The sequence below is a fragment of the Plecotus auritus genome (assembly GCF_963455305.1).
Source record: "Plecotus auritus genome assembly, chromosome: 1".
NCBI lineage: Eukaryota > Metazoa > Chordata > Mammalia > Chiroptera > Vespertilionidae > Plecotus > Plecotus auritus.
The window spans coordinates 75073786-75362143 of record NC_137770.1 but is presented as its reverse complement, the minus strand read 5'-3'; the positions used below and the strand labels follow the sequence as shown (position 1 = coordinate 75362143).

Sequence of the window (288358 nt, the reverse complement as noted above, 5' to 3'; positions counted from 1 at the left end):
TAAGGATGTCCCACTGTTGTCAGTCAAACATCCTCCGAGGGCTCCTGAACTGCAAAAGGGCACAGGCCGGGCTGAGGGACACCAACCCCCCCCCCCATAGTGCACAAATGTTGTGCACTGGGCCTCTAGTTCTGTACATAAAGGAATAAGATTGGAAGCTTATTGAAGACATGAGCAATAGTCATTTTAGCTGACCATTGGTTGGGGACCCATTATGTGCCAAACACATAATCCTGGTCCAGATTTTAGGAACATATAGATTAATAGAGTATGAATATATTGTAATTTTCAGGTGGACTGACCAACGAAAGGAAATGATCAGAAGCAAAAGTTGGGTCAGTCAAGAATCAGAATACAGGAACTGATTGATGTCATACCACAAAATGTGCTGTTTTGACATGGTCTGGAGTCAGTTCCTCTGGTTGGAGCCTTCCTTGACCACAAGTAATTAGTCATTACTTCCTCCGTTTCCACAGTTCTCTGTTCTTACCTCGAATGTAGAATGTATCCTGTTCTACCTCTTTGTGTCTGGTTTTCCCTGCATTGTATCCCCACCTTCTAGCACAAAGTTGGGCACATAGCAGGCATCAAGTACATGTGTATTAATTATATGCTTTATTAAATGAATAAAAGAGTGAAGAAACCTGCCTTATTTGGAGCCTTCCTTTAAGGCCATAGGCCTTGCCCTGCTGGGTTAGAAAAAGCTGTGGTCAGAAACAGGTTTTGAGTTAAAAAATGAAACATACCATTCACTCACCCCACAACATTCTTTTTTCATCTCTTCAATATATAACTTGATGTAATGCTACACAACATCATAACTAAATTGATGACTATTCAAATTTAAAGGTTATAATTTTCAAGAAAACTATGGAATATAAATATTTTTATTATAGTAATTGTTTACCATATGCTTCTTAAAGGTAAAAGTAAAAACAAAAATATATTTAAGGCAAAATAAAAGATAACATGCTAGGAAAGTTGAAGCACAGTAAGTCTCATATTTCAGTACAATGTTTTTCACATACACTACAAAGATGATATTTTTCACCTGGCCAGTGTGGCTCGGTGGTTGAGCACCAACCTATGAACCAGGAGGTCATGGTTCAATTCCCAGTCAGGGCATATGCCCAGGTTTCGGGCTGATCAATGTTTCTCTCTCATCATTGATGTTTCTATCTCTCTCTCTCTCTCTCCCTCTCCCTTCCTCTCTGAAATCAATACAAATATATTTTTTTAAATATGGGATTTTTCTCTCATACATACACAAATGCTGTGTTACTTTAGTCTCATTAGCAGGTGCCTTTCAGCTACTTCCTTTATCTAAAACAAGAAGTATTGAGTCAGCGATTTGGCCAGAGGAAAAGAACTTTAAGCAATGACTATTAATACTGAAGACTTCCTAATGTTGGCAAAATCTGTTTCCCCTTTAGAAGACAGAGAGCAAGCTACTAAAAGTCAGTATCACTCATAGAGTCAGAGATTTAGGAAAAACTGCTGCAAGTCTTGGTTTAGTGAAAATTTAGACCATGTATTTTTGGGCACGTCTTTATGTTGGCTATTAACAGAGGCACTTACATTTCAGGGTAAAAGCTAACAAAAAATTAAAATGAATTCATGTATTGTGATAAGTTCTTGTATAAAGTTATTATTCGACCCCAACAACCCTGAGAGTGAAGCTGGGAGTAGAGATCTAGTCTTTCTGACTTAAAGGACATGTTTTTTACTGTTACTTTATACTGTATCCAGCTGACATCCCTAATTCAGGATACACACACTTGAAACATAAATGAAATCTTCTGAGAGAAGCAGAGAAAGAATGTCAGTTTCACCAGACATCCCGGCCATAAAATCCAGTGACTGAGACTGAACATCAGACAACCTATTACAGACTTCCTCATTCTGCTTACATTATAAGGTGTTGGCTCATCTTTGAAAGACAAAGGCATTTAAACTATCTCGCTGACAACCCATTCTGGCCCAAACCACCACATTCACTTGAAACAAGAAGTGTGTGCAGTGAGTGGCTCAGTGACCCAGTTAAGAGCAGTCCCATTTAAAGCTATTAAGTGTGGTTTCTTTTTCAGTGAGGTCATCCTGTTTAATCCCTCTGGACCGAAACAGCCTGTAAAGTACTCTCTCTAACAGTTTATCTCAGTCCATTTCTTGGTGGACTAAAGGGCTCAACTAATCAAGTAAGAAAAAGGAAGAGGTTGGTAGTGAGGGGGAGGATAGGTAAAAGAATGCGAGCAGTAAAATACTGGGACGTGGAGAAACTACGCAAGGGATTGCAAAAGGACACAGAACGTGGTTGGGAGTGCATACAAGCAGGAAGTGTGAAGACTCCTCATCCACTTCCTCACCATTTAGTAAATTTGCCCTTGCTTAGTCCAACTCTAAAAAAAAAAAAAAGAAAAAAAAAGAAAAGGAAAGAAAGAAAGAGAGAAAGAAAGAAAGAAAAAAAGGAAAAAAAGGAAGATACAAGAAGGATCACATTCAGAGCATTTGTTCTTTCTTAAAAAATATATATTTTATTGATTTTTTACAGAGAGGAAGGGAGTGGGATAGAGAGCTAGAAACATCGATGAGAGAGAAACATCAATCAGCTGCCTCCTGCACACCCCCTGCTGGGGATGTGCCCGCAACCAAGGTACATGTCCTTGACTGGAATCGAACCTGGGACCCTTCAGTCCGCAGGCTGACACTCTATCCACTGAGCCAAACTGGTTAGGGCAGAACATTTGTTCTTATGTTCCATCAGGGGAAAATGGATGACTGTAATTGTCCTGAGCAGTTTCATCTTGTTTATAAAGCATCATAGTGATGTTGTTGCCAGTGGAAATAGGGTTCTTCCACAGGGTCATGAGAAAAGCATTTGGGGGAACCCATGCATAAGAGGATGAGGTGTCGTGTTATTGTCAGAGCAATAACAAACTGTCCCCAGGTGCCTGGTGTCTCATCCACAACCAGATGGCTCAGCTCCATCCCGCTGTGGGAATAAGTCCAGTCTCTGGGGCTGCAAGCCTGCACTTGTCTTCACCAAGCCCAGAAGGACTAGGACCCGGAGCTGCAGAACTTCTCTGTATCTCATTTCCCCATCTGCATGCCTCCACCAAGACCGCACCTGGGCCCTACCTGCCAGGCTACAAGGCCACTGTGGAGAGAGAATGTGGGTGAACACGAAACAGGCCTTTGTTCAGCTTTGATTATATTACCTTGAGCTTGGGAGAGAGCAGGCCTTCTTTCAAACTAACCAATCTCTTTCCTAATCTTTTGTGGGCTTGTGCTAGGTCCTCCTCCTATCCAATGTGGTCTTTTCCCCAGATTTTCCAGGCTAGACTCTACCCTTTATGTCACCATTTTGGCTCCTACTGTGCATACTGCATCATATGGTTTCTACTGTACATGTACTTACCTCCCCCTGTGCCATCTTGGCTTCTACTGCCCATGAGCCCAGCAGAGGAATGTCTCCTTTACTGGTGTTTTCTCCTACTAGTAATCTGTGGGAATGGACTGGCTGTTCCCTGGGGAGATTCTTCCTGCCCACTGGGGTATTAAGACTCTTTGGTGGAGGATGCAATAGTTACCTGGGGAGCCTGTGAATGCTACAGCTTCCTAGTAAATCAGGCTTAATATCTGCCTCAGCTTCTAGCTTATTAGGCTTAATGTCTGACTTCATGTGCTCCCTTCCTTAACTAACTAGCTACCTATGCTAACAATGCCTTCTTGGAAACCTGTATGAAAGAAAAAGGTATATTCTTTATCAAAAATTTCTCCATTGAGAAATTTCTGAATCAGAAACTTTGAGTGGAGTGAAGATGACACCAGCAATCTTTTTTTAACAAGCTCTTCAGATAAAGTTAGAGAACCAATGACTTATAAGCCTTTATCTCTCCCATACATCCCCAGCTTAAAAAGATAAAGCCATATGAGTTTTCTTCAATTTAGACAATGAGATATTAAAAGGATAAAATAGGTCTGTATTTACTTATTACTACAGTGAAACATAAAATGAAGAATATTTTGAAAGAGATATTATCACTTATGTAGCAAAAGTATCATCTATCTGCTCTGTTTGTAAACAGAAAATTTCTGGAAGAACTGTAAACAATATTTACATCCAGGGATTAAGATATTTAAGGCTGGAAGAGATGAGGGAGACATTTTCTTGTTACATTTATCATCTTTTATACTTTTGTTTATCATAAGAATTCCTTCTTTTTATACTTCTGATTTTTGGTTTCACAGTTGATTCTGATGATCAGTTGGAATTAGGAACCACTACAGAGAACTGGTTGTTAGTTACCAGTAGTTTAGTAGCCATGAAGTGACTGTTTAAACATTTGTTCATTGACCCTGTGAATTCTCTCAAGTTCACAGTTTTCTAAAGCTTCTTTGAAGTCCCACTCCAGAAAATATGTGCATTCAAGGGACTATATCAGAGTTCTTATTTTTTTAAATATATTTTTATTTATTTCAGAGAGGAAGGAAGAGGGAGAGAGAGATAGAAACATCAATGATGAGAGAGAATCATTGGTTGGCTGCCTCCTGCATATACCCCCACTAGGGATAGAGCCCACAACCCGTCTGGGCATGTGCCCTGACCAGGAATCAAACGACCTCCTGGTTCATAGATCGACACTCAACCACTGAACCACACTGGCCGGGCTATTCAGAATTTTAAGGAGGATGAAGCATGTGGTTTGAAAGAGCCCCCAATTCCAATTCATAGTCCACGAATGACTTCTTTTCAGAGTCACTAATTTTATAGTTAACTTCCCAGGTCTATTTATTTATATGTTAATGGGTCAATTTTTTTTGTTGTTGTTATTAATGGGGCAATTCTTTAAGCCAAATTTCAGTTTCTAATTGTGGAACTAAGATATGGTGGAAAAGATATTTTGGGATAAGGAAGCCTTCCTGGATTTTCCCCAAATATGTCACACTCATGAGTGCATATCTCACCAAAACACTGGGCGTTCTCCCCTGCTCAAAACTTTGCTAAAGATTTGCTAAATACAATGAAGGAGAAAAGGGGGACATATGTAATACATTCACAAAGAACTATAAAAAATAAAGATTTGCTAAATATCTTTCAGAACCTTCCCAGAAGGTCACTTGAAATTCCACTTATATGGCCAGCCCTGCCTCATAAGGCAAGAGAAGGAAACTATGCCTTCTATCACCTCTTCATTTTTAATGGTATTGACTCTTAAAACCCAGAAGAATGCTAGCTTCCATACGCTTCTCTCCACAGAGTGATATTTTAAGTCTGGAATGCTAAGAACCAACAACCTTCATTTTGCCCCTGCGGACAGGACATTGTTTACCTGACCTAGAATAGGCAGCTGTTTTTCTGATGGAAATCTTGGAAACCAGCATGGAAAATATAATGATGGTAGCCTCACAAAACAAGGAAATATTCACCCACAAATATTTCCTTAGAGCCCACACTATCACAAATGCTTTGCTTCCATTTTGAATGGTCACTTTCCTTTCCCTATGACACGTCAAAAATACCAATTTCTGAAACCCCTCTAACTCTACTATCAATACTAAGCTCCACTCTCAATATTGGTCTACCCACCATCACCTACACCAATCTCCAAACATCTTTGCTATCACAAAAACTAGAAATGACATCATTATTACAAACATAAACACTATTCCTATAAGTGAACTACAAAGACACTGCTAAACAAATATTTTGGTTTAGCACAATTTGACTGGGATCATGTAGACTCAGACTAAATAATCTTCCTTAGGGTGAAAAGATAACAGTCTAAAAGTCCAATCACATTTTTCACAAGACTCACCATAGAGCAGCTGAATGTTAATGATTCCAGCCATTAAAATTCCAGCCTGAGATCTAGAGGATGGATCTGTTGCCATTTCACCAAGAAAAGCTGCAGTCATTTATTAGAAGCCTAAATGTTGACCACAGCCTCAGAGTAGAATTCAATTAAAATTCTGGCACTCAAAAACTGTAACCTTGAGCTGTCTAATAGGAATTTAACAAATATTTTAAAGCAGTTTTTACTTTACACAAGTCTCATAGGTTGCAAATAACAGAAGTCCATTTGAACCACCTTAATTAAAAGAGGAGTTGTTATAAGGTTATCTCATGGATCCCAAGGGTGGGGAGAAAAAGACTTATAAGGACTAGAATCAGACACCAGAAAATTCTAAAAAGCTAAGGCAGTGCTATTCTCTCTCTCTCTCTCTCTCTCTCTCTCTCTCTCTCTCTCTCTCTCTCTCTCTCTCTCTCTCTCTCCCCTCCTTCCTCCATCCACTTATCTTTCCTCTTTTTCCCTCTCCCTCCCTCCCCTTGGTTTCTTATCTCTGCCTTTCTCTGAGGCTTCTCCCCCATCTTATCTCTCAGCTGAAGCACTTTCTTTGCTTCTCAATACATGAATTACAAAAGACCACCTCTCAGTCAGCACAGACCAAAAGCTCCCTTGCAAACTCCCAGGGAACAATCAGATTGGCCCAACATAGGTGAACTCTCTCTTTCTGATTCAGTCAATGGAGCTATATAGGGGCAGGGTCCTATAATAGGAACATGGCTTCTGGGGCTCCACTCCCTGAGGGGGCCGGGAAGATATTAGTTATCCCTCTCACTGAAAAATATTTTTAAATCTAAAGGTCAACAAATTAACAAATGGAAAAACCATCAGGCAAACCGTTGGGAATTCTTTCTCTCCCTGGTTTGTTTTCACTACTATGAGAACTTATAAAATATCCTTTAGTGTTCTTTCTCAAGGGGAAAATACATATATACTAACAAAATAAAATTTTACAGTCAAACCGTCAGTAAACTGGGAGGGTTCAGGGGATTCAGGCTCCACCACTGACCAGCAATGTGTACCCTTGCATGGTTCACTGCTGTTCCCTGGGTCTCCTCCTCCAAGCCAATCTCTTAAGGCCCCTTCTGGCTCTAACATTCTAACGCTTCTGAGATGTTTACGTCTACCCTTATAATAACTACTTGCAGACAAGGGCTATCTGGTCTGTGGGATGCCTTTTTTTTTTTTTTTTTTTTTTTGGTTGTTGTTGTTTAATCCTCACCCGAGGATATTTCTTTCATTGATTTTTTTAGAGAGAGTGGAAGGGAGGGGGAGAGACAGAGAAAGAGAAACATTGATGTGAGAGAGATGCATCAATTGGCTACCTCCCGCATGTACCCTGAATAAGGCCTGGGATCAAGCCTGTAACTAAAGTACACACCCTTGACTGGAATTGAACCCGAGATCCTTCACTTCTTGGGCAGACGCTCTAACCACTGAGCAACGGACTAAGGCTGTGGAGTGCCTTTTGAAGAATTATTCATTCAGGCCAGAGATCCAGCAAGTCTGCATCTCATTAGATTTTGTCATTGGTGTTTTGGAACTCTAGAAATTAGGATTCCTGGGGTAAATTGCTTGGATATTGGTAGCTTCATTCAGTCTTAGTACCAATTATGGGAGTTTCTAAAAGAAATGGAATATCAAAGTGAGTTAATTTATCTTGTGTTCACCAACAAAATTAGTCTCCAAGGCATTCAAACTCATTCCTGCTAAACTGGACAGTTTTAGTGTCACTTAAATTTAAGTGTACATTCAAAATAACCTCAATAACAATGCACATGGCCTTATTAAGCTCTGCTCTGGGAATCCAGGCAGGAGTGATAGTATAAGAGCTTTAAACACAGAAAGAGAGCATCTTGAAGCCTGCTAACTCATTTCCTGTGTTGGAAATCAATAAGCTTGTGACCACCACCAACACTATCAAAAAGCAGATGCTCAGCAGACCAGCCGCACCTTAGATTTCACATCCTTTCCCATTAGAACTGCTGACTGTGGCTTTTGAACCAGGCCGGATCAATCAGATACACCAGAAGATAATTCTTGTCTTCTTAAGCACAAATTTCCGCTCTAAAAGAAAATGGGTTCCTATTTTTAAAGTGTAATACTAAATCAGGAAGTGTTATATCCATCGTGCCCACCATACTTTTTTTCCTTGCAATTAATTCTACTTTGCAATTAAAGATATTTAGAATAGTCAATTAGGGATTTTATTACTGGAATCTTTTCCCAAGTTTAATCAAATGTGCAAGGAAAAAAGAAGCTGGAAATTTTCAGGAATTTGTACATGGGCTATAAAATTTCATTCAATTAACTTGTAATTTCCCCCCATTATCTCAAAGTATTTTCACATTTATCATTGATCTTTTACAATCAGCATGTGATATAAACAGGGTTCATTATCAACTTAATCCTTAATAAAAAATTTTAAGCATAGAAGGGACAAGAGACTTCTCCAAATTTTTAACAATTTAATAATAGGGTAGAACTCAGGGTTTCTGAACCTGGATTATTACCCAACTTATAATGCCTAATTAAGAATCCTATACCAACATGATCTATATAACTGGCTGTAGATGTTTTCCTTAAACAACTAGTTTATATTCTTTAGAAGGCAAGTTACCAATATCATACAGATAAAATAATAGCCAATTTGACTCTGTTTCACTGTCTCTGTGTGTATATATATTTACATATACGTATACACTAACTGACCATATCCCCGAACTGCAGTTCTAAAAAGTGTGAGATCAGAAGTTTAAATATGAAAAGGGAACAAGATTTACCACAGCAGATGTGCCATGCATATTGCAATCCCATCTCAGGACTGAAACCCTCATGAGACACCCTGGTGAAGTTTTTCGGCTTGAGCAAAAGCAATACAGAATTTTAATAGTGTGAAAGGCAGTAAAACAATATTCCTAAGGTGAAAAACTGTCCTAGCTTCTAATTGTATTCAGGGGTTCTTTATGAAAATTTAGAAAGTCTCAAATAATGAGCAAGAGGCTGACTTTTACTCTGTGGTTTATAAGTTAGATTATTATCATCATTATCATATATATTTTTGCCAAACACCCATCACATGAAATCTGATTCATAGCAGCATTTGACACTGTTATCACATTCCCGGAGATGCCATTTACCCAATACCCTACCTATTGCCAAAGCCTGAGTATGAAAATTAATAGGCCTTTCAGTAAGAACCTCCCCCTTCCATTCAGACTTTCCTATTCTCCCCTTCCCTATGAGGCAATCTGTACCAGAGACTGACCCAGATAAACTGGCATATACCTATGAACTTAAATTTGTCAAAACACACTTCGGGGAGAGGAAATTCATCCTTTGTCTCAGCCATCTGCCAGAACAGCCCTCTGGACTCTTTCCCACTCCATTAAACACCTCTACATGAATATATGCTCTGTACTGCCATTCTTCTTGATTTTCTTCTTAAACTTTTTATTAAAAATTAATATTTTATTGTATCAAAAATAAATGTATGTGTATCAGATCAGATATAAAAGGTCAAATAGTACCCAAAGTCTTATAATTAAAAATATTGGTAGTCATCTGCCTCACCTCTGCCCAGAGGCAACCACTTTCCAGTCTTTCAATTATTTCTTCCGCTTCTTACTTCATATTTCTGCATAATTCTCTTATACTGTTATTTCTTAGTTTTTTTTATTCCTTTACATATGATCTATTGGCTTCCTCAGAAGATAGAATCTCTCTTTTACAAACCCATTACCAAGAGTATGCAGACACACATACACACACACACACATACACGTATTTCCCATACTCTCAATATTGAGTTTTTTATTAAATTAATATTTAATGTTTATATTATTATAATTGTACAAATTTCATTCACACATAAGACATGTAATGTACTTTGATCACATTTTCTTCTTTGTAAAACTTTTGTTTTTCTTAGGGTGAATAATTGTCACTATTTTGGTTCTCTATGTACCTATCACTAAGCAATGCCCACCTCTCTGACAATTATAAAACTCCTCTCAACTTATAAGCAAACACATAAGATAATTCATAATATTTTTTTTCTCCTCTTCCCCAAGGATCCACCCTTTTCTGACGCCCTCTCCTCCCTTGCTCCAGTCTGGGCCATCTGCACTCTAGGCCTACTGTACACTTATCATCCTGGACTTTCCATCACCATCATTCTGGAAATTTCCTTTATTTTTCTTCCGTGTTGAGTTCCATTCTACTGAATCCTATGTCTTTCTCTTCTTGGTTTTATTCCCTCTTTTTGATGGAACACATCTTTTAGTAAGTTGACCAGAAGGGTTACATGACAAGTAAATGACAAATGCATGTCTAAAATGTCTTTATTCTACCTACACATTTGGTTGGTAGTTTGGATAAAGAAATCTAGTCTGGAAATAATTTTTATGCAGAAATTTAAAAGATTGTGCCATTGCTTTCTAACTTTCAGTGCTGTTGTTGAGAAGGTTGATGTTATTCTAATTTCCAATCATTCTAATTTCCAACAAAATTGTTTTGTTTTGTTTTGTCGATTTTTTTTTCTGTTTCCTTCATTGAAAAGTCTAGATTTTTTTTTCTTTAACTTTGAAGTCCAGAAATGGCACAATGATATGGCTTAGAATGGGGTTTTTTACTAGTACTTTCACTGTTCTAGGCATCTGGTAGACCCTTTCAACCTTCAGTTCTGGAAAGCTCTTTTGTATTATTTAATTGATAATTCTTTCCTATTCATTTTCTCCATTCTCTTTGTAAAATTTATTTTGGTTGAGGTGGATGTCCTGGACAGAACCTCTAATCGTTTTATCTTTTCTCTCTCATGTTTTTCACTTCTTTCTCTGAGCGATTTCTTCATCTTTACCCCCTAATCCTTATTTTGAATGTTTTTAGTTCTGATCTTTTATCTTTAATTTACAAACAACTTTCCTTGTCCTTTGCATATTTCACAGTACAATTTTTCTATCTTTCTGAGAATTTTTTTCAGAAATTTCTGAAGCTAATGCTTCTTTTATAGACCCCAATTTTTAGCTCTACCCACACTCACTTCCAGTGTAGCTTGCCTGCAATGACTGAGTTTTTCTTAAATTTGTCAGCAGAATTCCACTTGTTTTATTTTAACCCTACTTCCTACAGGCACTTACTTTTTGCCCCCACCCCTTCCTACGTCATAATGTCTTCTAAACCTTGATGACATCTTTTTTGTACTTCACATCTCTTTTACCTTTGTCATTTCTTTAGTGCCATGTTAGTGGAAATTACTCATGTGTTCCATCTGCCATGTTGACTACATGTCCCTCACTTCTCTTTCCACTATACTTTATTATTTGTCCAATATTCTTACAGTAGAAGTATATACTTGTAGATAGCAAGAAAACAAGGAAGTATAACATATATTCTTAGTTTGAAGGGAGCTTATACATAAGTTGATAGACAAAATACACAAACATTAACAAATTCTAAAACAATTTAATACAAACTTTAAAAAATGTGATAAAGGCCTAATTTAGTGCTATATCTGAGTAAGTGAAAGAGAGTGATATAGCTAACTAATGCAGGCATTCAGAATTAAGAACAATCTCCTTGGTCTAGAATGTGAGAGTAGGCCTCGTTAAGAAAGTAGTACTTAAATTTTATAGAATTTGATAAGCCATTGAGAATGAGGGAATTCCAAGTGAGATCAACAGGAACACAAAGAAAGCATGGGGACTGGGGGATGAAATTGGCAAAAGCAAACAGTTCATACAAGAACTATAACTAGGTTGAATACTTGGCTAAAGGTTAAAAAAAATAAAGAAGTGGGTGGATGGATTTATAGCTCTACAGGAAGTGGTAGTGAACTTTTAGAAAGAGAAAAGGTAAGTGTGGAATAAAAGATTCTCTGGGACAGCAAATATGCTAAAGTTTGTAACTGCATACGATTCCAGAGTGCTACCAAGCAAAGGGGCAATGCATATTATTCAAAAAAGGAGAGGAATACAAGAGGAAATAATCCAAGTTGGAACATCACACATTTGTAAAGAATGTAATCAATTTATGTTTGCAGAAATGTTTTTGGCTATTTTATGACAGAAAAAAATGTATTATACGAATATTGTAAATAGATGGCATGCCAATATCTCCTACAATGAACTAAAATCTGGAGAGATTATCAAGCTGAATGCTAACAAGTTTTGTTTCTTTTATTTTTTCCTTGTTCTCCCAGACAACACTGGTATGCTCCTTCTTCCCACCCGGGACCTTTCCAGAACCCTTCAATGTTCATAGCTTAATATTCATTCTTCCATTTTCTTCTTTTAGTTTTCTTATTTGTTTTGTTTTGAAAGTTACTAAGAAATCCTTTATGTCAAACTGTCTTAGCAACTGTCTAAAGGTATGGAAACCTATCTTTTCTCTGCACATGTTGAGAGTAACCAGGTATGTTCCTAGTGAACTTATAAGAAAGTTGCATTTTTCAAAGGCTTGTAGGAAGGAATCCTAATTCTGGGAAGTGACCAAGTTCTATGACCCTTGTCAGAGACATGCTCTCTAGGAGCACAGCTCTTTAATTGGCAGTAACAGATTCAGTTGCCCAAAATCAGGCTCAACACCATAGTCAGAGATGGTCCCAGAAAGTCAAATGGACTGACACTTTCTTCACATACCAATAAAAAACTGTGTACTAAGTTATACCTTTATTCACAGAAAAAGCCAACTGCCTATAATTAATGTCAGTGCATTTTCATATGTGTCATACTGGATACCTTTTATTTGTCCCTCCAGATCTTCTCTCCATTCTTCTCCACTCCGCTCTCTGCCTTGCTAGGCTGATCTAGGAGGACCACATCAATAAGACTTCTGGGCACTCTAGCTTCCCATTGGGTTCAGCCAATGAGAGCCTTGGCAGAAGATCTGAGGTGGGAGGAGAGTGAGATCAAGGTGGGTATCCCCCTGGATCCCTTTCTGTGAGGTGGTCTTGGGTTGGATATCTCCCTCAATCCAGGATCAAAGTTACTGATCTAGGGAACCACAGTTACCTCCCCTCATCCTTTCAGATCTAGGTATAGTAACACTTCATCCGCTGCTACTAGCCTCAGATTGCTGCACTTAGTCTTGTGGCTCCCATATACTCTACCTCCCAACTCATGGTGTTATAAACAGTCTCTTTGTAAATAAACTCTCCTGGAATCATCCTAATTTGGGTATGCCATCTGTTTCTTGCTAAGAACTGACAGAGGTAATCATTCAAGAAATAAGTCATGTTTAATAAAAGATTTTATCTAAAAGGTCTATAGTTGAAAAGAGGTGAAGCTAATACGGCAGGTGAAAATAATTCAGTCTTGAAGTCAAATAAAGGTTGATTCAAATCCTAGACCAGTGGTCGGCAAACTCATTAGTCAACAGAGCCAAATATCAACAGTACAATGATTGAAATTTTTTTAGAGAGCCAAATTTTTTAAACTTAAACTTCTTCTAATGCCACTTCTTCAAAATAGACTCGCCCAGGCCGTGGTATTTTGTGGAAGAGCCACACTCAAGGGGGCAAAGAGCTGCATGTGGCTCGCGAGCCGCAGTTTGCCGACCACAGTCCTAGACCATCCTTCTATAAACTGTTTATCCTTGGACAAGATACTCAAACTTTCAGAGCCTTAATTGTTTAATCTTTAAAATAATATAATATGGTACCTACATCATAGAACTGGTATGAAGATTAAATGAGATTATTTTATTTTTTGAGATAATTTTAAATAAGTCCAAATAAGGCAAGTTCTCATTTTTAAGAAGAGCAATCATAATAAAACCATAAATATTCATTAGTTAATAACTAATTCGTCTTCTGCAAGAGGCTTAATCCAGAGGATGGATTTGAATTATATTTTAAAAAATAGGTACCTGAACATTATGTTGGTAAGATTAGATAGGATTTATCCAAGATGATTTTCCTCACACAGGATATAAGATTTGTTACTTTATATTTTCTTTTGTTGTTGTTGTTGGTTTGTTTGTTTTTTGTTTTTGTTTTTAATTTAAATAAATCTTTATTGTTCAGATTATAATAGATGTTCCTCTTTTTTTCCCCCATAGCTCCCCTCCACCTGATCCCGCCCCCCCCCCCCCATGCCCTTACCCTCCACCAGTGTCCTCATCCATAGGTGTAAGATTTTTATCTAATCTCTTCCGGCACCCCTCACATCCTCTTCCCCCCAAGAATTGTCAGTCCACTCCCTTTTTATGCCCCTGATTCTATTCTATTCACCAGTTTATTCTGTTCATCAAATTTTTTATTCAGTTGATTTTTAGATTCACTTGTTGATAGATATGTATTTGTTGTCACTTTGTTGTTCATAATTTTTATCTTTACCTTTTTCTTCTTCTTCCTCTTCTTCTTAAAGAACACCCTTCAGCATTTCATATAATCCTGGTTTGGTGGTGATGAACTCCTTTAGCTTTTTCTTGTCTGTGAAGCTCTTTATCTGCCCTTCAATTCTGAATGATAGCTTTGCTGGGTAGAGTAATCTTGGTTGTAGGTTCTTGCTGTTCATCACTTTGAATATTTCTTGCCACTCCCATCTGGCCTGCATAGTTTCTGTTGAGAAATCAGCTGACAGTCATATGGGTGCTTCCTTGTAGGTAACTAACTGTTTTTCTCTTGCTGCTTTCAAGATTCTCTCTTTGTCTTTTGCCCTTGGCATTTTAATTATGATGTGTCTTGGTGTGGTCCTCTTTGGATTCCTCTTGTTTGGAGTTCTTTGCACTTCCTGGACTTGTAAGTCTATTTCTTTCACCAGGTAGGGGAAGTTTTCTGTCATTATTTCTTCAAATAGGTTTTCAATATCTTGCTCTCTCTCTTCTTCTGGCACCCCCATAATTTGGATGTTGGTACACTTGAAGTTGTCCCAGAGGCTCCTTACACTATCTTCATATTTTTGGATTCTTTTTTCTTTTTGTTTTTCTGGTTGGGTGTTTTTTGCTTCCTCGTATTTCAAATCTTTGGTTTGATTCTTGGGATCCTCTAGTCAACTGTTGAATTTCTGTATATTATTCTTTATTTCAGACAGTGTATGCTTAATTTCTGACTGGTCCTTTCCATTTTTTATTTTTTTATTTTTTGGCATTCTCATTAAGATCCTTGAAGGTCTCACTAAGTTCCTTGGAGATCTCACTAAGTTTCTTGGAGGTTTCCAGAAGATTTTTGAGTAACTTTATAACTGTGGTTTTGAACTCTATATCCAGTAGTTTGCTTTCCTACATTTCATTCATTTGTGACATGTTTCTTTGTCTCCGCATTTTGGCTGCTTCCCTGTGTTAATGGAGTGGCTTTGTGTGGTAGGTGTCCTGTAGGGCCCAGTGGCTCAGCCTCCCCAATCACATGAGGTGGACACTCTTGGTGCACCCCTTTATGGGCTGGGTACACAGTCTTGTTGTAGTTAAACCTTGATTGCTGTTGGTATCACTGGGAGGAACTGACCTCCAGATCAGTTGGCTGTGAGGACCTGCTGTGTCTATAATGGAAGAACTGCTGTGCTGGAGACAACCTTATGGGGCAGGACTTGCTTCAGTGGGGCTTTGGTGCTCACTGAGCCTGCCTCTTGAGTGTGTCTCTTATGGATGTGAGGAGTTGAAATCTGGTATTGTCTCAGATTGACCACTAGGTACACTGGCTCCTAGATCTCCAAGGAGGTGCAAAGTCAGCTACTGTCTGAGGCCACCCAGCAGGAGCTACAGTGAGATATGAATATTTCTCCTCTTTGGAGTTTGGAAGTTTTGGAGCTCTCTGACCCAGCTACAGTTTGTTAGCTTAGGGCTGTGAAAGAACAGGCCATTCATATGCAAAAGCTGCTGCTCACAGCTTGGGTGGGGTTGAAAAATTGGGTGGGGTGGGGTCTCAGGGAATCACCAGGACGTAGCAAACAGCAATGGCTGCCAGTCAGCCATCTCCGTGTCTCCGAGTCCCCGTGTCCTGCGCCCCCACTTAGTAACAATGATCCCTGCGAGCACCTCTGCGAGAAAGGCACCCTCGCTTTCCAACCCAATGCCAGATAGTCCAGTTTCTCCCCATAGGAGTCTGGGTCCCCAGGGTCTCACTGGAAAGTGGAGTTCAGAGCAGTTGGGAGCTTGCATCTCCCTTCCGATTGAAAAAAACAGCGCACCCAGTTGCCAGCCTAATTTGTGCCTCCGTACCTCTGCTTTTCCACACCTCTGCACATCCTACCCAGTCTCAATGCGCTTTTTTCTTTCCTTCTAGTTGTAGAACTTCTACTCAGTCAGCTTTCCCGTGGTTCTGGGTGATAGTTGTTTTGTCTTTTAGTTGTAGTTTTGGTGTGTTTGTGAGAGGCAGCACGTACAGGTATATACCTTATGCTGCCATCTTGGTTTCCTGTTACTTTATATTTTCCATCAGTGTTCTAGTTGCAGACTTCTAAAAAGAAAGTTACCTTGAGATTTTGGCAGAGAATCAAGATCAGAAGCCACTTTATTTGTTGTCAAATACAGTGACCACTTTGTCCAGAAATCTTCCTCAGGATGGCCATACACAAGTTCCACTGCACGTATCTGTAGCTTCATTCAAAAGCAAAACAAGAGCCACCATGCTCCTATCAGTGCCATGAATTAATCACTAGCTTTAATTACACATTACAGAGGCCTCTATAATTGGAGAGTTAATTTAATGAACTTTTCCAAGTTAAAGTAATTTCCACTTCCTTGAACTTAATTGTGGTGAATGGAGTTTTTTCAGGAAAACGTCATTACCTGTTTGATTATTCTAAACCTTCCAGACCAACTACTTTTGATCATGCTTGTCTCCCATCCAGGAAGCAAAATCCTGCATGGATTTGAAATCGGAAAGATGCTGACAGTACATCCATGAAGCAGATGTACTTTTGTTTTACAAAGTTTACATATGTTAATAGATTTAAATTGGTCTATGAACAAAGTCAATTGCCATTTCTTGATTATTTATCTAAATTAAAGGATGGCTTAACTTAATTCCTACCATGTGTGCCCTCTGGCAATAAAAGTTGCTGAAGATTTCAGTCCTTTTCTTTTTAAGGGGTTGAGGAAGAATGACTACCGACTATCTGCCAATATTTAGCTGTACTTCCTAAGGGGCAGTTTATTTTGGAGCCTATAATGATCTAATTAAGAAAACCATGGATCTGATGTAACTTCCCCTAGTCAGCTCCAGCACCTCTCCTAGAAAGACCACAAACAAACTGCAAACAAAAGAAACAAAACTGTGTAGGATTTCACCACTAGGCACAGTCCCAAACCAAGACATTCAATTTTAAGGATCTTGACATCATGGCCAAAATAGACAAAGTAAATGTGGTTAGCTTGGCTGGGCATGAATTATGGGGATAAAATGGCAGCAGAATACACTATCCCCTGCCCCCAGAATCAAGGAATTGGGGTGCTTGGGAATTGAACCATGACCTCCTGATTCATATGTCAACACTCAACAACTAAGCCATGCTGGTGGGGCTTGAGGTGCTTTTAAAGACAAGAAAAAGAGGTTTGTGAACTTTACCAGTATTGACATATACATATTTGAAAATAAACATTCGATGGACATTACAAGTAGCTCTCTTTTAGCACCCTTTTGATAGGAGATTTTCAATATGACAAAATACAAGAGCAAGGGCCTAGCCGGTTTGGCTCAGTGGATAGAACATTGTCCTGTGAACTGAAGCATCTTGGGTTTGATTCCAGTCGAGGGCACATACCCAGGTTGAGGGCTTGATCCCCAGTAAGGGGCATGCAGGAGGCAGCTGATCAATGATTCTCTCTCATAACTGATGCTTCTCTCTCTCTCTCCCTCTCCCTTCCTCTCTGAAATCAATAAAAATATATTTTAAAAAAATACGAGAGCAAGGAAATTTTCTCACTTATTTCAAATACAGCCCCAAGGCTGGGTTAGCACAATAGGAGGGTGTAGGCTCTAAAGTAGTTGGCCTGGATTTCTTAACTCAAGATAGACATGTGCTAGCTCTACTTACTCTTGTCCTCTGTCCTAATAGGTAAAGAGGGAAGAGCATGTCACAACACCAGAATAATTCTACCCCATTTCTGCCTCTAACTCCCTTTGTAGTTTGGGGCAGGTAACATCATTACTGAGTCTCAAAGGTAAAGCGAGGTTGTTCAGTGCAGTGAGATAGTATATTACATGCATTTTAGAAATTCTAAAGTGCTTCACAAATGATAGTGGAATAATGAAAGACTTCACTCTGTTTTCATTTCTCGAAAGTGTCCAATTATTAACAGTTCAATAGAGAACAGGAGTGCAAATTTTCTCACTGACATTCTTATATTTAATAATATTGGTAATGATAGGTATAAGTCAATGTAAGTATCCATTTTACAGAATAAAAATATTTTATGTTAACATTTTAAAATTCAGTTTATAAACTTTTTTTATGAATTGCCTTCATGGAAAAAAGGACCTTACCAGTGACTTAGATAAAATCAAGAGTGACAAATACATAAGGAATAACTATGAAAAACTGTGATATAACAGTACATACTTTAAAGAATAATTTTGTATCTGATTGCTAGAATAGTGCATGCTCATTGGAGGGCATTTGAAAATTATTTTTAAAATTAACATTTTTAGTATTATGGTCCCTTTTATCCCCTAGTCAAATGTACATATGTACTACTCCTTACACAATTTTCTCACCTTCACCAAAGGTGAAAACAGATGGATAATCAACCTCTCCCAATAGTTTAAGCGAAGGTACTGGATTCAGTGGACCAGATCTATTCCGTTATAGCAGTTTTCTTCATATGCTCTACGTTTGGACAGAGCAAACAAAAGGTGAAGGTAAGAGTTGTGTGAGCAGAATTCAAGCTGTCCCTCAAGATTCTCAGGCCCTGGTGTGCACACGTGTTCTCCCAGGTAGCTAATCAAACACTGGCCCAGGTGTTGCTGTGAAAAAATTTGCAGATGTAATTAAAGTCATAAATCAGTTGATCTTTATTTAGGGAGATTATCCTTAGTAGGCCTGCACTAATCAGGTGAACCCATTAACGGGATGCAATTCTTCCGGCAGAAAGAGATTTGAAGCGTGAGAGAGAAGCCTCTAAACTGAGAACAGCCCCCAGAGCACAGCTGGCAAGTAAATAGAAATTTCAGCCCTACAACTGCAAGGTGCAGGATTCAGCCGACAACCTGAATGAGCTGAGAAGCAAATTCTTCTCCAGGGCCCCCAGAAAAGAACACAGCCTGGCCAGCACCTTGATTTCGGCCTTCTACGAACCTGAGCAGAGAAGCTAGTCATGGCTGAGCTTGGACTTCCCACATACAGAACCATAAGTTAATAAGTGCTATGTTTGCAGTAATTTGTTGTGCAACAATAGAAAACTAATGTAAAAGTTCTATTCGTAAAGGTCTCCAATTTCCTTTATTAAGGAAAGCAGTTCATTCTTTTCTATTGCTGCTATAGTATTCTTTGGTGTGGATGTACCACCATTTGTTTCTTTATCCAGCTGTTAAGGAACATCTGAGCTGTTTCCAGTCGGGGGCTATTCTGAGTAAAGTTGCTATGAACAATTGTGTATAGGTCTGCTTGGGGAAGTAAACATCTGGTGCTACTTTTAAGCTCAGCACAAGAAACATGTAAGGAACCATTAACTCAGGGATGCTTCAGTTCTACATTTCTGACCTATTATTCAGTCACCCTACATTTGAGTTCTGATCCTTGAGAATCAAGGGCCCTGGGTGTCAGGAGCAGTCACCAAGTGCCCTGGCTGAGTTCCTCAGCCTACTTCTCCACCAAATTCCAGGCTGTGCTCCATGGCGCCTGCTTTGAACTTTTTTGGCAATCCTATAGGTATAAAAGGGCTAAAGATATATATCCAGGGACCACAGCAGTTACATTTAAACTAGCTAGCAGATGAAAAGGCAGCAAATAAACAGAACAGAAACCATGTGATCTCCACACCATGATGTTCACTGTGGATGCTAATTTCAGGACACATACAAATCCAATGCTCTTAGCAATGTTATTGAGATTTCCAACAAGTTTTCATTGTATGTGTCCACCCCCAAAGAACCATTAGAAAAGTATTTTACAGTCACCAGCACCTTATTTCGCACTCAGGGATAGAAGAGCATAACAACTTCACAGCCTTTTAAAAATATAAACAGTAGAGGAGAATAAGTTGGTCAAGTTACCTCAAAATTCAGTGAGTCAAAGATAGAGTGCACTTCATATCAGCAGCTAGTTCTTCTCACTTGAAATATATGTAGAAACAGAGACACTAGAAATACATTCCACCACAATGAATACTTACATAGTTTTTGCTTAAGCTTAACTTTTCATGTTTTTAGGGGAAGAGGAATATTTTAAATATTGTTTAATCTAGTTGCGTGTTTGATTGAATGTGATTTGTTTGTGGATTTTGTTTTCCCAATGTCAAGAGCGACAATAAGGAGACAAAACAGAAAAGGGGAGGAAGAGATATTGACTTGGGTGACTGTACCGAGATGACTCATTCCAAATTTATAATGCCTCAAAACTCCTCTCTTTGTTGATAAGATTATCAAATTTCAAATGTCTACATGTTTTAGAAATGATAAGTTCAAGAATATTGCTGGTCATAGAAGCTAGGGCTTTGAAGTAACCAGAATTGAGGAAAGAGAAGTTGTTTTATAGAAACTGGCACTATAAGATGTATCATTTGAGAATAGGCAGATATATGTACAAATAGATAAAAGTGGCCTATGTAAGGCTAACATATTAAAAGAAGTACTGGAGAAGATAAAATTGTGGGTTTTTTTAAGTCCAGTTAATTGTACTAAGAGCACTTTTGATTGAAAACAATGTCCATTTGACCACTTCCCTGATTGTTGAAACCCTGCCTGCCTATAAAGTGCATTCTTCTATCTCAACTCAACAGTAATGGTCACTACCTCTCAAAACTCCAACCTCATTCCAGCATTGACTCTCCCTCAGTGACTCAGCTCATGCCTATCCACCCTCAGGTGTATGTGTTCTCATACTACCAGGCTACAAAGCTTGTTCCCATTCATCCAGTACTGAATCCCTGAACCACTTCCCACTCTCAACCCCTTGAGTGATGGCAACAGATTGATATTGGCAGGAGAAAACTTACAATGAGGAGTCCTTTGACCTCTTTAGTCACTCTGAAAAATCTGGAGCACTCAGAGTGAGTGGAACTCTGGAACTTCCATATCGATGGTTAATCAGAATCCAACCACACCCAAGGCCCCAGGGAATGACTGTTTCCTTTTGGAATGATTTTTTCTCATATTCCTTTGAGCTCACCCACCCCAGGTAGCTTATAATGGATTTAGCACCTGCTGTGAGTGACAGGTTATAGAGACTTTATAACCCAAGGGGCCAGTGCTGTGGTTTTGAGATTGTCCTTTATTCGTTGTAGAATTCCGCAAGTGACTTTAGAAAATAGTACTCTTTGGCCTGCAGAGTGGGGGAAGGGCGATGCATTTAATAATAATAATAATAACAACAATAATGATGATGATGATGATGATGATGATGATGATGATGATGATGCCTGGGATTCCCCAAGGAGTAATCCTTATACTCCACTGAAGCAGGCAGCTTTTATAAATTTCCCACCAAGAGCCAATTCTAGTCGCTGAGACTGGGTCTCACAAAGGGAGATCAGTAATTGGTAGAACCTGGCTGGGATGAAGGGCTTCCAGTGTGTGTGTGTGAGTGTGTGTGTTTGTGTGTGTGTGTGTGTGTGTGTCTAGGGCAGTGGTCGGCAAACTCATTAGTCAACAGAGCGGCAAACCACAGCTCTCTGTTGACTAATGACTAATGACTCTCAATTCCAATAATTACAGGCTGTTGTTGTTCCTTGTGATTAAGCCCCTATCCCAGTGGTCGGCAAACTCATTAGTCAACAAAGCGGCAAACCGTAGCTCGCGAGCCGCAGTTTGCCGACCACTGGTCTAGGGCCGTGGTCGGCAAACTGTAGCTCACGAGCCACATGCAGCTCTTTGGCCCCTTGAGTGTGGCTCTTCCACAAAATACCATGGCCTGGGAGAGTCTATTTTGAAGAAGTGGCGTTAGAAGAAGTTTAAGTTTAAAAAATTTGGCTCTCAAAAGAAATTTCAGTCGTTGTACTGTTGATATTTGGCTCTGTTGACTAATGAGTTTGCCAACCACTGGTCTAGGGGAAATGCAGCAGTTTCTCAGAGGTAAAAGTTTTTCCATCATAGTGACTTTGTAACCATTTTTTCTTTCTTTTTTTAAAATCTTTATTATTGAAAGTATTACAGATGTCCCCCTTTTTCCCCCCCAGTGATCCCTTCTACCCCACCCTCACTGTCCCCCATCCCCTTCCCCAGGCCTTCCTCACACTATTGCCTGTGTCCACGGGTTATGCTTATATCCATACAAGTTCTTTGGTTGACCTCTTCTCACCCACCCCCACCTTCCCTCTGGGATTCGACAGTCTATTCCATGTTTCTATGTCTCTGTGGAACCATTTTTCTTAATTTTTCTTCTCTGTTTGCCAGAGTTTGGTAGTTTTCTGTAGAAAAGACTCCCATCAAGTGATCCTATCTAATAAAATAGTAATATGCAAATTGACCGTACCTCCACTGCACCCACAAGCCACGCCCACCAACCAATCAGGGGCAAGTATGGAAATTAACCCAACCAAGATGGCTTCAGCCACAGAGCAAGCAGGAGGCTTGGATTTCCCCAGTGATGGAGGAAGCCAAGCTTCCCTTCACACCCTGGCCGGCCCAGGCCTCTGCTGAAGGCTACAAAGTTTCAATTATAGAAAATAAATAATCGCCGAAACCGGTTTGGCTCAGTGGATAGAGCATCGGCCTGCGGACTGAAAGGTCCCAGGTTCGATTCCGGTCAAGGGCATGTACCTTGGTTGCGGGCACATCCTCAGTGGGAGGTGTGCAGGAGGCAGCTGATCGATGTTTCTCTCTCATCGATGTTTCTAGCTCTCTATCCCTCTCCCTTCCTCTCTGTGAAATATCAATAAAATATATTTAAAAAAAATAAATAAATAAAAATAAATAAATAAATCCCAGATACCAGGGCCTCCACTTGGGTCGATGGGGGCGTGGCCAGCCTGCAAACCACCACAGGCCCCTTGCCCAGGCCACCCCACGCCCCAAGGGAACCCCCACCCTGATCCAGGACACCCTTCAGGGCAAACCAGCTGGCCCCCACCTGTGCACCAGGCCTCTATCCTATCTAATAAAAGAGTGATATGCAAATTGACCGTTAATCCAACACACAAGATGGCTGCCCCCATGTGGACACAAGATGGCCGCCACAAGATGGCCAGCAGGGGAGGGGAGTTGGGAGGGATCAGGCCTGCAAGGGAGGGCAGTTAGGGGTGACCAGGCTGGCAGAGGAGGGAAGTTGGGGGTGACTGGGCCTGCAGGGAAGGGCAGTTGGGGGGGACCCAGGTTTGCAGGGGAGAGCAGTTGGGGGGACCAGGCCTGCAGGGGAGAGCAGTTATGGGTGACCAGGCCTGCAGGGGAGGGCAGTTAGGGGTGACCAGGCCTACAGGGGAGGGCAGTTAGGCATCCATCAGGCTGGCAGGGGAGTGGTTAGGGGGTGATCAGGCTGCGGTTAGGGGCAATCAGGAAGGCAGGCAGGCAAGCATTTGGGAGCCAGCAGTCCTGGATTGTGAGAGGGTGCAGGGGTCCCAGATTGGAGAGGGTGCAGGCTGGGCTGAGGGACACACCCCCCGTGCACAAATTTCATGCTCTAGGCCTCTAGTATATTATAATGGAAAGAGTAAGTCTCATTTCTGATCTCTCTTTGTCACTAAATAACTGTGTGACCTAGAGCTAATAACTTAATTTAATTACTTTATCTGTAAAATGGGAAGTCCTCCCTAGGCCACATGATCTCCTAAGGATTTATAGCTCTACTAGAGGCCCGGCGCATGAAATTCATGTGTGGGTATGGTCCCTAGGCCTGGCCTGCAATCAGGGCCATCTTCCCCTGCTGCCCGAGGCCAGCCCCAACCACCACTACCACCCACCCCCAGTTCCCCATTCGCCAGCAGGTGATCAGTGCCTGACGGCTGGGGGAAAGGACTGAGAGGTGGGCTGTTCCCGCCTGCTTGCTGGCCCTGCCCCTGCTGTGGGTGGCCATCAGGCGATCAGAGCCTGCCGGCGGGGAAAGGGACCAAGAGGTGGTCAGTGCACCTCATAGTGACTGGTCCAGCGGCAGTTCTGGTCATTCTGCCATTAGGGTCAATTTGCATATTACCCTTTTATTATATAGAATAAGGCCTGGTGCATGGGTGGGGGCCAGCTGGCCTGCCCTGAAGGGGGCCCTGGATTGGGGTAGGGAGTCCCCGCTCGGGGACAGGGCCAACTTGGGTGAGGGGCTGCCAGGGGTTTGCAGGCCGGCCACGCCCCCAGCTTTGTCAGGAAGGATGTCCAGAAGACTCTGGTCTATCCAGTCTAATTATCATATTACCCTTTTATTAGTATAGAGGAGCTACTTATCTGCCATATTGCCTAAATATATGACAATCCTAAGAAATCTCTTTTGGCTTTGAAAATACACACTTTGGGGATGTGGACAAATTAGTCAAATATTTATTGAAAATGTTTAGTTTACTATTTAGTTATACATTATTATTGAAAATCATGTGTAAAATAATATATTAATTTTTAAATGCTATATTTGTCCACTATCACTTCATAAAACAATGTTATTCCTCACCAGTGTCATTTTGTGACTAACCCAACACTTCTTCAGACACTTCATTGTCAATTCCTTCTAAGTTGTTTGAGAGCTAAAACTTTTTTTTTAATACACAATTTACTAGGGATTCCAAAATGAATACCATAAACTATATTTTTAATATCTTTTTATTTTTAATTACAGTTGACATACAATACTATATTAGTTTCAGGTGTACAACATGGTGATTGGACATTTATATACCTTAGGAAATGATCAGCTGGATAAGTCTATTACCTATCTGGTACTATTCATACTGAAGCCCTTTAAAAAGTAACCACCCCACTGGTTTTTCACAGACAAGGAAGGTAGAAAAAGAAAAGTTCATCCTCAGTGTTTCATACTCTTTCAGTTTTTCCTCTGAAGTCAGTTTTCCAACAACAATCTAGGCCTTGTCTTTTTCTTCTGATTTTTGTCCTTTACATGGAATGGGGGAAATGCTGGTGCCTATAATAGTGCCTGGTAGCTGCGGCCTTTAATTTGCTCTCCTGGTCACTGGAGAAAATGTTGCCAGTTCAGAGGGGCCCTTCCCAAGATACCTACTAGGAGTTGACTATGGAAACCTTTTCTAATCAGGCAGGAAATGAGAAGAAACTTGTCTTTATTGGGCTCAAAATAAGAATGAGTGTATATAGAAGAGTCCCAGAAAAAAAAAGCAAGAAAAATAAACTCAACTTTCCACCACCAACACCTTTTTGTGTCCCCAAAAGAAACCTACAGGCAAGCTGTTCGTAGTGGATGTTAACTATTCAAAATTCCAGGAGAGAAGTGTAATGAACGATTACAACAAAAAAGTAGGAGCAGAGCTGTTGTGTTTTCTCTTCACTCTGCAACACACAAAAGTTATGTGACCAATTGTTCAAATGTCTCCTTCACCTATCTCAGCTGGGGGGATGGGAACAAACAGGCTTTAGCTCCAAAGATAAAATAAGTCAGTTCTAAGAGAATGAGTCACCTTAGTAGATGTCAACTCTTATTTCCATCAGAATGGAAAGCTCAGTATGAAGTGAGGGCATCCTCAGCAGACAATCCTTGGGATTCATTGTTCCTAAGCCTTAGGAGTCACAGGGGAAATCCCACTGATAAATGCCTGCTCCTACCCTAGACACTGGCTACAGAATTTCATCAGACCTCTGTTCCCTCTTTCAGAAAAAAAAAAAAAGTTTCCCAGTATCCTTATTAGGAGAATTCTGAATAGAATTGTTTAAGGAGAATGTTCATATTGACATGGTGTTCAAGATGGCCAACTCCTTCCCCATATGAAAATCTGAAAAGAATTCTGATAAAAAGAGCATCTCCGCCTGTGAGCAAACCAGATGGCTGCACACCCCTTCATCGAGTCTGTTAGTTTTCACATCGCCGCCTTGAGAGTTTCTCCCTAGGAAAACACGTTAGCCATGACACTTTTTGACTGAGTTAGGAATCTGTTTCAAAACAAGGCCCATCCACACTAACTCCTGGGTCTGCCCAACATAATTGCGTGCTTCATTTTCTTCAGGATATTTTCCCTGGCAGATTGACTACCCTTCTGGATAACTAAATATATCACTTATGGTCAACAAAGTGAAAACATTGAGGCCTTTTTGTGGAGAATTCAGACCAAAGCTCGGTGCTTGCCTGAATTCTCTGGATCTATGCAAAATGTTGGGGCTGGGTGAACTCTAGAGGGTTGGAACACTCATATTTGAAAAACATCTCACATTTTACTTGAAGGTTTATTTGTAGAGCTCCTCGTTAAAGCATAAGTACAAAGAACATCGAAGGGAAGCTTCCTGTTTCACTGGGAAGTGGGGATTGGATAATTTATAATCTCACAAAATCCTACTTCCTCTAAGTAACTGTCATATATATCCCAAAGATACATGATAATTAAGTCCAATCTTGAAACTGACAGAGTTGGTGCTAGGGTAGGTGTCCATTGTCCAATATACTGTGTGAATGCATTAAAAAAACATTTAGCATCTCTGCAAATATAGAATGACTAACAATAGCTTGAATTGATCAAAATAAGCATTAGGGTGGACTAAACTATTCTTTATATAGGCATAGAGTTCTCAGCATGGGGTAAAGAGTGGCCTTCCTAAAAATTCTATGGAAAAATGTTGTCATCTGCATATGTGCCTTTTAAGGGAGGGCCCATATCTACTCTCATATTCTCAAAAGGACACCTGACAAAAACTGTTAAGAACCAGAAATATTAATCTGGATTATAAACCCTGTACAAAAGTAACATACCTTATCCTCATGACTTGGTTTTATCAATTCAGTCTTTGAAATGATTCATTATCCTCTCCCCAAATCCTAACTCTGCCATAGGCCTAACAACGATCTGCTACATAAGTTCGAGTAAATTAGTTTAAACCATAACTGTGTATAAAATATTGGTAAACTGATTTTCTTCTCCTGGTTACTCTTTCTTTAAAAAAAATATCTTTAATAATATGATTAAATTAATCATTAATGAGAACAAGATACATCTTGTTAAACAACTTCAAAATAAAATGAATATTAATGATATAGTTTGATACCCTTCTCACTAGTTCTAATTTAACCTTAATCATCACTATGAATTATAATCTGTCTCATAAAAGGCCTAATCTTATTTAGTATCAAAGCACAAATTTTGTATAATTTGTGAAAACTAATTCTAAAAGTAAGTGTTGCCCTTGCCAGTTTGACCCTGTGGACCGAAGAGTTCCGGGTTTGATTCCAGTCTAGGGCACATGCCCGGGTTGTGGGCTCAATCCCCAGTATGGGGCATGCAGAAGGCAGCTCATCAATGATTTTCTCTCATCATTGATGTTTCAATCTCTCCCTCTCCCTTCCTCTCTGAAATCAATAAAAATATATATTTTTAAAAAAGTGTTACATACCCATTGTATCTACTAGATATAATCCAAGAGATCCAGTATATGGTAAAACTTAAAGAAAACTATAAATTTAAATAAAATTTCAGCACTTTATCAACTTGATCATTGCTTAATTCAATTTTAATTTCTCTATCTCAGTATATTGCTATACCAAAAGTTTCATAGGAGCCTTTCAAATTTTTTAAAATTATTTTTCAAGACCAATTTTACTGAGATATAATTCACATATCACTTTAAAGTGTACAGTTCAGTGTGGGGTTTCTTTGTATGTTCACGAGGTTATACAACCATCACAGCTATCTAATTTCAGAAAAATTTTTGTCACCCCAAAAAGAAACAATACATTCATTAGCAGTTGCTCCCCATTTCCCCCTCCTCTAGCCTCTGGCAACCACTAATCTATTCTCTGTTTCTATTGATTTGCCTACTCTGAACATTTCATATAAGTGGAACCATATGATATGCAGTCTTTCATGTTTGGCTTCTTTTAGCATAATGTTTTCAAGGTTCGTCCAATGTAGTAGCATCTATGAGCACTTCATTCTTAGAGGCTGGAATTTTCCATTTTTAAAGAAGTTTTTGTTTTAGCTATTACTAAGTATACATAGTATTATAGTGATGTCTGTCAGGTATTGTTTTGTTGAACAGGTCTTATGACACAGTGAATAGCAAGATGTAGTGGTAAGAGGCATGACATGGTGCCAAGCTGACTCTAACAGGAGCTCAGAAAGGGCACTGAGCCATGAGTCTCCTCACAGAGTGCTGATGTCAGGAAGGTGAGAAGAGAGTAGTAGTAACTGTCACTGTAGGGCATGGAGACATGACTGTTCATCCTTCCAAGTGTTTTCATGCCTTTAAGTGGGCTGCCAAAAATTCTAGTGTTGTGCAGAGAACACAAGAAAGTTGAGAACCACTATTTTGTTTACCCTGGTTTTCTCTGTTTGACTAAATGGTAATTGCCATAAACATAAAATGAATCCTTTTTTGGGTAAAAGCAAAATGCTCTAGATTTGGCTTGATAAGAGGTTTACTTATATTTTAGCAGAAGGTCAGCTTTGCTAGGTCATGACCCCACGTGTTCTACTTATCATGACTTTTACTTTCTTTCTCCCTATATCTCCAAGATATAGGCTTAGGAAGGACAATATATACAGTGCTAGGATGCCACTGAAATGGTAAAAGGGCTACCCTCCCTTCTCCATATCACAGAGAGCCCTTCCACTTAATTTTTTAAGCACCTTTACTACCTCTTCTCTTCCTTAAAGTGCATCTACTGGTCATGATTTACTTGGAGCCAGTTGTGATTTTATTTGGCTACAATTGCAGGATTCTTGACTGTATTAAGCACAATCCTAGAGTAATGGTTTCCATATAAACCATATGATTACATAGAAAGCTTATTAAAATGCAAATTTCCTTGGTTTGATTTTGATTTGATAAATCAGAGGTGAAGCCAGAAATTTTCATTTTAAGTCAGCACAATTGTCCTATGCTAATGCAGAAGATCCATGAAAAGAATCTGAGAAATACTGCCCTACTGGCTTCAGTTTATACACTACCTAAGACACTATTTCAAAAATGTCCCTCTCAAATATTAGTGTATTCCATAAAACAATGAAGTTGCAGAAGAGAACATTTTATTTGTTTGTTTGATTTTGGTTCTCACTTAGTATGCCCTTCTGATGCCAATTTTTATCCATGTCTTTCTCCATACACAATGTGAAATCATGATTATGTTGTTGCTGTTTGAGGGAAGATGGTGACTATGGAGAAGACTCTACATAAAGCTACTCAAGAGCAGGAAAAGAAGAAAAGGCAATTTAGCATACTTGTACTTTGAGAAAATTGATGCACTGAGGAAGTGCTCTCTGGTATTTCTATTTTGAGGAAATAAATGTTATTTGCAGCAGGAACATGCTTTTCAAGTGGGGACTATTTGTGCAACAATGTCTATGTCCTTTAAAACTTTTGCAGAAAGCATTTTTAGAATACACAGAGTATGAAATGTGTGTGTCTGGAGATATATCTTCCTCAAAGTTTCCTAACTTTGCCATCCCTTGATCTTTGGCCCTGGGGTCCTTCTTCAAGTCTCTAAATCAAATCTTTTAGGTAGCACAGTGAGGAATTTTTAACAACATACCCACAATGGAACTCACAGCAGGTTTTTGCAATGGGTTGAGGGCATCTGGTGATAGCAACCTGACATCATCTTTCATATTCACATGTCATTGATTTTGTTGAAAATTGAAAGAATACATATAACTGTCAACTAAAATAGCCTACCTGAGTCTAAAGCATTCCTTTTTCATCAAAAAGTTATGAGTTCATTTGTTGCACCATTAATGCTCAAAGACTTTTGACAGTGCTTCTCTTCCAGAAATGTTCTCTAGTTAAGGGAGAGCACTTATCTTATTTCTGTATCTTACTTTGGTCTCTATTCTTGATATCTAGCACTAAGCTTTATCTTATTCCTGATTGAAATAGTGGTATATATGAGTACACAAAGCAAGAAGCATTGAGACAGTGTGTGAACCAACAAGCAGAAGTATATCTAAGGTTAGAGACTTGATTAAATATGCTTCAGTAAGCCCCAAAAACACACAAATCAAAGTTCAGAGTTAGCAGAGAGACGGGAACTAAGCAAAGAAGCAGAAATCAGATCATGTAAATATAAGGGAAAACAAGCAGCTAACAAAGGCAAAAATAGAGGGAAGCTCAACACCAGGGGACAGCTCACGTAAGTAAAGTAACCAGGAAACCTACCTGCACAGAAGGCGAAGGCACCTAGTCTCAAAAGAGATGGAGAGCATTAGATGAAAAAAAAAAAAAAAAAGAATTCTGGAAAATCGACTGTTCAGGTCCAAGGCTTCTTAGCCATTTTCTACTGAGATTGATTCCAGAATTTACCTGTTAAATTGATGGAAAGAAAGACATAATTGGGAAGTAAGATATACCATATCTTTAAAGCTAGTACTTATAAATTCAGATGTGCATGAGAGGGTGAGAAGTGAGGTGGAAATGGAAAACAAAAGTTATAAAAGGTTTAAGTCGGGTATCATATCCTTGGAGAAGCCATCCTGGGATTCCCTGCCTGGGTTGGGAGCCCCTGCTGCTCTCACAGCATTCTTTTCTTTCATTTACTATGGCTTCTACCCTAGAGGGATTGTCCATCTCCCCATCCAGGCTGCAACCACCTTGAAGTAAATATATATGGCATATTTATCTTTATATACCCTGTGGAGGGTGATTTTACAATAAAGGTTTATCAAATGTCAATAATGAACCTTTGTCTTATCAAACCACAAGTTCCTTATAGAGAGGAAATACACTTTTATGATGCTTCTAAGGCATAATACTTCAGTGGCTAGAGATGAACATTTCATCTAATGGCCTTTTTTCTCTCACAACTCACTCAAATAGTATTTCATAGATGGGTACTCTACAGTCCCACCAAAATCTCCTCACACTGACACAAGTAGCATATTCCTCATACTATTTTGTAAAAAGGACTTGACTGACTTAGTGGCTAAGTTTCAAGTGTTCAAGTCTTTTGAAAACATTCCATTCAACTTTGTTTTCTACAAGGGCCCTTGGTCATTTTTCAAAGAGGCAATATTGCATAGCAATTAAGAACATAGACTCAAGAGACAGACTGCTGGAGTTGTACTCCAGCTCTTCCACTCACTATCTGGTGACCTAGGGCAAGTTATGTAACCTCTCCTTGTCTCATTTTTTGCCATCTGTAAAATCAGGATAAAAATTGTTGTGAGAATTAACTACATTATAAGTAATTTTTTAAGTACTTAGAACAGTGCCAGGCACATAGTAAGCTGTATATGTTATATAAGAATTAGCTACCATTATATTTTACTTTGCCAGATACCAATGATTACTTTGATTAATAATTATAATATCTACAATATATTTGGGTTTTCCTCAAACTATTACTGCTCTGTATTTCATATTTTGCCCCAGTTTTTGGTAAACTATATTTTATTATAAAAATAAGCAAATATGCTAAAAATGAAGAAGAAAAGTATATGTTAATATTATTTAATTTATCATTAAATATGCTATAATAACTTTCTGAATTTATCTCATAAAACTCCAAAAATTTACCTAAAGAAATTAAGATGGGATATTAAGGAATGTGCATATCTTTTGTCTTAATCATTTCCTTAGAAGTTACCAAACCTGAGGTCATTATTATTTAAATAGAATCTCTTATACTTCTGGAAAATTTCAAAATACTACCAATATGTATTCTGGTCATCCCCACTTCCTGTGGCGGGGTTGGAAAACCATGCCAACTTTCATAGCTGCTGAGATTTACAGAGTGAATCCTCATTTGATAATCTTGCAAAAATGGATAGGCAGCACTCTCCTCCTTTTTCTAAATTCCACATATGCCAGCTTTTACAGAAAGTTAAAGAAAAAGAAGATTCCAACCAGTCCCAAGCTGGCTCTAAGCAGGTGCACACACTTCCTCAGCTCCATCTCCAGGATAGTCTGAAAACTTCCTCTCCCCTCATGATGTCCCCTAGATCTAGTTAATTTCCAGCCTGGAATCTGATCTGTTTTACTAGAGGAAGAAAGAGTTTGTCTTCAGTGTCCCAGGATCTGGCTAGTGTCTTTGGAAACTAATGAAAAGTGGAAAAGAATGGATCAGTAATAAAATTTTCATTTACCTAAAATGATCAAGAGCTGGGATGTAATTAAAAGTTATCATTGATAAGTTCTCCAGAATTAGCAATTTTCAAAGATTGTTTTAATAAAGGAAAACAACATACTGAAATAACACACTTGAGCATAACTTGATTTTTCAAAGACACAGGCTGTGCTTTATGATGGCTCCCAGGAAGAGCAGTCATTGTTTAACAGGATCTGAAAGACAATGGAACTAAAAATAAGTCACTGTAGCATCCTTTCAAATGCTTTTAAAATCCTCTTTTTTAATTTTTTTTTTTTAGTTTGGCATTTGTCACAAGTTGAAGGGAGAAACAAATTCCATTTATTTGAGGTATATATTTTTCTTACTTTTTAAACTGTTGCTTATCTTGGCTTTTTTTATGTAGTATGATGTACTTAACTCGTTTACAGATGGGTTCAAAGGCATAGGCAAGCCAAAGATATCTCCTTTGTGAAAAGCAAAAAGAACTGTTTTTTGTAAGTCCAACCAGTGCTCACTATTAGAAGTATAGAGCACATCTGAGTCAAAGTCCTCTTCCTCAGAAACCCTGTTGTTACCATGGGAAAACTGCGAAAATGCTCAAATGTGGGCATGTTATAATTAGAACCAAACGTGGGCTTTCTGGGACCTGTCATGATGTTTCTAGGAAGCTAGTTCTGCGTTGGCTTCATAAGACATCCTTTTCCTACAATCATGACTCATTTGTGACTTCCAAGCCTCACTCCTCCTCCTCCTAACTCACCCCCCACTTGTTCTGGGGTGGAAGAATGCCCAAACCCTCCAGAGACAGTGAGTAGGCGGGTGTCCAGTCCACTAACGAGAACACACTTCTAGGCATTGTGGAAGTGGGACAAAGGATGCAGCTGGGCATAGTCAGAGCTAACAATGTGATGGGTGTATGTTAATCATACATGAGGAGACTCATTTCTTTGGCAACCCCAGCCCACTCACTAATCCATCCAAGCCCTCCCGGTCCTCCCTCCTTTCTTCCTTTCAGGAAAGCATGTGCAAGTTCTCCGCAGAACGATGAGTCTGCTCCTCAGGGGAATGCGCGAGTCAGAAATGCTTTTAAAAAGGAGAGAGGAGCCAAAGACTTTGCATAAGTAGGCCAGCTGCAGAGCCTCAAGGGGGAGAGTAGGGGGAGAATCCTCCTTGTGGCTGTGGCCCCAAACCTCCTGCTGCCACTGGTTTCCATTGTCTGGCCACAACCCCAAACAAGCCAGCCCACACCTCTGGGACTGCACCCACTGTCGTTCTCAGGAAAAGAGGTTTCCTGAGTCCTCCTTGGCATTTCTGTGAAGTCAAAGAAATAATTCATTGAATCACAGAACTGAAAGAGATGATCTAATCACTTCAATTTTTTTTTAATCATGAAAATGTGATCAGTGGAGATGATCTGACCTGCCCAAGCTCACACAACTATTGATACAAAGAGCCAGAACTAGAATCTATGAATCTTTTTATTCCTCATCCTTGACCTTATTCACACAAGCTTGTAAAAGAAAACCTTACCGTGGATATGCTCTTTTTCCCTCGGTTCTCTTCCTATGGTTTTCTCTAAGGCTCTCCTGTCGTTTGTGTAATGTGTAACCAGCATACAGTGAGCTGAGTCTGATGATGGAGACCTATTAGTAGGACTTATTAAAAATAGATTCCTAAAACTTTACTTTGGAGATTCTCAAATAGGTCCCAGGAATGATTTAACAAGTTTCCCAACCTAGTCTTGTGATCCAGTCAGTTCAGGGAAAACATTGTTCAGCAAAAGTAAAAAATAAATAAAATAAAACATAAATGTATGTTTGAAGGGCAGGGCATCCCAACAAGAATAGAACAGGGAGGATAGATAGGACCAGGAATGTTGCCTCCAAGCTGCTTTTTTAGTGGGTTAACCGCTAGACCACACTTCCTCTCTAGGAGAGGCAAGGAATTAAAATCAAAGGTTTACCACTGATTCATGCTGCCTGCTAATGCTGCTTATTGCACTATGCTGTGACCCTGCGTTCTAGGGCTTGGAAACAGATGTGGGGAGTGAACAGCCTGAGGTACTGAGGGTTGGGGGAGGTGGGGTGAAGGCAGATAGCCAATAAAGAACTTCCTCTGCTGCTAAATTTCAGGCAGGAGTGGAAGTCAGTCTAAATTGTTACCATGCAGATCTGGAATCATTTTTGCAATTGCCTGGCTCCAATTCCAGGTTTGTTCATTCTGCAACAAGAACTGAAAACTTGATCATGATCCTGACCTGACTTTTGCCTCTGCCCTCATCTGAATGCATGTTATGAAGTTACACGTTTAGCCTGACAGTCATTTCATTAGTCAAGAGAGCTTGGTTACCCTCCTTGTCCCGCACCCTCCCTCCCCATGCACATTTTTTAAAAGGAAGTACAGAAGAGTTAAGCAATTTGACCAAGGTTACACTATTCTCAATATTGTGGTTGTTTGATTAAAAACGCAACTAAGCCATTTCAACTAAGCTTTCCAGATTCCCTCAGTATATTCTCATCATCAGGCAAACACTGGATTTCATTTCTCCTGTAAGATGAGTACTTAAGTGTGCCCTTAGACATGTAGTTAACCATGTGATGTTTATAAAAAAAAAATGCATGGTTTTGAGTACTAGCTGTTGATTCCAGAAATAGTTTTTGTGACTTCTTTACTAAACCGGAAGCTCCAGGAGGGTGGAGCAGAAAGTTCAGCTTTGGTTTTCACTAGACATTGCAAGTGTGGCAGTACTTCACTACTAGGAGGTACAGCAGCTAGAAGTTGGTCCACAGGGGTTTAAGATTCCCAGAAAAATATAGGCTCGCCAGTTACACTTGAATCTCAGATTTTTAAAAGGTTAGTATAAACATGTTTCCTGCAATATGTGGGACATACTTATACTTTAAAAAAAATCATTCATTATTTTTCTGAAATTCAAGTTTAACTGGGCATTCTGTTGACCAATCTTGCCACCCTAGCAAGGGTCCTCCCCATTAGCACTAGAGTCTCCAGGATTCTCTCAAAGATGATTGAAATGCAAACCCTTCCCTCCACAGGCTGGGGAGAATGCAGTCTGTCCACACAACTGTCATACGACATTGTGATAAATTGTATAATAGAAATGCAAAGAGGTCCGGAATCATGAGGCAAGGGGCAACTAAGCTAACAACCATGGCCGTGAAGGTTTCTTGGTATTGGTAACATTGAGTTTGGTCTTAAAGGATAAGCAGTTCATCAGACAGAGATATGAAGACTTGAAAGAGTATGAACATTTCAGCATGACCGAAGCATCAGCTTTGTGTGGCTAGGACCCAAGGGTCAGAGTGGATGAGCATCAAGAGGTGAGGTTAGAAAGGTTGACTGGGGGAGCCATGTAAAGTGCCTCTATGTCAAGCTGAAGAATTTGAAACTTCTTGATGGATAGATAGGAAAGCCAGAAAGGGGTGTGTGTGTGTGTGTGTGTGTGTGTGTGTGTGTGTGTGTGTGTGTGTAGCTGAGTGGCATAATCATTTCTGTTTTTGAAAGATCATTTTGGTGGCAGATTGGAGTGGGTGGAACTTGTAGGCAGAGAGACTAATTAGGAGGTTATTGAAATAGCCCAGGCAAAAATGAGCTTATTTCAACCAAGGCAATGATGGGGAAAGTAGTGAGGGGAGCCAAAATTACAGTGACATTTAGGTGATAGAATCAATACAATTTGGTGATTAATTATATAAGGACAGTAAGATAGAGAATAGAGTTAATGTAGTGTAAGTCTCCAGACAAGTAATGGGCATTACTTTTACTCTAATTGTCTATCTAAAGACTGGATCAGTAATACCTACTCTATTTATTTCATAAGGCTACTATGAAGACCAATTAGGATAATGTGAAAGCAATTTGTCAAGTATAAAAAGCTATAAAAATGTACCACTGTTAAATGAATATATATTTCAGTTGATACTGAACTCTTTCAGGGCAGAAGTTACATTTTATCCATCTTTGGTACCCCCTAGCATACTGCCTTGAATGTATAGATAACCGGTACATGTTTGAAGCATTGAATCAACTTTGAAATTCAACCATGCCAAACCAAAATAATAAACATCATTTTTTACATGTTGTTGGTATATGCCTGGGAGTATATAATGGATCTAGTTGGTAAAAATGCAAATATTCCAGGAGAAATACCCACTTGAGTAATGCCGATGCTGAAGGAAATCTCTTTCTCTTTGTCTACCAAACACAGGACCATCTTAGATGCCCAGACAGGTTTTCTTCTTTATATTTCTCCTGTTAGAAAGTATTAAAATCCTTAAAAAAATTATCTGCTAAAAGAAGATGATAATTTTTAAATCGAGTACCACTCAGACTTTGAATATGACTGAATCTCTATTCTGAATCAAACAAAAAATCCATCATTTAGATTTTTATTATTGCAAAGTATGGGTACCACGTTTTCAAGTAAGTCCATCAGATATTTCTCTTCCTAAAATAAACCATCTCCCTCACTCTTTTTCCTTCTTCTATTTTTCCTCATTAATTCTGTTTTTTTATAAGCTGCTTTAATTCCAAGGATGATCTTTTCTATTTCCCTGTAACTGTTTTTCTCTCCAGGTAGAGTAAAAGTAATATCCAGAGAGACTACCATAAGCAGAAGTCTCCTGTTAGAAATTACTATATTATTAGTTTCATTATTATTGTTATTAACTATTGTTCATGGTTATTATTTATTGAGCACATATCATGGGTCATTTATTACACTAAAAGCTTTACCTAAATTATCTTATTTAAATATTAAGTAGTCCTGTAAAATAGTTCCTACTGTTTCCCTTTTATTTGTGGGACCTGAGGCTTTAAGAATAAGTCATTCTAGGTCAGTGATCGGCAAACGGCAGCTCGCGAGCCACATGCGACTCGCGAGCCGCGGTTTGCTGCTCTGTTGACTAATGAGTTTGCCGACCACTGTCATATACTACCCTTTACCTCTTTGCACACAATATGCCACAATTGCCTAATCCTCACAGCTTCCAACTACACGGTAACATTTAGTCTAGTGAGGTCAAAGAATTGGACAGAGGCAGGATTTAAACTGGGTCTTGCTGACTCCCCAGTCATTTCTTAGCTACTGAAACAATGATTCTCAAACTCTAGCAGGCAAGAGAACCACCTGGAGCACTTGTTAGCCACAAACTCCATAGCAATTCAGAGTGATTCAGTAAAGATGGATGGGACATAGAGTTTATAGCTCTAATAAGTTCCCAGGTGGTACTGATGTTGCTGATCCAAAGACCACACTTTGAAAACAATTGGACTAAACAACACTGCCTGATATTGGCTCATTATTGTGCTCCAGCTCTGTGACATCATTGACATGAGTAATGAGGAATCAAACATGAAAGAGGCACTTTTTGAACTTAGGAGTTTACAGTCTAGTTGAAGAGAGAGATAAGACAACAGAATATCTAATACAAATATAATACATTCTATAACATTACATGCACATACCTGATAAAACATTCAGAAATCTAAAAATAGAGGAAAACTTTCAACCTGAAATAGCAGCTATGAAAAATATACAGCCATAACTTCGTACGTAATGGTAGAAAGCTGAATGCTTTCCCCCCTACGAGGAAGAACAAGGCAAGGATGTACAGTTTCATGACTGCTATTCACTATTGTACTAAAGTTTCTAGTCAGTACAATAGGAAAGGAAAAGAAAAAGTATCCAGATTGAAAAGAAATAAATGAAACTATATTTATTAACAGGCAATATGATTGTCTATTAATAAAATCCTACAAAACTTACAAAAACGCTACTAAACCTAAGTTGCAGCATACAAAAATCAATCTGTAGACATCTATATTTCTATATAATAGCAACAAAAACTTAAAAATTGACATTTAAAAAATACAATTTACAATAGCATAAAAACAGTTAAGGATAGATCTGACCAAACATGTGTATGACCTGTACACTAAAAATTACAAAATATTGCTGAAGGAAATTATAGAAGATATAAATAAATGGAGAAAAATAACATGTTCATGTATCAAAAGATTCACTTTTGTTCATGTAAACTCTCCCCAAACTGATCTATAATTTCAATGCAGTCTCAATCAAAATCCCAGCAGGCATTTTTGTTATCAAATGGTCTAGAATTCATATGGAAATGTAATAAATCTAAAATTTCCAAAAATCTTTTGAAAGAAGAACAAATTTCAAGGACTTACATTATCTTTTGAGACATCCTAAATTGACAATAATCGAGATTGTGTGATAGTAACATAGAAATAAACAAGTATATCAATGAAACAGAATAGAAAACACAGAAATAGATCCATACATGTATGGACAACTGATTTTGGACAAAGGTATAACGATAGTCAGAAGAGAGGACAAAGTGTTGACAAATTGTACTTGAACAATTGGTTAGCCATATAGAAGAAAATAAATAACTTCAGTCTACACTTCTCACTATATACAAAAATTAAGTAAAAATGGATCAGAGGCCAAAATATAAAACCTAAAACTCCTAAAAGAAAATATAGAAACAAATCTTTATGACATTGGATTAGGTAAAGATTTTAGGTACAACAACAGAAGTACAATCCATAAAAGAAAAAAATGAGAAATTTGACGTTATCACAATTAAGAACTTTTGTTCTTTGAAGGACACTGGTAAGTGGATGGAAACCTAAATCACATATCTGATAAAGGCCTTGTATACCTGAATATATAAAAAACCCTCAAAACTCAATAATAGTAAAACAAGCAACCCAATTTTAAAAATGGGTAAAAGATTTGAACAGTCACATTACCCAAAAAAATATATAGGTAGCAAATAAGCACATAAAAAGGTCATTACTCAACATCATAAGCCATTGGAAAATTAAAATAAAATAAAATAACAAAATTACAATGGTATATCTCTTCATGCCTATTAGAATAACTAAAATTTTAAAAAACTGACCACACCAAGTATATGGAGCAACTGTAACTCTCCTGCCTTACAGGTGGGAATGTAAATTAGGACTATCACTTTGACAAGTAGTTTGGCAGTTTCTTAAAAAGTCGGTCAAACATTTACTACATGCCAAACCATTCTACATCTAGGTATATATATAACCAAGAGAAATGCCCGTACAGAGACTTGTACAAACACAAATGTTCAAAACAGCTTTATTTGTAATAGTCAAAAACCCAAAATACACTGGAACTCAAATGTCCACCAAGAGATGAATGGATAATCAAAGTGTGGTACAGCCAAGTAATGAAATAGTTCTCAGCAGTACAACTTAATAACCCATTCATACATGCTACGACAGTGATGAACCTTAAAACTACTATGCAAAGAAAAAGCATCTAGAGGAGCAAAAGAGTGTATACTCTATGATTCCATTTATATCTATCTATATATATATATATATATATATTGTAAACTAAAATAGTGACAGAAATTAGAACAGTTGTTGCCTTGGATTGGGGAAGGTTGAGAAGGAATTATAAAAGGCACAAGAAAACTTTTGGGCGTAAAAAAATATGTTGCCTATCTTAATGTCATTATGGTTTCACAATATGTACTTATTTCAAAACTTATCAAATGTAAATTTTAATGTTTATTTCACATCAGTTTATTTGATGCCAGTTTATTTTATGTCAATTATACCTCAAATAGGTCCTTTAAAAAAAGAACTTATCTGTGTTGTGTGCTTTCAGTGTCTAGGATCAAAGAGAATATAACTCTATTTTATAATCTATTTCAGGTAGTACACAATTTCTAGGTATTATTTATAAAGAAGAATTTTTTGACGTTGTAGACAAGTCCATAAGTCACAGTATCATGGTCCCTGACTATATATAATGTCACAGAAATTCCCAAAACAATTCAAAAGGCTGTGATTCTGCCTGGCCATTGTGGTTTAGTGGTTGAGTACCAACGCATGAACCAGGAGGTCACAGTTTGATTCCTGGTCAGGGCACATGCCCAGGTTGCAGCTTGATCCTCAGTAGGGGGCATGCAGGAGGGAGCCGATCAATGATTCTTTTTTATCATTTATGTTTCTATCTCTCCCTCTCCTCTCTCTCTAAAATCAATATATCCTATTAAAAGCCTAATATGCTAAGTGTCTGGTCGTCCATTCAACCAATCAAAGTGTAATATGCTAATGATATGCTAAGGCCGCTCAACCACTTGCTATGATGTGCACTGACCACCAGGGGGCAGACGCTCTGACCACTAGATTAGCTTGCTGCTGGGGTCCGGCCGATCGGGACTGAGTGAGACAGGCTGGGCACACCCTGGAACCCTCCCATGGTCTCTCCCAGCTGGCCAACCTCCCATGTCCTTCCCTGGCCCGATAGTGCACCAGTGGTGTCCCTCGGCCTGGCCTGCACCCTCTCACAATCCAGGACCCCCCGAGGGATTCGGAAATCTTGGCCAGCCCAATCCCACAGGCCAGGCCAAGGGACCCCACTGGTGCACGAATTGGTGCACTGGGCCTATACAGTGAGTGGCCAGATTATTATGCATTCAGAGATCATAATCATCTGGCCACTCAGTGTGTGTGTGTGTGTGTGTGTGTGTGTGTGTGTGTGTGTGTGTAAATTCTATCTAATAAAAGAGTAATATGCAAATTGACCATACCTCCGCTACACCCACAAGCCACGCCCACCAGCCAATCAGGAGCAACTATGCAAATTAACCCAACCAAGATGGCTGTGGCCACAGAGCGAGCAGGAGGCTTGGGTTGCCCCCGGCAATGGAGGAAACCAAGCTTTCCGCTTGCCCTGGTGGGCCCAGGCCTCCGCTCAAGGCTACCAAGTTTCAATTATAGAAGATAAATAAATCCCAACAAAAATGGCGGCAGCCACAGAGCTGGAGAGAGCAGGAGGCTTGAGTTGCCCCTGGAAATGGAGGAAGTCAAGCTTTCCTCCTGCCCTGGTGGGCCCAGGCCTCCGCACAAGGCTACAAAGTTTCAATTATAGAAGATAAATAAATCCCAGATACCAGGGCCTCTGCTTGGGTCGCTGGGGGGCGTGGCTGGCCTGCAACCACCACAGGCCCCTCGCCCATGCCACCCCACACCCCAAGGGAACCCCCACCCTGATCTGGGACACCCTTCAGGGCAAACCAGCCGGCCCCCACCCATGCACCAGGCCTCTATCCTTTCTAATCCTATCTAATAAAAGGATGATATGCAAACTGACCATCACTCCAACACAAGATGGCTGCCCCCATGTGGTCAAAGATGACTGCCCCCATGTGGACACAAGATGGCCGCCACAAGATGGCCAGCAGGGGAGGGCAGTTGGGAGGGATCAGGCCCGCAAAGGAGGGCAGTTGGGGGTGATCAAGCCTGCAGGGGAGGGCAGTTAGGGGTGACCAGGCTGGCAGAGGAGTGAGGTTGGGGGCAACCAGGCCTGCAGGAAAGGGAAGTTGAGGGGGACCCAGGCCTGCAGGGGAGAGCATTTGGGGTGGGGGGGACTAGGCCTGCAGGGGAGGGCAGTTAGGCATCAATCAGGCTGGCAGGGGAGTGGTTAGGGGTGATCAGGCTGGCAAGCAGAAGCAGTTAGGGGCAATTAGGAAGGCAGGCAGGTGAGCAGTTGGGAGCCAGCAGTCCTGGATTGTGAGAGGGATGTCTGACTGCCTGTTTAGGCCCGATCAGGCATTTGTTCTCAAAGTTGCTTTATAAAATATTAAGAAACTCCCAGGGATCCTCCAGAAGTTTTACACCAAACCCTTTTTGGTATTTTATTTTGATCCAAATGGAAGTGATTCTCCTCCCTGTGTTTATAGGCAGTGTGCTCCCGGGGGTTTGTGGCCACACACAGAGGGCAGGGAGCTCTAGACAGATACTTCCTGTGCCTCCACGTGCAGAGCCCAGCTGTTGGCCTGGTGGCTCCTGCAGTCACATGTGTTCCTCTCTAGTGGTGATTCTCAAGGCCTCTAGAGTTTTTCATCAGTGAGTCTAAGTAATTCAGAAAATCAGTCTCTCAGAAGGCTTTAGACAGCCATGCACTCAAATCTGCTGATTTGTGTGGGAGTCATGTTTTCTAAGAGACCCCATCTGCCTTGCAGCTCACAACTTGTCCTGCTGGTTTCTTTTTCATCTTAAGATATTTGTACATTGTGCATGTCTTCTTTTCTCATTCCCCTAATTGCAGTGACTCAGTGTGTTTGCCCAGTGCCCACATCCTTTCCTCACAAACTTAGAGGATCGAAAGCATGGTATAGTGGAAAAGAAACCAAGACTCTACATCTGGCTTTACCATTCAACTTTTCATGTGATTTGGGAGAATATAGATCATACCTCTGACCCTCAGTTTTCTCATCATAAAATGGGAAGATTAGCTTAGTTTTTTCTAAAGTTTTTGATCTATAATCACTGACATGGAACATGAGTTTAGATTGTCCATAACATACACCTAATAAGTATGTATTTATTTTAATGTACAGTAGAAAAATAAATGATTGTTACATAAACCAGCTTAAATTAAATTTTAATCTAATTAGTGGCTTATATAATGGTAACAATTTTTTAAGTGAATTGATTTAAAGTAGAATATTAGGCAGATTTGAGGGGTAAGTATTACAGAAAAAATTGAGAAAGTGGTCCATACAGTGGCCGGAAGCAGTATTAAGTTCTGCCTCAATGTTTCATGGGAAAACTACATTTCCAAGCTTCCTTAATATCGGGTTAGAATCAGGGCCTGCGTTCTGGCCAATGAAATGTGAACACAAGTTATGTGTCACTTCAGGAAGCCATGGCATTATCAGGGTACAGAATGAGGTTAGTACCCTGAATAATCAGATGGATGAAAGTGTCTGTGTACTTGAATAAGAGAGTTAAGCCACAGAGATTTCTGGGTTTATTATCTGAGTATAGATCACTGTATCCTGACTAACACAAAGCATCATAAGATCATCACGTTCCATCTAACTCTAAAATTCTACATTCTCTTCTTCAGTTTTAACCTATCCTTTTTTCCCTGGCCCTCTAACTTCAAAGAAGCTTCTAAACTAATTTGCCTATGTTTTGCCCCTCCAACTATCTCTGCTTTTAGAAGTGGCATTTATATTTAGTGATGGCTGTCGGTCTGGATAACTACATAGGACCTTCCTCACATCCAAAAAGGACATGACAATTAGTGTCATTGGCTGTTTGTGGTGCCTTTCTGAGTAACCTTTGGTGACCATCTGATCTTTCAGACTACTCATACATAAATATGACGCTTTCTGCAAATCCTTGTTCACTATTGACATCACCATTTCCAATGGTTATAAGCCTGTGTCCTTGGTTTGTTAAAGCCACTTCTCTTACTGTTTTGGGTCACACTAGCTAGCTTCAAGCTATTGCTTCCCAAAGTCCACCAGCAAGATATATTGTTAGAAGTTGTGCTATAGAAAGCTCATCTATGAACCCTCTTCTTAGTATGAGCCTTTATCAAGCCCCAAACAGCTGGAGGAGCCGACTTACTTTAACCTTCATTATATGCCAGAACAGCCAAGCTACATGATGAAAATCATCATTTTAATCCTTGGAAACTGATTACATTTTAGGACTTCATGTTGGTTTGCATTGTCTGGTTTTGTCATTTAATAGTCATAAATATTTGTTTTAGGAAAATGTATTTTTCAAGAAGCTTGATTTAATGTCTGGGTCAAATTACAGCATCTTAGTTCTAATCACTGCTCTATATATCTTCAATTTATGGCCTGCCAAGTTTTTGTCTGCCTTTTCTCCTAAGGACATTAAATTTTGATTCAATTTGCTTCTCTGTTGCTTGATCAATTAGTATATCAAATGTGCTGCTCAGACAGTGAAACTAAGAGGCAGTTTTTAACTGTGTAAGTTGATGTAAATTTTTTATTATGTATAATGTTTTCCTTACTCAAGATAATATAGAAACCTAGTTCTCCTGAGATTCATATATCACTGGTGACCCTTCAAATGGTCCAGGAAAGCTGTGGCTTTTCTTCTGTGAGTTTATAAATGGAATGATCATTGGTTTGTTATTTATACCCTAGAAACTTCCAAAAATAATTTTAAGATTATCTTAGAATTATTAAAAGTCATTAGCCATTAAAAACACAGTATGTGTAACAATACTGATGTCTGTTGCTAATCATAAAACCATGGAATTACAGAATAGTGGAAATGGAAAACCAACCATATGACTCATCTCCTATTTAACAGAGATGAGAAAACCTGGACACAAAGGGTGACATGTTGTTATTTTATTTTTATAACAATGTTATTGAAATGTAATGCACACTATCAAATTCACCAATTTTAAGTGTATAATTCAATAGTTTTTAGAAAGTTATACAATCAATTTTCAAACATTTTCATCACCCGAAAAGAAACAATGTACCCATTAGCAGTCACTACCCTAAATCCCCCTCACCCTAAGCAAACACTCATCTACTTGCTACTTCCAATGATTTGCCTATTTTGGATACTATACTTAAGTGGAATCATGCAATATATGGTCTTTTGTGATTGCTTCTTTCACTTAACAAATATTTTTGAGCTTCATTTCTTTCTAATTGCTGAATAATATTCTATTATACTAGAGGCCTGGTGCACGAAATTCGTGCATGGGGGGTGTGTGTCCCTCAGCCCAGCCTGTACCCTCTCCAATCCAGGACTGCTGGCTCCCAACTGCTCGCCTGCCTGTCTTCCTAATTGCCCCGAACCACTTCTGCCTGCCAGCCTGATCACCCCCTAACCACTCCCCTGCTAGCCTGAGTGACGCCTAACTGTTCCCCTGCCAGCCTGTTTGCCCCTAACTGCCCTCCCCTGCAGGCCTGGTCACCCCTAACTGCCCTCCCCTGCAGGCCTGGTCCCCCCAACTGCCCTCCCCTGCAGGCCTGGGTCTCTCCCAACTGCCCTTCCCTGCAGGCCTGATCACCCCTAACTGCCCTCCCCTGCAGGCTTGATCGCTCTCAACTGCCCTCCCTTGCAGGCCTGGTCCCTCCCAACTGTCCTCCCCTGCTGGCCATCTTGTGGCAGCCATCTTGTGTCCACATGGGGGCAGCCATCTTGTGTGTTGGAGTGATGGTCAATTTGCATATTATTATTTCATTAGATAGGATTACTGTATATATTTTGTTTACCTATTCATTCTTTGATGGACATTTGGGTTGTTTCCAAATTTTCAGGATCAGAAAAATTTTTTCCTAAATTGAATATATCTTGCTAAATCTCAGTCTTCCCCATTTCAAATTTTAAAAACTAGAACTTTAGATTTAAAAATTCTTTTAACTATTAACCAGTGTCACTCCAATAAATTTAATTTAAAATTTCTTTTAAATTCTTTTAGACATCTTTTACTAATATAACAACTTGTTTTTTTTAAAAAAATACATTTTTTATTGATTTCAGAGAGAAAGGGAGAGGGAGAGAGAGAAACATCAATGATGAGAGAGACTCTTGGATTGGCTGCCTCCTGCATGCACCCTACTGGAGATCAAGCCCACAACTCAGCATGTGCCCTTAGCCGGAATCAAACCCGGGACCCTTCAGTCCACAGGCCAACACTCTATCCACTGAGCCAAACTTGCTAAGGCACAACTTATTTTTATACTACATTTTAATTGTTCACCATATATGTTGGCAAAGATTATGCATATATATACCTATTTCTAATGCATGTTTCTCTACATTTGTCTGACCTAACTAGACTCTGAATTCCATGAGGGAAGAAAGGAACATGTCTGAACCTCATATCCCTGCCTCTTACTATGACATCTAGAACATCATACTCATTTATTGGGAAAAATTTTATTAGGAAGTTATTATGTAAAGGTTAATGTGCTAAGCATTGGAGTACAAAAGAAGGCAATGGAAGATATTTCCCTGTCCTCACAAAGGTGAAATAGAGATCCTGACGTTTCCCTCCTACATAACATCTTAGAGCACCTCACAAAATATTTAAAACACTATTGTAGTGGCTTTGTAATATGTCAATTTGGCTAAGCTGACCTATATTTCCAAGAATTCCCTTTCCTGTATGATTCCAATTAAGAGTGGGTCATGCGAGATATTTGGAGAGGGGAAATGAGGCAGTAAGCATTTTATAGCTCATACAGGTTGCTATCTGCTGCCTTATTCTAGGCCTGAGGAAACAAGTACACCAAAAGCTCCACCTTGGCTCTTCCTAAATCTCCCTTCACCTTCTCTGACTCCTGGGCCACATGTGTGTGTTTAGTTCTGTGACAAAGGACTCTGGCACCTGCGGAACACCCATACCACCATCAAAAACTAAAAAAAAAAAAAACACAAAAAAAACCTAATAGGGTCTTTATTCATCCTCATGGGCTCTCACTTGTGAGTTCCAAATTGTTCTTGCTTTCTACCCCTTTACCTCCATCTTCCCTTGCCTGCCCTATGCACTGTAAGCCCCAGCAAAGACAAGAGCTAAGCTTCAGAGACTTCTTAACCATCTTCTATAATTGCTTAAGGCAGGGGTGGGCAAACTTTTTGACTCGAGGGCCACAATGGGTTCTTAAACTGGACCAGAGGGCCGGAACAAAAGCATGGATGGAGTGTTTGTGTGAACTAATATAAATTCAAAGTAAAGGAGCAGTGGGGAGAGCAAGAGAACCGGATAGAACAGCCGGATCCAGCCCGCGGGCCGTAGTTTGCCCAAGGCTGGCTTAAGGTCAAGACCCTGTAAAATAACAACAACAATCACATGTGATCTCCCTCTCTACTTACCTATATGTTGCTTCTTGAATGAACCCTAAACTCTGACTGTTACAACAATTTCAAATGAATAGATAAGTCTGCAACAAAGTAAGAACTTTGCTAAAGCCACAAATAAAATACAAGTCCAGGAAGCTAAGCAAGAACAGTTTTCCACCTACCCTAACATCAGACGTGGATACCAACAAAATGGGCTTGCTATGTGCCAGGCATTGTTCTAAGTACTCTATATATGTTAACTCATCTAATATCTTATTAACCCAGTGAGGTAGGTTATAATTATCCCTGTTCTGTGGACGAGGAAATTAAAATTCAAGGTGGTGAAGGTCACAAAGCTAGCAAACAGCAAAGCCAGAACTGAAATCCAGGTAGTCTGGCTACAAGGCCTTCAGAAGGTAGTAGGACTAGGAACACTCTTCAATGAGATGAGAGCAGAATTATGGACTGAAGAAGCCTCAGTATAAAACCTAAACCCAGAAACCATGGATTTAGATGGAAATTCTGAAAAAAAGATGTCTGGAGCAGTGGTCGGCAAACTGCGGCTCATGAGCCACATGCGGCTCGTGAGCCGTGGTTTGCCACTCTGTTGACTAATGAGCTTGCCAACCACTGACCTAGACGCTCGATTCCAATAATTACAGGCTGTTGTTGTTCCTTTTGATTAAGCCCCTATCCCAGTGGTTGGCAAACTCAGTCAACAGAGCGGCAAACCGGGCTTGCCGCAGTTTGCTGACCACTGCTCTGGAGAATGCATAACTTGGAGAAATCAAGGTTTCACTTGATAATGAAACCTAAAATCTAAAAGCTTAGCACTGTAATTTAAAGTGCTGTAAGGTCCATAGGGCTCTCAGGAATCTATTTGGCAGAAGCAATTAATCGTCCTCTTAGGGAGAATACACCCCCAACCTCAAGCCTCAGAGAATTTCTATACATAAGAGAAATAACAGTTAATAATTCATATTTTTTAAATGCACTATACTGACAAGGAAGCAAGTCACCAAGAGCAAAATTCACAGAAACAAACACACACAAAAACAGACCTGGAACAATTTCAGGCATTGGAATTATCAGATATGGACCATAAAAATATATATATTTAATATTTCAAAAAAATAAAGGAATGAGAATATAAAAAAGAACAAAAGGCTATTTAAAAAAAAGTAAAAGTCATAACTTGGCACCAGCCTATAACTAAGCAGCCAGGAAAAATGGTGGTGATGGTGCAACTCTCCCGGCCAGAGTGGCAGCTGAATGATGCCCGCAGCGTCCTGAAGAAGGCCACCAAGGTGAGCTCATTGTGGAAGAAGGGAACCTCCCCTATGAGGAGGAAATCGTGCAGAACCAGTTCTCTGTCAAATGCTGGCTCCGACACATAGATTCAAACAAGGAGTTCGAAGTCCAGGCTGAATCAGCTGTGTGAGCAGGCACTGGAGCTGCTGTCCTGTAGCTACAAACTCTGGTACCATTCCCTGACTGCGAAGATGTCAATTCCTGCCGCGAGAGGGCCTTTGTGTTCATGCACAAGATGCCGCATCTGTGGCTAGAATATCGCCAATTCCCCATGTACCAGACCGCGTCACACACACACACCTGCCGCACTTTCAGCTGTGCCCCCCAGGCATTGCCCATCACACAACACTCTCCTATTTGGCCCTTGTACCTGCGCTTCCTGGGCTCGCACCTGAGCCATGCGGGGCCATGGCGCTTCGTTAAGCTGAGCCCTGAGAGCGAGAGGAGCGCACGGAGTAGCTGAAATCGAGCAATCGGCTGGACGAGGCCACACAGTGCCTGGCCGCTGTGGCAGAGGACGAGCGCTTAGTGTCCAAGGCCCACAAGTCCAATTACCAGCTGTGGCACGAGCTCTGCGACCTCATCTCCCATAACCCGGATAAAGCACAGCCGCTCAACAGGGAGAGGTGAGGGGGGCGTGGAAAACCTCACCCGACCAGCAGGGTAAGCTTTGGTGCTTGCTGACCAACTAGTCCATCTTCAGTGGCCACTGTGAGAAGACTTGGCAGGGGTATGAGGTGTCCATCCGCTCTGGCCATGGTCACCGCACAGGACTTCATCCAGGTGTTGGACAGCTCCGCCCAGTTCGAGGAGTGCGGGATCACAGCTCAGATGGAAACCACATCAGAGCTGGGGCTGGAGAAGGAGGACGACGTGGCCTGGAAACTGTGCCTGGCCGCTTCGAGCAGCTCGTCAGCCAGCAGCCCCTGCTCCTCTACCGCGTCTTGCTGTGCCAAAACCGCACCACTTGCTGAGTGGCACAAGCTCTTGGCTCTGCACCAGGGCTGCCCGCTCCTTGAGATCATCAAACACATACACGGGATCTATGCAGACGCAGGACCCCCTCAAGGCTACAGGCAAACTCCACCCTCATGGGTCAGGTTTGCCAAGGGTTATGAGGACGACAGCCTGCATCGTCCTGAAGGAGGCCACCAAGGTGAGCTTCAAAAAGTTGGATGACCTGGCAAGCGTGTGGTGCGAGCGTGACGAGCTGGAGCTCTGACATGAGACTTAAGACCAGGCCCTGACGCTCCTGCGGAAGGCGCCAGCCAGGCCAAGAACTTTAACAACTCGGAGCCCGGGCAAAACCAGTGTACAAGTCACTGGCGGTGTGGTCCCTGCTCGCCGACCTGGAGGAGAGCTTTGGCACCTTTTAGTCCACCACGGTTGTGAATGACAGCTTCTTAGACCTGAGGATCGCCTTCCCCCTACTGTCATCAACTCCACCATGTTCCTGGAGGAGCACACGTGCTTCGAGGAGTGTTTCGAGGCATATGAGTGGGGACATCTCGTTGTTCAAGTGGCTCAATACATCTGACATCTGCCCACCAACCTGACCAAATTCATCGCCCACTAGGGGGAGGCCGAAAGCTGGAGCAGGCACAGGGACCCCCTTGAGCAGGCGTTGATGGCAAATTCGCAAACACCCTGTACCTGCTGTACTCACAGCTGCAGGAGGAGTGGGGTGTGACCCGGCAGACTCTCAGTGGCCGTGTACCAGTGCACCACCCAGGCGGTGGCATCCACCCAACAGTACAACATGAGCAATAATTATATCAAAAGGGTAGTGGATATCTATGGAGTCTCCCACTGGCACAGCATCTACCAGAATGCCCGGGAGATGTGCCTGTGGTTTGTGGATAGGGAGTGAAAACTGGGGGAGATTGACCACGCCCAAGCCATCTACAGCTTCTCCCAAATCTGCAACCCTGGATGACTGGGGCCTCCTAGCAAACGTGGAAAGACTTCAAGGACCCGCAAGGTAACAAGGACACCAGGAGATGTTGCAGATCTGCCAAAGCATGCAGGCCACGTACACCGTGCGTGGTCAACTCCATGGCCTTGCACATGCTCAAGGTGTCGGGTAGCTCCACAAACACCGTAATTGACCTCGCCCAGGAGCAGAGTGGCATGGATGATATGAAGCCACTGGAGTAACGAGCTAAGCAGCCCCCATGGGCCCAGAGGAAGATCCTGTTGGTGTGGAGCGATGCTTCCTGGGAGGAGCTGACCAAGCCGCCAACAGCAGGACAACCCAAAGGAGATGGAGGTGGGCAAGCCTGAGGATGAGGATGAGATGAATCTACAGCCCAATGAGGAGTGGCTGGAGCAGCAGAGCCTTCTGGCCAACCTGTTCCAAAGGAAGACTGACACCTACCTCACCCTGCCTCCCTTGCAATGAAGCCTGTTTCTATGACAAAAGAGAGAGAGAGAGAGAGAGAGAGAGAAAGAGAGAGTGAGAGAGAAAGAGAGAGAGAGAGTTTTAAAAAGCACAAATATTTCTAAGGTATAGAAAATGTCATTCAAACTCAATGATCACCTATGTCTTGGTTTCCAATACCAATCTCCAATAAAAGAAACCAGGGGTCCTCCCTGGAGAAAATGGTTGATTCCAGGACTTGAGAACAAAATACACAAAATGAGCTTGGAGAATCTTTCAGTGCCAGAAAGTAAAAAGGTGCAAAATGTAAAATCACAATGACACAGGAGCCAACTAAAAAAGCTCCCAATGGCCAAAGTTGAAACAACTTGAGGAACAAAATAAAGTAATATTGGACTGTAACACAAAGTATAGAATAAATATCCACTAGTCTATAATGACATAAATAAATAATTGAATAAGTAAATGGGGGAGAAGAAACAAATCTTCCATAAAGAAGAATTCCAGATAATTTATTACATATTCCATCATTAAGGAGGTAGAGCATAACTTCTTAGCTGTGGGCTGCACATAGTGACTTTATTCAAAAAAAAGGACAGTATAGGAAGGGATTGGGGGAGGGGAAGTAACTTTACAGTGGAGAAATCTGACAAAAATTACCTCAGCCAGGTGATCAAAGTCAACATCAACAATGATGAGTCATGTTGACAGTATGTACCCTTGATATGATATGATAAGAAATGGTGCTTTACAATTTGCAATAGCTAAGATTTGGAAACAGCCTAGGTGCCCGTCAGCAGATGACTGGATCAGAAAACTATGGTACATCTACACAATGGAATACTATGCTGCCATAAAAAATAAGGAATTATTACCATTTGTAGGCACCTGGATGGAATTAGAGAACATTATGCTGAGTGAAATAAGCTAGTCAATGAAAGAAAAATACCACATGATCTCACTCATTTGGGGATAATGAAAAACAGTATAAACTGATGAACAAAAAGATAGATGCAAAGGCAGTAAAGCATCAAACAGACTGTCAAATTACAGCGGGAAGGTTAGGGAGAGTTGGGGGAAATAAAAGATCAACTGAAGGACTTGTATGCATGCATATAAGAGTAACCATCGGATGCAAAACATTGGGGGGTGAGGGCATGTATGGGAGTGGGGAGGGCAATGGTAAGATATGTACACATATAATACCTTAATAAAAAAATAAAAAAAAGAAATGGTGCTTTATCTCTGTGGTCTTCCTCCCAAAAACCCATAACTCCAGTCTAATCGGGAGAAAAACATCAGAAAAATTTTAATAGCAGGACATTTTACAAAATGAATGACCAGTACTCCTCAAAACTGTCATGGTCATCACCAAACAAGGAAAGTCTAAGAAGTTGTCATAGTTAAGAGAAGTTGTCAAGAAGGAGACATGACAACTAAATGTACTATGGTATCCTGGATGAGATCCTAAAATAGAAAGAGGGCATTAGATAAAAACTAAGGAAATATTTTTAAAAATATGAACTTTAATTGATAATAGTATATCAATATCAGTTTATTAATTGCAATAAATATACTATACTAATTTAAGATATTAATAGAAGAAACTGCATTCAGAGTGAATGAAAATTCTCTGTAGTATCTTTTTCATTTTTCTGTAAATCTAAGAAAATAAAATTAGGATGGGGGTTTGTTTGTTTTTAAAAGTCTCACTAGATAAATTAAACAGTGGTTTGGACATATCTGAAGAGAGATTTATTTCTGGAAAATATATCCAAAGACACTACTCAGAATTCAGCTCAGCAATATCAAGAAAGATTAGAGACTCAGAAAATATAGCAAGAAGCTCTAACTAATATGTCTAATTGAAGTTCAAAAAGGAGAATAACGAGGGAATGGATGAGTGATAAAAGTGAAAGACAGGAAGTCCAAGTAATTTCTAGAATTAATTAAAGATATAATTTCTTAGAGTCCAATAAATATAAAATAGAAAAAATCCATACAAAGAGAAAATCTTAAAAGCAGTCAGAGGGGAGAAAAAGACTAATTACCTATAAAGTAACATGAATTAGACTAAAAACTAACTTTTTCAGTCAGAAGATAGTGTAATAATATCTTCAAAATTGAGAGGAAATAATTTCAAACTTAGAATTTTATAAGTGGAAAAACTATTCTTGAGAATAAAAGTGAAGCAAAGATATTTGGATAAACAAAAACTAAAGAAGTTTACCATTCAAAGATCCTACTAAATGAACATCTAAAGGATATACTTTAATAGGAAATAAATGATCCAAAAGATCTCAGATCCAAGAAAGAATTGTAACTAAATAAATGAATAAGCTTATGGTAAATTTAAACTAGTATTCAAAGCATAAAAATATCTATTTCATTAAGTGTAAAAAATAGAGAGATAAGGCACTAGACCCAGTTACAGGTAAGATGAGAGAAGGGTAATTTGAGTTCACATATACCAAGATCCTCATATTGTTTGGGAATTGGGTGAAAATATTCACTAACCTTAGACTTAAATGTACATTGTTAAATTCCAAGAGTAATGACTAAAATAATAGCTAATAAAGTATATATATTCCAAACAAATAAAGGAGAAAAACATAGAAGTAAAAACAAGTAAACAAACAGAAGAAAAATCTCAAACAATTTTAACAAGTCAAGAAAAAAAATATAAACTGTATATGCAGGACAAATAGAAAACACAAACTAAAATGGCACCAATAAACTTTTTTACATCAATAATTATGTAAATATTTGATAAGTAGGAATCTTAACTTCCTCCACTAAATGGTCCTGCCATCATGTTCATCTTCTTCTTCAGTGTTAGATAATCAATTGTCTCTGATAAAATTTGATACTTGGGCCTGCACAACCATCTTACTATAAAATATATTGTGTGATAGAGGTGGTGTTAAACCCACTGTCTCTTGTTGGCTATTTAAACTCTCATTAATCAGTGCTACTAGAGAAGAAAGTCCTGATATGAACAGTAAAAATAAAACATATCAAACTTAAATATGACATCTGTATTTTAGCATTTTCACCAGTCTATGACTACAAAATAAAGATACAATGTTCATATGCAAACTATAATTATACAAATCCCACTGGCCTATTTTAGGAAAAGAGATTCCTTAGAGCATCCTCCAGTTATTTCTAAGAGTTCTCAAAGTACTGCCTCACATATATTCTGAAGAAAGAGTCCTGATTTCCTTCCACTCCAGCCTTCTTAACATTGCACCTTTTTTCCGCTGTGGATGACCTTATGCACACACCACTTCACTGAACACTGCCTCTGCTGCAGGTGAACTACTAATGATCCCCATCCCCTACAATCTCACCTTAGGAAGTAGACATTCCTCTCCCTAATTCCCCACATTCACACCTGAAACCATTTTGTGACTTTCAACAATATTTCACTGAAGGCATAAAGAATGATGTAACTATAACACAATGTGGCTATTTAAATATCTAGTCATACGCAAAGAACAAATACCAACAAGTATATAAAAAATGTTCAACGTCATTAATCACTAGGGAAATGCAAATCAAAACCACAATGAGTTACTACCTCATACCTGTTAGGTTGAGCATTATCAGAAAACAAAAGAGAGTAAGTGTTGGCAAGGAAGTGAAGATAGTACAACCCTTGTACACTATTGGTGAGAATCTAAAATGGTGTCACCTACTATTAAAAACAGTATGGATTTTTCTAAAAAAATAATTATAATAATAAAAATAGAACTGCCATATGATCCAGCAATCCCACTTCTGGGTATTAATCCAGAAGAATTGAAATCAAGACCTCAAAACGATATTAGCACTCTCATGGTCATTGTGGCACTATTCAGTAGTCAAAATGTGGAAGCAACCTAAATGTCCATTAATAGATGAATGAATAAAAAATGTGGTATAGACACAATGGGATGTTATTCAACCTTAAAAAAAAAGAAGGAAATTCTGCAATATGTGACAACATGGATGAAACTTGAGGACATTATGCTAGATAAAATAAGCCAATTACAGAAGAATATATTCTGAATAAGTCCATCTGTATAAGGAATCTAAATAGTAAAAGAATAAATTGGTGGTTGCTAGGGGCTTGGAAGAGGGGAAAAGGAAGAATTGATAATCAATGGGTATAAAATTTCAGGTATGCAAGAAGAATAGGTTCCAGAGATCTGCTGTACATTGTACCTATAGGTAGCAATACTATATTGTATGCTTAAATGTCCATTTAGAGAGTAGATCTCATGTTACATGTTCTTACCAGCTACACTAATAAAAGAGAAAGATGCAAATTGACCGTACCTTCACAATGCCCACCAGCCAATCAGGAGTGAGTATGCAAATTAACCCAACAAAGATGGCGCTGAGCGGCCAGGGGTGGGATGCCTGCCATGGCAATGACACAGGTGTTCTGTACCTCCCCAGCCGCTCTGGGCCTCTGGGTAGCATGGGAAGGCAGAAAGGTGGCTCTGGCCCGAGAGAAGCCAGTGCCAGCAGCCAAGGGAAGGAAGGCCCATTCTTGCACCAATCTTCATGCATTGGGCCTTTAGTAATAAAATAAAAGTTTAAAAAATAACCCTGTAATGGAACCCAAAAAGCTAATCTCAATCTAAAACCTCAGAGCTTCATGTGGTTGGGTCAAGATCAACAGTCCCCAACAAAAATCTTTAGGCCTTTCTACCCTACAAACCCAGGTCTAACTAAATCCCAACTCTCCTAATCTATGATTCACTTTCTCATCTCTGAATGATTGGTAGTAGAGTAATGGATTCCCTTGAGAAAGATCCTACTCCATACCTACTACGTGTGTCTCAACCTCAGAGACCAGAGAAATTAATCATTGATAATATTGTGAAATCTTCTTTCCTAATGTCTGAATTATTTTGTCTAAAAAAAAAAAAAAAAAAAATTCCATGGGTGAGATATCAATGATTCAACCCAAGTGTTGCAGTGCCAAATCAACTTCAGATCCTTTTCACATATCTCCTCGCATTTTAAGTGGAGAGAGGAGCCCATATGTTTATGTGCTAGAAGTCCAGTTCCCCAGTTTGCTATGAAGCAGTGCTTAGACAAGAACACTGCTTTAGTTAGGGTAACGTGACCTGTATAGCAAGTAAGATTAAAAAAAATTTCAACAAAATAGTTTATTTTCCTTTCATTTAAGGTTTCAAGATAGTGTTCCATGTCTGCAAGTAGTGTTCCATTTGGAGGCAATTGAGGGACCCAGGCTTCTTTTGTCTTGGGGCCTTGTCATCCTTTAGATCAGTGGTTCTCAACCTTTCTAATTCCGAGACCCTTTAATTCAGTTCCTCATGTTGTGGTGACCCCCAACCATAAAATTATTTTCGGTGCTACTTCATAACTGTAATTTTGCTACTGATGGTCTTAGGCTACCCTGCTAGCGGTTCTCAACCTGTGGGTCATGACAGGTTGAAAACCACTGCTGTAGAGCCTAAGACCATCAGAAAACACAGATATTTACATGACAATTCATTAACAGTAGCAAAATTATAGTTATAAAGTAGCAACGAAAATAATTTTATGGTTGGGGGTCACCACAACATGAGGAACTGAATTAAAGGGTCGCGGAATTAGAAAGGTTGAGAACCACTGCTTTAGACTCTGTCAACTGCATTCATTAAGGAAAAGAAGAGAGCATGGAGGCCTATATAATTCTTAACAGTCTTGCCCTGGAAGTGCCACACATCACTTCCACTTACATATTTTTAACAAGAACCAATCACATCATCACAACTAATTGTAAGGAAGATTAGGAAATACAGTCTAGCTCTGTGTTCAGAAGTTTTTTGCAAATGCACTCACAAATACTCAAAGAATAATCAATTTATTTCAAGGGGAAATTTTTTTAATTCTGCTGGTATACAATAGTGCTATTACACTGAATTTACTTAAATAATTATTTTACAACTCAGTCTAACACAAGTACATCTACATTAATTCATTGCTTTCAGAGCTCCCCTGAGTAGGTAGGGAGGCCCATGATTTAAATCTACATGACTAAAGCAAAATAATCCCTCCCAAGACAAAGAAAAAGGTTCCCCTAAAGCAGCCGTGGGCAAACTACGGCCCGCGGGCCAGATCCGGCCGTTCGGCTGTTCTATCCGGCCTGCGGAGCCAAAAGAGCAGAGGGTTCTCTTGCTCTCCCCTCTGCTCCTTTACTTTGAATTTATATTAGTTCACACAAACACTCCATCCATGCTTTTGTTCCGGCCCTCCGGTCCAGTTTAAGAACCCATTGTGGCCCTCGAGTCAAAAAGTTTGCCCACCCCTGCAAGGCTAATTCCTGCCTCTTGCTTTATTTCAACTTCAAAATAGCTGTATTCTACCCTCAAAAATTTCAATTTTAGTCTCCAATGGCTCCCTGTTACAATTAAATTGTAAAAGTCTTTTGGAATTACCATCTTTATATTTCACATGATGAGTTACACAATACATTTGACAAGCCAGGCTGTCAATAATATTGTGGAATTGAACCGATTTTATGTCAAGGACCTTCTTGGAAGGTATTTTTGAGGTGGGGATCAAACCTGGAACAGTGACTTGGAAAGACCCTTTGGTGCTTGTTTCCACCACATAATGAAGGAAAACAGCTGTGGGAAAGACTGATGGTTTTTCCTCGCAGGCTGAGCACGACACACGTGCACACAGAGAAGGGGACCTAACTCACTGTAGCCTCGCCTCTAGTTAAAGGTAATAATGGCTGTACAGTTTGGGATTCAAACAAGCTAGTTAACCCAAGCTATTTGTATAAGAACTTCGAAGACTTTTGTAATCCTGGTGTGTTAAGTAGGTGTGTCTTCCCACACATGATTCGTAAATAGAATCATTTTTCATCAGCCCACAGCCTATATGATCCACCAGGCTTTTTGACTTCACTAGACAAATGTACCCATTTCTTCAAAACTACTGTGTCCAAGGCCTGCATGCTCTGACCCAACATAGTTTCAGCATTCATTAAGTAGAATCTTTTGGGCAATTAGGTTTTTGCATAACTCACGCCTCCTTTTCTTCCTGATTCTAAAGTCTAAGTCAGCAGTTATCACGTTTTCAGCCCACAACATAATCTCTACATACCACTAGTTTGTGGTGTTTTTTTAAGTAAATTTAAACCTATAACTGGAACAATTTATGAGGCCTCCAATAAGTCCACTGCATGCAAAATTATAACAAACTAGAAATAAGAGGGAATTCCCTTAAACTAATAAAGAACATCTACTAAAAAGACATCAAACAATACTTAATGGCAAAACAATAGTATTCCTAGTCTAGTCAGAAATTAATTTAATTAACCAATGTGACCTCAATAAATTCAATTTAAAAATTCAAGAAACAAACAGAAAAGAAATATGATATGATATTCCTGGCTTTTTTTCAGCATTTTACTGCCTCAAACTTTTTAAACAGGGGGCCAGTTCACTGTCCCTCAGACCATTGGAGGGCCGGACTATAGTTTAAAAAAAAACTATGAACAAATTCCTATGCACACTGTGGGCCCGGGACGAGTCGGCTGCTAAGCAGGACAGGCAGCGGCACCTGGCGGGCCAGATAAATGTCCTCGGCGGGCCGCATGTGGCCCGCGGGCCGTAGTTTGAGGACCCTGATAGTCCAACAAAATAAGAAAATAAAGTAGAAATAGTAGTAGAAAAAAATAGAAAAGAAAGAAACAAAATCTTTAAAATTAATAAATTTAGGTCTCTAGATAAACAATACACTATACAAAAAATTAGCAACATTCCATGTGCTAGCAATAATCAATTTGAAAATATAAGACCATTTTTTCTAAAAAAATTATTCACTGCAGGAACAAAAAATTCTAAGTGTACATCTAAACCAAATATGTTCAAGATAATTATGTGGAATACTTTAATATCTCAATGGCATAAGAAAAGGTCCAAATAAGTGAAAAAATATATTATTTTGTGGTAAACATTTTAAAGTTTGGTAATTCCGAAGATATATAAGGATGGTAGAAGCAGGAGTTCTTATTTGTGCTGGTGGGAAGGAAACTTGATTCAATTGAGCAATATTGAGAAAACATTTAAGCCAGCTTGTCCACTTCTAGTTATATATATGAGGAAATTCCCCTATGTATACTAAGAAGGCTGTATAAGGATGTTAACTACTTCTGAAAGCAAAAATAACTTGGGAAAAAACTACATATTATCTTTGGGGGATAGAAAAATGAATGATACAATTGAATACTACACTGTGATTATTTTACATCATAATTTACATGGATATTAACATGATATTAACATAGATAAAAATAAAAGCCATACTTTTGAATTAAACATTTATTAAATCTATTGGTAGAAATATGAATATCTATTAGATTTTTATCTAACCCCTGTGTATTCATGAAATATTCTATAATTTTAAAATAATAATAAATTACTATTTTATACACTATTAATTAGGATTGGTTGAATCCAGGAATTTTCTAAATGATTTTTCCTCTTATGAATCAGCCAGTGTTGACAGCAGCATCAACATTTCACAAAACTGATCAATAACCTGTTTTACTGAATTTCTACTGATACTTTTTTTGTTTGACATTAGGATGTGTCACTGATTAAAATAGGGTTTATTAAATATTAAAATAATAAAACAACTATTTTGCCTAAATGGTGAAATGGTCACCCTCCTTTGGACATGTTATGAAGAGACAACCCACACATTATTTAAGGTTTCAGGCCAAAACTTTGTCACTAACAAGTCCTGAGGATTTGGGAAAGTTACAGTTCCTCTTTGACCCTCAGTTTCATCTTCTATGTAATGAAAGTTTGGACTAGGGGATTCCTGAGAGTACTGATACTCATAACTCAGTGACCTACAGTTTAACTTGAGAACAAAAAAGTAATCTTAAGCTCAAGCATCCAAACCTTAAGAAAAAAAAAAAAAAAAAAGCCCTGGCCAGGTAGCTCAATTGGTTAAAGCACTGTACCAATACACCAAGGTTGTGGATTCTATCCCCAGTCAGGCCACATACAAGTCTCACTCTCTCTCCTATCCCTTTCTAAATAAATAAATAAATAAATAAATAAATAAATAAATAAATAAATAAATAAGTTTTAATATATATATATATAAAAGCCTAAGTGACCATTTATGACCAAATGACTGGAATGACCAGTCGCTATGATGCACACTGACCACCAGGGGGCAGACGCTCAACGCAAGAGCTTCCCCCTGGTGGTCAGTGTGCTCCCACAGCCAACATCCCTAGGCCCCTCCCCCAGCAGGTCAACTTCCCATGGTCCCTCCCCCCTGCCAGCTGGCCCTCCTGATAGGCCTCAATCACCAACCAGGCCAAGAGACCCCACCCATGCATCAATTCATGCACCAAGCCTCTAGTATACCAATAATTCCTGAAGAAGAAAACAGTCACTAATGAAATGAGCAATTTAGGTTATTAAAACTGAGAATACTAGTATAAGCCTCATCATAAATATAAAGCATAATCTATTGATTTCCTGGTTTCTAAAGGTCAGTGGCTGGTTAAAAAACTTAAGCCAATGAATTTAGAATATTTGCAAATATCCAACATTCAAAAACCCTGGCTCTTTTTGAAATCGGACTTTGCTACAGGCAAACTAAAACACAGTTTCAATTTAACTTCAAGATGTATCCATAACAACTGATTACCCCAAATCCTTCTATTTTTCTTCTCCCAGTGGCAAAATGCAAAAGTTTTAAATGTCTCTATAATTATAGTAAACATAGACAGCAATCTCTGAAATTGCAGCATACTATTTGGTGTTCCTAACCTATGGGCAGTCTTTAAAGAGCTAGATTAAAAGACACCATCTGGGAAGTGGAATCAAACACTAGATTCCAGGTGTTTGAGAGGCAATGCAGAGGTATTTTTTTCTTCTTTTCAGAGTTAAACGAAAATGGTTTTTATGTAGGCTATTTTCTAGTTGGTATACAGAAAACCTGGAAATCTGTCTGAGGTTAAATTGTAAATAATATTAAAGGAAGAAAGTTTTCAACTTTGAACTGACAATTGGGTATGAGAGTAAATCAGCTTTGATAATCCTGGTGTTTTAGATTGTTTCCTTGCCCCCAAACCCCCAGGAAATCCAGAGTAATCTGAAACTCCATATGACCCATGATTACAATTTAATATGTGTTCAGCAATCATTATTCTTTATACATTTATACTTATTTTATCCACCTTTTTGTTTCTTGTTTCTAATGGTCTTCTTTTCCCCCTCCTTTTCTATCTTCAGTTAAAATATAAGGTTTTTCTATGTTGGTGTAGAAATTATTTCTATTCTTCTAGTGGTTTTCCTAGATATATGTACTATGCTATATGTTTTTCTAACAAAGTCTAAATTTTTAATGTCTCTCTCCTCCAAACAAGCAAGACAATCCCCCTAGAGCATGTGAACATTTCCCACTCCCATAAAGTTATCTAGCTTTAGCTTCTTATTTTTTAACATAAGATGATATTATTCTTTTTAATCGTCTATTGTTCTTTTTAAATTTACCAACATCATTTAACTTCTGTGCTCAATGTTGTTCTTAGATTTCTCCTGTCCTCGATGAGTATTCTTGCCTAATGGTATAGTGCTCTTTAAAAGGATATGTGGGTGGAATGTGTGTCTGAAAATGTCTTTAGCCTACCCTTACCCTTGAATAACCATTTATGGGAATAGGATTGTAGGTTGTCAGTTATTTTCCCTCAGGACTTTGAAGATGTTTACTTCATTGTCCTCTGAAGTCTATGGTGACATATGAGAAGTCCACTGGCAATCTAATCCTCTTGGTAATCTTTTGTTGGGATTAGGTAGTCTTTGAGATTTTCTCTCTATCCTTGATATTCTGCAGTTTCACTCTGAGGTAGATTTATTTAAGTTACTTGAAACCTGAAATGCACTTTCCATCTAAGGATTCACATCTCTTCAATTCAGGAAAGTTCTCAGCCCGTTTTCTTTCAGATATTGCCTCTCCAAAACTGCCTTTAATCTTATCTTCTATACTAACAAGATTCCCTAAATCTAATCTCCATAAACTTTCAAGGTATAATACTTTGGGTAAGCACCTTATTTAAAAAATTCATTTTAAGTATTTTATTGTATACTAGTGGCCCAGTGCATGAAATTCATGCACAGAAGGGGCAATTCCCTCAGCCTAGCCTGCACCCTCTCCAATCGGGGACCCCTTGGGGGATGTCCGACTGCCGGTTTAGGCCCAACCAGGCCTAAACTGGCAGTCGGACATCCCTCTTGCAATCTGGGACCACTGGCTCCTAACCACTCACCTGCCTGCCTGCCTGATCGCCTCTAACTGCCTCTGCCTGCCTGATCACCCCTAACTGCCCTCCCTTGCCAGCCTGATCTCACCCCCAACTGCCCTCCCCTGCCAGCCTGGTTGCCCCCAACTGCCCTCCCCTGCCGGCCTGATCTTGCCCCCAAAGGCCTTCCCCTGCCATCCTGATCTTGCCCCTAATGGCCCTTGCCTGCTGGTCTGATCTCACCCCCAACTGCTCCCCCCTTGCCAGCCTGGTTGCCCCCAACTTCCCTCCCCTGCCAGCCTGATCTCGCCCCCAACTGCCCTCCTCTGCTGGCCAATTTGGTTCTAATTGATCAGTTTCTATGCCAGTCAGCGTCAAAAGTTCCACCTCCTAGGAGCCATTGGCTCCTCACAGTTGACCCAGATTTGGTTCTGATTGGCTGGTTTCTATGCCAGTCAGCATCTCTGGGCCTATCAACGGGGCCTAATCAGAAAGGTGGGGCTAATCAACAGCCCCAGTGGAGGCCTGTAGAGACATGGATGCAAGGCTGCTGGCCAGGCTCTGAGGGAAAGAGAGAGACAAGTGCTGGTCAAAAGCTGCCTCAGACACTACAGATCAGCCCCTGCTACTCTCTTCAGGTCTCTTTCTGGGCCTGATTCAAAGACTCCTCAGCAGTCACTGCTGGGTCACCGGGCCTGCAGCCGCAGTAGTCAGCTCTGGGTCACCATGGCAACCCAGCGCTGACTTCCAGATGGTCAACCTTTGGTCATGATCGGTCGTTACACCCTGGCTTTTTATTATAGAGATACTAGAGGCCCAGTGCACGACATTCATGCACTGAAGGGGTGGGGGGGTTCCTCAACCTGGCCTGCACACTCTCACAGTCCGGAACCTCTTGGGGGATGTCTGCCGAGGGGTCCTTAGGGCTGCAGCAGAGGTAAGAGAGGCTCCCACCACCACCGCTGCGTTCACCAGCCGCAAGCCCTACTTCTGGCTGAGCGGCGCTCCCTCTGTGGGAGCACACTGACCACCAGGGGTCAGCTCCTGCATTGAGCATCTCCCCCTCTGGTGGTCAGTGTGTGTCATAGCGACAGGTATTTCCGCTATTCGGTCGATTTGCATATTAGGTTTTTATTTTATAGGATCAGGGTGACACTTCTTAACAAAATTATACAGGTTTCAGGTGCACAATTCCACAACATGTCATCTATACACTGTATTGTGTGTTCACCACCCCAAGTCAACTCTCTTTCCATCACCATCTATCCCCCCTATACCTTCTTCCACCTCTTCCCACACCTCTTCCCCCAGCAATCACCACACTGTTGTCGGTGTCCATGAGTTTTTTGCTCAATCCTTCCACACCCCCAAGCCTCCTCCCCTGCCCACCAAAAGCTGTCAGCTTGCTCTCTATCTATGAGTTTGTCACTATTTTACTTGTTACTTCATTTTGTTCATTAGACTCCACATATGAGTGAAATTATATGATACATGTCTTTCTCTGACTGGCTTATTTTGCTTAGCATAATAATCTCCAGGTCCATCCATGCTGTTGCAAAGGGTAAGATTTCTGATGCCAACTGGTGCAGTCACTGTGGAAAACATTATGGAGTTATCTCAAAAAAATTAAAAAATTGAACTGCATTATGACCCAGCAATTCCACTTCTGTGAAAGAAACCCAAAACATTAATTTAAAAGACTATTAACACCTCTATGTTCATTGAAGCATTATTTACAACAGCTAAAGCATTATTTACAACAGCTAAGATTTGGAAGCAGCCCAAGTGGCCATCAGTACATGAGTAGATAAAAAAATTGTGGTACATTTACACAATGGAATGCTACTTGGCTGTTAAAAAAAAAAAAAGACTTTGGGTAAGCACCTTTAAAATTCTGAGGCTTGGAAAATATGAAAAAAATTCTAAGACATGTGTCTCTAAATCAATAGGGCCTATAGATTGCCCAAGAAATGACTTTACAAAGATCTATAGCAAGGGCCATAATAGTGAAATTATGAAGCAATGAGAATTTTAAAAAGTTTACAAAATATTCCTTTCACAACAGTGCTGGAAACATAAGAACCACAAAATGTTTATTCTAAAGGAAACTTCATTTTTCAGAAGATAAACTTGAGACACAGAGAGATAAAGGATGATTTCATTTCAAGCTATTGTCAGATTCAGGACTAAACACAAAATTTCATGAATTTCAATAGAGTATGCTTAATGCTATTCCACATTACCTTCCTAAAACACTAAAAATATCTTAGCTATCACGTCAAAATCCAGGCTCGGCTCATTTTCCAATCCAACCCTGGCAGGGTCCCGAATACCGGGGGGCAGTAAGGATCTATGGAACACCATTGGAATAATGAGGGATTCATTGGCTCACCCAGAAACATGTATAAATTGGCCTTCCAACATTGAGTCCTGCCCAAGCAGCCAACAAGAGTGATTCACTCAAAGAAAAATTACTGGAAATATTGTGAATTAAAAGGCCTGTTCAGTTGAGGAGCTGAATATTTGCTCACTGTATAAGCAAACCCACACTGATGTTCTGTGGGTGGCTGCAAAAATAAAATTTCTACCAATTTCTAAGGAACTGTATTATAAGGGCTAATTGGGGAAAACTGATTTAACAAGAAGAGCCCTTTCATAGGCTAAACAGCTTCTAATCATAAGTACCAGAGAAAATTGATGACTGATTAAAGAAAAAAAAGTTTTAAGGCAAATTAGGCATAGAGATACTTAGCCAGACAAATGAACTATGCCAGGAATATGGTGGTTTTTTGAAAAGTAGAGATAAGTAGAGCTGAACAAGAGCCATGCATACTTTCAATCTACCAATTAAGGAATAATTTTCATATTTAAATTTGTGCTATATGCCCAGGGTATCATGGAAAAAGGCCAAAATATTATTGGCAGCTGAGTTTAAAAATACAATATATTGTGTTTTCTTTCCTCCTTCACAGCAAATCGAAAAGGAGAGCTTGTAAAAGGGAAAGAGATACCATTTTGTCAACTCTGAGTGAAGCAAAGCAGGATGTGATTGGACTTTGCCCACAAGTCCAATAAAGAATTCTAAGTCAAATACAGATCCTCAACCTGGTTAAGAAGCCCAGAAAGAGCAATTTATAAGGAAGAAAAGAGAAAGGGTATTTCTTAGCTGAGCCTAGAAGGGAGAATCATGGATATGTTAAGGTGCAGATAAATAATAGACTTAATCTTGCTGAAGAAAGGCAAGATTGTTAGTATTTCTGCAGTGGTAAAGAACAAGAGCTTGGGGATTTATAGAGAAAGAAATGCATTTGAAACAATCATTAGGGATGGAGTTAGGCAGGTAATAGAGGAAGAACAAGCAATGGGGTTGATGTACAATGATCAAGGAGGAAATAGAAGTATTTTTGTGGGTCATTTCGGTTTAATTATGAGTCTTTCTTTAGCAGCTTTCTTGTGGTTGGGAGCAGTAGACAAAAGAAGTGCCAGTGAGGGTGGGATAATGTGATTAACAGAACCAGAAAAGTCAAGCAGGCTGGAAACTCACCCTGAAGTTGTTGAACACTTGGTCCATGATGAGGAGAGGAGCACATTAGACTGACAATTAGAATTTTCAGTGAATAAGCAAAGAAAGGTTAAGAGTCCGGGACTCATGGTCCTGGGGCAAGAAAAACTAAGCAAAAAGTAAGGCTAGCTCCAAAGAAGGTGGCCAGTGGTGCCAACTACCTTATTCCAAGCGATCTAGAAAGCTCAAGTCAGATCCAAGGTAGTGCCAATATCCATGGGCCTGTTTGAGGCCAGGGAACCCCAACAGAGTTCATTAGACAGCAGTAACACACAGTCAAAGCAGTTGCACAGTTAGAGCCCCAAGATGGTGAGAACATCTGGATTTAAATAGCAACTCAGGCAACAATGACGTGCAGTGAGCAAGATCCAATCCATAGGGGAAGAAGCTGACAAGGAATTAGCTGCTCAATCAAGAAATCAGGGATTAGGACTGTGCTCGAATCCCAGCATAGACTAGAGTACAGACCAGAAACTAAGGCAGAAGCCAGCCATGAAGACTGAGTGCACACAATGGGGCCTGGGAGAAAATACTGAGCTAGGAAGGGCACTCAGGGTTCATCCAAGACATTTTAAGCATAAAGGCCACAGATTATTTCTCAATTCTTACATGAATCCTAGGGAATAAAAACATTTTTCTGATTCAATATATATTCAGGCTTGGTTATTCTCAGCCCAGAGGTTGAGCAGAGGTAGCCTCAAGTTGTGAGGTTTCAATTTCTATAACTCAGCAGTTCTCAAACACAGGCAATTTTGACCCCAAATGACATTTGACAATGCCTGCAGACATTTTTGATTGTCATGACTGGAACGATTGCTACTGGCATCTAGTTAATAGAGGCCTGGGATGCTTTGAAACATCCTACAATACACAGGACAGCTTTCCACAACCAAGAAGGTCTGGCCCAAGATATCAATAGTATGGAGGGGGAGAAACCCTGCTCTAGATAGGGATGGGTCTGGCAAGGACTGACACTAACAATTAAAGATTAAGTATGAAAATTGCTATTATATTTGAATATTCACTCATTTATTCACTCACCCTTTCAGCAAACACAGCACTTATTATGTCGTAGAGACTGTATTGGGCACTAGGAATACAATGATGATTAAGAAATGGTTCCTGCCCTAGCCAGTTTGGCTCAGTGGATAGAGTATCAGCCTGCAAACTGAAGAGTCCCAGGTTCAATTCTTGTCAAGGGCATATGCCTGGGTTGTGGGCTCAGTCCCCAGTAGGGGGCATGCAGGAGGCAGCCGATCAATGATTCTCTCTTATCATTGATGTTTCTGTCTTCCTCTCCCTTCCTCTCTGAAATCAATAAAAATATATATTTTTAAAAAAAGAAAGAAAGAAATGGTTCCGGCCCTCAAGAAATTGTTAGTCTTAAAGGAAAACCTCAAACTTCACAGCCTTTGTTCAGTTTTATCAAAAATGCCAGGAGCCAAAAATAAATTATTTCCTTGTATTCTTTGCAGAATAATTTAAATTATCCCCATAGGCAAACTTGGCTTGGGCTTAAAATCATAATGCGATGCCTTCAAAAGACCTGGAATGTGTCTAACATTTCCAAGATCACTTACTTCAGTGTCCTCTGGCAGGAAGAGGCCAGGAGCAACAATGTGGGTCGGCGTAGGCAGGGGCATGGATCCATGGAACAGACAGACAGTTCTCAGAGAGGTGGGGGGAGACTGGAAGAGATTAGCCCAAGGACATATGTGCATGTATGCATAGCCCATAGACACAGACAACAATGTGGTAAAGGCCAGGATTGGGGAGGGGAAGGCAATAAAAGGGGGCAGGCAATTGGGGACATCTGTAATAATATCAACAAAAATATACTGGTTTAAAAAAAATAAAAAGAATGTGGGTAGGAAAAGTGACAGATGGGGCCAGCTGAAAAGGCTTCCTGAATAACCTTCACAGTTTGGTCACCAACCAGGAAGAGAGTCACATTTTTAAATGCAGCTTAAAAGTATTTTGGAAGAAATGCACTGCTGTGTGCAGCTCACTTTGAAATGTATCAAAGCCAATGTAGACTGAGGTTGGCTAGAAAGATGATAATTGGACCAACCTGTGAAAAGCAAGAATAGTACAATGTTAATGGTACTACAATGTCTAGGTGGTGGGTTCACTGTAAAAAATCTTTCAACTTTTCTTTGATTGCAAATTTTTATAATAAAATCTTAACAAAATGCAGTTTAACTCCCTACTCCTTGTTTAGAGAAAAATTTAAGACTAAACCATATGTACTGAAGTAGACTATAAAATATTTCTGGCAATGGTTTTGCTTCAGGAACACAGCTGCAGCCCAGTACTTGGAATGTGGTCCATGGACCTCAATCATTGGCATCGAAATGCAGAATCTCAGAATTCAAGACATTCTCTATCAAATTTGCATTTTAACAAGATCTCCAGGTGATTCGTATGCATATTAAAATTTGAGAAGCACCAGAGTAAAAGAAAGGTCAATGACCTAGCAGACCCAAGTCCTACTTTTCATTCATTCATAAATTTTAAACAGCTTATATGTATGGAGTCCCATTATGTTCCTGGCACTGTTCTATTTTTTTATTAATTTCTTTATTGATTAAGGTATCACATATTTGTCCTCATCCCCCATTCCCATCCCAAACCCCTCCCCACACATGCTCCCACCCTGCTGTTGTCTGTGACCACTGGTTAGGCTTATATACATGCATACAAGTCCTTTGGTTGATCTCTCCCCCTTACCCCCGCCCTCCCCTACCTTCCCTCTGAGGTTTGACAGTCTCATCGATGCTTCCCTGTCTCCGGGTCTGTTTTTGTTCATCAGTTTATGTTGTTCATTATTTCCCCTAGATGAGTGAGATCATGTGATACTAGAAATACACTTATAAGAACCGAAAATGAGACAAGCAATAATGGTTATGCTGGGAGGCAAATGAATCAGTCTGTAGTGAGTTTCTTTCTGGGCCAACAGTTCTTTTGAGTCCCAATTTCAATGTCAAACAGTTCCTTATGTGTACATGTCAGTGATGATATTTCAGTTCTGGATGGTGGACAAATGGTGGTAATGCAGGTCCGGCCCTCTCTGGTTTGGTCCTGGGCAACCTGCCACAACGCACAGCTGCTGACTGCTAGTATGGCGAGGCTTTGTCAGCGTCTTCCATCTCTGGACTGTTTCTCTTCTGTCTTCATGGCTGGAGCAGTCCTGTCAATTCCTCTCTGTTGCAGGAATCCACGTGGTCTTGGAGGTGTTTTCTGAAAATATACAAACATATTCTCGACCAAAAGTTAATAAAGGAATCTTTTCTATAAATTTGACTTGGGATCCTTTTTCATTTTTTGCCCAAACAATTTTCCTTTGGCTTGTTTTGACACCATGTGTGTTTTTCATGGGTGTCTTGCTGTTAGCATTACATGGGTGTCTTGCTGTTATCATTTCTAAAGTAAAAATTTTCTAGATGTAATTTACTTACAGGATATTTTTCCTTATATGATATTCTTCTACTATCCCCCCTTTTTTGATTTAAATATTAGGAGGCTTTTGGAAATTTTATAATGTAGTCTTGATAGCTTTTAAATTTTAATTTTTTGCACTAAAATACGACTGCTTTAGGTTCATTACATGTTACGCAATTTTACCATGAGATGAACTACCAATAAAAATTTTAGTTAACACTTTAGGAACACCTTTTTGTCCAGTACCATTAATTTTTCTAGAATATTCACTTATTTCACTTAGCCAATTTAAATTAGTCTGAGAACTTGACTACTATTTTACTGTCAAATTTAATACTCTAACAACGATCTTATTTTACCCTGTAAATATTAGTGGAAAAGATTATTTTCCTTCTTTAGTAGGCTCTGAGCATTCCTGGTGCTAGGTTGGATTTAGATATCAAAAACCCACTTCCCCATACCATGGGTACCAGACAACTCAAACAAGTCTTATTGCAGTGAGAGGGCAGCTGCTATCGGCCGTCTCTGTCTGTTACCTGAGTCCCGATTTGTGCTGGGCATGGGAAGCGAAGCAGCCATGGGGGCAGGAGACCTCCCTCAGAAGAGGTGAGGGTTCAGACCGCTGCAAAGTTGAGGGGGTAAGGGTCTGTGCCCCACCTCTGTTGACCCCCAAGTTCTCTCCTGATGGCCCCTCTGCGACTGTACCTGTCTTAGGTTGTTCCTTTCCTGAGGAATCTTACCCGTCTCTGGCTAACCAGCCATCCTCCAGGGCCAAGCAGGGTGATGTGATGTTCAGTTCTGTCTCCTTGGTAGACTATGCCCCTGTGGCCTCTACGCCCAGCACCTGCCTTGGGATCCCCTCACCTGCTGGCAGGGCCCCGGCACTAGTCACATATCTTGAGGAACCCAGGTTTCTTCTCCAGGAAGGGCCCAGCTCACCCCACTGGGCGAGAGACAGATCCATGGTACCACCTGGCACTGTTCTAAATGCTGAGAACACAGCAATGATTAAGACAAATATTTACTTAAATTATAGGGAAAGAGACAGTCGACAAATAAGAAAATAAAATATTTCAGAATATGTATATGAAATAAAACAAGTAAGGATATTAAGAAAAATTGGTCAGAAGCTATTTTAATTAGGGACTTCAGTAAATATTAAGTAGAGTCCTGAATAACAAGAAGCCCCAGGGAACAGCGAGCGTAAAAGCCCTGAGGCAGAGCCAGACTGGACGCCCCACTTTGGATGTCTGGAACAGAGATTCTTCATACCCAAAATGAAAGCATTGAACCAAATTATCTCTGAAGTTTTTTTTAATTCTCTGATTTCATGATGATCTTTAAGATGACTATTTATGAGTGTTCTAAGAAGAATACAGAACTGTGTTCTTGGCTATGTTTTTAAGGAGCAAGTATTAACATGGCCAGTGGTTCCAATCAGCATTTGAGTTAAGTCATCATTCAGATCTATTCTTCCAGTATGTTCTTGCCTCCTCGTATCTTGATTCATACAGACAAGCAGAGATAATTGATTGTTATCTCTCACCAACCCTTGTATCTAGGGCCCATTCCCATCACAGTCCCCTCATCTTCTATTTATTAGTTGATACATTAAACAGTGGGTTCCATCGGCCAAGGATGCCAACATCCCAGCAGTTGAGACTGGAGATGATGTCCTGATATGCAGCAAACAAGCCGAGGAATACCTAACTAGCTCCATCAAGCATCCCCTGAGTTTCCTGTGGAAACTATTCACACATGAAACATTAGCAAACTCGGGGGAAAAGAAAGCATGTTACACATCTCTCTTGGCAAGATTCAGTTGGAGCACATGGCTTGGGCCCAACATTTCCAGGGAGTTTTACCTTCCTCTCAATCCTAAAACCAGCTGCTGAAAGGAAGAGAATGGGTATCCTGCCAACTTCATCTCCAGCTATTCCTCCTGCTACATTTGTGATCCAGATATACTGAAATGAGTTTCATTCCTCACACCCACTCCACTCTTTCTTATTTCTAAGCCTTAAGATATGTTGGTCCCTCTGCCTAGAACACTCTACATCCTCAGCTCTCTTCATCTGGCTAAATTCTGCTCATGCTTTGGGTCTCGGAGTCCTCTCCCATACCACCTGGTTCTTCCACTGTCCAGGCCTTTATCACACTGTATCGTAACGATGTGTTTACTTATCTGCAGCCCCTTAGGTTAAGAAACATGAGGAGTCCGGAACATCTTGTTTAGCTTTTTTTTTAACCCAGAATCACATCCACAGTCTGTGTGGTACACAATAGGTGCTTAGTGATTATTTGTTGTTTGAAAGAATGTAATTTGATTTTGTCCCTAGCTCAACCATCTGTGTAGATCTATGCTCTTCTCAATAAACTTTTCTAATCTTATTGAACAAAGAAAGTTTTCAGAATTGAGAGCTTCTCCCCTGATAGCTTAATGTCCAAAAGAGAATTTTTTTTTTCAAGAATTCCTAGGAAAGAATTCACCGTATTTTCAAAAATACAGGAGACCATTTTTTCAAATCTAGGAATCCATGCCTCCTGTGACAGCTAAAATTAATATACTGCCTTAGTCATCACTATTCTCTTAAACCAGTTTGAGGAAACATGTTTTGCTTTTTGTTTTAAACAGGAACAGATTGCTCAGGGTATGGGGGAGCCAGACACGAATCAGAAAGCCCTTCCTCTTTCATTTTACAAGTCTTTAAACTCTGCCCAGCTCTGAAATATTTACTGAGCTGCCCATGGAACAACTTTCTTTCTTTTCTCCAGGCGGTCTTGTGTGGTGTTGAGAGGGAGAGAAATCGTGAGCACTCCTCCAGCACCAGCCTCGGCAGGTTAGCACAGGGGAAGAGGACCATGAGTTCTGCTCACCCTGGACTTAGAAAACTCTGACAAGTGGCCTGAGTCTAAACTAGGAGACATAACTGGAGTTGAAAATTAACTCTTCAGCTGCTGGACAAGCCCAGCAAGCGTTGGAATGATACCACTCACCAGATCAAAAGGAGAGCACGCAGCTGATATCTGCTCCAAAAGTCTTCTGGCATTTTCCCTCTGGCTCTGGACCAACCTGTTCTTTTTTTAATTTTTGAAAGTGGATACAGGGAAATCAACATTTACTGAATTCTCTTTATGTGCCCCAAGCTGGGCTAAGTGCTTTACATGCATTATCTTATCTAATCATCCACACAATCTTGTGAGGTGTTTATTTTTAATCCTCATTTTACAAAAGAAATTGATACTCAGAGAAAGCAAGTAACTTAGCCACTTAAATAATAAACCCACATATAATGAAATCAAATTCCAGTATTTTTTTCCTGCTACACCTGGGAATTTTAAACTGGAAGTCATAGGAATGCACCCAAAGTTTTAGAGGCAGCACAAAATAGAAAGTTCTACACAGCTCACTACATCATTAACAATACCCATTCTGTAGGTGACCAATAGTTGATCTTAGCCAGAATATTGTCTTCAAATATATTGGTACTAAGACTTTTCTGAAAGAGCATTTTGACAAAGGTTAGCTGTTTACCGAAATAATCCAGCTTCCCTGAACAATTCAGGATAAATTCAACATCCAGAAATTAAGTATTCTTTTTTTAAACAATAGCCCTAAGCAAATTTTCCTTAGCATTGTATATCTATGTAGCATCTATCCAGGGATATTGTAATGTTCTGTGTATCCTGCCCGCTATGGTAGGAGCTCCTAAAGGACAGAAAGACAAAGAGAATGCAATTCATTTTTGTGTTGCTTAACCCAAGGCCTGGCACACATGGTTACTTATTATATGTTTATTGGATTAATCTAGCCGAAACCACAGTTATAAAAACAACTAGCTGTAATGCGATTTGATAAGAGTTGACATTAAAATAGGTTCAAGATGCCCTGGCCAGTGTGGCTCAGTTGGTTGGGGTGTCATCCCATACACTAAAAGCTCCCAGAGACATACCCCAGGTGCCGTTCAGTCCAGGTTGGGGCCCATACGAGAGAGGCAACCAATTGAAATTTCTCACATCGATGTTTCTCTCTCTCTCTCTCCCTCTCTTTAAAATCAATAAACATGTCCTTAGGTGAGGATTTTTAAAAATAGGTTCAAGATGAGGTATAAAGATGTAAAAACAATCAATTCTGTTTAGAGGAAGGGCTGTTTGGGAAACTCACACAATGAAATGAGTTCACCAGGTGGAGAAGGAATAAGAAGAAAGGCATTTCAAAGATAGAGAAGCTTAAACAAAGGCAAGAAGACAGGAAAGTATGGCAAGAAGCTGAAAGAGGGGGCCATGGATTTGTCTTCTTGGAGGGAAGCAAAGGAAAAGGAGCAAGAGTCAAAAGAGTTGAGAATTTTTGTCAACAATATCAAACTCTTTTTATTACTTGACATTTTGTGCTTAATACATTATTTAAGGTATGATGTAGTCTAAAGGCTATAAAGTCTGGAGCCTGCTTGTGAATGGGCCACACCCTGAGACTGCTTACTCCTAAGATTCCTTGTAGGACTTCAGGGGGAAGTGAGGTAGAGCAACCCATAAGGCTAAGGATCATCAATACTGAGGAAACCTTTTTGGAAGGTAGAGACAACCTCCTCCTACTAAGAGTTAGAAATTAAATGCTTCTCATAGTATTTACACATCAATATGTCCCTGAAAGGATCTTTCAGGGAGCCCCATCGTCTCTCCCCAGTGCATTTTCTTCTGTATCTTAGTCAAGCCTTTCTTCTTTTATTTTCTCTTCTTTTCAGTTCCAAGGACACTTGATAAATAGAATGAAGGTTTCATTGGAAGGATCTAGGATAGTGTAATCCAGTGTTTCACTGGGGATGGGGATGAAGGACTATGAAATGCCAAGAAGGGAAAATCTTTTCCCCCTGGAGCTGTTTAATACTGCCTTACCTCCTCTTTGCTTCCTTCTGCTTCTTCCTTGTTTCCCTGCAAATGACAAAGACAGCCACACCACAGCTCCCAAGTATATATCAACTCAGTTCAAATCTCACGGACCTACTAGTAAGAACCCAAATATGAAACAACCAAACTTCTGTGAGCTCTTCACTCTTGGTTCAATAAGCTATGGCCTGAATGGGTGGGAAATCATGGTTTTACGGGCAATTCGTGGGTGAAAGAGGATCCATTTTCAAAGGCTATGCATTCTATTATAAAAGCCACTTACCTTTCTCTATAATTACCTTGGCCCTGCCAGAATTTAGATTTTTTAAGCCAGACCTTTTAATGGCTGTATCTTGTCCTTAGATGATGTTTTCCAACCATTTTAAAAGCATAGAAACTTGTTTTCTCCAGCAAAATAGTTCACTGTAACCCAAAATATAAAACAGATAGAAAGGAGAGTTGTTCCCATTGATCTGGGCAGGGGGTGGAGGGGTGATGGTGGGGGGTTGGCAGAGCATATCCCTCTGTACATTTTGCTCCCAGGTGCCCCCAAGCCCTATAAAAAATATGTTACACTTCTCTTTCTTGACTTGTCAATGTTAGTATCTTTTGACTGCCTGCCATAAAAGATAAAACACTTTAACTCAATTCTACTTTCTCCCCCTCTTTTCCTAGTTTGAAGACAATTTATTTTTAGTCCTTTTCTTCATTATTGTTAGATACTGTTTAAATATTGTGATTAAAGAGTATTTTTCTCTTTTGACTGTAAGTAACATCTCATCTGTCCAACAACTAAAATAGCTCCCTTATACTGCCCTCCAACCCTCCCCCACTTTTAACATCTGAATACATGATAATTAATAGGCTTTCTATGCGTCATTTCCACTCCTTGATCCACTCTGATACACACAGTATTTATTCTCTTAGTTGTCTATGAATGCTAAGTTTATTTTAGAGCATAAGCTCTGAAGAAGCAATGGGAGGTGGTCTATATTCTTAAATGGCACCACTCACAGGAGAAGAAGCACACAGGTGGCCTGAATAGGTGGGAAATCATGGTTTCTTGGGCAACTCGTGGGTGGAAGGTGTGGAAACCATCGACTCTAATTTCAAGAAACTGAAGACTGAATTTGAAACAGTCTGGGGAGAGGGAGAAAAGCAATGGATTCCTGCAGAAACTCAAACATCCCTTAGATTTCATAGTCCATTTTCCTTCACTAATGCCACTAGTTTTGTTATTCTGTACAGCACAATAGAACATGGCCACATTCATGCACGGGTAGCACCATTTTCAATTAGCAGCAGCCAGTTTCCTAGTGGCTTTGTCAAGAAGACCCCGTGCCACAGCCACAGACAACTGTTATATGTTCTGTGAAATGCTCATGCTCTTTTCCTTGTTGCTGACAAGTAAAGTCGTCCTTCAGCCTCTTCCCCGTGCTCTCTTTTACCCTCCCAGCCCTTCTATGAAACGAATCAGGGCACTTTTTCAATCAACCTTCTGCATCAACGTAGCCTCCCTCTGTAAATGATTTTCTTTGTAATTCGCTGACTCCCCTGGGTTCACTTTAGTTTCTAGGTAATTGGCCAGTAGTTCAACTCTCCTGCTAGAGAAAGTGCTGAAAACTGATGAAGGAAGAAAACTTTCATTAGAGATACGTTGTCAATGGCTTTTATAAGTGGTGATAAAACACCAAGAATCCCCAGGCACAACAGATGATTCTGGTAGTGTCAGGGACAGGAATGGGCCCCTAAGGCTTCTGGGGACTAGCCTTCTCTGGAGTTCTCTCTTTCTTCTTGAGTCGTTCTTATTTGGCTATGGGTTTAGGATGTTTCAGTTCATGGGCCAAAGGGGACCATCTAGTCAAGGTACATTAATCATCAAGACTTCAGTTGATTTTGAGTACCTATTAGAATTTAAAACATTCTCAAGTGTGTGGTCTTATTTGATCTTCCCAACAATACTGTGAAGTAAAAAAGACAGCTATTATGTATTCACCTTATTTTGCAGATTAGAAAAACACCATTTGTAGAAATTAGATGTGTTTCACAAGGTCACATAGCAGCAAGATGTGGCAGAAGCCTCTTGTACCACACTATGTTGCCTTTTTCTACTTAGTACTCAGATTGCACCAGAAGGTTTTCTGAGAATAACAAAGTTTAACTAGTAGTTTACCAGACAGGATTCGTGGGGTATAATCACCCACTAACTTTATATTGTCTCACAGTCTCCCTTTAAAGGTTAATTGATAGAGAACATTCTTCCTCTGAATTGGATAAAAACTCAAAAATCCCATGATTCTTCTGATTACCCAGGTAATTAAAAAAACACACAACTAACTGTTCTTTCACGTTGCAAACATGATCTCCAGTTCATAATTAAGATTATCCAATTACATACAAAAGTAAAAACTTCAAATCAGATTTGGAATTCAAAATCTTCCCTCCCTCCCCTCCTCCTGTAAAATTTTTGCTGTGTGGGAAGTCAGGAAAATGGTTGGATAGGAGAAGGGGAATCTCTTCCTTGTACCTTCCTTTTGCTATTTTGCAAATCTGGTTGTGATCCATTCTTCCAAGGCCAAAGAGTATTGGGAGAAGACAGGAGAGATTTGGGGTAGATAGGAAAACTCTCACCTAATTTACTACATTTGTAAAATGCTCCTGCACTCTCTAGCAACTAACACTGATTCTTATGAGCTGTTTTGTGGATTCTTAGAAAGAGCCCCATTACTGAGGACTTCTCATCTGAGATTCCCTTGATATGACTCATGCATACTCCTCCACTTCATCTAAAGCAAACCAGCCTGCCTGATGCCTTTTGGGTTTCTCAGACAGGAGGACAACGCTGGTCTTCATATCTTAATTTCATATTAAGTTCGGTGAGTGCTCCTAAGTCCCTTGCAGCGGGCTTTAAAAAATGTGTAGGTAGCTTAATCTGCCCCCAAGGGGAGAGTTAGAATCCCAGCCCAACTCTCTCCAAAAAAATATTCTTTAAAATCCTTCCTCAATCCTATTCAGTTAGACACTTGTAGCAAGAGGTTTTAGTCACGAAATTGGTTCTGAGAATGAAACTTTCCATTTTTATCTGGAATCTCTTCAGGAAATGTTTCTATTGACTCTAGGTGCCTTAGTAAAAAATTTCCAACATTATATCTTATTACATCAAGTAGGTATAAAACATGACCTCCGCTCTTTAAAAGCTTCCTTTCTAACTGGGAAGGCAACCGACATATGAAACTAGAGGAGGATAGAAACAGCATTAACCACAGTGCTACAGATGCTCAGTAAATGGAGAATCCCCAGGGGCTAAAATAATACATTCTATAAGCTTTGTATTAAAACAAGCAAAAAAATACTAGAACAAAGCAGCATTCCAGGGAGAGAAAAATATCACCATTCAGAAAGAAAAGTATGTGATAAATATGATCATGATATTTTAACTAGCTTCCAAAATTGTCTCTTCCCTCCATTTCTCTCATTGTAGCCTTAATTCATTCAGGCCACCATTGTCATTCACTTTGAGTAATGTCATAACTTCTTTGTTAGTCTGCTTAAGTTTAATATCCCTCCCTTCTGCCACTTTCTCTCAGTTTATTCTTATCATTTGGGTGATAATCCCCTCCAGGTTAATCATTTCAGGTTAGTTGTTTCTCCTATCCAGTCTTCCCAGAAATTCCCCGACATCTCTATTATTTTGCCTCCTTTTCATTCACGGTCCCCATCTGATTCTCTTACTCCTACCTCATCTTCACCTGGTATGTTTGATGATTGAGTTGTACTCTGTATCCATTCTCATCCCTGCTAGTATACCTTCCTTTGTCTAGCAAAACCTACAAAGCTAAAAATTACATTTCTCAGATTCTGGCTGTGAAAGAGGCTTCATCAAACAGATGAAATCACTCAAAGATCAGAAGGTGAAAGTGAAGGAGAAGCCAATTCCATTGGGGTTGTTTTCCATGGGCAAGGAAAGCTGTGCAGATATAGACATTTCTGCATTCCAGGACACAGTGTCCAGCTTCCTGGGAGGTGATGGCAGCAATAGCTTCCTGATTTGTTTCCTGACTTCTGGGTTTCAATCACAGATGTTTTTTAAATCAATTGGTCCATTGGATCTTTCAATTACCACCTCCTAAATGTGACAAAAGAGTCGCTCTCATAATGATCTTGTGAATCATTACTGGAGACTCAGGTCAATGGGGGAAAAGGAGACATATGTAATACTTTAAACAATAAAGAATTTTTATAAATGTGCTGACAGATCACTTCTCTTTGTTCAGGCTCTAAGTAAATGTGTGCAGGCTTTGCTCACTGCCTTTGGAAACCTTGAACAAGTAGAAATAATTGAGGGCTTCTTATACATATCAGAGAGAGATATTTCATAGCAATAATAACTGTGATGGTTCTTAACTCTTTATTTGTTTTTATTATTTATGTTTATAAGTGAGAACTATTCAATTTGGAAATACAGTGGGGGGTTTTTGACAAGAAAAATAATAGAAAGCCTAAATATCTGTATTTAAAAAGATAGGTTGTGTATCTATTAAATAGAATAGTTACTAGTAATAGTAACTATTTTAGTATATATATATTTTTCATTTTATAGGCAGAAAATTGAGCTTTAGCTAATAAGGGGCAGAAAAACTGGGATTCAAACCTGACTCTATCAAAAGACATACTTTAAATATAAAGACACAGAAAAGTTAAAAGTAAAAAGATTGAAAAGATATATCATGCCAGCTTACCCAAAAGAAAATTGGCATTGTATAATAATATCAGATTAAGAAGACTCTAAGGCAAGAAGTATGACTAGAAATAAGGAGGAATATTTTATATCCACAGAAGTGTCAATTCAACAGAAATAAAAAATTTCTATGCACTTAATAACAGCTCAAATGTATAAAGCAAATAGTCAAATTCACAATAACAACTAACAATTTCAACATTTTTCTTTCAGTAACTGATAGACTGGGTAGGTAAGAAAATAAGTAAGGATATATAAGATTTTAACAAAAATGATTAGAGACTTGATATATATAATACTAAATATGTAAAACCAATGATTTTGTAATACACATTCTTTATATTTGCACATAAAATATTAACTAAAATAGAGTTTATACTGAACCATAAAGAAAGTCTCAACAAATTTCAGAGGATACAATCACACAGAGTAAATTCTTGGACCACAGTGAAATTAACCTAGAAATCAATAACAGAAAAGTAATCAAAATATCCCAGAAATCACAATGGAAACTAAGTGAAAATGAAGACTTCACATGTCAATACTTGTGGTATGCAGCTAAAGCAGTGCTGAAAAGAAAACATATAACTTTCAATGCATATATTAGAAAGAAAGGCTAAATATCAAGGATACAAGCTTCCATCTCAAGAAACTAGGCTGAAAAAAACCCTAGCATATTAAACTCAAAGGAAATAAGAGCAGAAATCAATAAAATAGAAAGCAAACATACACTAGAGAAAATTAACAAAAGTAAAAGATGGCTCTTTGAAAACAAATTTAAAAATTGATAAACCCCAAGAAAGATTAATCAAGAAAAAAAATCGAGAAAATACAAGTTGCTAATACCATATAAAAAAGATAATAAATGAATTAGAATGAAATGGACAAATTTCTTGAAAAACACAATTTACCAAAAATGACTAAAAAATAAACAGGAACTCTTAATAGTTCTTTGGGTTTCAAAAAAAATGAATCCATACTTAAAACTCCAAGTCCAGATGCTTCACCAGTAAATTCTTCCAAATGTTGAAAGAAGTAAGAACAACCTCATGCACACTCTTTCTGATAATAAAAAAAAAGGACTACTTCCCAACTCATTTTATAAGGCCAGCATAAGCTTGGTACCAAATTTGATACTAACATTACAAGGGAAAAAAAACTACAGGCCAATATCTCTCAGACAGAATGCAAAAATCCCAAACAAAATCAGCAAATTGAATCTATGGGTATATAATAAGGATAATTACATCTCAGTCAAGGAGGAATTATAACAGGAATGTAAAGTTGGTAAATATTTCAAAATGAATAATAATTAATAGAATAACGGAGAAAATTCATGTGGTTATTTCAATAGAAAAATAAGAAGTCACTTTCACTTAAAAGTCTAGGCTTTAAAAAAGTAAACAGCACCATATGAATAAGAAATGCATTTAGCTAAAAATAACAAAAAATAATAAAACTGAGGAAAAGCAGCTTAAAACTAAAAGGATTCATGAAGTGTAGAGGCAGGCATTTAAAGTTGTTTCAATGTTTAATGATGCCATCTGGGCTCCAGACTCTTTCTATCCTTCTCTGCCACTTTTTGGAGCATGTATAATAGTGCCTGGTACCATAGTAGGTGTTCAGTAAATACCTGTTGAACGTTTTAAACTTCACCCTGAAAATGTTTACATGATGACCATAAGACTAGCCTAATGGCCTTCAGGTTCATGTGCAGGCATGAAGAACAAAGCAGAAAGGAGTGTGGTGCGGATATGCAGAAAACCAGAAACGCTCGGCTTTCATTTCCTTGTATAGAACTGACTCATTTAGCCACCTGACTGCAAGAGAATTTGGAGAGTAAGTATTTTTAGCTGGGCACATTATCACCCTGAAAAAAAACAGAAGTTCTGTTACTCAGGATGAAGAAAGAATAGATACTGGGACTCTTTACACAGAAGACGCAATGATAAGCACTGTTCAATCTGAAATATTGGTAAGAAAAGGCACCATCTCTGAGGAGATTAAAGTTTAACAAGGAGGTAAGAGAATTAAAAAACAGACACAATACAGGGAAGAGTAAGATAACAAACATGCAAAAGTTTCAAACAAAGTGCTCTGGGAAATCAAAGGCAGAAAAGACAACATCTATTAGGGAGGATGAATAACTTCATAGACTAAAACTTTTTAAAATAATTTCTTTTTAAAGTTTTAGTCTATGAAGTTAAAGACTGTCAAACTACAGCGGGAAGGCAGGGAAGGTTGGGGGGGTGCTGTAAGAGATCAACCGAAGGACTTGTACATATGCATATAAGCATAACCAATGGATACAAGACACTGGGTGGGGGGGGTAGGTAAAGGCATGTACTGGGGGGTAGGGGAGGCCGGGGGGAGGTCAATGGGGAAAAAAAGGGAAGGAGACATATGTACTACTATTTGTAATACTTCAAACAATAAGAAAATAAATAAATAAACAAAACAAAAACAAAAACTTTTAATGGCTAAGGTTGTCACAAGTAGGAATAGGCAGTAGCATATTCTAGCAATAAAAGTACCAACAAAGTCATTTTGACAATATATCTGGTATCTGAGGAACAATAAATGTATGCTGCATATATCAGATATTCATAAGGATCTATTTGGAGATAAAACTAGAAACATGAATTTGGACTATATCATAGGGGCATTGAATGCTGGGTAAAAAAATTTAACTTCAATTGACAATGAAGAATTTGGGATAAGGAAATTATAAGATAGATGTGCTATTTTTCCCACCTTACCCCCATTTTATTGAGATATAATTGTGTGATATTGTGGTTTATAATAAGATATTTATATTTGGTCTTCATTTCTGTTTCTGGCATAGAGTTCCTAAAATCATTGTGATTAACTGAAACTGACAAAGGTGTCTTTTGTTATGTTAATGAGGTGACTTTTGGATTACATCTAAGGATGGAGGTTGGTTGCCAGGGTAACCAACCATGTGATTGGAAAATTGGAACTTCAGTCCCACATCTCCCATCCCCCCAACCCCAACATCCAGGGAGGAGAGAAGGGCTGGAGATTGAGTTCAATCACCAATGGCTAATGGTTTAATCAACCATGCCTATGTAATGAAGCCTTCAAAAAAACTCAAAAGGATGGGGTTTGGAGAGCATCAGGGTTAGTGAACAGGTGTAGATTCAGGGACAGTGGCCTACCCAGAGAAGGCAAGGAAGCTTTATGCCTTGAAAGCACCATGTCCTTTCTCCACACATTGCCCTAAGTTATATCCTTTTTTATCAAATGGCTGTTCCTGAGTTATATCCTCTTATAAGAAACTAGTAATCTAATAAATAAAATATTTTCAGTTCTGTGAGTGCCTACAGCAAATTAATCAAACCTAAAGGAGGGAGTTATTGGAACCTCCAATAAATAGCCAGTCAGTCAGAAGCCCAGATGACAACCTGACTTGCAGTAACATCTGAAGTGATGTGGGGGACAGTCTTATAAGACTGAGCGCTTACTGTGGGATCTGCTGTCTCCAGGTAGATAGGGTTAGAATTGAGCTGGTGTTGGAGAATGACTTGATGGTGTGGTGAACCACTGACACCCCCCTCCACACACACACACACATACACACACACACACACACACACACACACACACACACACACACACGTTGGAATTGGTCGTAAAAGCCTTAAATTTTCAGGTAACATTGTATTACTTTAAGGTGTACAACATAATGATTTGATATAGGTATATAATGAGAAATGATTATAGATGTGGTACTTTTGAAAGTTTATTCTGATACCTAAAAAGTTTGGAACCAGGAAACAAGTTTCCAGGATATTGTAGTTGCTTAGGGGAGAGATCTATGTTCCAGGCCTGATGAAGAACAAAGCAGAAAGTTCTTAGTGCTATAATGGTTTCAGTTAAATGCTAGGGTGAGCAAGGAAAAGAAAAGCTGAATGAGAGAGAACCTGGAGAGGAAGAACCATTTTGATTGGCAATTGGTTGGATGCTAAGATTAGAGAAAAGGTGGTAACTGTCTTAAACTTTACTGAAAAAGAGTGGTGATGTCATTAACAGAAGAGGAGAGGTGTTAAGAGGATATCTAAGTGAATTTGTTCAGCCAACCCAAAGATGCCGCTTTAGGATTAATCCACATGAACACAAAGAACTTCTCTGATGAAGCAAGCCTAGGGAGAAGAAACCCAGGGCAAACTCTTGGAAGGAGTTTAGTGAGTGGAAAATTTAAAAGGAGCCAGTGGAAAAAAGAGAGGACATTTAAGGAGGAGGAGTTAGAAATGTAAACATCATCAGGAAAAGGCCAGGGCCTTTCTGGCATCAAAAACAGAAGAAACAGATTTTTTGTGTGCAGTACTCACTTATTACCTGTATTCCTCACCTGATCCTAAATTCCTAAAAAAACAAGATGAGCCAAAACCGGTTTGGCTCAGTGGATAGAGCGTCGGCCTGTGGACTCAAGGGTCCCGGGTTCGATTCCGGTCAAGGGCATGTACCTTGGTTGCGGGCACATCCCCAGTGGGAGGTGTGCAGGAGGCAGCTGATCGATGTTTCTCTCTCATCGATGTTTCTGGCTCTCTATCCCTCTCCCTTCCTCTCTGTAAAGTATCAATAAAATATATTTAAAAAAAAAAAAACAAGATGAGTGTGTTGGGTGGGGGTGGGAGTAGGGTGGAAGGGGTCAATGGGGGGAAAGGAATATATCTGTAAAATTTTCAACAATAAAGATAGATTTAGAAAAGCAAAACAAGTACCTAATTCATTCTTGTGTCTCTAATGCATAGCCTGCCACTGAACAGTAGTGCCCCATTATCCACAGTTTTTCTTTTCAAGGTTTCTATTGCCCACAGTCTGAAAATATTAAATGGAACCTTCCAGAAATAAACAACTCATAAGTTTTAAATTTCATGCCATTCTAAGTAGCTTGATGGAATCGTGTGCCATCCCTCTCCATTCTGTCTGGGGCGTGAAGCATACCTTTGTCCAGCTTATCCATGCTCCCATTAGTCACTTAGTATTTGTCTTGGTTTTCTTAGACTGTCACCGTATCACAGTGCTTGCACTCAAGTAACCCTATTTTACTTAATAATGTCACATTCACACAACTTTTATTACAATATGTTGTTATAATTGCTCTATTTTATTATTACTTATTGTTTTCAATCTTCTACTGTGCCTAATTGATATTAAACTTTATCATAAATATGTATGAATAAGAAAAATACATGGTATATATAAAAATACACAATACTAGTTGTGGTTTCAGATATCATTGGGGTTTTGGAATGTGTACTCTGGTGATGAGGAGAGTCTACTTAATACAGGCAGAGGCGGGGTTGGAAGGGAGAAAAGGGAGTTAGGAAGGAAGGAGGAAGAAATGAAGAACAGTTGGGTTGGTGATCAGGAGAGTGTTTTCAATGGGATGGTAAAAGTGAAAGACATTGCAAGTGGTTGCAGGTGTGACTCAGGCAGAGCGAGGACAATGGCTACAGAGACTGCTTTTCCAGATAGGTTGACAGTGAAGAGAATGGGGGTGAGTGGAGAACAATCTGGTATTTGTTTACTTGCTTGCTTCCATTTTGTTTACTGTATTGGGAATACCATTTAAGATGTTATTTTGCGTTTTCCCTTCTTATATTTAAAGCATTCAGTCAGCTCTATCCTTACTCAAAAGTCTTCTCAGCTTCTTTTGTTGTTGTTCTCCCAAACTCTTAAGCCCTTAGGAGAAATTAGGACATGTGTTGTTAAAGTTTCTTGAAGGAAAGTGAAGGGAAACATATTTCCCACAGCTACAACAGGAGGAGAAAATAGAGAGAAAGCTGTCTGTGGATTCCCAGAGCAGAGATGGGGACCCTGCTTCCCAGGAGCCCCACAGAAAAAGATAAGATCTGAGAGACAAAGGCTATGTGATCTGACCAGGGACACAGGACCCCAGGGAAAGTTCAGCAAAGATGCCCACATGCCAAGGAGCATGGAAACAGACTCCTCAATGGTGGCCCAGCAGACCAATGGCCAAGAGAACAATTGTTGCCATCATCATTCTTCCCCCATTCTCAAGTCTCTGCACTGAACAAGTTCCACAAGGGGAAAGAACACACCCTAAAAAAGAAAGAAGTTGATTGCAAAATATATAAATAGCTTTGAATAAATTAAAAAATAAATTAAAAAGTTAATATTTTTGACCACATCCATAGAATGGGGCTTCAAGTCAGAAATTAAGTTACATCATAGAAAGATCAGAGAGGTAGATTATCAGCTGAGTTTGTGGGCCTAGCTCCACTGGAGTTGGTTTGTAGGCAGAGGAGCAGGGGCCTTGAGGACAGCAAATCCATAGCTAGAAGCACCACGCACACACATCATGACATGGGCAGAACCGCCCTGAAAGAGACGCCAAGGTGGGGAGACAGAGTTAAGGAAAAGCTCCTCAGCTGGCTTCTGTATTGTGAGTAAACTGTAGGGCTAAGTCACTGAAGAGAGAGAACAGAAAATGTTCGGAACCTTTCTGAAGAGTTGTGTGAAAAGACGAAGCCATTTGTACATAGGTGAGCAACAAGGAGCACCCAGTGGCCTTTTGAGAACATGAAGTCTGAAATAATGGGAATACGCATGTGTTGATGCATTTTTGCATTGATTTATGTGTGTATTTATATTCTGCCTATGTAACAAAGGACACAGGCAAGCAAATAATTGCTAGGCAAAGTGATTAGCGCTGTAGTGGGGACATGGGCACAGTGCTGTGGGCCTGCAGCTCAGTGACATGCACAGCTACCTCACCCTGGGAGGTCAGGGAAGCATGGCCAACAGGGACCTTTGCCTGGTGTCTTGAAAGATGAATTAGAGTTTCAGGGAAGACATGTGACAGAGTGATAATGTCTAAAGGCTTGGAGGCATGAATGAGCATTGTATGTTTTGTAAATTAAAAGACATTCTATATGGAGTCATCAAAGCACTTAGAAGTGAGTGGTCAATGAGGCTGAAAAGGGAGGGACCTTGTGTGTTACCATGTAACCTACTGGGACTGAGGAGGGCCCGAGGTTTTTATCAGAGAAGCGACAAGATCAGTGATGTGGAAAGACACCTCTGACAGCAGCATGGAGAAGATGTTGGTGGTGGGAATGAATAGCTCAGCTGAGAACTAAACTGCAGTGACGTAATCACAGGTAAGGTGTACAAATAGGTACTATAAGGACTGGTGGAATTCTCAAGGGTACAGAGAAATGGGCCACCTTGTTCACTTCCAGGGAGACTGCAAAAAGCATGCATGATCTTTTAGGAGGCTGCTGCAATATCTGCATGTAACTTTTAAAATGTTTGCACCCTTTGACCTTATAATTCCATGTTTAGGATTCTGCCTTAAGAAAATAAACAGATTTATACTCAAGGATGTTTACCTGGTGTTATCTAAAATTTAAAAACATCCTAAAAAATAAATAAAAAATAAAGACATCCTAAAGTACCAAACAGCCATTAAATAAATTATAGGCCATTCATACAATAGATGACTATGTAGTCATTAAAATTTGTAATTTTAAAGACAATGCAATGGCATAGGAGAAGCTGAAAATAAAATATTACCTAAAAAAGGATACAAAGTGATAGTTATATTTTATAAAGAATCATGTATGAATTAAAAGATTAGATTAAAATTTGCCAGTATGTTGTGTTCATCTCTAAGTGGTGAGATAATAATTTTTATTTTATTTCCATGTTTTCAAATTATATTCAGTGAATATGTATTGATTATGTAATCAGACAGTTTTTAAAATAAGTGAATAAAATGAAGCCGATTCACAAATATAAAAGGAATTTGAGCTACTAGAAAACACAAGTACCTGAGAGAAGTAAGTCTGTTTTGCAGCAAAGATGAAGTAAGCCTAGGTAATCACACCCTCACTGACACTGGGTTCGCCATTGCCAAAGATTTGGAATCTAATTACAGTATCTTGTCACTTCACTACCCAAGATCAAGACAATGGAGAGGAAGAAAAAAAATGTTACTCCAATGCTATTATATGTATGACCAAGACACAATCGGTGTATTTCTATGAAGATATTCTTATTACATTTAGTGACATAACTTTTCATTTTTACAATTTTCAATTGTCAATATTATGTATCCAGATCCCAAATTGCCAGAAAACTCAGATAACCAGATTTTTCCCTGGGATATACAGTGATTGTTACTTTTTATAATAATGACACCGAAGTGCTGTTAGATATTTGGACACTTATTACTATCCCAAAATGTGTATGTGATGGTCAGAGTAGGGCGTTTTTCATCTTCTAGTTCTATAAAAATTTGTTCATGTATGACATAATGAACTTAATTATCTAAAATATTCAATTAACCAGAGACCACCCCCATTCTTTAAGAGTGCTAAATGAAGTATAATTTACACAAATTCATCATTTCTTATTTATTTTAGTAGCTGGTTGTTAGATGTGAACAAATAATGTGATCCTCCTTTGCAAAAATGTTACTCTCAAACAGAACCCATGCCACTGAATGGAGCTAGAAGAAAACAATCATCCACACTGGCCAATATCTCTTTAAATTCATCACATTCACAACTATTAATTTCAAGTGTGTCCTTCGTTCTGCTCAGCAATCATGGAGCATTTCTCTAGTTCATTTAAAATCCTAGGACTACGATTTCATATTGTAGGGAGCAGTTATAGGGTTAAGCCTCGGACTGACCTGCTGGCAAAGCTGCAAACAAGTCCCAGCTTAGAGGGCACAGCCCTCTTAGCATAATTAAGCTTGATTTTGTGACTGTTCCCTAGATCTTTCCTGGGTAGCTAATGGGCTGTGGGAGGTGCAGCAAGTGCTGCCAAAACAAGTGAAACTTACAAGAACATTGTAAATCACCTTGTTTACCTCTGACTATAAAATAAAGCATCAGCTTACAGTGTGGATCTGTTCTGTGGTCTCAGTCAGGCACAGGAAGATCCACCTAGTCCCAGCTTATTCTCTTTGTCTGTCTTTTCTTCATCCTTCGCCTGCCCTCCCTCAGGCTCGCCGAACCCTTGGCTGTGCTGGCACGGCACACCATATTTTCTCCAGTCTCCTCAAACTTCCAACACCTCCTCCCCCATCTTCTCTCTCAGCTCTTGACCTTGATTTCTATTTAACTGAGAAAATAGAAACAACCATAAGAGAACTTCCACAAGTTCCCACCAACACCTCCACCCACTCACCAACGTCTGGGCCCTTTATGCTGCCTTTCTCCTGTTACCAGGGATGAATTCTCCATCTTCCTATCCAAGGCTAACCTCTCCACTTGTTCACTAGATCCCCAATCTTTTTAAATATTCAAGAGCATCCTTTTAGATATTCATCCCTTTTCTTTCTCCTACATCATTTTTCCTCTTAACTGGATCATTCAATCAGCATATAAACATGATATTATTTCTCTCATCTAGTTTCCCCTCCAGCTACAAGTGCATATTTCCATTCTTCTTTACAACAATTCATCTAAAGAGTTATCTATATTCATATCTCTAAACCCAATTCCACCATTCTCTCTAAACCCTCCTTTAATCAAGATTTTGCCCCTTCCAAGCACCAAAACTGCTCTTGACCTATATTGTCCACATTGCTAATCCAATAGTCAATTCCTTTATTTGACTTCTCAGTAATATTTAACACCATTGTTCACTCTCTCCTTCTGGACATATTTTATTGACTTGTCTTCTAGGACATCCTTCTCTCTTGGTTTTCTTCCTACTTTCCAGTTTTCTTTGCTCATTTCATCAACCTCTTAACATTGAGTATCCCAGGACTCAGTCCTTGTCCATCTTTTTTATATATGTTCATTCCTTTAGTGATTGCAGTTGTTCTCATGGCTTAAAATTCTATCTATATACCAACTGCTCCTAAATTTATATCTCCAGCCCAGACCTCTCCCCCACCACCAGAAGTGGATGTCAATTGCCTACTCAACATCTCCACTTGGATGTCTAATGGGTACTTCTAACTTGACGTTCCATCTCCCTCATAAAAAAGACTTGCTCCTCATTCAATCTTTCGCTTTTTGCTTAGACCAAGGAGTCAATCTTGATTCCTCCTTTTGTTTTACATGTTGGCCTATCAGCAGCATCTATCAGCTCTACCTTCAAAATGTATCCAGAATCTGATGATTCACCTTTTCTACTGCTTCCTCCCTTACCAAAGTCATTATTAGCTCTCTCCTGAATTATTTCCAAAACCTCCTGACTGGGCTCCCTTGCTCTCTCTCCTGTGGTCTATTCTCATAGTAGCCAGAGAGACCCAAGTCTTTACAATGCCCTACAAGATCATGCCTAATCTCTCCCCTGACCTCACTCACTTTGCTCCAGTCACACTGGTTTTTCTGCTGTTTATCCAACACACCAAGCATACTCCCTCCTAAAGACCTTTCACTTGCTGTTCACTCCCTATGTTCTTCCCCAGCTATCTCCATGACTCACTGCCTTGCCTCCTTCATATCTTTGCACAGATGTCACCTGTTCAGTGAGGCATTTCCGGACCATCCTATTTAAAACTCCAACCCACTCTCTCCACCAACACACTCTATCCCTTTTACCTGCTTTATTTTTCTTCTCAGCACTTACCAATTGTCAATTATATATTTTGTTTACCTGGCTAGGGGTTAGGCTTCCTCTGGTGTCTTTTTTTTTTTTTTTTTTTTTTTTTTTTTTTGCCCCTGTCATTTTCTATAGATTTTCCTAAAGAGTCCTTAATTATCGTCTGAGACGCACCATTCTTTCAGCTGTTATTATAAAGAAATCCTATTGATGTGATGGTGAGTGTGGGAGGAGAAATATCCTATAGCTCCTGTGATTAGGTCTCAGTTTTTTATTGCACCTGTGTCCCTGGGCTGTGACCTTCACAAGTGCTTCTCAGTTTTGTCTTGTTTCCCCCCCCCCGCCCCCACCACCACCCCTACCCCCCACCCTTAGGACAGACAGGAAGACTAAAGGGTGCCTGAGTAGGGTATTTCACTTCCCCTAGGTTAGATAGTAAAACCCCAGTAGGCTGGGCTCTGGTAAAATAGTTTCTCCTGAGGGCAGGTCTTGTTAAACAGAACAGAATGCCCTGGGAATATTTCAAAATAGCTCTTTCCCCATCCCCTACCAGAAACACAAGGGGATTTTCCTCTGATCTTGGCTGTGAGAAGCTGATAGGGCTCCCGGAAGTAAAATATGCAGAAGTGTGGAGGCCTCCCATGAGGCTGAGCCCCTCAGGAGTTTTTATCTCTGACTTGTCCACACTGAACCTCTAGCAATTCGTCTACTCATTGGTTTTCCTACCCTGGTGCTGGTCCCTGCTCCTGGGCTTCTAAGTCTCCATATCTGCCTGTTTGTGTCTCCAATTTTGTGAGCAACAGTTTTCCCTATGACCTCAATCCTCTGATGGATCTAAGAAGCATTGTTGATGTTCAGTTTGTTCAGTTTTTCTTCTTGTGTGGAGGATACAACTTCCAAGCTAGACCAGAAACTAGAAGCCCCTGCTCCATAATTTTATCATTTATTTTTCTTTATTATCCTTTTACCCTCTGGAATGTAAGTTCTACAAAGGCAGGGATTTCTGTCTGATTTGTTCACTACAATATCACCAGTGCTTAGAACAGTATCTGACACACAGTAGGCACTCAGATAATATTTCTTTGAAGAAACTGAATAAATGAAACAAACGTTTCCCAGTAGCTTCTAGCACAGAAACTTCTTAGTTGGGACCACTGGACAGGGCCTTCACCTATATTGTCCCTCCACTTGAAAAGCTCTTTCTCAGTCTCTGTTCCTCTTTACCTGGTTAACTCCTCTTGTGTCAGCTGCAATGTCAGTTCCTCAAGGAAACCTTTCCTGACCTTCAGGTTACGGACCATAAGCATTGATAACCCTGCTAGTCCATCTCATACTTATTGGAATTAAATAATTATATAATTACTTATTTAATATTTTTAAGCATCACGTGATTATAAGTTCTTTAAAGGAGGGAACTATGTCTCTCCTATTCACTTCAGTGTACCTGGCACCTAACAGACTGCTTGACATGCATGAGATGCTCAGTAACTATTTGCTACATAAACTAAGGCAGGTTAAATTAACCCCTAAACTTAGTGCTTTGAAAACAACAGTAATCATATATTACCTATCAGAGTTTCTATGAGTCAGGAATTTGGTTGTGGCTTAGGGGAGTGGATTGGGGGTGGGGAGTGGGGGACGGGGAGTCTCTCATTAGGTCCCGGTCATGACATCAGCCAGGCTACAGCTATCTGAAGGCTTGGCTGAGGCTAGAGGACGCACATCCACAGTGGACCTTTCACGTGGCTGGCAAGTTTGTGCTGGCTGTGGGCAGGTAGTCTCAGTTCCCCCCTGTAGGAGCATCCTTAAAGGCTATTTGGATATCCTCACAACATGACAGCTAGCCTCCCCAGAATGGGCAGTCCCAGAGGGATCAAGAGGGAATGGTGGAGGAGAAACCAAGATGGCGGCATAGGCAAGCACCTAAACTGCTGCCTCGCACAACAATTTCAAAACTACAACTAAAAGACAGAACGGACACCATCCAGAACCACAGGAAAGCTGGCTGAGTGAAAATTCTACAACTAGAAGGAAAGAGAAAAGCTCACAGAGAACTGGAGGTACGGCAAAGGGTCTTTGTGCGCGCAGAGAGGAAGGGCGGCTGAGAGCCTGGCTGACTTTCTCTGGCGGAAGGGGGAAGGCAGCTCCCTATCGCACTGAACCCCAGTTCTGACTGCACTGAACCCCAGTTCCAGGCGAGCCCCTGGGGACCCACGCTCTTGTGGGGGGAATCTGGACTCTTGGGCGGAGACTCGGGAGCCAGGGAAGGCAGAGGTCTGAAGGCGCGCGCGTGCTAGTGCGCACAAAGGCTGCGGAGGTTGCCACAGGCTTTCCCTAGTGGAAGGGAGTCAGAAGCTCCTGACTGCACTGAGCCCCAGTTCTGACTGCACTGAACCCCAGTTCCAGGCGAGCCCCTGGGGACCCACGCTCTTGTGGGGGGAATCTGGACTCTCGGGTGGAGACTCAGGAGCCGGGGAAGGCAGAGGTCTGAAGGCGCATGCGTGCGCGCAAGGGCAAGGCTGACAGGAAGCCAAGACTGTCTGCGCCGCCCTGAGACTCCACCCCATCCAAGCTGAGCACAGAGGCTATTGCAATTTGGCAAGTCTAATCCTATAAGGCTGTCTCCAGCACCAAACTTCTCCCAGCATAGACACAGCTGATCCTTACAGCCAACTGGCCTGGAGGTCAATTCCTCCCAGTGATACCCACAACAATCAAGACTTAATTACAACAAGGCTGTACACACAGTCCACAAAGGGGTGCACCAAGAGTGTCCACCTCAGGTTAACTGGGGAGGCCAACCCACTGGGCCATATAGGAAACCTAGCACAAAAATCTACCCTACCAACTCAGGGAAGCAGTGAAAATGTGGCATCAAAGAAACAGATCACAAATGAAAGAAATAGAGGAAAACAAACGACTGGATATAGAATTCAAAACCACGGTTATAAGGCTTTTCAAGAATATCCTAGAAAAGGCCAATAAATATAACGAGACCCTCGAAGATATGAAAAAGGACCAACTAGAAATTAAACATACACTGACTGAAATAAAAAATATTATACAGAGACCCAAAAACAGACTAGAGGAACACAAGAATCAAGTCAAAGAATTGAAATACAAAGAAGCAAAAAACACTCAACCGAAAAAGCAAAAAAAAAAAAAAATCCAAAAAGTTGAAGATAGTGTAAGAAGACTCTGGGACAACTTCAAGCATACCAACATCAGAATTATGAGGGTGCCAGAAGAAGAGAGAGAGCAAGATACTGAAAACCTATTGGAAGAAATAATGACTGAAAACTTCCCCAACCTGGTGAAAGAAATAGACTTACAAGTCCAGGAAGTGCACAGAACCCCAAACAAAAGGAACCCAAAGAGGATCACACCAAGACACATCATAATTAAAATGCCAAGAGCAAAAGACAAAGAGAGAATGTTAAAAGCAGCAAGAGAAAAACAGTTAATTACCTCTAAGGGAGCACCCATACAACTGTCAGCTGATTTCTCAACAGAAACTATGCAGGCCAGATGGGAGTGGCAAGAAATTTTCAATGTGATGAATAGCAAGAACCTACAACCAAGATTACTCTACCCAGCAAAGCTATCATTCAGAATTGGAGGGCAGATAAAGAGCTTCACAGATAAGAAAAAGCTAAAGGAGTTCATCACCACCAAACCAGTATTATATGAAATGCTGAAAGGTATTCTTAAAGAAGAGGAAGAAGAAAAAAGTAAAGATAAAAATTATGAACAACAAATACATATCTATCAACAAGTGAACCTAAAAATCAAGTGAATTAAAAGCCTGAGGAACAGAATAATCTGGTGAATATAATAGAATCAGGGGCATAGAAAGGGAGTGGACTGATAATTCTCAGGGGGAAAGGGGTATGGGGGGTTCAGGAAGAGACTGGACAAAAATCATACACCTATGGATGAGGACAGTGCGGGGGAGGTAAGGGCAGAAGGTGGGGTGGGAACCGGGTGGAGGGGAGCTATGGGGGGAAAAAGGAGAAACAATTGTAATAATCTGAATAAAGATTTATTAAAAAAAAAGAGGGAATGGTGATGCTTTTCTTATAATTTAGCCTCAGAAGGTACGTGTTATGACTTCTGCTACATTCTGTTTATTAAAAGAAAATACCTACATCTGATCTACATTTAGGTGGCAGAGAATTAGACTCTCCACCTTTGCAAGGAATTGTATCCAAAAAATTGTGAACATCTTTTTAAACCAGCACATAACCATGTAACAAATTAATGTATAAGGGAATGAGGAAGAATTTGATGTAGTGTCTCAAAATCAATTTTCCTAGTTTTAGAATAGAGAAGGAAAAATAACTCTATAAAAGTTTAAGAGCAATATCATAAAGAATTAAACAGTAGGTTAATATCTGGAGAGATTGCTTCTTTATATTAATATCAACATAGATGCAGAGGTGTAATGTTCATAAATGCTTCTCTACTTTAGAATATCCTGGGGAAAATAATAATACCACATCCTTAGAAGGTCAAGGTCAACAGCCAGCACAGCTCTGCAAATAAAGATGGATGGATGGATGGATGCATGGGTGAATAGATAGATAGATTTTAGATAGATTATTGATTAGATCTATCATAAGATAAGGTAATGAATGAAATAGTTGCAAAATAACAGCACTTTGCATCTTTCTTGCAAGGGTTATAATACCCCTGTAAATATCTGAAAAACAAAATCTTCTTCAGTCTATGCACACATTGTTGGGTTGCTGGAGGAAGGCAGGGGGTGCATAGAATTACTTTCTCTGCCTATTCATGTCAGCCAATATCTGATCCTAAGATTGGATAAAGTACACGGTTAGAATTTGAAAAGGCATAAATTATATAATCTATTATAATAGTCCCACCAGATATATTGCCAAGCAGAACTTTAACACAAACCAATGTCCCTAACCCACTTTTTTTGTGGAGAAGTTAGTCTCTGTGTCTTGGCTCTCTTCCAGTTTGGGTACACGCTGTCTGTCCGTTAAAAATCTCTCTGTACTTTTAATGGACTGCTGCTGTCTTCTTCCCTTCCTTTCCTGGGCCATTTTGAGCACGGTAGGATGGTTTGTAGATCAACTAAATAATAAATAGCCCACACCACATAAAAAATACGTGCTCATAGAAATGATAGTGATTCATAGTAGATGAAAGGTTCAGTTTACAATATATGTGTGTATGCATGTGTCTGAATGTATTCCTTTCTCATTTGAATTCCTACTAAATGAACATTTCACTTAAGTGACATTTTCATGTAACAAAAACTTATTCCTTTAGGTCCTCAAACATTGTTACTTTAATTTAATTGCTGTTAATTGAAAATTTCTAAACTATTGTTGACTGTTCTACATTTTTAAACTAAGCATGCTAAATTTCAAACTTTGCTTGATGATTCCAGATGATCTTTATGATTATTAATGATTTATCTACACTTTGCAAGGCAACCCAGCACAACAGGAAGATTATTAGATTAGGAATTACAATGATGTTATCAAGTTCTTCAACCTCCCTGACACACAGTTGCCTTCTTTGTAAGGGAATATTATCTTTCCTGCATTTCTCAGTGATTATGGTAACTATTAAATTATATAACATGTGTAAATGTTACCAATAAACTATTGACTATAAAAAGATAGATACTAAAATAAAGGACCATTTTAGCCCAAGAAGTGCTATGTAGCTATGATTTTTGATGTTTGTGTATTTATTGTATTTAATCATGATTTCCCAAGGCAGTTAAATTATGTTTAAAATTACAGTAAATAGATTCTAAGTAAATGGGTTCTCCTATAGAAAAAAATTTACTTTTAATTATATGGTTTCTATAGTATCCATTTTTTGGGTATGTGGATTCTCTTTTTGCTTATTATATCCTTCTTTGCTCTATCTGGCTAGGGGTATTTGCTAGTTGAATGACCTCTGAATAGCTGAAGTGGTATAATCTGTGTATCTTTTTCTAGCATAAATGCAAATGCCATGAATTATACTTGGTATAATATTTTCCATGTTGGCCTGTCTCTGAAAATAGACATAGGCATATAAAAATATGCCCAACACTGGCCATGGCCAACATGATTAAGTTTCCGAAGCATTTGGGGAAAAAGTGCTACCTTGCCAAATCATCAGATTTTACTGCATTGATTTCTAAAAAACCTTAGGTTTGGCCAGCCACATTACTAAACAGAGTGGATGGTATTTAGGGCATTATCTCTCCAGAGCAGGTGTATAAAGCTATGTGTTTCTTCTCCAGAGAAAACCTTCAACCTCACCTTCACAATTGCATCACGGAGCAAAAAGGACAAGTGAGCCACAGAGGCTACAGGCTCCAAATTGGACAGTGATTCTGACAGTCATTTCAGGGCAATGCCTAAGACAGTAGTTTCTAAACACTGGACTTTGGCCCAGAGTGCCAGAATCAGCTGGCAAACTTATTGCTTGTTCTGACCTTACAATATTGAAGTCAAATCTCTTGAAAATGAACCCTAGGTACTTGTATTTTCAATAAGGCATCCAAGTCATATTTGTGAATCACTGGTCAAAACTGGGTGAGTGAAGGTGCTCACCACTCTGCATTATCTCACTGATGGTAGAATGTTCCAGAGAGAGAGGCACAGAATTCTGCCATTCTCCCACCACGGTAGTACTCTGATTGTCATTCCTTCAGCAGGTATTTACTGATGGGTGTCGGCTTTATAGCAATGAATCAAGCAGATATGGTCTCTTTTATCACAAAACTTAAAATTCTGTGGAAGAAGGTGGTATATTAAGCAAATGACCACTCAAATTTCTGTATGTATCATGGGTGTTATAAAGGAAAATAGTGTGTTTGAGAACATATAATTAGTGCTTCAAATACTGATGGAGTATGGAAGTGGTGAGAAAAGTCTTCTGCCAAGAAGTAGCATTCAGTTTGAGATTTGGATAATGGGTACTAATTTGCAGGATGGGCAATCCAAGAGCTATTAACAGTGGGTGTAAGATCCTGTGGTAGCTCATCCTCAAACTGTAGCTTCAGGTCCATTGAGCAGTGTGCCTCAGAGCAGGTTAGGAAAAGAGTAGTCGGATTCAGAAGGGAGTCCACAGGACTGGTGGGGTAAATTAAAAATCCTATTCCTGGATGTTTATTTTTTATTTGTTATCTGTTTCCTATCTGGGGTTCTAGTAATCATATTTGACATAGTTGGATCTACAACAGTGGTTCTCAGTTTTGGCTGTACATTGGAATCTGCTGAGGAGGTATTTTTGTTGTTGTTGTTGTTGTTTTATTTTGTTTTCTTTTCTTTTTAAATACTTATGGCTTGGCATTACTCCTAGAAATTCTAATGTAATTGTTCTGGAGTGTAGTCTGGACATGAAGATTTTCTAAAGTTCCCCCAGATGATTCTACCATGTAAACAATTTTGAGAATCGCTATTTAAAGGAGAAAAGAACATTAACTCTAAATTGATCAATGAGTAAAGTCAATGAACAGTTAAAATAATCTGGTTTGCATCTCTTTTTTTTAATTTTTAGAGAGAGGAAAGGAGAGAGAGAGAGAGAGAGAGAGAGAGAGAGAGAGAGAGAGAGAAAGTGCCACTTATTGCTGTTCCACTTATTTATGCGGTCATTGGTTGATTCTCATATGCATCCTGCCTGCATTCAAACCCTCAACCTTGAGGTATCGGGATGATGCTCTAACCACCTGAGCTTCCTGGCCATGGCTGCATCTCTTCCTTGGAAAGCAAAGAATAGCTGGTAAAATTGAACCTTAAGTTGCTAGCACACCGGGAAAGATGGCCACACTGGCTGTCTGTTTCACAGAGACATGACCCTCAGTGGCACTCGATCCATTTTTTTGAGGCAGTTCTTTATTCCTAAGGTTTTGTATGCTGGGCCAAGGAAAAAGATCAAAATGCAGGTTAAGAATATCTTTTCCCTCAGGAAATTTGAAGTTCACTTAAAAAGACAGAACTAACATCTACAAAATAATAAAATAAATACAGTTTAAGGTGTTGACTAAGACAACAGAAGTTTAAGAGGTGGGGAAAAGCTTCACTGAAGGCTGGGCAGATGGAAAGAGACAAGAGGACATGGGACTCAAGTGACTGATCTTGGAAGAGGGAAAAGAGTAAGCCCAGGCAATGAAGTGGGAGTAACCATGGTAGAAACAGGAGATTAGGGAAGAGACCTACCTTTTTGCCCCCCAGGGTGGGAGCTGGGAGTAGGAAGATATTAGCTCTTTTCTCCAGTTGAAGTTGGCCAAAAACCAACAGCCATTATTACATCTTATTTTTCAGAGAATCATTTTTTTATTTTTTATTGTTTTTTTTATTGTTTGAAGTATTACAAATAGTAGTACATATGTCTCCTTTTTTTTTCCCCATTGACCTCCCCACCAGCCTCCATCTCCCCTCATAATGAAAAAGACTGATTCTATTTTTCCAATTTTCTCCATCAGAAAAGTGACTAACCTTCCATTTTCAAATGCTTTGATGTCAACTGCCAGGTTTTACATTTTTTAGTCCCTCCAGTCCTCCTTTCACAGGTAGATAAAATATCCTTTCATATATTAATGGTATATTTTGGTTGCTCGGATACAAGTTCCTTTAGATTAACAACCTAAAGAAAAATCAAATACTGATAAGCTATATTACATATTTACTAAATGCCAGGCAATGCACATATAATATCTCATTTAATATTTACAACATGTTACTAGGAAACTGTTATCCCCATTTTTTCAGATGAAAACCATGAAGTTCAGAAAAGGTGAGTGATTTGTCCAAGTTCACACAGTAAGTGGTAGAGCCCAGTCTGTGGCCCAAGTCTACCTATTTCAAACTTTAACTTGTAGGTATTGCCTTTTACAAGGTAGACAAGAAATTAAGATTCTTGATATTACTTTACTATACCTAAGACCTCATGATCACTGTGCAGGAGAACCACCTGTGGCACTTTTTTTGACTATATAAGCTTTGATCCCACTTTGGAACTACTAAATGCATATGTCCAGGACAAAGCCTGGAAATCTATAATATTTTCTAAGTTCCCTGGGTGATTATGATATGGATCCTGAATAGAGAACCATGGTCCTCTTAGTGTCAAGGGTTGGGAAACATTTGTGTGACCTAATGCTACTTCCTAAGCTTGTACACAGGTCTGTATAAGGCTTCTCACCTAGATGTATAGCATCTTTCTATTTAATATGCTGGAAACAACCATAATAAGGAAAACAGTGATGATGCTAATTAAAAGAAGCAAGTTTGAGAGGACACTCTGACCAGGAGGAACTCCACCAATCCCAAATGTGGGGAACTTAGGAAATGTCACCATTTCTAGTCAGCAATGGCCTATGGAATTATTGCATTCTCCAAAAAGTGTGAAAACATATTACACAAGCCCTGCTGTTTGTGGTTTGCATATGCTTCCAGAGCTGAACTAAATTGCCAGCTGCATTTTAGCATATATTTTTTGCATCCTTAAAAATTATTTAAGTAAATGCTTACAGACATCAGATGCTCAACACCACCACAGAAAATGTGTTTTGGAATAGGTTTGGGCAGCATTAAAGAATGACAATTGTGTTAATTATAATCTCAACCAGCATGTGGTTACTGCAGGCAAAAGGTTTGGGAAAAAAGCATAGTGGATGGGAGAACCAGAAGTTGACCTTTAGCATATTTGGAAATAAAGTGGGATAGGTAGGTTCGGGTCAATTCTTTATCCTTTTTGGAGCAACAGTTAATATTTATGTTATTCAGAGACTCATTCTAAAATGATTATACTTAAAACAAAATTTTCTTTCATTTGGGGCAAAAGATTATCATTCAAGGGCTATCAATGTGAAATGAGCCATAAAGGAAATTCAGCATTTTTTCATCTTCTTTAAGGACTAAGCAACTAAGAAGTAGAAGACAAAAATGAAAGTAAGCTTAATAAGCTTTATGAAGCATCTAAAAATCATTTGCTTGATTGTGGCCTATTTAAAGCTCTGTGCTAATTTTTTGTTTTATAAGCAATTGAAAATTATCAAGAAATAAATTGATGTTGAGTTGTTTGACATTTCCTAGATATAAATGCAAAAGAATATAAATAAATCATCTTTTGGAGATAGGAGGTATACCTATCATTAGATCTTATGTAACAACTTATAAAAGCCCAGGCTTTCAAAAATAGACAAGGACATAACAATTAAAGAGCAGTTTTGGAACACATAAACTCAATCCAAGCAATAAAATTAAGGCCATCATTTTTTTTTTTACCTACCACATCCTACATATTCATTTGTTGTTACAAATGGTTTAATATAGACAAGGAGGGCAACCTACCTAACATCTCTGCATTCTATGATTCCCTGGGAAGTGGCAATTATCAGTGGCAATTAAGACACAGCGAAAGTGGAAGAACGCAATTAACATCATAATTTCTGTTGCTTTATCAAGTCCAAATTACAACAGACGTTTTTAGTGGTTAGTTTTATGCAATTAGAACCCTCTGATATTTGATGAGAACAAATTGTTGGGACTTATTCTTAGAGTAATCTCATCAGGTAGAAACTTCTCAAAAGCATCAACTGAAAAATGGGCATGTGCTTGCCAGAGGAAAACCTAGGCTAGAATGACATGGGAAATCACCTCTGTACATAAAGCAGTTTTACATAGATACCTTTGAAATCGTAGGCTTACAGTGATCTGCCCATTATTGGTGGTAATTCTGAAAGCACTAAGCTACATAGAGGATCCAATACATACTGGTGCTTCACAATGTCACTCCTCTCAGTAATTAGTTTTCACTCTCAGTGAGCAAAATATACTTTCCAAAGGTGAAGAAAGGCAAAAGGCTGAATTACATAACAAGTTTTTAAAAGTATGTTCCCCATTTTACCTCTCAGTTCTGTATCTATAGAATCATAAAACATTCCATCTGGAAAAGACCTTGAAGATCATGCAACAACTCTTATTTACAGGTGAGGAAACTCAGACCCAGAAGACTAAGTAGCTAGTTCAAGGTCATATCCCTATTTCATTGCTGACCTACTAAGTATATCATTAGTGCTCCAGTTTATTAGAGAGAGACAGATTTCCCTTTCACATTCTATCAACTGGAAATTCTTTGAGGTTAACAACTAGCTCTTTTGAGGGGGGAAAGGTGCTAAACCCATTGGTCATTCCCATATTAATGCCTTGAGTGCTTCAGACAGGCAACGTCTAGATGAAGTTTATGTGAAAGTGTGAAAGGGAGATTTGTTTGAGACTATGGAGAGGGGTGCAGAGAGACTATCCCACAGGAACGTAGGAGTCTTGTTGAACTTGCCGTCACATTTGAAAAAGTCTATCCCTCTCAGGGGTGGGCAAACTTTTTGACTCGAGGGCCACAATGGGTTCTTAAACTGCACCGGAGGGCCAGAACAAAAGCATGGGTGGAGGGTTTGTGTGAACTAATATAAATTCAAAGTAAAGGAGCGGAGGGGATAGCAAGAGAACCCTCCGCTCTTTCGGCTCCGCGGGCCGGATAGAACAGCCAAACGGGCCAGATCCAGCCCACGGGCCGTAGTTTGCCCACGGCTGCCCTAGGTTCTAACTTACTACTTGTGTGACCTTAAGAAAGTTATTTGATGTCTTTGAGCCTCAGTTTCCTCATCTGTATAACCAGGATAATAACAATTACTTCCAAGGTTGGTATAAGATTAGATTTCAGGTTTCTACATAAGTTATTAAAATAACCAAGCAAAATGGCTGGTGTTTGGTGGGTGCTCATTAAATGTTAGTTCTCTTTATTTTCCTTTTCAGTTACCACTATCCCTACCAGAAAGTTCTAATAAAATCAAAGTGGTTTTTAGACCACTGGGCCTAAATTTTCTTGTCCATAAAATAAAGATTAGATATCCTACTTCACAGGGTCATTGTAAAGATTAAATGTGATAATGTTTGTGAAAGTGCCTTATAAAGTATATACTGTTATATACTAGTACATAAGGGTCTAATACTGTTATTGTTATTATCTACACCCCAATACTCCAGACTCAATACTTTCTTTTCCAATCCGCTTAAAACACCTTTATCTTTCCTCTCCAAGTACCTGACACTCTTCCATAAATCCCTAACTTGGTCAAATGAACAACCCCTTAGAATTTGCTGTGTGCTGGGGGACTGTGGTGCTACGTAATAAAGCCCAGTCTCTCTGCTCTACCTACTGTGGTCTGTCCCTGCATCCACTCCTGCACAAAACATGTTTAATTACCTCATTTGGCACTTACCACATATTATTAGGATGTTTTTGCACTTAATATTTGGATTCTTCTACTAGATTACTGGACTCTTCAAGGATAAAGAATATGGTTTTTGGTTTTGGTTGTGTGTTTTTTATAAATTCCACAAGTCTAACAGAGTACTTGGATCAGAGCAGGCTCACAATACCTGTCTGTTGAGTGATCGACCAATTACAGTATTGAGTTTGGCCAATGGCTTTGTTTTAGTTATTCTGCTTACATGAAAAATGTTCAGAAAACTTAGTGGAGTAAAACAACCATTTATTATGTTCATGGATTCTATATATTGGGAATTTGGACAGGGCACAATGGGAATGGTTTGTATATGCTCCTAGGTGTCTGATACTGAAAGGCTTGAAGGCTGGAGGCTAAAATCCTCTGAAGGCTCATTTGTTCACGTTTAATGCTAGCTGTCAGATGGGAACTTCATAGGAGCTGTTGACTGGAACATACATACATGGCATAGCCTGTTCATGTCGACCTAGGCTTCTTCCACCATGTTGTGGCTGCCAAAACAATAGCCAGGCAGAAGCTGTGTACTAATACGACCTAGCCTCAGAAGTCACACAACATCACTTCTGTCATATTCTACTGGTCGGAGAAAGAGGTCATGAGTCTGCCCAGGTGTCAGGGAGGGGAAATAAACTCCATCTCTTGATGGCAAAGTAGCCTGGTTCTGAAGGAGCCTGCCACAATGGAAATGCTGCTGTGGTCATTTTTGGAAAATATAATCTGACACAAGCTTTTGTTGTTCTGATGAAATAATGCCATGTTTTTCTGTGTTTTAAATTTAAGGAGATGTCTAACTCTTAAGTATAAATAGACGACGTGAAATCTAGAGGTCATTTGTTTTACAAATTGTGAGAGAGGCTTGGAAAAGGCATAGGCTTAGTGAGCATGGATCCAAGCTCCCCTCTCCTGTGAATGGTCAACTAGATATTCAAAGCAACAGAAGCATTGGTTACTATTAGTGAATAAGTGAGCAGTCCCATAAATGGCATTTGGTTGGAGCTTTTTTTCCTCCACTAAAGGTGCCTTATCCTTGATATCACTACGTTGGCCCTTGGTTGAGTTCCCTGACTGAAAGCTGACTCTTTCCATAGCTCAAATAACCATCTGTCCAGGATGCTAACATGCTCAGTAGCTCACTGATGATTGAATGGCCAAGGGAGAGCACAAGACAGTTTTTCAAGTTTATATGTTTTTTTCTTCTCTGTGAAAGGTTCAGAACTCCCTCTCATCCATACTTCCCCACACCTAACCATCAGAAAACAAATAACAGTGGATAAGGTGGCAATAAAGGTATTACAGATCCAAATATGAAAAAAAATAATCTGCAGACATGTATTATTCTAACAGTGAAGCAGGTTTCTCCAAGAAAGGTGCACAGTAGTTCTACATGGTCAGTTTAATACAGAATACTTGTTACCTTCCAAGACATACAGCAGGCCAAACTGAGATAGTGAAGTCTGCATTCCCACTTTTCCTCCCCACAAATTTACACACACATACACTACTCCTTTTAGTGCTCTTTCCTGCTCTGTCCACACTTAACAATACCAGCTACCATGAAAACTAATCACACAGGCCTTAAGGCCTGCTAAGAAAATTTATTTAATCCTCTTTATATATTTTTTTAATGTGATTTTTCTAGGCCGCTCACCCAGCTTCTTTGAGTCCTAAAGCAAATCTGGTCCACTGGTCCTGGTTAATAGAATAATTAATTACTTCTTCCAGGTAAACTGTTATTAGAATCTTCTAGGGAACTGGATCTTCTGACTTTAAAAAGCCAGTAGCAAGAATCAGAAAGACTCAGCAAAAGCCTTAAAAAGGGAAAATCTTTTGACCCACCAATTAGACTTTTGATAATATATACCAGGTAAATAATTGAACCCAAAGATGTGTGTAATGTAGATGTTTACCACCATGTTATTTATCATAATGGATAGATACATAGAAAATTTGGAAATATCCAGAATATCCAAAAAATAGGGGAATAGTTAAATACAGTAGAGGATATCAAAGTATTTAAATAATGACTAGGAATCTACATAATGAGATATGCAAACATTTAAAATAATAAATTATATATATTTATTGGTGTGCAAATTCTTTGATAATGCATTAGAAATATAAAAAGTAGGTTACATAGCACAATATGTAGAACCATCTGGTCTTTGTAAATATATATTTTATATGTACATATATTTTTGTGTGCACATCCTTCCAGGAAAATCCCTGAAGAAAATATACAAAATGTGTTTTGTAAAACCTTTGGCAGGTGTTTTGGAATTATTTTCATTTTTATTACTTTTGCTTATTTAAATTTTCTATTTTTACCTAGTGATGAGTATTACTTATATGCCTTTTTCAGTTAAGTCAGTTAAAAATTAGTTGTAAGTCAGTAGGAAATATATTTTAACCAGATAGAGTTTTCAATTTCCCCTCAAATTTTATCCCATTAGCAGCCATCCATTTGCCCATGGATGGTCTAAGTTTTAAGAAACAGTAGGTAATTATATTACTGAAATATTATAAGTGCACAAACCTTACAGGTCAATATGTGCATTGCATTAGGTAATTATCTTAAAATGAAAATGGAGGTCATTATCTGTACCTGAAACAAAAGATCAATAAGGAGTAGAAATTTTGGTTCCAAGATAATGTCTCTTCATTCCCCAAATTCAATCAGAGCTATATTAAGAGACTGCTAGCCAGGCTATTTTATGGGGAGTTAACATACTAGGGAACAATCCACCTTTGCTGATAATGTAGAACATTGTATTTACCAAAAATTCTCTTAGGAAGAATAAAATATGTGGCATAAAGAAATACTTGGAAAAGGCAAATATTGGGTGGGATGGGATGGGATGGGATGGGATGGAATGGGAGACCTCCCAAGGGACACACTTAGAGCCCCACTTTCTAAAGCAGTGGGTTAACGTCAGTGTTCCTGATTTGCTAAGTGGTGTACATGAAGTTGAGGACAGCACTAAGGGGCTTGGACCTACAAAGAACAGGCAGGGCTCTGCTTTCTGTGGTCTTTCTTCTACGCTGTCCCCCTGCAGTGCTCAGCCTCTCCTCTGCCTGATTATTTAAAGTAAGCTGATTTATAGGGGTGCCAAGTTTTTGGCCTGCCCAGGAACTCATGCACTTTATTCCAACTCTGAATCCAACTCATAAACTCTCAGGGCTCAAAGTCTTATCAATAACACCAATACTGGAGCTTCTGCCTCCAGATGGCACCCTCATGGGAATATATTTATAACTATTAAGTAACCTACTTAAGGATAAAAACTTTTTAAGAATTCCCATTAATAAGATTTTGTTACCAGAGTGTAGAGGATATGCTATATTCTCCCTTCTTGTTTCTTGTGAATTGTCTAAATTATTTGCCCTTAGTATTTTGATTCTCTGTAAATAAAATTTAGGTAACATTATTAGGACTCCTAGAAATGTTGCCCTTTGGAAATAGTGCAGTACTCCATACAATCATTTATTGAACATCTTCTACAGGAGCTAGACAAGTCAATAGATGACAGCCTGTCTAACAGGTTTGATGGGAAAGAGATGTACAGCATATCATGGGAAGAGATTATGACCACCTAAAACATTAGAGAATGTGAATTTTGAAGGAAGAGTAATATTAGTAGACAAAAGAGGGAGAAAGATCACTTCCTACAGCAACATCAACATGTGTAGTTTCCCAAAGTTTGTTCTCTAGAGCAGTGGTCGGCAAACTGCGGCTCGCGAGCCGCGGTTTGCCGCTCTGTTGACTAATGAGTTTGCTGACCACTGCTCTAGAGTATCAGTCCAAAGGGATGTCAATAGGTGTTATCAGTAAAAGGGCCTATGAAAAAAAGTTCAAAAAACAATGGGTTAAACATCAAAAAATTCCAAAATTAATGATGTTCTATTAAAAACAAAAGAGCCCTAGCCTTTTTGGCTCAGTGGATAAAGCATAGGCCTGCAGACTGAAGGGTCCCAGGTTCATTTCCGGTCAAGGACACAGGCCTGTGTTGCGGGTTCGATCCCCAGTAGGGGGCATGCAGGAGGCAGCCAATCAATGATTCTCTCTCATCATTGATGTTTCTATCTCTATCTCCCTCTCCCTTCCTATCTGAAATTAATAAAAATATATTTTTTAAAAATGTCAATGCCATAAAAGACAAAGAAAGGCAGTCCTGGCAGTCAAAGCACTGTGTGTGTCAGATCTCCTGTCAAGAAATAACCTGCTGCAAGGAATGTAGTTTGCCTATAGTCAGCTGCCACATCTTCTAATCTACTGCAGTGTCTATACTCCCCACAGGCTGCTCCCAACCAGTGAATGAGCATGGAAGGACAACTACTGCTGGCCCGTTCCTGCCCAGTGTAGGCCCTCTCTAATGGGAAAGTTTTGCTCTGGGGGTCCCAATGGATCTTGTGACAGAACTTGTATTTTTTTGCATCTTGACTATGGTGGTGGCTACAATAATCTATACATGTCATAACATTGCCCAGAACTAAACACACATACACAAGTAAGTATATGTGAAACTGGAAAATTCTGAATCAGGTCTGCAGATCCTATTCATGTCAATTTCCTGGTTTTGCTACTACATTATAGTTATGCAAAGTGGGGAAACTGGGTGAAGGGTATACGGGATCTCTCCGTAATATTTCTTCCAAATGCATGTGAATCTACAATTTTCTTAAAATAAAAAATTCTCTCTCTCTCTCTCTCTCTCTCTCACACACACACACACTTTAATTTTTCCTAGTCTGTTAACGTTTACTTTTCCCAAGAAATAGGTGTGCATTTTAATGCACCTAAAGGAGACAATGTCTTTATCTAGAAGAGAAGTTCCAATAGCTGGCTGCCTTTCTATCTAGGATAGACCCAGGGGAAAGATATTTTTGTGCAGGCAATTCTTTTGGTAATGTTCACATCTCACGACATCAGCAGCTGCCTACTCCACCTACTCCATCTCCCTTCAGTGGATTGAAACTAAAAGTTCCTTCTTATTCATGAGGATCTGTGCTTAGCCTTGTCCAACTTGGTAACTATTTGTACATTTCCCTGTGTTATAAAGAAAAACTTAAGAAAACTCTTTTATTCTCATTTTTCTTCCTTGAAGGTGAAAGAAAAGGTCTATTCTTTTTTTTTTTAAATATATTTTATTGATTTTTTACAGAGAGGAAGGATGAAGGATAGATAGTCAGAAACATCGATGAGAGAGAAACATCGATCAGCTGCCTCTTGCACACCTCCCACTGGGGATGTGCCCGCAACCAAGTTACATGCCCTTGACCGGAATCGAACCCGGGACCCTTCAGTCCACAGGCCGACGCTCTATCCACTGAGCCAAACCAGTTTTGGCAGAAAAGGTCTATTCTTGACATGTATGGCTAGGACCTCAAAGCATAAGAAATAAAAACGCTGAATTCAAATGGGTGTGTAAAAGCTTCCTCACTTTCCTCTAGGCCAGTGGTCGGCAAACTCATTAGTCAACAGAGCCAAATATCAACAGTACAACGACTAAAATTTCTTTTGAGAGCCACATTTTTTAAACTTCTTCTAACGCCACTTCTTCAAAATAGACTCGCTCAGGCCATGGTATTTTGTGGAAGAGCCACATTCAAGGGGCCAAAGAGCCGCATGTGGCTTGCGAGCCGCAGTTTGCCGACCACTGCTCTAGACTACTATGGAGGAGTAAAAGGCTTTTTCTCTGTTGACAATCAACAAATATTTACAACCTTTTCAACAAGCTTTTTCAACCATTACTATATCACTAGAAAAGACTTCATTCAAACTCCCTGGCCCTTTAAAGGTTTTAGGGACTGAGCTGCAGAAAAATGAAACCACAGAGTTAGTGGAGCTCCCACTCTGCTCCCATACTTCAACGGCAGGTAGCTTTTAAGAGTCAATCTGTAGTTCTGGACAAATGGGCGAGGCTAGAATGGGAACCCAGAACAGAAGTGACTGCAAAGGAGATAAGCAATTAGAAAATCCTAGTTATTGTTAGAACACTACTTGATTATATTAGACCTCTTTTAACCAAAAAAAAGTAGGTTAAACGATAAAATAAACATTTTTCACTATTTGTTCTTTTTATCTGAATAATTGAAAAATGTTCTGAAATTAGTACATTTAGTAATTTGCCTTTATAAATCACCTGTGAGCCAAAATAATAAGTGATCTATTTAGAATGCTAATTTTATTCATTTCCCTGGAAATCACTTAGTGGTTTGGCAGGTTAGAAATACTGTATTTCCTTGCAAGATTGCATTTATTCTTCAGTATTTCATGAGTGGGGAGAGGTATATGGGAACTCTCTGTACTAGCTGCTCAGTTTTCTGTAAACTTAAGACTTTTCTAAAAAAAATAAAGTCTATTAAAGACAAGACAAAAACTTCATAGGAACCCAGAGTTAAGTTGACAAATATATCTGAACTAGAGGCCCGGTGCATGAAATTCATGCACAGGGAGGGGGCCCATCAGCCCGGCCTCACCCTCTCACAATCCCGGACCCCTCAGGGGATGTCCAACTGCCAGGTTAGGCCCAATCTTGCAGGCCTAAACTCGCAATCTGGGACTGCTGGCTCCTAACCACTCGCCTGCCTGCCTGATTGCCTCTAACAACTCTACCTCCCTGATTGCCCCTAACCCCTCTGCCTGACTGCCTGATCACTCCTAACCACTCATCTGCCTGCCTGATCGCCCCTATCCACTTGCCTGACTGCCCCTATCCACTTGCCTGACTGCCTGATCACTCCTAACCACCTCTGCCTTGGCCCCCACCACCAGGGCTTCGTCTGGAAGGACATCTGGAATTATGTCAGAAGGTCGTTCGGCTGTCCAGTCTAATTAGCATATTATGCTTTTATTATTATAAATAATTTCCTTATTTTATATTCTGATATCCTGGATTCCTTCCCTTTTAAGCAGCTATAACAAAAGCCACCTGCCCCCATCCCGACACCCCAGCCCCCACAAAAAAAATCTGCTGGTTCTATTTAGAAAGGAATCTATTCAAGAGACTGTCTTGACTCAGTCTCTTCAATAAATGGTATTGAAAAAATTGGATAGGTACATGCAAAGAAAATGAAACTAGACCACCAACTTACACCATACACAAAAATAAACTCAAAATGGATAAAGGACTTAAATGTAAGACAGGAACCCATAAAAATCTTAGAAGAATCCATAGGCAGCAAAATATCAGACATATATTGTAGCAATATATTTACCGATGCAGCTCCTAGGACAATGGAAACTAAGGAGAAAATAAACAAATGGGACTATATCAAAATAAAAAGCTTCTGCATAGTAAAAGAAACCATCAACAAAACAACAAGAAATACCACTGCATGGGAGAACATATTTGCCAATGTTATATCTGATAAAGGCTTAATCTCCAAAATTTATAGGGAACTCATACATCTTAACAAAAAGAAGATAAATAATCCAATCAAAAAATGGGCAAAGGACTTAAATAGACACTTTTCGAAAGTGGACATACGGAAGGCCAAGAGACATATGAAAACATGCTCAAAATCACTAATCATCCAATAGATGAAAATCAAAATGACAATGAGATCTCACACCTGTCAGAATGGCTATCATCAACAAATCAACAAATGACAAGTGCGGATGAGGATGTGGAGAAAAAGGAACCTTTGTGCACTACTGATGGGAATTTTTCCCACTGTGGAGAACAGTATGGAGTTTCCTCAAAAAATTAAAAATGGAACTCCCATTTGACCCAGTGATCCCACTTCTAAGAATATATCCCAATAAATCAGAAACACCAATCAGAAAGGATATATGCACCCCTATGTTCATAGCACAATTCACCATAGCTAAGATTTGGAAACAGCCTAAGTGCTCATCAGCAGATGAGTGGATTAAAAAACAGTGGTACATCTACACAATAGAATACTATGCTGCTATAAAAAAGAAAGAACTTTTACCATTCACAACAGCATGGATGGACATGGAGAGCATTGTGCTAAGCAAAATAAGCCAGTCAGAGAAAGATAAATATCACATGATCTCACTCATTTGTGGAATATAATGAACAACATAAACTGATGAACAAAAATAGATAGAGACAGAGAAGCATCGAACAGACCGTCAAACTTCAGAGGAAAGGCAGGGGAGGAGGGGGTAAGAGATGAACCAAAGGATTTGTAGGCATGCATTTAAGCATAACCAATGGACACAGACAGTAGGGTGGTGAGGGAATGTGCTGGGGGGTAGGGATGGCCAGGGAGAGGTGAATAGGGGGAAAAGGAGATTGCATAATACTATATGTAATACTTTAAACAATAAAGAATTTTTTTAAAAAAAGAAAGAAATCAGAAATAATATTTTTAAAAAAAAAGAGAGAGAGAGGAATCTATTAAAGGAAGTGGGAAGAAATAGCTGGAGGAAGAGACCCTGACACTGTCCTGAAGGGAGAAAGGGGGGCAGACCAACATGGTTCTTACGAACCTCACTCTTCAAGAGTGGAGATAGCTGGGACTGACTGATACAAGAGGTAACAGGAGAGGAATCCGTAAAAAAGAGCCTTGCACATTGAGCACAACCTCCTGCTTTCCTTTGGTAGGACAGAAAATGACCACACCCACTAGAAATAAAAGAAAGGCATTCTGTATTGCATGTGGGAAGTGCAGGCATCTGAACCAGAGCAGACAAGGTTGACACATGGCTCTGTGGCCCATGGCTGGTCAGGAAACACTGTCATTGCCAGACACAGGGGTGAAGTGTGTAGAAAAGACTGTTGTTCCTAAGGATTCCCCTCCCCTGTCTGAGCGGAGGGTAGGGTGGATTGAGTTGGAAGTTCCCACAGGGCCGGGACAAGGGGAGCAGAAACATCAATTTGCTACAGTAGGACATCCCAGCTCTACCCCATGACTGGTATGGCCTGAGGGAAATCCCTGTTATGTAAGGGATTCTGAAATGATTCACCGAATCATGCAGTGTTGTTAAAATGCTGCCTCCTTTGTAATAAAAATCCCCATTAATTTTTTTTAAGTCAACTTACTTTCAGAGAGTCAGATGATGCGACCCATTTCAGAAAGAGTAAGAAATGAAAGCCTCTGCCATGTTGCAGCTTCCCCAATTTCCAATCCCGAAAAGACTCTCAGGGACATCAAACCAACTGGACCTAAAATCCTGAGACTTCTGCCTCCACTACATACCCACTACACAACCCTGGGCTCGAAGCCTCACTCCGAGGTCTCCTTTTCAACTGTCTATAAAATAAGGATAAGATCTTTCAGGAACAGTCACCACATCTGTGTGCTATTGGTGACACTTTATCGTCTATGTAAATATACACAGAAAGAGCTTAGGATGTGAGATGCCAAAATTTAAACTAAAACCTCACATTTAAAAAAATTATTTATTAAATTGATTGGTGGGACATTGGTCAACATGAGCATATAGGTTTCAGGTGTGGGTTTCTATGTTACAAGATTTGTATATTACACCATGTGCCTACCACCCAAAGTCAAATCTTCTCCTGTCACCTTATCTTAGGACCCCCATCTCCTCCCATGCCCTTCCCTCTGGCAACCACCACACTGCTTGAAACCTCACGTTTCAAGTGATTCTCATGGACTTCTCAAAAATGTCAGTTAATTCCATTTCCCCAATCCTAAAAAGCCTAAAAGGGTATGTAGCATGGTAATTTCCTATCGTGGGTCAACAAGGGGGAAGAAACATCTGGGGGTTTCCACAGTTCTTTCACAGGTCAAGAGCGTGGAGATAACACTGGGATTCCCAGCAGCAACCTCGGCAGTGGGACTTGAGGATGATATTTGGTACATGTGCAGGATGACCATAAACCTTCAAGGTTGCAAGAAGCGATTCCCAGATCCAGACATGGTAGGTGATTGCTAGTCTCTATGGTAGGTGATTGCTACTTCCTCAGATGAAATCAGGATGATTTTATGGTAATGCCAAAGTTGTAAACCAAACCCCAACTCCTACCCTTCTCGAAAGTCCCTACTGTGTCCAGACTCCCAATGGGTCCTGTCCTGATGCCATTATGAGTACCTAGCTCATCCACACAACCACACCTGAGACACCCGCCAACCATAGGCACTCACCTCTGGAATTTGTCTAGACCATTTCCCTTAAAGAGATGAAGAAATTTGCCCAAGGTCACACAGCCAGGAATTGGCAACCGAAGGATGCAAATCTAAGTTTCCCGAAACGGAGAGCCTGTGTGATGATGATCGCACTCTTAACTGCAGCTCTAAGTGCTCATTTAAAGGAAAGCAATGCTGCCAATTTGCTTTGACAGGTGGCCTGGTCCAGGCTAAGAGCGTTGGTGTTTAAGAGGCTCAAGATAAAACCCACAAAGACTCTCAGGTCCAGTGGCTGTATAAATTTCAAGAGTTATCATCATTTTATCTGCCAGAATATATCTCCCCTGCCCGTATCTCATACTGTACAGGCTGCCAGTTACTAAATAGTGCTGAAGTCAGTTAATGTGTGTTTTGTACTTGCTATGTTCACTACAGTTAACTGAGTGCTGTCTGAGACTTAATAAAACATATTTCTTGTCCTCCCATAATTCAACTCTAAGGGGCTAGAGGTAGGAGTGAAGATATAAAAAGTAAAGCAAAAACGCAAATGCCTGTTATCCAGGCCAGGGTAAGATAAATACCACGAGAGAAAAACCAAGTCCTGTGGAAGCATAGGCATAACCAAAATGATTTCTCCTAAAGTAATTAAAGTTCTTTGTCATCAAGTTAACCCTAAAATCACCTAAATCTAACTTTATCAGTTTACTTCACTTCCGTAGAAGTTGCCTGAAAAAGTCTTAACTTGCTGTTGCCGTAAGCCCCTTGTCTATTTTTATAACAGAGAAGCAAAATTCTCTCCACCGTTGTTGTTTTTCACCCTGAGCATTCTTAACATGTTAGAACTCAGTTCAGATCTTTTTGAGAACAGCATAATTGGGAGGAATGTGATCAAGGGCCCTATTCAGTAGGAATGTACACACAATTTACGTGGCCAAGTTATGTTGGTTTCGATGGCATAATCTCAAGTCACGTAGAAGCAGCTTGAAGATTAATGCAGACAAAAAAATTTATTCTTTTTTTTTCCCCCCTCAGATTGTTACTGCAATATAGTGAGGCCATTCTCTCTGCTGTGTTTGTGTCAGCACTTCCCATCTAACCCTGTTTTTTCAAGCCTTTCAGACTTGGCTGTGAAACTGCCCTGTGGGTCTGTAATTCAGGAGATAGCTTTGTAAGGCCGTTTTGATTAGATTTTTGCAAGTTTCCCTGTCTGAGCTGTCTCCTCATTACATGATAGGCAAGGAAGGTTGCACAATTCTTAAGCTGTTGTGTTCCTAAAGAGAAATGAAATTATCTACCTCACAACCAGGACAGGAATCAATTGTTTTGATCCTTTAGAATCGTATCAAAAACACCTTTGAGTTGTACAAAAATTTTAGATGTGAGATTTTAACCTCCCTTTTTATGAAATGTGATGGTGTTACACATTTTGCTTCATTCTCTCTTTCATGCTTCTTCACATGCTTATTCTCACCTTCAAGTGATATGTTTCACTCTGATGCTTGATTATACGGAGGCAATTGCTACCACTAAGTTTGGTTCCAGTGTGAAACACACAGAGAAATTTCTCATTTCTATTGTTAGTATCAAGAATTGGGGTGTGTTTTCAGAGATAAAGCAATCAGGGAAATCCACAGATTAGAGTGTTTGTTGTTTTTTTTCAATCATCTTGCCTATGGTTTCTGCAGGCTACAGAGAAAGGCAGTTTGGTAGAGTGCAAAGTGCATGAGCTCTGAATCAACAGACCTAGCATTGAATATCAGTTTTACCACTGTGTGACCAAGGCCATGTTGTATGAACCCTGGTCTCCTCAATTACTAACCAAAGAAAATGACATTTCCTTTTAAGGGATTCAAGTGGTTAGGATTCCCTAATTTATTTCTTTAATAAATATTTGGGGGACATTTACTATGTGCCAATCACATAAGCAATGGAACCACAGTTACAATACCTTCCTGGGAGGTAAACTTGAATCCAATAATGACCCAACTAGAAGTAAAAAGTTAGAGTTATGAAATCATAAGTGCCACAAAGGAAAGCACATGCTGCTTTGAGGGCATATCAACCTCATCCAGGGAACCAAGTGAGTGATGTCTGAGCCAAATCTAAAGGATGAGGAAGCATTAGCTAGGCAGAGTTGGGGTACTTGGGAAAGGGGTATTCCAGGCAGAGAGATCAGCATGGAGGCCCTGCAGCAGGAAGAAGCATGGATCCAGTCAGCTGAGTGGAGGGGAACGTGGAGCTAATGGAGATGAGGGAGGGTTCAGAACAAGATATTACAGATCCAATGATCCTGTTTATAGCACTTACTTTAACTCTCAAAACTATCCCCATTTGGATAATTATATGACCACACTACTCAGAGGCCACGTTAATCATTTTGACCTTTTTCTTGAAAGCAGTAAATACGTTTAAGCATAGGAATAACAAAATGGTTTTAGAAACTAAAGTGTAGAGAATACATCCCTGAGTCTCTCCCCATGACTACATATTTCATTAGCCTCATATGAAACCCCAGCCTGAAAAAAAGGCAGTATTGCTCATTTATCAAGGTATAAATCAAGTGACTATCTTCACAAATAGACTTCTTCTAATCAAGTTTTAATAGCCAACTTTAAGGTATGTTCAGTGTCATAATCAGGATTCTCCAGAAGTGTGTGTGTGTGTGTGTGTGTGTGTGTGTGTGTGTGTGTAGATCCAGGGAAGAGATACCAGTCCAGTCCAAAGGTAATCTGCTGGCAGGATTTCCTCTTCTTTGGGAGAGGTCAGTGTTTTTTTTCTTTTAAGGACTTCAACTGATTGAATGTGGCCCACCAACATCTTAGGGGGTAATCTGCTTACTCAACATCTACAGACTTAAATGTTGATCTCATCTAAAAAAAACACTGATTCAATTCCCAGTTAGGGCACATGCCTGGGTTGTGGGCTCTATCCCTAGTAGAGAGCATGCAGGAGGCAGCCGATCGATGTTTCTCTCTCTCTCTCTCTCTCTCTCTCTCCTCATTCCTTTTTCTCAAAAATCAATTTAAATAAATTAAAATAAAAAACATACTTTCACAGAGACATCTAGAATAATGTTTAAGCAAATATCTGGGTACCATGGCCTAGCTCAGTGGTTGGCAAACCATGGCTCTCGAGCCATATGCGGCTCGTGAGCCGCGGTTTGCCGCTCTGTTGACTAATGAGTTTGCTGACCACTGGACTAGACTAAATGTTACCGTGTAGTTGGAAGCTGTGAGGATTAGGCAATTGTGGCATATTGTGTGCAAAGAGGTAAAGGGTAGTATATGACAGTGATCAGCAAACTCATTAGTCAACAGAGTGGCAAACCGCGGCTCACGAGCTGTGGTTTGCCGACCACTGGCCTAGCTAATCTGACACATAAAATTAACCATCACAAGCACCTATTGGTACAGGTGAATGAATGAGTGAATGAATGAATGGTTTGTGGAGAGCATATTGACTAATCCCAATATCCTTGGGGTCTACTCCCAATTGAATTAACTCCCAAAGATTCTCGTGGCATCTCCATTGCCAGGACAGCAGCTCAATCAAGACAAGTTTCTGAACAGACAAAGCAAAGTTTTAGAAGCAACACAACCAGGCTTTGTGTTTGCAGGCTTCCCACCTGCCACAGGCCCCATAGGTCCCACATTCCAGGGTGGAGTGGTGAGATGTTCCAGGAAGAGGTGTGGCTGAGAGACCTCCCCTTTGAGAGTTTCCCACTTTGGAAGAATAAGGAAAGAACTGTTTGGCTTGTCAAGGAAATTCCCTGAGGGAGACATTAACTTTCAAACTTCCCAATTTCAATAAGGAAGTTATAAAGGCCAGACATCTAAGAGCTGAAACTCTTCCCCCACATTCTCATTTAAAAAGAAAAGGGGAGAAAAGACTTCTCACAAAAGTAGCATCCCTGGGATACTTTTGTGCTTGTGTGAGGAAATAGGAGCTATGTATTATAGTTGAACCAATCCAACTGTATTTGGGATATCAAGTCATAATTTCTCATGGCATTAAATCTAACATTTTAATTCACAAACTCCTCCCTTATGCTCATGAAGAAAAAAAAAATGGTTGTCTGTCCCCATACACAAGAGGATAAGCAAGAGGAAGACTTCGGAATTCAGAGGGTCTAAGGAACTTTCTAAAGACATTCAAGCTAATACCACACCCATTTTTGTTTTCTTTCTTTTTTTTATAACCCAAAGAGGGGCAGCATATTTAATAAGGGGAAGAGAACGTTTTTAATGACAAGAACCATTATGCAGACTAGTTGATTTTTAGCTTCAGTACCAGAGGTCCTCAAACTTTTTAAACAGGGGGCCAGTTCACTGTCCCTCAGACGGTTGGAGGGCCAGACTATAGTTTAAAAAAAAAACTATGAACAAATTCCTATGCGCACTGCGGGCCCGGGATGAGTCGGCTGCTAAGCAGGACAGGCAGCGGCACCCGGCGGGCCGGATAAATGTCCTCAGCGGGCCACATGTGGCCTGTGGGCCGTAGTTTGAGGACCCCTGGCAGAGCAAGAAACAATGAGCTTGAACTTAGCATAAGTGATTGGAGTTATACAGATCTATGTGATACTGAGTGAACTACCAGCTAAAAGGGGTAGAGCCTGTGAACTCTGCTTCCTGAAAAGATTATTCATAACAGACCAGGATTTTCCACACCAGTAATATTAGGACACTGGTGTATGAAACATCAGTGTGTCTCAGCAATGATTTTTGCCTCATATATCGCAGAAACCACTTGCCCCAGGCCTGTAACTGTCCAGAGGCCCCAAACTTTTTCCTTCTTTCTATTACTCCCTCAGTTCAAAACATACTCAGGAGGAGTTTGGGGAAACATAAATGGTTTGGACTGCCTGCTCTGAGGTGTGTCCCTGCCCCAATAGCCAGCATCACTAGTGTTAATTAAATTTCCTCTCTAAAGTATACACAATACACAAAGTATAAACAAACCAAAGACACATCTGTGTTGACACAAACCGTACACCTACACATACCAACTGAAAAATATATAGAAATGGCAAAATCGTTCGAAATAATGTTCTATAACTTTTTCTCTACGTGTGAAAACATACATTTTCTTTTTCCAAACAAAGGAATAAATTGCTCTTGTGGAGAGCTATGATATTTCTACCAAGCTAGCCAGGTATTTAAAAGTTGAGACAATCTGAAATGTAAAGATTCTTCATTTAAAAAAAAAAAAAAGCCAACTTTAATTCAGGAACTAGCTAACTCCAACTTGGCCCACTGGAGACAGCAAATCTATCTTTGTCTGAAGAGATAGAATTGAGCAGAAACAAACAAACAAAAAACTACTAATTAGATTTAAGGGAATGGAAAAGTAGGAGATATAGGAAAGGGAGGTAAACTGTTTTATGTGACCACTTTTTTTCATCTTATGATTTATCACAAAAAAAAAAGGGGGGGTCAAAGAACAAAATGTTTCACCCTAGCCGGTTTGGCTCAGTGGATAGAGCGCCGGCCTACAGACTCAAGGGTCCTAGGTTCGATTCCGGTCAAGGGAACATGCCCAGGTTGTGGGCTCAATCCCCAGTAGTGGGTGTGCAGGAGGTAACTGATTCTCTCTCATCATTGATGTTTCTATCTCTCTCTCCCTCTCCCTTCCTCTCTGAAATCAATAAAATATCTTTTTTTAAAAACTCCTTAAAAAAAAAAAGGACAAAATGTTTCACCCACCCCTTCACTCTACCATTGTGGCTTTTCTTTCTTTCCTTTCCTTAATTAAGCACCTCCAGTCCATTTTTATCCATGACTAGTAGCTCTCATCCTCACACCCCTTGCACATTGTAGAAGCAAACCTGGCCACTTTAGAAGTGTATATAGTCAACATAGAATGGTCAAGTGTGACATGGACCACATCCTCATAGGACGATGTAACGTTGCTCTGCCTGAAGTTGGGATAACATGCTCTAACTATGAATATTCTGTCAAGATCCTCACCTGTGTACAGTTTAAAATGAGTTTGGCTAAGTGGTATTTCCAAATCCTGGCATATTTTAAAAAAACTTTATACTCATATGTAAGAATTTAGAAAGATTAATTACCTTTTAGATATGAAGGAAAGGACATTTCCCCACTGCCACTGATGGTCTGACTTCCGTTTTTGACATGATGGGTAAGGTTTATAGGGAGAGAGACTGTTATCTGAATTGTGTCCCTTCCAAAATTTGTACGTTGAAGCCCAACCCTGAAAGCGACTGTATTATTAGACATGGACTTAAGGGAAGTAATAAAGGTTAACTGAGGTCACAGGGTGAGGCCCTAGTTCTATAGAATTGGTGTCCTCATAAGAAGAAGAATACAACAGAAGAAAAACAGAAATCTCGCTCTTTCCTTGTGCATATAAAGCAGAGGTCATATGAATACATGCAAATGGCAGCCACCTACAAGCTAGAGAAGAGGTCTCAGAATGAAATCTATTAGGCCAGCACCTGGATGTTGGAATTCCCAGCCTCCAGAACTGTGAGAAATAATTGCTATTGTTTAAGCCTCCCAGCCTGTTAAATTTTGTTATGGCAGTCCCAGCAGGCTGAGATCGAGATCAAGTTCCAGACTGGGAGGAGCAGGAGTTGGGCCAAGCCTAGAAGCCCAGGAAGCAGTTGAACAGCTAGAATATCCCATGATTGAGGAAACACAAGAGAGGCACCAGCGTGTACAGAAACGTGGCATGCAATTACAGTGAGCTCCAAGAATCAAGCCAGAGAATCAGCTGGTGCACCGCTCAGTGGTTTAGAGCAGAACAGGATTTGAGTCTCTGCTCTTCCCAGCTATGTGGCCTTCAGTAACTTTTTCTGAGTTTCTGTTTTCTCATCTGTGCAATGAGGATAAAGGCAATAACTACTTATTGTGAAGAATCAATAAAATATATGGGTAAAGAGCTCAGCACAATCTCCTAAGAAGCATGTACTTAAATTACCCAAAGCAAGAAAGAGATCTGAGAGGCTGAGGTTGTCACTTAATAGCTAACATGGCCAGAGGACAGAGGCAGAGCACAGCACAAAGTGACGATTCAAAATGGAGACCTAGGAACAACATCACCAAGGACAGAACAACTACCAGGAACCACAATGCTAGAAAGTAAGACTGTTGGACCCAGGTCAGGGGCTGTCTGCTTGTTATCTGTCCCAAGCTGTGCTGGTGGGGAAAGATGCACATGTTATTGCTCTAGCAGAAAACAGATGGCCCCACTCAAAAAGTGTGGAAGCCAGAGTCATTATGGTTAAGGAATGTCGACAAAGGATGGTTAATCACCCCTGGACCAGCAAGAGAGGGACAGCATCCGAAGTCCTAGGCCTGGATGCCAGGGGAGAGGGTTGCTGGAGCCCAGGGAGACCTGCTCTGCATGAAAGAGGCCCAACAGGAGCTTTGGTCTTTTCTAGAAGAGCACAACCCTACGAAGCTGAGGCCTGGCAGGAAGGACTATGGGGAACAAGGAGGTTCATTTTGCTTTCCTGCTGCCTTCCGACTTCTTGCCAGCCCCTCCCATCAGTCAAACCCAAACAGAAGCCAGAGGCAAGAGAACCCAGTGGATTCAGTCCATATTACATCAGCCTCATACGGCTCAGAGTGGAGAAGAGTTGAGTGTCAATCTTTGGAGGCTCATAGAATATGCAGTGCAATGAAAAAAGGATCATAGGAGTATACTGTCCCTCAGAATCAGATGGGGTCTGAGAGCATTGTTCTTAGAGTTGAGATTAGGTGTCTTTGCAGCCCTCCTCAATCTAACTACAGACTCATCAGGGAGAAAGGAGCTAAGAAATCCTTGTCTCCTCGGGGGCACAAACGCTCATCCCCAGCTCCTGCATTCAGCACACATCTCCTCTGATTACACTTTCTCTTGCCTTACAGGATCTTTAGCACCTGGTTTCTGCCTTGGTGTGGGAGGGCTGCTCTTTTCTGCTTCAGCTTTCTGAAAACTTCGATTACTTTCTAGAAATTTTATGTCCAGGTGAGCTGCAATAACACTATCCTGCTATACCTAGGAACAAGTTTGGTTTGAAATGTTTTACAGTCCAGTGTATACATGAGCAAGATTCAGGGGGGAAAAATTAAAATATTCTGCTTCATCTCTAACCTGTATCCTAAATGCTCGATATTTTTTTTTTCTGTTAGTCACTTACGAGTAATGGGACTTTGATCATTTTCATCTTGGAATCTATTGCAAAGATGTTGACTTTGGGATCTAGTCTCCTTGACTCCACCCCACCGGATATGCACTCATTGGTCTTGTTGACATTAATGAATAGTTGTGTGTGCACAGTGCGAGGATAAGAGACACAACTGAGAGGTCAGAGTGGCAATTTCTGTGCTGGAAGCAAGAGCTATAAACTGTCCAACAAAGGAACCAGTGGAGTAGCAATGTGCGCTATTATTTTTCTTTATTCTATAGGGAGACATTGTAAGTTTTCCTAATTAATAGAATCTTTTGTGCATCACAACCAGAAGAGCTTTTCCCTTTCAAAAAGAAATCTAACAGCACGGCAAACATATGCATTTTTGGCTGCTTTTCAAGCCATATTTATTAACTAAGTGCTAGGGTGGAGGTTGGTTTTCTTGCCAACAGGATTCATAGGACACAGCGCTTGAAAGCACATCAAGGAATGAACCATTTCTCTGACGAGCACAATCACTGCCTGTAACTCCAACTTAGCTGGTGCTGTCAGCACTGACCGCACAAACCACAGACTAACTGAAGGACCTTAGGCACCTAGGATTAAACACAGCCTCCCAGTATTATGAGGTGCTGGGGCCAATCCCCAGAGCCACTTGAGTTTAGAGAAAATAGCAGCTGGTCAGACAGAGACCATTTCCGACTTCTCCCCACCATTTTGGGCACAGGGATCTTCCTGGTGCTGAACTCTCCCATATCCTGCTGTTAGGAAGGAGTATCCTATTCGCCAGAGGGCCTACACTCTTCCTACACCCTTTGCAAAACAACGGTTCTGGAAGAAATCCAATGACCTATGAAACTAAAGCAGGGAATCTGCCAGGTAATTAAGACACAGGCAGGTTTTCTTCAGTGCCTCCCCTTCCCGGGCTCACCCTCCCTTCAATCTCTCCCAACTTCCAGCGTTAGAAATTCTCCTTCCTTCGGAGGCAGCCTGTGAAGATGAGGTTGGAATAAAAGGTAGTTCCAGGGTTCATGTAAGGTGACAAAGCTGGCACACGCTAAACACTTAGCATTATACAGCCACCCCTTAAGAGTGCTCCAAATCCATCAGTCATCATGGAAAAATTAGAAGCTTTACTGGATTCCTGCCTCTCCAAACAGATCTTTTGAACTTCTTAATGGACTCCATAATTCAGCATTTGAGAATAGAGCTTCAGACCAGCAAGACTGTCTCTATAACACACTGTCAAGCAACTTGGAACAGGCAGAGAGGAACAAGTCAAAACAATCAGCTATTTCATTAAGGGGATAAGATTAATCTTGAATGATGCCCAAGTCTGACTCACATTGTCAAATATTATATATGATCTCTATGAGCAGGACATTTTCCCAATTCACTGAAACATCTGTGCATTTCAGTGGGCTAAGCTCTGCCCTGTCCACTGCCCTCTAGCTGTTTTTGTTGTGGATTATGCAATTGAGTGAGTGATGCAATCAGAAGAAGAATGCTTTCTACCTGTGCTTTGTACATGATGTCTGACGATTACTGCAACGGGCTAGATGGCACAGAACCTTGGCTTTCAACACCTTAAATTGCTTTGTGACCTTGGGTCTATTACTTCCCCTCTCCTGGCACCTGCTGTAAAAATGGGGAGGAGCAAATATTGCCTCTTTCACCACTGGATTGGAAAGTGCTTTGTTAACTGCCATGAAAATAAGCATCAGTCCAAGAGACCAATGCCCACGAAAGTCAAGCTAAGAATCCCGGAAAATGGGCAGTGGGCATGACTTAAAACAAAAAATGTTTTGCCTTTTTTTTTTTTAAATTTGCCTTTGTATTTAACTCTGTGAGAAGCTATGTGTTTAAAGAGGAAATCTGAGTTTAACTTAGATTTTCATTCAGTGATGTAGAGAAAGAGAAGCTAGGGAAGTCTGAGAAGTAAAAAGTTTATATTTAATATTAGATGCAGAAAGGCTCCCACTTTACCCCAAAATATATTCCACAAGGATCAATCATTTAAATGTACCAAAAAAAATGACCTAAAAACACTACAATAATATGGGTGAATATTTTTAGAACCTTGGAAGCTTTCTAAGGATGTCATATAATCTGGATGCCACAAAGAGAAAACTGATAGATTTATTGCATTATAAAAATTTTTACAGGAAAAAATAGAAGATATACATAAAGTCAATGTATTATAGAAGAACTGGAGACTATCAGAAAAAGAAAAATGCCCCTAACATATGATGTGCTCTTTAAAAATCAATATGAAAATCATGAACACAAAAATGAGCAAAGAAAATGAATAGGCAATTCAGAAAAAAAGATTCAGAAGGCTCCCAAAAATGTCTGGAAGATGCCCTAACCAGTTTGCTCAGTGGATAGAGCATCAGCCTGCAGACTGAAGGGTCCCAGGTTCGATTCTGGTTAAGGGCATGTACCTTGGTTGTGGGCACATCCCCAGTAGGGGGTGTGCAAGAGGCAGCTGATCAATGTTTCTCTCTCATTGATGTTTCTAACTCTCTATCCCTCTCTCTTCCCCTCTGTAAAAAATCAATAAAAAAATAAAAATAAAAATAAAAATGTCTGGAAGATGTTCCTCTGTGCTCATAATTAAAAATATATAAACTGTAATAATGTAGATACACCAATTTTTTACCTATCAGATTGACAAATATTTAAGTGCTTCTTAAATCTCCTAATTAGCAGATGTGTAAAGAAATGGGTATTCTACATTCTAATGGTTAGAGTGAAAATTGATTAAAAATTGGCAAGTTGGCAATATATATTAAAATTTTACTTGTGAATTGGAAGTGGTTCTTCTTCTAGGAATTTGTTCTGAAAATATTCTCCCCAAAGTGTACAAAGGCTCTTTAATTTAGCATTATTTGTCATAACAGAAATCTGAAAACAACCATCTATATACATATAAAAGTGACCGTTGCAACTGAAACAACCAAACGGACGACTGAACAGGCTGCATGGGGAGGCCAGGCTGGCAGGGGGGTTAGTGAGATACGATCAAACAACTGATCAGGGGCTGCGTGGGGCGACCAGTCCTGCGGGGGGGGGGGGGGGGGGGCGGTTGGGGGAGACCAGGCCAGCAGGGGGTGGTAGTTAGAGGCAATCAGGCAGGCAGGCAGGTGCGCAGTTAGGAGCCAGTGGTCCTGGATTGTGAGAGGGATGTCTGACTGCTGGCAGTCGGACATCCCTCAAAGGGTCCTGGATTGCAGAGGGTGCAGGCTGGGCTGAGGGGATTCCCCCCCCCCCAATGAATGAATTTTGTGCACCAGGCCTCTAGTCCTATATAATAAAAGCCTAATATGCTAAGTGTCCAGTTGTCCGGTTGGCCGTTCAACCAATCAAAGTGTAATATGCTAATGATATGCTAAAGCCATTCAACTGCTCACTATGATGTGCACTGACCACCAGGGGGCAGATGCTCCCACTGGTAGGTTAGCTTGCTGCTGGGGTCCCACGGTTCAGGGACTGCGCGAGACAGGCTGGACATACCCTGGAGCCCTCCTGCGGCCCCTCTCCAGCTGGCCAACCTCCCATGTCCCTCCCTGGCCCTTATCGTGCACCGGTGGGTCCCTCGGCCTGGCCTGCACCCTCTCACAATCCAGGACCCCTCAGGGGATGTCGGAGAGTTGATTTCTCAGATCAGGCAGAGGGACCCCACTGGTGCCTCTAGTATAGCATAATACTCCACTAAGCCATATGGACTGACAGTACAAGTTATCTTAGACATGTTCCTAAGAAAACGAGTCTTAGAACAGTAAACAAAGTATATTCCCATTTGAGGTTAAGAAAGGATCTATAATATTTAGACATGTGTATTGTGTATGTGTGTACATGTGTGTGCTTTGCTTAAATAGACTTTCTAATTTATCAGAATCTTGGTGGAGGTTTCAATATTAATAATAGTAAGTGATATGTTCTCCCGTATTCTAAATAGAGATACTATATTATCCAGTCAGGGCTTAGTAAAAGGTAAACAACACCCTAAATTGTGATCCTTAGCTCATCACCCATCTTCATTCTCTATCAAAGAGTGAGGAAGAAAAGGAGAGCTTGGACAATTGTTGCTGGTCTAAAAGCATTAGAGTTCCATGGATTCCCTTACTCATGAGGAGGCTGAATGGCATGCCAAGAGACAAGAAAAGAAAGGATGGCAGGGCCGGCCAGAGGATGAAAAAGCATCTCACCCCTACTGATTAATTGCCAATCTGCCAAAATTCAGAAGGCTCCCTCCATGCTGCTTTTACAACAGTAAGCTCTTAGGTGAACTTAATCTGTGTTCCCTAGAATTTGGGGGCACAGAATGAGATGCCTTCCTCTTGCCTAGAAAAGGCTAAAGGCCAAAGGTTGCCAAGTTTTCCCATGAGCTAAGCGATCACCCTGGAAGGTAGCCAGGCCAGTGTCATTTTGAAAAGATTTTACCCCAGAGTCCTGCCCGCTGGGTCAAGGTAACCCCAGCAGAAATATTCTGAGAAGAAGAGAGGAATCATAGAACTGCACTGAGGGAGAGTCATGAGAGGCTGGGCTGAGAGAGCATCCCTCACTAGAGAGAACAATTCAGAGACCAGAGCACGAGTTCTTTAGTGGCAGAAGGAGTCTCTGAAAAACCCACAGAACCATCCCATGTAAGACAAAGCCAGCATTAGGTATCCACAACCTGGAGGGCATAGATATTGGATAACATAACACCCATTGAGCAAGGCTGGTCCTTTGAAACGTCCATTTTCTACACAGCCCAATCCTGGAGGCGCCCGGGGCAGCAAGGGTCAGTGTGGGACTCAGAGGAGTAGAAAAGCAAGGAGGAGGAGAGCGAAAAGCCACATCCCACACTTCTCTTTCTCCTTGCAGGTTTCTGAACCAGGATCAGGCCTAAGCTTGGGGGGAAGGGAGACATTTTTAAGTAGCTGTAAGAAAAAAAAATTTTTTTAATATATTTTACTGATTTTTTACAGAGAGGAAGGGAGAGGGAGAGAGAGTTAGAGACATCAATGAGAGAGAAACATCGATCAGCTGCCTCCTATACAGCCCCTACTGGGGATGTGCCCGCAACCAAGGTACATGTCCTTGACCAGAATCGAACCTGGGACCCTTGAGTCCACAGGCTGACGCTCTATACACTGAGCCAAACCGGTTAGGGCAAGAAAGAAATTTTTATTTTGATCAGATTGCCCTTTTAAATACATTTGAAAATAAAAGACTATTTTAACATCTAGATGTGTTTGGAAAAGTTGCAGGATCTGCAGGGAGACCTGTAGAGTGAGTTTGAAGGGCTTGTGTTACAGAAAGAATAAAGCTACTTATGATTTCACCCCCATTTAGTAGCCTGTTAGGTATAGCAGTGCTACATGCATTACACATTCCTGAAAAGATGAACAAGAAGCTCTTAGTTGTGCATACTCAAGGTGAGGGCATAGGGTGTCACACAGATGGGGGACTCTATTTTCATTCATCCATACTTTTTGCATCTCTTACAATAAACATAAATCACTCTTAAAATTTAATGTGTTTTAAATATGGAGCTGATACAGACTTTGCAGCAGAGGAATTTATGAAAACTCTTTGGCCAGAGCATTTAGAGTATCTTTCTCAGAATCCTCTCCTTCACCTTTCACACAGTTAACTACTGCCTACTTGGCCAATTCAGCTAGGATTGGGTGGAGTTCCCTGGCCACCTAGTTGGCCCCATAGTGCACCAGAACCTCCTGGCATCTATCCATTGAAGTGTGCTAGAGAACAAATAGCCCTGAGAGGGAGGCTCCCGACAGCTGGTGCTGTGGCCCGTCAGTCTCATGGAACTAGGTACATCCCCAGGTGGGTTCCGTAAGCCTTCCATGCTGTCAGCATCAGCCCTGCCAGAGGCCTCTTTACATACCAGCACCACTCTGGGGTACCTGCTGTGTTGGCTCTTCTCAGCAACTGTCATTCAGTTCTGTGGGTTCCAGGGCAGGAACCTCAGGAATCCAAGGCAAGGTGAGAACCAAAGACCAGGAGGATTAGACCTGGGGAACTCGGGAGACTGGATTTCTGGCAGTAGAATCCAGACCCATGGCCATGAGCCAGGATGACATCAGTACCTGAAGTCCATGCAAGGCAGCAGAAGGGAGGAAGGGATGAGGGAGGGGGTAGAGGAAAGACTATGTCAAGAACTGGATTGTTTTTAAAAAGTAGAGGCAAAGAAGAAACTTGAAGCGGAGGCAACTTCTGTTTAGAATTGGAGGCCTGCTTCCTCTTTCAGTGTGGTCTTCCTCTTCCTCAGGAATGTGATCTCCTGGTCATGCCACTAAGCCCACATAGGTAGCTGTGCTAGGGAAATGGCTACTGGGATAATTAACCTGGATTTTGGAATCTGTGCATGAGGATAAAGGTAGATCCTGACATAGCTCTCTCTGGCTAGTTAAGTACCACCACAAGACTGCTGGGAAAGGAAATTGCACAGGGCTGAAATATAACAACTAATAAACAATGCAAAAGAACATGCCCTGAAAGGTAAGGACAGGAAGCACTCCATAATCCTATAAATTATTCCTGTTTATTGAGTGCTAAAAGCACAAGTTCCAGACATATATAAATAATACATTTGTATAAATAATTGAAAACACAAGGAAAATTACATAAGCAGGAACCAAATCTAAATTTAGCAAGGCCTCTGGCTTTATGAACCCCTATAAACTATGCTTCTCAATAAGCCCCATCACCTCATCCAGAAGAAAATCAAGATGAGAAACATTTTACTATATCATATGGACTGGCCACAGCATTTCCTTTGGTTTTCAGTTTCCCCATCTAAAAAAAAAAAAAAAGTGTGACTAAATAAGCTCTTAAATAAGCTCTAAATTCTACTCAAGCTCTGATAGCATATCATCTCCTTAAAAATTAGTGGAATACTCATTAATTAGGATCCTGTTTACACCTCTAGTGTTCAGGATAACTTGTCTTAGGCTTGATTTTCTACCTTTGTTGCAAAATCCCCTATGTAAATTCTTATATCGCTGAGCATCCCAAACATCTCTGAATTTCAGTTTTATAATGTACTAGAGGACCGGTGCACAAAATTCGTGCACTGGGGGGGGTGGTTGTCCCTCAGCCCAACCTGCACGCTCTCCAATCTGGGACCCCTCGGGGGATGTCCGACTGCCTGTTTAAACAGGCAGTCGGACATCCCTTTCACAATCCAGGACTGCTGGCTCCCAACTGCTCTCCTGCCTGCCTGATTGCCCCTAACCGCTTCTGCCTGCCAGCCTCATCACCCCCTAACCACTCCCCTGCCAGCCTGATTGATGCCTAACTGCTCCCCTGCCAGCCCAATCATCCCCAACTGCCCTCCCCTGACAACCTGGTCACCCCCAAATGCCCTCCCCTGCATATTCCCTCTTTATTAGATAGGCTTTTTTCTTTAACATATTGGACAGCCCTAACTGGTTTGGCTCAGTGGATGGAGCATCGGCCTGCAGACTCAAGGGTCCCAGGTTTGATTCTGGTCAAGGGCATGTACCTTGGTTGGGGGCACATACCTAGTGGGGAGTGTGCAGGAGGCAGCTGATCGGTGTTTCTGTCTCATAGATGTTTCTAGCTCTCTATCCCCTTCCCTTCCTCTCTGTAAAAAATCAATAAAATATTTTTTTAAAAAGAAATATTTAAGATTCCTCCATATCTGCCTGGCTGGTATGACTCAGTGGTTGAGACCCCAGGCTGCCATCGCTGGCAGGGGATCGTGCCATGGGGGTGCGCACCCCTGCCAGGCTGAGACCCCAGCCCAGGCTGCTGCCGCTGGGAGGGGATCTGGCCATGGGAAGTGAATTTGTTTTTGTTTTTTATAAAAGGTCAGGAGGGCCTCTGGGCAGCATTCCGCCAGGCCACTTATTCTGCAGGCTCTCAGTGGCAGCCCTCCCTGAGACTGGGGGACTCCGGAAGGGCTAAGAGGACTGGGCGCCGCCATCTTGTGGCTATGGGCGCTGCCATTTTGTCATGGAGTGATGGTTAATTTGCATATTACTCTTTTATTAGGTAGGATGGCTTGACCTGTCCTTGAGCAGCACTTTCTCTAGTAACATTGGTGATCCTGGTTTGGTGTTAAGCTAGCAAGTTACTATCATTGGCCAAAAGAGCACACTGTGACTACAACCTTTATTCATGAATTAGCTCATTGTTTCTCCCTCCTTGGGACATTAGCTTGTTGTCTGTTTCTTCCAGAGGAAGACTTTACAGATGCCAAAAGCTCTGGTGTAATTAAATAAATGGACTTAATTTTCTAAGTTATGTAAAAGGCAGAAGGAGCATGCACTTCCTGGTCTTCTTTCCTCTCACAATGGTCACACTGGATTCTAGGGACGAGCTATCAAATAGCCATCCGTAGCCCTGGTTAATGAGAAAAGGGAAAGTTTAGGTGCAATCTGAGTTTGGCAGAGCTATTTTCCTCTATGACTCTGTTTAAACTCAGATATAGCAGTGAAATCACAAACATCATCACTTATTGAATAGCAACCATGAGGCAGGCACATACACTATCTCTAATCTTATGACAATTTGGCAAAGTACATGTTATTATCTGGACCAAGAATTTCAACCGGTGTGCTACAGTGTGCCACATGAATTATGAAACATGCAATACCTGACTATTTAGTCAAGGGCACTGACCTCTTTTCCCTTAATTGTCAAATAAAAAAATGACAACAGTCAACATGACAATAGCCATCGGTGTGAATGAGTGGAAATTTATTTATTTTTTTTGTCAGATTGGCAAAACATATAACATTTTTTGATATGCTTCAGAATTTTAGTGATTAATTTATGTGTGTCATGAGATGAGAAAGGTTGAAAATTGCTGATCTATACTATTAGATACTAGTACTATAGGTATTAGTATCCACGGGTATTTATAGATACTATAGTATCATAGGTACTATACATTAGATATTAGTAGCTATACTATTAACCTTTGAGTCTCAAAGGTTAAGTAACTTGTCTATCTCATTTGACTCCAGTATTCTCACACAACTTCTGAGATCCTTTTCTGCAGTGGTTAAGCCTAAGGACCCTAGAGACAATATCTGGGTTCCAACCCTTGATCCAGAATGTACCAGCTCTAAGGTTTTACACAAGTTTTTCAGCTCCTTAAAACATTTGTTTTCTCTCTGTCCGTGGTAATAGTACTTACTGCATAGGGTTAAATTATGCAGTGTTGCAATAATACCATAATGCAAGTACATGCACTTAGCACATTCCTTGGCAAGTAATAAGCACTCAGTGCATGGTGGTAGTTATGGTTTTTATTGTTACCTATATATTGTGCTCCCTGTAGAAGCACACTTAATTTAAGTTCTACAGTGGAACAGGAGCTCTTGCCACAGTAGCCACCAACATTAAGTGCCCAAAAAATTTTTGTTAATGATTTCTATGGTTTGCCTAATAAGGTATGCTCTGTCTGGACAAGGCATATGTGTGCTTATATTTTTATTTACATTCCCTAGAGTCTCTTCTTTCCCCCTTATATATGTGCACACGCATGCACCCATATGTGCGTATATTCAATAGCATATATACAGGGTAACAATTTATCACTACTCATTTATACTAAGGATGCCACAATGCCACAAAAATGTTATATTTCAGAGTTTATCATATGGTTTAAGATAATACTTCTGCAACTGAAATTAATATTAAATACTTACCAATATAACACATGTACTTTGAAGATTACTAAAGAATAAATTTTGGAGAAATACCACATAGAAAAGAAATGTGTGTATATGTGCCCCATATCATTCATTTACTATCTTGTTAAGATGCTGCCAAGTTCATCAATTATATTTTGGGGAGACAACAATTATTCTTACAGTATATTTATCTTATGTTGGTAAATATAGATGGTAAGCAACAGTTGTTCCTTCTCAAACTGTTCAAACAAAAAAAAAATTAATACCACATAGTCAAATTGGTTTCCTACTGTATGCATGTTCAAGGGGGCAGGCAAGACCATAAAATATGGCCAAGACTGGCCACAATCACTCTATGAGCCCAAAATCACAGATGTTTGAGGCATTAGCGGTTAGAAACCCTGGATAGAAAGTTGGGAAATGGTGTATCTCTCTCCCAATCCCATAAAGTGTAACACTATCTCCTCCCTAAGAGTAGCATGCCATACCTTGAATAAAGAAGACAGCAAGCCATATGAAAACAATGACCTTTAGAACCTTTGCACTGACTATTCCCTCTTTCCTAGAAATGCTTTACTGCCCTAGCCAGTTTGGGTCAGTGGGTAGAGCATCGGCCTGCAAACTGAAGGGTCCTGGATTCAATTCTGGTCAAGCATACATGCCCCGGTTGTTGGCTCAATTGCTAGTTAGGGGCATGTAGAAGGCAGCCGATCAATGATTCTCTCTCATCATTGATGTTTCTATCTCTCTCCCTCTCCCTTCCTCTCTGAAATCAATAAAAAAAGTTATTAAAAAAGAAAAATAAATGCTCTACCAATAGATAACCATGTGACCAACTCTCACTTCCTTTATGTTACCTTCTCAATGAGGCCTATCTCAATCACTCTGTTTAAAATGGTAACACTCTCACCTCAACACTCCTGATTCCTTTTACCCTGCTATACTGTTTTATTTTTCCACTAGTGGCCCAGTGCATGAAATTCATGAACATAAAAAGGGAATTAATTAGAGGAATATTTTAATATTGCTATTTGCCCTTTCTCTATAATAGAAGTGTCAGAGATGAAAGAAAACTAGTAAAATGTATATGAAAATCTTCCTCCTGTGAGAGTCTGGGGCACGCCATGGGACCCAGAGTCAAGTCCCCGCCCACCCGTGCATGCCTCGAAGTCGCGTGAGACTCAGACCCGGCTGGCCCCACCCCCGTCAAGCCCTGCTGCGTGGGGGGTGCAGCCTCAGGTCCCCTGGCTTGGCACTGGGCCGGGGGGTGCAGCCTCAGGTCCCCTGTCAAGCCCCGCAGGGCAGGGGGCGCAGCCTGAGGTCTCCTGGACCAATACTGGGGCAGGAGGCACGACCTGAGGTCCCCTGGCCCAGGGCGAAGGGTGCGGCCTGAGGTCCCCTGGCCTGGCGCTGGGGCTGGGGGCGCAGCCTCAGGTTTCCCACCCCAGCCTGGTGCCACGCAGCCTCAGGTCCCTGCTGATCGCTCATTACGGGAACCCTGCCTCTGCTGTGGGCACAGCCATCTTGTGTTATGGGAACCCCGCCTCCACTGTGGGCGCAGCCATCTTGTGTTACGGAAACCCCACCTCTGCTGTGGGTACAGCCATCCTGAGATGGCATGAGGGTTAATTTGCATATTACCTCTTTATTATATAGGATACTATTTAATTTACTTATTTATTAGATTTAGCATTTATTGTCAATCACCCCACTCTAGAATGTAAATTCAGTGAGGGCAGGCATTGTTGTCCATTTTGTTCATCATTGTATTCCAAGACCCCAGAGAAGTATTCCAAGACCCTAGAACATAATAGATGCTCAATAAATATTTGTTGAATGATGCTTCTGTAGATGATGTTGATAATAATTACAAAGAAGAGATATTGTTCAATGCAAACAGGTATGTTCCTAGTAAAATATAAAATTTTCATCTTCAAATAATGGACAATTACAAAAACAAAATTTTTTTGGGAAGAAAGAAGAATGAAAAAAATAAATTAATTATCTGTCTCAAATTGCATCACAATTCTCCAGACCTTTTTTAATGGCTTTTTAAAAAATCTGCCTCTCTGCCCTAGCTGGTTTGGCTCAGTGGATAGAGGTCAGCCTGCGGACTGAAGGGTCCCAGGTTCAATTCTGGTCAAGGGCACATGCTTGGGTTGCAGGCTCGATCCCCCGTAGGGGCATGCAGGAGGCAGTCAATCAATGATTCCTTCTCATCATTGATGTTTTTATCTCTCCCTTCCTATCTAAAATCAATAAAAATATATTTTTAAAAAATCTGCCTCAGTGGTCTCTAACTGTGTTAAGGTGCTATAAGAGCATTTCACACCAAATACACACCAAGTACAGTGTAAAATAGTTGTTCCCTTATCCCCAATATTTTAAGTTTATTCAGGATATTATTTCAGAATGTAGTGCCTGTTCCCATTTATAAGCATCTTTACCCGTAGTATAGTGGTTCTACCTAACCACAATTAAGGATGGTGCCTCTGGTATTATCAGAGTATTTCTACCTTGTTTGACCATGTAACTGACATTGTAAAAATAGAAAAAAATTAATTGTATTATAGCCACCACAACTTGACACCCTTATTCACCCTTCCCTAATTTTTTATAGACTCCTTCACCTTACAATTGACCAATAGTTACAAATCTATATCTTTATCATCATTTGCCATGTACATTTATAACTTAATAACTAGATTGATAATCATGAAAGTTAAGTGCTTGATCATTTTTAACAAAATATACATGTTGTGAACTTCAAGACATTTCAAGACTTCTGATTTAAGATTTCTCTTGGAAAGTAATTATATTATCTTTACTGGAATGAATTGAATCTAACTTGGGGTTGATGATAAAATCAAAGTGACTTTGAAAAGTAAATAATCTAATTCAAGTGAGAAGAGGCACATAGGCCCTTACCAAACATGGATCTAAAATCACTTGGATGTGATGAATGGTTGTTACAACATTTGGAGCTCTCCCTTAGTATAGAATCCTTTGTAGTTTTGAACAGAGTGTTACTAGGACAAAAGTTTAAATCTCATGCAAAAGTAACAGAATTAAATGTGTCCTCAATGAATGGCATTTTTAAAAGTTTTCTTTAAAAAACACCCCACTCACATAAAACCATCCAATCCCAATTGACCATCGTCACTGTGATTTCTTGATCTATGACTTCTTTGTCTCCAGCTCCATGCTCTGATCGCAACTGTCACTGAGTCACACAGCCTGCTCTAGGCGTAGAGCCAATTTGATTACAACAACTGCTTGTGTGACAGAGAAAGGTGGTTTTCAGAGCCCTAGCAAATGGCTCACCCAAGCTTCTGACTCTGGGGCATAAATTTTGACTGTCATTCACAAGATGAAAAATAAACATCTGCCTAACCTAGTAAACCAACAACCTGGAAAATACTTAGGAACACAGAGTTCTATCACCAGGACACAGTAGGAATGATCACATGGATCACACTCTAGCCTTGTAATAAGTAGACATGAGCACAGCCACATTCCTCAAAAGCACAATTTCCATGCACTCAATACATTTGCAATCTTATTTTTATTTTCCAGGCATACAATTGTGGCTGGCTTGTTTTGAATCCCAGGTGCCTAGTACATGGAATATGCATATAAAATATTTATTTAACTGAAGTGGAATGAAAATAACAGGTCACTTAGAGACAGAAAGGTACCTGCTTGTTAGCCTCATCCACCCTAAAAGCTGCTAATTAAGGGGTAGGTGATAGGAATCTAAGGACTCTTTCAATTTTTAAAACTGAACTGAGTTGTTCAGTTTTAAATTAGTTATATTAGTTTGATGGAAACCAAGTCCTGTTTTTTAACTTATCAAATAATATGGTATTCTACTAATGTAGTTAAGACAATAAAAAATTATATATGTAAATAAGATATCCTAACCACTATGACGCCTGGGCAGGATATCACCCTGTATTTATTTTCAGGTTTCTGTGTTTCCCTTTCTGGTTACCATCGAAAACATAACCTACACTTCTTCAAACTCCTGGAAAGGAATAAGCCTTTTACTATAATACTGGAGGCCTGGTGCATGGATTCGTGCACATTGAAAAGAAATTAATTAGAAGAAATATTTTAATATCGCTATTCACCCTTTCTCTATAATAGAAGTGTCAACCAAATTCACAATCAACAATGACAGATCGAAACACATGCATGTGATTGGTGCCAGTGAGAGCTTTATATGTATCACGCATGCGCGAGTCAACTTAGCCTTTTATAGATATAGAATAAACTTGCTTAATTAGACCTGCTTTCTGATATAACTAAACTTTTTCCAGCCCAGTGAAGCACCCCAACTTCTCTTTCAGGTAATTGTCAGCAACACAGCAGTAAATATCAACATACAGCAGATTATTATTGTAGATCACACGGGGGAACAAAGGGTAAAATATTTAAATGCAGCAGTGAGAAGATATTTATATTCTGCACAGTGAGAAAACCTGAAGTCATTTTCAAGTTCCACCATTTCTTACTTTTTTTCAGTGGGGTCAAGTTTCTAAACTTTCTAAATCTCCATTTTTTGACTAATGAAAAGAAAATAGGATTCCTCTGAATCTCCTATCTACCTACTCCAGGACTTCTGTGAGGATCAAATGAGATGAGGTACAGGAAAACGCTTCACAGACATTTGGTTAAAATGTGAAATGTTTGCACCTGGCTATAAAGCAAGTCATGTTCCTGGGCTGAAGAAACTTCAAGGAGGCTAGTTGTTGCTAGGGAGAGGAAGCTGGGCTTTGCTAAGTGATATCATTACCCGGCGCCCACAGCCACTGTTTCTGGGCTGGGCTGGGCTGTGGGCTGCATTTTGCACCATGGGGTCTCGGCAGCGTCGGCTACAATTTGGTGGGGTGTCACTCCGGGGTGGTGGTGGGGCCTGTGTCCCACTTGGAGGAAGCCGAGTGTTGCTTTGTGGGCACCAGGTCCACGGTGCCATTTCTCTGTGCGCGTCATGGCAGCTCCTGCATTGAGCATCTGCCCCCGGTGGTCAGTGCATGTCATAGTGACCGGTCAGACGGTCGGACACTTAGCATATTATATATATAGACTAGAGGTCCGGTGCACGAAGTTCGTGCATGGATAGGGTCCCTAGGCCTGGCCAATGATCAGAGCCGATCTGTGGGGCGACTAGTGGGGCGATCGGGGAGGGGAGGCTCCGCTGGCACCTGCCTTGGCTGGCCTGGGGTCTGCAGGCTGGGGACAGCTCCTGCGTTTAGCATCTGCCCCCTGGTGGTCAGTGCGCATCATAGTGACCAATCATTCCACCGTTTGGTCTATTTGCATATTAGGCTTTTATTATATAGGATAGTGGTCGGCAAACTCATTAGTCAACAGAGCCAAATATCAACAGTACAACAGTTGAAATTTCTTTTGAGAGCCAAATTTTTTAAACTTAAACTTCTTCTAATGCCACTTCTTCAAAACAGACTAGCCCAGGCCGTGGTATTTTGTGGAAGAGCCACACTCAAGGGGCCAAAGAGCCACATGTGGCTCGAGAGCCACAGTTTGCCGACCATGGATATAGGATATCTTTTGTTCTTGACTGATTAGTATACCTTAATTTCATTTATATAGTTCATCTGACAAACCCTTATTAAACTGAGTGCATAGTTAGGCAACTGTGGGAGAGAAAAATAGACTAAAATATAATCATTGTAGTTACCATATAATTAATTCTTAGACCCCACTCCCAAGCTAGTGCTTGTCACATATTATCTCAATCAAAGAAACTTACGTGGCTGTTAACTGTTTTTATGCCCACTATACAAAGGAAGAACGTTAGAGTGGTTAAATAATGTACTCAAGGTCACCTGTCTAATAAGTAGTGAGCTGAAGTTCAACCCATGGCTCTTTGACCCCAAAGCCCTGTACTTTACTATTCACACACAGAGGTAGAACCAAAAGAAGATGCATTTTCTTATTCCAACCAGCAATATGGATGGCAAATGAGACATGTGTGCCTGAAACAACTTAAATGATTCTAAGGGAACAGAAAAGGAAACATAAGATGGACTTAGGAAAGTCAGTCCCAGGCCAGAAAGAATCTGCAATTTTTAGTCATCCCCACACTTCCTTCCTCTTTCTAGTTAGTATATTCATCTCCCAGCTCAGCCAGCTTTTTTATGTTTTTGTTTTGCAGCTGGGGGTCCCCCAGGGCAGTCTGCTTTCCATAGATTTCTGGCCTCAGTAGAAATGTACCCTCCTTCCCTCTTAGTGAAGTCAAAGCTGGAGGTTTTCAAAAAGGATTCTATTAAGAAATGAAGGGGAAATGAACATGGTGGAAGAAGAAGAATGAGAGGGAAAGGCAAAAAAAAAATACTTGAAGAAAGCATTAAAAGAACATTTGAAATTACGAAAATTAATCTTTACAAATGCCTGCCTTTTTGTTTGTTTGTTTTTGCACTGTTGCTTTGTTTTGCGGTCCTTAGCAAAGTTTACTCAGAAATCCGTCTTTTCAATTTAGTAAATTCAAAGATCTCAAGTTTCTTTCTTTGCCTTTGATTGGTGGTGGGGGCAGGGTGACAGCCAAGGTTTCTCTGTGCCTACTGGGCATATATCATCTTATTTCACTATGAGGACATGATGAAAGGGCTATTATTATCAGCTTTTACAAAATAGGAAACTGGGGTTCAGTCAGAGGCAAAGAACAGCAGGATTTCTGACCAGGTTCCTGGGTTGACAGTGCTCTCTGCAACCTTCAGCACTCTCTGCTTCTTTGTCCTAAGGTGCTTCCTTCTACCACTCACTCATTTGCATTCCCTCCTCTAATAGCTTCTTCAGTAGTGGAAGCAAAAGTCAGACTTAGAATAGTGTGCCTAAGACTGGGGTTTGGAGGTTTACATGCAAAGACTCTCAGAATACTTGGGTTCAAATCCTTACGGATCATCTGTGTGTAAATGTGTGATCTTAACCTTCCCGGTGAGATTTCCTCATCAGTAAAATGGGGGCTGAGTGATGGTGCTACCACTTTACAGAGTGAGAACTGAATTATGTAAATACGAACCTAAGGGAAGTAATTAGAGCAGTGTCTGGCACAGATAAGCACTACTACATAATTACAAAATGCTGCCATTAGGTAAGTTGTTGCTTGGGAAGGAATAAGAAATTAGGAGTTTAATCTTCTTCCTAAAATAGGACATGTCATACTCACTGAGTCTCTGTTGCTATGGGTCAGCTCTATGATTTGGGACAATAATGATAAGCAACAAGGAATGCCCAGAAGACAGAAATACTTTGGACTTTCCAGTGTCATATAAAATCGATTATATTGATCTTTGAAGTAATGGTTCATCTGGAAGAAAACAAACCCTGTTGTTAAAAGATAAACTGAGGCATATTACATTTTTTATTTTGTTAGAGCAAAAATTGATTGAAATAGGTCAGAGACAACCCTGACGTGGTTAGGAGTGCTTTAACAACAGCTCCTTAGTGCAAAGACTTTTTTTTTTTTTTTTTTTTTCAATATACAAGAGGCACAAGCAAAGCAAAGAAATCCTTAGATTGACTATAGCTTAAACACTTGCCTTATTTGGAAAAACCTAGTTTGTGATTGGTTGTCCTTAGATTCCAATTTCTTTGCCAGGAGGCATTTCAGGCTTAGGCTCAGTTTGCTGTGTAGATTACTGAAGCATTGAAGCCACCTCAGCCTAATGGCCTCTTTGTTCAATTAAACACTGTATCGGCCATTTCCCTAGTATGTTTATTTCTTTGGGCAAAATAGATGCTACAGATAGTTATTTATCTTAGGGCTGGAACAACTTTCTGAGTTGATAGTTCAATGTTTTTGCTACACTCAGACACAACCTTCCCATCCTTCGTTCCAATATAGATGTTAGGAAAACATACACAGAGATGGCAGATTGAAAGATAGCCCCACCTATGAAATATTCCCCCAAATGAACACTTCCTCTTAAAGGAAAATGTTATTCTTTTATTAAAAAGATATTTATCTACCTACCTACCTACATAGAGAATTACATAATTTGGAGGACTGGGGAAAAGACATCTTATAGTAATGGCCATTTAAAGAAAACTTCATTGAACAACATACAGCTTCAAGTCAGGCCTATTTTCAATGACCTGAAGGATTTAACTGGGTCATTTCAAGAGAGATGGATTGTTTGTGAGATAGACTGGTTAAGACTACCTATCGAGTCTTTGACATAAATAATAATCCTTTATGCAAAATTAATATTCCTGCTATAATATATATTGAGTTTAGGTATGAACCCTGACTTTGTCTTACTGTAGAAGTTTCCAATTATTCTTAGAATACTTGGGATATTTCATTTTTAATAGGTTCCTCAGGCAATTCTGATGCATACCAAAATTTGGAAACCACTGACATACTTTCTAATGGTTACCCCATGGTACATTGTAAGGACATGGTATTATTTATTTAAACAATCTCCTTTTCTTGGAAATTTAGGTTTAATGTAAGTGTTCACCATTATAGATCATACTAGTGGCCTGGTGCACAAAATTCATGCACATTAAAAAGGAATTAGTTAGAGGAAATATTTGAATATTGTTATTTGCCCTTTCTCTATAATGGAAGTGTCAGAGATGAAAGAAAATTTGTAAAATGTATATGAAAATTTCCCTCCTGTCAGAGTCTGTGGAGCACTGCGGGACCCAGAATCAAGTCTCCGCCCACCGGTGTGCGCCTCGAAGTCCCGCAGGGTGGGGGGCGCAGTCTCAGGTCCCCTGTCAAGCCCCACCAGGTGGGGGAGTGTGGCTTCAGGTCTCCCGGCCTGGCCTCAGGTCCCCTGCCCTGGCTCAAGGGCTCAAGGGCGCAAGGGCGTGAGGGCATGAGGATGTGACAACCATTTGCATATTAGCTCTGTATTATATAGGATTGTGATAACCATCTTTATAACAACAGCTAACATTTATTGCATGTTTATTGCTGCCACTATACTACACTTTTATTTCCTTAAGATACATTCTTAAGAGAAAAATTACTAAGATACGTTTTGTGTATTTTTAACATTTTTTAAAAAACATATTTTTATTGATTTTAGAGAGGAAGGGAGAGGGAGAGAGAGATAGAAATATCAATGAGCCGAAACCGGTTTGGCTCAGTGGATAGAGCATCGGCCTGTGGACTGAAAGGTCCCAGGTTCGATTCCGGTCAAGGGCATGTACCTTGGTTGCGGGCACATCCCCAGTAGGGGGTGTGCAGGAGGCAGCTGATCGATGTTTCTCTCCCATCGATGTTTCTAACTCTGTACCCCTCTCCCTTCCTCTCTGTAAAAAAATCAATAAAAAAAATAAATAAAAAAGAAATATCAATGATGAGAGAGAATCATTGATTGACTATCTCCTATACCTTCCCCACTGTGGATTGAGCCTAAAACCTGGGCATGTGCCCTGACTGGGAATTGAACCCTGACCTCCTGGTTCATAGGTCGACACTCAACCACTGAGCCATGCCAGCTGGGCTAAGTTTTGTATATTTTTAAGGTTTTTGATGCTTAGATGCTACTCCAGAAGGTTTGCTCTGTGACCTCTTTTGAGTGGGAAAACACTGATAGCTATGTTACATTAAGACTAACATTCAGCTATGAGTTTAGTAAATACCCACAAACAGTGCCTCATTCAAGAGATTTAGAAAAGATACAGCACAATGTCCTGACTCAAGCATCATATCTTAGCTGCTATTGTTGCTAAAAGTAGCACTCCTGAGTGGCTGCTTCCAGGAATGCCTCTCCAGAATCCGGCCACTGAGACTGTACGCTGTTTCTGGGAACTGGCACATTTCACATGCTGTCCCTTCCAGGGCCCATCAAGGCAGAGCCAGCCATCTCCTGTAGTCAAGGGAACAAAGTACAGTGTGGAAATGCCAAATCCAAAATCATTTGTTATAGAATTCAATATGAAAATGTTCTGATATCAGACAAAAGAAATATGCACAGACTTGTGTACCCAAGTAGTTAAGAAATTAAAGCAAGCCTAGCCTTGGAAGATGTGGCTCAGTTGGTTGAGTGCACCAAAGGTCACTGGTTAGATTCCCCATTAGGGCATATGCCCAGGTTAGGGGTTCAGTCCCAGGTCAGGGTTCATGCAGGAGGCAGCTGATCAATGTTTCTCTTGCATTAATGTTTTTCTCTCCCTCTCCATCTCCCTTCCTCTCTCTCTCTCTAAAAAAAAAAAAAAAAAAAAAAACACAACAAAACAAAACCCCAAAACATATTTTCTATAAAAGAATATGAATTATTCCCAATAATATGAATTACATGTTCATACTATATCTTAACCATCTACTATGGGGAGGAAGAAATTGTTTGGAAGCATGACATTTTTCCATGTAAGACCAGTGTGAGATTTTTTTGGCTACCTAAATAGATATTTTAAAAATCACAGCAGCAACTCATTATAATGCTAGCACTGGGAGACAAAGCCATCTTGTTTTCAAAGAAATCTGGTTGATTTAATGAACATAATTAGATCACTTAGGATCTGTGTACAAATAGTGAAATGCAAAGCTAATCACCTTAGCATAAAGCAGAGTAAAAACACTTGGTATCCTGAAAATGTAGAAAGTTGAAACTGGAATGCATTTTATATTTAACTAGAGGCACGGTGCAAGAAATTTGTGCACAGGGGGCGGGGTGCCCTCAGCCCAGTCTGCACCCTCTCCAATCTGGGACCCCTTGGGGGATGTCCGACTGCCGGTTTAGGCCCGATCCCAGTCAGACATCCCTCTCACAATCCTGGACTGCTGGCTCCTAATCATTCACCTGCCTGCCTGCCTGGTCACCCCTAACTGCCCGCCCATGCCAGCCTGATCACCACTCACTGCCTCTGTGTACCAGCTTGGTCGCCCCTAACTGCCCCTGGCTGCCGGCCTGGTCACTCCTAACTGACCTGCCCCCCTGCTGGCCTGGTCACCCCTAACTGCCCCCCCTGCCAGCCTGGTCACCCCCAACTCCCCTCCCCCCCACCCCCCCGCTGGCCTAGTCACCCCCAACTGCTCCCCCTTGCTGGCCTGGTTGCCCCACGCAGCCTGCTGTTCATTCATTTGGTCATCCCTCACTAACCTCCCTGCCGGCCTGGTTGCCCCATGCAACCTGCTTGTTCAGTCGTTTGGTCGTCCCTGTCAGCCTGGTCGTAGGCAGCCATCTTGTGAGGGCATGAGGGTCAATTTGCATATTACCTCTTTATTATATAGGATTGGCTCTACCAATCCTTTTAAGAACATAGTAAAAGTAGGGCCCTGGCCAGTGTGACTCAGTTAGTTGGAGCATTATTATGTACACCAAAAGGTGGTGAGTTCAATTCTGGTCAGGCACATACCTAGGTTTCTGGTTCTATCCTTGGCTGGGGCACATACAGGAGGCAACCAATCAATGTTTCTCTCTCTCCCTTCATCTCTCTAAAAATCAATTATAATAATAAAAAGGAACAAAAAGAACAATGTAAAGGTGCGACTTATAAATAATTTTAATAGAGATTACCTAGTCCCCACTTTTATTTTATTGATTAGGTAACTAAGGCACAGAGTTAAAGTGGACTTCTGAAGGTCACATAGCTAGCAAATGGAAAGTGCAATGGATGTCTGATTATACACCAACTAGAGGACCGGTGCACAAATTTGTGCATAGGTAGGGTCCCTAGGCCAGGCCAGCGATGAGGGCTGATCTGTGGGGAGATTGGCAGGGTGATTGGGGGCCCCCACTTGCACCCACCTTGGCTGGCCTGGGGCCTGTAGGCTGGGGCAGCTCCTGCATTGAGTGTCTGCCCCCTGGTGGTTAGGGCACATCATAGCGACCGGTTGTTCTGATGGTCATTCCGTCATTCAGTTGATTTGCATATTAAGCTTTTATTATATAGGATACTCAATTCAGTGTCCATTCCTTTATTTTCTTTCCCGTTTAGTGTTCCCAAAAATTTCCAAACAATTTTCAATCATTACATAGAAATGCTCCTCCCTTGAGGAAAAGTATAAATGGGGCATCATAAATACTAAATAAAGGTGTTTAGTTTTTCCTCTCCACTTACAACATGCCTGCTATGTGATGAAAACATCCCTAAAAGCCTTGTGTATATTAAATGTGTATCTTGTGACTGGATGTCTATCAAAGCAATCAATCACTCTTAATATGGATTTTGTGAAGAGCCAGGGAGAAGGGGTTCTGGAGTTTTCTATAGGGAAGATTAGGGACAGTGATTTAAATAAAAGAAGCTGTTTAAAAGAAGGAAGATTAGAAGCCCTGGCCAGATGCTCAGTTGGTTGGAGCCTCATCCCATACACTGAAAGGTTGTGGGTTTGATTTCTGGTCAGCGCACATACCCAGATTGCAGGTTCAATTTTCAGTTGAGGCCTGATCCAGAGGCAACCAATCGATGTTTCTCACATTGATGTTCCTGTCTATCTCTGTCTCTCTTAATCCCACCCCCCAACTTCTTCTCTCTAATAAAAAAAAAAAATGAAACAAAAAAGGGAGATCAGAAGACAATCTGATCTAAGAAGTAGTATGGTGAGGACAAGGAAAATTTCTGTGGTTGTTGTTTCCTGTTATAACCAACCTGAGCACCAGAAACCAGGTCTGGCACATAGTAAATGCTTAGTTAATGTCTGTTGAATAAAAAAACTCAGGAGACCTGTGATCCAATTCTGGATTTCTCACTAGCCTTGGTCAATCCACTTTTCTGAGCCTCTTTTTCATCATCTGTTAGATGACAGGCTTGGACTAGATTAGCTCTGTGGTAGATACAAATACTTTTTCTCTGCCAAGCACGCACTTAGCAGGGGCCTGCCCCTCTTCTCTATCATCTGTATGATTATGATCACATTACTAATCCCCAAATTAGTCAAATCTAACCCTCCCCATGGACAATGTTGACTGGTCCAGGCACAGGGACTCCCAAGCTGGGCTAATATGAGTTTTTTCCAAAGAAAAACTGGAACAAAAAATTTAATATTATCCTCCTTCTCATGGCTAAAATTTAGAAAATATAAACCCACAATTGGTTGGTGGTCACCTTCCCCAATTCTATCTGAGTGGTAGAAGTATCCAATAGATAGAAGAAAAAACAGACACAGAAACTGAGCAGAGAGACAGAAACAACTTTACATCCATGATCCCAGCTGAACCGGGGGCCCAATGCATTCCTGTCCTTTATGTAATCCTCACATTAAATTCCCCAATTAAAAATTAGATCAATCACTTAGCCATTAGATTATCTATTTATTGAGATGAAAATAGTTATATCCAATAAATTCTAATATCTCTTTATTTAACTTTTTAAATGATTTGAGGGGGGGGGGAAAGGAGGGAGAAAGAGAGGGAGAGACAGAGAGAGACATTTATTTGTTGTTCCACTCATTTATGTGTTCATTGGTTGTTTCTTGTACGTGCCCTGATGAGATTGAACCTGCAACCTTGGAGTATTGGGATGACACTCTAACCAACTGAGCTATTCAGCCAGGGCTATACATTGATTTTATTTGGGTCTATATTTTTAAAATTACCAATAGGGATATATTCTATTCTTTGAATGATCTTGGTAAAAGGGATAATGATATAAGCAGAATTATATTAGCAAATAATGCTAGACTTGGTCAGAGTCAGAGAACATGAATTCAAATCCTGATCTGCTTCTTACTAGCTTATGTAAGCTTGCACAAATAACTTCACCTTTCTGAGTCTTGAGTTTCCACATCTGCTAAATTGGTAATCAGGCTTACAAGAGATAGTATACATAGGATTGAATGAAATACCTGGTACATAAAATTTAAAATAGTATATAAATCTCAAATATATTATTAAACACTTTGATTGTCTTAAAATGTCTAAATATATCACGTTATCATTAATAAACACGTAAAATGGTAATATTCAAAGTAAGTTTTCATAAGATTAGGAATATTAATCAAAGTATCTTAGTCTAATTATTGGGTAATAATTATTCCTCAGGCAGTTCCAGCAGAATAAAGGTTTTCCTTTCCTTTCTTCTATTATTATCCCAACAACACCTGCTCAGTTTCATTTCAATCCCTGGTTTTATAAGGAAACACCCAAATAATATCATTCACACATGACCAGAGGTAGAAAATCCTGGCAAGAAATTATACCCAAATATTTTGACTTGGACTTTTATACTACTTATGTTTTGCACCTTTTCCCCTTCATGAATGTCCTGGCCAGACAGGAAGGAGCTGGAATGAAAAAGTGGAATTTTGCTGGAAAGAAAAGTTCCAGTTATCCTTATATTGTTGTTAAAGAACAAATTCCCATGCCACTGGGTGGTAGTGTTAACCTGAGCGGGGGTAGCGTTGTCTTACAGAACAGGGCTTCCTCAACCTTAGCGCTGTTGACATATCAAGTGGGACAGTCCTTTATTCTGAGAGGCTATCCTTAGTAGCATCCCTGGACTCTACTTACTAGATGCCAGTGGTATTCTCCTTTTCCCTGCCCCACTTGAGACAACTAAAAATATCTCCAGATATCACCAAATTTCTGAGGGTAAGGAGTGCAAAACTGCCCCTGATTGTGTTGAAGATGAAGTGGCATCTGATTTGCCAAGGTTGGGGGCTCCATCCCTGTCATAACATATACAAGAATCAACCAATGAATGCATCAATGTGTGGAACAACAAATCAATGTCTCTCTCTCTCCCTCTCTCTCTCTCTCTCTCTCTCTCTCTCTCTCTCTCTCTCCTCCCCCCTTCCTCTCTCTCTCTAAACATAAATTAAAAAAAATTTTTAAATCCAAATTTCATTGTTTCATCTAGAATATTTTAAGGACACACTTTGTAAACATTTGGCCTTTACCTTATATTATGCCTAAAAGCTCAAATCAGATGATGAGTGTAGTCAATCTCATCTTTCTTCGTAAGAGTCCACACCTTTACAATTTTTGTGAATCTTAGAAGGACAGCAAGAGGAGATGCCAGAACAATGTCCCCAAGCTGAAAGAAGTATTCCTGTATATGAGCTTGAAGGGGTGGTTGGGCCAAGGGGTTAGGGATCATGAGTTATACCCACAATGCAGTGCATTTCATTGGTGCTTTTATGAACAAGCTCCATCAAGTGGGCCACTAGGTTGGTGGCACGAAAAAGAAGGTAATTTTCCCCACTTCTTTCTTTCTTACTTCCTTCCTTTCTTTTTTTATTTTTCTCTATTTTTTCTCCTCTCATCTTCCACTTTTTTCCTTTTCCTCCTTGTCCATGTTCTTCTTTAGTTCCTTTCTATTCTGTTACTATTTTATTCAAATACTGGTCATGGAAGTTCAGCATTGACTGTGAGTGGGGCTCTGGAACCAGATGGCTTGAGTTTGAATCAGGGCTCTACTACTTTTTCTTGGTATGAAACCTACTCAAGCAAGTTATTTAACCTTGTGTGCTTTCATTTCTTCACCACTAAAATGGAGATGATGCTAACAGTACCTGCCTCGTGGTTAAGATCAGTATTAACATATGCAAAGCACATGGAACAGCGCCTGGCATGCAGTAAACAAGCAATAAATGTTAGCTATTATGGTGATCTTCATGTCCTCCACTAGGGAAGAACATGTACCACATCCTATATAAGAAAAGGCTAATATGCAAATTGTTCCCACCGGCGGGAGTTCCACCGACCAGGAGTTAGACGTGTGCTGACCACCAGGGTGCGGTGCGGAACATGGCAGACATCGGGGATGCGGTGCTGGCAGCAGGTGGCAGTGGAGGCACTGCCAGCTTGATGGGCCCCAACGAGAGCAAAACTGTGGCAGGATGGTGGAGTAGGTGAGCAGGCAGTGCCAGGCCAAGGCAGGTGCGAAGTGAGGCCCCAGCCTGCAGCGGCAGCAGGCAGCTGGGGGAAGAGAGGCCCTGACCAGCAGCTGGCAGCCACTAGGGACCCTACCTGTGCACAAATTTTGTGCAATGGGCCTCTAGTTTTTATATAAAAGAGCCCAGCAACAACTGCCCATTTGTATTTATTGAGTGGATTATTCTATATAACTGGTCCAGGAGAGGAGGAAGTTAGATATCTGTGTTTTAGGAGTAATGCTGGTTTTATATACCATCTTTGTGTTGGGGAAGCTGTGCTAGGGGAATACTATGGACAAATGTACATTTCATAGTAATAGAACTTAAGTAGTTCCATTAAATTTCTCCCTGATGCATTGTTATTGCTAGTCTGAATACAATGTATACAGTGTTTCAGTATGACTGGAGAAAAAGCAAATTTTAAAATTACATATAAAAAATAGAATATCAAAAACAGAGAAGATAATTTTAAAAAGCCTTTTAAAATAGTACTTTTATTTATTATTTTTCTAAGACAAAGACGCACTGATAATAATCTATAATAATAAAAGCATAATATGCTAATTAGACCAGACGTCCTTCCAGACAGCCTTCCGGATGAAGCCGGGGCTGCAGGGAAAGCCTGGGTCCCGGGTGCCTGCCAGCAGCTGGAGGGAAGCCCGGGTCCCAGTGCCAGAGGGAAGCCAGTGCCAGCAGCCAGGAAAAGGAAGGCCTACTTTTACATGAATTTTGTGCATCTGGCCTCTAGTCTATCTATATATATAAAAGGCTAAGTGACCAACCATTAGTCCGTCTGACCATCTGACTGACCGACCGGCCGGTACACATGACACGCACTGGCAATTTAAAAATAAACATTAACTCATGCATATGTGATATATATAAAGCTCCCATTGAATTTCTTAATAGTATTACTGCTTCGGGAATGCTGTGTCATAAATTAAAATTGAAAGTAGGTGCAATCATCTTGCTATAGAGAAATCTTAATAGTAAATGGGGTCTTTGTAATGGTACTTGACTTATTATCAAAAGATTGCAACCTAACATAGGCAAAGCTGAAGTATTGACATGATCTGCAGAAAGAGTGGTTGTTCTGATTCCAAGAATTGATTTGTCCCCGTCTGACACTGGCTTCCCATTTAAATTAATTCGAAGACAGTTTCCCATGATGCCAGCATTTGCGATGACTGTTAATAAATCACAAGAACAAACTCTAGACAGAATTGGAATATTCCTACCTGAACCCATTTTCAGACATGGTCAGTTATATGTTGTTTTCTCTCGAGTTCGAAGAGTGTGTGACATTAAAGTTGTAAATATTTCATCACAAGGGAAATTGAGTCAAGCACTCTGAAAGTGTTTTTACTCTTAATGTGGTATACAGGGAGATATTAGATAAGTTTAATCAATTTATCAGTCATTGTTTTTATCAATGTTGTTTTTATATCATGTCTTTGTTGTTGTTATTGTTTATTTATTAATCAATTTATATATTATTTTCACATGCATTTTAGTAATTTTCTTTAATCTCTGACACTTCTATTATAGAGAAAGGGTGAATAGCAAAAGTAAGATATTTCTTCTAATTAATATCCTTTCAATGTGCACGAATCCATGCACTGGGCCACTAGTATTTAATATGTGAATATTTTCATAACAGTTCACAACAATATTGAACTAAGGGTACAGCTAAGGAAATGGAGGCAAAGAGAAATTAATGAGAAGCAGATGGCTTAGGAAATTCACTGAAGAAGAAACATGAATGAAATTAAACCAAGTAATTAGGGAAATGGAAAATAAAAGAAAAATGAGGTACCATATTGGGGATATTACATTGGCAAAAACTAAAAGAGACTGTTTACATCTACTTTGAGTGAGGGTATAGAGGAAAGAGCACTCTCCTAACCTCAACCACTCCCTAACGAATGCTAGTGCTAGTTACTGAGTCCTTTCGGCTTTATAAAAGATCAATATCAGAAGTGAAGGTGATAAAAAAAAAAAAACAACACAAGAAATAATTATTGTTAGAATTAAATGAGCTACATTTCAAGTGATTTCCAAGGAAATTGGACATTGTAGATATGTGAAAAGTGAAAAAGACACTGGAATCATACATAAATAGTTTATTAATTTGAATGAAAGCTTAGCAAAATCTCATGTCATTTACACATTTGAAGAGATAGGAGCTCCAGAGATATAAATTGAAAATGGAAATTAAAAGTTGTGCTCGTGGAGTAGTAAATTATTATTACCATAGAAAATAATGTTTGATAAGCAGCAGACATCTCACTTTACAAGTTACTGTACAAAAATAATTTGATACATATGAATACTTGGGTTCACAAAATCTTGGAAACAGTAGATAACTATAGACATTAAACCAATACATACTTAAGAATAGTATCATGGAATATATCAAGAATAACTACATTTCTGAGATGTAGACTAGACCAAATGCTGTAGGACTTTAGAAAGCAACTTTTTCCCTCCAAAATCAATTCTAAAAAGCTTTCTGGAAAATACCAGGAGATGTACTTAAAATAACAAAGACAATAAGGCAAGGAAAGAGAGACTGTTGGAAGTACTTGGCACAGTTTGGCAGGGGACACAGAAGGAAGACTGGCATGATCCAAGAAAGGAAGGAAACTTGAAATAAACAAAGATTGGCTAAAATACAGAAGACGATAAGGGTGTGAAGTGTTTTAAGGCTTCCTGATAAAGAACTTTAGAGCTGAGGGTGGCATTCTCTAATATAAAAGAAAGTTGGTAACTTCTTGGGATTTAAATTTTATAGAGAATGAAACTATCTCTTCCTGGTAAAGTAAAGGCTGGCCAGATGTTACTGGAACTGAAGTTTAAAATTAATTCTAAACAAAGAAATTTTCAATGTGGTATATATTTTAGATTTTATCAGACAAAGATATTAAAGCTATTAGCATAGGATTCCAAAGTGGACATATTTGGGAATGCTAATAAGATTAGTGTCATTAGTGGAAACAACAGCAGTTATTTTAATTACTTGTCATGGCATGTATTCATATAACATCTTGTATTTTCCAAATGTTTCCTTTTGGTGTCCCATGTCGGCCCCAGCTAGATTGGAAGTTTCTGCAAAGCATGCCTCTTAGCAGCTAAAGTAGTCTTGAGGATCTGGTACCTACATATATTTGTATCCATCCTCTTCTCTCCAGCACCTGACCAGTGCCCAAACTGATCTCTTATATAGACCATTGCAACAGACTTTTTACTGGTCTCCAAAATTTTACAATATATCTAGGAAGACAGGAAAAACCGGAAGGAAACATTTAGATAACACAGATAATAAAAACAACTGCTATCATTTCCCTCTAATACTGACATTTCCTGTATAATGCTCCTCCTACCTCTATTGCCTAAATGCCTGTATTCCTTCAATTATAACTGTTCAACTATAAATTATGAACACACACACACACACACACACACACACACACAAAACCAACACAGGTAGCAGTCTGGAAGGGTCAATGTCATATGTAAATGGGGAGTCTGAACTTTTGTTTTGTTTTTAAACTATAGTAGAGCAAACAGAAGTTAAAACAAAACCCGAAGTTTTAAGACTTCCTGAGAGGGTTGTGCAGAAAACTACCAGGTTTCCGCATGCCTAATACAGTGTGATAAAGTCCTATTCAAGTGCCATGTCGCAGAAGGGGAACAGGTCGGACCCTTCAGTACCCTTCAGTAAGTCAGAAAGAGAGAGTTAGAAAAAAAGAAGGAATTTTTTTTTAGGAAAATAGGGAGAGTTGATAGAACAGAGGAAAATGGGAAGGGGAAGGGAGGAAAGGGGCGGCCCTCAGGTCATCTAGGCTGAATCCAGGAAGAAGCAGGCCAAAGTACTATTAGGTGCTCTAGATCAGAGGCCAGAAAGAAGAGGCTAAAAGCAAATCGGAACAAAAATCCTCTTACAGGGGACCAGGAAAAGGGCTGGAAATGATGGGTGGGTCTGTCTTAGTTTTTTATATTTGGAGGCTGGACAAACCTGAAGAAAAATATACCTAGTCAAGGTTACGAAGGGCCACTATTAGAGAGAAAGAGAATATTTACAGCAGGGTTTCTTAAACTTATAAACTTTAATGTGCAGATGAGTCACCTGGGGATCTAGTTAAAATGCAGATTATAATTGAGTAGGGCTGGGGTGGGGCCCAAGAGTCTGCATTTCTTCTCTTTTTTTTAATATATATATTTTAAATTGATTTTAAATTGATTATTAGAGAGAGAGAGAGGAAAGAAGAGAGAAAGAGAAACATTGATGTGAGAGGGTAACGTCAATCGGATGCCTCCTCCTCCATCAAGTCCCCAACCTGGGCATATGCCCTTATTGTTGGAATCTGAACTGGCAATCTCTTGGTGCACGGGAGGATGCCCAGCCAACTGAGCCACACGGGCTAGGGCTCAAGAGTCTGCATTTCTAATAAACTCCCAAGTGAAGCTTTGCTGCTTCAATAGCAAGGGTTTATTTTACAGTACTAAACATGAGCATTTAGAGTATTTTTATAAAATAAATACGTCAATGAATTAGTGCTTCCAAATATAGATACCTTCTGTAGGTTTTATCACAGACTTTAATTATGAAGTTACTCTCCCTTTTCCCCTGAACTGATGGCAATGAAGACATAATCTGAGGTCAAGAGAGGGAATACAGTGTCCCAGTTCAAACAGACAATTAGATATTTGAGAGCATAATCATTGTGAGATGTCTATATTAAGAACAAGATAACCACCTGTGTTGTTTACAGCAACACATATGCACATTAAAGTCCCAATAGAATATTCTGTGATAATAAAAATGTCCTATACCTGAACTATCCAATATAGTAGCCACTAATTATCTGTGGCCATTAAGCACTTAAAATGTGGCTAGTACAACCAAGTAAAATTTTGTAATTAATTTAAATTTAAATAGTCACAGATGCTGGCAAGTGCCTACCGTGATCATCAAAACTGCTAGTATTCCAAAAGAAAACCAGATATTTTTTGCCCCCACCCCCCCATGGGATTAGTCTTCCTATCAAGGCTCTAGAATTAGCTACCAATTCACAAAAGAGACACCAGAGGTTTTCTCTTCACACTGATGGCATAAACGAATTTATGTACCTGAGGCCCACAGAAGGCAGTGATAACAGCCAAGGAATCAATCTTCCCTTTATCTAAAGTACCCTCCACAGTAATAATGACTTGAAATGGAAAGAATATCCCACCAAGGATCCCATCTTTGACAAGCTATCCTATCTAATAAAAGAGTAATATGCAAATTGACCATACCTCCGCTACACCCACAAGCCACGGCCACAAGCCACGCCCGCCAGCCAATCAGGAGTGAATATGCAAATAAACCCAACCAAGATGGCTATGGCCACAGAGAACAGGAGGGAGGCTTGGGTTTCCCCGGCAATGGAGGAAGCCAAGCTTTCCGCCTGCCCTTGCCGGCCCAGGCCTCCACTCAATGCTACAAAGTTTCAATGATAGAAGATAAATAAATCCCAACAAAAATGGCAGCAGCCACAGAGCTGGAGAGAGCAGGAGGCTTGAGTTGCTCCCGAAGATGGAGAAAGCCAAGCTTTCCACCTGCCCTGGCCGGCCCAGGCCTCCGCTTTAGGCTACGAAGTTTCAATTATAGAAGATAAATAAATCCCAACAGAAATGGCTGCCACCACGGAGGGAGCAGAAGGCTTGGCTCCGCTCAAGGCTACAAAGTTTCAATTATAGAAGATAAATAAATCCCGGATACCAGGGCCTCTGCTTAGGTCGCCAGGGGGCGTGGCCAGCCTGCAAACCACCACAGGCCCCTCGCCCAGGCCGCCCCACGCCCCAAGGGAACCCCCACCCTGATCCGGGACACCCTCCAGGGCAAACCAGCTGGCCCCCACCCATGCATCAGGCCTCTATCCTATCTAATAAAAGAGTAATATGCAGATTGACCATCACTCCAACACACGAGATGGCTGCCCCCATGTGGTCAAAGATCCTGCCCCCATGTGGACACAAGATGGCCACCACAAGATGGCCAGCAGGGGGAGGCAGTTGGGAGGGACCAGGCCTGCAAGGGAGGGCAGTTGGGGGCAATCAAGCCTGCAGGGGAGGGCAGTTAGGGGTGACCAGGACGGCAGAGGAGGGAAGTTGGGGGTGACCGGGCCTCCAGGGGAGGGCAAGTGGAGGTGACCAGGCCTGCAGGGGAGGTCAGTTAGGGGTGACCAGGCCTGCAGGGGAGGGCAGTTAGGGGCAAATAGGCTGGCAGGGGAGCAGTTAGGCATCAATCAGGCTGGCAGGGGAGTGGTCAGGGGGTGATCATGCTGGCAGGCAGAAGTGGTTAGGGGCAATCAGGAAGGCAGACAGGCGAGCAGTTGGGAGCCAGCAGTCCTAGATTGTGATAGGGATGTCTGGTGGGATCGTGCTTAAACGGGCAGTTGGACATCCCTTGAGGGGTCCCAGATTAGAGTGGGTGCAGGCTGGGCTGAGGGACACACACCCCCGTGCATGAATTTCGTACACCAGGCCTCTAGTATATAATATTAACACATGCACGTTGGCTTTTGAAGGAGAAAATTTGAGTTGGAGCTCTAGTCACAACCTTACTAATGTGTGACCTCTCTGATTTTCAGTTTCCAATTCTCTCTGTACATTGGAGTTGATAATAATCCATAGGGCAAGGGTGTTAGAAAGGTTAGTTCCCCAGGGGCGTAAGTTTTACGGTCCTATACAATGGCTAATGATTATTACTTACTAAAAGGGACGTCAAATGCCACATTTAAAACAAAATCCAAGGAACTGCTTAGACACTTTTGTCGAGCACCGAATTTGTATTGCATGCACATTGTCTTTGGAATCTTGCTGTAATAGGATTATCACCTTCAAAGAATGAACATGCCCAGGCTATTTGGGAGAACCACGGTAAGGGAGGAGTGCTTTATTTAGTAGTGTGGAGCCTAGTAAGCATACTCCCTGCTAAGATTATACTGAAAATAAAGGAAATCGCAGACTGCTCATTTCCTTTGTACTCCTTGTAATCTTGTGGAAACTTCCTGTAGAAGGCAGTTATAGCATTAAAAGTAAACTTATTTCACACTCACCGGATACTACCAGACCAACAATTGCAGTCCTACTTCTACTTTATACTTTGTATTAGTTTGGAAGAACATGGAAACCCTAGTGATGGAGAAACAGACTAATGCCAGAGGCAAGGAAACTATTTAGAAACATGGTTACCATTTAGTAATTCCACTGAGAGGCAGAGCTCATTAGCCAAGAGACTGGTTATGCGGAGAAAAAAAAGTCATTCATTAAACAAAGTACAGCATGAAAATAGTGTCCCCTTTGATCTAGGCACATATTAACTACAGTTTTAAAATATAAAATTTTAATAACATCTGCTAAGGGGTAATGTTAAGAGAGTAGATTTAGAAAGGGAAATGTGTACATGTATTTTTTATATTCTGTTAGAACCTCAGATGTTGGCATGGCTGTTTCCTCTTTTGGCTTTTTCAAGTACTGTATACAAATATCTGCTGAGAGCTTATTAGTACAAGGCAAGGTGTGTGTGAAATGCTGAACTGCAGTAGTATTCAAGGCACAGACAATAGGAGGCCAGAGGGGACTCCTGATTTCCATCAGTGTCAGTCAATACAGCTTCATTTTTACATATGCACACCGCTTTGGCATCATATTTCACTTGAAAAGCTTCCATTACTTAAAACCAATGCTGACGAGAACACCAAAAAATATGAAATACTGCCTCTGCCTTCAAGCCACTTAAAATGTAACTGGGAAAAGATACATAAACTCATGAAAAGTTAATTAGAGCAAAAAATAGAGGGAAAGAGAATTATTAATGCAGGCTTAGAACAGTAAAGGTAAAAATAAAATAATTTGAGAGGATAGCCTTGGCCAGGTTGCTCATTTCATTGGAGCATTGTCCTGTACACCAAAAAAGGTTTCGGGTTTGATTCCCAGTCAGGGCACATGCCTAGGTTGTGGGTTTGATCCCAGGTTGGGAAGTGTGCAGAGGCAGCCAATTGATGTTTCTCTCTCTCTCTCTCTCTCTCTCTCTCTCTCTCTCTCTCTCTCTCAACACCAACAAACATATCCTAGGGTGAGGATTAAAAGAAAATAAAAATGAAAAGAATTTGAGAAGACAAATTCTGAGTTCATAAGAAAGATGGTCACTGTGGACCAAGTGGTCTGGAAAGAAGGAGAAGGCCTTGACTTGGAGAGCTCCATGCCATCTGCCAGTGCCTCGATGAGGACAGGCTACTTGGCTGTCCTTGTGAACTCTGGTCTGATATCTACCTGGAATTCAGAACCCACTTGTACTTTCTTAACTTTAATGATTTCCTAGAGTGACAATTACCTGGCAGTTGTGCTGTTGGCCAGCCCATGGATGCTTTAGATAATTAATCATCTATAAAAGGTTGTTAAGTGTTAAGTGGCTAATTCTTAAGCTCAGGACACCAGTCCCGAGAGCCACCTGAAGGAGCCAGCTATTGTGGCCAGTGTCCTTCCCCCAAAGCCTCCTAAGAAAATACAACAGAGCGAATGCAAGGACCCCGTGCCTTCCTGACCTTGATTTGGCCACAGAATCATTCTGGACTAGTGCTCAACCAACTGAATGAAGTTGGAACTTAAGGTGAAACTGTGGCCTATGTGTATCTCTCACACAGCTTTTCAAGACTTGTTGAATCCATCCTCCATAGTTGAACCAGGTCTCTAGCCTTGATCAGTATCTACTTAGCCTAAGATATACCTTGGGTCACCCTTTTTTGTGTTCTGCTGTTATAGAAGTTTCAATTAGAGATGCCTTCAGAGATGCAATGACACATGTAGAAAGGGGGAGTAGTCTGTGAGGGGCTAAGAAGGACCTGGCTTACTTCTGAAAAAACAGTTTTGTTAGTCCCATTACAGATCTGTGATCACAATCTCTGAAGTGGGATCTAGGAGTCTGCATTGAAGCAGCACTCACACACCCTAGCCAGTTTGGCTCAGTGAATAGAGCGCTGGCCTCCAGACTGAAGGGTCCCGGCTTTGATGTGTCTCTCTCACACATCAATGTTTCTCTCTGTCTCTCCCCCTTCCTTCCAATCTCTCTAAAAAATCAATGGAAAATATCCTCAGGTGAGGATCAACCAAAAAATAAAGCATCATTGCAGTGTACAGTAGGTCATCAAATAGTATAATTTTATTCAATGTCATTTTGTTATAACCTAGGAAATTAATTCTTGTTTATATCAATTAGCCCATGGTAAAACTGGTTTTGTTACACATTGTTTCCCTTAAAGTCACAGAACTCATCAACATTAAGTGAGGACTTACAGTACTTGAAAAAAGAACTGTTTGGTGACTGTCTTGATCATGGGATTGGGAACAATCTAAAAGCATTAATTCAGGCTGTTGATTATATCTTGCCCCTTTGGGTAAGCACTATGTGTGAAAGCGGCCAGCACAGTACCTTGCAAATGACAGCCAAAATGGTTTTCCTATCTTCTGGCAAAACATGTTATTGATCATTTCCCTGGTGTACTTGAATCTCAAACAGGCAGAAATTTCTTCCAAGCGACTCAACTTTCCTTAATCGTAACTCTGAGAACTATCATTTATTGATGACTTACTAAGGGCCAGGGCATATGTCTAATAGTACATAGAAAAAATCTGAATTACTTAGTGAATGATCAAGGCTATTGAATGCTTTACATTCAACCTTCAGAGCAACTGCCACTGCTTTGTCATAGAGTTTATTATCTCCATTTCACAAAATCATAGGACTTATTATTGGGCTCTTAATCTGTTCTAAGCGCTTTATGTACATTTATACCAAATTAATCAGTACAGCAACTCTATGCGTTAGGTATACAGGCTGAGTTTAAAGTAACTTGTCTAGAACACAAATTATAACTGATTTGATTCGAATCTGAGTAAATGAAGTGGTCAGCAGTAGTGCTGGAAGGAGGGCAGGCCAGTCCCAACACTCCCAGTTACAGATTCTTAGCAGGAACAAGATAAAAAAACAAAAACAAAACAAAACTCAGGTTCAGGGGTAACAGAGGTAAAGTCTGATTATCCCAGATCCTCTCACCTCTTCCTATCACTAACGTTACCCGTCCTCACTTTGAGCAAGGACAATGCTGCTGCGGAGGCAGTTTTGCAAGAGACCTCAGAAGTCAACGGGATGTGTTTTGGGGGCAGACTGACTGGTTTAGCTCCTTTATTCGTTCATCACACATTTATTAAGCACCTACTATGTTCAAAACAACCCTAACAGAATAGAGCATGCACTCCTGAGAAGAGCAATCCTGAAACTTCCCGGAGACGGATGGCAGAAGGCGAGTGCTGACTTGTGTGGGATGTTCTTCCCACTTTCTTCTTCCTCAGGAATTGTTTTACCCCTCAAGGTGGCAGGAGCAGCAACCTTCATCACCAGGTCGCACAAACTTGAGAATGAAGAGAAAAACATTGCGCACAGAGCTAGACCGATTACCTAGGGAGAGGCGTCAGAAAAGCTGGAGCGCTTGGGACTCAGTCCGCCAGGCCGGATCATATAGAGGCTGGCTTTCTAGATAGAAAAGAGATAATAGAATTTTCGGAGCCAGGGGCTTAGAGTCCTCTGATTCAGGAGACCCCATACTCCAACCCGCAACCCCAGCAGGTTTCTGTGCAAAAACCTTTTGAGACGAATGCATACTTTGTCCTCTAACAATGCAAACGTGACAGCTGCCCATTCAATTCTCATTCCGCCTCCATTCAGAGCAGTTGATGCCACAGCGGCATCTTCTGCGCTGTAGTTATGCAACCTCACTCGCAGCGGGAGTTATTTCCTGTGCTTCTGGCTGCGCCAGATTCATGTAACACGCCTACCCTGGGCTTCAATGGAAGTCGTTCTCCATTAACAGCCACTCTAGCTCTCGGAGATGAATGCCCTGCACGGCATACCCCTTGAGCAGTAAGAATCCGAGGTATTAAAACCAACTCTTTCTCTAACACACGCGCGCGTACACACACACACACACACACCCGTTGTGCATGCAGCTAGGACACTGCAGCGATGCAAGCAGAGGACAGCAGGCGGAGCTCTCTTTGTACAGTCCCTCTCCTAACCCCCACCAACTAAAGATGAACTCATGCCAGTTCCATTCTTTGCTCTGCAAGGAGAACACACACGGCAGAACAGAGTAGCCTCCCATGTCCTCCTAGAGCACAGTTATTCTAGCTTCTTCGGTCAAACAATCTGGATATTCCAAAACGAGTGACTGAGAGGACCGCTGCCGCAACAATGCAGCCTCCTAAGCAGCTCCCACCCCCGCCCCCTTTCGCGGCGTGCCAAGAGTTTGGAGCGCGCGCACGCACACAGAGCTCGGTGCCTGGCGTATCCCTCCGCCTCCCTCCGATTTGGGAAATGAAGGGAGGAGGGAACTACTTTCCTGAAACTTGCTATGCTGCACACGACTTCGAGTTGCAGTGATTCGCTCTGGGGCTGCAGCTTTGGGTCCTCCTACCCACACACCCTCACAGCCCGGGCACCCCGCTCTGCAACCCCAGCCCGTGCTCACTTTGCTCCCCCCGGGAAGCCAGCGGCCGGGAGAAGTCGCCAGGGACTACTTCGCCTCCACCGGCGGGCGCCCCGGGTTCGGGCAGCGGCGACGGCGGAAGGAGCGGGCGGCGTGAGCGCTTCCGCCGCCCCCCTGGCAGCTCCCCTCGGGCGGGTGTGCGGAGGTGAGGAGTTGGCCCGCCGAGCGGCTGCTGGACACCGGCTGGCTGGTGACCTGCGGCCGCTTTCCTCGCTCTCAAGCTGCTTCTCGGGACCCTGCTCCCCGGGAGCGCCCGCTCTTCGCCGGCCCGAGCGGGGGCGATCGGCCGCCTGCCCCCGCCTCACGCGCTCCCCGCCGTCCCCTCTCCCCCCTCAGGAGCCGTCCCGGCTGGAGCGTGTCTGGAGGAATCCGCCGCCGCGAGGCCCCGCGCCCGGTTCTGCTCGTTCTTGAGGACCGCCCCGCTCGCTGCCGGGGGCTGAGCGGGTGCCGGCAGCGGGGCGGGAGATGGTGGGGTGGGCTCCGGTAGGACCGCGCCGCCGCCGCCGCCCGGAGCCTGGGTTCGGCACCCCCGCGCCGGCCCCCGCCGAGCGGAGCTCTGCTTCCTCCTCGCCGCATCCCTGAGGGCAGCGCCGCCTCTGCTCCGGCTTCGCCGCCGCCCGCCCGCGCCTTGCTGGCCGGACCCCGCTGCTCACCACCCCAGTGGCGGGAGCAGCCGCTCTCCAGTCGCCCTTTGCAGCCCCCCTTCCTTTTTTCCTCTCCGCACACCTCCCCGGCCTCCTCGGATCTCCTGGCTGGGCGCTGAGGCGAGGGAAGAGGCTGGGGTCGCCACGGCGGAGGTTGTTGCCGCCACCCCCCTGCGGGGGTGGCCGGGGTTCCCGGCTGGGGGGGCACCGCTCCGGGTGAGGCGTCCACCATGGTGAGGCCCCTGAGCCGCTGCCCGCGCGCCCCCCCGGCCGTCGCTGCCTCCGGTCCCTCGGTGCTCCTGCTGCTCCTCCTGCTGTTGCGCCTCCATCTCCAGATCGGATCACGGTGAGGGAAAGATGAGCGAGGAGACGGCGACTTCTGACAACGAGTAAGCGCCTCATTGATCTTGATTACTACCCCCTATCCTTCCTCCGCCGCCCCCCGCACCCCTTGAAGACTTGGGTGCCGGAAAGCTTGCAACCCTGGAGAGTTCGGTGCATCTTGTTCTGCAGATAATATTTGATTTCTTTAGCCATTTAATTTCATGGCAGCACTCATCCCCCACCCCCATTTAGTTGCTTCCTTCTGGGGAAGGGTATTGAGGGTTGGGGTTGGATGGCAGTTTTATGTCCAGGAGATAGAGTGATGTGGGTGGATGGATGGAGGCAGGGTAAAATTACCTCTTTGCCTGCAAGACCTTTGGCCTGTCCTTTTTCACTGGAGCGTGCCAATCAACATATCCCGAATATCCATCCTGTTTCCTTTATAGCTATTTCACTTGGAAACTAATGTGTGGGAGCACCTCCTGCAGCAAACTGCTCTTGAATCTTAATTTGATGAGTCAGTGACTCTTAAATACAGATTAAGCCTCTACCCCCTCCCCTCCTTTTTTAAACTTATGACCTGTAAGATTCTTGTAAAAAATGGGGCCAGGGGGACATTTTTAGAATTTAATGGGATTATGGACACCTGGAGTGTGGGAGATGTTAAACCATTATATTTTGCCTTTGCGAACATTGGACATGTGTTTATCAGGTGCATAGAAGAATTTTGAATGCTAATTTTTGTTCTTCAGCTATATTAAAATACACCTTTTACACCTTAGTGTTGATTTAACACTATTTACATTGCTGAATATGTTGATGACTTCATTGATGAACTTCTAGAGCAGCCCGGTTAAAGTTTTTATTTATGTGGGCTGTCCTTATGTTTTTCAGCGAAATGCTTTGCCTTTTACAATATTTTGCTTTAACGTAACAGCTGCTTGGAGAAGTATTGGTGAGATGTTTTCTGTTGAGACTGGATTTAATTTCATGCAGGATATTAGCTTCCGTTTTCTTGTAATTCAAATTTTGTTTATCGTTAGAGGGTTGGAAAGAGTTAAGTGAGTTACGGCTAGTCCTAGGATGCATTCCTTTAAATATAGTGCATTCCTCCAGTCAGACCTCTTTTGAGAGAACTTTAATAAAAGTCCAAAGCCTAGGCCTGTTTAACATAAAATAGCTTGAGAAATGCCAAGCAGCGTTTTTCCTTTCCCTCCCTCCCCCCAGCACACTCTTCTGATGAGCGGGTGTGGGAGAAGGTAGATTGCTGCAGTGTCAGTGCAGTCGGGAAGCAGAAGTGGCCGCCATGTTCTCTCTTTTTTTGTGAATCGCCCTCATTTGCATAGCACACTCTTCATTCATAAAAAAATAATTAAACATCCATCACCTTGGACATCTTGAAAGGATTTCCCAAGAAAAAAATTCGAAGCTTGATTGTCTTCACGTAGATTCTTGAGTTCAGGAAGTAAGGAAAATTCGAAGTTTTAGGTTAAATTCTAAAATATACGCACACACAAACAACTACCCCTGTTCTCAGAATGTTGACACAGTTATGTGGGAAATATCAGTTCGGGGAGGTGCTGGGATCACGTGATCGCCTCCATTCATAAAATACCTGGCTGTCCATTCACAGTGCAGTACACTGTCTCGTTGCCTTCCGCAGATTAGACCTACTTTGAGCGAGATCAAGAAGTACTGTATCTCAGATAACGCCTAGTTAGGAGAACAGCCGCTGGAAATTCTGAACAGAATGACGATATTTTTTGGGTCTCTTAAGAAAGCTTGGATCAACATGTCAAGTTCATGTTAGGGATAGGAAAAGACTAATTACCATATTTAAAGTGAAATATTTAATACCTCAGCTAATAGAAAAGCAAATGAGGGAATGTGGATTGACACACGTGTAAAATAGTTTCTAAATGGCTCTTTCTGTAATATTTGTCATGAACAAATTCAGAGCAAGTTTTTGGTGTAGTGATGTCCGTGGATGATTTTGCTGTTATACGAAAAATGAGTAAATATTCCCAGTGGTTTAATCCCAAAGATGTTGATATTTGAAACATGAAATGGCAGTTTTTACTGAGAAGATTGCTTCCCTCCCTCCCTCCCTCCCTCCCTCTCTCTCTCTCTCTCTCTCTCTCTCTCTCTCTCTCTTATTCTCTCTCTCTCTCTCTCATATTTTAAATGTACTTAGTGTGGGACAACTTGGAAATCTCACCCATATTTTTGGAATTCTGTTTTCACAAATATATCCTGCTTTATTAATGTTATTCCCTAGGAGGTTTGTTAAGCTAGTTTTTGTAGGACAAAATTAATGTTTTAGCATATAGTATTTTGCTATTAGATCTTAACTCTTCATGGGAATAAGCTCTTGGGATTTTACTTAAATTTTTTTTTATATTAGAAAGTGATGTGTTCATCTGGTAATCACTTTTTTTAGGGCCAACATTGTGCATTAGATAAACCACAGTAAACTTGTTTCGAACGTAGCTTTTATTCTGGTAATTTATATATCTCATCTTTAATATATAAAGTAATGTTTTGAAGTGGCAATTTATTGTTTAACCATGGATATTATGAAGATACAAGAAATATATAATGGCCGATGCCCTTGAAGGTTTAACATAGTTTAAAACTGCCCTGTAATGTGGACTTTATTTATAAAATCCTTATGTATATTTTTTTCTTTCCTCAGTTTTTTTCCAAGTCTCAATTAGTAGGAATTTAATTACAGTAGAGATTATTTTTAACACTGGAATGTTTTTACACTTAATTTCAACCGTTAGAAAAAAAAAAAAGTGAATCGCTTCTAGGCCTTTAGGCTAAGCTAAGATCAAGTGTAGAAAAAAAGTGAAAATCACCAATATCTTGAGAAACCTTAATCTTTTCTAAGCCATTGTAGTAAAATACAGCAAGGCCTTTGTGGCCTCATTTTGAAATCCTCTTATGTGCTTTATTATTTGAAATAAGAGTTATGTGTAGAGAGATAGATAGCTCTCAGAGGTTGATTGTGGATATATATTGAATCAAGAATTAGTGAAGGATCTACTATGTGTAAGACTTTGTCTTATGTAATATCAGACTTCGGGAAGAGTTGGTAAAATTCTGCTTTTCTTCAACCTTTAGTAGGAACTGGAACTGAGTTAAAAGTGCAGTTTAAAAAAATAATTCTTTCCATGCAGGAGTAATAGTTTATTTCAGATAATGTACAAAATGGTCTTTAAAATGAAAAAATAATAACTTATTTGCATTTCTACTACTAAGATGTCTTAATATTTGATATATAAACACCCTTTTCATGATATGCATAAATCATATTCATTTATTGGATTTTTTTTTACCATGTGCCAAGCACTGATAAATGCTTTACTCATGTATTATATAATTTATGTATATGTGTGTATTTTCAGCAGAAATAGAATTGTATAGCATATACTATTATAGCTTAATATATTGTATTTTCCTATGTCATTACATTCTAGAATATAATTTTAATGGCTACATTATATTCAGTATGTAACATGCATTAGTTTTAGTCAGTCTACTATTTTTGGATATTTCTAAACAGTGCTGCATTTGATCCTGAGTTCTGTCTGTATCCAAATATATTACTTTTTCCTTGAGATAGTCTAGGAATGGAGTTAAAGAAGTAAGTTTTAAATTTTTTTATTTCTGTCAAATTGCCCTCTAGAAAAGAATCTCATTGTATCAGAGTGCTTATACCTTGAAATGTCTGTCCAGTTCTCTTATAAATAAATTTTTGCCATTTTAAAAAAAATTCTCACCTGAGGATATGTTTTTTTATTGATTTAGAGAGAGAGAGAGAGAGAGAGAGAGAGAGAGAGAGAGAGAGAGACAAAGAAAGAAAAAGAAAGGAAGAGAGAAAAAGAAAGATGTGAGAGAGAAACATACTTCAGTTGCCTCCCATACCCACCTGGACCCAGCCAGCAACCTAGGTATGGTGCCCTGACTGGGAATTGAACCCGCTATATGGGACATTGCTCCAACCACCTGGGCCACCTGGCCAGGGCAATTTTTGCCAAATTGAATGAGGAAATGAAATTTTATGCCTATTTTTAAAAGGTGCTGGATGGTAAAATAAAATTGATACTTGAAAAAACGAAAAACTTGTAAGGTTGTTTTTGGACAACTGGACTGAAACAAAATACTATATAATAAAATAAAATTACAATGTATGTGATCATACAGAAGTCATCTACAGATCATTTATTTAACTTTTACCAACCTTTATGTAGTAGGGTATAGTGTAGAGAACATTGGACTTGGAACTGGGTGATGCAATGCTGTCCTAACTGTCACTAATTTTTTCTGTGATTCTGGGCAAGTGACAGCTTCTGTGGGCCTCAGTTTGCTCACTTGTAAATCAAGGTATTTGAACTGAGCATTATTATGGCCCCTTCCTATGCTAAATCACCCTAAAGTAATACGGTGGTAGAAATACTGCAAGTCACTAGCCTTGTAATGTACAAATTTGTTAATTAATTTTATTATGTTGTTTGTGAAATATTGAAGCAAATGAAAGAAAGACTTCTAGTAGAGATCTGATAGGATGATGAATTTAAAAGCATGAATTTTGATGAACCAAGATAAAATTGGAAACAATTAGTATGTTCAGAATCTTCTAAGATTTTCTTATTTTGGGCTTAAGAACCCTGTGTCTTTGATATTATATATCACAGATGGAGAACTTTTTAGTACTTTTTTTAAGCCTCCTTTTAAAGCTATTGGGTTTAAATACCAATTTGAGTATTTCTAAAAGGAATACTTGTACTAACAAGGTACCAACCCTTGTGTTTTAATTGTCCAAGAGGTGCAAACAAAGTAAGTCTTTTCATTTGGTTATTCATACAAATCATGTTAATCTAATACTAAGAAGTAATTTAATTCATTTAAGGAGCTAATGCAGATAATGAAAATTTTTTTTTTAAATTTTTTTTATTGACTCACTAGAGGCCCAGTGCACGAATTTGTGCATGGGTGGGGTCCCTCGGCCTGGCTGGCAATCAGGGCCGATTGGGGGCCGTCTTGCCCAGTCCCCATCAGAGCCAGCTGGCTGGGGGGGGACTGCGGGAGATTGGCTAGCCATAGGAGCTTGGCTGTGGGGAGCGCACTGACCACCGGGGGGCAGCTCCTGCATTGAGTGTCTGCCCCCTGGTGGTCAATGCACATCATAGCGACCGGTCGTTTGTTTGCTTAGGCTTTTATATATATAGATAGATTTGAGAGAGAGAAACATCGCTTTATTGTTCCACTTACTGATGCATTCATTGGTTGCTTCTTGTTTGTGCCCTAACCTGAGATTGAACTTGCAACCGTGGTGTATGGGGACAGTGTTGTGCACTAACCAAACTAGCTACCCTGCCAGGGCCTTATTTTTTAATACTCAGATTTAGTTTGCTGTTTATAACAAATTTTGTGTCATAGCAGCATATCATTTTAGAGTCCTGAGCTATTGTCATTATAAACTCCTAACATGTTGATTTTTGTGGCAAACTGAATGGTTTTAAAGGAAAAAAAAAAGTATTTTTGTTTAAACATAGCTTATTATTTTTGTTAAAATATGGTTCATTAGTAATGGCTCTTAGACTAAGGTGTTAAATTGCTTGAGACATTGAGTTCTTAGAATTCAGACTACTAATCTCTAACTGAACCTTGTTTACATTCATGGTTGAGGGAAATACCAACAAATCATAGCAGAATTAGAAGTACTTGTGACAGCAATTGTATTAGTTCCCTAGGACTGTCATAATAAAGTATCACAAACTAGGCGGCTTAAAACAACAGAAATTTATTGTCTCACAGTTCTGGAGGTTAGAAGTTCAAAATCAAGGTGTTGGCAGGGCCATGGTCTGAAATCAGTGGGTGAATCCATCCTTGCCTCTTCCTAGCTAATGTGGTTGATGGCAACTTTGGGATTCCTTGGCTTGCAGCTGCCTAATTCCATAATCTGCTTTCATCATCTCATGGTATTCTCTCTGTGTATCTCTGTCTTCACATGCCCCCCTTCCCTTTTTCTAATATGTATTTTTTTATCTCAGAGAGGAAGGGAGAGAGAGATAGAAACATCAATGATGAGAGAGAACCATTAATTGGCTGCCTCCTGCATGCCCCCAGCTGGGGATTGAGCCCACAACCTGGGCATGTCCCCTTGACCAAAATTGAACCCGGGACCCTTCAGTCCGCAGGCCAGCTAGGGCCACATGGCCCTTTTACTAGTATAAGGACACCAGTCATATTGGATTAGGAGCCCACCCTACTCCCGTATGACTTCCTCTTTACATTCTATAACAGGGGTCCTCAAACTACAGCCCGCGGGCCACATGCGGCCCACCGAGGACATTTATCCGGCCGGGTGCCACTGCCTGTCCTGCTTAGCAGCCCCGGGCCCTCAGTGCGCATAGGAATTTGTTCATAGTTTTTTTTTAAAACTATAGTCCGGCCCTCCAACGGTCTGAGGGACAGTGAACTGGCCCCCTGTTTAAAAAGTTTGAGGACCCCTGTTCTATAACAACCCTATTTCCAAACAAGATCACTTTCTGAGATACTAGGATTTTGGACTTCAACATTATTTATTTTTAAAAGGATATAATTCACCCATAATGGCGATAGAAGTCAGATGATTTTTTTTTAACAGTATAATTGGCATCCAGGGGTTAATAGGTATCTTGAAATAGCACTTATTATAGTCACTAGTTTGAAATTATTATAGTTAATTAAACTATTGCTAGAGCTTTTATTTTAATATGTTAATAAAAGAAGCACATGTATTTTGTATTGTTATTTCAAAATTTAAAATATTTTGTTATTTATGTCAATGTAATTGATTTCTTTTGTAATCCTATGCATTTTGTTTTAAGCCTTCAATGTTCTGAGAAGGGGGCCATAGGCTTCTTTAGACTGACAAAGAGGTCCATGGCACAAAAGGTTAAGATCTGCTATAGCCCTGGCCAGTGTGGCTCAGCTGGTTGAGCATCCGCCCATGCACTGAAAGATTGCCCTTTAGATTCCCTCAGGGCACATGCCCGTTTGTGCTCCATTCCGAGTAGGGGGCGTGCAGGAGGCAGCCCATCCATGTTTCTCTCCCTCTCCCTTCTTTTCTCTAAAATCAATAAAAATATATTTTAAAAAATCTCCTGCTATAGAAGGCTGAACCCAAAGATATGGATATAAAATGGGAAGATTAAGAAACATGAAGGATAAGATATACAAGTTCAACAGTTCCAAAAGAAGAGATAATAGAGGAGAGGAAATAGAGATAATGGCTGAGAATTTTCAAAAGGAGCAAATTAAACCCAATTCAGTGAACTAAACACAAAACAGCCTCGCAGTCAAACTGGGATTATCTGTAGATTGCAAGAAAGGAACAACCTAACAAACTCCATGTAGTTTATCACATTTGAATGTTAAAGGAGAGAAATGATAGTTTTAATAAGTGCCAGAAATGTAATACTGTCATTCCATCTCTGCCTATAATATGGAAGTAAATGTTCATAATTTGAAGGTTTATAATATAAATATTCATAAATACAGATTTACAAGATTTCTGCTCCCTAGAACTTAAGACAATTTTTCTGATTTAAAGTGAGAGTGTTGGATTTGATCTTTAGGATTTCTTTTAGTTCAGTAATTCTAGAATCCTAAGTGATTTTCTTTGTATTTCTGAACCACATTGAATAGAGCGTTACTGTTACTTATAAATATAGAATTGATTGGTGAAGATTTCCTTGTATCTGAAATTTTTGAATTATCTTGGAAGGCATTTTCTTTGTACATTTAGAGTACAAAGAATAAGCTTTAGAAAATTCAACAGTGATTGGAAATAACAATCTAATCAGTTTTATAACATTATAATTTAGATAAAGGCCTTTATGACTTAGAATGTAGAATGCAATTGTTTTTTGCTGGTTGTATTTAATGATACTATTGCTTATGATTGAACACATCTCAGTTGTTTATTCACATGTTTAGAGATTACTTTCACAAATACATGGTATTTGTTTTTGTTTTTAATTTTTTAATGTTTAAAGTATTACATATGTCTCCTTTTCCTCCATTGACCTCTCCCCGGCCACTCCTACCCCCCAGCACATGCCCTCACTTCCCTAGTGTCTGTGTTCATTGGTTATACTTATATGCATACAAGTTTTTTGGATTACCAGAAATTTAGTGAATCATGACTTTTCTGATGCCACTTTTTCAAAGTTGTCATAACTTTCACCACATTAGAATGTTTTAGTAACTTTGGCATAAAGTTACCAAACTTTTTTTTTTCTGTTTTATTGTTAATTACATTGATATTTTGAGATTGGAATTCGGGATCAATTCTGGGTTTGCCCCATTAATAATATGTGAAAGCATTTCAAAATTTTAGTTGCTGAATTGTGTATATGGATTTCTTAACAGTTTTTCAGGACAGATTTCATTAGTAACATTTTCTTCAAGAATTTCAGATCAGTGACATTTGAGTGCCTACTAGGCATTTGACTTTTCCTTAGCCTTGGAGATACAAAGATAAGTAAAACCTGATAACTGCTTTCACTTTCCAACAGGGGAACTAGATCCCTCTGAAATGTGATGAGTGCTCTGCTTATGAAGTTATTCAGGGCTGTAGGAGAAAGTGATGCTACCTGGAGGTGGATGACAGGGTGAGAGTTATGTGTGAAGGAAGTTTTCAGAAAAGAAGTGGCATTTTAGGAGTCAACTAGAGATGAGATGGAAAGGGGAAAAGTATTCCAAGAAGTGGGGTGGGAAGGGGGTAAAACAAAAGCAAGCACAGAAGGTTTGAAGAAAAGCAATAGCTTTTTGGGTAAATATGTTTGGAGGAGTAATGGGAGATAGATTACAAGGTGTTGGTGGCCAGATTGTAAGTATAGATTTGTTGTTTAACTGTGTATCAGCAATCTTGGAGCAAAGGTGATGGCTAGGTCTGGAGCCTGAGGGCCACAAGATAAATGTGACAGAGGCTCCTGGAAGCTTTTGAAAAGTTGAGAGAAATTTATTTAACTGTTCAGTATGTTAATAACATTAATTTTGAACAGAATTCCCATAAATTTTTCAGATAAAGCACTAAGCATTTGAAGAAAATTTGTTCTTTGAGCTTCCCTCCCTCTTCACCACAACTCTTAGGTCAGTAAGGCTAATAATGAAAGGCACCAGCTTAAGTCTTTATCATGTAGACAGTGGGGAACATTATTTTAAGTGAGGAAGTGATGTCAGATTTGTGTAGAACGGTGAATACTAGGGTTACTTTGTACAGGTGATTAGAGGGAAAAGAAAGAAAAAGAAAATGAACTCTCATTGAGGAGGAAGATGTAATAATGATCAAGGTAAAGAACAGCTGGGAATAGTTCATTTGGAACTGTTGAGGATGAATTTGTAAGGCAGTTTAGATTTCCAGCAAGTGTGATTATATGACTGGATGTGAAGGAAGTAGGATGAGTGTGGGATGATTTCAACATTTTAAATTTGGGTGGCTGTGATGCTTTTAAATGAAGTGGGAAGAGGAAGAGACGGTTTTTAAGGGGAAAATAACTCAATTTTGATACTTTTTAATTTGTGGGTGCCTACTAGGTATTCTAATAAAAAGGGAATATGCTAATTGACCATCACTCCATCACAAAGATGGCTGCACCCACAGCTAAGGCCAAGTTCCCATAAGGAGCCTTAATGAGCAATCAGCAGGGACCTGAGGCTACGCCCTCCCCTGCCCCCATGGGGCTTGACAGGGGACCTCAGGCCACGCCGCACACCCGGCAGGGCTTGATCAGGGACCTCAAGGTGCGCTTCCCGTCCTGGTGCTGGGCTAGGGGACCTCAGGCTGCTCCCCCCACCAGGTGGGACTTGACAGGGGACTTCAGGCTGCACCCCCCGCCCCAACACCGGGCCAGTGGACCTGAGGCTGGGCCCCCCCTGCCTGGCAGGGCTTGACAGGGGACCTCAAGGTGCACCCCCAGTGCTGGGTCGGGAGAACTCAGTCCGGGCCCCCCACCCAGCGGGGCTTGACGGGGGACCTGAAGCTTTGCCCCACTCCCAGTGCTGGGCCGGGGCACCTGAGGCTGTGCTGCCCCGCCTGGCGGGGCTTGACGGGGGACCTCAGGCCATGCCCCCCACCCAGCGGGGCTTGACATGGGATCTCGGGCTGTGTCCCCTACCCGGGGGACCTCAAGGCACACCCCCCCGCCCCAGTCTGGGCTGGGGGACCTCAGGCCACACCCCCTATCCTGGTGCCAGGCCAAGGGATCTTGAGGCTACGTCCCCTGCCTGGTGGGGCTTGACAAGGGTGGGACTGGCCAGGTCTGGATCTAGCCCAGTGGAGGGGAGGGGCGGCCAGGTCTGGGTCTCACGTGATTTTGAGGCTCATGTGGGTGGGCGGGGACTTGACTCTGGGTCCCGTGGTGCGCCCCAGGCTCTGATAGGAGGAAGGTTTTCATGTACATTTTACTAATTTTCTTTCATCTCTGACACTTCTGTTATAGAGAAAGGGCAAATAGCAATATTAAATTATTTCCTCTAATCCCCTTTTAACGTGCACGAATTTCGTGCACTGCGCCACTAGTCAAGGTATAAAATACCCCATAAGGTGTTTTAAATTACAGGTTTGGTGCCCAAAGAATGTTGAGAGGGCAGAGTTAGAGGCAACATATTCAGCATATGTAATAGTTGAAGCTAGTGGAAAATTGCCCAAGGATAATATTAAGTAGAAATGGGAAGTTGAATAGTTAGAAACAGCAGTTTGGTTTTTTTTTTGTGTTTTTTTTTTAAAATATATTTTTAATTGATTTCAGAGAGGAAGGGAGAGGGAGAGGGAGAGATAGAAACATTAATGATGAGAGAGAATCACTGATCTGCTGTCTTCTTCATGCCCCCTACTGGGGACTGAGCCTGCAACCAGGACATGTGCCCTGACCTGGAATCGAACCATGACCTTCTGGTTCATACGTTGACGCTCACCCACTGAGCCACATGGGCCGGGCAACAGCAGTGTTTTTAAGCGAGTGTAAGAAGAGACACTAAAAGACAGAAAAGTCTTGAGAGGTAGGAGAGTTCAGAGAGAAAGTGTTGAAATGGGAAGTGATGAAATGGAGACAGCAAAGAGTAAGATTATACTCATTTAGGGGGAAGCTGAGAGTTGAGATTATTTGTTAAATGAGGTGATGTCAGTTATGCAGAGAAAGAAAAAAAAGACTTAAGAAAAGATGGGCAATTGATAGAGAAGGCCTAGGAAAGCGGAGCCTATCCAACTGTTTTACTGCTTGTCAGATTTAATCCTTCTAAGGACCATGTGAGCTAAGTATTATCCATAGTTACAGATAGAGATAACTGAGATTTAAGAGAGGTTTTAGTAACTTGCCTACAGCCACACAAGGGAGTAAGTGGTAGAAATGAGATTCAAAATACAATGTGATATTTATATTGTACCTCAAATACTTAATGGCCAGACTCAATTTTAAACAAATTAAGCTTGAAGTGATAGGTAGACACATAGAATTGACAGCTGATTTGGGGGACTGGAAGTTTTGATAAAGTTAATGGACACTTGAGTGAAAGTGGAAAAAATTGAAAGTTAGATTTTGATCAGAGAACACAGACTCAAGAGTGCTGACATGTGAGGGAAGATTAAAGTAAAAACAGGTTGTAGGAGTAGAGGAGCCAGGATCTGCTAGGATGTTTTAAAAGGTCAACAATGTGGCTGTTCAAGTTTCTGGGTTGGTATTAGGAGTTGAGGTGGAGAGGAATCCTGAGCCAAGGCCAATGTATTTAATGTGAGTGTGGGATGAGCAGCTTAGAGTGGGAGTATGAATGCTGACATCTGCCTCTACAATTTAAAGAGACAGGAATAAGGATTTTGGAATCGGAGGTTGAAGATGAAGGTGTCAGGGAGGAGAGTAAGAAAAGGGAAGGGCTTACCCGAGAGGAGTTGAGAATATTAGGAATGTTAGGATCTCATGTAATAATGGCCCTATCAGGGATGAGAGATGGTGGGAATTAGAAAGTGGAAGGGAGGATAGACATGTAAATGAATTACCCAAATTTGGATTTTTATTAGGAACTTTAAGGTTTCTGAAAGACTAACCAAGATGTTGATTTTATCCAAATAAATTATATTGTCTTTGACAAAAGGTTTTATATTCTTGGGGTACTCCAATCTAAATGGTTAGAAAGGCCTTTTCAAAACAAAATTCACTAATTAAATAACTACAACTTGGTGTTCACAATTAACATGATCCTGTGGTTACTGCTGACTGTTGCATTAAGACCTTGACAAATCACATAACCTGTCTTTGTGCTTGATTCTCCATCTGTAAAGCCAGGGAAATGTGTCATTACTTAAGAGAGATGTTAAGATAAATGTAACTTCCCCTCCCTTGGTTAAGAGAATGTTAAAAAGAACTTTTAATTCTTGAGAAGAAAGGTTCATGAAATAATGAGTGCTTACTTTCACTTAGCCTGAATTGTATGTGGGGTTATTTTTTTAAAAAAAAATTATTTATTGATTTTAGAGAGAGAGAAACATTAATTTTTGTTGTTGTTTCACTTGTCTATGCATTCATTGGTTGCTTTTTATGCCCTGACTGGATGAATCCAGAACCTTGGTGTATTTAAACAACACTCTAAATAACTGAGCTACCTGGCCATTACTGGTAGGGTTACTTTTTAAAAAGGATTTGAACTCCTGGAAAATTTTTATTTCACTTTAAATGTTAAACAGCAACTTTTTAGAAAAACTTAGAAACTAATAATTCCAATAAGCAGAAAATAATATAAATCTATATTGTGAACATTTTCTTCCATGTTCTGAGCAAAGATTGAGTAAAGAGAATGTAAGTGTTGGGTAAAGAACTAGCCAGTCTTTTTGTTTGTTTGGTATTTAATACAACTATTTAGTTATAAAAGGAGTATATTTCTAGAGCTTGTTAATGAAAGCAAGTTTAACACCTGAGCACATTTTGGAAGTATAAGTCATCTTTCTCAGTTGAATGCAGGAGCTTTCAAATATTGCAGGGAGAGCAAAAATCTACTTTCATGGGAGAGAAGAGGAGAGGAAGGTTTTTTTCAGCTTTTTAAAGATTTAGATAATTTTTCACAACTGTAATCAAACTAGGATTCCTATTAATAGGCTAGATCTATTAATAGAGATCCTAGTGATAAGTGAGAGGCAAGATCTGCTAGTCAGTTCATTGCTCTTGATTTAGTCTGTTAACTTGAATTTGGATGGCTAAAGGTCTGTAAGCTTATGTTTAGTTCATTTTATAGTCCTCAACAACTAAAGCAAAAACTGTTTATGTTTTAATTTAGCCTCATTATTCTAAAACTGTGTAATTTGTGAATTAAAAAATAACTGCCTTAGATACATAATTACTGACACTTGGGTTAGGAAAGAATTTGAAGTTAATTCTCAATCAAGATCTTAAATGAACATAAATCAGGAACTTAAAAAAAATGATTAAAAATTGTATATACTTTTTCTAGAGGATTATTCAAGCCAACAAACAAAATTAACTTAATAAGAATTAACATATAACACATAACTTTAATAAGTATATCTAATTAAGATATTCTTTATGTATTATGATCATTTTTAAAAGGAAGGGAAGAGATGAATGAGACAAGCTAGCCTCTAACCACCTTTGTTTTCTTGAGAAATTTTTCCTAGTCTTGATACTTCAAGATACTTAGCTTCTAAGTGAGCCAAAAAGAGAAAGAATGTATCTGATGTTCTGTAGACCCTATTGCAGATGAGTCTGAACTTTATAATGTGTACTAGGCCTTAGCATACACTGGTTTGGCTTTTAATTACTGGCTAACTTCTAGTTGGGTCATTTGTGTATTTGCCCTGTGTCAAACAGATTTGGCTAAGTGTAGTGGGAGGAAAACTGAAACTGAGAAGTCCTTTTAACTGACTGCTATGGTCTGAATGTCTGTGCCCTCACGCCTATCCCAAATTTGTATGTTTAAATCCTAAACCCCAAAGATGATGGCATTTGGAGCTGGAGCATTAGGGAGGTGTTTAAATCATGAGGGTGGATCCTTCTTGAATGGGATTAGTGTCTTCTAAAAAAAGAGGCTCCAGAGAGATCCCTAGGTCTTTTACCATATGAGGGACACAGAGAAAGGCCTTGGCTGTGAACCGGGAAGAAGGCCCTAATCTGACCATGCTGGCATCTTGATCTTGGACTTCCCAGTCTCCAGAACTATAAGAGATACATATCTCTTGTTAATAAACTACCCATCAGTGATATTTTATTATAGCAGCCTGAATGGACTAAGACACTGACTTTGTGTTTGCTTGTTTTGGGGAATAACATCTAGGAAAGAAAGAAATCAATAAAAAACAAAACAAAACACAATTTTCAGTTGCTTCTAGATCCATATGTGTATATTTTACTTGTTTTAGTAGGGTATGCACAAATATCATTCATTTTTTACCTGATATACTTAATATAAATAATTCCTATGCTCATACATAGATTTTTAGTAATCATTATTTTATGCCTATAATATTCCATCAAGTTGTACCATAAGTTTACATAGCTATTATCTTCTTAGTGAACACTTTAGGTTTCCAGCTCTTTGCTATTATAAATAACATTGCAGTGAGCATCATCTTACATAAAGTTGTTGTCTTTTGTTCAGTTTATTGCTTAGGATGAATTTACAGAATTGAGATAACTGTGTCAAAGAGTATGTGTTATTATTTTTATTCTTGATATAAATTGCTACTTTAAAAATTTAACAATTTTTCTTATTGTGGATTATAAATGAAATTTGTTTTCATATTTCTTACATTCCATTTTTGTTCTTTAGTAACTTGCGATTTTTTTATATAGCTCCCAGTACATAATTAAGTGATAGCTAATATTTGAGCAATTACCAACATTGTCTTAATCATTTTGTGGATTTAGTTTTCATAATAGTCATTTTAAATACAGGGGTGGGCAAAAGTAGATTTACAGTTGTGAGTGTGCGAAACAGTTTATAGTATTACTATTTATTCATTAATTATTGTGTTATTTACCTACTTTTGTCCACCCCTGTATTACTACCATTATTACCCCCCATTTATGAAGATGAGGAAACTGAGGCTTAGCAAAGTTAAATAATTGACAAATATATACCTGGTAAAGACTCCAAAGTCTGTGTCCTAAAACAGTGACTTTTTTTTATTGTCTAAAGTTTTACATATGTCTCCTTTTCTCCCGATTGACACCCCCCCCCCAAAAAAAAAACAGTGACTTTCAATCTTTAACTGTGACAATAACAAATACATTATACCTTTTGACACTGTGTGTGTGTGTGTGTGTGTATGCATACATACATACACACACACACAACCTTTCATAAAATAGCTTAACTTTCTATGTGATGACATAGGCTGACTTTTGTGCTCCCATTCAGTTCTCTATAAAAACATAATACTGGTGAAGACCCGTGCAGTGAAAAATCCCCTGTTCTACACTACAGTGCAGTATATGGGATATTGTCTTCTAAAGATGTACCTCCTTATTGCTACTGAAGATAACATTTGTGTTCAGCTTATTATTTCATGAAATAAGAGATAATACTGAAAGTTACAGGATCCTCAGAAGAGTGCATTTCAAGGTCGAATTAGGAGCTGTTACAGGGAAATTCAGATTTGAGTTGCTGTGGCTAGAGTATAATAGTAGAGAAGTTGCATCATTGCTTTGCAGATTTCTTCACTGAAGTGCCCCAAAAGATAGGAGAATGCATCCCAAAAGCAGCCTTTAAAAAGTATAGAATTATTTTGGAATCTAGTAAACTATCTCAAAGAGTAATGTGAATATTGTATTCTAATCAGTAATATAGTAGTATTTCCAATTTGAAATGTTTTTAATTATATCTGTTAGGAAAAATATAGAAGCTCTTTAACCCCAAAATCTTTGCACATTTATATGCCAAGGCATTATGTGTTCATAGCCCATGTGGCACATTCCTGGAAGTGTACTCTCTGGAGTACACTTTGGGATACATCCAGGGTGTGCTTCTGAGACCAGTGCATAGTTGTGCACTGTATTTATAGCGGCTGCCATTTTCAAACAGAAAGTAGGAATAGCAAAGAGTATATGGATTCAGCAAAGAGTAATATAAACTTTTTGAAGTATAAAAGCAATATAATCAATCACACTAGGAAATTTGGAAGATGACGGGAAATACCTGTAGAAGAAATTTTCTTTTGTGTATTTTTTTATATTAAAAGTATTAAAGACAGAAATGTAGAAGGGAATCTTAAATTTTAAATTTGTTGTTTCTATAAAAACTTTATGTCGATCATAAAATTTATATAAACAGTAAATTAGCTGTGTTGGAACAAATACAATTATGCTAATTGGTAGTCTAAGAAATCTGCAGTGTTGTACAGCAAAGGACACTCAGATTTCATTTCAGTTTTGCCATTTAATTATGTGACTTAGAGCAGATCTTTTCACATGTGAGCATTTCTGTTAATGAAGACAGTAATCTTTTCCCATTTATAAATTGCTTTTGCATGAAAAATTGTATTAAATGGATTTAGCTATAGAATTTTGATTTACTTATAGGGGAAATGGGGGTTTTCTAGAGGATGAAAAAAACAAAGGCAGACAGATGAAGGAAAGGTTTTAGCAAAACCTTAGGGAGAGAAAGAAAGCTGAGGAAAATGAACCTAGGCCTTAGATTTAAAATCTCTAGGCTTGTTTGGGAGATAAATGAGATCTGTATAAGGAGTATTAGCTAAGTTAAAAGGTTATGTAACCCACATATTGGGAAGTTACGTAAAATACCTACATTGGTTATATAATCTATAAATTGGGAAGTTTTGAAAAGCATCTACATAGTTAAAATCAGTGAAAATTTGCGTGGTATATCAGATGAACTGGAAAATTCCCTTTTAAAATATTGGTTGCAGGAAACAAAACATTCACAAGGATGTTGAGATCATGTAGGGCACAGGAAGGGGGGACCCTAAACAATTTTAAGTGATCAGGGGAAGGAAAATGAGAATTTCTTATGCAAGACCCTTTATTTTTAAAAGCTACATATTACTGATATTCTGTTCATTTGGGCATGCTTTCATTATTGCTTTATTAATGAAGGTAAGATAATTATAAGAATTTTCATAGGCTCATACGTTGAAACAGTGTTTGGTATACAGTAAGCACTAAATGTTTGGCAATAGGCATTCAGTTATGGCTTCAGTCTCTTAACCTTTTTTAAAATTGATTTTAGAACAGAGGTGGGTGGGGGGAGTAAGACATCAATTTGTTGTTCCAGTTCCACTAATTTATGCATTCATTAGTTGATTCTTATCTGGGCCCTGGCCTGGGATCTAACCTGCAACCTTGGCATATCCAGATGATGCTCTAACCAACTGAGCTACCTGGCCAGCTCTCTTAACCTAATTTTCTTTCTCAGTTTTTAAGTCTGTTCCTCAATTGCAATAAAAATCTATCATCTTAGTTGAGGAGGGATTCCAGCCTGCTTTAGTACATCTCCAGCCTTTGAAATAATCAAACTATAAAGGAATTGTAGAAAAAGAACAAATATTTTTACTACCAGCTTTTAATTCATTCTCTCACAGTTCTTTCAAAATGTTTTTATTACTTTACTGAAAGATACTTGCTTTTCCTGTTAAAATTTTTCTTTTTTTAAAAAAATATATTTTATTGATTTTTTTACAGAGAGGAAGGGAGAGGGAGAGAGAGTTAGAAACATCGATGAGAGAGAAACATTAATCAGCTGCCTCCTGCACAGCCCCTACTGGGGATGTGCCCGAAACCAAGGTACATGCCCTTGACCGGAATCGAACTTGGGACCATTGAGTCCACAGGCCGATGCTCTATCCACTGAGCCAAACCGGTTAGGGCCTGTTAAAATTTTTCTTACTACCATTTGCTACCCTTTGGGCCTTATTAGATTCCTTTGACAATCGAAAGCAGCAATGCATTAGAACTTTCTGTGATGATGGAAATGTTCTGTTTGTGTTATTCAATATGGTAGCTAATATGTGGCTATTTGGCTAATGAGTACTTGAAATATAGCTTGAGGGACAGAAGAATAAAATTTTAATTTAAATAGCCTCACACAGCTTGTGATTTCTGTTTAGATAGTACAGATCCTGAGTGTTTCTAATTCTTGAATTCTAGCCAGTTTTTGAAGAAAGTTCAAAAATTTTTAATAGGGAGTTAGCTTGAGGTAGTGCAGCTTTTTTCAAAGTATGGAACTTGCCCTGGTATGTAAGATAATTTTTGTTTTACCACAGACATGGCATTAAATTTAATTGACAAGTTATTTCTTTTTCAGTACTATTTGCATTTTTATTAAGTTGTTTATTTGTGTATGTATATATGTTTGTTCATGTTTAATAGGGAAGGAGTAATATCAATCTCATTCTCTCGTAGACAAGCCAATACTGTTTTGACTTTCACTGTACTAAAATTTATTATTATTATTATTAAAGACAGTCTCTTCAATAAATGGTGTTGGGAAAATTGGACAGATGCATACAAATAAATGAAACTGGACCACCAACTTACACCATACACAAAAATAAACTCAAAATGGATAAAGGACTTAAATGTAAGACGGGAAACCATAAAAATCTTAAAAGAAGCCATAGGCAGCAAAATAACAGACATTTGTCGTAGCAATATCTTTACCGATACAGATCCTAGGGCAATGGAAACTAAGGAGAAAATAAACAAATGGGATACATCAAAATAAAAAGCTTCTGCACAGCAAAAGAAACGATCAACAAAACAACAAGAAAGCCCACTGCATGGGAGAACATATTTGCCAATGTTATATCCGATAAGGGTTTAATCTCCAAAATTTATAGGGAACTCATACAACTTAACAAAAGGAAGATAAACAACCCAATCAAAAAATGGGCAACGGACCTAAATAGACATTTTCCAAAAGAGGACATACAGAAGGCCAAGAGACATATGAAAACATGTTCAAAGTCACTAATCATCCGAGAGATGCAAATCAAATTGACAATGAGGTACTATCTCACACCTGTCAGAATGGCTATCATCAACAAATCAACAAATGACAAGTACTGGAGAGGATTTGGAGAAAAAGGAACACTTTCACTGCTGATGAGAATGCAGACTGGTGCAGCCACTGTGGAAAACAGTATGGCGTTTCCTCAAAAAATTAGAAATGGAACTTCCATTTGACCCAGTAATCCCACTTCTAGGAATATATCCTAAGAAACTAGAAACACCAATCAGAAAGGATATGTGCACCCCTATGTTCATAGCAGCACAACTTACAATAGCTAAGATTTGGAAACAGCCTAAGTGCCCATCAGCAGATGAGTGGATTAGAAAACTGCGGTACATCTACACAATGGAATGCTACGCTGCTGTAAAAAAAGAAGGAATTATTGCCATTTTCAACAGCATGGAAGGAACTGGACAGCATTATGCTAAGTGAAATAAGCCAGTCAGAGAAAGATAAATATCACATGATCTCACTCATTTGTGGAATGTAGTGAACAACATAAACTTATGAACAAAAACAGAACCAGAGTCATAGAAGCATCCATCAGACTATCCAACTTATGAGGGGATAAGAGATCAACCAAAGGACTGGTATGCATGCATATGAGCATAGCAATGGACACAGATGGGGCGGAGGGAGGGGGCGAGTGGTGAGGGCTGTGCTGAGGGGTGGGGGCAGCTAGGGAGAGGTCAGTGGGGGGAAAAGGAGACTTACGTAATACTTTATTTTTTTATTTATTTTTCATTTTTTAGAAACTTTATTTTCCATCAACCTTATTTCAGTTCTGTTAAGAATTTGTGGAAGAACAGCTTAGGACCACTCAGTGGTTGTTGCTACCCATTCAGTAGCCTGAGCAGTGGGGCTGCAGACCAGTCTTCAGTGGCAGGCTGAGCCCTTCAGTCTTCAGTAGGAAACTGCTGAATGGGTACAGAGGGCACCTGCACGCCTTCAGACCAGTCTGCAACCTCAGGCTGAGCAGCAGTGAACTGAGGAGCAGGAGCAGTCCATTCACCCTGAAATTCCTCCTTGGTCACAGCCTTTTCAGCAGCGGCCTGCTCTTCCTTTTCAATCTCTTCAGGATCTCTGTAGAAGTACAGATCGGGCATGACTTCCCACGGTGTTCACGGGAGATGGTGCCACGCATGCGTAGGACTTCCCGGGCCAGCATCCACCACATCAGACCAACTGAGTGAGCCCCCTTGTTGTTGCAAGGGATGGCAATGTCCACATAGCGCAGAGGAGAGTCTGTGTTACACAGAGCAATGGTGGGCAGGTTAACATAAGATGCCTCTGTGTGAGGCTGGTGGTCAGCCCTGGGGTCAGTAACCACCAGAAGTCTTGGCTCCCGGAAGGCTGCCTGGATCTGGTTGGTGAAGGTTCCAGGAGTGAAGCGGCCGGCAATAGGAGTGGCTCCAGTGGCAACAGCAAACTTCAGCACAGCTCGCTGGCCAGTATTCCTGGACGATATGACACTGACGTCAGCTGGGTTTTCGATGGCAACAATGGCACGAGCTGCCAGCAGAAGCTTCTCCCAGGTTCTCTTCAGATTGATGATGTAGATGCCATCACTTTTGTAGATGTACTGTTCCATGTGGAAGTCAAGGTTGGTGCCACCTAAGTGGGTTCCTGCTGCAAGGAATTTGAGGACATCCTCCTCCTTCATTTGCAGGACATCAAGGGCTCCGGACATTGTGAAAAGTTTCCCTTTAAGTTACGTGGGAACCAAGAACAACGCCGTATGGAGCCCTCCCTGGGTAGCGCGGAAAGCGACTTACGTAATACTTTAAACAATAAAGAATTTAAATTAAAAATTTTATGTATTTATGGCTTGTGATAGTTTTGTTTTTTAAATTGACTGAAGTGACTAAAACCTTTAGGAACATTTTTTGGATCACATATGTGGTACACATATAGTGCAGAATATTGACAAAGACAATAAATGTCAAAACAAAAGCAGGTTGTGTAGTAGTTGGATTGGTAGGGAATCAGGAGCCCTGCTGTGCCACTAGTTTGCTGAGGCAATCTCTGGCTCTTAGGTAAGGTTCCTGCTTTGGCTAAAAGGGAAGATAGGTTGGTTTAGAGTGAGAAGAGATTTAAAAGTTTTAAAAGTGTTTCATTCTGTAATAACTCTGATCATAACATTTTGGATGATAGCTAAAATGCTATATGTCAAACATGAATTATCTTATTTAATCCTTCACTCCAAAACAGATTATACTTAACTCTCAATTCTTTAAAACAAAAACAAAAACACCTCTGGTGCACCAGCTATAAAATAAGTCACAGAATATAATGCACAGCATAGGAATATATATACTTTTTAAGTATATAAGTGTTGAATGAGTATGTTGTACACCTAAAATTAATATAATATTGTATGTCAACTATAATAAAATAGAATAAAATTAAAAACACCCTGTGGTATTCAGAATGGGATTAATCTTTATCTTGATTCATGCTCTCATCAATGGTCTATGTATGGCCCTCAAAAATCTGTTATTTTAATATTTTATTTACTTGGCATTACAATCCAAGGATCAGAACCTTAATGATGACTAACGTTTACCTAATGTGCATGTCTCATATTATCTGAACTTCTCAGAGGTTACTCTAACCTGAGTTGTGTGCTTACCATTCTCTTCCTATTAAAAAAAAAAGTTTAATTGCATACATGTATGTCTAAACAGTGTCTCATTGTTTAAATATTTTGCAGTTCCATAAAAGGAATATATTATATGTTAACTCCTGGAACTTGATTTTTCCCCCCAATACATTACTAAGATGTATCATTTTTGGCTGGGTGTACTATTTTTTAAATACATTTTTATGTATTTCAGAGAAGAAGGGAAAGGGAGAGAGAGAGGTAGAAACATCAATGATGAGAGATAAAAATTGATCGACTGCCTCTCGCACGCCTCCGAGATCGAGCCCGAAATCCCAGCATGTGCCCTAACTGGGAATTGAATATAATATGCTTCTGGTACATATGTGTTAAATGTTCTCTTGAGTATATATTTAGGAGTAAAATAGTTGGATTGCAAGTTATGCTGTGAATTTTCGAGTTTACAAGATAATGCCAAATTGTATCCCAACATAGTTTCAATTTGTACTCCTACTAGCAGTGTAAGAGAATGGGTGTAAAATTGTACTTTATGGTGGTCTTGATTTGCATTTTCTATAACAGATAATGATTTTTGCCAAATTTTTTGAATGTTTGCTGTGTGCCAGACACTGTTCTAAAGACTTTACATGAATTAGGAAATTATTTTAATGCCATAAAAACCCTTTTGGAAAGTTATCCTTACATGCATTTATAGATGTAGAAATTGAAGCTCTATGAGGTTAAGCTAGTAAATGACAGAGTTAGGATCCATACTTGGTCAAGGTTAGGCTGCAGAGTCCAGCCTCCCTAACTAATGTTTGATTGAATGTGCATTCATATTCTCTTTCCCTCTCCCCCACCAATCTCTTGGCCTTTATGTGCTTGTGATGGCACATGTTGGTTATTCTATCCTTATTTTACTGTGTGTAAGGATTGTAAATTCCTTGAAAAAAGCAATCTCTTACAAAACCTGTTTCCTAATTGTTAAAATGAATGAGATGGCTCAAGATGATTTCTGGCATTTTTGGCTCTAGTATTTTATAATTTGACCTACTCTCCTTTGCAGTTCATTATTTTCAGAATAATATTTTCTTTGCATTTTCTCTCTATTTACTATTAAAATGTGAAACAATGTAGTATGCTTTATTTCTTTGTAAAATTCTATTTTAATTCTTTATTTTTAACAGAATCTTTTAAATGTATTAAGTGATTAAAAAATTCTGGAGGGAATTTTAATATATACTCATCTCCACATAATCTTTTGTACATACATCATGAACTGAATAAATTTTTTTTCCTTTAACATTTCCAGGTAATGTCCTTGAAGTGTAGTTCATTATTAAGCCATTCATCTTTTCTTATCAACTGTTAGATGCCGAATAGATGTTTTTTGTTTTACTTTTTCGGTACTGAGTTTTTTAAGACAAAATATTACTTTAAAATTATAATTCTAATGTAGATGAGAATTTATGTACTTAATAATTGTGGAATGACAAAGTGCTAGGCCCAGTAATGAACACCTAATTATCCATATTTCTTGCCAAAGTGTAAGGTATTATCTAATCGCAGACGTTAAAGTGTTTAGGTTCTCTAAAAACAGTATTTAGGCCTTTTCCATAGGCAAAAATCTTCTGGTTCATATCCATTATGTGTATGCTGCATGGTTTAGTGGTAGTTAAATGTTTCAGTGCACTGGGCACAAAAGGATCAATCACATATGTGTTGGAGTGGTTGGCTGATACAAGCAGCTAAACAGATGGAAATCAGGATGTTGCAGCACTTCTTATTAGTCAAATTTAGTTCGTTTCCTGGATTTTACATTGCTCTTAGGTTTGGCAGTCATTAATGTTGATATTGAATGAAATACCTACAACAAACATTTATTGAACATTTATTATATGCCAGAGAAAGGATTGGAACTAACATACAACGTGTCTCAAAAAATGTATTCACACTTTGAATTATTATAAAGTCAGTGTTTATTAGCATACACTTCATTTTCAAAATTAAGTGAGTTACCAGCTATTAAAGTGTGTATACATTGTTTGGGACACCCTATATTTGAGCTTTACTGTATTCCAGGTGTTAAGAAGGTAGATTAATAAAATCTGCATCTTTGCCCTCAAGATATTAACCAAATGATAGGTTCTTTGGTAATGAAGGACTTGGAAATATTGATTTCCTGCTAGGGGAAAATATTATTTTCTTAGAAGAGGAGGAAAACTTATTGAAAGTATAAATTACTACATTTAGAAGAGACATCTTTACAAGTCATGTTTAACTTTACATATAGTTCAGTAGTCTTGTGCTCCGACAAAGTAGATACAGTATTAATTGTCTTATTTACTTTGAAGTTTGTATAGCAGGATAGATTGTGTAAGAATGGTAAAAGGTTTAGTGTCAACAACTTAGAGGTAAGGTTCAGGTGAATATAGTAAACGTCTTTTTATAACTTTAGCCTTCATGTATTATAAATAACATTATATATAAATTATATTTTGTTACTTATGAGATGTGTATGACTTTAATTTTTTTAAATTATTTTTTTCATTAAGCAAGAGCTTTGAAATGAGTAATTTGTAGCTGATTAGCCCAGTTGGGTGCCATCCTAAGTCACATAAATGGTCCACACAGCCTAGATTTCTGATTAGAAGATTAAGAGGCATTTTAGGTGAAGGACATGTTGTGGTTCCAGACTCCACAAATAAATTATAAACTTACTGAACAAGAACTTTTCTCCCTTTCCTCTCAATTATTTGTACTAAGACTTGGAGATTTTTATGGGTGAGAGGTCAAGGTGGAAACAGTGAAGGGATTATGTAAACATGCTGGTCTGTCATTGCCTCTTACCAGCCTGGGTAATCTTGAGGATTTTTCCCCCTGTTATATACTAAAGAGCTGTCATTCAAAGATAAGTGGCAGTTATTGAAAAAAGAAGTATAAGCTAATCTTCCTCATACTGTGTTTCTTCAGAAAATTTATATATATTTTTTACTTTGAAATAATTTTAGACCTATATAAAAAGTGGGGAAAATACACAAAGAATATCCATATATTCTTCAGCTAAGTTTCCAAAATGTTAACCTTAAATTGCATAACCAAATCAGGAAATTAACATTGATATAATATTATTATCTACTGACCTTATTCAAGTTTCATCAATTGTTTCACTAATGTCCTTTTTCTAGTTCAGGATGCAGTCTAGTATCACATATTGTATTAAGTTGTCATGTCTCCTTAGTCTCCTTTAATCTAGAGCCGCTCTTCACTTTTTCTTTTATAACCATGAAAACTTTTGAAGATTCTTCAGTTTAGGTTTGTCTGATTAACTTCAAGTTCACTCTTGATTAAATTTAAGTTCAGCATTTTTAGCAGCAATGCTATAGAGTGATGACATCCTCATGTTTTAAATCAGGAAGTCCATGATGTTGATATATTCCCATACTGATAATGTGAACTTTTGATTATTTGGATAAAATGGTTTTTCAACTGGTAAATTTTATTTATATTAAGTATCTTCTGAGGAGAGATACTTTGAGACTGTGTAAGCATTTTATTTCCTATTATATACTTGGCTGCTATTATTGACATTTGTTGATGATTCTTTTTTTTTTCTTTTTTATTGTTGTTGTTGGTTCTTGCCTGCAACAATGGTGATATTTGCCAAATGATAATTTTTTACTTCCATCATTCTTTTTTCTTTTATTCATTGAAATTCTGTAGACCAGCTTTCTCTTCTCCCCACATTTATGTAAGTATTTCTGTCGCTATGGATTATAACCCTTACTGTCATCATTTTGATACTTTGTTGTCCCAAATTTGGCCACTGGGAGTCCATCAAGTTGACTTCTGTGCCCTTTTGACATGTTCCTTCATTGAGCACTTCTGTTTGGGCTTCACACGATGTTCCAGGCTCATCTCATATGTTCTCTTCCCCAGCTTCAGAGTCATCCCATTTATCCAAGGAACTCTTTCTTTTCTTTTTCTCTCAAGGAATTCTGTTGCCATTTATTGGAAATTATATTTAGAAACTATTATCTGGGTGCTAGGTGTGCTCATTGGCATTAGGTAAAGTTGGTGTACTAATCCTATTTTATAGATGAAGAAAACTAAACTGAAGGTTTAAAGTCTTTTTTATAACACCCAGATAAATGCTAGGGAGTTGGCAGATACATTCAGACCTTCTCAGTTCAAAGTCCAGGCTTTCTACTTACTCTCCATAGTATTCCTTCCTTACACTTGCCTTTTCCATCAGTTTTGTTACTTGTTTTTTTCTGGCAAGGTTAGGGCATAATCTAATTCTAATAGTCAAGAAGATTATTGGCTAATATTGGTATAGCTATTTTAAAACAGAAAAGTCTGCAATTCCAAAAACATTTATTATATGTATACTATGGGTAATGTAGTGTACTAGACATTGATGGTATGTGAGTATATGCATATATATTTTGAGAGGGCTGTTGAGAATTTTTTGTTTACAATGGCTTCTTTTCCCCTCGATATAGTAAGGGGTATGGGTAAGTGGTATGGCTATTGTAAATTATTTCCTTATCCATGAATCGAAATAACTTAGGGACTTAAATATTATAGTTAAATATATACTACATAAACATATGGTACTTAGATTTACATTTACTTATATGCCTCTTTTAAGTACGTTGTCATTTCGTAATTTCAGTAATATTACTTAGCCATTAAATGATACATGTTTGCTAAACACACTTAAGCACCCTATGTTTTTGCTTTTAATTTTCACATTAGCTTCTTGAATTGATATTATTTGTCCCGTATTCCAAATAATCACAGAGACTTACATTAAATTTTGTGCCTAAATCATAAGACTTAATAAATCTAAGGTAGATTTAAATCCAATTTTGATACTCCCTACTATGTGAAGTACTGTTTCTTTTATATATTTTGCTCAGGCTTTTGGAGTATTCCTTAGTTCTGATGTTTGGGCTTTGTTGAACAAGTTTATTCTGTATACCTTCATGGAAACTTTTGAGTTCTTTCATTCAAGGTTAAAGGCCCAGCTCTGTCACTTTAACAATTTTGTGATCTTGGACTTGTGAAAAACTGCATCTGTAAAATGAAGATAATAATGATACATGCTTTGGAAGGTTATTGTGAGGATTAAATGTAATCCATGTGAAGCATTGAACTGTTTCTGCACATAGCAAATACTGAAGAGTTAGCTGCCTATTAATGTCAGTAGTAGAAGTCCTAATTAATTCATTGAAAAGAAACATTAAAAGTTAATACTATAGCCTTGGCTGGGTAACTTAGTTGGTCGTCCCCATATACCAAGGTTTCGGGTTCAATCTTTGGTCAGGGCACATACAACAAGCAACCAATGAGGGCATAAATAAATGAAACAACAAATAGATGTTTCTCTCTCTGCCCTCCCCCCCCCATCTCTCTCTCTCTCTCTCTCTCTCTCTCTCTCTCTCTCTCTCTCTCTCTCTCTCTCTCACACACACACACACACACTCTCTCTCTCCCTCTCCCCCTTCCCTCCCTCCCTCCCTCTCCCCACACTTCCTCTTTCTCTCTTCCCCTCCCCCTCCTTTCTCAAGTTAATTTTTTTAAAGTTAAAAAAATAGAATAAATAATAAAAAAAACAAACATTTATGGTGGACTACCTGGGATAATTTTATAAGTCTTGGTATTTCATGGAATCAGATTTAGAATGAGGAAGGATTTTGATTAAGTAGCATCTTATCTCTGATTTTTTGGATGACGGGTTTTAAGGCCTGGAATGATAAAAAATAACTTCCCAAAATATTATAGTTACATATGTCAGTCTTAGTGCAAACTTGGGTTTCATGATTATTAACTCAGTGTTCTCTCCACTTTGATCCCCCCCCCCCCCAGTATGTTCCTGGAAAACCCAGTTTCAATTAAGGGAAATAATTTATTGGGGAATGTCTTTAGTTTTAGGAATCATTAATATTAGTATCAGCACTGATTTCTAAAATGTAGCCAATGTAAGTTGGAAGAGAAGTATTCAATTTGCCTCTTTAAGGGCTTATGATAAGCATAATAATGCTTTTAATCAGAATCCCTTCATTAATATGAGCAACAACAGGTCAATGAAAAAGCTTCTCTAAAAGCACATTGTTCATATTCTCAATGCTATTCACCAGAGTCTCGGCGAGGAATAGGTTTTTAGCTTTTGGGTGAGTTGCTTATTTGTTTACTTTTTAGAAATTTAAAAGAGACACAAAAATGCAAAGAAGATACCAGTCATCTATATCCTTGTCATCCAAAATTAATCAGTTATCTTTGTCCCAGGGTTGTTGTTTTTTAAATCTATTGCTTTTGTAGTGATAATTATAATTGAATTAGGCTATTGGAATCTATTTTACCTAAAGATTGATAAGAGATGAAACTGTTGTGACATTTTATTTTTGGTTATTTAGAGCATTGGGTTGGGCAGTGTACTCATGAAATTAATGAGTCTATATGTGAACCTGCAAACTACTTTTACTTTTATAAGCAAAAAAAAAAGCCAAACTGCAGACCAACTGAAGTAGAATGAATAAGTGCAAATTATTTAGCATCTCTTACGACGAAAGAAATACTTACATTGTGAATTCTTTTGACCATCATTCAGGAATATAATTGTAAAATGGATAGCACATTAAAGGGAAAGCTGTCAGTTACTCTACTATGAGTGAGTCCATCACCTAACATCTATATCAAAAAGCTTATTATTTTTCCCATATACATAACCATTGTGTTAAATTCGTAATGTATCAGTATGATGAGATATTTAGAGAGCAAGGTCAGATGAGGACAAGTCTTAGGAACTTGTCAGGTTGAGCTTGGAGAAGACTTGATGAATGAACAATATTAGCTGTCTTCGAATAATTGAAAGCCTCATAAAATATTAGTAAACTTAGATCTTGTCCCCGAGAATAAAACTGGAATCAATGGATGGTGTTTAAAAAAGGGAAGGGATGTAAATATTTGTTTTGTACAAAAGACAATTTCCTAATGATGTGATTTGACTGATAATGAAATGGACTGTCTCATGAAGTTGGGAATTTCTCAACTTGTTATCTGAGACAGAAAGGATTGATTACCTGTGCAGATCTTTTCAAAGGGAGTGCTGTGTTCTTTCAGGTTCCTTATAACTGCCTAAGTTCCATGCTTTTAATTTTCATGCACATAATACGCTACAATGTTTTTGAATGTCCACTTTCTTAAAAATGTACATTTTTGTATAAAATTGAAATGCATAGCTTTAAAGAAATATCTTATAGTTTGAGATTTATGGATGAAGAAAAAATTGCCAATACCTATTAATCTTTTGGTTAAAGGAAAGCACACATATTCAGTTTATGTCCACACAGTTCCTGAAAATTTTAAATGTAATCTTGATACCCAGATCTGCGTATCTTCTTCTTTAGTAGCTGTCACGAGCAAAGAGTGTTTTTGTAGCTGTTTTAAATTTATCCAGGGATGATCTCCATGAAATATGCCTATGGAATGAAAAAGCTTTCACTACCTTAAAACTGATTAACCTTTGATTGTCAGATTCCAATGGATATCTGCATTACTGAGATTATACATAGTCCATAATATTCCATACAGGTTCCATAATACGTTTTTTGGAGGGAATGCATGTGGATTTACTCTCTGTGCATTAATCATTCCTTTTTCTGCTCAAGAAGTCATGGATATTGTCTTTGATTCATTCCAGCCATGCCCTATGTAAAAGCTACTGACCTACATGGATAACCAGTGATAGCTTAGCTTGCATTTCAGATCTTGGAAACTCTTGAAAATTCTTGACTATGCCTATTTTCTAATAAAAGAATTCTGTATATCTTTAACCTTTTGTTCATTACAACTTTTGAAATGAAAGTTTACAGGTCATATTTTGTCTCATGATGGTTAAAATTTGTCTGGTGATGGTTGTTTTTATTTTGCCATTGCCTATTTTTTTCTTCCAAGTAAGGTCCATGATTTGTAGGTTTGTAAGGACCTTATACTGGATTGTTTTTGTTTTGCCTTTGTTTTTTTAAACCATACTGTATGAGAACCATGATGCTGATTTAAATCCACTATTGCTCATAGTTAAAAACTGACTCCTAAGTTTTAGTGTATTTCCATGAGGTGTAATGGGTTGCTGAACATTTGGGGGGAGACTGAGGAGCATTGGGCATTATATAAAGGATGTGTTGTCAAGATGGGCATCTTTACTTTGTGAAATAGGATTGCAGGTTTTGAGATTTGTTTCTCTACAGGAGAGGGAGTCATGATTATGGAATCATGTTCAGTAGATGCTGTGAGCTTACATTTTAGACTTATATAAGATTGTACCAAAATGAAAAAATGTTATTGCTAGAGAATATTTACTTCCAAATATTCTTTTACATAAATGAAGTTGGGGCCCTAGCTGGTTTTGCTCAGTGGTTAGAGCATCAACCCGAGTGTGGGTTCCATTCCTGTCAAGGGCACATATCTTGGTTTCAGGCTTGATCCCTGCCCCCACGCATGCGGGAGTCAACCAATTGATGTGTCTCTTTCACATCTGTGTTTCTGTTACTCCCCTTTCCTTCCACTCTCTAAAAATCAATGGAAAAAATACCCTTGGCTGAGGATTAACAGTAACAACAAAAAAGTTTACTGTCGTAGCTATTTTAAGTTGCAGAGCAGAACTAAAACAGCATGGGTTTTAAATCATTGCTCAGTTACTTACAAGTGAAGCAAGTCACTTTTAACCTCTTGAAACTTGAGTTTCCGCATCTGTATAATACGGAATAACACCATTTTACAAGATTATTATCATAATTTAAAATAATGCCTTTAATCAAATACCCAAAATAGATTAAGCAGATAATAAGAGCAAGATAAATATTCACTATTAAATGTTTATTATTAGTAATAAACATTGCTTTGGGTTGTTTTGTTTCATTTTAGTTAGTGTTTGTGATTATCAAAGGTGAAAATAAAGGTCACCTCTAACTCTGCTGCTAAGGCATAGCCATGATGACATCATGTTGTAAATTTTTTCAGATTTTCTTTACTACTAAAGGCATATTATATACATTTTATCTTTTTATTTCCCCAAAACTGAGTCTTTGGAATTTGGCCTCTCACTATGAATGAAATAGGTAATTCTTGCAGGGTTTTGAGCAAGTCATATGACCTGACCAGCCTCTACCATTTTCAACATCCCTCACCAAAGTGGTACATTTGTAACAATTGATGAACCTACTTTGATACATCATTATCACCCAGGGTCTATAGTTTACATTTGGGTTTACTCTTGATGTTGTGTATTCTTTGGGTTTGTACAATGATGTGTATCTACCATTATATTACCTGTAGAGTAGTTTCACTGTCTTAAAACTCCTCCGTGCTCTTACTCGTCCCTGCCCCACTGATCCCCGACAACTGCTGACCTTTTTCTGTCTCCATAGTTTTGTTTTTTCCAGGATGTCATATAATTGGAATGATACAGTGTGTAGCCTTTCAGACTGTCTTCTTTCACTTAGCAATACACATTTAAGGTTCTTTCTTGTCTTTTCATAGCTTGATAGTTCATTTCTTTTTTAGTGCTGAATAATATTCCTTTGTCTTAATGTACCATAGTTTTATCCATCATTTACAGAAAGACATCTTGTTTACTTCCAAGTTTTGGCAATTATGAATAAAACTGTCATTAACATTTGTGCAGATTTTTATGTGAACGTGAATTTTCAACTTCTTCGGGGAAATACCAAGGAGGGCTATTTGAGTATTATATGGTAAGAGTATGTTTAGGTTTGTAAGAAACTGATAAGTTGTCATCCAAAGTAACTGTACCATTTTGCATTCCCACAGGCAATGAAAAAGAGTTCCTTTTGCTCTACATCCTTACCAGCATTCAGTGTTATCTTTGCCATTTATTTTTGCCATTCTAATAGGTGTGGAGTGGAATCTCCTTATTTTAATGAGATGACATGTGATGTGGAGAATCTCATCATGTTTATTTGCCGTTTGTATCTTTGGTGAGGTGTCAAGGTCTTTGGTCCCATTTTTAATCATGTTGTTTCCTTATTGTTGAATTTTAAGAATTCTGTGTAGGACTTGGGTGGGCCCCCATCTGAACTCAGACCAAATAGCTGAGCCCAGGCCATGCCCAGGTGCCATCTAACTAAGGTGGAGGAGGATCTGGCTATCCATGGTGCCATAGGGATTCTATCTAGCTCCTCACCCATATCTAATAGAGTCTTGCTTACTTTAGTATTTCACTCTTCTGTTCAATAAAATGCCCTGTTTTTCTTAAGGATTAAAAAAAGGGGAGAAATTCTGTGTATATTTAGGGTAATAGTTCTTTATCAGTTATATCTTTTGCAAATACATTTTCCCAGACTGTGGCCTATCTTCTCATTCTCCCAACAGTGTCCTTTGCAGAGCATATTTTAATTCTAATGAATTCTAGCTCATCCATTCTTTATTTCATGGATCATATCTTTGTTGTAACTGAAAGTCATTGCTGAACTCAAGATCATATAGATTTTTCTCCTATGTTATCTTCTAGGAGTTTTACAGTTTTGTGTTTTACATTTGAGTCTGTGACCCATTTTGAGTTAATTTTTGTGAAAGGTATAAGGTCTGTATCTAGATTCATTTTTTTTGGAATGTGGATGTCCAGTTGTTCCAGCACCACTTGTTGAAAAGACTATCTTTGCTCCATTGTATTGCCTTTATTCCTTTTTCAAAGGACAGATGAGTATATTTATGAGTCTGTATCTGTATTGTTCCATTGATCTATTTGTCTCTTCTTTTGCCAATACCATTTTGTCTTGATACTGTAAATTTATACAGTCCTATAACTGTGTTCTCCTTCAATATTGTATTGATTATTCTGGTCATTTGCCTCTGTACTAATATCCTAATATATAAAAATCCAGGGTCCATAATATCCAAAAGGACCGAAGGCTCTACCGACTGGAAGTCAGTGCTGGGTTGCTGTGGCGACCCAGCACTGACTGCCGAGGGGGCTGCAGATCAGGCCCGAAGAGAGGCCTGGAGAGAGAAGCAGGGTCTGATCTGGAGCCTCCGTGGCAGCTGTTGATCATCACTTGCCTCTCTTTTGCTCTGGGCCTGGCCAGCAGCTGCACCTGTCTTTCTCTCGGGCCTCTGCTGGGGCTGCTGATCAGCCCCACCTCTCTGATCAGGCCCATTAATAGGCCCGGAGATGCTGACTGGCATAGAAACTGACCAATCAGAACCAAATCTGGGTGAAGTGTGAGGAACCAATGGCTGCCCAGGAGGTGGAGCTTTTGACACTGACTGGCATAGAAACCGACCAATCAGAACCTAATCTGGGTGAACTGCGAAGGCAGAACCTAAGGTGGGGGCTGAGGAGGGGTTTTAAGGGCAACAGCTATTTGGTGTATGGTGTAAGAAAGCGGTTCAACTTTTTAATGACAGGTTTGGCAGTATAGTGCATATGGCTGGCTATCAGTCCAGATATAGGGATTATGTATTTTTGTCTGCCAAGAGCATCTCCTCCTGCTGAAAAAGGCTTTTTCCCACCATTTAAGCAATCCTATCCTGTATAATCTATCTATACTACTAAAAGGGTAACATGCTGATTAGACCGGGTTGACCGGACATCTTCCGGACATCCGACTTCCTTCCGGACAAAGCCATGGTGATGGGGGCTGAGGCAGAGGCTGTTAGGGGCTATCAGGCCGGCAGGGGAGGGCCGTTGGGAACGAGATCTTGCCGGCAGGGGAGGGCAGTTGGGGGCGAGATCAGGTCAGCAGGGGAGGGCAGTTAGGGGCAATCAGGCAGGTAGGCACGTGAGCAGTTAGGAGCCAGTGGTCACAGATTGCTAGAGGGATGTGGGATTGGGCCTAAACAGGCAGTCGGACATCCCCCAAGGGGTCCCTGATTGGAACACACACACACACACACACACACACACACACACACACCCCGTGCATGAATTTCGTGCACCGGGCCACTAGTATAAACATAAGAATCAGTTTGTAGATATCCACTAAATAACTTGCTGGATTTCATTGAATTTATAGATCAAGTTGGGAAGAGCCATCTTTTTTTTGTTAATCTTCACCTGAGGATATTTTTTCCCCCATTGATTTTTAGAGAGAGTGGAAGGGAGGGGTAGAGACAGAGAGAGAGAAACAACAATGTGAGAAACACATCAATTGGTTACCTCCCCCATGCACCCTGACTGGTGCCAGGGATCTAGCCTGCCTTTTACTTGAATCGAACCTGAGACCCTTCTGTCTGTGGGCTGACGGTGAAGAGCTGACATCTTGACCATATTTAGTCTTTCTAACAATGAGCATCTCTTCATTTATTTAGTTCTTTGATTTCTGTCATTATAGATTTGTAGTTTTTACAGATCTTGTACATATTTTGTTAGATTTTTACCTAAGTATTTCATTGGAGGGGGAGGGGCAGTGCTAATGCAAGTAGTACTGTGTTTTAAATTTCAAATTCCACTTGTTCATTACTAGAATATAGGAAAGTGATTGGTTTTTGTATATTAACCTTGTATCCTTAGTTCCAGGAATTTTTAATGTCAGTTCTTTTAGATTTTCTATATACTAGTATATGATCATACTATCTGTGAACAAAGACAGTTTTCTTTCTCAATTTATATACCTTTCATTTTCTATTTTATTGCATTAGCTAGAAATTTAAGTACAGTGTTGGGAAGTCTGTTTACATTGGTTAGCACCTCCAATATATTGTTGAAAAAGATTGATGAGAGGGAACTTCCTTGCCTTGTTCCTAATCGTAGTGGAAATACTGTAGTTTCTCACCATTAAGCATGATGTCAGTGATAGGTGGTTTTTTGATACTCTTTCTCAAGATATTATCTATTGTACTGACAGTTTTCATCGTGAATAGGTGTTGGATTTTGCCAAATGTTTTATTAGCATCTATTGATAAAAATCATGTTATTTTTCTTTAACCCATTGATATAGGTTAGATTAATTGATTATTTATTAATGGTGAACCATCTTTGCATATCATGGATAAATCCCAGTTGATTATGGTGTACAGTATAATTTTTTTCCACATTATTGTAACCAATTAAAATGAAATTATTTTGTTGAATATTTTTACATCTTTGTTCACAAAAAATATTGGTCTGAAATTTAAATTTTTTTAAAATATATTTTAATGATTTTTTACAGAGAGGAAGGGAGAGAGATAGAGAGTTAGAAACATCGATGAGAGAGAAACATCGATCAGCTGCCTCCTGCACACCTCCTACTGGGGACGTGCCCACAATCAAGGTACATGCCCTTGACCGGAATCGAACCTGGGACCCTTCAGTCCGCAGGCTGACGCTCTATCCACCGAGCCAAACCGGTCAGGGCTCAAATTTAAATTTTTAAAAAATTTTAAGTTTTCTTGTGATGTTTTTGTCAGGTTTTTATATTAGGGTAACATTGATCTCATTGAGTAAGTTAAGAAGTATTTCCTCTGTTCCTATTTTCTGAACAAGATTGTAGAAAAATTGTATAATTTCTTTCTTAAATGTTTGGGGAGAATTCATCAGTGAACCCAAGTGAGCCTGGTGCTTTCTGCTTTTGAAGGTTATTAATTATTGAATAAAATTTAAAAACAGATAAATGGTCCTCTTCAGATTGTTTTTCTTGTGTGAGTTTTGGGAGATTGTGTCTTGCAAGGAATTGCTCTGTTTCATGTAGGTTATCAAATTTATGGACATAGAGTTATTCATAGTATTCTTTTATCCTTTTGACATCCTTGGGATCTGTAGTGTTGTCTCCTTTTTCATTTCTGGTATTAGTATTCTGTGGTTTCTCTCTCTCTTTTTTTTTTCCCCTTAGTTAGCCTGGGTAAACTTTATTCAACTTTTCAAACAACCAGCTTTTGCCTGGTGAATGTGGCTCAGTGTTTGAGAATTGACCTATGAACAAGGATGTCACAGTTGGATTCCTGGTGGGGGCGCATGCCCCATTTGCGGGCTCAATCCCCGGTAGGGAGTGTGCAGGAGGTAGCCTATGGAAGATTCTCTCTCATCATTGATGTTTCAATCTGTTTCTTCCTCTCCCTTCTTGTCTGAAATTAATAAAAGTATATATATTTTCAATCTGTTTCTTTCTCTCCCTTCTTGTCTGAAATTAATAAAAGTATATATATAATCTCCAGCTTCTGGCATTAGTTTTTCTCTGTTAATTTTCTGTATTCTATATTCCATTTCACTGATTTCTGCTCTAATTTTTTTTTCTGCTTTCTTTGAATTTCATTTGCTTTTTCTACTTTGCTGAAGCGTGAGCTTAGATGATTGATTTTAGATGTTTCTTTTTTTGACATATGTATTCAATGTTTTAAAATTTTCTCTAAGTATTGCTTTTGCTTCATTCCACAAATTTTAATAAATTGTTTTGATTTTCATTTAATTTAAAACATTTTAAAATGTCCCTTGAGATTTCTTTGACCTGTATGTTATTTTATGTGTGTGTCATGTATATACACATACATGTTTACAGATATATAAACATACATAATGGGATATATTGTTATTTGAACAAACTATTATCTGTTAAATCAATTAAAAATAAGGAAAATATCTCTTTCTTTATGTGGATCGAGGTTCTTGGCCTGAATAATTTTTCTTCTCTAAATAACTTCTATTAACATTTCTTGGGTCTGCTGGCAACACATTCCCTCAATTTTTATTTGCCTAAGGAAATCTTTATATCACCTTCACTTTTTTAAAAAAATTTCTTTATTGGTTAGGGTATTACATATGTGTCCTCATCCCCCCATTACCCCCCTCACCTTCACTTTGGAAGGATAATTTTTCAAGGTACAGAATTCTAGTTTGGTGGGTATTTTTCTGTGAACCCTTTAACTATTTTACTATAATCTCTTCTTGATTGCATAGTTTCTGAGAAGTCAGATGTAATTCTTGTCTTTGCTCCTTTACAAATAAGGTGTTTTTTCACTCTGGCTTTTTTCAGGATTTTCCCTTTCCCTTTGTTTTTTTTTTTTTTTTTTTTTAGTTTGAAAATACTATGCTTCATGCACTTTTTGGGGCCTGTTTATCCTGCTTGTCTTAAGAGCTTCCTGGATCTGTGTTTTGGTGTCTGACATTAATTTGGGTAAATTCTTAGTCTTTATTGTTTCAGATATTTTTTTCTATCTCTTTCTCTCTTCTTATATGTATTCCCATAGGTGTTATGCTACATTTTTTTAGTTGTCTGACAGTTCTTAGATAGTATTCTGTTTTTGAGTTGGTTTTTTTTTAACCTTTTTTTTCTCTTTGCCTTTTAGTTTTGAAGGTTTCCATAGAGATATCCTTAAGTTAGAGATATGTTTATTCAGCCATGTTTTCTATTAATGAGCCAATCAAAGACATTCTTCATTATGGTTTCAGTATCTTTTATCTCTAGCATTTTTTTTTTTTTTTTTGGTTCTTTCTTAGGATTTCTATCTCTGCTATCATTGCTCATCTATTCTTGCATACTGTTTACTTTATCCATTAGAGCCTTAGTGTATTAATCACAGTTTTAATTCTTGGTTTGAGAATTCCTATGTTTCTATCATATCTGATTCTGGTATACTCTGTCTCTGGTATACTCTGTCTCTTTAAATTGTGTGTGTGTGTGTGTGTGTGTGTGTGTGTGTGTGTGTGTGTGATTTTTTTCGGCAGTTTAGTATGTCTTGTAATTTTTTTCTTGATAGCCAGACTTCATAAAAGGAACTGCTGTAAATAGGCCTTTAATAATGTAATAGTAGTCGGGGGGGGGGGTATGGGAAGTGCTTTATAGTCCTATTATTAGGTCCCAGTCTCCATCCCCAGCCCCCCCAGAGCTTTATTTAGGTATGATTGACAGAAATTTTTTATATTTAGACGTGTATAACTTGCTGTTTTGGTATACGTATACATTGTGAAATAATCACCACAGCCCATCTGATTACTATATCCACCACAGCATGTAGTTACCATTTTTTCTTTCCTTCTTTTTCTTGTGCTGTAAGAACATTTAAGATGTACCTTGTTAGCACATTTCAAGTATATAATACAATGTTGTTAATTATAATTACATTGCTGTACATTTGATTGCCAGAACTTCCATGGGTCTTAGTCTTTTGTAATCATGTGTTTCTGGATTGTGAATTTTTCAAGTGTTTTTTTATTTCCCTCCTGACCCTTCTAAGGTAGGACAGGATGGCTGGAGGGGCCTATAGTTGGGCGTTTCCTTTGTTGAGATCAGTTAGGTGCTGATAAAACTCCAGGAGGTTAGGCTCTGGTTAAATAAATTCTTCTGAGGGCAAACTTTAAGAGTGTGCTCTGATATGTTTCAAAATGCTTCCTTTTCCCTTTCCCTTCTGGAAGTCTAAAGGGGTTTTTCTCTGATTGATTGTAAGGACTTGGGAGAGCTCCAAGAGGTAAAGTTCACAAAAGTGTTGGGCACTTCCATGACTGGGTCTCCTTGGAGTTTTTATCTCAGTTGTCCACACTGAGCCTCCCGCAAATCATCAGTTGTACCTCAAGTTTCCTTACTGTGGCACCGTTTCCCACAGAAGGCTCTGCTCCCTGCTGTTGGGTTTCTGCTCTAGTAAGTTGTGATTCTCTGTGTTTGTTTGTATCTCCAATTTTGGGGGCAACAGTTTTCCCTGTGACTTTGCTTTCCTTATGAATCCAAGAAGAGTTGATTTCTCAAGTTCAGTTTTTTTTAATTATTATTATTTTTAAATTTCTTTATTGATTAAGGTATTACATATGTGTCCTTATTCCCTCATTACCCCCCACCTCCCATTCCTGCCCCCACCCCCTGTTGTCTGTGTCCATCAGTTTTTTACTTGTTAGCACAAATTAACAGCTTCCAAGTTTTTTTTCAGGCTGGATTGGAAACTGAAAGGCTTTATATTTCTAATAAAGAGTTTGCTGTAGGTTTTTTGGTAAACAATTATATAATCTGCAAATAAGGTAATTTTTAAATCGATATTTCTGTTTTGTTTATTTTTCTCTTCCTCTGAAACTCCTCTTTTAATCACATTACTATAATTTTAATTTTTTAAGCCTTCCTAGTAATATCCTATATCTGGCTATAATGGGAATGCCTCAGGTGCTTCACTTTTAGATATGGTAATACTTATTGTATTTTAAATAGCCTTTATCATGTTAAGGAGTATCTTTCTAATAGTTCTTTACCAAAAATATTTCCAGAAGCTAATGTTGAATTAAAAAATTTTTTTAGCATCATTCAAAGTAGTAAAGTTTTTTTTTTTTTTGAAACAGTGGCTCTCAGTTCCTAGTTTAGTTCCCTTTTCAGCATTTGAATCTTGATGTAAACTATGTAAAAGTAATATGGTCCCACTGTATTAGGTTTATAAAATTTGTATTTAAGATTCTCCTCCTCCTCTGTTTCCAGGTATTTTTAATCATGTTGCATGTTATTTTGTTGCTACTTATACTGTCTGTAATGCTATTTAATAATACTATTTAGATGGTGAACTCCTTGAGGAAATAGGAACCCTTTGCATAAAATAATCTATCAGGAAAATCATTCTCCCCCTTTTTCAACTTTTCCCCTTCTCTATAATTTACCTCTACTCATCCTTCATCTCTCGTAGGATTCAGAGTGCACCTGGTTCCTAGAAAGACAAGTCACTCAGAGAACCCAGGTAGTCTTCTCTGAATGACACATAACTGAGAAAAGTTCTGTATCTTCTGGTTTTTGCTTGAATTTTAAGAATGTATTTGTTTAACATCTCCATGTCATTTGAGTTGCTTCTGGAGTCTTTTATGTTTACCTAACCCAAGTTAAAATTACCTGACCACAAGGGTACAGGGGAATGAGGAAGGGAGCTGAGGGGAGGATGGTAGAGGAAGCTAAGGAACTGAAATTTTCCTCTTTTAATCTTACTTAGGACTAAAATTTTATGAAACATTTTATTGTCTTTGTAGAGGCTTATCTATATGGCACATTAATGAATTGAGACTAAAATTGGGACTTTGTATGCTTTCCTGTTTATTTACTCAACAATAACATACACATTGAGCACTTACTAAATCTCACATAACATTCTATTCAGTGCAGTAATGGGACATAAATTCTACTAATAGGATACAGACATAAATTTCTAAAGAAATGAATAAATAAGATAATTTCAGATAGTCATACACATTATGAGGAAAACAAAACCAGAAAAAGAAATGGAGTGAAGTAGAATTAGGGTGGAGGGAAGCTGGGTGTTGGAACTAGTTTACTAGTAGATTGGGTGAATCCACGTGGAGGAGGACTCATGCTAGCTTACACTTCGGGGGCATCAAAGTAAAGGAAACAGGAAGTGGAGAGGCCCTAGGGTGGATAACACTGTTTAAGGAACAGAAAGAATGCTATTGTGGTTGGAGATAGTATGAGTGAATTAGGAGAGAGTCAAAGAGGTGTAGTCTTATAAGTCAGTGGTAAGGAGCAATTAAAAGATTTTAGATTGCCAAGCTATCTTTAATCAATATTTTTGCCTTAACTATGGAGTTCTTGTATTAGTGCTTTCTTCTGAAATTTAATTTATAAGATTATCTTAAATCCCAAAACTAGAGTAGCTAGCTATATTGCTTGAAGTGATAGGAAAGAAATTATTCTGAATAGAATTTTATAGTGACCACTTTTCTATTAGTTTATTCAAAATTAAGATTAGTTTTATTGTTTACTAATATCCCAAATTCAGCTACACATCAGAACTACTTCAGAAATGTAAAATATAGGTCTGCTCAGCCTCATCTTTTAGGAATTAGGGAGGGGACCTTGGGAATCTGGTTTTAAAAAGTTCTTCAGCCCTAAAGTTTGGCTTAGTGTGCAGGGGTGGGCAAACTTTTTGACTCGAGGGCCACAATGGGTTCTTAAACTGGACTGGAGGGCCGGAACAAAAGCATGGATGGAGTGTTTGTGTGAACTAATATAAATTCAAAGTAAAGGAGCGGAGGGGAGAGCAAGAGAACCCTCCGCTCTTTCTGCTCCGCAGGCCGGATAGAACAGCTGAACGGGCCGTAGTTTGCCCACGGCTGGGATAGAGTGTCAGCCTGCGGACTGAAGGGTCCCAGGTTTGATTCCAGTCAAGGGCATGTACCTTGGTTGCGGGCACATCCCCAGTAGGGGGTGTGCAGGAGGCAGCTGATTGATGTTTCTCTCTCATCAATGTTTCTCTTTCTCCCTCTCCCTTCTTCTCTGTAAAAAAATCAATAAAATATATTTTTAAAAAAAGGTCTCCAGATAATCCTCATAGTACTGATCCTCAGACATGAATTTAGGAACCTCTGAGCCAGTGGTATTTTTATCTAGAACAAGTTTGCCCATGATTCTCAGTCACTTTGTGGTCATCTGTATATATAAAAAGCCACCTGACTGAAACACCGGAATGACCGGAACAACAGGTCATTATGACATCCACTGCAGCCAGTGAACTGGCCCCATCAGGTGGTGGGCCGGCCAGCCAACCTCCTGTGGCCCCAGCCGCCCCACCCCCAATCAGCCCACCCCACCACGATCAGTTCACAGCCCCTCCCCCCAGCCTTCCCTGCCCCTGATTGCCCCCTCACCCCCATAGGGTGTGGGGTCTTCCAGCCAACCTCCTGCAGCCCCTCCCCAAGATTGGCCCCCTCACCCTGATCAGGGGCAGGGCCAGCCAGCCAACCGCCCACCATCGGCCCCTCCCCCCAGCTGGCCCGCCCCCGATGGGCCCCCACCACCCCAATTGGCCCTCTGCCCTTCCCCCTAGCCAGCTCCAACCCCAATCACCCCCACACCCACCAATTGGGGGTGAGGCTGGCTGGCCAACCTCCCGCAGTCCCTCCCCAAGCTGCTGACCCCTGATTGGTCCTCCCACCCCATTCGGGGGTGGGGCCCGCTGACCAATCACTTGCGGCCTCTCCCCCCCCAGGCGGCCCAGCCCTGATTGGGCCCGATCAGGGCGGGCCAGCTGGCCAACCTCCTGCCGTCTCCTCCTTCTGACAAGCCTGGCCCTGATCCGCCCCAATTGGGACTTGGCTGGCCAGACCCCACCTGTGCACGAATGCATTTGTGCACTGGGCCTCTAGACCTATCTAATAAAAGAGTAATATGCAAGTTAACCATCACTCTGTGACAAAATGGCAGCACCCATAGCCACAAGATGGCGGCCCCCAGTCCTCTCAGCCGGAATCCCCCAGTCTCAGGGAGTGCTGCCGTTGAGAGCCAGCAGAGTAAGCGGCCTGGCAGAATGCTGCCCAGAGGCCCTCCAGACCCTTTATAAAAAACAAAAACAAATTCACTCCCCATGGCGTGATCCCCTCCCAGCGGCGGCAGCCTGGGCTGGGGTCTCAGCCTGGCAGGGGCGCCCACCCCCACGGTGTGATCTCCTGCCAGCGGCGGCAGCCTGGGCTGGGGTCTCAGCCTGGCAGGGGCGCCCACCCCCACGGTGTGATCTCCTGCCAGCGGAGGCAGCCTGGGCTGGGGTCTCAGCCTGGCAGGGGCGCCCACCCCCACGGCGTGATCTCCTGCCAGCGGCGGCAGCCTGGGGTGTCAACCACTGAGTCACACCAGCCAGCTAGATATGGAGGAATCTTAAATGTTTCTTTTTAAAAAATATATATTTTATTGATTTTTGTACAGAGAGGAAGGGAAAGGGATAGAGAGCTAGAAACATCTATGAGAGAGAAACATCGATCAGCTGCCTCCTGCACACTCCCCACTGGATATGTGCCCCCAACCAAGGTACATGCCTTGACCGGAATTGAACCTGGGACCCTTGAGTCTGCAGGCCGATGCTCCATCCACTGAGCCAAACCAGTTAGGGTTGTCCAATATGTTAAAGAAAAAACCCTATCTAATAAAGAGGGAATATGCAGGGTAGGACATTTGAGGGTGACCGGGTTGTCAGGGGAGGGCAGTTGAGGACGATGAGGCCAGCAGGGGAGCAGTTAGGCTTCAATCAGGCTGGCAGGAGAGTGGTTAGGGGGTGATGAGGCTGGCAGGCAGAAGTGGTTAAGGGCAATCAGGCAGGCAGGAGAGCAGTTGGGAACCAGCAGTCCTGGATTGTGAAAGGGATGTCCGACTGCCTGTTTAGGCCCGATCCCTGTGGGACAGGCAGTCGGACATCCCCCGAGGGGTCCCAGATTGGAGAGGGTGCAGGTTGGGCTGAGGGACACCCCCCTTCCCCAAGTGCATGAATTCCGTGCACCAGGCCTCTAGTTATTAAATAAATGTACTGGGATTTTACAAGTTTTGTATTTCATGTTTAAGAACAAACTGTATTCAGAACTTTGAATTGAAAAAAATGTAATAAAGTAACACTTAGTTTAAGGAATTGAGAATAAAGTACTAGTTGGTTAATTGCTCTTTCTTATTGCTTGCATTATTTGGGAGATCCTAAAATATGCTATATTTATTTGTATAGTTTTCTAGTTGAAAAAAGGTAAGTGCAGTGGTAAAAAATGAATAAAACCAATTTATATTTCTGATGAACTAAAAAAAAAAAATCATTATTTAAGACAAGATGAAAACTTCAGGTGAAATCAGTCCATTTATAAATTAGCCAGTATTTAAGAAATCAGGCAGGATTTCTAGCTTTTCTAAAAAGTTTAAAACATTCTCATAATACTGATCCTACGTTCTTACAAAGCAGCTGCTGGAGTATAGAGTGTTAAGTATTCCATTTCCATGGTCCCAGTCTTCACCACTACAAGTATCATAAGCACTAAAAGCTGTAATCTTTGCTCACTTATTTATGTTGGTTTTGACCTCTGCTTTAAGACTTAAGGTAATATTTTAGATATCAGTATAGGCTGAATCTGAATCTTCTGTGAAATGAAAAAAGATTTAAAATTTCAAATATTTATAGTTATTCCTTTCTAAAAGGTAGACACTATCCTACTTAAAATAATTTGGCTTAAATTGATATTAACAAAATGTGAATTATTAGTTTATTCTCTAATACTGGAGAAATGGAGTATTCCAAATTTATTATTATCAGTTGATTAGTACTATTGAATTCAAATCATACTTCCAATATGATTCTAAAACAACCCTATTGTCTGGGCTTTATTACACTTCATTCTTTTTTTAAAAATATATTTATTGATTTCAGAGGGGAAGGGAGTGGGAGAGAAAGAAAAACATCAATGATGAGAGAGAATCATTGATCAGCTGCCTCCTGCATGCCCCCTACTGGGGATTGAGCCCACAACCCAGGCATGTGCCCTTACCAGAATCAAACCCAGGACCCTTCAGTCCGCAGGCCGACGCTCTATCCACTGAGCCAGCACAGCTAGGGCTACACTTTATTCTTCAAATTTTCTCGCCTATCTTAAATATTTTAACCCCCATTGCTGACTCCTGTCTTCCTCCTTAAGAGAATTATTTCTCTTAAAGCTCAGTTTCAATACTATATCCTGCTTTTTTACACAGGCTTCTGAATCACTCTTGAAGCTTTATTTATCAGAATTAATCACTTGTTTCTCTGAACTCTAATGGTAGTTTAAAAAAAATGATTGCCCTTATTATTTACTCAAGCTAGTTGTATAGTGAATTCTATGAGATCAGGCACTGTGTCTTATTCATTTTGGTACCTTTTGATTAATATATTATTTGACTTGTAAAAGACATCCAGTCCATCCATCCATTTATCAAACATCTATATGTGCTAGGGACTGTTGAATTACTTAAGCTCTCCTTGGCTTTGGAGTTATTCCCTTTGAGTGTTCTTTCCATACTTGACAACTGAACTCAGTCTATATTCATAACAACTTCTTTTCTACATCCTTTACATTGTATATAGCACTACTGGACTGATCCTTACAAACCTACAATCTGGGAGTTTATCTTTGACCCCAGTATTTTTAGGACTCCCCCTTTTCTTGCTTTCATAGTACTTGTTCTGTCTTAGTTTTGTTGAAAATAATAGATCCAGGATTCTGCCTTCTATTTTTTCTATAAAGACACTGCTTGCTCTATTCCCAGGCTTCATTGTTGAAATAGCATTTGGATTCAAAGAGCATCTTCCTAGCTGCCTTTCTGTCTCTGCTTCTGACTATCCAAGCTTTCCTGATCCTATTTTTCAATATAATTATTTTTAGATACCAACTTAATGATATTCCCCCTGCACGGAGGCCTATAATAGTTCCTTTTTGAATACACAAGGCATTCACCAGTAGATTTCTATTTTGTCTCAATCATGTTTGTTGTCTTCAGTAATTTTCCAACTCAAGCAAGAATAGCATATATATTGCATACTCTGTGTCTATTTTCATGATGTGCCACTCACTTTAAATGATTTTTTACCTTATCTTAAACCCACTCCCATGTTCCCTCCTTCAATATTGTAATGGCCATCTATTGTTTTCGTATGCTGAGAGTACCGTGATTCTTCTGTTAAGAGCACCCTACTTTTCTTGGGGAATCATCCCTCCTTCTTTTTCAGGCCTTTTAATTTGGGTGGGTCACCCTCTGTGGGATGATTGGTTCAAAGACTGTCCAGTAACCCAAGCCAGACAAATCAGAGACAATGAGTCTCAATTCCAGGACTTTTGAACTCTGAGAAGAGACACTGTGACCTATTAAGGATTTTGTGTATGTAGAGCTAATGGGGGTGGAGAGATAAATAAGGAAACAACCAAGAACCAACTTTAAAGTGAAGTCAGTTGTATTTAAAAGTAAAACCCTTTTGGTGTGAAGCATTATCAGTACACTTCAAACAACTCAATAAGCAGGGATCCTGTTCAGTTTCATATATTGGCAGCTGAATATTGTGTCCACATGCAGTCAGACGTGTGTGTGGTGTGTGTGCACGCACATGTGCAAGAGAGATTGCCTTTTAACTTACGCTGCAGGAATCTAACAGCTTGGAACCCTGAAGAATGAGAAAAAATAATTTATTTCTTTGAGTAGATGAGTACATATTAATGTAAATACTATTTTTTATCAGTGAATTATATCAGCTGTCCATATGCCTGGTTGTAATGGTGATAAAAAGCATAGGCTTTCTACTCCAACCTTCATTTTATTCCTTGTTCTATCTATTTAATTGAGTATGGAAAAATTGAGAGATTAAGGAAATCTCACTAAGAAAAAACTAGCTCTGAAACCAAATCTCAGTTATTTTTATCTAACTGGAGACATGTTATCAAGAGAGGGTGTCTTTGTTTTGATCTCCAAAGGGATCCCTGTTCTTTTGGTTAATTGACATCTGTCACGACTTTCTCCTCAGAAGACTTGATTCAGAGGAGCATAGGTCCTGCCTTTCCACTTTTAAATAAATCTGCTCTGTGCCCCCACAAATTGACTGGCAGGTCTTGTCAACACTATTACCTGCTTTTTCCCTACTTCAGATACATATTTGGTGCTCTTTCAAAATGTTCTATCACAGTCCACTTTTAAAATAAAATGTTATTAGAATTTTTTCTACCTCTGTCAGCGACATTTTATTTTATTTTTAATATTTTTTGTTATTGTCACCCGAAGATATTTTTCCATTGATTTTTAGATATAGAGTGGAAGGGGAAGGGGAGAGACAGAGAGAAACATCACATCGATTGGTTGCCTCTAGCACACACCCCGACCAGGGGATAGAGCCTACAACTGAGGTATGTGCCCTTGACTGGAATTGAATCCAGACTCTTCGGTCTTCGGGCTGATACTCTACCCACTGAGCCAAACTGGCTGGCTAGGGCTGTCAGTGACATTTTAGGTGATGATGTATTGTTGGAGGATATCTGATTTGTTCATTGCAGCAGTGTTTTTTCAGATTTATAGCTCAGATGATTAAAAAATGACTAAGGTAGCCCTAACTGGTTTTGCTCAGTGGATAGAGCATCGGCCTGCGAACTGAAAGGTCCCAGGTTCAGTTCCAGTCAAGGGCACATGCCCGGGTTGTGGGCTAGATCCCCAGTAGGGGACTTGCAGGAGGCAGCCGATCCATGATTCTCTCTCATAATGGATGTTTCCATCTCTCTCTCCCTCTTCCTCTCTGAAATCAATAAAAATATATATTTTTAAAAAAGTGACTAAGGTAACTTCTTACTGATTTTTATTTACATACAGTTAGAATATTATGAATGAATTACATATAGTCAGGCAATATCAATATTTAGCTGATATTAATACAGTGAATTACAATGAGAAAGCACATCCTATATAATAAAAGGGTAATATGCAAATAGGCCGAACCGCAGAATGACCGGTCTCTATGATGCGCACTGACCACCAGGGGGCAGATGCTCAACGCAGGAGCTGCCCCCTGGTGGTCAGTGCGCTCCCACAGGGGAGCACCGCTCAGCCAGAAGCTGGGCTCGGCAAGCATAGTGGTGGTGGCGGGAGCCTCTCCTGCCTCCGCTGCAGGCAGGTGGTAAGCAGTGAGGGGTCCCGGACTGTGAGAGCCCTGGACTGTGAGAGGGTTGTCTGACTGCCCAAGGGGATCGGGCCTAAGCAAGGTAGACATCCCCCAAGGGGTCCCAGACTGCGAGAAGGCACAGGCCAGGCTGAGGGACCCCCTTCTCCCCCACTGCACGAATGTTGTGCACCGGGCCTTTAGTCTTTAAATAAGTATGTAAATGTGTTCCCACCAACTTAGCAGTTATTTAGCAGTTTTACACAGTAACAAAGACTTAACCAAATCCATTCTCCTTCTTTATGGAAAAATTATAGTGGGTTCACTTTTTAAGCTCTGGTTTTTTGGAATCCTGATGAAGATAGAATGTCAATTGTATTAGGCAACATTGTGGATTGTTAAATAGCACCTGGACCTGGAGGACTGGGAATGAACTACACTGGTGCCTCCCCACCTCACCACACCCCCCGTGTCCATGAGGGATACGTTCCAAGACCCCCAGTGGATTCCTGAAACTGCGGATAGTACCAAGTCCCTGTCTACTGTTTTTTTCCTATACATATATACCCATGATAACGTTCAATTTCTAAGTTAGGCACAGTAAGAGATTAAAACAATAACAACTAATAACCTAGAACAACTATGAGAATAAAATAAGGCTTACTTGAACCCAAGTACTGCAATACCACAGTTGTCTAATCTGATAACAGAGGTGGCCACTAAGTGACTAAAGAATGGGTAGCATATACAGTGTGGATATGCTCGGCAAAGAGGTGATTCACATCCTTGGGTAGGATGGAGCTGGGCTGCATGGTATTTTATCACACTACTCACAATAGCACACAATTTAAAATTTATGAGTTTTATTTATTTATTTATTTTTTTGGACTCTTCCATTTTCAGACCTCAGTTGTCTGCAGGTAACCAAAATCTCAGAAATCAAAACCATGTATAAAGGGAGGGGTCTACTGTACTTATCAGGTGGAAAGCCAGAGCTTTGGTCTGTCCTGAGTGTGGTGCATTCTTTTACCTGGGTGTATCCCTTGCCAGGACTTAAAGAAGTATGTCCATTGGATTGTTATAAGATATTTTAGTCCTTGTATGGAGTGTGGGGCTTTTAAGCCAGGAGTAATTTTCACCCATGGGGTTTCATTCCTTCATAACTGAACTATACCAATTAAGGAGCTAAAGAATAGTCCCTAAATTGTTATGTGGACTCTTGCTGAAGATAAATCTGCCCTGTTGTGTTTCCTGTTTTTGTTTTTTGTTGTTTTGAGTTAAGGATGCTAAGTAGTCTAATTCAGGTTGTGTGGACTTTGGTTATTTAGTTCAGCTAAAAACAATCCATTAAGAGTGAATATTGCCGATATCCTTTTGGTATTATCATTACCTGCATGTGAAATATTGTTTATTGTAGTAGGAAGAGAGTTGTAATGGATGTTGAATGTCAAGTTCTTGCTGTATATGAGGTAATATGGGTGGTCCAGGGCAGTTCAAGATATGGTAAATGGGAGAAGGTTGAAGTTAAATAATAGAAGATAATAATAGAAGAATTATAAGGGTAGTAGTAATTACCTAACAAAAAACATAGATGATAAATACATTGAATTCCTCAAAGAAGAAACCCTTATAGACTCTAGAAGCCAAGACGAGAATTAAATGTGTGTTTTTACATAGGAGTAAAGAGCATTCCAGGGAGAAAATACAACCAAAGGTAATAATTGCATTTTAGTTTTTAGGTGGGTACTTTACGAAAAAAAAAAAAAGGCATTAGGGATTAGCTATAGGTGTTGTATGCCAGAAAGTGAGATTGTAGATAGAATGTCTTCTTTTCAATATAAGCTTACCTGACAACTTATTTTTATAATCTTTTTGTAATTTTTCCTGTCCAGTATGGTAGCTGTTAACTACATGTAACAAGCACTAACCAGAATTGACATACGCTATATATATAAAATGTACACCAAATTTTGAAGACTTGGTATAAAAAAAAAATCTAATGAACTTTTAAATTTATTTTCTATTAAAATGATATTATGTTGGACATATTAGATTAAATACACTATTAATATTAATTTTGCCTGTTTTTACTTTATAAAAATTGAGGTGAAATTCACAAATTTAACCATTTAACAAATATAACCATTTTTTTAAAATATATTTTTATTGATTTTTTACAGAGCGGAAGGGAGAGGGATAGAGAGTTAGAAACATTGATGAGAGAGAAACATCAATCAGCTGCCTCTTGCACACCCCCTATTGGGGATGTGCCTGCAACCAAGATACATGCCCTTGACCGGAATCTCTATCCACTGAGCCAAACCAGTTAGGGCCAAATATAACCATTTTAAAGTGTACAATTTAGTGGCATTTAATACATTAGCAGTTTTTGTAACCATCATCTCACTCTAGTTCCAAAACATTTTTATCACCTTAAAAAGAACACCATATCCATTAAACAGTTATTCCCTTTTGTCCCCCACCCTCAATTCACTGGCAGCCACCAATCTGTTTTCTGTCTGTATAGACTTATCTATATTTGATATTTCATATAAATGGAACCATGTAATATGTGACCTTGTGTGTATGACTTCTTTCATTTAGCATTAACATTGTAGCATATTAGTATTTCATTTTTTTTATAGATGATGTTATATTAATTATTAAAAGTGTAGTGTTGAAGTCTTCCAACTATTATTGTAGATCTATTTATTTCTCCCTTAAGTTTTGTCAGTTTTTACTCTATATAGTTTGGGACCCTGCTATTTGGTGCATATATATATATATATATATATATATATAGGCAATATGCAAATTAGCCAGGCATCAACGACTGCTCAGGAGGAGGTGCGTGCGCAGATGGGCGGGAAGGGACTGCGTGCCGCCCCCCAGCCTCAGCGGACACACACCAGGGGTGGGGGCATGCTCCGAGTGGCCATGGCGTGGCTCAGAGCATGCCCCTGGTGGGTGGCGGCAGCAGCCAGGGGAAGGAAGGCCTATTCTTGCTCGAATCTTCGTGCATCGGGCCTCTAGTATGTTTATATTTGTTACATCTTGATTAATTCACTCTTTTATCAATGTATAATGACCTTTGTCTCTAACAATTTTTTACTTTAAGTAAGACTCTGGGGTGTTATTAATATATTCATCCCAGCTCTCTTTTGGTTATTGTTTCATGGGATATCTTTTCCCATTCTTTCATTTTTATTTTATTTTTTTAAATATATTTTTTATTGATTTCAGAGAGGGAGAGAGAGAGAGAGAAAGAAACATCAATGATGAGAGAGAATCATTGATGGTCTGCCTCCTACACACCCAACACTGGGGATCAAGTCTGCAACCCAGGCATATTCCCTGACTGGGAATCGAACCGTGACCTTCTGGTTCATAGGCGGATGATCAACCACTGAGTCATGCCAGCTGGGTGCATCCTTTCATTTTTAACCTGTTTGTGGTTTTTGGATATAAAGTGAATCTCTTGTAAATAGTATATAGTTGGATTGTGTGTGTTTTTTAAAATCCTTTCTGTCAGTCTCTGCCTTTTTATTAGAGTTTAATCCACTTACATGTGAAGTCATTAATAATGAAGTACTTCTGCTATTTTTCTGGGGTTTTTTTTGCGTATTTAATTTAGATTTGTAATTATTGACAACAAAATGAAATTACAAGCCCAGAATACAGAAACCCTGAAGTATCTTATTTCCACAGTTAATAATGGCTTTATATTTATACTAGAGGCCCAGTGCATGAAATTCATGCACTCGGGGTGGGGAGGGTGTCCCTCAGCCTGGCCTGTGCCCTCTCACAGTCCAGGAGCCCCCGGGGGATGTCCGAGTGACAGCTTAGACCCGCTCCCCGGACATCCTTAGTGCTGCCATGGCACTCCCTCTGTGGGAGCGCACTGACCATCAGGGGGCAGCTCCTGCGTTGAGCGTCTGCCCCTGGTGGTCAGTGCACTTCATAGCAACCAGTCTTTCCTCTGTTTGGTCAATTTGCATATTAGCCTTTTATTATATAGGCTAATAAATAAATTGGCCTGCAGGATCGGGCAGAAACCAACATCCCCTTAGCGGTCCAGAATTCCGAGATGGTGCAAGCCAGGCCAAGGGACCCCACCTGTGCATGATCGGGGCCGGGGAGGGATGCAGGAGGTTGGCCAGCCGGAGGGCTCATGGGTGTGTCTGGCCTGTCTCACTCAGTCCCGATCAGCCAGACCCCAAAAGCAAGGTAACCTACTGGTCAGAGCATCTGCCCTTGGTGGTCAGTGCACATCATAGTGAGCAGTTGAGCGGCCTTAGCATATCATTAGCATATTATGCTTTGATTGGTTGAATGGCCGACCGGATGACCACACACTTAGTATATTAGGCTTTTATTATATAGGATTGTTTTGTTTTGTTAATGGGTTTATATTTACCAATATGTCACACTCCCTGATCTTTATCTGAGAATGTCTTAATTTCCTCTTCACTTTTGAAGGATAGTTTTTCTATGGATTGACCATTCCTTTCCCCTCCCCACCCCCCCAACTCTTTAAATGTGTCATCTCCCTGCCTCTTACCTCCATTATTTTCTATGAGAAATTGACTCTTAGTTTTATTTGAGGCTCCCTTGTATATAATGAGTAGTTTCTCTCTTGCACCTTCAAGATTCTTTGTCTTTCAACAACCTAAGTGTTTATGTCTTAGTTTCTAGCTCTTTATCCTTTTTGGAGTTTAACTTCTTGGATGTGTAGATTTATGTATTTTACAAAGTATGGGAAGTTTTTTGGCCCTTTTTCTTCAAATATTCTTTCCTATTCTTTTTTCTCCACAGATTAACTATTACATATATGTTGGTACATTTTATAGTGTTCCACCGATTTCTTAGGCTCTGTTCCTTTTTGTTCATTTTTCTTTCTGTGCCTAAGACTGGATGACTTCAGTTTACCATTCTTTAATCTCACTAATTCTTCTCCATTCTCAAATCAGCTATTGAAACCTTCCCGTAAATTTTTCATTTTGGTTACTGTACTTGCCAGCTTCAGAATTTGTTTGGTTCCTTTTTATAATTTGTTTCTTTATTGCTCATACATTGTTTTCCTGATTTCCTTTGAGTATATTTAAGACAGTTGATTTTAAGTGTTTGTATAGGAAGTCCAATGCATGTACTTCCTCAGAGATCATTTCTGTTAATTTCATCTGTGAATAAGCCAAACTTTCATATTTCTTTTCATGCTTTGTACAGTTTTGTTGGAAACTGAACATTTTTAATATTATACTGTGATAACTCAGGAAATCAGATACTTCAGGGTTTGTTTTTGTTGCTGGCTGTGGGATGTAGTTTGTTTAGTTACTCTTCTAAACTATTTTTGTAAAGTCTTTATTCTTTGCCATGTGTGGTATCTGAAGTCTGTTCCTTTAGCCTGTGGTTTTCTCATGCTTTGACAGATTTCCTTGAACACCAGGAGCTAAAAAAAAAAAGAAAGAAAAACTCTCCCAGTCTGCATATTATATCAAGGCACTCCTTCAAACCTTACCCTTTACTTCCTGCATGTGCTGAGCCTAGAGGTCAGCCCAAGATAAGAACTTAGGGTCTTCTCAGATCTTTCCTGCACACGTGTTGTGCCTTGTGTGTGCATGTGGCTTTCTGAATTCCCCAGTATATGAGATCAGTTTTAATAACTGTAGTTCTTCCCTAAAGAAACTGTCTCCCCAGCTTTTCCTCCCAGGCTTTTGGTACATCTGTTGTTGGCCTCTGTAATATTTTGTGCTTGGCAGCAGCTGATGGTTTGTAAACACGTTGTATTGATCCTTCACATAATAGCTCCAGACACAATTCTTTGAGCTTAAGGTCTGTTCTACTCTCTCTGGAACCAGGGGCTAGGATCCCATGCTGAGAACACAGGTTGCCGTCTTCAAGACCACTGCTGAGGTGTGGGAGTGGAGAGTGGGGTTAGGCCAACGACAAGTAATAGTGGCACAAAGCTTTCCTTTCTTTTTAAATTGCCTTTTGGTATAGCATTTGCTTGGTCTCTGTAAACCTTTGACTATTTTCTAGAGTTCTGACAAAGAAGATTCTGACAATTTTTACTCTGTTAATATTTCTGTTGAGTGATGGGCCCTTGAAGCCACTTCCCTTTTTTAAAAAGAATATATATATTTTATTGATTTTTTTTTTTTTTTTTTTTTTTTTTTTTTTTTACAGAGAGGAAAGGAGAGGGATAGAGAGTTAGAAACATCGACCAGAGAGAAACATTGATCAGCTGCCTCCTGCACACTCCCTACTGGGTATGTGCCCGCAACCAAGGTACATGCCCTTGACCAGAATCGAACCTGGGACCCTTGAGTCTGCAGACCGACGCTATATCCACTGAGCCAAACCGGCCAGGGCATGGAGCCACTTTCAATGCCATCTTCCTCTTTATACTTTTTAAATATAACTACTAGGAAATTGAACATTACATATATGGCTTGCATTTTATTTCTATTGGACAACACTGCTTTAGGGTAATAAGTCTCAGTGAATATTGAATCCATTTATGTTGCATTTGGGAGGAAAAATGTTTAAAATTTTCAAAGGCCTCACAATTAGGATTAGCTATTTGCCCTTATGCTTTTTATTCCCAGACTGAAAAGCATAAGGGCAAATAGCTAGTGTGGTATTTTTAGAGGAACTCTTTAGACTTCCTTCTACATGATGAAATGTTAACATAGTGTAATTATGTACCTATATCATTGAAGTCTCCTAAATTTTGACTAGATTCTCATTTGATTAAATGTTTAAATCACTTTGTTTTAAGTCCAAAAGCACTCTTGATTCCATATCTCTTTAGCATCTTCGGCTTATTTGCCTGATCGCCAAATAATTGGCCTCCTAGATATGCAGGGTTGCCAGCTTACCCTTGTTATTCCTTTCATCCTTGCCATTAAATGCTAAGATGTTATATGCGTGGTTATATGCATTCTCAACATGGGTAAGCTGTACTCTAAATACTTACTTACAGGTGCATTTTAAAAAGTGAGTGCTCTTTGCTTCTTCTAAATAAGGTTGCATGTGCAGAACCATAGAAGGAGTTGGCAACATATTCAAAAGTTGTGGATACAAATGTAAGGGATTGTGCTGGCTTCCTTAGCAAAAATCTATATATATATATAAAAGGCTAATATGCGAAGTGTCCCCTTGGGAGTTCGACCAGGAGACCGGGAGTTTGATCACTCACTATGATGTGTGCTGACCATCAGGGGGCGGTGCGGAACGAAGGAAGGCCCCGGCTGGCAGCCAGCAGCCAGGGAAGGAAGGCCCCAATCAGCTCTAATTGCTGGCCAGGCCTAGGGACTCTACCCATGCATGAATTTCGTGCACTGGGCCTCTAGTCATTTTATAATGTTGACAATGAATGAATTGCCTCCTGAGTGTCAACTGAATCTCTTTGAATCTTTCTCTGACCAGAGAGAGCATTGATCTCTCATTGAATTCTCTTGCTATTTCCCTGAAGTAGTCAGAAGAATATTGCTTCATCTTAGTTATAAGCCCACGTTTTTCCATTAATATTTCTGGTAGTACAGATTATAAGACCAAGCAGTGTAATTTTACTGAAGACACCAAGAAACAAGAGTAGTAGACTGCTGTGTCTTTTTCCTATCTGGTGGAAAGCAACTTTTGATATAACCACATAGTGGTACACACAAGGATATCATGTACCTAATTTAAACCAGAAAAATGGAACAGTGTCCACTTTTTGCTTTAAGTAAGAATTATTAACCACAGTTAACCATCAAGTACCAATTTAAAAAATAGATTTAAAAAGATAAATTTAAAAAATAAAATACATTGTGGGGAAGAAGATGTTCTGTTACTATAAATATCCCTCTGTGAGAAATGTTATAAATTCTTATTGTACTGAACAAATGTTAAGGGATTCTAAGTATCTTTTGGGGGGGGGGGGCGACGTTATTTTGTTTTGATATAGTCTGAAGGTCAGAAGTCCAGATAATCTCATGAGACTAAAATCAAGGTATTGGTAGGGCTGCATTCCTTCTGGATGGAGGATCCAAGGAAGAATCAGTTTCCTTTTCCAGCTTGTAATATGCCTGCACTCTTTGTCTTAGGACCCTTACCATGTCCAAAGCCAACTGTGATTCTGACCTCCTCCTCTACCTCCCTTTTCCACTTAAATTGATCTTACATTGATTTTGTGTTCATTTTCTGAATATTGCTTATTTTTATCTTTATCGTTGAAAGTATTACATATGTCCCTTTTTTCCCCATTGACCCCTTTTACTCCACACTGCCCCCGCCCAGTAAAACATTACCATTCAAATAATAAGTATTTTGTTCTCTTGGAAGTGTGGTAATTTTATGGTTTACTTGAAAGAGGATGATGTAACTTCACTTAACCAGCATTCAGGTAACTCATTTGCTGGGAAATTTCATCTTGATAAATCTGTAAATTATAGCACCTAAGAATCTATTGCAGAGCAACATTGCCGTTAGACCAAATATTCTTAATCTCAGGTTTGTGAAACTCTTGGTATTGTATTCAAATAGGAATTTGTAGCTATATGTGTTTTGTAGATTTTTTCCCAGAGAAATAGTCCATAGCTTTAGTCACAATTTCAGTAGCATCAGTGATTACCGTAGTACCTCAATTTAAGAAACATTTCTATACAAAATAATATGACTTACACAGATCTGGCTCTTTTTCAGATCTGTTTTCTAAATTTTTGTACATTTCTAATTGCCAGTTGGTAATTTATAATGTAATAGCTGACTGTTTCTAAACTTAACATTTCTAAAACATTTTCCTTTCCTTTGTTTTTCTCTCTTTTTCTGTGTTACTCCTTTCTTTCTCTCTACTACCTCATTCCCCACCCCAACACCTCCAGACCCATGCTGAGAGCATTTTGATGCCAATAAGTTATTTTTTTTCTTTTACCTTTCTGCCAGAGATCCCTCCGTTCCTACTTCCCTTCCTCCCTCCCTTCCTACTTCCCTCCCTCCCTCTCTTCCATCCATCCAAGAAGTGGGCTTAAGAAACAAGTTGCAGAGGCAAAAGAAGGGTCTTGGAGTTTAGGAGAAAGAAAGAGGCAAGAAAAATGCCCCCTGGGGTAAGGTGGGGGGTGGTAAAAGGCACAGGGGTGCTCCATAAGAGAGAGCTCCTCATTTTCTGTAGTTCCCAATTCTTAAAATTTAAAAAAATATGATTTTACTGATTTTTTTTTAGAAAGGAAGGGAGAGGGACAGAGTGAAAGAAACATTGATGAGAGAGAAACATCATCAATCGGCTGCCTTCTGAACGCCCATACTGGGGATCTGAGCCCACAACCTGGGCATGTGCCCTGACTAGGAATTGAACTGTGACCTCTTGGTTCCTGGTCCATGCTCAACCACTGAGCCACACCAGCTGGACTAGTTCCCAATTTTTAAATGGGTCATGGTTGCCTGGAAATACAGACTACATTTTCTAGTTTCCCTTATAGATAGGTTTAGTATTGTAACAACATCCTATCTAATAAAAGAGTAATATGCAAATTGCTGCCTCTCCGCTACACCCACAAGCCACACCCACCATCCACCAGCCAATCAGGAGTGAGTATGCAAATTGACCCAACCAAGATGGCTGCGGCCACAGAGCGAGCAGGAGGCTTGGGTTTCCCCGGCAATGGAGGAAGCCAAGCTTCGCGCACACCCTGGCTGGTCCTGGACTCCACTCAAGGCTACATAGTTTCAATTATAAGATAAATAAATCCCAACAAAAATGGCTGCGGCCACGGAGTGAGCAGGAGGCTTGGGTTTCCCCGGCGATGGAGGAAGCCAAGCTTTCCACCCGCCCTGGCCTGCTCTGGCTTCCGCTCAAAGCTACAAAGTTTCAATTATAGAAGATAAATAAATCCCAGATACCAGGGCCTCTGCTTCGGTCGCTGGGGGGTGTGGCCAGCCTGCAAACCACCACAGGCCCCTTGCCCAGGCCACCCCGTGCCCCAAGGGAACCCCCTACCCTGATCCGGGACACCCTTCAGGGCAAACCAGCCGGCCCCCACCCGTGCACCAAGCCTCTATGCTATCTAATAAAAGAGTAATATGCAAATTGAACATTACTCCAACACACAAGACCATGGTAAAATAAAAGCTTTGTTCTTTAAAAGACAACTTTTAAAAATAAAAGAAGCGACAGATTTATGATTCACATAACTGGCAAAGAATTAGTATTTATAATAAAAAGAATTTATGCAAAGAGCAAGAAGGTAGATGAATGGATATATTATAGGCTTGCTAATAACAGCAGGAGGTTTAAGAGTCCATTTATCTTTGTGTTTGGTCCTCATTTTGCCTTAACTTTATTGAAATGCCAGTTGAAAATTCTATAAAATAAAGGTCATAGTTATTAAGAATTTTAGATAATTTAGAATACTTACTATAGTTAAAACCTCATCAAGTCCTTTTGGCTCTTCCTCCAACGTCGACCCCAATCAGTCAATTTATCTGTGTCCATTATTATCACCCTAGTCCAATCCAACATTACCTCTCACGGAGATTTCTAAATAGCCTACTATGGCATGAAAGGATATATTTGAGGTAATTGTTCAAATAACACCAGAGATTAACAGTTGAGGTTCAATTTAGATTTTGAATAAAATAAAGGAAACCAAGCATCATTTTACAAGAGTCTCTTTACTTCATTACAATGAAAGCTAGGCTGAAAAAGTGGTTGTTATGTAGTTCATTGTCAAAGTGAAGAATAGAACTGTAGTTGGAAGTATTTTCGAAAATAATACTAAAGAACTAAATTCTTGTCAGACTTGTCTTTTTGGATAAATTGGTTGGAACAAATGCCTTTCAACTAAATATTTTAAAGACACTCAAGAGTGAAATTCTGAGTGCACAGTGTTATTATAAATGGCTGTTGTTTCAGAGAAGAATAAATTGCAAATATGATACCCAGAGAGTAAAAATCCAACAAAATTTTGAATATTAATTCCATGATGGCAAATATTTTATTTATTTTCCACATTTATTGGAATGGGCTTCTGTTGCTTGCATGATCAGGAAAAAATAGTTTGTTAGTACTTTAAATAGAAGAATAGGATTTGGTTTCGTGCCCTTAGGTCACTTTTATCTAAGGAGGGAATGACAAGTGCAAATTTTACCCTGCTACAAGGAAGAGTATGACAGAGTTTGTAAGAGCTGCCATTAGTCTTTGGGAGTGGTTGCATGTTTTAGACAAGAGTTACTGCTTTTATTTGGGAAAAGAGGAGGACATTTGAAGGCAAGGAGGTTATGAGATAAAAAACTGGTGGAAAAGATTAACCTTGTCAAGAATGAAGGTCTGTTAAAAAAAAAAAAAAAGCCCCACACAATATTAAACAGCTTGACTTTTATGGTATTCTAATCTTAGGTTTTGAAGTTGAAAGCTGAGTTGTTAAATTAGAAGCTAATGACGGCTATGGAAGGATGAATACAGATTTACATAGGCTTTTGGAGTACTTTAAAGCTTGAAGGAACAACTTGAATAGATAAGAGAAAAAGTTATATATTTGGAATAGTTGAAAACGTGAGATTGAAAAAAGTTTATTTAAATTACTGGCCAGTTTAAAAATCTCTTTTATTATGTTAAGGTGAACAGTGAATTGGCAACTTTACTCTTCCAGTTAGGAAACTTGTTTTATTCGATTTTCCTAGAAAGTACAACACATCTCTTCAGGGTGGTACTTTTATAAAATAAAATAAAATAAATTAGAGGTATTGAGAGGAATTACATTAGAGATACTTTTGTTTGAAACACATTTATACACTTATAAAAATAACATTCTAAAATGTTTATAATATCTGTAATAATAAAAGCATAATATGCTAATTAGACCGGATGACCTTCTTGAGGAAGCCAGGGCTGTGAGGGAATCCCGGGGTCCCGAGTGCTGGTGGCTGGAGAGAAGCCTGCGTCCCGGGTGCCCGAGGGACGCTGGTACCAGCAGCCGGGGGAAGGAAGGCCTACTCTTGCACGAATGTCGTGCATTGGGCCTCTAGTCTTGTATAAAGCCAAAGGCAGTTAAAAATGGGGTTTATTTTATTTAAATTACTTATAGTTTATAAAAATAATTTTTGATGAAACTGAGAAATGAAGGGAAAAATATCAAATTTCACCATCATAAAGTAACCACTAGGTTTTTAAATATTTTTAAAATAATCTTATGTATATTTTTATATTTTTAAAATATAAAATATGCCTGAGAACCATTATACAAATTGTAAATGAGAGAAAGATTCAAAGATGATAAAATAAGAGTCTATGCCCTAAAGCAGGGGTCCTCAAACTATGGCCCGCAGGCCACATGCGGCCCGCCAAGGACATTTATCCGGCCCGCCGGGTGCCGCTGCCTGTCCTGCTTAGCAGCCGACTCGTCCCGGGCCTGCAGTGCGCATAGGAATTTGTTCATAGTTTGTTTTTTTTAAACTATAGTCCGGCCCTCCAGCGGTCTGAGGGACAGTGAACTGGCCCCCTGTTTAAAAAGTTTGAGGACCCCTACCCTAAAGAGAACAACTGCTCTCCCATTGAGGTCAAGATACACCCTGAGCTTCTGCACTGGGTATTTTACTCCAAGTCTTAAAGAATCTAGTATAAAATTCTTAAATTTCCTAGCTGACTAAATATTTAGACAAGAAGGAAGAATCAGGGTTCTATAGTAAATAGACACTTAAATGATTATTGGGACCTTGAATTTAGATTTTGACTCACTTCTACCTACCTTTGTGACTTGGTAACTTCATTGAATTTCAAATGTGCTGAGCTTCAGATGTATGAATTTAGTTTACAAACATTTAAGCCTAATATGTCTAAGTTAGGTGCTGGGTTTTGGTATATTTCAGTCCAGCCTTTATGCACCCACACCTCTACTGAGCAGTACTCGTTGAGTTAAAGATTGGTAAGAATTTGGCCTAAATAAGAATTAGAGCCTCAGAATAACTGAATAATAAAAAGTTTAGATAGAATGGTCACCTGTAAAGCTAAAGACTTTCAAAGCTTCTATATAAAAAACTAGAGGCCCGGTGCACAAAATTCGTGCACAGGAGGAGGGTCCCCTCAGCATAGCCTGCACCCTCTCCAATCTGGGACCCCTCAGGGAATGTCTGACTGCTGCTTTAGGCCCAATCCTGGGGATCGGGCCTAAACCGGCAGTCGGACATCCCTCTCAGAATCCTGGACCACTGGCTTCTAATCGCTCACCTGCCTGGTTTCCCCCAACTTCCCCTCCCCCCCGACAGCCCAACTGCCCTCCCTGCCAGCCTGGTCGCCCCCAACTGTGACCACTAACTTCCCCCTCCCCCGCCAGCCTGGTTGCCTCTTACTGCCCCCTTGCCAGCCTGGTTGCCCCTTACTGCCCCCCTGCCAGTCTGGTCACCCCCAACTGTCCCCCCCTGCCAGCCAGGTCGCTCCTAACGGCCCCCTGCCAGACTGGTCGTCCCACTCAGCCTGCTTGTTCAGTCGTTTGGTCGTTCCTCACTAACCCCCTGCCTGCCTGGTCGCCCCATGCAATCTGCTGTTCAGTCGTTTGGTTGTCCTTCACTAATCCCTCTGCCAGCGTGGTCGCCCCATGCAGCCTGCTTGTTCAGTTGTTTGGTCGTCCCTCCCTAACACCCCTGCCGGCCTGGTCGCCCCACACAGCCTGCTTGTTCAGTCTTTTGGTCATCCCTCATTAACCTGCCTGGTCGTAGGTAGCCATCTTGTGAGAGCGTGACAGTCAATTTGCATATTACCTCTTTATTATATAGGGTTATTTTGACCCCAATAATAGAGGATTATCGTTGACCATGTACATTTTATTTTTCCCTATCTGGCTTTGAATTATCAGGATGACAACTACATCAATTTAAAATTCTTGGCAGGAGGCAGCCAATCAATGATTGTCATTATTGGTGTTTCTATCTCTTCCTTCCTCTCTGAAATCAATCTATCTATCTCTCTCTATATATATATAAATAAACATATTACCCTGTGAACTAAAAGGTACAAGTATTGACACTGTTTGATTCCATGTATATGAAATCCCATAATAGGCAAAACTAATGTATACCTTAGAAATCAGAACCATTATTATCTATTTGTTGGGAAGGAGGCTTAAAGGACTTTTCTGAAGTCATAAAATCTTTTATAGCATGATTACCGGTGTTGGTTATGAAGACATGTATATTTGTCAGAATTTATTGAATTATATATTTGGGATCGGTATATGTTATTGTTTGTAAAGTATATTTCAATAAAATACGTAAAGTGAAAAAGGGAAAGTGGAATATTTCAGACAGGCGCTATGACAAGAGAAGTGACAACTGGCAATTTAGGACTTAGAACATAGTTGCTGAGTAGCACAGAGCTGTTAACATAGAACTTCAATTGATATTCAATAACCAAAATAAGTTTAAGTTTATGTTCAGTATATTTTTCTAAGTTAGCAAGGTATACTATTTTTAGAAAGGATTTCGTCAATAATTATCATATTAAAAGCATTAGAACTAAAATGCTTAGATGTCAGTTACTTAGAACATTAGTAGATGAAACAACACTTAGGTTTTATATAAAGAGTATTTGCGGTTAATATTGGGAAATGATTCTGAATGGATCTAGAATGTAGTCTCTTAAGAATAGTCTTCCAAAGAGAAGGCATGAAATTCAGTTTTCAATTACTTGATAAGTTACTGAAGCAGAACATTTGTCTTTATATGATTCGTGTGATTTAGATTCCAAGCTGTGAGAAGATATAAAAAACATGGTGTCTGAGTTTCAGAATTTTATTTATAATAAATTCCAGAAATGTTAGAAAGTTATAGGTGTCACTATGAAATATGTTAAAATATAGCAGTAATTTGTCCTTGTCGTGCTGCAGCAGGTGAAATATATAGACAAGTTTGATGAGGGCCTGTGTAATTTGATAGTGTTTGTCTCTGGGGTTTTTCTTAACTTGTTCCATGACAATCAAATGTGCTTGACCTATTCAAATGATTAATTGAAATAGGAGTTCTGTAGTCTTTTATTGTGAGGTTGATCTTTAAAATAAAGGTTAACCTTTTAAGTTAGTTTGTGGTTTTTGACATCTTTCAAGTAGATTACTTTCTGTAGACTATCATGAAAGTAGTAAGCACTTTAACTGATGTGGTCTTTGATTTCTCAAACAAGACTGGAAGCTTGACTGGTTTTTGTTTACAGAAAAACTAACTTATAATATTTGCCTTTGTTTTAGTAATAGTTATGCACGCGTGCGAGCTGTGGTGATGACCCGGGATGACTCCAGCGGCGGATGGCTGCCCCTCGGAGGTAGTGGACTGAGCTGCGTCACTGTCTGCAGAGCCTCCCACCAGGAAGAGGATGGCTGCGCTGACTTTCTTATTCGTGGAGAGCGGCTCAGGGACAAAATGGTAACTGATAATGCATTTATTATAATTTTAAGCTTACATAGGATGAATTACTAATTTAAAATAATGATTAGTGTGCCATAATTTATGAGAATTATTTTTGCCCAGGATCAATGGTTATGTTTCTGGAACTCTTTTAATATTGAGCACGATGAACTATTCCTGTTTTTTTTGCAACTGGAAATAACATTAATGCACACATGTTAGAGGAGAGCTGCTTTTGTGGTTAGGTTTAATGGAAGTGTTCCTGGATAGTCCCCCTAGTTATTAAACCAGGTACACCCTGCCTCTCCTCCCCACTGTCTCCTAGACTGGAGGCTGGCAAGCTGTGTAGTCCACAGGCCACATCCAGGCCTGCCCCCTGTTTTCGTATGGCCCATGAGTTGGTTTTAGCATTTTTAAATAATTGAAAATAATCAAAGAAGAGTAATCATTTCATGGCACATGAAAATATATTTGTGGACTGGTTTGTGAGCTCATTTAGCATCTACGATGTTTTTTCTATTGAAAATGTATTTTAAATTCTAAATTTTTCATACATGAACATTTAAAAAAGTTACTTTTAATTTGTTGATTTAAAAGAGAGGGAGTAAAGGAGAGAGAGAGAGAAACAGCAATTTGTTGTTTCACTTATTTATGCAGTCATTGGTTGATTCTCGTATGTACCCTGACCGGGGATCAAACCTACAACCTTTGCATATCAGGGGGATGCTCTTACCAACTGTGATACCCAGTCAGTGCCTGAGCATTTTAAATAAGTTTATTTTTAATTTTGGTTATTGATTTTTGAATAATTTTACTATTGAATTATTTCAGTAATTTAACTTGTCTTGTTAAACTAACTTTCTTGTGCCCTGGTTTCTGCCTTAGTGAAAGGGAGAGTTATCCTAAGTCATCTTAAGTCTCCCAGCTCCAGTGTTTTGTGAGCTTATGATTCACTCCTAACAATGTATCTCAGTGAACCAGAATGTCGTTTTAGGATTGTAGGAAACCCCAATATCTAAAGGTGATTCTGGTTTTCCATAAGATGGTGGCTGGCACATACTATTGCTAATCAATATATTTAAAAGCCTAAGCAATCATTAAGACCGGTCATTATGATGATGCACTGACCACCAGGGAGCAGACGCTCAATGCAGGAGCTGCCCCCTGGTGGTCAGTGCGCTCCCACAGCCAACCTCCTGTGGCCGGCCAACCTCCCGCAGTCCCTCCCCCCAAGCTGGCCAGGCCTGGGGGCCCCGATCACCAGCCAGACCAAGGGACCCCACCTGTGCACAAATTCATGCACCAGGCCTCTATTTTAAAATAAGGCTTTGTAGACTTCTACGAAAGAGCTTATGGTGACTTGTCCTGGACTGTAGTGCTACTCATCTGAGCTAATGGTACTGGGAAATGTTGTTGTTGGAGAAGTTGTTGATTTTAGAAACTGAGTATAAAATCATAATGATCTAAAAATATTGGCTGTATTAATGGACAGATTATTTTAGGGTAATTTAATAAATTACATAATCTGCATAACTAGGAGTGAGGCTGATCAGAATCATCTCAGACGGATGGATTAGGTGTTGGTCATTGTGGGTTTGACATAAAGCTAGGGCGAATAAACCTGGGATTCAGAAAGAACACAAACTTAACCCCTATGGCAGGACTTAAAAGGAGCTCTTAGGTGTAGAATTATTACAGACTACCAAGAAAATACATTCTTCTGATAGATGCACTGACTAGGAATCAGAACACTTGTTGTTTCACCTGACCATTTCTCCTTATGGAAGCTAGTTATCTGTGTAACAGAGATAATCAATATATCTCAGTGTAGACATAAAGGAAAAGTTATTCACTTGGAGGGTTGCCATATTTCTTGCAGAGATTAGCTATATAGTAAAGCATTTTAGGTTATGGGGACTTGTATGATTAAACGCAGAGGCAATAATGCATGGTTATAAATTTAAAACGGCAGTATCTTGTGGAATTTCAAGACAAATAGAACAGTGACATTGAAATAAGCAGATTAATTACCCCCCTCTGCTGGGTAAGATACTTTCAACCAAGATACTTCTGAAGCAATACATAATTGAAGTATATATTCTTTTTTTATTATCCCTGCATTTTGGAATTCTTAATGTCCATTTCTGTAGATGTTTTTATTGATTGGTTTTATTTTAATTCTGTTTGCTGAGTTCTAGTTTTTTTATTTATCTAATAAAGAAGTACTCTGTGACTGTTGAATCTATAAATTTACAAAGTTCTTTCCAAGTTGATAGTTAACTTTAAAATCCTCATTTGCTAAAAAAAACGGTTTTGTACCCATTTGTCTGTTGGTCACATCTTAGAATCCTTTACCTTAGATAAATTCTAGAAATGAAGTGAAATACCTGACCCTGATATCCCAAGAAAAACTTGTGGTTTTAAGAAAGAATAGATAATTAGTAAAAAGGTGTACCATGGCCATTTGTATAGCTAACAAAGAAATATTGACAATATTTTAAAGAGTGTTCATAAATCAGAATGCTGGTAATAGTAGGGAAAAGGAAAGATGGCTTTTGTAGAAGAGTTTTTGCAGCTTTTGATTTGCAATCACTTGTATTAAAATATGTCTTTTACACTTCCAAAAGGTTTATATTTCACCCTTTTTTATTTTTTAATAAGAAACGAGCATAAATAAAGAATAAGCTGACTGGGATTTTTTTCAGGAAGTCAGCTTGTGTGTTTTGGGGGTAGGGCTCATTCATTTATTGATTTGTTCAATCTGAGTACTCAGAAATTATTCCCTGTGATGCTTACTTATAACTTCCTTGTTTTTATGATGTTCATAAAGGTAGAGTTTATTTTACTAGTACAGGTTACCCTTTTGCTGCTCTAAATGAGAGCTTCCCAAGTTATGTGCCATGAATAAAAGTGGCTGGAGCCTCTTGGTTTGTTGCCTCTTAACTGGTAGCAACTCCTCTTTCCTGGATGCCTTACAAATGTTATATTTTTAAGTATGCCAGAGGAAAAAGTTAGAAAGCACTGAGAAAAACCAGGGTTTGGTGTTGTATTCTAAGGTAATCAGAATACTGCCTTTCTCCCAGTTGGATATGGAATGGTCTTTAACAAGGATAGATTATCAGAACCGCTTTTCTTGATCTGTATAATAAGTTGTAGCCTCCATTGCCTTCTACATCTTTATAGCCTTGATTTCCTCCTTTAATTCTTGAGTATAAATTAGTGTTATTCTTGATCACATATTTCTTAAATGCTAGCTAAAATTTAACTGTTACTTTGTATAGATAACCTTCACATTCTCCATAATAGAAAATTTCTCTTTTGCATTCATTTTTTTATTAGATACTAGAGGCCCAGTGCACGAAATTTGTGCATGGGAACGGGGGGTGTCCCTTTAGCCCAGCCTGCACCCTCTCCAATCCTGGACCCCTCGGGGGATATCCGATTACCGGTTTAGGCTCGATCCCAGGGATCAGACCTAAATCGGCAATCGGACATCCCTCACACAGTCCGGGACCACTGGCTCCTAACTGCTCACCTGCCTGCCTGCCTGATCGCCCCTGACTACCTCCCTCCCTCCCCCCCCCCCCCCGCCAACCTGATCACCCCTAACTACCTCTGCCTGCTGGCCTGATTACCCCTAACTGCCCCCCCGCCAGCCTGGTTGCCCCAAACTGCCCCCCCCACCATTCTGGTTGCCCCCAACTGCCCCCTCTGTCCTGGTCACCCCCAACTGCCCCCCCGCCAGCCTGGCCGTCCCTCACTGCCCCCCTCTGCCAGCCTGGTCACCCCACACAGCCTGCTGTTCAGTCATTTGGTCATCCCTCACTAACCCTCCTGCCGGCCTTGTTGCCCCACGCAGCCTGCTGTTCAGTCGTTTGGTCGTCCCTCACTAACCCCCCTGCCAGCCTGGTCGCCCCATGCAGCCTGCTGTTCAGTTGTTACTGTGAGGGTGTCCTGACCAATTTACATATTACCCTTTTATTAGTTTAGATATTAGATAAGCCCTTCTGTTAGTATGACACTTTATTTTATTGGAAAACATTTTATCATATGTATTGATTTTATTTTTTTTATCATTTTTAGCCAAGTTGTATGTGATATGTAAATTTAAAACACTGTATTATAGTACACCCTTACAGTCTTTATAAGTAGCTGAATAAACAGTCCATAATGACATTAAAATTTTGCTAAAATATTTACTACTAAAAGTTGTAAATTACCATGGGGATCTACTCTTATGTTTATGTAGTAGGCAATAAAATACTGTAAATTTACAAATGTAATTAAAATTATGCTTTTAAAAGCATATTATGTGCTAAGAGATGACAAAATATGGAATAGGCTACACAGAAAGATACAATAGGACTCTTACAGCATATGTATTACTTAAGATAGTCTATAGAAATAAGAAAAAGGCACTGTGTTATGTCAGCAAAGTTATACGATAGTTGTTACTATAAACATGGTGACAAAGTTAATAATGGTAAAGGTAAACATAATAAAGGTAAAAATGAAGTGAAGAAAGGAAAAATAAGAAACAATTCAGATTAGGAGTTGCCACAGAGATTAAGGATATGTTTTTCAGATTAATAAATATAATTAGGTTGTGGATAAAAAGTGGCCTAGAAAAATAAAAATGGCTGTAAGATAATAGTTTTATTGTTTAAAGTGACACATTGTAAAAATGACTTTTCTTTTCAGTTATTAGAGCCTAAAACAAAATTAGAGGATTTGTTTTCTAAGGAGAAAACATAAGAGTAGCTTTATTAACAATGAGACTCACCCCCTTTTCATCATGGGACATTTTAAAAGACCAGGGACACATCTTTCTGCCTTGGATTGAACTTTATAAAAGTACAGAACAATAATTTCCTACTTGGCTTTTCCCATTGTGCCTTTGTGAATTATTGCATTGTGAAACCTGAATCTTCCACTAAAAACCAATTGCATTAACTAGTTTTCTCTTTAAGATTCAGCAGCTCTATCTCTTCAAAGATACTGGTTCTCCTTTGACTATAATATCACAACTAGGAGGGGAAAGTGGGAGTATAGATGGTGTTAGCATAATTTTGATTAGCTTTATTCACCAAAGTATTACTCTATCAACTATACATACATATGTAAGTCCCTTTATTGACAGTGTACCATTCAGATCACCATCCATTAGCTTTCATTTTCATCTACTGACCTTACAATTCCTTCCCATAGCCAACTCTTCCACATCTGAACCTCATCATTATTCTTGGCTACTTTGCTTTGCACAGTCTTGACCTTTTGGTCTTCATTTCAGCAGGCTGCTTTCCTGGATCTGGTTGTTAGCCAGAACTGTTCCATTTGAGGAATTTTACAATTTCCTCTCATTTCTTTTTTATTCCCCTTCTCTTGCTCTACAATTTCATGCTTTGTGCCTTCAATTTTCCCCAGTTTCACTAGATTCCTCTGGCTTGAGTATCTTTTTTATTATTTTCTTTTTAAATCCAATCTAAATTTTTTGTCAGTCATTTAAACTACTTCAGTAGATAATTACCTTCTGCGTTTTTACTTTATTTTATGCTAATGGAACGTCACTGAATTCTACATTATTAAAAGAGAATATTCCCTTTTTAAAGGTGAGTCAAATATATATTGAGAAGCTACTGTGTGCTAGACACTGTTCTAAGCACTGGGAATATCCAAATGAACAATGACAGAAATTCTAGTTTTTAAGATAAATATACATTTTGGTGAGGGACAAAGAAGTGTTACAATAAGTAAATAACATTAATATGCTAAAGAGTCCTAACTAATAAAGGGAAAAACAAATTGGGAAAGAAGTATAGGGAGTTTATTTGTGGGGAGGAACTTTTTTTTTTTAAATCCTTACCCAAGGGTATGTTTTTGTTGATTTTCGTTTTGTTTTGTTTTAGAGAGACAGGAAGGGAGAGAGAAACATTGATATGAGAGAGAAATATTGATTGGTTGCCTCCCGCAAACAACCCACTGGGGATCAAACCTGCAACCTACCTATGTGCAGTCACCAGGAATAAAACCCACAGCCTTTTGGTGTACAGGACGATACTCCAAACAGCTGAACCACTGGCCAGGGCTGTGTGGAGGAACTTTTATAATCTGGCCTTTACTTCCTTTATCTTGAATCTGTCTGCCCTTTCCCAAAGGCAGTCACTTCCATGATGTTGCCTTACTTAGTTATCTTTACCAAAAGCAAGTGTTGAATTTACGGAAATGCCTTCCCCTCTTTTACATTAACTAAATAACAATAGATAGCATATTAAGAGTTTATGTGGAGTAGAGAATGTAGACAGATTGCTAGTCCTGAGGAAACAATAATATAATGACAGGAACAATTTCCTTTTTATTGTCACAGATAAATCATAAGCAGAAAACTAGGAAAATTTAATTAGAGAAAGCACCTTGGGCAAATCAGTTTTGCTATTAAGGATTGGAATTGGAAGAAATGCTAATAATAATGATAACAACAACAAATTCATCTAGTCTAAAATTAGCTGCTCATTTTAGGGTCAATCCATTAAAAAGATGATAAATTGTACTATTAATGACTTCTTCGTATAACCATAAATTTTGTGACTTTCTCTTGGCAGTTGTTTTTCAACAGTTAACTCTTAATATTGCCAATATTCCCTGAAGAGAAAAAACCTGCCTGTTAGCATATATATTATCTTTCTTTTAGAGCCATGTGATAGCTGTTTCCTGGAAATTAAGATTTAGCATATTTCCCATATTACCTGCCTTGTAATTTCCTTTTTTTAGAAAACTTCAGATTAAATCTTAACTTCCTTCAGTACTCTCTTTACTGAATATACTAAACTTCCTCTTTATTATTTAGCTAGAGGCCCAGTGCACGAAATTCGTGCACGGGTGTGTGTGTCCCTCAGCCCAGCCTACACCCTCTCCAATCTGGGACCCCTCAAGGGATGTCCGACTGCCCGTTTAGGCCCGATCCTACCTGGATCGGGCCTAAACGGGCAGTTGGACATCCCTCTCACATTCCAGGACTGCTGGCTCCCAACAGCTTGCCTTCCTGATTGCCCCTAACTGCTTCTGCCTGCCAGCCTGATTGATGCCTAACTGCTCCCCTGCCAGCTTGATTGCCCCTAACTGCCCTCCCCTGCAGGCCTGGGTCCCCCCCAACTTCCCTCTGCCAACTTGGTCACCTCTAACTGCCCTCCCTTGCAGGCTTGATCACTCCCAACTGCCCTCCCTTGCCGGCCTGGCCCCTCCCAACTGCCCTCCCCTGCTGGCCTGATCACCCACAACTGCCCTCCCTTGCAGACCTGGTCCCTCCCAACTGCCCTCCCCTACTGGCCATCTTGTCGTGTCCAGCTTGTGTCCACATGGGGGCAGCCATCTTGTGTGTTGGAATGATGGTCAATTTGCATATTACACTTTTATTAGATAGGATTAGAGGCCCAGTGCATGAAATTTGTGCACGGGTAGGGTCCCTAGGCCTGGCCAGTGACCAGTGCCGATCAGATTTCTCGCCTCCCAGCAACCGCACGGTTCCCCCCGCCGCCTCCTTCCCTTGCTCCCTCAGTGCCGCCGCTCCCCCACTCCTCGCCCTCCGCCACTGCTGCTGGTCGCCTGCCCTCTGGTGGTCAGCACATGTCATAGCGAGCGATTGAACTCCTGGTTGAACTCCCGAGGGGACGCTTTGCATATTAGCCTTTTATATATATACATTGGCTTACTTTAAAGTCATTCCATTCTCTAGTTATTGATTTATACTGGTTGATCTGGTCTATTGGGCTCAGCAGGATTATTTTGGCTTCATCTTTCTCCTTTATACCTGATTGTGATACATTTCACATTCCTTCCATTACATTCCAACTGGTATTAAATTGTTATAATTGTTAATAGCTTCCCTAATAGCTAAATTAACATTCAAACTTTATCTCACTATTAGCTTTCTAAATATTTTGTCACTACCTTTGCTCTATTAGAATCTAAATTATCATGTGAATGTAGCATGCTTTTTAATTGATTGGTTGACTGCTATTCTTTTAATTAATCAACAGCTGTTTGAGTGTCTTCTATATGCTAGACTTTTCTTGTATTAGTTTTCTCATGACACCACAAGACAAAACCATAGACTGGCTGGCTAAAACAGTGAAAGTTTCTTTTCTCACAGTTCTGGAGGCTGAGAAGTCCAAGATATGGGTACTCATTGACTCAGATTCTGGTGAGAGCTCTCTTTCTAGATTTCAGAAGGATGTAATTCAATCCATACCGCTTCTTATTTAATTCCACTTCTTTATCTATTGATTTTATGTCAATATTATACTTTTAAAATTAGTTTTATATATTTGCTAATACTAATTTCCCCCTCATTAGTCTCCCCCCCCCCCTTTTAGGTATATTTTTGCTCATTTTCCCATAACTAAGCAATCTTTTAAAAATATAGGTACATTCATTTAACTTTTTCTCTACATATATAAAAATTTTTGTGGCTATTATATATGATTTGGGGGGTGGGTCATTTTTGGTTTCTTTTTAAAGCTCATTTCATGCAACTCATCTTTTTATATAGTGCTAGGCAGAACTTCCAGAATAATATTAGATAATGTTGGTGATACGGTTGGCTTTTTTATTAATTTAATGGAATGTTAGATATTGTTTTGAGGTGTCATTTATCACAGTAAGGAGGATTCCTTGTTATCTCGTATGTTTCCCTCATCAGAATTTGATAATAATTTTTCTGAAATCTCCATAGACTTTTTTAATTGATCTTTTTATTGAGATAAGTATAGATCATTAATTGCTCTTGTAAAGAATAATATAGAGATCTTGTTTTCCTTTTACCCAGTTTTCCCAGTGGTAACATTTTGCAAAACTAGTGTATCACAACCACACACTCAGATTTTTCCAGTTTTGTACTCATTTGGGTGTGCATTTAGGTCCATATAGTTTTATCACATATATCCACTATGATAGAAAAGATGCAAAACAGTTCAATAACCATAAGAATCCTTTCCCCTGGTACGTAAAAGACACCTCCCTCCCTCTTGGCCTAGAAACCACTTACCTGTTCTCCATTTCTATAATTTTGTCATCTCAAAAGTGTTATGTAATTGGAATCATAAATATTTTACTTCAGGATTTGTATTTTTCATTCAGCATAGTTCCCTGAGGGTTCATGCAGGTTATTGAGTGTGTATCAATAGTTTGTTCCTATTTATTGTTGCCTGGTGTTCTATGACAACTGTGTACCAAAGTTTAACCATTGACTCACTAAAGAAAATGAAGGCTCTTTACAGTTTGGAGCTATTTATTGCAAATACAGCTGCTAAGAACATTCATATACAAGTTTTTCTGTAAACATATGTTTTATTTCTCCGGGATAAATGACCATAATGTAATTGCTGGGTAGTGTGGTAGTTGCATGTTTAGTTTTGTAAGAAATTGCCAAACTTTTCCCCAGAGTGGCTATACTGTATTACATTTTTACCAGAGAAATACAGTTTGTAGGCATTCTCACCAGCATTTTATGTATTCACTATTTTTTATTTTGTCATTGGTATAGATGTATCATGATAGCTCATTGTGGTTTTAATTTGGATTTCCCTAACAGCTAATGATGTTGAATATCTTTTCATGTGTTTATGTGTATCTTCTTTGGTGAAATATCTGTTCACGTCCTTTGCCATTTTTCTCATTGGATTGCTTTTTTTCTGTTGAGTTTTGAGAATTCTTTATATATTCTAGGTATTAGTTCTTGGTTGGGGATATATGGTTTGCAAATGTTTTCTCCCATTTTTTTTTTATCTCCTTCACAGGGTCCTTTGCAGAACAAAGTTTTTAATTTTTATGAAGTCCAGTTTATCAGTATTTTTCCTTTCAGGGGTCGTGACTTTGGCATCAAGTCTAAGAACTCTTTGCCTAGCCCTAGGTCCTGAACATTTATCCTGTGTTTTCTTCCTAAAAGTTTTATAGTTGTTAATTTTTACATAAGGTATGATACTTGGGTCAAGGTTAATTTCTTATGCCTATGAATGTCCAGTTTTAATAGCACCTTTTGTTGAAAAGGTTGTCCTTCCTCCATTAAATTGCTTTTGTACTCTTGTTAAAAATCAGTTTAGCATTTTTGTATATGTTCTTCATTTTGTTTCATTGCTCTATTTTTTTCCCTCCACAAGTATCATACAATACTAGTGTCCTTCCTGGTGCACAGATTTGTGCACATTGAAAGGAAATTAATTAGAAGAAATATTTTAATATTGCTATTCACCCTCTCTCTATAATAGAAGTGTCAACCAAATTCATGGTCGACAATGACAGATCGAAACACACGCATGCGATTGGCACCAGCAAGAGCTTTATATGTATTGCACATGCATGAGTCAACTTAGCCTTTTATGGATATAGAATAAACTTGCTTAGTTAGACCTGCTTTCTGTTGTAGGTAAACTTTTTCTAGCCCAGTGAAGTACCCCAACTTCTCTTTCAGGTAATTGTCAGCAACACAGCAGTAAATATCAACACGAAGCAGATTATTATTGTAGATCACACAGGGAGAACAAAGGGTAAAATATTTAACTGCAGCAGTATTTGACTATGTTCTGCACAGTGAGAAAACCTGAAGTCATTTTCAAGTTCCACCATTTCTTACTTCTTTTCAGTTGGGTCAAGTTTCTAAACTTTCTAAATCTCCTTTTCCCAGCCAATGAAAATAAAATAGGATTCTACCGAGTCTCCTATCCACCTACTCCAGGACTTCTGTGAAGATCAAATGAGATGAGGCACATGAAAATGCTTCACAAACATTTGGTTAAATTGTAAAATGTTTGCACCTGGCTGTAAAGCAAGTCAGGTTCCTGGGCTGAAGAAACGCAAAAGGAGGCTAGTTGCTAGGGAGAGGAAGCCGGGTGTTGCTATGTGACATCATTACCCGGCACCCACAGTGACCATTTCCAGGTTGGGCCGGGCTGTGGGCCACATTTTGCGCCCTGAGGTCTTGGCAGTGTTGCCTGTGATTTGGTGGGATGTCGCTCTGGGGTGGTGGCGGAGCCTGTGTCCCATTTGGGGGAAGCTGAGTGTTGGTTTGTTGGCACCAGGTCTATGGTGCCATTTATTTTTAAATGACCAGTGGGCGTCATGGCAGCTCCTGCATTGCGCGTCTGCCCCCTGGTGGTCAGTGTATGTCATAGCTACCAGTCAGATCTACAGACACTTAGACTTTTATATATATACTGGAGGCCCGATGCACGAAGATTCATGCAAGAATGGGCCTTCCTTCCCCTGGCTGCTGGCACCGCCTTCACTCCAGCTGGAGCCGCCTTTTCGCTCTAGCCTGGAGCCACCTTTCCACCTTCCCACGCTACCTAGAGGCCTGGAGCCGCAGGGGCAGGGTGGAATGCCTGTTTCATCGCCATGGCGACAATGCAAGCTTCCCACCCCACCCCTGGCCGCTTGGTGCCTGTGTATGCAAATTAACCCATCATCTTTGTTGGGTTAATTTGCATACTTGCTCCTGATTGGCCTGTGGGTGTCGTGAAGGTATGGTTAGTTTGCATCTTACTCTTTTATTAGTGTAGATATATTATTTTCGCTACGTTTTATTCTTATTTCTCAAGATTATTTTAGCTATTCTAGGGTCGGCTTTTCAATAAACTTTAGAATAATTTTGCCCTTATTAGGATTTTGATAGGAATTGTGTTAAACTATGGGCCAATTTGGGAAGAATTGACGTTTTTACTATATTGAATTTTCCAGTCCATGAATGCGCATTCCTCCCCCCCTTTGAATTCTTTTGACATTTTGTGATTTTTCCTCACATAGATACATTTAGTTAAGTGTATACTTCTGTTCCATTTTTCTTGGAGCAGTTGTAAATGATGTTGTGTTCTTAATTTTGGTTAATGCATTTTCATTGTATGTATGGAAATGTGATTAATTTTTGTTTGTTCATCCTGTTACCTTGATGAACTCTGAGGTTTTTTTTCAGATTCCCTGGGATTGTTTAAAGTAGACATGTCATCTAAAAATATGAACAGTTTTATTTCTTTTCAATCTGTATGCCTTTTATTTTATTTTTTCTTTCCTTATTGCAGTGGCTAGAACTTCCAGGTCTATGTTGAGCAAGAATGGCAGTAGTGTACATCCTTGCTTTCATCAGATCTTAGTAGAAACACATTCTGTCTTTCACCTTTGAGTATGACGTTAGCTGTAGGTTTTTAAATAGGCAACCTGTGTAGAATTGAGATAATTCCCCTCTATTCCTAACTTACTGATAATTTTTATTGTGAATGGTATTGTGAATGGATGTTTGAATTTGTGAAGTGCCTTTTCTGTGTTAACCGCTAGAGCTTCTTTAGCTTGATGACATGATAGATTACATTGGTTGATTTTTGAATGTTGACTCAAGCCTTTCTGAGTCAACATTCAAAAATCAATCAAAACTGGACATTCATAGGCAAAGTCTATGTACCTGGAATAAATCCCACTTGGTCATGGTGTATAATCTTTTTACATATTATTAGATTTGATTTGCTAGTATTTTGTTAAAGAATTTTGTGTTTTAGACCATGAATGATATTGGTCTGTAGTTTAATTTTTGGTACCATCTTTGTCAGGTATTGGTTTCAGGTAATACTGGTCACATAAAATGAATTGGTAAGTATTCCCCCCCTCTTCTGTTTTCCAGAAGAGATTATGTAAAATTGGTGTTAGTTCCTCTTTAAATATGATTGAATTCTCCAGTTGAAACCATCTTAGTGTAGTGTGTTCTCTTCTTGAGAACTTTTAAATTAAAATTTTAGTTCCTTTAATGGTTATAGGATTATTTAGGTTAACATTTTTATATTGATTGAGTATTGATAATATATGTTTTTCATAGAATTGGCCCATTTCTTCTAACAGTTGTCTAGTTTATAAGTTTGTAGCATCTTATTCTTTTAAAAGCTAAAAGATCTTTAGCAATAATATCCTGTTTCATTCCCAAAATTGGTGATTTATGTCTTCATTTTTAATTTGTCAGTCTTGCTAGAGTTTTATCAATTTATTATATTTTTAAACCAGCTTTTGTTTTATTGATTATTTTCAACTTTATTTCTGTTTTTTGTTCATTTCTTTCTGCTTGCTTTGGGTGTTTGGCTCTTCTTTTTCTAATTTCTTAAAGTAGAAACTTCAGTTATTGATTTGCGACCTCTTTCCCAACATCCATAGCCTTTTTAAACTTTATTAAATTATTCAAATCTTATATATCCTGTTTGGCCCCTTTCCACTTACAGGCTGAAACTCTCATTCATCATTATGTCTTTGGATATTCTTGATTTTCTAAATAACTTGTGTTATATAGATAGTGCTGTATAAATAAATTAATAAAGGTTCATGACTGTTAAATCATTAGATCATTGAGATTGATTTCATCAGAATGTGTGGGCCCTTCTCCAGTTTATGCAGACCCAGTTGAGGGAGAAGAGAATTGTTTAAGCTTATTTACTCTGGCAATTAGAGATCTAACAGGCTATGATAGGGACTTTGGAAAGAGCCAAATAAAGAAGCAAGGACTATTATCTTGCCCAATCCTATATAATAATAAAAGGCTAATATGCAAATCGACTGAACGGCGGAACGACCGATTGCTATAACATGCACTGACCACCCGGGGGCAGACGCTCAACACAGGAGCTGCCCCCCTGGTGGTCAGTGCGCTCCCACAGGGAGAGCACCACTCAGCCAGAAACTTAGGCTCACGGCTGGCAAGCACAGCGGTGGTGGCAGGAACCTCTCCCACCTTCGCAGCAGTGCTAAGGCGTGGTTCTAAGCCTTCAGTCAGACATCCCTCCCCAGGGCTCCTGGACTGCAAGAGGGCACATGCCGGGCTGAGGGACACACACACACACACACACACACACACACACACACACACCCGAGTGCACAAATTTCGTGCACTGGGCCTCTTGTAATTTTATATTATTCTTTAGTGTGGCCACCGGGAGTTCGTCAGAGCAGTGCCCTAATTATTGTGACAGTTTCCTTCTTTAATCCCCTCAGTTCTCCATAGGGAATGTCCTTCTTGCTTATGGTCCTTAGTTTCCCAGAGTTGCTGATAGATTCCCACTATATCTCACCTCTCAGTCCCTTACCCCTTTCATCCTCACTTTCTAGTGATTCAGTTTCTTTAATGGTTATAGGTCTGTAATGGTTTTCTACTTTCTTTTCAATCAGTTTTGATAGTTACAACTTTTCTAGGAAATGAGTTATTTAATTTTTCAAATTTGAGGTCATAAAACATTACATTGCATTTATTATTTTCTAAGTGTCTTCAGTTTTGTCCCCTTTTGCATTTCTAATACTGCTAATTTGTATTTTGAGCCTTCCTTTGTTTGACCATTTCCCTAGTCTGGGCAAAGAATCAAATAGTATAAGAATTCCTATATACCCATTACCCAAATTCACCAATTTTTTACATTTTGCCACATTGGTTTTATTCTCTCTCTCCCCCAGTATGTATACACACACACACACACACACACTCTCTCTCTCTCTCTCTCTCTCTCTCTCTCTCTCTCTCTCTCTCTCTCATACTTTTTGAACTACACTGAGTGGCCAGATTATTATGATCTCTGAACGCATAATAATCTGGCCACTCAGGCTAGACCAGTGGTCGGCAAACTGCAGCTCGCGAGCCACATGCGGCTCTTTGGCCCCTTGAGTGTGGCTCTTCCACAAAATACCACGTGCGGGCGCGCACGTACAGTGCAATTGAAACTTTGTGGCCCATGCGCAGAAGTCGGTTTTCGGCTCTCAAAAGAAATTTCAATCGTTGTACTGTTGATATTTGGCTCTGTTGACTAACGAGTTTGCCAACCACTGGTCTAGACTGACCAGAGAGTTGGGATTTTAAAATAAGGTTTTTCCATGTATAAGAACTGCATTGTGGGTAGTTAGAAAGAAGCAGAGGACTTACTAGCCAGAGGCTGGGGGCCACTATCTCCTGGTCCCTTGACATATCAAGATTTGCAAGCTTTCCCTTATACATAAGTACACCGAGTGGCCAGATTATTATGAGTTCAGAGATCATCATAATCTGGCCACTCAGTGTATGCATTTATAGTAAGTTGCATATATCCTATCTTTTACCCCTTAATACTTTAGTGTATTTTTCCTAAGAACAAGGATATTTTCTTAAATAACCACAGTGTAATTATTTTACTTAGGAAATTTAACATAAATATAGTACTTTAATGTAGGTTCTATATTCCAATTTTGTCAACTGTCTTAATAATGTTCTTATAACATTTTTGTTCCTTCCATACAAAACATATGGCATTTAGCTGTCATGTGTTTATTTTCCTTTAATCTAGAGCAGTTTCTCTTTTATGACAGACATATTGAAGGAGTACTGGCTCCCTTCCTTCCATTTTTAGTAGCTGAACTGCTGTTATGTGAGAAATATGCCATTGTTTCTTTTTTAAAAATTCTGAAATCCCATGCAGTTCAGAACAGTGTTAAGTATAAATTTTTATTAATGATTAGTAAAACTGTGTATTTAATAACAATGTAATTTCATATTTCATACATGCCTTGGTGTTCTTCATAAAGGATACAGTTTTTATATCATCAGGAAGACTAAAGTTCATAATATGAGGCAACTGTTTGAGATGCTAATTAGTGATTTTGGTTATCAAATAATTTAATTTGAATTTGGAATTTTTAATGAAATGATTCAAAGGTATTTTAGAAAGTTACTAGTAAAATTTTTTATGTTTGGTTACCAACCATACTACTTTTTAGATAATACTATTTGTAAACATGCAATTATCTACTTGTAAGGTAGCAACCATAATAAAGTACACAGTAGTTTGAAAGTACTAGTACTAGTACATATTTAATTTTACTCTGCTCTCCCAAATTATTAGTTGTTGTAAGTTAAACAGAAATGCATTTATACTCATTTTTTGCTTGGTCTATTTTAAATGCTGTGGAAAACAAGTCTGGTGGTTTTAGGATGGGGATTTTGGTCTGTATTTCCCAAAATAACTTAGAATATGTCTTCAGAAGTTTCAGTTGTTAAGTGGCCTTGTTGTTTCCCTCCCTTCTCCCCTTCCTCCTTCTCCTCTCCCACCCCATCAAATACCCTGGTATTTCTTTCAGAAGAAGGAAAAAAACAACATTGGGAGATTGAAATGTTTCCAATGCTTTTAGAATCCATTAATTTAAGCTTCCCAAAATCTATTAATAAGTTCTTTGAGGTCCTGAGTACCTTTATTATTCAAATTCCTCCCCTTCCCATTCTCAAAAAAGGTCTCCCCTCATAAATACTGACCTCCCAGCCTCTAAAGCAATGGTTCTGTTATGGGTTAGTGACATCATATAGAGACCTATCTCACTATTACTACCAATATTATTTGAAGTTTTATTTTATGTCAGGCAATATTTGAGTAACCTTTATTACCTCATTTAATTCTCAAAAGTCAGATGAATAATGAGTGGTTCAGACTGGATGGGACTCAGCTGATCTTAGCTGCAAAGCCCACAAGCTTAATTAATTACTATTCTACTATTTCAAATTCCTTTTACACAGTATTGCAGTATTGACCTTTGGCGGGGGGATGGGGGAAGGCAGTGTCCATACCTGTTCCTTCTATTACTCATACTTTAAATCATTTTCCTTTGGACACTTTTCACTCATGGAAACATCCATTTTCAGTAACCACCTTCCCCCCCCCCCCTTTCTCTTTCAAGTCCTAGCCTGATACTATAGGGGAATGACTTCTCCCTCTCTCCCCTCGTCTGTATCAGATTTTAATATGTTTATGCTAATTATAGGTTCACTTTCTTAATTTTAGACTTCACCTGTTCATGTGTATTTTTTTCATAATTAACATCTATTCAACCTTAATAGAAGAAAGAAAAAACATTGTTCTTGTCAGTACTTGATTGAAAGACTTTAAGACCTCATTAAAATATTCATGGTTCCAAAAGTATTAATCTAGCTAGAAAATAATTTAAACTGGTATGTCTTACCCAACTTAGGTCTGTTCAGATCTGTATTAGAATGCAAAGCTATTCTTCTAAATACCCTTACATAGTTGTATTTTTCCTCCTTCATTATTATAGTCACTTCCTAACGCTGCCTGTAGCCAGTCTATTTGCAGCAATTATATTCTACTCAAACCTAGTCATGATTGTTGGTATGTCAAAGTCTGAAAAAAAATTTTTGACAGTCATAAACATTAAAGTGCTTTTGAATCTGTTGTTGCTTTTTTTCTAGCTTTAAAAATTTTCATCATACATTAATTTTTTTAGTTTCTAATCCTATATAATAAGGAGGTAATGCAAATTGACCATCACTCCAACACACAAGATGGCTGGCAGGGGAGGGCAATTGCGGGTGACCAGGCCTGCAGGAGAGGCCAGTTGGAGGGGGACCAGGCCTGCAGGGGAGGGCAGTTGGGGTTGATCAGGCCGGCAGGAGAGGGCAGTTGGGGGTGACCAAACCAGCAGGAGAGGGCAGTTGGGGGCGACCAGGCCTGCAGGGGAGGACAGTTAGGGGTGACCAGGCCAGCATGGGAGGGCAGTTGGGGGCGACTAGGCCTGCAGGGGAGGACAGTTAGGGGCGACCAGGCCTGCCGGGGAGGGCATTTGGGGGCAACCAGGCTGGCAAGGGAGGGCAGTTAGGGGTGACTGGGCCAGCAGGGGAGGGCAGTTGGGGGCAACTAGGCCTGCAGGAGAGGACAGTTAGGGGCGACCAGGCCGGCAGGAGAAGGCAGTTAGGGGCAATCGGGCCAGCAGGGGAGCAGTTAGGTGTCGATCAGGGAGTGGTTAAGGAGTGATTAGGCAGGCAGGCAGGCATACAGTTGGGAGCCAGCAGTCCTGGATTGTGAGAGGGATGTCCAACTGCCCGTTTGGTGGGATCGGGCCTAAATGGGCAGTCGGACATCCCTCGAGGGGTCCCAGATTGAAGAGGGTGCAGGCTGGGCTGAGGGACACACACACACACACACACCTGTGTACGAGTTTCATGCACCAGGCCTCTGGTAAATAATAATACTTCATTTCTAATCCCAGCACACTTGTAAGTGAGCAAAAGTTCAAAAAGTTCTAGTATTATGCTGATTCTCAAACACGACTCCTTGATTTGTTTTTATTTGTTAACAAGCCACATCCTTAATGAATCTTAAAGGTTATTGATGTCATATTACTTGGGCAACATATTCTTTCATAGTTATTCTTGTTGTGTCAGTCTTATATTAAACATTCACTTTACAGTTGCTATTTACACTATGCTTATCTTTATATTAATTTAATGTAAAATATTTTGGGTAGAAATGAGGGCAGAGCCACTGATGCACTTTTCATTTTTACTCTCTAATTTATAAATGTTTTTCAAAGTTAACCATGGAGGTTTGATGAAATTTACATACTTCCAGAACTCTTTAACTCTAGAAAGGTATATTCGGCTATTAATTAGGATTACTTAGAGATGTATTTCAAGTTTAACAACTGTATATACAGAATGTTTTTCAGATAACATTTGTAATGGCTGTGGCATTTGCCTTTAGGAGAGTCTTAACAGACTTTAGAATTACTTATCTTGTACCAGATACATATAAAGAAGCTCTAGAACTAAGTGTAGGTCATGTATTCTGGGAGAGCTGTAACCACTGCAGCTCTGTAGAGTACCTTTTAGTTTACGACATTGGTAATTAATAGGTATAGCTCTCTATTGGCTAGAAATAGTTTATCTCATTACCTATTTTTCCTGCAGAGTAAATAAATCACCCACTGATGTTGTATTGGTGAATTGTAATTGGTTGCCAAAAATGTAATGGCTGTTTTCTACAGTTTGGTTGTTAATTATATACCAATATGAATATGGTAACATTGAGCTCTGCTTTCTGTATGCCTATTATTATCAATATTACTGTTACCTTAATATACATAATTAATATAGTGAAAACTCCAATGGACTGAAGTCAGAACACATTGTTCCGATATAGTTTAGGGGCAATGGAAGGAGGGAGGCAGCAGAATTCACTGATTTTTAAGAATCTTTGCAGCCCTTAAAACTTTTTATTTTTCAGGAATGCAGACTTAGTATTAATTACATGGTGGGTAAAAGTCTTTTGAGGCATTCTTTTACCTATCTTTTTTTTTTAAGCAGGGTTAATTCACTTTATTTTTCTTGTATGGTGGCCACAGCTGGAGCCTGGGTCCTCTGTACAGAAACTCTGGTGTGGGTCTTTACAAGATGGTCAGTGAATTCCTGATGGGGAGACTTGATGAACATAGTCTCTTTCCAGAGATCTGGGGTGACACAGCTGTAGGTCTTAAGAAGGCATCAAAGTTGGCCTTGGCAAAGTTGCCCAGGGTGGCAGTGCAGCCCCTGGCCGAGGTATAGCAGTCGTCAATACCAGCCATCATCAGCAACTTCTTCGGCACAGAGGCCAAGACAATGCTAGTACCCCCGGGGGCAGGGATGAGGCGCACCAGGACAGAGCCACAGCAGCCAGTCATCTTGCACTGAACAGTGTGGGGCTTGCCTTGTTTCCCCAGTAGCCTCGCTGCACAGGGACAATAAAGAGTTTGGCCAGGATAATGGCTCCAGGGATGGCAGTGGCTACACCCAGACCAACATGTCCATTGTAGTTCTCAATGGCAACAAATGCCTTGAACCCGGTCCTCTGGCCTGCAGCACATGTCTGCTTTTGCATGGGCATAATCTTCAAGACCTCATCCTTGAGGGATTCCCCCAAGAAAAAGTCAGTGATCTCAGATTCCTTGATTGGCAAGGGAATAGATAGATTTCCTCCAGGAACTTGATCTTCATATCCTTGACCAGGCGGCCCAGCTTGGTGACAGGGATCCACTCCTTGTCCTCGGCCTTGCCACCACCAGCTCTGTGGCTTCGGCCCCAGATGCCACTGCCACCTCCTATTCCAGGGCCCCCGGGTCCTCCAGGCCCTCCTGCGGCACCAGTGTCATCTGTCATTTGGCGTTTCCTTGGAAAAGAAGCTCTACCTACCTTTTTAAAATACAACTTTAATGTCTTTTATTAATTTGAGGTGGACAGTTATCCTTGTCCTTAATGTGATGAGAGTAAATTTATTTATTTGTTCGTTAATCCTTACCTGAGGATATTTTTTCCATTGATTTTTAGAGAGTGGAGGAAGGGAGGGAGGGAGGGAGGGAGAGAAAGAAAGAGAGAGAGAGAAACATTGATGTGACCGAACACAGTGATTGGTTGCCTCCTGCATGCACCCCAACTTGGGCCAAGAATTGAACCTGTGACCCTGGGGTGTGCAGGCCAAAGCTCTAACCATTGATCCCACCAGTCAGGGCAAGAGTGAGTTTATTTTTTAATGCTACTTAAAGTCAGAAGCAAAACAACGTTCTAATATATTGTGTGACTTAGATGAGAAATTGTTATACTTTGGATAGGGAGGTTTTGAGATTATGTGTAAATTGAGTGATACACAATGTTTTAGGGAGTTATTTTTTAAATTATGTACAAAGAATAATGGCTGGTTTTGCAAGTAGATTAACTGCTTTTTTTCTTTCATCTCACTGCCTGTTCCTACATTCTGAATGGTTACTACCATAGTAGCTTTTCCTAAATATATAATATGAGAAGTAAAATATTTTTATTTCCTAATATCATTTTATAGATAAAAGTTAATAATATAAATTGACATCTAGTTTATAATTAGATGCATATTGTTTGGCATGTAATCTTAATATTTACATTACTTTTAGGAGGAACACATTCTTGCATAGGTATTTGTATGAGTCATAGAGCTAGTTAATTATCCTTCCTCAGTGTATTTTAAATTTTTTTTAAATTGATTTTTAGAGAGGGGGCAGGGGAGAGGGAGGGAAGAAACATTGATGTGAGAGAGAAACATCAGTTGGTTGCCTCCAGCACTTCGCCTACCAGGGACTGAGCCCACAGTCCTTTGGTTCACAGGATTACGCCCAACCAACTGAGCCACACCAGTCAGGGCTTTCTTCAATGTATTTTAAAAGTCATATTTTATGTGTTTTGGGAGCCTCTAAGAAATAGGTGCCATTTGTAAAAAAGTGGTAGAGATGAGTGTAGATCATGTTGCAATTTTTTCTTACTGAAAGAGAATAGTTGGAAAACAACTTTTTAAGAGGTTTAATTCAGCAATATTTTCAAGTATTGAAATTAATTTAGTGATATTTTTATGTACAAATTATAAGACCAAGCTCACTTTTTTATGTTCTTTTTAAACAATTTCAATTTAACATTGTTTTCTAAAATACATATTGCTTTTCTTTTTATGAATACAGTAAAAATGTAATAATCCTTAGCACCAATTTTAACTTCTTTCATTCCAGAACTTAATTTAATTATGAATTTTATCATTTTTATTGCAAAATGATTGTTGCAACAAATAGTAAATCTCTACAAAATGCTGAAACAAAGTGCTAATAAATAAAAGCCCTTCTTTAATTGTACAAGTAGAATCATCAAAGTACAGGAAACAAAACTCTTGAGGCAGTTTCATTGTGTTGCTTCTATCAGGCAAGGCAGAATTTAGTCACCTCTTGGTTCTTTCAGAATTAACAAGACTTATTATTAAAAAATCCATATACTCAGTGATAAGTTGGTGAAGGTTTAACCATCAGCTCTCCAGGGGGAGAAAAAGGTAGTGATTTATAACATTTACATACTCCCACCATGGCTGACTTCATTCAATATGACATAACTGCATAAGGAGTTGGGAAGAAGTGAACAGTAGTATTCCATTATTTTTTCTTTTGTTCCTTGTGCCTTTGGTATCATATCCAAGAAATTATTGCCAAATCCAATGTTCTGAAGCGTTTGTCCTATGCATTCTTCTAAGAGTTTTATTGTTTTCATTCTTATTTAGGTCCTTTATCCTTTTGAGTTAATTTTTGTATATGGTTTAGGTGAGAATCCAACTTCATTTCTTTGCATGTGAATATCCAGTTTTCCTAGTACCATTTGTTGAAAAAACTGTCCTTTCCCCTATTGTTGTTAAATGTGTTGAGGTATTTTCCTTCTAGTCCTAATTTGTTGAGTGTTTTTATCATGAAAAGATGTTTAATTTTGTCCAATGCCTTTCTGCATTAGTTTAGATGATCATGTGTTGTTGTTTTTTTCACTTATCCTCTCCATGTGGCATATTACATTGATTACTTTTCATATGTTGAATAATCCTTATATTCAAGGAATGTATTGCATTTGGACCTAATGTATATAGTCCTTCTAATATGCTGCTGAAACTGGCTTTCTAGTATTCATTGAGGATTTTTGCATCCATGTTCATAAAGGATATTTTGAGTACAGTTTTTTTGTAGTGTCCTTGTCTAACTTTGGTATCAGGATAATGCTGATACCAAAATGATATACAGAATGATGAAGGAAGTGTTCCCTCCTCTTCAAATATTTGGAAAAGTTTGAGAGTATTGGTATTAGTTCTTTAAATGTTTCGTATAATTTACCACTGAAGCCATCAGTTTCAGGGTTTTCCTTTATTGAGAGGATTTTGATTACTGATAGTTACAGTTCTTTTGAGATTTTTAAATTTATTTCTGACTTAGACTTGGTCTGTTTTGTTTCTAGTAATTTGTCCATTTCTTCTAGGTTATGCAATTTATTGGCATACAGTTGCTAATAGTACTGTTATACTCCTTTTTATTTCTGTAGAATCAGTAGTAATGTATGAATTTTTATTTCTGATTTTTGTGATTTGCATCTTTTCTTAGTTCATGTAGCTAAAGGTTTGCCAATTTTATCTTTTTGTAGAACCAACTTTTGGTTTCATTGATTTTTCTCTATTTTTCTATCCTCTATTTTATCTCTGCTATCTTTATTATTTCCTTTTTTTCTGTGAGGTTTGGGTTTTGGTGTGTGTGTTTTTTCCCTAGTTACGTTGTAAAGTTAGGTTTTTTATTTAAGATACCTTTCTTTTTAAAGGTAAGTGTTTATAGCTATACTAGAGGCTCAGTGCATGAAATTCGTGCACAGGGGGTTGGGGGGGGGAGTGTCCCTCAGCCCCTTCTGCCCCCTCTCACAATCCGGGACCCCTTGGGTAGGGTCCCTACGCCTGGCCAGCGATCAGGGCTTATTGGGGCTTTCCTTCCCCCGACTGCCGGCAGCTGGACCTGTCCCCGCTGCTGCCACTGCTTGCCATCTGTGTGGTGCTGCACCCCCCCCCCCCAGCACCCTCCCCCCCGCCATCGGTTGCCTCCCTCTGTGGGCGACAGGCATGGGGTGCGATCGCTTGGCTGGCCTGGGCCTCCTTCTGTGGAGCAATCGCTGGCCAGCCCCACACACCCACCACAGCATCGCTAGCCAGTGGCCTGGACCTCTCTCTGTGGGGCAGTCGATTGCGGGGCCCCCAGATCGATCACCGCACAAAGGGAGTCCCCACCCACCTGCCGCAGCACCACCGGCCAGGTAGCCTGGGCCGGGTGGCCTGGGCCTCTGCTCCACAATCGATAGCCCAGCAGAGGGAGGCTCCACCCACCCGGCCAGGGTTCCACGATCCATCACCATGCAGAGGGTGGCCTGGGCCTCCTTCTTTGGGGCAATCATGGAGCTCCCCCTGCCATCGATCGCCCCGCTGGCCGATGGCCTGGGCTTCCCTCTGCGGGGCGATTGTGGGGCTATGGCGGGGTCCCCCGACTAATTGCATCGCACCCACCTTGGCAGGCCTGGCACCAGTGCATGTCATAGCGTGGTCATCCAGAAGGTTGTCCAGACGGTCGTCCTGCTATTCGGTCGTTCGGTTGATTTGTATATTATGCTTTTATTATTATAGATATTTCCCCCTTAGCACAGCTTTTGCTGCATCCCATATGTTTTGGTATGCTGTGTTTTTGTTTTCGTTCTGTAAATGTTTGTAATTTCCCGTGTGATTTCTTCTTGGTCAGTTGGTTGTTTAAAAGTATGTCATTTAGTTTCCAAAGTTAAACAGCTCAGTTGTGAATTTTCCAGTTTTCCTTTTGTTAATTGATTTCTAAATTAATCCCATTGTGGTCAGAGAAGATACTATTATATTGAGATTTAATTTGTGGCCTGACATATGGTCTGTCCTAAAAAATTACCCATGTGCAATTCAGAAGAATCTGTACAATGTTATTGGATAGTGTTCTTTATATGTCTGTTAGGTTTAGTTGGTTTATTGTCCTAAGTCCTCAATTTCCTTACTTCTATCTGGTTGTTCTGTTGTTTACTGTGAATAAGGTATTGCAGTTCCCAGTTGTTATCTTAGAACTCTCTATATCTCCCTTCAATTATGCCAATGTTTGCTTCAGTCGTTTTGATGATATGATATTAGATGCATAAGTCTTTGTTTTATCCTCTTGCTCTCTTGAACCTTTTATTAATATATTCTTCTTTGTCTCTTATAACCTTTAAAAAAAATGATCTTTATTGTTGAAAGTATTACAGATGTCCCTCTTCTCCCTCATTGACCTCCTCCACTCCATTACCCCCCACTCCCCATCTTGTAACTTTTTATATTTAGAGTATATTTTGTCTGTTTGATATTAGTAAAGCCATCCGATCTCTCTTTTGGTTATTTTTTTATTTGCATGAAATATCTTTTTCTATCTTTCATTTTGAACCTGCTCATGTCTGGATCATGGCAAGTCCATTATTAGCAGCATATAGTAGTTGGATAATATGCATTTATCCATTCTGCTGATCTTTGTTATTTGGTTGGAAAAGTTTAATCCACTTATATTTAAAGTAATTACTAATAAGGAGGGACTTATGTTATTGAGTTATTTGTTTTCTATATGCCTTACAGCTTTTTTTATTCCTCATTTCCTATGTTCATATCTTCTTTTTGTTTAGTCGATTGTAGAGAAATGTTTAAATTCCTTTCTCATTTCCTTTTCTTTATATTCTGTAGTTATTTTCTTTGTAGTTATAATGGAGATTACATTGACATTTTAAAGTTATAACACTAATTGAATTTATACTAGTTTAACTTTAATAACATAAAAAAACTACTTCTTTACAGCTGCATCCCCACCCTTTTTAGTTGTTAATGTCACAAAATTATATCTTTAAATATTGTGTGCCCAGAAACATAAACTAATTCTTTTAAATGCATTAGTCTCTTAAATTTTTAGAAAACAATATTTGGGGTCACAAACTAAAGTTACACTAATAGATAGCTTTTACATTAGTAATTTTTAAAAAATGTATTAGTCTCTTAAATTGTACAGAAACAAAAATCAGTTATAAACCATTATTACAATAACTAGGGGTCCAGTGCACAAATTCGTGCACCTAAAGAACTGTGGGCCGCAAGACTGAGGTGGGCATAGGGGCGGGTCTCGGCCCATCTTCTGTGCCCCCGCCTGGCCCCTCCTGCCACAGCCACCGGTCCCATCTGCCGGCAGCCCCGCTCCTGCCGCCACCGCTCCCACATGCCGATAGTGCCTGCCCCGCTCGCACCTGCTGGTGGCATGCGGGAGCAAAGAATTTTCAGTAACCACCAGAGGCTCGCCCCAATGACAGCGACCAGCGCCCGCCTTGGTCTGGCGCCCTCGCTCACCTGTTCCACCATTCCGCCATGGCAAATGCCCGCCATGTTCCATGTGCGCCCCTGGTGGTCAGCGCATGTCATAGCGACCAGTTATTCGGTTGTTCCGCTGTTCGGTCTATTTGCACATTGGGGTTTTATATATATAGATACTGCTATTATGATTGCCCATGTATTTATCTTTTTGAGGTCTTTATTTCTTTATGTAGCTTCAAGTTACTGTCTACTGTCATCTCACCTTGTCAAACTGAATTCCTTGACCATTTTATTTTTTTCAGGGCATACCCGGTGGCAGCAAACTCTCTCATCTTTTGTTTATTTTCCTTCTCTTTTGAATTTCAGTTTTCCCAGCTATAGGGTTCTTGATTGACAGTTTTTTTCCCATTTAGCACTTAGAATAATATATTATGCTGCCCATTACCTTTTTTTAAAATATATTTTTATTGGTTTCAGAGAGGAAGGGAGAGGGATAGAGAGATAGAAACATCAGTGATGAGAGAGAATTATTGATTGGCTCCTCCTGCATGCCCCCTACTGGGGATTGAGCCCACAACCCCGAGCATGTGCCTTTGACCAGAATCTAACCTGGGATCCTTCAGTCTGTAGGCTGTGACGTTCTGTGCTGCCCATTATCTTTTGGTCTCCAAAGTTTCTGAAAAGAAGTCATTGGGTATCCTTATTTAGGATCTTTTATGTAATAATTCACTTCTCTTTCTGCCTTCAGGGTTTTCTGTGTGAATGCCGTTGAGTTCATCTCATTTGGAATGTGTTTAGCTTATTGCATGTTTATATTCATGTCTTTTTATCAAATTTGGGGAGTTTTCAACCATTGTTTCTACAAATATTTTCTCTGCTTCTTTCACCTAGTGAGTTTTTCACTGTAGTTATTGTACTTTTCAGCTCCAGAATTTCATTTTGGTTTCTTTTTAGTTTTTTTTTTAATGTCTTTATTGATACTTCTATTTTGTTCATACAACATTTTCTTGATTTCCTTCATATCTTCATTTCGTTCTTAGAGCATCTTTAAGACAGTTAAAATTCTTTAAAATATTTAAAGCTGACATTCAATATTGTATTAGTTTCAGTTGCACAACTCAGTGGTTAGACACTTATATAACTTATGAATTGAACCCCCCCATAAGTTTAGTACCCACCTGGTGCCATACATAGTTATTACAATATTGACTATATTCCCTACTCTGTACTTTACATCCCTGTGACTATTTTGTAACTGCCAATTTGTACCTTTTAAGACAGTTTTTAAAAAGCCTTTGTTTAGTAGATCTGCTATCAGATCTTTTTCAGGAACAGTTTCTATTAAACCCACCCACCCCCACCCCCTTTTTTTAGCCAGCCTTACTGTACTGTTGCTTTTTATGCATTGGGATTATTCTGGTTCAACACTGGGCATTTGAATCTAATAATGTGGTAACTCTGGAAATCAGATTATCTCATTTCCCCATGGTTTGCTGTTTTGTTACTACATTATTGTTATATTTGTCTCTGTGCCAAGGATCAGAATAAGATGAACTTAATGTCTTCTTATGTCTTTTCTGAGTCTTTCCCTGAGTATGTAGTCACTTTCTAATTTTCCCCATATATGTTGTTTTTGCATTTAATGTTTGGCTCTCAAAATGAGAAAAGTAAAAATATGGCAGCTAAAATAGGGTGCTAGCCCTTTAAATACCCTGGAAGTCACTTCATTCTGATGAGAAATGACTTGCGGCAATGAGGGAAGGTACATCAGTGGCTGCCCTCTTTGTCTTTACCTCTGTGATCAGAAGCAGCAGTCAGTGATAAGAGCACAAATATCTGGTAGTTGTAGGACAGGATTCTTTTTATCTACCCTGGCTCCCAAGATTTGTGTACTTGCTGCTCCAGGAACCACTCCCACAACTCTCAGAAAGTAACCACAATTTACTGCCCATGCATTCCCCTGGAAGTTGCAAGCTTTCAACAAACTCCAGACTTCCAACATAGTTATATCAGACAGATTCTGCCAGTGCAGTTGTTGTTTAGGTAGGAGGATAGATTCCTGGTTCTTTGCCATCTTCCTAAAATCCTCTTTAGTCCCATCTTAATTTCTGTATCGAATAACTTTGTGAAGTAGATTAAGTAGCAAGACCTCTGCATTAATATAGGGCTGAAATAATCACTAAAGTATAATAGCTCTTTTCTTCAGTTTGTATTTAAGCATTACATTAGATGCATTTGACACATATAGTAATTTTTGGCATTTAACTTTTGACAGGTGGTTTTGGAATGTATGCTTAAAAAAGACCTCATTTACAATAAGGTCACTCCAACATTTCACCACTGGAAGATTGAAGACAAGAAATTTGGCCTTACCTTTCAAAGTCCTGCTGATGCTAGGGCTTTTGATAGAGGTATTCGAAGAGCTATAGAGGATATTTCTCAAGGTAAGTTTTCTTGACTATTTTCTTAATTTGTTCATCAGTTATCTATAGTAAAGTAGAGTTACTTTAAGCAAGTCAGCTTTTGTGATACGTGATCAGACTTTGAAAGCTCACTGTAGGTGAAGTAGATAAAATACTGGGCTCCTTAGTCTGTTTCAGATTTGTTACATCACAATAGATGCCAATTAAATTTATTACCTTGAAGAACCCATCAACAGTTCCATTCAAATAATTCAGATGATTTCACATAAGAGGTTGAGGAATTGGGGAGCAGTCAGTTACAACTTTTAAAATCCTTGTGTGTATGTTGTATCAGTCATATAACATATTCAGTCATATTCTTGTTTTGGTAATGATAAAGATAAAATTTCTAATAATCAAATATAGGTATACGCCAGTTATTCTATGTCAGAACCCTTTTCTTTCTTTTTTTGAAAGAGAAATGCTTTTTTAAAAAATATATTTTATTAATTTTTTTACAGGGAGGAAGGGAGAGGGATAGAGAGTTAGAAACATTGATGAGAGAGAAACATTGATCAGCTGCCTACTGCACACCCCCTACTGGGGATATGCCCGCAACCAAGGTACATGCCCTTGACCGGAATCGAACCTGGGACCCTTCAGTCCACAGGCCGACGCTCTATCCACTGAGCCAAACCGGTTAGGGCAAAACCCTTTTCTTTTTACCTGATTTCATTATTGAGCATTGACAGATACCACAACCCCATCTATCCCTTTGTACTCTTTCTAGTCTCTTAAAATTAACTCTAAAGCTTGCACAAGCTTGCAGGTTTTAAAGAGAGGGAGATTGTATATACATGTGAAACTGGCCTCTGCTTAATTAAACAAAGAAATCACATTAAAACTAATTTCTTCCCCCAAACAAGTCAAAACTTGATTTGTTTTTCTAATTAAGAAGGAATATCATGTCTATTAATAGAATGGCTTCTGTATAAAGTAACTGCATCAATATTAGACAACTTTGTGATTTGTATATTTTGAATATTAGAAGAAATGAACTAATTATGAAACAGACCATAGGCAAGAACATGGAAAAGCTTAGTGTAAATCTGTATTAATAGTGCATGAAACTGTGGTTAAATAATTTATTTAGCTACTTTAAATATTAGAGTTTGTTAAGCAAATAATCTTTTATTTCCAGTTCAGAAAGAAATTCCATGAAATGATAGCAGTTATTTTATTTTTATAACCAGAGCCCATAAATTATTTTTATATCAGTGTTCTTGATGTTGGCTGCACGTTAGAATTACCTGGGAGGCTTTTGAGAAATAGAATGACTAGTTCTGACTCCAGGTCACTTGAATCAAACTATTTGGGGAGTGGAGCTGAGGCATTATATATATATTTTTTTTAATTTTTTTATTTTTAAGTTCCTAGGCATTTCAAATGTGATAAGGAATTGTTATCCTAGCTCAGTGGACGGCAAACCGCGGCTCGCGAGCCACATGCGGCTCTTTGGCCCCTTGAGTGTGGCTCTTCCACAAAATACCATGGCCTGGGCGAGTCTATTTTGAAGAAGTGGCGTTAGAAGAAGTTTGAGTTTAAAAAATTTGGCTCTCAAAAGAAATTTCAATCGTTGTACTGTTGATACTTGGCTCTGTTGACTAATGAGTTTACCGACCACTGTCCTAGCTGAATGATTATATTATGAATTTACAAAAACAAATGAATATGGGTCCTCAGATTCTCTAGCAGATGTGGTTCTCAAACCACTACAAGAAACTTAAAAATAAAAAATGCATGGTGCCCTTATGCCTCACCTAACAGACATTTCTGACGTTATTGGTTTGGTACTGTACTCTAGTATCAGTTTCCTAGTTGATTCTGCTATTTAGCTAATGTTGAAGAACCAGTGCTTGAAAGAAATATCATTATCTATGGATGTTAAAAGTTATATGATTTATGTTTAAGTTTTGAATTACTTTGAAGCCTATACTTATGTCCCCCTAAGAACACAACTTTCACTAGGGTCAAATAGATTGAGTTTAATGTTCAAAAAGACAATTTATAAGGAGAAGTTTACAAACTCCTAGCCTGGTAGAATAGACTGCTGCTGTATTCAATCTATCTTGTTATTTGTAAACATTACTTTAAATATACTGGTTAGCCTTATTACCAGTTATTATATAGACTTTGAACAATCTCATTAAATTTCTCTTACTTATTAGCCTTCTATGACAATAGGGAAAAACTTATTGCAACCCTTTCCAAAGGGCAGATTTCTCTTCTCCATGCTAGCTATGTGTCAAAGGTAGCATAAACTCAGAATTCATTGCTAGGAGAAATCCCTCTTTATAAATTTGTTGGAACTAAAGGCTCTCTTGAACATATACAGAGACATTGATGCATAATGGTCAATAGCAACAATTGGCCATTGACTATCTATAGTGAATTAAGGCTCATTTATTTTTCTTACTTTAGCAACTAAAATCCTACATCTGGGTACTAAATACTGTTTCCTGGATCAGAGTATTTAGAAAGATTGAGGAGATCACACATGGACATTATCTAACACCAGAGGAGTGTGGTGCACATAGTTTACCTAGGTGTTTGAGAAATCAGGAACAGGGCTTGCTGTGAATAGTACACTTTTACATACAATAAAACATCTCTTTGTAACTAATTGGGGATTTACCTGCAGGAGAGGAAATTATTCTCTATTCTTTTAATAAAGGAGCAAGTATGAGTGGCCTACATCAGATTGGTTGCCAGGCAGCCTAGAATGATCTCTGATCAGTCTCCTGTAGTATTGTAATGACATAATCAATTAGTCAATAATACTAAAATCTAAGACAAAAATTTTATGTTTAATTAAACTTTTACCTGTTTTTTTAGGATGCCCAGCATTAAAAAATGAAACTGAAGGAGCAGATGATGACTTACAAGTAAGTAGTTGGCTTGAAAGAAATTTTTAAACATAAAGGATATAGAGCAGAGGTGGGGAATGTCCGGCCCCTGGGCCATATAAGGCCCTCGAAATCATTTGGTCTGGCCCTGCCAAGGCATTAGGGGTGAGTCAATTAAATGTTTGGCCAAATATAACAGGCTAATTTTTAAGTTGATAATTTTGTATGGCCTGCAAATGATGTCATCAATATCCAAATGGCCCTTGGCAGAAAAAAGGTTCCCCACCCCTGAAATAGAGGAAATAACTAGCCTTAATAAATAAGTAACTCATAACTTTTTAAGAAACTTTCTAAGACACTGTATTTGCCAGGAAGTACAGAGAAGCTAGAATCAATAGTATGTATATATGTATGTATGTACATATTATATATAGAGAGAAGGTTGTTTTGGTTTGGATACACGCACACACACACATTATTTTTTGTTTGCTTTTGAATGAATTGGCTCATGTGATTATCAAGTTCAAAATTCACAGGATAGGCAGACATGCTGGAAGTTCTGTCACTAGTTGATGTTTTGGTATTGAGTGGAAAGGCAGTTTTGAGGCAGACTTCCTTCCTTCCTCTTTGGTGGACCTCACCTTTTTTTAAAAATGTTTTTATAATGAGGCCCACCAACTCTGGAGGGTAATTTTCTTTCCTCAGAGTCTACTGATTTAAATGTTAGTCACATGAGAAAATTACCTTTACAACAACATTTAGACTGGTGTTTGACCAAATAGCTTGGTGTCATAGGTTAGACAAGTTGACACATAAAATTAACTATCACAGATACCCCATCCATTAGGCAAGGTACTTATATAAAAAATTCACAGAAAAGGAATTGCAAATTGTTAATAAGCATATGGACACCCTTCTGTTTTATTTCACTGTTAATCAGCAGGTAGTTTAAGTTAACATATTTTAGTTAACCAAATGTCTGTCCATGAGATTGACAGATTAATGCTCTGCTGGAGAAAATGTAGATTGTTAGATTCTTTCTAGAAAACATTTTGGTAATTTGTATTATAAAGCCTTTAAAATAGAAACATTCATGCCTATTTATCCAGTACATCAATTTCCAATAATCTGTACTAAGGAAATAGAGATGTGCAAAAAAATTTTTATACACAGATTTTTGAGGGTGTGTGTATAGAAGATTGATAATAAAAATAAGTTATCTAAATAGAATGGGAATGGTTGAATTTATTAAGGTATATTTTTTATACAACTATTAAAATTTTGTTAATTATGAATTTACTTGCACTATATTAAGTAATAAACACACAAAAGTTTTATGGTGTTATCATTACTCAGCTAAAATGTTAGATATTTCTGTTAGTTCCTTTTGGATTGTGGGATTCAGAGCTACATGGCTTTTTTTATTAATACTTCTCAGTGTTTTTTAAGTTTTCTGCAGTAACTTAATATTTTTAGAATAATACTAAATGAACCCACATTTGTATAATTGCCTTGTGTTAATAACAGGTTATTTACATTGTAAAAATAGTTGTGAGCTAAGACATGGAAAATTGTTTCATGCACATTTGCAATAATATAAATTGTTATCATCCATGATAACCACCATACTTTTTTTAAGCTTTTAATTTTTTAAAAATTTATCTTTATCATTGAAAGTATTACAGATCTCCCCTTTGTTTGTTTGTGGGGCTCCTCCCTCCCCATTGAGCCCCTCCACCTTGTATCCGCCCCTCCCAGGCCTTTACCCTATTGTCTGTGTCCCTGGGTTATGCATATATGCAGATAAATTCCCCTGTTAATCACTCACCTCCACCTTCCCACTGAAATTTGTCAGTCTGTTCCATGCTTTTATGTCTCTGTTTCTATTTTATTCATCAGTTTATTTTGTTAATTAGATATGAGTGAGATCATGTGATACTTAATCTTCCTCTGACTGGCTTATCCTGCTTAGCATAATACTCCTTTGGGTTGTTGTTTTTTTCTGCACATAAATGTGTGTATACAGTAATAATCTGGCCACTCAGTGTATATCCTCCTATATAATAAAAGGTTAATATGCAAATTGTCCCCTCGACCAGGAGTTTGACCAGCAGGCAGGCTGGCCAACCGCCCATGTCCCCTCCCCCTGGCCAGGCTGGCTGAACCCCACCCATGCACAAATTCATGCACCAGGCCTCTAATAAATATTTATATACACTGAGTGGCCAGATTGTTATGTGTTCAGAGAGCATAATAATCTGACCACTCAGTGTATATGTATTATTGTATTATTATACTATAATCTGTTTTTTCCACTTAAATTACATAATGTTTTTTGTTCTAAATATGTTTTCAAGTTTAATGGTTTTGTTTTATGTAATTTGTTTATATTAGAAGTATCTTAATTACTAGTTCCCCTGTTGTACATAAAGAGTTTTTATGTGTTTAATATTTGAATCTGTTTATTTTATTGATGGTTAATTATTATTTAAAAAAATACAGTGAGTTGGAGTTAATTAGGTATAAGAAACAAGTAATAAAATGCAAAATAAATACATTTTCAAGGTTCCATTTTGTTCTGGTTTCTATCAAAATATGGGACTAGAAATGGGGAAATATGTTCTGAATTGCTCCCTATGGTGAAAGTAAATTTGGTTAAAGTTCACCTTAAGAAGGTGGGCAAAAAGATGTAGACATCATTTATTCATAGGGTTGCCAGAAGTTGAGCCAACTCAATGACATAACACACATTAAAAAAAGATTTAGATATCACTCACTCATTCATAGGGTAGCCAGGAGTTGGAGCCAACTCAGTGACATAGAACACACATACAAAAAAAGCAGGGGAGAGATACTGAGAGGCTAGTAAATATGTGAGGTAAATTTTTCTAGACATCCTATTGGAAAATTTTTAAGAAGAATCAACATCCAGAATTAAAACTACCAAAGAAGACTCTTAACTTTACCTTATTATTTCATGATATGCCAAAATTTTTACATGCCATTCTTATTTTGGAATAAGATATTGGAAGTAGAAAGTATTCAAATTCATTTAACTCAGCAATTTTTAGTCTGTCATTTCATTGCACACATAAGCTAATTACTAAAATTCATCACACCAAAAAATATATTATATCATTATTATTATTATTATTATTATTATTATTATTATTATTATTTTGCTGATGTGCCAGAAATATAGGTGTAATTTTGATTTATTTACATCGGACGGCTATTGTTGTGTTTGCTGTCATCATTTTTTTAATTTGACATTCTAAGGGAAAAGAGAGAGCAAATCAGTGATCAGCTCCCTCCTGCACACCCCCTACTGGAAATCGAGCCCGAAATCTGGGTATGTGCACTGACTAGGAATCGAACCTGTTTCATAGGTCAACGCTCAACCACTGAGTCACACTGGTGGGGCGAAATCGGCTTTTTAACTACCTTATTAGGGTAAAGTACATCTTGTTTCATAACTCACCTATGAGCCCGGCATAAACATTTTGAAATTATTTTGAGTACAAATTGACTGATTTATGGTAGTAGTTATGTCAGGTTTACTTTATTGGTCATTATTTGCAAAAACAACTAAAATGGTTTTAAAAGAGTAACTCATTATCTAAGTTTTTAAGCCTATGGGGAGGCAATAATTGTTATATTTAAATCAGACTTGAGGTAGTAAGAGGAAAAGATCTCAGATTTCATGCTTTGGGCAAGTAGAAAGATGATACCTAATTGATATGAAATGAAAAGTTGTCATATCTTTTCTTTCTGCTACTGAGAAGTATTTGACTAACTTACCCTTTTTTAGAATTGGGTAATGTCATTTCTGAGCCAAAATGATTAAAAGGTTTGTGATTTATATTGTTTAAAGTTATTTTGTTATAGGCTAGGATGATATAAATTGTTCGTATACTAATTTTCAAAGTTGGTACTGTTTTAATAAGGCTCTATATCTGAAAACTAAGTTAATAGATAGGTTTATTTAGTTAGGGCTCTTTTAATTCTTGCATGTTGTATTTAAATACATACTTTTTTAAAAAGCACTATCAGAATCAATCTTTTCCATTTTGATTGAGTTTTTGTTAGGATTTTTGTTTGTATTGGGGATGGTGGTGGTTGGAAATCAAGTACCATAAATCATAAAATGTGAACCCACATGGTCTGACTTCATAGTCTTTGAATTTTAGCCCTTATATCATGTAACAGTACTACTAATTATTTAACCATTCACATTCCATTCAACATTTATTTTATTTTCCACAGCCTTTTACATTAATTTTTGTTGGTATTTCTGAATGTGATGTTTGGATTAGATTCTAGAAATAGATTTGTCATTTAGAGGATTGTATAAAGATTTATATAATTATTAGGAACTGTGTAACTATTGCCTATTAACTCAGATTTGCAGACAATAAACAATCTGAAAATCTAATACCATTTTTAAGTCAAACTAAAGTTTCATTAGGAAGGTAGTTTAGTTTTTCTGCTTATTAATTTAGGGTGGAGGACTTGTTTTCCTTCTCTGTTTTTGCTGGGCATTATATATTGGTACATTTCTCATATTTCTTTCATATTATTTCATCACTGATTACTGTATTTAGGTTGCTTAAACAATATACTATATATGCTGTTAATGTTTTCAGACAAAGCTCATAGACAAATGCAAAATTTAAAACTCAAGGTTTATTCTTACCTTAAACTAATCAAATATAACCTAAGAAATATAATGAATGAATAGGAGACAATTATGGTCAGGTCTGAAATAAATTTCTACTGGATGCTACTCCAAAATTTTAATAGTGGTTTTGTTAAGTTCATGGAATTATTAATCATTTTTTTCTGTTTTCTGTGCTAAATTTGCATAATTTGAGTATATAATTTTAAATGCCAAAAATAACTTTGGTAGCATTTTCAGTATATGCAGTACTAAAATATAAAATTTCTTTATCGAAGAACATTTAAAATTTTTTGATCATTCTAAAGTAAACTAATAGTGTAATCATTAAAAACATCTATTGTTAGATATGGCTCAGCCACACCTTTTGAAACCTGTGATTTGTGATTTATAAAAAGGAAGTTTTTGAGCAATAAACAGACTGATATTTACTTTCTCATACTTAATTGGTTATTTATTGGGAAACATACCTTCAAAAAGGCTTGCAGAGCAACACCTAAGTTTTCTCTGATTCAGGATTACTACAGGAAGAAAAGCAAAGGTGGAGAGAACCAAATTTTGTTTTTATTTTCTTCACAGCTGTTATCTAGCCTTGTGATCTGGCAGAGAGCTACAGCCAAATTGTTTTTTCATTTTACCTGGCATCCTTTTGCCTCTACACACAAAATTGCTGTAGTAGTCTTAGAAAAAGAAAAGGCTAAACAATCTCTTAGCAACCATAGGAGAATAATTATTATACCAGCCTCTGAGAGTGAAAACATTAAAGTTGGCATGGGTTACTCTATGGATAATACAGATGAGTCTATGCCAGCACAATACTAAAAGCATTGAATGTGTGTGTGTGTGTATATATATATATATATATATATATATATATATATATACGAATTTCGTGCACTGGGCCTTTAGTGTGTGTGTGTGTGTGTGTGTGTGTGTGTGTGTATACACACACACACACATATACACACACACACACACTAGAGGCCCGGTGCACGAAATTCGTGCACAGGGGTGTGTGTCCCTCAGCCCAGCCTGCACCCTCTCCAATCTGGGACCCCTCAAGGGATGTCCGACTGCCCGTTTAGGCCCAATCCCGGTAGGATCGGGCCTAAACGGGCAGTCGGACATCCCTCTCACAATCCAGGACTGCTGGCTCCCAACTGCTCGCCTGCCTGCCTTCCTGATTGCCCCTAACAACTTCTGCCTGCCAGCCTGATCACCCCCTAACCACTCCCCTGCCAGCCTGATTGATGCCTAACTGCTACCCTGCCAGCCTGTTTGCCCCTAACTGCCCTCCCCTGAAGGCCTGGTCCCCCCCCCCCCCCCAACTATCCTACCTTGCAGGCCTGGTCACCCCCAACTGCCCTCCCCTGCAGGCCTGGGTCCCCCCCAACTGCCCTTCCCTGCAGGCTTGGTCACCCCCAACTTCCCTCCTCTGCCAGCCTGGTCACCCCTAAATGCCCTCCCCTGCAGGCTTGATTGCCCCCAACTGCCCTTCCTTATAGGCCTGGTCCCTCCCAACTGCCCTCCCCTGCTAGCCATCTTGTGGCAGTCATCTTGTGTCCACATGGGGACAGCCATCTTGTGTGTTGGGGTGACAGCCAATTTGCATATTACTCTTTTATTATCTGCTGTATATCATTTTTAAATGTTGAAGATCATGCAATTGTATGTACAGTCCCTGTGCATATCATGTATTACATTTTCTAGTCTTGTGGAAGATTTTTGGCATTTCCCAACACCTAACTTTAGATTATGTCCATGTTCCCATAGTAGTTTTTTTTAAAGGATTATAATCCAGTAAAAACAAACATTCAAACTTGACTAAACCTGAACACTTTTTACTCATTTTTATACAAATTAGGAAAGTGTTTTGGTTATTACTAATTTTACTTATGAAAATGGTACAGATAATCTTTTTGGAAAACAACACTAAAACTGTTTTTCTTAATTGGATTGGAAAAGATTGGTAAATGATAATGCTCAGTGTAAGCAGAGACGTGAGGAAATGGTTCTTTTTCATATACTACTGATCAATTCTCTTTGTAATATAATTGTAATATATGCATATCCTTTAGTTGATAATCTTATTTATAGGAATTAATCCTAAAGAAATAATACTACCAGTCCACCAAGATGTATTTATAAGGAGGTGTGCATTTCTACATATGTACAAAATATTGGAAGCAATCCAATGCCCATATGTAGAGTATTGCCTATGGAATATCCTATATAATAAAAGAGAAACATGTAAATTGACCGTACCTCCGCTATGCTCACCAGCCAATCAAGAGTGAGTATGCATATTAACCCAACAAAGATGGAGGGTTAATTTGCATACACAGGCGCCAGGTGGAGAGCAGAGCAGGAGAGCTGGCAAAGAGTGGAGCGGCTTGGGGAACTTGGCTCCCCAAGCCGCCAGATGGAGAGCAGAGAGGGAGGGCTGGTGGCTTGGGGGACTTGGCAGAGCGGGAGGCCGTGGGACAGAGACAGAGCAAGAAGGGAAAACCCAGAGCACAGAGAGCACCAGGAATGCTGGGAATCGTAGTTCTGGTGGCAGACGGATCTCCTAGACCAGTGGTTCTCAACCTTTCCAATGCCGCGACCATTTAATACAGTTCCTCATGTTGTGGTGATCCCCAACCATAAAATTATTTTCGTTGCTACTTCATAACTATAATTTTGCTACTGTTATGAATCGTAATGTAAATATCTGTGTTTTCCGATGGTCTTAGGCGACCCTGCTAGCGGTTCTCAACTTGTGGGTCACGACCCACAGGTTGAGAACTGCTGCTGTAGAGCCTAAGACCATAGTATAATATATAAAATACTGAACTTCTTTGTAACCATTTCAAAGCACTTGTACAATATTTATATATTGATATGGGAAGAGATTTATGATAAATTATGAAGTAAAAAAGGTTCTATGTGGACTCTAAAATATAAATGGAATCAATTTATGCATAGGGATTAAACATACTTGCATTAAGAATTCTAGAAAGATGTAATAATAGCTGTACAGCACAGTTCTTGGTCCATACCTTCCTTTTTAACTTGCAAAAGAGCACTTTAGTTATAATGAAAAGCTCATTATATTTCAATGTTTCTCTCACATGGAATGGTTAACCTTCTAATTCTTCCTAAGTTATGTTCCGTAAGTTTGTTCATAAAGTTGATTTTTTAAATTATTATTTTGACATGGCTCCCTAATCATGTACATTTGAGTTTGGGGAATTGCTATTCAGCGTTTTGGTAGTGGTACATTCTTATTGATTTACTAAATATTTGTACTTGTTAGAGTGAAAGTATCTAAGTTTTTATTGTTGTTTTTATATTCTGGCAACTAATGAGTTGGGGATTGTTCCCATTAGGCAGCTGCTGAAGAGAATACTCCCAGTTCTCGAGTAAAAGATCATCTTTTCCAGCAAGAGACCGTTGTTACCAGTGAGCCTTATAGAAGCTCAAGACCATCTCCCTTTGAAGATCTGAATGCCAGAAGAGTCTACTTGCAAAGCCAAGCCAGTCAGGTGAGAAGATAAATGTTTTCTAGTATGTTATTCATATGTATAGAAATTGGGTGTGTTAGACAAGGGTCAAGGCCATCTACTCTTCACCAAGCAAAATAAGCAGCAACAATAGAATCCTAGGAGAATGTGATTTATAATGAATCAAATCCAGAATTAAATAATAAATATATAGGCAAAAAGTCATCTACAGATTGAATAATTGAGCCATAAGTTTGACTTTAAAATTTTCAGTGACAGTGGTACAAAGGATAATTATATTAGTTACAGTTCTTTTACACTATGTGAACTTGTGTAGTTTAATTCATACCTACTATGTGTCTATAAAATTAAAGTTGTTTTAAAATATCTACTCTTCTTGATTGGTGATATCTATAATATGTATTAGTGTTCAGTGACATAATGGCTATGCCTAAATACCAGCTAATTTTGTTGTTAATCCTCACCAGAGAATATTTTTTCCCATTGCTTTTTAGTGAGAATGGGAGGGAGGGAGGGAGGGAGACATCGATTGGTTTCTTCCCGCATGCACCTGTACTGGGACCAGGGATCAAAACTGCAGCACAGGTACACATGCCTTTGACCAGGAATTGAGCCCATGATGTGTAAGTGCATGGGCTAACGCTCTAACCGCTGAGTACACCGGCCAACTGATTCTTATTGAATGGTTCTTATTTGACCTGAGGGCTTCAGGCATGCAATTTATTAGGGAAGAAATTTGCATACACTATATAGATAGTGAGACAAATCAAATGAACAATATGATAAAGCATTTAGTTTAACTAATTATTTTATACCGTATGGAAGACTCCGTGCCTTAGAGTTAAGGGATAAAAAGGAAAATAAACCATGGTGTCTGTTCTAAGAGTTTCTGGTAAGGTATTATATACGTGCTCATGGTGTTGCTGGGTGCACAGGATAGAGACATTGAACTTATTATGGAAAATGAGTAATTGCCCTGGCTGGTTTTGCTCAGTGGATAGAGCATCCGCCTGCAGACTGGAGGGTCCCGAGTTTGATTTCGGTCAAGGGCACATGCCCGCGTTGCAAGAAATAGACATTCTCAAGCTATGTTAAATAGTCAGGACACATACTGTAGGGATCTGGGCAAATACCATGATAGAAGCACGTATTTAGGCAACCTCCCTGGTCCCCCCAAAATTGGGAACTTCAGTTAGGATATCTCTTGATTTCCCTCTACCCTGACTAGTTGTAATACCAGTTTTTGTCATCTCAGTAAATGGTATATCATTTATACATTTGCTTAGGGCATAAACTTGAACCCATCCTGACTTATCCTCTTTTTTCACACACTATATATCCAGTGAGTCAACAATTCTATAAGCTGTACTATTTTTCTTGTTCAGACCTCTATCATTTCTTACCTACTTCCACTTAATATCCTTCCTGCCCCCAACAATCTATTCTCCACACAGTAGCAAAGTGATCCTTTAAAGATATAAATCAGATCATATCGCTGTCCTGCTCAGAACTTTAGAAAAGTGTACAATAACATTTAGAATAATACTCCAAGTTTTTATAAAGGTACGGTAGATGATTGTGTTCCTGGCTTCTCCAGATTTATTTCCTATCAATCTTTCTCACTCACAGTCTCCTAAATACCGTGCTTTTCTATGTTTTATGTATTTTACTAGTAAGATTATCTATGCCTCGGGCTTTGCATTTTCTCTTCCCTGTATTTGAAACACTCTCTCTCCACATCTGCACAGAGCTACCTTCTGACTTCAGGTCCCCTCTTTTGTGACCCTTCCCTGAGCACTCTAAATAGCACCCCCTCCAGAGCTATATTCTTACTTTGCTTTATTTTTCTTCCTAACACTTTTCATGTCCTTAATTTATATATTTGTCTCATATTTGTGCTTTTTTCTTTGCTCACTGATGTTCAGAAACCTAGAAGTTTCTGAGATAGAGTAAGCATCCAGGCAACATTTGTTGAAAGAATAAATGCTAACAGCGTCACCTTGGAAACAAATGAGGTTTTGACTCAGCTTATTCCTTGGCTTATCATTCATTATTGGGAACTAGATTAATTTAGGATCATTTGGTTGCAGGTGACAGATCCATTCAAACTAGATTAAGAAAAGGAGACTTTATATTAATGACACAGAATGGCATTTCTCAGAATTTATTTTTAAGAATAAATACAGCTAGGTTTTTTGAGATCTGAAAGGTATTAGGTAGCTTCTTTCTTTTCCTACTCCCTCTTTTCTCTCTACTTTACCTACAAATACCCCACGTGATCGTTTATCTCTGATTCTCATTACACATCTGTTTCATTCTTTTTTTTCTATAGGCTGGGTTCTTTTTGCCTCATCAGTTTGTAATCAATCATGACTATCAAAATATCAGGCTTATTAATCTATATTTTAGCCTCCTGTTACAGAACACTAGCAGAGACAAACACTAAACACCAAGAATTGCAGTGGCTATTATGAATGGTGCCACCCAGGAGAACAAGAAGCTAATGCTCAAAAGCCTGAACTCCCCAGTCCAGGGTTTGGAGCAGGATTTTATGGGTATAGGGGGAACAGGTATGTGAATGTGCTGGCTAGTTATAATTGGAGGACCTTGGAGCTTGGCTATTTATGGTAAGTGACGTCAACACAGGATCTTTCTAGACAGTGGACCCTCTGCTTCTGAAAGGGTTCCAGTGTTCAAGTTACTGCTATGCCCTGGGTCCTTTGGTTGGGGGAGGGGTGCGAGACTTGGCTCTGGGTGCAGCTGGAGGTCGCAGTTCTCTCCTCTGCACAGGCTTTGGCTGAAGACTCGTGGTTTTGGTCTGCTGTCTCCGAAAAGCAACTCACTATTTCATTAAACAGGATAGAACCATTTTGAGCTGGTTCTGAAGTTATATTATATCCCTGTAATCAGTGCCATATTCTTACAAGAAGAAAGCTGATTGACTTGGCTTATGATAGGATATTATAGCATATTCAGCTGTCCATTCCAGGGTTACAGGGTGGACAGATTAGGCAGAGAAGAGATAGTGATGTGCACTTGATCCAACATTGCCACTTTTAGACAGAGCGCTATTCCAGTCGATCGAGCTTGTGGCTTGCTTTTGTGTCCAAGGCCAGATCCTAGTTTAGTCATAGTTGTGGTTATTTGGGAGGAGAGTGACTTGCCTAATCTTTACACCCTTTGAGTAAGAAGATGCATCTTGCTGCTTTGTGTAAATTGGAGTTGTGAATTTTACATTTCCTGCATGGACTTGTTATTCTGCCATTTTTCTTTAAACTCTTTTTAGACTCAAAGTAGGCATTAGGGAAAAGTTATTCCCTGGATGGAAATTTCTGAGTAAGACCCTTGGGCTTTAGTCAGAGGCAAATCTAACTTTAATTCCTGGCTTTTTAACTTACTTAGAATTGCAAAGCTACTAATGCTCTCTGTCTTCCTGTTTCCTCATATGTAAAGAGCAATAATAATAAAACTTATTCCCACAGCGTTATTTTAGGGGCTTAAAAGGACATTCATATTCACACATGTGATAAATGTTAGAACACCTGTGTACCAGGCATCTGGTCTAAGCCCTAGGAATAGCTGTGAACAAGATAGATATGAGCCCTAGCCTCACAAAGGATATAAATGCTAGTGAGAGAGAGGGACAGTAAAAAATTTTAATAACCAATAATATTTCCCAGTAATTGTAAAGAAAATAGTAGTAGGACTGAAAGGCCTATTGGCTATAGTTTAGTGAATTAAGGTGGTAGTAATACATACAAATTACAGTTAGAGACCTGATAGTGTTTGGATAGTGTATATAGGCTATTGTGAGGACTTGGAATGTTATTCTGGTGTTAAAGAGAAACTGTTGGAAGGTTGTTAATCTCCAATAAAGGTCTCATTTGCATTTTTAAAGCACGGCTCCTGTGTGGAGAATGGACAGCTAGGGGGTATGCAAGACCATATTTGAAGGCTATTGTTTTTGTCCAGGTAAATGATATTGGTGATTTGGATTAGGTAGAGAGGATGAGAACTGGTTGGATTGGGGATAATTCTGGTGGAAGAACCAAAAAACACACACTTGATAATAGATTAGATGGGAATATGAGGGAAAGAGAGTCAAGGATGACTCCTGAGTTTGAGGTCCAAGCAGTTGAGTAGGCAATAATTCTATTTATTATCTGAGATGAAGAAGACTGTACCTCTGTCACCACCAATACAACACTGCTACCACGTCCCGCTCTTGTCAGAGTATAGAGTAAGTAATTTGCCTAATACCCAAGGGTTGTGTGTTAAAGACCACAGACATTTTATTTTATTTATGTGTGTGTGTGTTTGTGTGTGTTAATCTTCACCTGAAGATATTTTTCCATTGATTTTTAGAGAGAGTGGGAGAGGGAAAGACAGAGAGAAACATCGATGGGATAGAAACACATTGATTGGTTGCCTCCTACACAAGCCCTGACCAGGGCCTGGGCTGGGGAAGAGCCTGCAACCAAGGTACATGCCCTTGACGAATCGAACCCAGGACCCTTTGGTCCGCAGGTCGACGCTCTATCTACTGAGCCAAACTGGCTAGGGCAACCACAGACATGTTAGAACACGTAGCCACTTATATTCTGAATAATGTATGTCATGATTAAACTGTAATGATTATTTAGTGGCTATAACACACATGATTTGTCCTGACAGCCACCATAAATGAGATAAAATTTTAAAAATCAAGAAAAAGTAAATAAAAGCAGTACTTTTAAAAAGTAGTTAAAAATAAATAAGTAAATGAAAATAAAAAGTAGTTAAAATTTTAAAACTAAATTTGGAACAAACTGAGAAATTGAGGATAAAAGTATGATAAATATTTCTTGATGATGAAGGAGATGAAGTATAAAGACAAAATTCCAAAATTTATGTGGATTAGGAAGTTAAAAGTATCCTTTATAATAAAAGCCTAGTATGCAAATTGTCCCCTCGGGCGGTTGTTCGACCACTCGTTATGACGTGCGCTGACCACCAGGGGATGGCACAGACCATGGCAGGCGTCGGCGATGTGGCACTGGCAGCGGGCAGCAGTGGAGGCGCTGCTGGCCCCTGAAGGGCTTGTTGGGACCACAGTGAGATGGTGGAGTAGGTGAGTGGGTGGCACCAGGCCAAGGCGGGTGCGAGCAGGGGCCCAATTGTCCCGCAGACAGTGACCAGTGGGGGGCGGGGCCTCTGCCCAGCTCCCAGGCAATCGATCACCCCACAGGCAGGATGGTGGAGCAGGTGAGGGGGCGGCACCAGGCCAAGGTGTGGTGTCAGGTGGGGCTGGGGTTACGATCTCCGCAGGCCACTCTGAGGGACCCCATCCGTGCATGAATTAGTGCACCGGGCCTCTAGTAAAAATATAAAGAAAAGCATCATAAAAAGGGAAAACAAATTTAAAAATAAAAGTTTTAAAAAGTAGAGCAGTAAGAGGGATAAATGATAAATTTAAATGAAGAACAATGAAAACAAGTTTTCTAAACATGGTGATTTGAAATAGTATGAAAATATAAGATGAAGAAATATGTATATTTTAAGAAACTATGTCTAATTTTGTTGTTGTTACTGCTGCTGCTTGTTCTTACTGTAAAATAGGTAGGACAGAGTGAATAGTTAATGTGTTCTGTTGTTGTTGCCATTTATTTATGCACAACAAGCCATAAATTGATGTGGAATTTGACTTCAGTCATCTTCAGTGTTCCTTGAAAAGGACTGACATATCGTGAGCTTTCCTCAAGTAGAGAGAGGAACCCAGCAGATCAGATCCAAATGTTTGATATTTCAGCCTTTGCCTCAGGTTAGGACCAGTAGTTGGTTAACTCTCAGACAGTGTGTGTGTGTATGTGTGTATGTGTGTGTGCTTGTGAGGATACAGATATGCTTGTGAACATGTGTTGTTTTTCAGTGGAAGAGGCACAGTAATTGATCTGACTGGTAGCTGTGTTGATCTGGCATAAAGATAAACCTTCTAGTTCCAGAGATAGCAATTTCTAATTCCAGAAGACAATTTTCTTCTGAAACATTTACTTTATTTATGATCTTATTGGATTAAAGACTCAGTAAGACATCAGTTAAATACTAGTAGACTTCATTGCTGTTTAGGGTCCCAGTGGGAAAGAAAGGTAAGGACCTCATAGTTAATGTGGCTCTGGGATACCCCCCCCCACCCCCTTCTTTCTAAATAAGTATTTTAACCCTCTAGGAACTTTGGTCACTCAGGAAAATTGGTCTCAGCAGGAGTCACAGTAACAGTATGGATCCTGTTATCTAAATTTTTGTGATGATTATCCTAAATATTTCTTGTGATCAGATAGTTTTAAATTAACTTAAATTTTACTTTTCCCATATCAGGGATTTTGTAGCCCCTTTAACTTTCGTGTTGGCCATTTTTGAAACATTAGTTTTGTCATCCATCCTTAGGGGTATTTTTTTCTTCTAAAAAGACAAGAGAAGACTCTTGTTTCTTTGGTAGTGTTTGTCTTATTTGTTGTTCTGTCAAACACATGAGTGTTTCTGTTTTCCTAGTACAGTGGGACTGTATTTATACTGATATTCCTGACATTTTCTCCTCTGAGATGTTATAGAAGAAATGGTATGTGAAGTGGCATAATGAAACCTGTTTGTATTCCTGCCTGGTGTTTTTCATTAATTTCTACAGAAAATAAAAATATTAGTGAAAGCAACACTCAAATTTCTGAGAATCATTCACTTTGGGGAGGGTGACTCTCATGTTCAGAATAGCTGTTGAATAGAAAAATTCATGGAACACTTAATTTATTCTACCTCTATAATTGTCTTAGGAAATTGAGAAGACTTAAAAATAAGAATGAAATTTTATAGTCCTTCGGTGCTTCACTAAGTGCTTTTGAGTCCCATATTTTATTTAAACAGAGCCAATATCTTTAGTTTTTATCAGTGAAGAAATTCATGCATAGAATCATTAAGTACCTGAACAAAGTCACTACGTTAGTAATTACTGAATTGTTGGAATTCTTATTTAGAAATGGTAAGTTTTCTTCTCTTCTTCTCCTCCTCCTCCCTTTTCTTCTAGCTCAGATTAAAATGTTTCCCTATGGTAAATAGGCACTTTTATATTTCATTAAATCTAATAATTATAGTTATTTAATCTTCATTATAGTTGGTACTTGCTATGTGCTGGATACTTTTTTTTTATTAAATCTTTATTGTTCAGATTATTACAATTGTTCCTCTTTTTTCCCCCCCATAGCTCCCCTCCACCCAGTTCCCACCTCACCCCCTGCCTTTACCCCCCACCCCCCACACTGTCCTCATCCATAGGTGTACGATTTTTGCCCGGTCTCTTCCCGCACCCCCCACACCCCTTTCACCCGAGAATTGTCAGTCCACTCCCTTTCTATGCCCCTGATTCTGTTATATTCACCAGATTATTCTGTTCATCAGATTTTTTATTCACTTGGTTTTTAGATTCACTTGTTGATAGATATGTATGTGTTGTTCATAATTTTTATCTTTACCTTTTTCTTCTTCCTCCTCTTCTTAAAGAATACCTTTCAGCATTTCATATAATACTGGTTTGGTGGTGATGAACTCCTTTAGCTTTTTCTTATCTGTGAAGCTCTTTCTCTGACCTTCAATTCTGAATGATAGCTTTGCTGAGTACAGTAATCTTGGTTGTAGGTTCTTGCTGTTCATCACTTTGAATATTTCTTGCCACTCCTGTCTGGCCTGCATAGTTTCTGTTGAGAAATCAGCTGACAATCGTATGTGTGCTCCCTTGTAGATAACTGTTTTTCTCTTGCCTCTGTACCTTTGCACTTTACTTCCGCAGCTCCTCTGAGTCTCAGTGTGCTTTTCTCTTTCCTTCTAGTTGTAGAATTTCTACTCAGCCAGCCTTCCTGTGGTTCTGGATGATGTCCGTTTTGTCTTTTAGTTGTAGTTTTGAAGTGGTTGTGCGAGGCAGCAAGTTCAGGTGTTTACCTCTGCTGCCATCTTGGTTTCTCCTCGCTATGTGCTGGATACTTAAAGCACTTTACTTATATAAGTCGTTTTAATCCTCACAACAACCACTATTGATAAACTGCCTCATTTTGGGAATACAAATTATCTGTAATTTATGCATTTTTATTATGAAATTTTGTAAGAAATGCAAGAAAAATTACATTAAAATATTTGTACCAGAAAGGAAAAAAGTAATCCTAAACCAATTTTACTTTGAGCAAAATAATATCAAGAATAAAAGCTGAAACTGATCTGCATATCCTTTTCAGGAATTTTGGGATATCAGAACATTATCTATAGTCATATTTGCCCATAAACTTTCAGGCATCTTAGGAAATAACATACCCACTTTAACACTTTTAAATAAAAATATGCTTTAATATCTTGAGTAATGAACAGAAAAACTCATCCCTCAGGAGGAGAGAGTAAAGATATGCACATTCTGAACTAGGTCACTGATTCATGTAGTTAAGCAGCAATAAAAAAAACCTGGTGAATGATACACAAACTTAACAATAGACTAATATTCATCATCCACATCCTGGGAATTTGCTTGGCCTGCCTTCTTTGGCTGAGGGAACTATAAACTTAAAGCTTTTTTTAACAATTTTTTTAAAAATTTTTTTTGATGGCAGGGGAATGACCTGGACTCTTCCAGAATGGCAGTGATGATAGTGGTGTGGGGTTGAAGTAGTCACCATGTAGAAAAGTACAAAATAATGCGGAGAGGGGAGTGAGCAGTGTTTGGCAGTTAGCCAGCCAGATTATTTGGATCTGAATTCCAGCTTCTTTACTATTGATCCTTTCCCTTACCTCCAAGATTGATGTGACACAGAGAAACAAGAGTATATGTTGTGTGAGTTTGCATAACTAGGTGTTTGAACATTGTTTGGTATATTGTCTCCATAAAGTAGGTCTTCATGAAATACGACATCGCCAAAAGGTAGCTTTGTTTGTGTATATGCTCAACGGGGTAATTAAATGTTTTGAATGTTTAATTGCATTCAGCTGGGGTAGATTGATAGCCCCTTCTCTACAAGTAGGAACAGCCTTGCCAGAAGGACTATACTACTTCCTCACTGTCAAGAAATATGACGCCTAAGATTTTACTAGTACACTACTTAAAAGCTAATACATTAACTTGCCAGTTGTATAGATGCTGCCCAGAGACAAAAGACCACTAGATCAGAGACAGAGGAGTTCATTACTCACAGTACAATAAGCAGCATGAGATTCATTTTGTGTTGGTTCCCCGAGCCTCCCAAGTGGCATGGGGACAGTTCTGGGCTGCTCAGGTGGATGTGGCGCGCGCGCGCACACACACACACACACACACACTCTCTCTCTCTCTCTCTCTCTCTCTCTCTCTCTCTCTCTCTCTCTCTCTCTCACACACACACACACACACACACACACACACACACACACACACACACACACACACACTCCTTGTTTAGGGAACCTTAGTGTTTTCTACTGGGTGATAAGTCTGCCTGACTTTTGCCATGGAAGGAGACTGTTTTTGTTATACTGGATACTACTAGTAAACAATCTTAACTTCTGAGGGGAGACACTGTATCTTCCAAAGGTTTCACTAAACACACATCTTTGAAAAAAGTCTGAAACAAAGGCAGGCAGTGCCTCTGTTCACTAGGTCTGCAGAAGTGAGACCAACCATGGAGAATTGTCACTTAAGATTAGCATAGGTTTTTCCCTGTAGTGTTTGTTTCTGACTCACATACTATGTTTTCATGGGCTATTTAAATCCTTTTGATGGATAGGTACAATCTTTCAAAATGCTAATGCTCTCATTCAGGTTTTAGTTAAGTCTAATAGCCCTAGAAACCATTATGGCTCTTTTTTCAGTTTTGCTTTCAAGTTTCTGGAGCTTATTTAACTATAGAGAAGTAAGACCACATGCATCAATGAGTTTATGATCAAAGATTTATGACATTTAATACAAAGAAAACAATATATGTAATGAACACCTGAGAAACCACCAAAAAAACTTACAGAAAGGAACCCCCATTTCTATCCACATGTCTTCATCCTAGACTGTTATCATTGCCTTAAATTTTGGTTGCTTAGACTTCCTATGCTTTTTTGATAGTTCTACCACTTATTTTTTTTTCTGCCGGTGGATATTTCAGATGTTTCCATAACTGTGTTGTTATTAGGCATACTGCTAGTACAAACTTTCTTGTCCCCAGCTATTCATGCACAGGAGTTTTGTTGTTGTTGTTGTTGTTGTTTTTTAGGGTATATAGGAGGGCTTTTGAGGTCGATGTGCTACAAAAGATTCTGGGATAAATTAGTCTCTAGGATTCATGTGTTATATGAGTACAAGCCATATATATTGAGCATTTGAAAGATTATGGAAGTAGCCGTGATTGTTCCTTTACAAACTAATTTTAGCTACATGTTCTTATATAATAACCTTGTTACTGAGTAATAAAATTTTCTGTGTCACTTCTCCTTTTTCAGTTTTATTTGTGGCCAGTATCTCCTAGTTTGTAGTTGTTTTTCATTTTCTATATGGGTTTGGTGAACAGCTATTCTAAATTTTGATGCAATTGAAGTTATTCTTTTCCTGGTGGTGTTTATATAAATGCCTCCCTATTCTTGTTTTAAAGATTTTCTCCCTATTTTGTACTAAAAATTTTAGTTTTGTCTATAACCCAGCTTAAACTGATTTCTGTGATAGGAATCCAATTTTATTTTTACCATGTGTATAATTAATTGCTTCAGTACTGTTTATTGGGGTCAGGGAGTGCCGTATCTGTCATATATCAAGTTTTCCATATTTGTTTCTTGGTTTCTCTGATCTGTTGGTCTGTTTTTCCTGACATCAGTGTGACACTGTCTTTTTTACTATAGAATTGCTTTAGCTCTGTGAGAAGTCTTAATATCTGTGTAATTAAAGTACCCCTACCTACATTCTTGTTCCTCTTAAAAAAAAAAAAGTTTTTGCTGTTTACTCTTGCAAAACTTTTAGTCAGCTTATCAAATTTGATGGAAAACCCATTTATAGTTTGTATTTTAATTGCACTGAATCTGTTTTAGGGAAAATTTAACTTATTTATAATTATGATATATCCCTTTGTTTAACTATTCAATATTGCTCATTAAAGCTTTGCATTTTCTTCATGAAAATGTTTTTTTATAAGATTCTTTGCACTGTTTTGTGCCGTTGCCATTGTAAATGTAATCCTTTTAAAATTTCATTTGTGACCAACTTTGAAGAAGCATCTCCCATGGCTTTTTCAGCTAAGAAATTCTTCTGAAAGCCTGTAGCAGTAGCATCACATTAAAAAGCAGGGTTGAGTTGGGGTGTATCTTACAGCATCTGTGCTTAATAAGTGTAAAAAGTCAGCATTGTCCATTTTTGTTTCCATGTAAAGATTTTGTGAGAGGATTAACATTATTAACTACTCTGTTAACTCGGGTAGTTTCAAAGTACATGTGTTTTGGTGCTGTTTGTGACTTCTTTTCTGCAAGTGAAATTGGAGTAATAAGTCAAAAAGTGGATATTTTTACTATAAAAATAAACCTCAAGAATATATATTTAATACATGTCATTGTATTTATTATAAGAAATACATCTATCGGGGGGAAAAATGAAAACATCTCTCTACTTCCTTTTCTGTAATGATCTTCCATCTTTTAAAAAAAATTGAACAAATGCTTACTTTATTTGTTGTTTACTTTCAGTTTCTTTTTCTTCATGAATCTTTTTCAGACCATTTAATCATAGTGATTCCTTCCTCCATTAGTTCCTGAATTCTTACATATTTCACCTTGAGTTGTATTTATATGCTTTATCATCCCACCCATGAGGATAAGAGCCATGTTTCTACTTCATTATGCCTTCCATAGAGACGAATACGATGTATTTATTAGGAAATCAAATTTATAGGTATACACACACTTTGAATTGAGCTTTCAGCTGTTAAAGTGTGTGTACATTTTTGGGGGACATCCTGTATACCTGAATATTGAAACTAAAAGGAAAATGGAGTGGGAAGTGTGAGCTCATAATTTTTCATCCTGGGTAGAGGTAACTGGGCATGGGAGAATGTATAATAAAGACAGGTTAGAAAAAATAAACTCCAGAATCCACTTCATCCCACATCAATTTTTTAGTTCTATAGCACAATTAAAACTGAAATGCTTTTTTTTTCTCTTTATGTTCTATGTGATTAAAGTGCTAATGAAAGTAAAATTTTAAAGCTATAGGAAACAAGGTTGGGAATGAGGTAACCTCTTCAGTCTTTAATTTTATTAAACTTCTCTGTTTAAGACACTACAAAGTAGGTGGTTCGAGTTGGATATATCCATTTAAATTCCTTTTTCAATTGAAGTATACAAACTTTTAAATTCAGCAATTCTATTTTAGGAATTTGTGATACATATGTACTTGGACATGTGTATTAAAAGTAAATGTGCAAGAACATTTATTGCAATACTGTTTATAACATCTGAAGACTGGAAAAAACCTATGTGTATATTTATTAGACTAGTTAAATAAATTAAAAGTTATTCATTCAGTGAAACACTAAAAGAATAAGGTTAGAAAAAAGACAAAACAAAAAAATAAAATTTTAAAAAAGAATAAGATTAGAGGTATATGTATAAATAGAGAAAAGTTGACCTGGCTGCTGTGGCTCAATTGGTTGAGTGTCTTCCCATGCACAGAAAGGTTGCACGTTTGATTCCCCAGTAGGGGGCATGCAGGAGGTAGCAGATTGATGTTTTGCTCTCACATAAATGTCTCTCACCTTTTCTCCCTCCTCCCTCTCTCACTAAAATTCAATAAAAATATTTTTTAGAAAATGTAGAAAAGTGTCCATGGTGTATCATTAAGTACAGAAAAGCAAGGCACAGTGCAAAAGGTCCTATTAAAAAATTTAAAGATCCACATATATGCATTCATGCATTTGTGTGTGTAAATTAATACATAGCCAAAAAAAAGTGGAAGTTACCACCATTACATGAACATGGGAATACCTCGCATCTACTTTTTTAAGTTTGTTCATCAGAATTTTGTGGCTTTTCTCATATAGATCTTGTACATGTTTTGTTAAATATCAAATTCTTCTTGTTCATTGTTGGTATATAAGAAAGTGGTTGGCTGTTGTGTATTAACCTTGTATCCTGCAGCTTTGCTATAGTTCGCTTAGTGGTTGCAGGAGTTATTTTTTTTCTTGTAATGTTTTTGTCTGGTTTTAGTATTAGGGCTGTGGTCGGCAAACTGCGGCTTGCGAGCCACATGCGGCTCTTTGGCCCCTTGAGTGTGGCTCTTCCACAAAATACCACGGCCTGGGTGAGTCTATTTTGAAGAAGTGGCGTTAGAAGAAGTTTAAGTTTAAAAAATTTGGCTCTCAAAAGAAATTTCAATCATTGTACTGTTGATATTTGGCTCTGTTGACTAATGAGTTTGCCGACCACTGTTAATTAGGGTAATGTTGACCTTTATAGAACGAGGTAGGAAGTATTTCTTGTTTGGATCTTCTGTAGAAGATAGTAGAAATTTGGTATAATTTATTCCTTAAATGTTTGATAGATCTCTACAGTAAATCCTTCTGGATCTGATGCTTTTTTTTCTCTCTCATTAAATTGATTGGGGTGACATTGGTCAACATGAACATGTAGGTTTCTATGTTACAATATATTGTACCGTATGCCCACCACCCATAGTCAAATCTTCTCCTGTCACCTTATATTACGACCTGCTTCTCCTCATACTCCCCCACCCCCCGCTTACCTCTGGCAACCACCACACTGCTGTTTGTGTTCATGAGTTTCAGTTTTGTATCTCCCATGAGTGAAATCATTTTTAGCTTTTTCTGACTGGCTTATTTCACTTAGCATAAGATCCATCCATCCATGTTGTTGTAAATGGCACTATTTCATCCTTTCTTATGGCTGAGGAGTATTCTTTTGTGTATATGTACCACATCTTCTTTATCCAGTCCACTATTGCAGGACACTTTGGTTGTTTCCATGTCTTGGCCACCGTGAATAATGCTGCAATGAACATAGGGGTGCATATATCTTTGTGAATACATGATTTCGAGTTTTTTTATGTACTCAGGAGTGGGATTGCTGGGTCATATGGTAGTTTTATTCTTAATATTTTGAGGAATCGCCAGACTGCTTTCCATAGTGGTTGTACCAGTTTACATTCCACCATCAATGAGTGAGGGTTCCCTTTTTTCCACAACCTCTTCAACACTTATGGCTTGTCTTATGGATAATGGCCACTCTAACAAGTATAAGGTGGTAGGTATCTCGTTGTAGTTTTCATTTGCATTTCCCTAATTGCCAGTGAGGTTAAACATCTTTTCATATATCTATTGGCTGTTCGTATGTCTTGGGAGAGGTGTATTTTCATTGGTGCTTTCTATTTTGAAAAATTATTGATTCAGCTTCTTAACACGTTAAGCGCCCAGTCAGTCACCGGTGACTGACACTATACTTTTCCATCCGGAAGACAAAACAGGCTGGGCGCTTAACGTGTTAAATAGATCTAGTCCTGTTCAGATTGTCTATTGAGTTTTGGCATATATTGCCTTTCAAGGAATCAATCCATTTCACCTTGGCTAGCAAGTTTGTGGGCATAGAGTTGTTCATAATGTTCTTTTATTAACCTTGTAATTTCCATGGGATCTGTAGTGATATTCCCTCTTTTATTGCCGATATTAGTAATTTGTGACCTCTCTTTCTTACCTAGCCTGACTAGAGGCTTGTCAATTTTGTTCATCTTTTCAAAGAATTAGTTTTTTATTTCATTAATACTCTGTATTGATTTCTATTCTAATTCTTATTCTTTTCTTGTTTTGGACTTAATTTTTTTCTGCTTTGCTAAGGTGAGAACTTAACATTATTGATTTTAGATGTTTCTTTTTTTCTAATTACATGCATTCAATGCTATCAGTTTCTCTCTAAGCACATGTTTTACTGCATTCCATAAACTTTGATCATTTGTTTTTATTTCCATTTAGTTCAAAATACCTTTTAAGTTTCCCCAGATTTTTTTTGATCCATTATGTGTTACTCTGAAGTATGTTATTTAAGCTACACATATATTGGGATTTTTAAATTACCTTTCTCTTATTCATTTCCAGTTTAATTCCTTTGTAGTCTGAGAGCAGACATTGTATAAATCCTTTTTTTTTTTTTTTTTTTTTTTTTTTTTTTTTGCTAAGATCTGTTTTTTTTACCCAGAATGTGGTCTGTCTCGGTTAATGCTCCATGAGAGATTGAGAAGAATGGGTATACTGCTGCTGGATGAGTAGTCTGCAGATGTCAATTATATCCATTTGATTGACTGAGTTAATGTGTTCAATTTGTCCTTAGCGATTTTCTGCCTGTTGGATCTGTCCATGTGTCTTCATCTACAACAATGGGTACATCTATTTCTCCTTGCAGTTCCAACAGTTTTTGCCTCGTGTAATTTGACACACTTTTGTTAAATACATACTTGCTAAGGATTGTTATGTCTTCTTAGAGAATTGACCCTTTTATCATTATATCATTGCTCATATGTTGTTCTTATAGACAACATATAGTTGGGTCTTATTTTTTTATTCACTCTGCAATCTCTATCTTTTAATTAGAATATTTAGGTCATTAATGTTCAAAGTGATTACTGATACAGTTGAATTAATCTCTATCATATATGTTACAGTTTTCTGTTTGTTACCCTTGTTCTTCATTTCTATTGTTGTATTTCAATTTTCCCAAAGTGTTTAGTGGATTTATTGAACACTAGAGGCCCGGTGCATGAAATTTGTGCATGGGGTCTGGTCCGTAGGCCTGGCCAGCTATCGAAGCTCAAGCGACTGGTGTGGAAGGGCAGGTCCCAGCTGACCTCTGGACCCTGGGCAGCACCTGGGACCCCAGGCCCCCGTGCACCCCCCTCCGCTTGAGTCACGGTGCCTGAGTCCCCACACGGAGATGTGGTGAGTGCGGCCGGATGCCAAGGGCTGGGACGCAGCATGTGCCTCTGGGCCACCCAGCGGTGCCACACAGAAGTCGGGCAATCAGCATGCTCTCTCCTGGCCAGCCTCGCAGACCAGCTCCTGCACAAACCCACAGGGAGGCTGACTGGCCCCTGTGGTCCCGGCTCACCCTGAAGAACCCATGCGGGTGTGGGTCCGGCTCCTCACAGGCACCGGGCACCTGAGCGTGGGGGCTTCCCTGGCACACGAGCCCTGGCTTCCCAGGGGCGGGTAGCGGGGGGAGTGAGAGCAAGCTCAGCGGACACCCTGCATTCTCACCACACCTCTGTCCCTGTCACTCCTGCCCCCAGGTAGCCAGCGGGAGGTCACAGTGCATCGCAGATGCCCGCCATGTTCCGAACTGCCCCCTGGTGGTCAGCACACATCGTAGCAAGCGGTCAAACTCCCGGTCTCTCGGTCGAACTACTGCCCAAGGGGCAATTTGTATATTAGGCTTTTATTATATAGGATTTTATATGATTTCATTCTCTCCTTTTTCGCATATCAGTTATTCTTTTTTTAAAAACTTTTTTTAGTGGTTGCTTGACAGTTTACAATATACATTTACAATTAATTCATGTCTGTTTTCAATAATACTAAACCATTTTAACAGGTAGTGTAGTAAAATAATCCCAATTCCTCCCTCCCATCCCTTGTATCATTGCTGTCATTCATTTTAATATATATAAGCATACAAGTATATTCATACTAGAGGCCTGGTGCACGAAATTTGTGCACAGTGGGGTCCTTAGGCCTGACCAGCGATCAGGTTCCCTGCCTCCTTCCCTCACCACCACCGTGCGGTTCTCTGCCTCCCCCGTTTGCTGCCTGCACGCCGCCACCACGTGGTTCCCCACCTCCCCAACTGCCCCCTCCTTCCCTCACCGACCATGCGCTGCCACTGTGCAATTCCCCACCTGCCCCCGTCGCCGCCCACGTCTGCTGCTACCCACCCCCAGTTCCCCATTCAAGCCTGGGGGCTGGCCCCAATCGGGGCCTGCCGGCCAGGGGGAGGGACACAGAGAGTGACTCAGGAGGTTGGCCGCCAGCCCTCGGCCCCCTTGGGAAAGGGGCTGCATCTGCCGCCACCCACCCCCAGTTCCCCGCCCCAGCTGGGGTGAGGGCCTGGGAGTTTGGCCGGCAGGCCCCATCGGCTATTGAGGCCTGCGGGCTTGGGTTGGCTTCTGCGTTGAGCATCTGCCCCCTGGTGGGCAGTACATGTCATAGTGACCAGTCGTTCCATCGTAACGGCCACTTAGGCTTTTATATACCAGCATATAGATATATATAGATGTATATATAACTATACATTATCAAGTACATTGTTGCTGGGTTTTTGAACAAACCTTTGTTAGATCAATTAAAATAAGAAAAATAAAAGGTTTTATTTTATTTTTACTTATTTTTTTCCTTTGATACTCTTTCATTCTTATGTAGATTCAAGTTTCTGATCTACATTATTTTTCTTCTTTTTAAATTTAGAACTTCTGTTAACATTTCTTGTATTGCAGGTCTACTGGCAACAAATTTCCTCGATTTTTATTTGCCTGGGAAAATCTTTATATCTATCTATTTTACTTTTGAAAGATAATTTCACAACATACAGAATTGTAGGTTGGTGGGCTTTTTCTCTTGATACTTTATAAATGTTTCACTCCACTCTCTTTGTCCTTGCATAGTTTCTGAGTCAGATGTAATTCTCATCTTTGCTCCTTTATTTAAAAAAAAGAAAAGTGCTTTTTCCTTTGTTTTGTGTGTGTGTGTGTGTGTGTGTGTGTGTGTGTGTGTTTTGTTTTTGTTTGTGTTTTTGTTTTATTTTTTCAGGATTTTCCCTTTATCTTTGATTTTCTTTTTCTTTTTTACAGTTTTAAAATATTATGCTTACGTTTACTTTTTTGGGCATTTATCCTCCTTGGTCTTCTCTGAGCTTCCTAGATCTGTGGTTGACATTAAATTGGGTAAATTCTCAGACATTATTTCAAATATTTTTTCTGTTCCTTTCTTCTCCTGATATTCCTATTTCATGTATGTTATACCTCTTGCAGTTGTCCCACAGTTCTCCAGTATTCTGTTCATTTCTTTCTATCTTAGTTCTCTGCTTTCGTTTTGGAGGTATGTATTGATATATTCTTAAGCTCAGAGATTCTTTCCTCTTTACTAAGCTCATCAAAGCCATTCATCATTTCTGTTAGTGTTTTTTTATCTCTAGCTTTTTGTTGTGCTTTCTTAGGATTTCCATCTCTGCTTTCATTACTCATTTGTTCTTGCATGCTATTTATGTTATCCATTAGATGGTTTAGCGCAGGGGTGGGCAAACTTTTTGACTCGAGGGCCACAATGGGTTCTTAAACTGGACCGGAGGGCCGGAACAAAAGCATGGATGGAGTGTTTGTGTGAACTAATATAAATTCAAAGTAAAGGAGTGGAGGGGAGAGCAAGAGAACCCTCCGCTCTTTCGGCTCCGCGGGCCAGATAGAACAGCCGAACGGGCCGGATCCGGCCTGCGGGCCGTAGTTTGCCCACGGCTGGTTTAGCGTATTAATGATAGTTGTTTTAAATTCCTGGTCTGACAGTTCCAACATCCCTGTCATGTCTGGTTCTGATGGCTGTTCTTTCTCTTCAAATTATGGGTTGTTATTCTTTTGTTTTTGTTGCCTTTTCATATGTTTTGTTGTTGTTGTTTTTGTTTTTTTGGGGGGTTTGTTTTTTTTTATAGCTGCACATAATGTACTGGGTAAAAGGAATGCTAGTAAATAGGCCTTTAGTAATATAATGGTAAAGTGTGTAGGGACAGGTAGCATTCTTATAGCCCTATGATTGGTCTGTCTTTTAGTCTGAGCCATGCCTCTGGACTGTGAACTTCACTAGTATTTCTCAGGTTTTTCCTTCTCTGCTTAGGGTGGATGGTGTGGTCAGATAGGTTCTGATGACACCTGGCAGGTCAGGCTCTGGTTAACTAGTTTCTCCTGGGGCAGACTCTGTTAAAAACAGAGTGCGCCCTAATTTCAAAATGGTTCTTTTTCCCCTCTTCCTGCTGAAAGCGTTTGGGACTTTTCTGATATTTACTGTGGGGACTGGTGGAGCTCCTGCAGGTGAATCTCAACGTTATCTACAGTGAGCTTCCAGCAATTCATCAATTACAGTTCAGCTTTTCCTACCCCAGCACTGGTTTCCATGGCATTGATCACTCATGAGTCTGCTCTGTTATTCTGTCTCTCCAGTCTTGGAAGCAGTGGTTTGCCTTGTGTCCTTCTCTGTCTTACACACCCAAGAAGTGTTGATTTTTTTTTTTTTTTCTGTTCAGATTTTCCTTCTTAGGACAGAGTGGCAACTTTAAAGTGCTTACATGTAGAACCAGAGATCAGAATTCTGTATTAATTTTTAATTTAAATTTTAAATGCATAAGGAAAGACCTAATTTTATATAATAAATAGGATGATTCAACATTTTGAAAAGCTTAACTACTAATAAGTTATGAAATTCTGGAATTGTCATTTAAGTAGAAATTGTTTGTATTTTAGATAACGTTCACTCATCCAAGCCTAGACATTCAGGTCAGAAGCATAGAATATGCACAGCGACAAATATCCAAGGAATGTGGAGGCCTAAAGTCCCAAAATAAGGTAAGTTACCTTAGTTTATCTTCTGATATGGACTTTAACTAACAAAAATATAAGTGAAGTTTTCTAGTCCTTCTAATTCTCTATATAGTTGAATTGTACTAGGAAAAAATATTTAGTGTATAAGTTTGCTACATAAGTGCTTGTAAACCCTAATACATAAATTCTATCCAAATTTCTAATGTGAGTCTGAGGGATATCAACAGTGTATTTATCACCAGATAGAACCAGTAAGAATTATACATAGTTAATTTAATGGACTTCACCTTTAGCCCTGACCTGGAATTTTTTTAGTCCCAGTACCAAATATCTAGGGAATAGAAGTTTGCCCCAACCTGGGTCAGGTGCTTACTTGTAGACTAGTCGCTGGGGCCAGGAGATACAAATTTGACTTCTAGAAGCCCATCTGAATGGGTAAATAAAAGGATCGTTTTGATTTAGACCTTGTATGATTTATCTCCAGAAGATTTACTTTGCTCCTTGGCCTCAAGGAGACAGTCTACCCAGAAGGAGGGGTTAGGGAGGTTGTGTGTATGTATATATGTATATGTATGTGTATGTGTATATGTATATGTATATGTATGTGGTGTGGTGCATTTTAAGTTCTTTTCAGAGACCTACATAGCCAGGCTTTAAAAAGTATATGTCTTTGTATTAGTTTACTAGGGCTATCATAACAAAGTACAACAGACTAGTCAGGGGTCCTCAACTTTTTAAACAGGGGGCCAGTTCACTGTCCCTCAGACCGTTGGAGGGCTGGACTATAGTTTAAAAAAAAAACTATGAACAAATTCCTATGCACACCGCGGGCCCGGGACGAGTCAGCTGCTAAGCAGGACAGGCAACAGCACCCGGTGGGCCGGATAAATGTCCTCGGCGGGCCACATGTGGCCCGTGGGCTGTAGTTTGAGGACCCCTGGACTAGATGGCTGGAACAACAAGAATTTATTTTCTTGTAAGTCTGGAAACTGAAGTCCAAGGTCAAAGTGTTAGCAATTTGTTTCTTCAGGGATCTCTCTCCTTGGCTTGCAAGTGGCCACCTTGGTGTGTCTTCACTGGTCTTTGCTCTTTCATGCATATCCCAGTGTCTCTCTTTGTGTCCAATTTCCTATTAAAAGTACACCAGTCAAATTGGATGGATTAAGGTTCACTCTAAGGGCCTTATTTGAACTTAATGACCTCTTTATAGTCCCTGTGTCTAAATATAGTGACTTTTTGAGATAGTGGAAGTTGGTGCCTCTCAACTCGTAAATTTGGAGAGGACATGGTTCAGCCCATAACATTCTACCCCTCCGGCATCGGGTTCCCTAAATTCATGCCTTTCTCACATGCAAAAATTCACTCCATCACAGCAGCCCCCAAATTTAACCCATTCCAGCATCAACACTCAGTCCCAAGTCTCATTTAAATTTCATCTAAATCAAGAGTGGGCTGAGACAAAATATGATTCATCCTGAGACAAAATACCTTTCTTTCTGGGGATTTGAGAAGCCTGAGAAGTTACCTGCTTCAAACTCGAATGGTGGGAAAGGCACAGAACCGATATTTCCATTCCAAAAGGGAGAAACTGGAAAGAAGAAAGGAGTCATGGGTTTCTTAAACAAGTCCAAAACTTAGCAGAGCAAATGTCATTAGATTTTTAAGGCTCAGAAACAATCCTCTTTGGCTTGATTTTTTTTTTTTTTTCCCTTCAGGGGGGTGGCCCCACAACCTTGACCCTTGGGCTTCCTGGCCCACTGAAACTGAGGAAGTGGCCCCATCCTATTGAACTGAGGAGACAGCCCCAACATTTCCAGTTCTTCCCTTAAAAGATAATGCATGTTCCCAGCCAGATAGCTCTGTTTGCCAGTCCTGTAAATGCTATTACTTTGACAACCTTGATTCATTTCCTCTCAACTCTGTCCCCTTCGATCCAACCTGGCAGCATTTCAGCTGAGATGGTTGATAGGATCTATGAGTCACACCATAGCCTATTTATCCTATAATTGTCTAGCCACACCTTTGGTATTTCTTCTTTTTTTTTTAATCCACATCGGAGGATATGTTTATTGATTTTGAAAGAGAGAGAGACAGATCCATTGCGCCCTGATGGAGTCAAACCCACAGCCTTTTGGTGTATGGGACAATGCTCCAACCAACCTAGCCAGCCCGGCCAGGGCCACACTTTTGGTGCTTTCTTCAGAGCATGCTTACAAGTTCTGCCTTCCACAAAACACTAGAATACAATTCTTTCCCATTTTTTTTTTTACCACTTCCTTCCACTATCCAGTATTATGTTTAAAGTTCAAGGCTATCTAGGCTTTTTATAACGTGCACCTCAAAACTTTTTGAGCCTCTATCTATTACCCAGTTTCAAAGCCATTGCCACACTTTTAGGTATTTGTTACAGCAACCCACTTCTCAGTACCAGTAGATGAGTCAGGATTCTCCAGAGAAACAGAACCAATAAGACGTGTATAGAGGTTTCTTTTAAGGAATTGGCACATTCCTTAGTGGAGGTACATCTCCAAAACCTGCAGGGTAAGCTGTAGGGCTTGAGAAGCAGGGGAGAGTTGCAGTCAGTCTGTTCCATTAAGGCCTTCAGCTGATTGGATGAGGTTCACCTATATCATGGAGGCTGATCTTCACTGGTCATAGTCCACCAATGTAAATATGAATCTCACCTAAGAAACATCTGTACTTAAACATTCAGAGTAATGTTTGACCAAATATCTGGGCACCATGGCCGAGCAAAATTGACACATAAAATTCACGTTTACAGTCCTTATTGCAGTTTTCATCTCTTCCTTTTTTAGGTCCCTCGACATGTCAGCTTTCAAGATGAGGATGAGATTGTCAGAATAAATCCTCGAGATATCTTAATCCGTCGCTATGCAGACTATAGGCATCCTGACATGTGGAAAAATGACTTGGAGAGAGATGATACTGACTCCAATATTCAGTTTACTAAACCAGACAGTAAAAAATCAGACTATCTGTACTCTTGTGGGGATGAGACTAAGTTAAGTTCATTCAAAGACTCTGTGGTATTTAAGACACAGCCTTCCTCATTAAAATTTAAGAAGTCAAAACGAAGAAAAGAAGATGGTGAGCGTTCTCGCTGCGTATACTGCCAGGAAAGGTTTAATCATGAAGAAAACGGCAGGGGGAAATGTCAGGATGCTCCAGACCCTATTAAAAGATGCATCTATCAAGTTAGCTGCATGCTCTGTGCCGAGAGCATGCTGTATCATTGTATGTCAGACTCAGAGGGAGACTTTTCTGATCCCTGTTCATGTGACACTAGCGATGACAAGTTCTGCCTACGATGGTTAGCCCTGGTAGCTCTTTCTTTCATTGTACCATGTATGTGCTGCTACGTCCCTTTGAGAATGTGCCATCGTTGCGGGGAGGCATGTGGGTGTTGTGGTGGGAAACATAAGGCTGCTGGATGAAAGGATCTAGGGCCAAAAGGAGTTTAAAATCTTTGTTTCCAGGCATTAGCTAACTTGGATTTGCGGAAGCTTTCGGCAAGCAATATGAAATCTTGCCTGGTGTCATAGGGGTCATACATGGAGGAAGCTGCACTCGTCAGTTCTTGGCATTTCACAAATGCCAGCCATGCCTAACTTTTCCCTTGAGCGCATGGCACGTTTTGTTACAGGTTGTAAAGCGTATTTGCGAAAGGAAACCATTTCTGGTTATTGGCTATAAAAAGTGATCATAAAATATGATCCGACTAAAAGGGATTAATTTTTGGCATTTTTGTATATTTATGCATTAGGTGATGGGACTTTTAAAGGTTTGAATTCATTAGGACATGAACTAAAAGTGCACTAGGGAACAGCTGATTTCAATCTAAGAAAAGTTAACACTTGGAAATTATAAGAAGTTAAACAAGTGCACCTAAATCATTTATTGTTTTTTGAAAGCAGTTTTATGTATAAATAACAAATGTTTATATTTAACTAAATATAAGGTACGAATTATGACATTAAACTTTTCTTCCCCTTCCTAGTTCTGAAGTAGATGTACATATATCTACTGTCACATTCCATTATATTTTGCATACTTTACTCATCTAATTAATATAACATTTTTATTCCATGTGAATGATTTGATATTTCCATCTTTGATTCCCTTTGGCTATAGTTTATATTGAGTTCTATCTGTACATTCTGGTAATCTAAAATTCTTTAAAATATTCTAATAGCCTTGAGTGACCAACTTTTTTTAAAGCACAGATGTAATCGTCTAATGTTCTGATGGGAACGTAACACTTATTTTTATATAAAAAGAGATTGTGTAAACATAGAAAAAAAAAGAGGTTTGGGGGTTATTGTTTTGTTTTTTGTGGTATTCAACCAGCAAGTTGTTTTCTTTCAGAGTTTCCTCCTTCAAAAAATTATATTGCATTTACAAATATGTTACAAGGCAAAGAAGTGTAACTGGATGGTTAGTGTAAAAGTTTCCTCCTAAGATCTCGTTTATCATTCTGCTAACCCAGAATTTGTTCAGCTGTGTTACTAATTTTTTTAGCTTAAGCCTCAGTGCTCATTATTCACATAATACCAATAGCTTTTTTCAGTTGCATTTTATTTTATTTAAACCAGCCAAAAGCAAAATTATTTTATGTTAAAGTATGTGCTAAACTATCCCAGGAAAGTATTTAATCCAACATTGTGAATGAAATACCTTGTACATAAAAATTTATTTCTTTTGCAGAGCATTGTATCACTGGATGTTTTATTTACAAAGTAGTTGGATAAGTGTTCCAACAAATTATTTAAAGTACTTTGGGAACAAATTGTCTTTTTTTTTTTTTTTAACTGTTACATTTAAACTCTAATCAAGTAAGGGTTCTCTAAGAACATTCCCTTAGAGGGATCAAGTTGAGAAGCGTGCCTTTCTTTTTAATGGCTTGAATTTTCAGAAGTGATAAACATTAAAATCACACTACCATTTGAAGCTCATTTTCTATGCACGTTTTTAAATGTCATTTATGTATCATTCTTTTTACATTCACACTTAAGCTTGTGTTAGCTGTCTTCTTTTGCCCCATATCAAACTGAACAATGTATATAACACTATCTGTCTGTAAAATACTTTTTTTAAGAAAGCATTTATATTTATATGACAGCTTGAACTGACAACATTGTGTATATAGATCATCTTGAAGTATTATTTCACATTGAAAAGAAGAAAAATATATTGATAACTATAGATGTTATGAAGAAGAGGTTATTTCTAGTTTTGTACTAAAAATCAATTGGATGAACTAAATCCAAACGTGACACTGTAACAGCAGTTTTAAGTCTTATTTTTACTGTTTATATATTTGGACGCTGCTGCACCAGATGATCTTCATCCCTGAAGTTTCCAGCGAAACTCGGTTACCTAGAATAGACTGTTAACTTTCAAAATTACTTCTTATTGGTGGCATGGAAATACTGATTTTCCTTAGGAATAAATTTTCATATTTGTAAGTGTGGAGTTTATAATTCAGGTTTGAGCAAGGTGTGAATAACTGAAGAAAATAACTTGCTGGCTATATAGGAAAATCTGTGGAAATGGACTGTGTATATATTTCTGGGAAGAACAAATATAATCATTTCTTCTGTTAAGCACTAATCAGTATAGTGCAACTCCTGGTTCTGTACTGTATTTTATATGCAACATATATGCTTTAATATTTTAATGTTTGTGCATTAATATTTTCAAATTGTTTTAACCACTTTGCTGCTAAGATTTTGCCATCCCATCCCCATTTTTTTTCCTTTACAATTTTAAACAAGTTTCTTCATTAAAAACGATGGTGATAAAATGGTTTTTATTTCACCTTGGATCTTTATAGTTAACACACCCAGTTTCTAAATTGGTCTAGAAAACTAGTAACATGTTATCTGAATTCCTATGTGGAAAGTTTCTCTTGAGTAAATTAGAATTCTTATGTGAAAAATAAAGGGTGGTTTAAATTTCTTACTCTAAAATGTGTATAGGTGTGTTCAGGGACATTTTCTCGTTCTGCATACAGATTTGGCACTGCACTGCCAGCTGGCTTTTCCTCTAAAACCTTTCTGTTTTTAATCTGGTAGTATAAGCAAATGGCTAAACAAAACTGCTTACATAATAGTAAATATGGAAAATGAAATCATCTAGATAGCATGACAAGAAAGACTTTGGTCAGATGGTGTGTTGTGTTCAGACCTGATAATTCGGAAATGATTTTTCTCCTGCATTGAAGGTGGGGGGCTAGTGAGGAATCTCTTGGTTTCTGAAGAAATATGAGGTGTGGAACTTCAGCACCACCTACTGGATAATTTATAGGCCAGAACCGTGAGGTAGCAATTGGGGTCTGACAGGGTTCGTCACTATTACCTGTACAGGGCTATTTAAGTGGTGGTCACTGCCAAGTGGAGGAAGCAGGAGTAAAATTTATCTCAAACTATAATAGGAATATTTTACCTAATGTGTCTTGTTGGTTGCTGAAAGATTTTAAGCACTTTTTCCTCATATATCCTGAATTAAAATATTTATTGACATTTGGAACTGGCAATCAATCTTAATTAATGGATGTGCCGAAGCATTTATAGAACCAATTCTTTTAACTTTCTAAAGCCATTACCAAATGGTATTCTTATTTTTCCTCCCATTGCTAGTCAGGGAGAATTTTTTTAAAAAAATTAACATCACCTAAACTACATCAAGACAACTTCAGAGGGAGTGTGTGTTTATGTCTCTGGGATGCTGGGGCAGGGGAAAACTTGAAATTACCTATTTTCATTGGTTATTCAGCAGTGCCTAATATGAACTTTTGAAGTAATACAAATGCACTTTTAATTCTTGTTATAGTGCCATCTGATATCTTAGGTAAGTCTTGCTTTTTCTTTTATTTTTCTTCCCCACCCCCAACTCCAATCCCATTTAATTGAACACCACAAAGATGTTTCCTAATGTCCATTCAAGTCTCCCAAATACAGGAAAGTACTTTCCTCTATATTTAAAGAATCTTAAGGATGTTTCTTATATTGAAATTTGTTTTCAGTCTTGTGATTACACTTTAGACTATGTATTTAAGAGTGGATTTTTAATTTTAGCCCAAAGATACATTAAGCAAGTGTAACATTTTTCTGAAAACTTTGAAACTGTGGTTACCTGAAAAACACAGATTCTTCACTAAATATTATCATTCTTAATTTGACCTCCAGAATCACATTTCTAAGTATAAGGGAAAGTACTGGAAACTGGCATTGTTGTGTACGTAAAAATTTTTTGGTCTGTAAACCATCATGAGATATTGTGCAGGAAATCAAAACAAAAAAGAAATCACAACCTGGAGTGATTTATGTAAACCAAAAACAAGGGCTTTAAGGCATTAAGGTACTGTTTGCCTAGCAGCCAGGTGGTTATAAACCTTTCATATGCTTTGATTCACTGATGTTAGCCATTGTTTCTGGAAGCTCCTTAAATTGCATAAGTTGCTAGTTTTGAAAATTTTCAAAAATATCTAGTTGAAAAGCTTATGTATTAAAAATACACATAGATTTTTGTGAACATTACCAGTATGTAGTGTCGTTTGCTTTCTATTCTTGACCTCAGAAGTGCCTCACTTGTATATTACTTCCATTAAAAGCTTGACTGCATTCTTTCTAATAAGCATTGAAGTATTGTTTAACTCATGTCATAATGTATCTCCTTAGATATAGTTGACTAGCTTGATAGTTTTGGGTATATAATGTAAATATGCATATATAAGTTTGTAACTGTTTTTGTTACATCATACCCATGTAATTGGACATATTAGATGATATCAAAGAATTTGTTTTCATTACCTGATTAAACCTATCATGAAATATAAAAAGACTTTTTCTTACTCTTCTAGAGTATAACAAACTATGACGTAAGAGGTAGTAATTACGAGAGGAGAAAGCGATAGAAATGGAAGCTTTTGATCATAATTTTGTAAGGTATATTTTTAACTGAGAGTTCATGTATAGTTCATCTTAATGACTTACATATTCATCCTTGATTGTATCCAGATTTTTTATAGTCTGTTACCTAAAACTGTACATTATATTTATTGGTTGGGGAATACGTTACATCTAAGTCTAGATTAACCACTTTAACTGGTAGGTGAGATGTTTAACCCAAGACTGCTACTAATTTTTTTGTGTGTCTCCTAGTAAGTTGCAGAATTTGTCTTAATTTGTAATAAACAAAGATAGCCAATAACCTAAATGAAAAATTATTGGGATTGTCCTTACTAGTAAAATCATAGTGTATTTCAACCCCAAAATAACCATTGGCTTCTATAATACAGTTGGATTTGTTTGAAATAAAAAATTAACCATTTATACCTTTAACCATGAATTACAAAATGTAATCTCATGTGCTTATTTACAGGTTTTTTAGAAATTTGCTTTATAGTCTTCTTCTCAAGTTAATACCCACAAATAAGTAGGATGGTCTTTACATCAGAGAAATTGAAACTAGGGTTCCTGCTTGGTCATCAGTTTAGTATCATGCACCACAGTGGTCCTTTAAAAAAAGTCATTATTAATAATATGAGATCTGGGGTCAACTCATTTAAAATTAGCTTCTCTAAATTTGCAGTTTCAGACCCTTGAAATGATGCTCAAAAACATAATTCATAATAAAAGTCTAACTGCAAAACGTAGGTGAAATGGTGTTTTGTCTAGCAATCTTTATTTTTGTTAATGTATTTTAAATGATCAATTTCAATCCTCAAATATATTGTATTATCTTCATTTTACTAAAGAAGAAATTTAGGCTTCAAGAGGTTAATAAATATTCCCAAAATCTCTTAGAGGCACCAGGATTTGAAATTTGCTTACTCCAAAGCTCATATTTTAGTCACAGTGCAGTTTTGCCTTTTGTTACAAAGGTTACTTTTATAGAATAAGCATTGTTTTGTTCAAAAGCAATTTTTTTTACATGAATAATTTTTAAGGGAATACTCTCTTAATTTTCACTCAAATTTGTTTCATTTCTGGGCTTGCTTTTTATCTATCTTACTGGGTTATGCACTACCCATCAAAGGGCATGTGGAGATCCTTAAAATTGGGAGAATAAAATTGGGATGATGCTTCAAAATGTATCAATTGTGCGCTGATCCAATAGAAAGCACTAAAGACATATATATAGTCGAATGTGTGGTATTGTTCATCTTGCCCAATTGGTATTTTGCTAAAGACTTTGAGTCAGAGGGATTCTTTTTCACCCAAGCAATGGTACTTCCTCTTGAGATAGTAGGGGAAAAAATGCTCTCAAATGAGTCTTCTGTCTTCTGTCTACTGTTTCTTTTCCAAGGGCCAGCCACTCATACGTCAGTTATCCCACAAAGCCTGCCTTTGAACCAAAGTTACATTTGGTATCAGAGCTCCTTGCACATGTGTCAGAATGATTAGGTTAGTGTCCCCTCCTCCCTAAATCTTAATTTTAATCTAGAAATAATTTGTAATAACCTACAGGCTGTGTGCAGTTAGGAAAGAGGTTGGACAGAAAGAATTTCAGAATTTCTAATATTGAAATAATTCTTTCTGGACAGTGAAACTTGAGATCTGTGTAGCTTTTGTCCCCATTGCTTCTTAATTTTGCATTTCAAAATTGCAACCTATTTATTTATATTGTTTTATTTACTTTTGAAATGGGATACAGAAGATCTTAAGAATATTACTTGCTTAACATAAAACTCCTTTTTGTGCCCTCTATATTTTCTTCCCTCCTTTCCCCAATTATAGGAATACTAGAGGCCTGGTGCATGGGGGGTGGGGGTGGGTTCCCTCAGCCTGGCCTGTGCCCTCTCGCAATCCAGAACCCCTCAGGGAATGTCCCACTGCCGACTTAGGCCCAATTCCTGCAGGCCAGCCTGGCAGGCAGTCAGGGAGGAGCCCAAGCCCCTGGCACAGCTTGCGCTCATTCCGACCCACTGTGCCTGCCGCCACCTCTTGGTAGCACTGCCACGGCTCAGGAGAGGCTCACGATGCCACGACAGCTGCACTCGCCAGATGTGAGCCC

General features: G+C 39.2%; 1 protein-coding gene and 2 pseudogenes across 3 annotated transcripts; 1 reads left to right on the top strand and 2 right to left on the bottom strand.

Moving 5' to 3' along the window:
• Positions 1–156352: 156352 nt before the first annotated feature.
• Positions 156353–286164, top strand: SPRED1 (sprouty related EVH1 domain containing 1). Its single transcript, XM_080683764.1, has 7 exons — positions 156353–157498; positions 219597–219771; positions 247519–247687; positions 250541–250590; positions 258601–258756; positions 278243–278344; positions 281137–286164. Exons 1-7 carry the CDS (start codon positions 157467–157469, stop codon positions 281773–281775), a joined length of 1323 nt encoding a protein of 440 aa, XP_080539890.1. The 5' UTR covers positions 156353–157466; the 3' UTR covers positions 281776–286164.
• Positions 177270–178208, bottom strand: LOC308248507 (small ribosomal subunit protein uS2-like; annotated as a pseudogene). Its single transcript has one exon. The product of its transcript is annotated as a small ribosomal subunit protein uS2-like (transcript).
• On the bottom strand, positions 238971–239707 carry LOC308243388 (small ribosomal subunit protein uS5-like; annotated as a pseudogene). Its single transcript has one exon. The product of its transcript is annotated as a small ribosomal subunit protein uS5-like (transcript).
• Positions 286165–288358: the final 2194 nt, after the last annotated feature.

What these genes read in the sequence shown, in the direction of transcription:
- SPRED1 (XM_080683764.1), top strand. Translation starts at nt 157,467, where the DNA reads ATGAGCGAGGAGACGGCGACTTCTGACAACGA. An exon ending in TATAGAGGATATTTCTCAAG is followed by an intron (nt 247,688 to 250,540) that starts GTAAGTTTTCTT and finishes CTGTTTTTTTAG; the next exon opens with GATGCCCAGCATTAAAAAAT. An exon ending in GCCTAAAGTCCCAAAATAAG is followed by an intron (nt 278,345 to 281,136) that starts GTAAGTTACCTT and finishes TTCCTTTTTTAG; the next exon opens with GTCCCTCGACATGTCAGCTT.